We start from the raw sequence: 288,358 nt of genomic DNA on the forward strand, positions 1-288,358 counted from the left end.
AAAACACTTTCAACAAAGGAGGTTGATAGCCAATAGGAACGTGTGCCACGAGCATACAGAAGCTTGAAGTGCAATGATGGTCACATGAAACACAGCAGTATACCTGTGTAGTATGGTAGTATACTTGTGTATATGCCAAGTACTTTTCTTGAGTAAGTAGGCATTTATCTGTTGATGAAATATGTCATAACCTTACTTTCCAAACACATCTCTTCTTGGGGTAGATATGTATAAAATATACTTTTATTCAATTTTATTATTGTGCAGGATTCTTCAAAGCTACTAGCAGCGTTAGGGTTACTGCTCCTTTTTGTACGCTACCGGAGGTATGTGTCAGTTGAAAGCCTGAAGAGTGCGCTTAACAGTGCAGAGTCTGCAGTAGTCAGTTACCATGCACAGATTTCCAAGGAAGCAGATATGGAAACTGATGATACGTAAGTGAAATTTCATTCTATTAACAATGAACTTGACTCATTTGTGTCCTTGTGTATCTTCTTGGCTTTTACGTTTTTCTATCACCCACCTGAATTTGTTAGTATGATGGTGTGCTGAAAAGTAATGCTCTGAATTTTTTATGTGAAAACTCTTAAAGCTTCTTAAGTACAAGAAATCTTATTAACATTCTACATCTTGAATGAGATTTTCACTCTGGAGCGGAGTGTGCGCTGATATGAAACTTCCTGGCAGATTAAAACTGTGTGCCGGACCGAGACTCGGACTCGGGACCTTTGCCTTTCGCGGGCAAGTGCTCTACCATCTGAGCTACCCAAGCACGACTCATGCCCCGTCCTCACAACTCTACTTCTGCCAGTGCCTCGTCTCCTACCTTCCAAACTTTACAGAAGCTCTTCTGCAAAAGTATCTTGTGGAATAAAAATAACATAATACCGAATTTTAAACAATGGAAAACCCAGGCTGAAATAATGACAGTATTATGAAAAGGATAGATAGCTACTTACCATGTGGTGGAGATGCAAAGTTGCAGATAGGCACAACAAAAAGACTGTAAAACAAGGAAGCTTTTGACAATGTGTGTGTGTGGGTGTGTGTGTGTGTGTGTGTGTGTGTGTGTGTGTGTGTTTTTCTATGAATGTGTAGGTATATGTTGTCTAATTCCAGTGAAGGCCTTTTTGCATGAAAGCTTACTTATTTGGCAGTCTTCTCCCCCCACCCCCCACCCCCCCCCACCCCACCTTCGTATCTAAGGCTCAACATCTCGACTTTTAGTGAATGGCAATCTATCCTTTTCGTAATATTGTAATAATACTAAATTTTGTTTGACTGTTGGCCTGTTTTCATATGAAATACAACTACACATACGTTACACAGGCCTGCATTTTTCAGTTGTATGATGTTTTTGAAGTTATGATGATGGATTCCTGTGTATTTTTGTGCACTGAATCCATAAAGACCTTAGTTTTTTTTCCATCATGTCAGAATTTTTTTGCAAATCACAGTTTCTCAGAATGTTATACAAATCCTCCCACTCTGTGACACCAATGAAACAACTGTGATATGTTTTCAGTAGGAATTTAGACTAATTTTTCCTACTGAAAATTATCAAAATGTGTTATATATAAAAAAAATCAAAAATCTAAGATGTACTATGAGATTTAAATAAATAGGAAAGGCTTCCATTTGTTGGCTTACGCTGGAAACAAATAATTGACATCATAAACTGGCAGATGGCAGCACTCTCATCATTAAATGTGTTCTACACCTCAACTGTCAGTGTTGACACAGTGTCAAGAAGCTGTAAAAAGTCTGCGGATTTGTTTTGTTTCATTTGTGGTGAGTTAATGGTGTCAAAGCAAAAAAGACGTGTAACATCATTCTATGCAACCAGAATGCTAAATTGAAGTAGATGATTCAGGAATTGAATCAAGTGAAGAAACTGAAGATAACGAAGAGTAGTACGAACCTGGCAATTCTCCACCCCAATCATTTACACAAACTGAACTGAATGTTTTGATATTGCTCGATTCAAGGCTTAAAGATTAGAATTTTCTTGCTTCTTGCACTTCATTTTCGTGCTTCATGTACAGAGAAAAAGTTTTATTCCATACTTTTTGGCAGAAGGAGACTTAGTATTCTGCAGCTATGTGTGTGGACTGTTTAAAACTCTGTTTGATAGCACTGATTGGAGACTATTAATTGATTCGTTGAAGCGAAGCTTTAAAGTTGCTGTGCTTCATAACAGAAACAGGTGCATGTCAACACCTATAAGGCATTCTGTACACTTAACAATACGACAATTTACAATTTGTTATCTCGAAAATTGAGTACGATGGTCAGATGAGGGTGGTTTGAAAAGTTCTCGGAATCGCCACTTGAGGTCAATGCTAGCCCGATGAGTTGTTCACGTGATATTCATTTTATTGTTGCCTGTAAACATGTGCCATGTCAGTGCTCTTGGAAGGGAGCTGTGGCGTTGATGTGGCTCTGTTGTTGTTCCCGCATAGTGATTTGCAAAGATGGAAAAAATGGAGATTCGAGTAGAGATTAATCACTTCGTAGAGAAAGATATGAAAGCAAAGGACATTCATGCCAATTTCCAGAATACACTGGGGGCTCTGCTCCTTCATATTCAACTATTGCCAAGAAGACAAATGAATTTAAATTTGGTCGGGAGAGCTTAGATGATGATCTGTGCAGTGGTGGACCAAGATGTGTCACTACTCCAGAAATCATTGCAAAAGTGCACAAAATGGTCATGGAGGATCACCGATTGAAAGTGCATGAAATTGCTCACTCTTGACAGATGTAATCTGAAATGTATATCACATTTTAACTAAAAATTAGAAATGAAAACATTATCTGCAAGATGGGTGCCACGACTCTTGACGTGCACTTGCACACGTGCCGTTGCCATGGCAACCACCTTATTCACCTGACATTGCTCCACCAGACTTCCATCTTTTCCCAAAACTGAAAATTTTTCTTGGTGGATGAAGATTCACTTCAGACGAAGAATTGATAGTCGGAGTTGACAACTATTTTGTAGGCCTGGAGGAAACTCATTTTTGAAATGGGATCAAGGCACTGGAACATCGTTGGACCAAGTGTATTAATCTACAAGGAGACTACATTGAAAAATAGAAAAAAGTTTAGGGGGTTGTAAGTACTTTTTTTCTGTTCCATTACGAGAACTTTTCAAACCACCCTCATAAGTGGATCATGTGTGTTGATCTCAAAGTAATATTGATGGATAGCAATGCATTTACACCAAGTTTCCTGTTTTCTTATATGAGTGGGATGGCAATGACAGGGAAAATCATTGAAAAAGAAAGATTGATCACAACAAGCTTCATTGGAACCTGCAATAAAAAATGTGTTCCAGAAACCTCTCATTGAGTTGACAAAAGTTCTCCTTCCACCTCTATATATTGAATTAGGCTTGGTGAAGCAGTTTTGTGAAAACCTTACCAAAAGGTGGTAAAGGTTTTCAGTATATTTCTAAAAAATTCCCAGCCTTATCAACCGCAAAACTAACAGATGATGTCTTAAGGGTCTGGACGTTGGGGGAGGGGGAATAAAAAAATAAAAAAATAAAAATTGAAGTTATTGGAAGAGAAGCCTGGGTCACCTGTAGAGACACAGTAACCAAGTGTATGTGCAACAAAAAGGATCAAAATTTCAAGTCTGTTATTGAGGCTATGCTCCATAAGTACCAAAATTTAGGCTGTTCTACAACTTTGAATATTCATTTCCATTGTTCGCATTTCGACTACATTCCTGAGTATCTGGATGCTGTTTGTGAAGAGATGGGTGAGAGATTCCATCATGATATCAAAGACATTGAAAAGTGTTACCAAGGAAGATGGAATGCTACAATGATAGTGGCCTGTTGCTGGATCTTGCACAGAGATGATCCCAGAGGAGCACATGCACAGAAAGTCCTGAAATAGAGCATGGCTGGTCCAAAGAGATGTTGACGCAAGGACTAGAATCACGAGTTTCATATTTTCTTTATTGTATTTTGTTATTTCCTATTGTAAGTCACAAAATAATACTCTTTATATGAACCAAACCTGTTACACTCAGTCATTAAGCCTCATGTTTGTGATATTTTTTGATATATACTACATTTGGCAAACTGCAATTTGCAAAACAATTCTGATGTTATGGAACAGAACTAAGGTCACTTTTAAGTTCAGTGCACCAAGATACATAGGAATCAATCATTAAAAGTTACAAAACAGAACCATCACAGGCTAGTGTTATGCTGGAGTCAAAGCCATTTTGACTTTGTTAAACCAACAAATCTGAGAAGACACTGGACTAGGTACCTGATAAGAGTAGCTGAATCAGTAGAAATAGATTGACCTTAATGGTTATAAACTTCTTTAACCTGACATATGCCTTTCTTGGATACTAAAAATGTAGGAAAATACAGATGCTACTTACTGTAAAGAAGAGACATTAAGTTGCAGACAGGCACACTTAAAAGACACTTACTTAGAGCTTTCAGCAACAGCCTTTATCAGTAAAGAGAGACACACACCATTTGCACACACAAGCAAGCACACCTCACGCACAAACAACTGGCAACTCCAGCATCTCAGTCCAGAATGCAACTGTCATGTAAGATGCAAGCACCAATCTGGAGGGGGTGGGGAAGGGGAAGGGATAGTAGTGTATGGCTACAGAGAAAGATGAATGCTGTCTGGTAGAGTGTGCAGGGACTAGAATGCCAGCAGGTGTAGCATCAGGAGATAGTGGGACAGGAAGGTGGGGAAAAAGGAGCAAAAAAGGAGAGTAGCGGGGAAAGATGGGCGGATGCATTGGCAGAGGGCTGCAAATAAACAAGGTGGGAGATGAGAAAGGGGAGGAGGTTGTGGAATTATTTCAGTGGGGACACAATAACCAGCCACAATAGGTCATCAAGGATTGTTGGGTTTACGGATTTTGGAGAGCATGTAGATGGATATGTGGGGTGTCAAAGGGTTGAAGAGGGAAATGTTCTGGGAAGGACCTAAGGCTTAAAGCAGGGATTGGAGGTTGTGTTGGACTTCTGGGATGGGATCATTGTGGCAGAGTTTATTGGTGGAGGAGTCAGGTAATTGGCTTGGGGGGGGGGGGGGGGGGGGTTGAAAGAACCAGAAACCAGATAATTGACAGAGGCCTTCTGCCAGGCAGTCACTGCAATTCATAACAACTGTAGTGGAACCTTTTGTCTGCAGGTAGGATGATCAGTCAGGATTTGTTTTTTGTTTGTGTATGGCTGTTCTTTCTTTCACTGGAAGGTCACAGTATTCTGAGGAAGGAATCTGGGTAAGGATGGTGAGGCCAAATTGAGGGTAAGGAATTCCTGGAAGGTGACCAGCAGGTGGTTAGGTGGCAGAGGGGGAGGATCACAGTTGGATGGTGGTATGAACTGGAAGAGGCAGGGTTCAATGTTGGAATTAGGATGGTTTTGGGTGGAGGGATTGGCAGCAAAGAAGTGCTTCCATTGCAGAGATCGGGAAAAGGAGAATAGGTCTTTGAGAAGTCTAACATTATTAAATTTGGGTGTATGGCTAAAGGTGAGACCTTTGGACAGGACTGAAACTTCTGTGGAGCTGAGGGTTTGGATGGAAAGGTTAACAACTGTTTTACAGGAATGTTTTGGCTCTGGATTTGGTGGAGAGTTTTTGGGATGTGGCAAGTTGAAAAGGTCAGCTAGGCAGGGTTTACCAGCTATTTGGGGGGGGGGGGGGGGGGGGGGACGACGAGCAGGAACGCTGTGGGTACAATAGGAATTGGATAGTGGTGTCCTGAGACAGTACTAGAATGTTAGCAGGTTGAATAACTTATAGAGGTGGTGTCTGGAAGCAAGGAATTCAGTTTCAGAGATGTGATGCATGGGGCAGGGACTGCAGAATAGTAGTATCTTACAGAGGGAGCAGAGGTGGTTGTGGGATCCCTGTGCCATGGAAGTGTGTTTTTGAAGTACCAGGTTTGTGGGAGCCAGGAATTGGTGGAATCTGAAAAGGTGTAAGTCATTATGAAAGGAGGGATCCAGAGAAAAGAATCCTTACTGTCAGCATGGTTGGGGGATTCCATGGTTTAGGCAGCATTTGAGAAACAGGATGTTGGACTGGGTTTTAGCCAGGGAAAGGGATACTTTTCTGAATTGATGCAGAAAGATGGATCAAAGGTCCATTGTGGCAAGAATGGTGTAAAGGAAATGGGAATGATGCAGAAATGGGCAAAATAGTTGTTGATGGTGGTGAAAGGAACTGGATAAGCGCAAAGATGGATGAAGATGTCCATATACGTAAAATACATAAAAATATGTGAAACTGCATGACACCACACAGAAATATGCACAAATGTGTTAAAAAGGCACAGAAATGTGAGAGAAAAGGATACTGATGTATTTCAATGAAAAGTTTCTCAACAAGCAACAATACAAAAAAAATTTTTCATTGGACTTCACATAATTTAATTTTAGTGACAAGCTTACATCTCAGTGTTGGTGGAAAAAAATTTCTTTTACAGAACACTGTAAGGTGCAGGTAAGTTGATAATTCTGAAAAATTATAGATATTTAAATATACCCCCTTTAGTAAGAAAAATGTGGGGTACATCAGACCAGTGAGCATATTGGGTGGTGTCATTGTTCAGTGATGTGTGACAATCAGTGTACATGGAAAATTATGTAAGATAATGAAACGATTGGCATATTTAATCTCAGAAGGGTTCTGTCTGCCGATGAAAGTTACACAAATGCAACGAAAATTATATTCATGACAATGAAATGAGGAAGATAATTGGTTTTGCAGTAATGACAATTATGTATAATGAATGAGTTAATTGTTGTCAGAAAACATGAGTACACAACATTGACATCCAGTATCTTTGAGCTCCCACAAGAAAAGGGTACAAGAGTGTTTATCGGACCAATGAAGTTACAAATTCACTCGTTAAAACAACACAGAATAGCAGTTGTACAAAATTCACAAGAAGTTTGACATCTTTGACAAAAATAAATCTCTGGTTTTCTGTATGTTTTTGTTGTACAGAGTGGTTTAAAGGGTACTTAAAAATGTAATGTTTCATCGCCCCCTTGAATGCTGGAAGTTATGGCGTAAACAACCTACACTTCATGCTTTCAGTCACATCATTCAGTCATAATAACTTTCAATCTGATATACCATAACAGTTTTAACAGAAATCCTAAATCATGGGTGAGACAGAATTTGTTGGAAATTTGCAGTGACAATAGTTGTTTGAAATTGATTTTGACAGGTGCTGTTATGTCATGCATGTTTGTGTTGGCACAACGTTCACATAATTTCAGCATTGGACGAGAATTTAGAAATGAATTTCTCTGTGTGTCTTAAAATTTCAGCATTGGACGAGAATTTAGAAATGAATTGCTCTATATGGCTTATAAGTTCTCTCCTTCCCCATTTGGGTGTAGCTCACGGGAACAAGAGTCAGAAAAAACTCTAGCGAGGGATGTAAGTCCTCATGTCTTATCTCTCTGGGAAGTGAGGTCAACCTGGAACCAACAAGGGGCGGCAGGCATTGTCATCCCACATGACTGCTGGTGGCTAATGTCCAGTAAGAGAGCAGTATGGTGCCAAGTGCAGGAGTTGGGGGTGCTTCTCCGTGTTTTATGACTTATTTTGAAGATATGTATCTGCTGCTTGTAGAGAGCAAGGACCACGGGAAACAAACTCTAGCCTTGTAGTGATCCTCTCTGAATTTCTTGAACCCTGTTGTGAGGCTATGAACATTGACGGGAGAACTTTCAGGTGTTATAAAGATGTGTGATGTCATATCACAGGACCGAAATGAATACTTCTTGGTAGTAGAAGAGGGTTGCATTTTGTCATTGGAGGCTGAAGAAGGTGCGCTATTTTTGTGGAATTCTCTGTCAGATGGAGTCCTTGTGATTGGATAGCAGTTTTGTGATTGGCAACTGGTACCTTTGTGGTGAAGGGGGAGAGGCAGGGCGTGAGTGAATGCTGCAAGGGAAGCAGATCGGGGTAGGACACAAGAGTGCACATATTGAATTCAGACTGGAATGCCTTGGTGTGCTAATTGACTTGGCGTAGCGGTGCAGTAGTTGCAGCCACATCTTAGAGACCCACAAAGGTGCTAATGACTCTTCACAAAGGGGCAAGCACATCTGCAATGCGTGGCTCAGCACAGCACAGTCGTACTTATGGTAAGCATAAGTCACAGCATCAGCAGAATAGTTCAATTTGATTTCCCACTTGTGGAATGTAGGACAATCATCTGTCTCATCTCCTTTTCCACTGGTAATGAATGTGTGGACTTCTGAGTTTTAGTCACTGACTTCCAGTCACTGTTCCAATCAGGAATTACAAGATTACGTAGTTGTCAATTATCGGTGAACTTTGGAAGAGAGTAAATTATTAAGAGGAAAAGATTTAATTTAACTGATGTGAGAGTGGTGCTGCTTTCCATTTAATCTTCATGCAAATTAGGATGGATATAATTGTCATAGGTTTTTGATTATTTATCTTATATTTTGATCCTATAAAGGTGTTTATGAAAAAGCATTAGTACTGAATTTAAGCTGTGTTTCTGTTTGACCCCTTCACTTATGTTAAGTTGTAGACTTTTAGTACATATCCACAAAGAATTTAGCAACCAGCTCAAAATCATAACCAACAAACTACTGCAGTCACATAATGTTAGAATGAAATTTTGTGCCAATTCTCCTCTTCAACAGAGTCTAAGGCCATAATTTTCACGTTATCCATTTAACTTTGGGCTCAAAAATTTAGAGGTTAGTTCTTAAAAAGGTTGCCTACACACAGTTTGGGAGGGTTAAGGGAAATTCTACACTGTGCGGGGTTTTTCAGAAACTGGTGGTGTACATACACTCCTGGAAATTGAAATAAGAACACCGTGAATTCATTGTCCCAGGAAGGGGAAACTTTATTGACACATTCCTGGGGTCAGATACATCACATGATCACACTGACAGAACCACAGGCACATAGACACAGGCAACAGAGCATGCACAATGTCGGCACTAGTACAGTGTATATCCACCTTTCGCAGCAATGCAGGCTGCTATTCTCCCATGGAGACGATCGTAGAGATGCTGGATGTAGTCCTGTGGAATGGCTTGCCATGCCATTTCCACCTGGCGCCTCAGTTGGACCAGCGTTCGTGCTGGACGTGCAGACCGCGTGAGACGACGCTTCATCCAGTCCCAAACATGCTCAATGGGGGACAGATCCGGAGATCTTGCTGGCCAGGGTAGTTGACTTACACCTTCTAGAGCACGTTGGGTGGCACGGGATACATGCGGACGTGCATTGTCCTGTTGGAACAGCAAGTTCCCTTGCCGGTCTAGGAATGGTAGAACGATGGGTTCGATGACGGTTTGGATGTACCGTGCACTATTCAGTGTCCCCTCGACGATCACCAGTGGTGTACGGCCAGTGTAGGAGATCGCTCCCCACACCATGATGCCGGGTGTTGGCCCTGTGTACCTCGGTCGTATGCAGTCCTGATTGTGGCGCTCACCTGCAAGGCGCCAAACACGCATACGACCATCATTGGCACCAAGGCAGAAGCGACTCTCATCGCTGAAGACGACACGTCTCCATTCGTCCCTCCATTCACGCCTGTCGCGACACCACTGGAGGCGGGCTGCACGGTGTTGGGGCGTGAGCGGAAGACGGCCTAACGGTGTGCGGGACCGTAGCCCAGCTTCATGGAGACGGTTGCGAATGGTCCTCGCCGATACCCCAGGAGCAACAGTGTCCCTAATTTGCTGGGAAGTGGCGGTGCGGTCCCCTACGGCACTGCGTAGGATCCTACGGTCTTGGCGTGCATCCGTGCATCGCTGCGGTCCGGTCCCAGATCGACGGGCACGTGCACCTTCCGCCGACCACTGGCGACAACATCGATGTACTGTGGAGACCTCACGCCCCACGTGTTGAGCAATTCGGCGGTACGTCCACCCGGCCTCCCGCATGCCCACTATACACCCTCGCTCAAAGTCCGTCAACTGCACATACGGTTCACGTCCACGCTGTCGCGGCATGCTACCAGTGTTAAAGACTGCGATGGAGCTCCGTATGCCACGGCAAACTGGCTGACACTGACGGCGGCAGTGCACAAATGCTGCGCAGCTAGCGCCATTCGACGGCCAACACCGCGGTTCCTGGTGTGTCCGCTGTGCCGTGCGTGTGATCATTGCTTGTACAGCCCTCTCGCAGTGTCCGGAGCAAGTATGGTGGGTCTGACACACCGGTGTCAATGTGTTCTTTTTTCCATTTCCAGGAGTGTATAAACACACAATTATGTGATAGATGAAAAGTTACATAGTGAAATTCTGTGAATGAGTTTACGCTTTTTGTTGTTTATAAAATCATTCTTAAGTTTTCACACATTTTAGCAAATGTCTTTGTGAAATTTAATGAAATATGTTTCACATTCCAGGTCTTGGGTAGGACCCCTCTAAAAGCTTTTAAAAAGCCACAGGATGGGGTGGCATTTTCTCTAGAGAGGAGATTTGAAATTGACAAAGCCATAGATTTTCTTCTAATAGCACTGCCATCAAAATAGGTGCTGCGCCCACCATTTCAGATTAATATTTGGTGTGCGGGCTAACTTGCCCTACGTCATCATGAAAGACTCTATGACAGATCATGCATTGTGGCTTTCCTTGCTATAAGTTTGTGATGCAGGTCAGTGACTTGAGTAGTTGCACTCAGGAAGGCCTTACATTAATAGACACTTTATGTGCCCTAATTGGTCTCAGATACATACAACTTTATAATATGGCAACTATAGCCATTGAAATTCGTGTGAAATTGAACTTGAATAAACTGCAAAGAGTTATGATTTACTAACGAATGGTTTCGCTGTGTTAAAACAGCATCTTCAGATTGTTAGTTGTGTCACATTAATAAAGGAGACACCCCCAACCTGTCACATAATCAAACCCCATGAATAGAGGAAGTCTCAGCAAATAATAAATAGCAGAGCATTGGTGCGAATAGTGCTGGGGATGAGACATATGCTTTAACCTCGCGATAACCAACTACAGGTGCCTCATCCTCTGTCCTATTCGCTGCAGCTGCAGTTGTATACAGCTGACCACCTCCAATGCTTTACCCTTGTGATGATCAAATACAGGTGCCTCATCTGCTGCTCTCTTCACCCCAATGATCTGCCACTTATTATTTGTTGATTAATTCCCCTCTTCATAGAGTTTGAATACGTGACAATGAACGTTGGGGGCGTCTCCACATCTTTATCTATGTGACATTGCTAACAACCTGTAGACGCTGCTTTAACCCAGCGAAACAGATTGTTAATAAATCATCACATAACAGCTGTTTGCAGTTTACTGAATTTCAGTTTACCCTGATCTCAGATAGTTCCACCTGAAGTACTTGGTTCTAGTGAGACTTCTGTACTAACAGACTGTACCACTGCAAGAACATCTGTCTCAAATTTTCCGGCAATCAGAGAATCCTTTTCATTTATCCATCTGTTAAATTCTTCTGGAAACTTCGTTCCTTGTGCAGCCAGGGTTTCATTAATTTTGCATTGCAGTTTAGTGGCCAAATCATTAAATTGCTCAGTCAGCTGTTTGACATTAGTTTCTAACAGAACTTGAGCCGTTTTTAATACACTGATGTCATCTGTTAGCTTTTTAACCATTTCCAGTATTTCTTTGTTTGCTTGTTTTAAATTGGATATCTCCATCTTAATCTGTGACATTTGTTCTGTAGCAACAAGACCAAGAGCAGTGTTAATTTGACTGGCCACCTCCCATCCTACTCAGTCAAAATTAGCGTTCGTCATAATGGGTAATTTTTCAAACATCTCTGTAAATGGATCAGTAGTTTTACTAGCTAGCTGAACTTCCTCATCAGATTGAAATTGTGCATCCAATTCGTGTTCAGAGGTGGCGGAATTCACAGCCTGCATAGTTGGATCATTAACACTACCGCCATCAGCCTTAGGTTCAGTGTCTACATCATTCATGGTATACATCTTCAATAACTTCCCAAATTTAGTCATACCACACAACAAGAATGGCTATTATTAAGTCAACTAAATTACTTGCAACAGAGTTAACTTAATACGCAAAATGACAAGATGGATGCCACTATATAAAACAACAGAACAGCATCTTCAGTCTGTTTTTAAAATGGTGAAATTTTCAGTTTGAAATCTTTTGCAAATTAAAACTTGTAATGACCAAATATGGATCATTAACCATTTATTGCAATGTTCGAAAAATCATAACATGCAAATAGAAGCGAAAAAATCGTGAGATGCAAATGCCAGCAATAGAATTATGTTATCTTTATTTCTATTTATCGTTGTTCTTGATATATGTCATCTAAATATTAATGTGGATTTTCCATTGTTTCATCTAAATATTCATTTGTTATTCCTCTCCAATGTTGGTCATTGAACGTGCAACAGAGAAACCACACAATTTTTATTAAAGGTAACATTTTTTTTTTTTTTCGTTTTTTCTTTTCTTCTTCTTTTTTTTTGGGGGGGGGGGGGGGGGCACTGGGTACGAGATGTATTGAGATATTTCAGTGAGAAGTTTCTTAGTAAGTGACAATACATAAAGTATAGTGAATAAAAATATTACTTCGTATAAGTTAATTATCGCAGAAAGAAAGTACATCCCAATGATGATGGGAAAAAATCCTTTTATGAAAGGGCCATGAGGTGCAAATTAGGTTGATAATTCTGAAAAATGGAAATTATAGACATTTAAATTACCACCATCAGTAAGAAAAATACGGATGCACATCAGGCCAATGAACATGTTGGGTTGCATCATTGTATGATGACATGTGACTGATCAGTTGATAACAATCTTACACTGAAGATTATGGAAGATAAAGAAAATGATAGGCAAATTAATCTTGGAAGGGGAAGGGTTCTGTGTTGATTAATGAAGAGCTAACCACAGAAACAAAAAGTGTTGTGTCGTTTTATCATTGAACAGTCCACTTCTGATTTCACACCAAGGGCCTGTGAATATCATACGAATACAATGAAAATTCTATTCATAACAGTGGAAACAAGGAAAGTAATTGGTTGTACAGCAATTACACAGAATTAATTATAAGGAATAGAGTAATTATTGCCACCGAACTGGAGTGCATAAGACTTACAATCAATCTCTTCAAGCCCCACAAGAAAAACGGTACAGGAACATTTATCAGACAAGTGAAGTTACACGTTTGCTTGTTAAAAACAACGTAGATTAGCAGTTCTACAAAATTCTCAAGAAGTTTGACGTCTTTGATAAAACTAAATCTCTGGTTTTTAAAATATTTTTCTTATACAGAGTGGTTTAAAGAGTACTGAAAAAATACGTTGTTCCAAAGCACAACCCATTTCAGCTAAAAGACAACATTGCCTTTTAGTTCATCTAACATGTTATTTCAATTTATTTTAGTGATCATTAACTGGATTTCAAACTTATTAATGATCAAAACTATGACAATCTCTTTTTCTTCCCAGGGTGAAAAAACTCTGCAGACAGTGTTCTCTTCTACCAAATGATCTTAGTATTTATATTGTATTGCATATTTTAAAATTACAGGGTTTTGGAAAAGATGATGGATGTCCTAAAGGAAGCTCGTACTGAGCTGACAAATCCACAAAAGGAAGCTGAACAGGATGCTGAGCCAACAGATCTCCAAATGGAAGAAGAACAGGATGTTGAACAGCCAGAGAGAGTAAAACAAAAAAAGAGGGCAAGACCAGACACTCCAGTCCATAAAAACAACAATCAAAGTCCTGTAGATGTAAATAAAACCAGCAGTAGGAGAAGAAAATTGAGGACTGGTAAAAGACGGTGAGAACTGTTAGTCCTCATAATATTCTTTTGGAAACATTCTGAAGTATACATTCTTCGAAGGCAATCATTGTATCTTTTGAATTTTTAAGAAAATGATTTTAAAGTAATACAGTGTAAGTTTCTACTTTACAATTATCATTATGGGGTTTGGGAGAGAAATACTCTTCACAACCTACTCATTACCAATGGTGGTCATTCCACAATTGTGAATGACAACAAACATTTATTTAGTTTGTTGCGAGGTTGTATCTTTGAGTCATCCAAACATGTTAAGTTTGTTTCATTTTCATAGAAGGCTATTAGTGTTTACATAACTATAAGTGTTTACATAACTATCCATTTACAAATTTGGTGCTACATTGCAAAACTCCCACGTTGGTGGTAAACACTTGTTTTACATAGAGCGAGAGTGAAGAGGGGGACTGCTATATTCATAGCCATTTATTCCAATAGGAGGAACAACCCAGGGATCCAGCTAATGGTGTGACATGTGTTGCTTCAGATTTTGTTTGACTGTTGTACTGTTGTCATGATGCAGAAACATATTACACACTTTTCTTTACATAGGCGTCAGAGCCGTTACCAATTCCTTACACCAAAAAGCCTAAGAAATTACTTGGTTAGATGGCTGTTGGGAGTAACTAAATCTATGTAAATAATTGATATTGATGGCTGTCCCTTGCCACATTTTATGTCCATGTGAAGGCTAATCTTAGGAACTACTTTAGAGATTTTGACAGATTACTAATACGTAAATATTCATGAGGAAGGCTGCAGTATATAATTTATAAATATTTTTTTGGAAATTGGCTGAAGTACGATGAATTAATGCCATTACTGTGTTTCGTGTCTGTATATAAAGGCAAATCTCAGAAACAACTGCAGGGATTTTGATAGGATTTTCACTGATAGATAGACTGATTGATGAGAAAATTTGATGTGTGTATTATATTACCGATACGCCAGCCAAGTCCTCAGATTGTAGATACTTGGTGCTGCCTAGGTGAACTGGGACCAGTTGCTAGTTTGTAACTATTTCAGTGATCATGAACCAAAAGTGACACTTTTCTTATGTATAAACTGTCTAAATATTGTGGTCCCTTCTAGAAAAGAGCTTTGTTTTTATGCTGTCTTGCATATTTTTAAAATTTCAGTGGTTTGAAGAAGTTGGTGGACGTTGTAAAGCTGACTAGCAGTGAGGTTACAAATCCACAAAAGAAATCTAAAACAAGAAACATAGAAAGGGAAGATGAACAAGAAGTTGAGCCACTAGATAATGCTAAACAAAGTGAATGTGAAACATCAGCTTCATCAGTCAATAAAACACCAGAAGATGCAAATGAAACTAGCAGTAGTGGCAGAAAATTGAGTGCTCGTAGAAGACGGTGAGAATTGTTGGTCACTATATTATTCATTTTGAAGCATTCTGTACCTTGAATCCTTTGAAGGAACTCATTGCTCATTTTGAATGGTCATAAAATGAGTTGTAAGTATGTATATGTATGGTTCTACTTAATAAATACTATTGGGTTTTTGATCAAAACCTACTCATAATCATCAGCACCGGTTGGATTCCAAATTTGAGGTCTATCAGTCAGTTCTGTTTGTTATATGGCGTGATATTAGATTCATATTGTAGTTGTATCTTTAAATCAACTTGATGCCCTGTTTTCATACAAATCAGCAGTAGAGTATACATTGGCTTACATTCATGGTTTTCTTTGTCAGGCTGCAAAACTTGTATCATGATTTAAAGCCATTTCTTTCATGTGCTCAAAGAAAGATGACACTATTCTTACAGTCACCTTTTCTGGCAGGATGAGGAACTTAAGCTATTCCTTTGGTTCTCATTTTGTTTGTTATCTTTCCTTTTTTGTGACACAAACGATGGCTTACACAGTTTCCTTTACATTGGGTTCAAAGCCATTGTGACGCTGATAAACTGAGAACTCTAAGAAGACATAATTTGAAAAGGCGGTTGATGGGAGTAGGTAAATTGTAATAGACTGTTCTTGATGCCTACTGGCTTCTTTGGCTACCATCAACTACATCTACCTGACAGCATTGTGTTTAGTGCATGTTAAGTGTGAATAAATAAGAGACTTCCAAACTATTTCAGTGATCATAAACTAAGTGTATCTCTTATTCATTCTTAGGTGTAAAACACTAAAGCATTCGCTCTCTTCTAGCAAAACAGCTTAGTAATCGTGTTACTTTGTGTGTTTTCAAAATTGCAGTGTTTTTGAGAAGACAATGGAAGTTACGAAGGATACTCACAAGGAGATGACAAATGCACGAAAGCAAGTTGAGCAGGATGCTGAGCCAACCAGTATACGAATGGAAGAGGAAGAAGAAGTTGAGCCTACAAATAGTACAAAACAAAAAGAATTTGAAACACCAGAGCCACCAGTCAATATAAACAATAATCAAAGTCCTGAAGATGAAAATAAAACCGGCAGTGTTGGAAGAAAATTGAAAAACAGAAAAAGACGGTGAGAAATGTCAGTCTCCATAGTATTCATTTGAAAGTGTTCTGTAGTTCACATTCTTTTAAGGCACTCGTTGCATATTTTGAATTTTCTGAAAATGAATTCAAATTAATACGGTGTGAGTTTCTGCTGTATATTAAATGTTTTAAACTTTGGGAGAAAAATACTCATCACAACCTATTCATTATTAGTGGTGATAATTGCACTACTTGTTTGGGGGTGGGCGTGGGGGGAGGACTATGACTTACATAACCATCTTTTCTGATAGGAGAAGCAACCTAATGGTCTTGCCAAAGATGATGTAACAGATGTGTTGCTTCACATTTTGTTTGATTATTGTACTTTTTTAATGATACAAAACACACACTTTAATGTTACATACACGCACTTACCCCCCCACCCCCTGCCTCCCAGCGGGTTGGAGCCAATTTCACCAGTATCACTTTGTTACACCAAAAAGTTGAAGAATTTACTCATCTAGGCGGCTGTTGGGGATCACTAAGCCTATAGAAATAATTGACAATGTTTATTAATTTCTTTAATCACTACCAGTTTCAGTTAGCATACAACATTTTGTTTATTACATCTTACATGCTACTACTTAAGAGGATCTATAGTATGTATTACATAAGACCTAAAAATTCTCACCTTGCAATAACTGTGAATTCTGATTCAAAATTCAAAAACAAAATTTTTGTAAGAAATGTTATTTCATAGTTATTTGTATCCAGTGAACTATTTTTTGCATAGAAATATCGAAACTGTAATGACTTGTCGGTTAGTGGTATTTAATATCATCTGGAAAAGCCCAATTTGCAAAGATAATATGCTTAAGAATGTGTATGCAAAACAGAAACTGCACAAATGCAACAGCATGTCAGTGCACTCGATGCTCTGTTGCCACTTCAATAAGGGTGGTTAAATGGTCTCTGTACACACTGTGTAATGCAGTGTAGTACTCGGCCATGGGAGCTATCATTCTTAGAATAGAGAAACACGTACATTTGGGTGCTAGCTGAACAGTGATTGCAGATTCTTTAACATGGCAGTTTGAGGTGGTGGGGGTTTGAACTGTGGTTGCATCAGATACCAGTAGAGTTCGGGCTTGACCTACCTCTTTTAAAAAACTGGAAATCTATACAAGCAACTTCGCAGTATCCAGTACTGGTTGCTTTCCTTTCTTATTTTGAAATGAGTGAAATGACTAATCCTGGCCTACAAGGAGTTTGATTACAACACTCACAGTGCCAGAGGGGATTGGTGTTCCTATCACTTTCTCCTCTGGTGGTCATAATCCTTTTTTGTTTACGATAGCAACTGACTGTCAGTTCATAGTGCCCACATTCTGCATTACAGCAACAAGAAAACACAACATGTCAACATGTTTTGAGCTTGCCAAAAGCCTTCCCTTAATGTGTGAGTAGAACTATATTTGGTTGTACTTCTACATGAAGTACTTTGATGGTTATATATGTAGCATTGTAAAGTATGGGTCAGACAAATGTGAATGGCCACAAAAGGTTGAAATCAATAATCTGCTGATTTTGTGATTATGGAATTGGGGTGAAAAGAAAAATAAATTGGAGAAGCAGTCTGTTCAGTGGTGGGAAAATGCTACTGCTTCTCAACACAAGCAATCATTTGTTGGAAGCTTAAATACAGCAAAAAGAAGAAAGCAACGAAAGGCCATTCTGAAAAAAATAGTGTTGAAGCTTTTGCAAAAGCAAACAATCCAGACAAAAGACTCCCCCATCACTACCTTTTGTTTTCCTAGACAGTCAGTTTCAGCACACTAATGCTTTGTCTTCAGGCACATAGCATGACAACCTTTTAAATTTGTATTTCTAATCTTCTAGCAAAAATAGAGCTATAGTTTCAGGTGCATACACATAACTATATTCCAATCCCCTGCCACATTTTTCTGTATGTTATGTGAAAACTAATTTCAGGAACTACTGTAGGGATTTTGGAACAGCTTTCACTAATAGATAAACTGTCACAAGGTAGTCTCTGGTATGTAATTCATAAATATTTCCACGGTCGCAGGTTCGAATCCTGCCTGGGGCATGGATGTGTGTGATGTCCTTAGGTTAGTTAGGTTTAAGTAGTTCTAAGTTCTAGGGGACTGATGACCTCAGATGTTAAGTCCCATAGCGCTCAGAGCCATTTTTTAGCCATAAATATTTCGTGCAGGTTGGCTAATTAGGATGAATTAAAGCCAACATTATGTGTTTTTGTCTGTACATAAAGACAAAGCTCAAGAGCAACAGTAAGTATTTTAATAGGATTTTTCACTAATAGGTAAACTGATTGATGAGTGAAAGGTTCAATGTAAGTTATGAGGTTTGGGAGCAAAATTCTTCAATACAATAAGTCAGTATAGTCAGTAATTGTTAAATTCCAAATTTTTTACTGCCAATAAGTATTTGTTATCTAATATGCTTATGATATTCATATTGTAATGCTATCTGTGACACAACTTTCAATGTTCTGTTTTCATACAATTCACTAATAGCGTTTGAAATACATCAGCTTCAATTTAAAATTTTCTTATGTTGTTTGCAAAAATATAACCCCGATGTCATTAAAGTTTTTTTCCCACAGAGAGAGAGGGTTGGGAACGGGGACACTAATATCATTGACATCTACTCTTTCAGAATGAGCAGCTCGAGAGTTCTGCTGATGGCATAACAGTTCTGTTGGTTCACATTTTGTTTGTTACCTTCTTTTTGTAACATTAAACATGGTTGACACAGATTTCTTTGCACTGGATTCATAGCTATTGTGACATTGTTTAACCAAGATGTTTGAGAAGACACTTGACTAGGTGGTTTATGGGATTAGATGAAACAGACTAACATTGATGGCTGTTTACTTCTTTGGCACTACAAATTTCAGCTATGAGGCAATATTGTGCTTAGCGCATCTTATATGTTAATAAATAAGGGAATTTCGAACTCTTTCAGTGATTGTTACCTAAGTGTCACATCCTCTTTCTTATTTGCAAGCACACATAACACTGTATTCTCCTCTAGCAAAACAATGTTGTATTTATGTTATCTTTTGTACTTTTAAAATGCAGAGTTTTTGAGGAGACAGTGGAAGTTCTGAAGGAAAAGGAGATGACAAATGCACAAAAGGAAGTTGAGCAGGCTGCTGAACCAACAAACATACAAATGGAAGAGGAAGAAGTTGAGTCTCCAGATGAATGTGAAACACCAAATGCTCCAGCCAATAAAACACCTGGAGATGTACATAGAACCAGCAGTAATGAAAGAAAATCGAGTACTCGTAAAAGACGGTGAGAAATATTGGTTGCCATATTATTCGTCAGGAAGCATTCTGTAGTTTACATCTTTGTAAGGCACTCGTTGCATACTTTGAATTTTCAGAAAATAAATTCAAGGTAAGGTAGTGTAAGTCTCTGCTTGATAATAAAGGTTATGAGGTTTGAGTTCAAAATACTCATTATCAGGCTGGAACATAAAACATTTTCATTCAACTTGTGCTAGAACACAGACGTTCACAGCTTTGGACCCCAGCCTTATAGCCATGAATGAAATAACAGCAGTATTTTGCTACAACATTCATAGAGCTGTGATGCTATGGAATGCCACATAGAGGCCTTGCTGACAGCTGCTGGCAGCACCGCTGGCTGTGACATCCACGCCTAGTGATGCTGACTGTATAAAACCCCCATCCTCTCTGGGCGGTAGACTAATTAAAAAATTACCGTGTTGCTAATATTTTGATGTTAGTTTGGGATAAGGCATCAAATCCGAAGTGAAAGTATTACTTGGAAGAAGTCGTCTGCTGTCATAACTTGATCGTTATTGTGCAGTTTACTTTGCACCACAACGATTGAGAAAAATAAAAAAAATGTGTAAAATAATATGAAACTAGCTAGTGAAATTTAGATCTGAGATAATGAATTAATTTTGACTCTGTTTGGAAATTAGTGTAAATGAATGATCAGCAGCCCACTTGGTGTGAGTGAAATCAGTTAGAACTCTTGACTTTTGAAAATAAATCACGTTACTATCGTAGCAAGTTGGCAGGCGTGAACATTTGCAGAGGCACTGACTTGCACTTATTATCAAAACACAGTGATCACTCAGAAAAATTTCAGTCATGCACAAAAGCACTTCACGAAATTAATTACTAGTTTACACTATCAGTTACATAACAACTGAACTGCATTTTTCACTGTGATGCTGCTGCTATTAAGCCGTTTTGCAAAAGGAAGACTTTTCGAAAAGAATAGTTTTAGTATTTAAATTGACTGTTGTACAATAGTAACTGGCTTGTTAATGCAGTTACAGTGTTGGCTACATTGATGTATTGTTACATAAATTACTTCTTGTACAAAATTGTCTGAACATGAAGTTTTGTTAAATATATTGCTTTGCCTAATTACTTGGCAATAATCAGCACTTGATTAGCAAGTACAAAAAACTAACTTTTTGTTACATAAATTAATAAATTAGTTCACACAATTTTGTGTTAGAACATGAAATATTGTTAACTGTACTCCTTTGTCAAATTACAATGAAGTGCCAAAGAAACTGGTATAGGCTTGAGTATTAAAATATAGAGAAATGTAAACAGACAGAATACGGTGCTGTGCTCAGCAGCGACTATATAAGACAACAAGTGTCTGGCGCAGTTGATAGATGAGTTAGTGCTTCTACATTGCAGGTTATCAAGATTTAAGTGAGTTTGAACATGGTGTTCTAGCTGACGATGGGACACAGCAGTATCAGTGTAGTGATGAAGTGGGGATTTTCCCACACGACCATTTCTCGGGTGTACCATGAATATCAGGAATCCGGTAAAACATCAAATCAATGACATCGCTGCAACCGGAAAAAGGTCCTGGAAGAACGGGACCACCGATGACTGAAGAGAATCGTTCAGTGTGACAGAAGTGCAATCCTTCCACAGATTTCAATGATTGATCTCCAACAAGTGTCGGCGTGTGAACCACTCAACAAAACATCATCAGTATAGGATTTCGGAACTGAAGGACCACTTGTGTACCCTTGATGACTGCATGACAAAAAGCTTTATGCCTCACCTGGGCCGGTCAGTACCGACATTGGACTGTTGATGACTTGAAACATGTTGCCTGGTCGGACGAGTCTTGTTTCAGATTGTATTGAGCAGATGGACTTGTGTGGGTACGGAGACAGCTTCATGAATCCGTGGACCCTGCATGTCAGCAGGGGACTGTTCAAGCTGGTGGAGGCTCTGTAATGGTGTGGGGTGTGTGCAGTTGAAGTGATATGGGACCCTTGATACGTCTAGGTACAACTGTCACAGGTGACACATACGAAAGCATCCTGTCTGTTCACCTGCATCCATTCATGTCCATTCTGCATTCTGATGGTCTTGGGCAATTCCAGCAGGATAGAATTGCTACAGAGTCACTCCAGGAACACTCCTCTGAGTTTAAACATTTCCGCTGGCCACTAAACTCTTCAGACATGAACATTATTGAGCATATCTGGGATGCCTCACAATGTGCTGTTCAGAAGAGATCCCACCGCCTCATACTCTTATGGATTTATGGAGAGACTTACATGATTTGTGGTGTTAATTCCCTCCAGCACTACTTCAAATATTAGTCGAGTCCATGCCATGTTGTGCTGCAGCACTTCTGTGTGCTCGCGGGGTCCTTATACGATATTAGGCATGTGTACCAGTTTGTTTGGATCTTCAGTGTATTTGTCAGTAATGAGCACTTAACTAAAAAGTCAAAGAAACTAACTTTTTGTTACATAAATTACTTCTCACAGTGGTGCGGTGAGTGTGGCGAGGTCCATTGTACTGTGCTAATCTATACAAGCAACTTTGCAGTAGCCAGTACTGGGTGCTTTCCTTTCTTAATTTCAAATGAGTGAAAAGACTAATCCTGGCCCTCAAGGAGTTTGAACACAACACGCACAGTGCCTGAGGGGGTTGATGATCCCTATTACTTTCTCCTCGGCTGGTCATAATTCTCATTTATTTACCATAGCAACTGACTGCCAATTTGTAGTGTCCTCATTCTGCATTATAACGACAAGAAAACACAACCTGTCAACATCTTTTGACCTTGTCGAAAGTCCTTCCTTAATGTGCGAATAGAACTATCTTTGGTTCTACTTCTACACAAAGTACTCTGGTGGCTATATTCTTAGTGTTGTAAAGTATGGGTTGGACAAATGTGAATGGCCACAAAAGGTTGAAATCAATAATCTGCTGATTTTGTAATTATCGAATTGGGGTGAAAAGAAAAATAATGTTAACAAACACCTTAAATTGGAGAAGCATTCTGTTCAGTGGTGGGAAAATGCTACTGCTTCTCAGCATAAGCAATCATTTGTTGGAAGCTTAAATACAATGAAAAGAAGAAAGCAAGGAAAGGTCATTCTGAAAAAATAGAGTTGAAGCTTTTGCAAAAGCAAACGATCCATACAAAAAGCTCTCCCATCACTCCTTTTTGTTTTCTCAGTCAGTCAGTTTCAGCACACTAAGGCTTTGTCTTCAGGCACATAGCATGACAACCTTTTAAATTTGTATTTCTAATCTTCTAGCAAAAATAGAGCTACAATTTCATGTGCGTACACATAACTAAATTAAAAACCACTGCCACATTTTTCTGTCTGTTATTCGAAATCTAATTTCAGGTACTGCTGTAGGGAATTCAGTACAGTTTCCACTAGCAGATAAACTGTCACGAGGCAGTATCTGGTGTGTAATTCCTAAATATTTTGTGCAGCTGGCTAATTAGGATGAATTAAAGCCAACATTATGTGTTTTTGTCTGTATGTAAAGACAAAGCTCAAGAGCAACAGTAAGAATTTTAATAGAATTTTCACTAAACTGATTGATGAGGAAACTTTGTGTGTGTATTCTATTACTGATATGTCAGCCAAGTCCTCTGGCTGTAGGTACTTAGTGCTATCTGTGCGATACCGGGACAAATTGCTAGTTTCCAGCTATTCAGTGATCATTAACCAAAAGTGACACTTATTCTATTTTAGATGTAAGCTCGCTATATACTGTGGTCTTCTGGAAAAACCACTTAATTTGTATGTTATCTTGCATATATTTACAATTCCAGTGTTCTGAAAAAGACAGTGGAAGTCATAAAGCAAACGAGCACTGAGACTACAGATCCTCGAAAAAAGGAAGCCAAGCCAAGAAATAGGCAGGTGGAGGACAAAGTACAAGTTGAACCGCAAGATAGTTTGAAACAAAAGGAATGTGAAATATCAGATCCGCCAGTCAGTAAAACACCTGATGATACAAATGAAACTAGCAGTAGTAGAAGAAAATCGAGCTCTCGTAAAAGACGGTGAGAATTGTTGGTTTCCATACTATTCATTTCAACCCTTTCTGTAAATTACATCCTTTGAAGGAACTCATTGCTCATTTTGAATTTTCAGGACATGGACTGTACATACTTCAATGTAAGTGGTGAGGTTTGGAAGCAAAATTCTTCAAAAAATAAGTCACTGTAGTCCCTGAAACTTCCTGGCAGATTAAAACTGTGTGCCGGACCGAGACTCGAACTCGGGACCTTTGACTTTTGCAGGCAAGTGCTCTACCATCTGAGCTACCCAAGTACGACTCTCGCCCCATCCTCACAGCTTTACTTCTGTCAGTAACCCATCTCCTACTTTCCAAAATTTACGGAAGTGAACCTTGCAGAACTAGCACTCCTGAAAGAAAGGAGTGCTGGTTCTGCAAGGTTCTCAGGAGATCTTCTGTAAAGTTTGGAAACTAGGAGACGAGGTACTGGCAGAAGTAAAGCTGTGAGGACGGGGCGTGAGTTGTGCTTGGGTAGCTCAGATGGTAGAACACTTGCCAGCAAAAGGCAAAGGTCCTGAGTTCGAGTCTCGGTCCAGCACACAGTTTTAATCTGCCAGGAAGTTTCATATCAGTGCACACTCTGCTGCAGAGTGAAAATTTCATTCTGAAGTGTAGTCCCTACTCGCTATTTTCCAAATTTTTTACTGCCAAGAAGTATTTGTTTTCTGGTGTGCTATTAGATTCATAATCTAGTTGAACCTCTGACACAACTTACAGTGTTCTGTTTTCATACAATTCAATAATAGGGTTTACATACATCAGATTCTATTTACACAGAGAGAGAGGTTGGGGAGGGGACACTATTGTCATAGCCATCTTTTCTGGCAGAATGAGCAGCTCAAGGATTCTACTGATGGCGTTAACAGTTCCTTTGGTTCACATTTTATTTGTTACCTTCTTTTTGTAACATAAAACATGGTTGACAGCTCTCTTTGCACTGGGTTTACAGCCCAGTGACATTGTTAAACCAAGATGTCTGAGAAGACACTTGACTAGGTTATTTATGGGATTAGATAAAATCTGTAGAAACAGACTCACATTGATGGCTATTGACTTCTTTAGTACTACAAACTTCAGCTACGAGACGACATTGTGCTTAGTGCATCTTACAGGCTAATAAATAAGGGTATTTCTAATTTTGTTAGTGATTGTTAACTAAGTGTCACATCCTCTTTCTTATGTGTAAACACACATAACACTCTATTCTCCTTTTACAAAACAACGTAGTATTTATGTCATCTTGTGTTCTTTTAAAATGCAGAGTTTTTGAGGAGACAGTGGAAGTTCTGAAGGAAAAGGAGATGGCAAATGTACAAAAGGAAGTTGAGCAGGCTGCTGAACCAACAAATATACAAATGGAAGATGAAGAAGTTGAGTCTCCAGATGAATGTGAAACACCAAAGGCTTCAGCCAATAAAACACCTGGAGATGCAAATAGAACCAGCAGTAATGAAAGAAAATCGAGTACTCGTAAAAGACGGTGAGAAATATTGGTTGCCATAGTATTCGTTAGGAAGCATTCTGTAGTTCACATCTTTGTAAGGCACTCGTTGCATATTTTGAATTTTCAGAAAATAAATTCAAGGTAAGGTAGTGTAAGTCTCTGCTTGATAATAAAGGTTATGAGGTTTGAGTTCAAAATACTCATTATCAGTTATGGTAATCCTGCAGTTGTGTACAACCAGCTAGTATGTATCTAGTTTGCTATGATGTTTTCATTATATATAAAAACAAAGATGATGTGACTTACCAAATGAAAGTGCTGGCAGGTCGACAGACACACAAACGAACACAAACATACACACAAAATTCAAGCTTTCGCAACAAACTGTTGCCTCATCAGGAAAGAGGGAAGGAGAGGGAAAGACGAAAGGATGTGGGTTTTAAGGGAGAGGGTAAGGAGTCATTCCAATCCCGGGAGCGGAAAGACTTACCTTAGGGTGAAAAAAGGACGGGTATACACTCGCGCGCGCGCACACACACACACACACACACACACACACACACACACACACACACACACACATATCCATCCACACACATACACAGACACAAGCAGACATTTGTCTGCCCAAACTCTTTGTCTTTAAATATGTCTGCTTGTGTCTGTATATGTGTGGATGGATATGTGTGTGTGTGCGAGTGTATACCCCAGCACTAGCCAAACTCTGGTGGTTCATATAGCACAAGACAGCTGGAGGATAAAACACTTGTATTCAGCATTTGCTACAATATTCATAGTGCTGTGATACCACAGACAACCCTCTCAGGTGTGGAGGCCGTGCTGACAGCTATGGAAGCAGGCTGCCAACAACTGCCAACAGTATTGCTAAATGTGATGTCAGTGCCCAGCAATGGTGACACTTATTTAGTACGCTTAGCAATGCATCCCCGATTTTGCACAGTTTGACATTATGTGGCAACTGCCGATGGTCAGAATTCTTGAGAGGGCCACCAGGACCCAGAAGACCTGATCATCCCTGTGGGTGGCGATGGCAGGTGGTGGAGCACTTGTCCGTTTGTTGATGTGAAGTTGGCCCTTCCACGCCAGGCACAAACTGCTGCCCTCCAAGGCAGAAGTTTAGCTACGGCTTTAGAGAGCCTGGAGGCAGCTTATCCACTGCACATCGCTAATTCACCAGGTGGTGGACTTGGTACTGGGAGATGGTCTGGCAACTGCTTGTTGACCCATAATCTGGTGGTGACTAGCATAATCCCTGCATTGTGGTGGGTGCTACCAGAATGCTCATATCTCTGCTAAAATCAATGGCTGTTTGTACTAGCCAAGGGCATGTTTGTTATGCAGGTGCAGTGCTTCCAATAACATACAAATTGATGCTTCAGTGACACAACAATGTAGTAACCCCTCCCACAGCTGCACTGCATTTCTGCTTCACTGCCAGGATTGCAAGGTGCGGCCTGGCCCACCTTGTGGTGGGTAGATGGACCTGTTGGTGAAATTGACATACCAGTGCCTCAGAGCATGTCAGAGCTTTCAACACAGCTGCTGCAGAACTGCTGTTTTCCCAGTAGGGCCAAAAAATAGCTGCAGCACTACAGAGTATACATAACATGAATATCCATTTACAAATTTGTTGTGAAGTTGCAAAACTCCCACCTTGATGATGTTAAAATCGCTTGTTTCACACACACACACACACACACACACACACGCACACACACACACACACACAGAGAGAGAGAGAGAGAGAGAGAGAGAGAGGGGGGGGGGGGGGCACTACTTTCATGGCCATCTTTTGTGATGGGAGGAACAATCCAAAGGTCCTGCTAATGGTGTAAGAGGTGTGCTGTTTCACATTTTGTTTCGTTGTTGCAGTCTTTTCACGAAACGTAGACATTTTACACATTTTTCTGTACACTGGTGTCAGAGCCATTATCACTTTGTTTCACCAGAAAGTCTAAGAATTTTCTTGACTAGAACACTGTTGGGAGTCACTACTGTATTTACTCGAATCTAAGCTGCACCTAAAAAATGAGACTCGAAATGAAGGAAAAAAAATTTCCCAAATCTAAGCCGTACCTGAAATTTGAAACTCGAAATTCAAGGGGAGAGAAAAGTTTTAGGCTGCACCTCCAAATCGAAACAAAGTTGGTCCATTGTAATATGAGACACAATTTAGGTTGAATGAATGACGATACAGCTACAGTAGTTTGGTTCGAGTCGTAAGCTTAGCAGTCAAGCTTTACCAGGTAGCCATTGCTATGCGTCAGGTGCTCCATCTGTATTTATACGGATACTCTTCCTTTTTCGTGTACTTCGTCTGGTTTGAATTGATTGCTTATTTTTCTTTGATCTGATAAGTGCCGTTCTCTTTGTTATAGTTGTTTACGTCACTCTAAGCTGAAAATGGATTACTGTACTGTGTCATGCATTGTTTGTCGCATTCTGATAATGAATGTTTACGACCTGTCGCCGCTCGCAGCATGGCTTGCTTTTGTGCACGCTACCGCCGCTTAAAAAGAGAGAGAGAGAGAGAGAGAGAGAGAGGAATCGTCTCATTAGAAACAATGGCAAGAGACTCCTATTTGTTGTTACTTACAGTGCTGCTTTCTTTGATAATGATCAACAAGAACCAAATAATAGACAGCGCATGATAGAAGATGTTCTGAATGAGAGTTTAGCGAAAATTTTTCTCAGTTTGAAAATCTTTGCAGATGCCTCTTTAGTACATTACATTCTGCACTGAAATTAGACATCTTAGATTTAAAAATGTAGTCAATTGCCATGCTTCATTTCTGACTGTATCACTATTAGGCATAAGAATAATACGAATATAAACATGACATGATATGTATATTCTTCCGCATCAGCTGTTGCCTCACTCTAGTTTCGTAGTTTATTAGGCACACAGGTTTTAAATGAGTTAGCAGCAAACATAAAAGAATACATGGCAAAATGTTTATATTCGTATTATTCTTAAGGCCCGTCCACACGCAACGATCTGTCTGCGCAAATGTCTGCGCACATCACATCTGCGCAGACAGATCGTTGTGTGTGGATGGAAGATTTGCACCAACCTGACGTGTGTGCAAACCTGGAAGTTGGAGTTGGAGGTTTGAGCGAAACCTCTCAAATCTGTGGGTTCAAACTACATCCGTGCAGACAAGTTGGAGCGTGTGGACAGGAGAGCGCCGCAAATCTGGCGCGAAACAGCTGTTTGTTCAGTCTAGTGATTATTTACATTTATGTATGATATAGACTTTTTACATGGAATACACAGTTGATATTTAGAAATAACACATACAATTCTAGCACTTTTGTACATATTATTTATTTATGTCATAGCAACAGTCAGATAAAAAATTACTATTGGCACAGAGTACATAAATATAATTGTTTAGTATGAAACTATTTCAGGTATTCTTTTACACTATAATAGCAGTTGGTCATTAAAAATTTGAATACTGCTTCTTTAAATGAAGACAGTTTTTTTATTTCTTTTATCTTTACCGGTAGTTTGTTATACAATCTGCTTCCTTCTATGTTTTGTGTGTTTCTGCGCCAAAGCCTTGTTAACTCTTTTTATATGAATGTCATTGCACTTTCTTGTGTTGTAAGTATGTTGATCCAAGTTGGATTGGAAATTGTTAATATTTCGTTTTACATTAATTACGCTTTTCTGTATATAGAGGCACAGTAGGGGTAGAATATTCAGCTGTTTAAATAATTGCTTTGAAGGAGTTAGCCTTGAACTGTTGGTAATTATTCTAACAGCTCGTTTTTGTAGAGTGAAGATGGTTTTGAGATTTTTCTTACTATGACCCCAGAAGATGAGGCCATAGGTAATAGCAGAATGTATATAAGCAAAGTAAACAGCTCTGCTACATTCCCTACTACATACAGAGCTAATAACGCGTAAAGCAAAGCAAGCAGAGCTTAACTTATGCGAGAGACACAGGATATGGGATTTCCAGTCTAAATTTTCATCTACATGTACACCTAAGAATTTTGTGGTAGCAACTCTCACAATTTCTTTATTTTGTATTCTGAGATCTAGATCAGAGTGTGACTTTGCTTTCCTGTAATGGATATAATTAGTTTTAGAGATATTTATGGTTAATTTGTTCACTTCAAACCAATTTTGCAAATATTCTATAACTCTGGTTGCAGATGTTGGCAATACCCGGTTTATGTCAGTTACTACAATGTTTGTGTCATCCGCAAACAGGGTTATATGAGTACCATTTACTGGAATCTTGATATCATTTATGTAAAGAAGAAATAGGAGAGGTCCTAGAACACTCCCCTGCGGTACCCGAATTGGCACAATCTGAATATCCTATCTGTAAACAGTACTTTGGTTTTCACTGTTTGTTGTTGCAATTTCTACTACCTGTTTCCTATTATGGAGATATGACTGAAACCACTTTTTAGCTACTCCTCGTATACCGATATATTCTAATTTGTCTAGCAGGATATCATGTTGGGCAGTATCAAATGCCTTTGAGAGGTCCAAATTTATTCCTATTGTACTGTTGTTCTTATCTAGCCCCGTTACAATATTTTCAATGAATTGGGTGACGGCTGACTCTGTACTCATTCCTTTGCGAAAGCCATGTTGGTTTACAGACAGTAGATTGAATTTCTCGAGGTAATTTGTAATTCTGTTTTTCATGACTGTATCTATTACTTTTGAAAATTCCAATAATAAAGCTATTGGTCTATAGTTTCCCACTTCATGTATATTGCCCTTTTTATACAATGGTTTTACTTTTGCAATTTTTAATCGATGTGGAAAGACACCTTCTGAAAATGATATGTTTATGATGTGAGAGAGTGGGTCTGATATGACACTAGCACATCTCATCATGACTGAGCAAGGTATCTCGTCAATCCCTGAGGACATTTCATTCTTCATTGTTTTTATTATTCGATTAACTTCCAATTTGTTCATGGGAGGTAGCAATAATGAATTAACACTTTGTTCTTCTGGGATTGATGTTCTACTAATCTTAGAACAATGATCTGCTTGGCTTTCTTAGTGATCAAGAAACGCCAAGACCAAGCAGGAGTACAATTGAAGATGAAATTGGAGTGTCAATGTGCCAGGAAATGGAACACGAGGTGTGTAAAACAAAACAGGTTCGCCCTGCAACTCTCGCAGTAAATGTACGTGAGAAAACTGCTTCCGCTTTAGCAACAACTGTCTACACCATTTTGACCGTCGTCTCTGTTTCCTGCGGTTGGCCTGAATGTTTTTTGCAACACAAGTTGCGAACACAGACCACAACAGAACTTCCTCCATTTCTATATTTCAAAATAACAGATTTAAATTTTTGACGTTTACGGGGAGCGAAGTCGCTTGCCACGGATATTTCTTTTCTACACCGACAGATGGCGGGCGAATAGTAGATTGGGGTTTGTGTCGTGTGAACACACCACATTTGCAGCGATCTTTTGCATGTACAGACATCTGCGCCAATGTCTGCGCAGACAGATCGTTGCGTGTGGACCGGGCTTTATGGTGAAGAGAATACTGCATGCGATTCACAATTCATAAAAGTTCCTATAAGGAACCATCTCTTCGCACAGGTAGGAAAAAATTCAGAACGTAGAGTTGGCCATATTGACAAACATCCCTAACAGTCTTGCCAGTCGGATTTTCGTAGTACACTGAAATGCTGCTACATTCGAAAATGGACAATACGGAATTTGTATTTACTTCGTTGGATAATGTATGAAAATGCAGTGGTCGAAACTCGAGGCGGAGAAAAAGGCTCGTCTTCCACCTTTTTTTTAAATTTATTTACTGACGCACAGTGTTTGGCGCCAGTATTTATCTTTGTGCCTACAAAACATGCCTGCGTAGCGCTACATGTATTCGACGGCAGAATTTAGTTGTGGCAGCACCTACCAACATTTCTCAGAACTTCCGCTTACTTTGCACTCGATTCTAAGCCGCAGGCGGTTTTTTGGATTACAAAAACCGGAAAAAAAGTGCGGCTTGGATTTGAGTAAATACGGTACATCTGTAGAAATAATTGACATTGATGGCTGTTAATTTCTTTTATCGCTACAAATTTCAACGAGCAGGCAACATTGTCTTTAGTAAATCTTGCATGGTAATAAATAAGCAATGGGACTTTGAGTTTACATTCTCTGATTTTAGGTTTTTTGCCATTCTGTGCCATAAATTCATAGCCCCTGTGAAAAACCCATAAGGTCAATGCTAAAAATTCCCTGATTTTACGTTTTTTCCTGTTAAGGTTTACTTCTATTGTAGGTTGAGGGTAACGAGTCATTCCAATCGTGGGAGCAGAAAGACTTACCTTAGGGGGAAAAAGGGACAGATATACACTCGCGCGCACACACACACACACACACACACACACACACACACACATCCATCCGCACATACACAGACACAAGCAGACATTTGTAAAGGCAAAGAGTTTGGGCAGAGATGTCAGTAGAGGCGGAAGTACAGAGGCAAAGATGTTGTTGAAAGACAGGTGAGGTATGAGCGGCGGCAACTTGAAATTAGCGGAGGTTGAGGCCTGGCGGATAGCGAGAAGAGAGGATATACTGAAGGACAAGTTCCCATCTCCGGAGTTCTGACAGGTTGGTGTTAGTGGGAAGTATCCAGATAACCCGGACAGTGTAACACTGTGCCAAGATCTGCTGGCCGTGTACCAAGGCATGTTTAGCCACAGGGTGATCCTCATTACCAACAAACGCTGTCTGCCTGTATCCATTCATGCGAATGGACAGTTTGTTGCTGGTCATTCCCACATAGAAAGCTTCACAGTGTAGGCAGGTCAGTTGGTAAATCACGTGGGTGCTTTCACACGTGGCTCTGCCTTTGATCGTGTACACCTTCCGGGTTACAGGACTGGAGTAGGTGGTGGTGGGAGGGTGCATGGGGCAGGTTTTACACCGGGGGCGGTTACAAGGGTAGGAGCCAGAGGGTAGGGAAGGTGGATTGGGGATTTCATGGGGATGAACTAAGAGGTTATGAAGGTTAGGTGGGTGGCGGAAAGACACTCTTGGTGGAGTGGGGAGGATTTCATGAAGGATGGATCTCATTTCAGGGCAGGATTTGAGGAAGTCGTATCCCTGCTGGAGAGCCACATTCAGAGTCTGATCCAGTCCCGGAAAGTATCCTGTCACAAGTGGGGCACTTTTGGGGTTCTTCTGTGGGAGGATCTGAGTTTGAGGGGATGAGGAAGTGGCTCTGGTTATTTGCTTCTGTACCAGGTCGGGAGGGTAGTTGCGGGATGCGATAGCTGTTTTCAGGTTGTTGGTGTAATGGTTCAGGGATGGACTGGAGCAGATTCATTTGCCACGAAGACCTAGGCTGTAGGGAAGGGACCGTTTGATGTGGAATGGGTGGCAGCTGTCATAATGGAGGTACTGTTGCTTGTTGGTGGGTTTGATGTGGGCGGACGTGTGAAGCTGGCCATTGGACAGATGGAGGTCAATGTCAAGGAAAGTGGCATGGGATTTGGAGTAGGACCAGGTGAATCTGATGGAACCAAAGGAGTTGAGGTTGGAGAGGAAATTCTGGAGTTGTTCTTCACTGTGTGTCCAGATCATGAAGATGTCATCAATAAATCTGTACCAAACTTTGGGTTGCAGTTTTTATACATACAATTTATTGGAGAGGATTACGATTTTTAATCTTATGTGCCAATTACATATGTTCTTGCTCATATTTTGGAGTTTTAAAGTTTAACTTCAATCCTGCATTATCCTCAGTATCGCATTTTTTCTGTCTGGACCGCACAAAAAAGTAAAGTAGGGGTTTCACTAACTTTAAAAAATTCCCTGCCACATTTTTCTGTCCATATTTGAAGGCTAACCTTTAGATTTTGAAATGGTTTTCCTAATAGATAAACATTCACAAAGAAGGCTTTGGTGAATAATTTATAAATATTTTGTGCAAATTGGCTGAACTATGAAGAAAGAAAGTCACCACTGCATTTTTATATCTGTATGTAAAAACACATCTCAGAAACAGCTGTAAGGATTTTGATAGAATTTTCACTAATATATTGACTGATTGACAAAGAAAGTTTGTTTATACCTTCTATTACCAATATGTGAGTGAAGCCCTGTAGCCATAGGTACTTAGTGCTGTATGTGTGATATTGGGACCAGTCGCTAGCTTCCAATTATTTCAATAATCATTAACTGAAAGTGACACTTGTTCTTTCTTCAGTGTAAGCTATCTAAATACTGTGATTTCTTCTGGAAAAACTACTTAGTTTTTATGTTATCTTGCATATATTTAAAATTTCAGTGTTTTGAAGAAGACGGTGGAAGTCATAAAGCAAACTATCACTGATATTACAAACCCACGAAAGGAAGCTGAGCCAGGAAATAGACAAACAGAAGATGAACAAGAAGTGGAGCTACCAGATAGTGTGAAGCAAAAGGAATGTGAAACACCAAATCCACCAGTCAGTAAAACACCTGAAGATGCAAATGGAACTAGCCATAGTGGCAGAAAATCAAGCACTCGTAAAAGAAGGTGAGAATTGTTGGTGAGAAGTAGTTTTGAATGAGAAGTAGTTTAGTGTACATCATTTTAATTTTTAATGTTTTCAAAGTTTATTGACTTATTTGGTTTCAACAACTGACAAACAATACAAATACTTCCAGAATGAGATTTTCACTCTGCAGCGGAGTGTGCACTGATATGAAACTTCCTGGCAGATTAAAACTGTGTGCTGGGCTGAGACTCGAACTCGGGACCTTTGCCTTTCACGGGCAAGTGCTCTACCATCTGAGCTACCCAAGCACGACTCACGACCTGTCCTCACAGCTTTACTTTGCCAGTACCTCGTCTCCTACTTTCCAAACTTTACAGAAGCTCTCCTGCGAACCTTGCAAAACTAGCACTTCTTTCTTCATGATGTAACAAAACAGCGTAAACTACTTTTAACAACAATAATAATTAACTGTGCTTTAGTTATGACTTAGCCACCACTGGCCGAAAGTAATTATTCTTGGAGTGATCTCACTGCAGCAGGCACATTTTCAACGACTTTTTTACATCTTCCATCTTCATTGTGGAAATAGGTATTTGGTAAATTGGGTAGGTCATTGGAATAGTGTCCATTAATCCTGGTATGATGGGCATGTGCCTTTTTCTTAAACAGAATGTATGCCATGCTAATCATCAACATACAGTAGCCCATCCACCTCTCCTTTCTTCAGGTATTATACAGATAGAACGGTTTGTACCATACAATGACAGAAAAAAATTCGCAAAGGAGGAATGTATGACATAGACTTGTAGACATCTGAAACATGATGTCTATTCAGATTTCACATTAGTCGCATAAGGCTGACACAAGTAGCACCGTTATGAGGATGCAAATCACATTTGCGTTAAATACACACCATAACGGTCATGAGTGTTAGTTACCTTTGAGAAGGATGTGGTGAGTTGATGTTAGCCAAGAGTGTCTTTAAGGCGATAAACACGCCACTATCAACACTTCACTGAGTTTGAATGAGGTTGTGTAAGAGGACTACAAGCAGCTGGATATTCCTTGTGTGATATTGCAGAAAGACTTGTCAAAAATATAGCTGTTGTACATGTGTACTGTCAATGGTGGTCACGAGAATGTACGATCGTAAGAAGACTGGGCTCTGGATGACCATGCAACACGTCACACTGCCAAGGGGGATGACCATTGTGTTCGACATGGGGCTCTGGCACATCATACTGCATCTGCAGCAGCAGTTTGAGCAGCATTTGGCACTACAGTGACACAATGAATTGTTACAAATTTGTTACAACCAGAACAGCTCCATGCCAGAGGCGCTGTAGTGTGCATTCTTCTAACCTCAAACCACCACCATTTTCAACGTCATTGGTGTCAAGTGAGAGCTCATTGGAGGGCAGGGTGTTGTGTTTTCTGATGAAAGCTGGTTCTGCTGCCTTGGAACCAGTGATGGTCATATGTTGGTTAGGAAAAGGATGCTTGAGGACCTGCAGTCAACCAGTGCATGCTAGACACTGGACCTGCACCTGCACTGGAGCTATGGTCTGAAGTGTGATTTCATATGACAGCAGGAGCAGTCTCGTGCTTGTCCCACACACCCTGGCTGCAAATTTGTTCATCACTCTGGTTATTTGACCTGTTGTACTGACATTCCAGGGGTTTTTCCAAAAGGGTAACGCTCATCCACATACCACTGTTGTAACCCAACATGCTGTGCAGAGTATCAACATGTTGCCTTGACCTGCTCAGTCACCAGATCTGTCTCCAATTGAGTGCACAGTGGATGTCATTGTACAACATCATCATCCACAAATAGCATTTTGACTGACCAAGTACAACATGCATGGAACTTCGTCTCATAAACTGACATCCAACACCTGTACAAAACAATGTATGAGCGTTTGCATACTTGCATCAAACATTCTGGCACTTACACCGATTATAAACGTACCAGTGTTTCACATTTATAGTAGCTTATCTTGCACTTGCATTAATCTGTGATCCTGCAGTTTAATCACTTAAATATGTTACCTACACAAATGTATTCCTGCTAAAGTCCATTGCTCTACATTAATTATTGTTCAGTGTTATGATTTTTTTCCGTCAGTGTATATTTTTGAAGGTACTGGGAGCAAACAAGATATTTTTTCCCATTCTCTTATCTTATAACAATCAGCATTTGTTCTAACATATTTGAGCCACCAGTTGTCAAAATCTAGTATTTCCTGTCAATTAATTAATTTTACAGTCACATTCCTTTTATGGTTGCTGTTAGTTCCATGCGTTCATGAGGGGTTTAAATGTGATCATGAGTTTTTATTTTCCTCTTATATTGCGATTACATGGAGGAAATATATATGTAATGTTTGTAGTATAAATGTAGTTTGGCTATATTTGTAGTAGTTTGGCTGTATTTTTACTGAGATCATTTATTATGTAATAAAATATATAGGCATTACTTTGTTAGCAACTTTCTTTGCTAAACTCTGTTGATACAAGTACACGGTAGAATGTCCTGGGTTTTCATATCATGTGTGCTGGAACATGTCACGAACCCGCTCTACTGTGCAGGAAAAGTTATCTCTATAAGGACACCGTTACGGTGTGGCTAATGGCTGTATAGTACTTTAGTAGAGCTGGCCATGATGTCTCCTTTGTTGATGCTGCTGAGTCTGCGTTGTCCATATGGCTTCTCGTTGTCTAGGCGATGATTCCTTTGCTGCTCTGAGTCCAAGAAAAGGTGCGGGTTTTTAAATTATTACTGGACTATCGAAAAATGACGCAGTATTCCACGGTTTCTTTGTATCAAAAACACATTTATTGCCAAAACTATATACACAACTACACTGAACCGCGGCCAACACTCAAGTGCCCGAAAACCCGTTGTAGACCAAAGATCACGGTCATAAGCTACAAAGAACATACAATTCCAATATCGATTATTGATCGCAACACGTAACTTAGTATTATCTTAAGCAAAAGCTTTTTTAACCCGACTTTAGTGTATAATAAAATAAAATGACGTCTATTTGTCAGTTCCATTACAATAGCCCCCCAAGAATTTTGTAAGTATGAAAATGCGAACAAAATTCTGACACCAGAATAATGGAACTGCCAAGAATATGTTTTTAAATAAATTAAAATTTTTAATAGGACTGTTTCCTTTGAATTATGCTAACACTGAAATTGTTATACTCAGTAAAGGAAAACATACAATTTTTAACCTTAGAGTAAATGAAATACGAAAGAAGATTCACAATTTTCACTTAGAAGAGTCCATAATGTTGTAGCACTTCACATGAAACCATTGAAAGACTGTAACTTTTAACTGCAGGCTTGTTTTCTTTTCTTTTGTTGCCCACTTTTCACACTACTCACAGTCTGTCCCACATTGTCCATCTGCACATAGGTGGCTTCCGTTAAAAGGTCTGATTTCTGCTTGTCCTGCAGTGCGTCTGTTTCCAAAGCTTAGCTGTTTGTATCGCTTCATTGACTATAATGCCATGTTATCTAAAAATCACATACAGAGATCACCTTTTGGTTACATAATATTTATATGTAAGTACATGGTTAGGATACATAGTTAACCTTCTGGTAATGTTTATCTAGTGGGAGAAGTTTACAGTATCTGTCTGAGTAATACTATACAGATATGAACTGGTCAAAAAAAAAGATTCTTTAAATACTAATAAATTCAATAAACATGTAATACAAATGCATTAACATATTGGGTGTAAAATATCTTATCACAGAGACATTATACTGCCTTTGCATTTGCAGTGGTTGAGAGAGAAATATACAGTAATTCATGTGGTTTACTGAAAATGATTGTCTCCTTGTAGAGTTGGACATTTCAAGCACTTAAGTGTGTAGTAATTAGGACTCTGCCTTTAAGAGTAAAAAATTTAAAAAACTTAATTGTTGCAAGACAGATTTAGTGCTGATTAGTGGCTTGCATTTTAAATGACGTCTCAACAAGTGTGGTGTGAGAGTTACACAAACTAAAATTACACAAATTATTAAGCATCAATCAAATTGCATAAACATACAGAAATATCAAAAACTAACATGGCTAGCATATTACACAGAAAATTCATTGCAAATACTTCATACAGTGAATACATATTAAACAAATAATAAACATTTTCAAGGGCACAAAACTGTATCAAAATCAGACAATTTTTTATATACAAAATTTCTAGTGAAAAACTTTTGTTTGAGTCACCTTTTAACTTTCTCCGACTAGTCTTATCCCTTTTGTTTATACAATTTCAACGAAATAATATTCCTCAGCCCGAGAACTTTCCTGGGTTTAGGATACACCAACTGGTATGCATTTGGATGTGGATGCTCTACAATCTCGAATGGACCCATGTATATATCAAAGAATTTCTTTATTTCAGAAGTTAGAATTTTTGATTTCTCATGTGATTTTACTAAAACATAATCTCCTACTTTACGCTTGGATGGTTTGATCTTGCCATCATGTCGTCTTTTTCTAATTTCCCCCTGTTTTATCATTGTTTCTTTGACTATGACTTCACGTTCATGCATAGTCATCATTGTGCATGGTAGAAATTCTACGAGTTCAGTGATAATGTTGTCTGGTTTCAGATGAAACATAATTTCATAAGGTGAAAATCCTGTGGAAGTGTGCTGCAAGCTGTTCATAACATCTTCAAAGTCTCGTACATGGTCGTACCATGTAGGATGTTTATGACTGCAATATGTGCGACACAAGCGACCAATCTCGCGCATATACCTCTCAGCTGGGTTTGACAATGGATTATATACAGATATTTGAACATGTTTGATTCCCGATTTATCAACAAAGGCTTTCCAAACTTTTGACAAAAACTGAGAACCGTTATCCGACAAGATTGCTTTTGGTTTCCCAACATTTAAGAAATAGTCTTTTTCAACTTTTGTAACTATCTCTTTACCTGTGGCTTTTCTGACAGGATACAACTTGATTAGTTTAGAAAATACATCCACCATGAGAAAAATGTAGGCCGGCCGCTGTGGCCGAGCGGTTCTAGGCGCTTCAGTCCGGAACCGCGCTGCTGCTACGGCCGCAGGTTCGAATCCTGCCTCGGGCATGGATGTGTGTGATGTCCTTAGGTTACTTAGGTTTAAGTAGTTCTAAGTCTAGGGGACTGATGACCTCAGATGTTAAGTCCCATAGTGCTCAGAACCATTTGAACCATTTTGAACAAAAATGTAGCAGTGGCCACTCCTACTCCTTGGAAGAGGCCCATAGAAATCAACAGCGACTAAGTCTAGAGGTTGTGCAGGAATAATGTTTTGCATTTCACCTTGACATTTTCTGTTACTTACTTTGACTCGTTGGCACGTATCACAAGTTGACAATTCTTTTCTAACTTTCTTGGCCATATTGTAGAAGTATATGTTTTCTTGTAATTTCTGCATACACTTCTGTATGCCATAGTGACCATAGCTCTCATGAGTATATCTAATTAACCTCTCAGCTTCCTCCTCTGGCCAGCATAGTTTCCAATTGTCCGAGTCTTCGTCAGTTCTCCTAAACAGAGTACCTTTAAACACCTTATAGTACTTATCTAATTTTTCATAGTTCTTTTTCCCTAAACAGCTCTTTACTAATTTCCAATTTGCATCACGGTTGTGGTTCCTCCTGATTTTATCACACAATGATCTAACAACTTTTTCATCTGTGACCCCTTTAATATACCTCATTTTAAACTGTTTTTCTTCATTCTGATCAAAAATTTCTGTTTCCCCTCCTACTGGTAGCCTTGATAGAGCATCCACAACTATGTTGTCAGTGCCTTTAATATACTTAATTTCAAAGATGAATTGTTGTAAATACAATGCCCATCTTGTAAGCCTATCATGCTAGAGCTTGCATTCGTGTATATAGCTTAAGGCTTTATGATCAGAGTACGCTATTACCTTATGTCCAAGTAAATAGGTCCTGAATTTTGAAAATGACCACTGTATGGCTAATAGCTCTTTTTCTGTTACTGTACAGTTCTTTTCATGCTTCAGTAACATTCTGCTTGCAAATGCAATTGTAGCATGAACTGTCTCCCCACTGACTTCTTTTACTTGAAATAATTCAGCACCTAGCCCATAATCACTGCTGTCAGTATGCAAACAGAAAGGTAAATTGAAATCTGGTCTGTGTAACAGGTTCTGGTTATTCAGTTCCTTTTTTATTATATCGAAAGCCTCTTGACAATCTTTACTCCATATCCAAACAGTGTCCTTCTTTAACAAGTTACTTAGACAGGGTGTGTTTAAGCTTTGTTTACTTACAAATTTTCTGTAGAAGCCACATAGCCCATAAAATGGTTTCAGTTGTTTTCTGTTACGGGGTATAGGAAACTCTGCAATAGCTTTAATTTTGTATGGATCAGCCAAAATTCCTTTTTCTGTTATGACATGTCCCAAAAATTTTAACTCAGGTACAGCAAATTTGCACTTTTCTAGTTTTAGTGTCATTCCCCCTCTTCTAAGTTTCTCACATGCCTGTCTTAAAAGCCCAACATGCTCATTCCAATCTTGTCCAATTACTAAAATGTCATCTACATAAATCACTAATTTGGATACAAGTTCCTGCCCAAGCACATGGTCTAAAGCTCTAATGAATTCTGCTACCGATGAGTTCAAGCCAAACGGGACTACACAATACTGATAGCAACGGCCGTTGTAAAGAAAAGCAGTGTATTTCCTAGATTTGGGTGCCAGGGGTACTTGGTGAAAGCCTGAGGTTAAGTCTGGACTTGACATTAATTTTATGCCCTTGAACTTGTGCAACAGCTCATCAATGTTTTCAGGGTGGTCTGTTTCCCTGTATAAGATCTTGTTTAAAGGCCTGGAGTCAAGAACTATTCTCACTCCCCCATCCCTCTTTGACACAACTACCAGAGGGTTATTATAAGCACTGATACTCCTTTCAATAATGCCACACACTTCCATCTTATGTAATTCTTTCTCACCTGCTGTATGTTTTGCTATGGGCACACCATATGGTTTTATGAAAAATGGGTCATGTGGTCTTACTTGCAAAGTACATTCGTAACCCCTAACTTTCCCTGGAATGTTGCTAAAGACATCACTGTATCCCATAACAAAGACTCTAGTTCCTGTTTTTGCTCATTGTTTAGACTGCTAGCTTCAGAAATCTTTGTGTTTACCAGTGTGTTGAAATCTACTTCACTTAAATCTAGCTCTGTTATGTGTTTGTCAACATATCTTTTCTCCTTTACAAGATTTATCGTGTTAAATTTATCATTACACAAAACTGTATTTGATCTGACAAACTCGGTGGAGATACACCCCCATTTGGTGTTGTTATGATAAGTTTTTGTCCTCCCCAGTCAAATCTTGCATCTACACTCCGAATCCATGACATCCCAAGAATACAGTCCTCACTGAGGCCTGGTATAATTAGGCATCCATGTGTAAATGTGACTCCCTCAATTGTAAAAGATAACAAAGTTTGTCTTTTCACAGTTTTACTACGTTTTCCTGTAGCCCCTCTTATTTTCACCCCAATGACTGGCATTTCAATGTAATCTTTCTCGCACTTCAGCTTTTTGCTTAGAATTTCAGATATTCCTGACACCTGACTCCCTCTGTCTATAAGGCACTTGCCTTCCCAGGTACCAACTTTTGCTCTAATGAACGGACTACCTATATCATCACCTTTTTCAGGCTGAACATATTCATACAATAAATCATTTTGAATTTCACTGAAACAATGACTTTCTGACTTACAAGTACCTATATTACTGTCACCTTTATTATCTACGGTCATTACATTAACACACACATCATTAGCACTGTCACTTGCATTGATAATTTCATTGATCCAAATATTTTCACCCATATAACATTGCTCACCACTAAGGTATTTATCCTTCAGTTGTTTAACAATAATATGTTTAGTGTTTTGCCACCAATCAGGATATAATATTTGAGACATATTAAGAATCATTTTCCTAAAATTGCTATCATTTTTAATTGCATCACTATTTAGCCACATATTATAAAGAAATAATTCACCTTTGTTCATTGCAAATGGTAGCCTACTTGCACAGTCAGTTTTACTGCCCAGGTTCCTTCATAGGATGTTGGATTACATAGCCTATTGGTTGTGACACTGGCATTAACACCACTTAAACTGTTAATAACGTCCTTGGGTACATCTACAACATGCATATCAGTTTCTCTCATAATACCTAATGCCTCCATTTCCTCTTTCAAGCAAACAAAATATTTTTCACCATCATCATGTATCATTAAATCTTCATTTTCCCAAATACTACAATCATCAACCTCTCTCTCCCAAAAACTTAAAATGTTGCTTTCACACCCAAGTTTGCTCGTTAAATCAATGTCAACAATTTGCTCACCTGATTCCTGCATCAGTGCATCAATTCCTAAATCATTTAAATCATTAACCTGCTGGTCCTCTGACAAACTACAAGCTTCTGCCCATTCATAAAATTCAACTAAGTCAATTATTTTCTCTGGCTCTTTATTATAACCAATGTGTTCATTCTTAACAGGTACTGTGTTTAGAGGGTAGTACACATTCATAAGATAACTACTCATTACTTGAGACGTATCTCTTGGTGCAACGTAGTCACTGTTATTGGTCCATCTATCATCTATGCTTTTCGCCCCTACCTTGTGGACCGACAATGGAGCGCATGCTAGTTTTTTACTTCATGACTTCCCATAGCATTTTGACTCCTGGTGTCACTATGTTCACGCCAATTCCTGTTTTCAGACTCCCTGTTATTACTTCTGTTCCAATTGTTCCCAGATTGTCCTCTTGAATGGAAATTATAGTTTTCCCTTGAATGGAAATTATTATTAATATTGTGACTATTTTGTTCCCTATGATGAAAACTATGGTTGTTGGGCCTACCGTTTTCCCTCCTGTTAAAATTAGTGTTTCCCCAACTATGATCCCCACCTCTTTGTGCGTGATTGAAATAGTTTTTTGATTTCCCCACTTTGTCTATAATCCTGTCAAGTTTGTCCACATAGTTTAAAAATTGTTCAATGTTGTCATCTGGTCCATACACTAGGTCCCATTGCACATCTGTTGGCAACCTTCTCTTTAAAGCATTTATCTGTGTGAGCTCATCAAAGGGTTTACTCAAATGTACAAGTTTCTTCAGTTGATTCTTACAAAACTGTTTCATAGTCCCCTGTGTTTCTCTATAATTTGGTCCATTCAGGAACTCGCTCTTTATCCTGGCTTGTTCAGTTTCTGACCAGAACCGTTTTAAGAACTCAATTTCAAATTCTGCATAAGACATGTCCATAGAAAAATTTTGATTGGCCCCAGACAAAGATTCCCCATCCAAAAATTTTTTAACAAACTTAATTTTGAAACTTTCACTCATATTGGGCAAAAAATTGTCTCTACAACTCTGCAGAAAGTCAACAGGATGCAAACTACACTCATTAGGAAAGTTTTTAACTGGAATATTGGATAATAAGGTACATGTGTTCATAGAAAAATTTTTGTTAGCTACATCATTGCCAAATATTTCAAACTTTTGGTTTAACTCTGATACTGTACTTTTTAATTCACTAACATCTGTCTTTGTTTCAATCTCGTGGAGTTTTACTGTGTTACTGACTGTTTCCACTTTATCATTCACAACATTTAGTTTCGAGCCTACTCTACTTTCAAGATCTACTGCCATAGCTTTTACATTTACACAAACTGTATCTATTTGACTATTAACATTAACAAAACACTTTGCATTTTTCTCTCTGTCTGTGACCAGTTCATTTTTTACAGACTGAATTTTGTTACTCAGACTAGATTTTACTTCTCCCACTTTAGATTCTACCGCCAAAATCTTTGTTTCTGCCTTGCTGAGTTTCTTGTCTATCTTTGATATATCGTTGCGAAGTTTATTACCCCAAAGTAAGACATTATCAAATTTTTTGTTCATAGCTCCCTCTAGACGCGACACTTTCTGATTTATAACACGAAAACTGTCCGCAACCGTCTGATTCATGCTTTGCAATTGTTCTTCATTAGCTTGTAAGCGGGCTACAACAGTCTGATTTAAAGCTAACGATTGTTCCATCATTTGTAACAGTGATTTAATGTCCGACGTCTCACATTCTGATGAATTAAGATTTTGATCTGCTTCTTTGACTGACTCATCTTCCGATTTTATCGGCATGACTACGTCCCCAAAGACTAACAAATTTTCACAATCCTGCTGGGATTCAGCACCACTTTCCTCTTTCACAATGGTCATTTTTGTGAAATTTCACACACAAAATAATAAAAGGAATAAACAGCACTACACAAATGTACTTATCTTTTCAGTCTGGGTCCTCACACGTGTGGTCAGTCCACTTTACTGCTTCGTTTCATCTCCCTTGACTTCCATGTATAGCACTTCTTCGTACCACGTGGTCATTAGACTTCTGCACAACAGATTTCGTCAATTCAGTACATATAAATGTCTTAATCCCGGCAAGGAGCCCCCAGTTGTCACGAACCCACTCTACTGTGCAGGAAAAGTTATCTCCATAAGGACACCGTTACGGTGTGGCTAATGGCTGTATAGTACTTTAGTAGAGCTGGCCATGATGTCTCCTTTGTTGATGCTGCTGAGTCTGCATTGTCCATGTGACTTCTCGTTGTCTAGGCGATGATTCCTTTGCTGCTCTGGGTCCAAGAAAAGGTGCGGGTTTTTTTAATTATTACTGGACTATTGAAAAATGACGCAGTATTCCACGGTTTCTTTGTATCAAAAACACATTTATTGCCAAAACTATATACACAACTACACTGAACCGCGGCCAACACTCAAGTGCCCGAAAACCCGTTGTAGGCCAAAGATCACGGTCATAAGCTACAAAGAACATACAATTCCAATATCGATTATTGATCGCAACACGTAACTTAGTATTATCTTAAGCAAAAGCTTTTTTAACACGACTTTAGTGTATAATAAAATAAAATGACGTCTATTTGTCAGTTCCATTACAAACAGTACACCCACAGTTGACACCGGGAGAATAACTGTTGGATTGGGGTATGCAGACATGGCAAGTTTTGCATAAAATCAAAAACTATTGCTCCCACATAATCAGTAGATTGGCATCTTTTGTTAGCATCCCGAAGTGAGTTGTAAAATTATAACTATGGTACATAAGGAAAGTTGATTTCACTCTGCCGGCAAGCTTGGCTGTTTTATTTAAATGTGACCTTTTAAATTTGAGTTCGATCTCTTGAAATTTACAACAGACATGGAGTAATTAAAGTTGTCCCAATAATAATGATAAACATCATAGTCTACAATCTGCATATTTCTCATTGATCATATTGTGCATGATCCATATGTTTAATTCAGAATTTAAATATGTCACCTTCTTTTGTGAATAATGTGAGTTTTTGTGTGGAAAGATATTATATTGCTCATGAATTTGTGCAATGGTCTAATCTGGTGTGTTTTTATTGTTCAGATTTTTCCCACTTTTATCAACAGGTGACATTCGCTTTATTAATATACAGGTACGAAAGAGACACAATTTCGTCACTGGACGTACATCCGAGAACACTTTCTTGCAAATCTGTTTCCTTTCACTTCCGTGCTTTACATGGTAAAGAAACATTGCATATCTACTCTTGTCACCACATTCTGGATCAAATTTCCGAGGATGCCTCTTATTTACTTCCTTTGCTTCAATAAGCTGCTGCAGGTGTAAGTCCTGGGCATCTCTGGTAGGGCAATGACAGACAAATTTTGCCAAAATATCATTTTGATGATTTACGTCAACGTAACCATAAATTTTTCAGTCTGTAGTTGAAAGAAAATTGTTAATAAAGGACTCGTGTTGCAGATAAAAACCAATATTATAGCTATTTACATCACTCACATTTTCATACTATTGTTCCAAGTAAGATTAAATTTACCTGCATAATTCTGTGACTGCTTTCCCAGGAAAATAATTTTCTTTGTAATTTTGATATGTAGTTATTTAGTATGCGCTGTCTTTAACTTATTTCTGTTATGTTCTACACTGCTATTCTTCCTTTTTGGAGCCATAGTAATACTTCAGCTGCCATTCAAATGAAAGACAGTCAACACTAACAATGACTGTTTGTGCCACAAGAAGGGAAGATGGCAAGTTTATCAACAGAGTGTAGTATTGCAACTAAACAGTTTCCGTGTGGGTATGAGAAATATTTGTTGAAACAAAAGAATGCAGTGACATATTTGGTGTCAACAACAAACAGCATTAAATACAACCCATTTCTATCATTTCAAGTACCATGGCATGTCTCATTTTAATTCCAAATGATTGGCTATAGACTTAAATGTAGTATTCAGTGAAAAAATGAAAACTGAACATTTTCACTAATTTGATTTCAACAATTGACAATTCAATTGCTACTGCCAATAAATATTGTTATCTAGTTTTCTATTTGATTCCTATTGCAGTTGTATCTCTGAGTCAACTTACTGTGATCTGTTTTCATACATTTTAGCAATAGTGTTTATATACTTGAGCTTTAATTTAAAATTTCTGTTGCCCGACTATCAAATTGAAGTTGTTAAAGCCACTTCTTATTTCATGTGCAGAGAGAGAGTTAGAAGAGAAGGTGGAGGAGGGGGAGAGAGGGTGGCACTAGTGTAAGAATTGGCAGATGGCATAACAGCTGCTGATGGCATAACAGCTGTTGATGGCGTAACAGCTCCTTTGGTTCACATTTTGTTTGTTATCTTCTTTTTGCAACACAAAACATGGTTTACACAGTTTTCTTGTCATTGTGTTCAGAGCCATTGTGGCTTTGTTAAACAAAGATGTCTAAGGAGACACATGACTAGGTGGTCGATGAGAGTAGCTAACATCAAATAGATTGACCTTTCGATGGCTTGGTAGCGACCTAGGTCGCTACCAACTTAAGCCATCAGGTGACATTGTGTTTAGTGCATCTTGCATGTTAATAAATAAGATGCTTTCAAACTATCTGAGTGATCATAAACTAAGGTAAAACTTTTCTTAGCTGTAAACCACTAAACACTGTGTTCCCTTCTAGCACAACAACCTAGTATTTCTGTTACCTTGTGTATTTTTAAAATTGTGAAGCTGTCGAGAAGACTATGGAACTTATATACAAATGGAAGACGAGTGAGAACTTGAGTCTCCAGTTAGTGTCAAACAAAAATAATGTGAAACACCGGAAACGATATATCCCTTGAAGGAACTCATAGTGCATTTTGAATTTTTGTAAAATGAGTTGTAAGTACTTCATTGCAAGTTTCTGCTTATAATAGATATCCTGAGGTTTGAGAGCAAAATTGTGCAACAAAACCCACCTCTTTATAGTCAGTGGTGGTTGAATTCCAAAATTTTGTACAGCCAAGAAGTATTTGTTTATGGTCTGCTGTTTGATTCAGAGTCTACTTACCATTTTATGTTTTCATACAAAGCTCCAGAATAGTTTTACTTGACAGCAAAACTGTCACCTTGATGTTGTTAAAGCCCACTTCATTCTTGTACAGAGAGAGCACTACTCTTACAGTCATCTCTTCTGCCAGAATGAGCAGCCTAAGGATCCTGCCGAAAGCATAATAGTTCGTTTGGTTCACATTTTGTTTGTTATCTTCTTTTTATAACACAAAACTTGTTTTACACAGTTTTCTTTTCATTGGGCTCATAGCGATTGTGACTTTGTTTAACCAAGAAGTCTAAGAAGACGCTTGACTGGATGGCTGATGAGAGTATCTAAAAATCAAACAGACTGATTTTGAAGGCTGTTGACTTCTTTGGTCACTTCGAATTTTGGCTACCAGGTAACATTGTGTTTAGTGCATCTTACTCATCAATGAATAAGAGGCTTTCAAAGTATTTCAGTGATGTGGTGTGCTAATAGATTCATATTGTAGTTGCATCTTTGAGTCAGCTTAATGTTCTGTTTTCATACAAGTTAGCAGTAAAATATACATTAGATAAAATTCACAATTTTCCTTTTTGGGCTGCAAAACTTGTGCCATGATGTTGTTAAAGCCACTTGTTTCATGTCCTGAAAGAGATATGACACTACTCTTACAGAAATCATTTCTGGCAGGAGAAGGAGCCTAAGGCTCTTGTTTATTGCATAACTGTTCCTTTGGTTCACATTTTGTTTGTTATCTTCTTTTTATAACACAAAACTTGTTTTACACAGTTTTCTTTTCATTGGGCTTATTTTATCTAATGTATATTTTACTGCTAACTTGTATGAAAACAGAACATTAAGCTGACTCAAAGATGCAACTACAATATGAATCTATTAGCACACCACATCACTGAAATACTTTGAAAGCCTCTTATTCATTGATGAGTAAGATGCACTAAACACAATGTTACCTGGTAGCCAAAATTCGAAGTGACCAAAGAAGTCAACAGCCTTCAAAATCAGTCTGTTTGATTTTAGGTACTCTCATCAGCCATCCAGTCAAGCGTCTTCTTAGACTTCTTGGTTAAACAAAGTCACAATCGCTATGAGCCCAATGAAAAGAAAACTGTGTAAAACAAGTTTTGTGTTATAAAAAGAAGATAACAAACAAAATGTGAACCAAACGAACTATTATGCTTTCGGCAGGATCCTTAGGCTGCTCATTCTGGCAGAAGAGATGACTGTAAGAGTAGTGCTCTCTCTGTACAAGAATGAAGTGGGCTTTAACAACATCAAGGTGACAGTTTTGCTGTCAAGTAAAACTATTCTGGAGCTTTGTATGAAAACATAAAATGGTAAGTAGACTCTGAATCAAACAGCAGACCATAAACAAATACTTCTTGGCTGTACAAAATTTTGGAATTCAACCACCACTGACTATAAAGAGGTGGGTTTTGTTGCACAATTTTGCTCTCAAACCTCAGGATATCTATTATAAGCAGAAACTTGCAATGAAGTACTTACAACTCATTTTACAAAAATTCAAAATGCACAATGAGTTTTTTCTGACACAAACCATGGCTTACACAGTTTCCTTTACACTGGCTTCAAAGCCATTGTGACTCTGATAAAACGAGAACTCTAAGAAGATGTTTAAATAGGTGATTGATGGGTGTAGGTAAATTAAAATAGACTGTTCTTGATGCCTACTGACTTCTTTGGTCACTACTAACTGCATCTACTAGACAGTGTTATGTTTTCTTTGATCACTACCAACTACATCTACCAGACAAGTTGTGTTTAATCCATCTTATGTGTTAATAAATAAGAGACTTCCAAACTATTACCATGATCATAAACTAAGAGTATCACTTATTCTCTCTAACATGTAAACTACTAAACACTATGTTCTCTTTGAACAAAGCAACTTACTATTTATGTTATCTTCTGTGGTTTTAAAATTGCAGAGTTTTTGAGAAGACGGTGGACGTTCTAAAGGAAGCTCACACCGAGATGAAAAAAGCACAAAAGGAAGCTGAGCCAACCAATATACAAATGGAGGAGGAGGAAGAAGTTGACCCTCCAGATGGTGCAAAACGAAAAGCATGTGAAACGCAAAAGCAACCAGTCAGTGAAAACAATAATCGGAGTCCTGAAGATGCAAATAAAATGAGGAGGAGTCAAAGAAAATCGAGAACTTATAATAGGCCATGAGAAATGTAGTCTCCAAACTATGAATCCACAAGCATTCCATAGTCAACATTCTCAGATGGCATGCATTGCCCATTATGAATTTTTATAATAAGAATTGTATATAAAACAGTGTAAGTTTCTGCATTTTGATAAAAGTTATGATATTGGGAGACCAGAACTCTTCATCCCGCTCTACTCATTATCATTAGTAATAGTTAATGTTATATATTCGACAGTTGTGCTCTACCAACACTTATTACATTCTGTTTTCTGTTAGTACTGTTATCCTATCAGTTAGAAGTATAGTGAGTTTTCATTTACACATTTCTTGCAAAATTGTGGTTTCGTCTAGGTACTTCACTTGTTAGGACACAGTGAGTGCCATGTAAAAATCATGTGGATTTTCAATTACAAAATTGTTCGTCATGTGAAGGTTGTACTATCAAAGTAGTTAATGCCCATGAAAAAAATAAAGTTTTAAGTACAACAACACATTTTTTTAAAATACTACACCTCATTAATGACTCAAGTTCTGGTGAAATTGTTGTATGAAATCATGCATTCATTGTTGCTCAGAGATGTGTTTTTATGGCAGTTTTGGCGTATGACGTAACCAAAAGCCATGATTAAACAACACTTTATCATTAAAAAGCATTAATTTTGACATATTTAACTGGGAACGAAAAATTAGTTTTATTTTTTCACACAAAATCAAGTACATAATTTATAAGTGGTGTGAATGTGATTATTTTTTTAACAGAATTATTTTCAGATGTATAAAAAATAAAAATATTATTTGAAATTTGTACAGAGAGTGTATATCCCATACATAAAATTGCCGTACTTTGTAATCTTATAGTGTTTTCTGTGTAAAAAATAAATAATGTTATGTGATATGTAAATAAGACTTAATTCTCATTATTTATTGCGAGAAAAATTTTATTGTGTGGATTAAAATCTGTCATAGACATTTCACTATTCCATAATTTGTTATTTTGGTTTTAATTTTTTAGGTATTATGTTTCACTGTCATTATACACGCGTTAATACTTATTCATCAGTGTTAAGTTTTAGTAAATGAACGATGTTCTTTACTCACATTTGTTTTAATATCTTTGTAAAGTTAAAATATTTATGAAATAAATTGAAAATATAGTTTAAATTAAAATTTTGAAATATATTGAAGTTCCTAATAAGTGGCTTTCATTTATGTGAAAGTATTGCCTTTTTTATGAAGACAATTCATGTATTACTCAACAGATTCATGGTTTGAACTCTGATGATGAACGTTGAGCTGAATCTTCTTGTCTTAAGAGTATCCATTAAAATTTGGTAATCAACAAAGAATCTTAGAATCTTTGCGTAATCATTTCTGGCTTTTTCTCTCAGGATGAATCAAGATGATGCCCACAATAAAGTGCTCTGCTCAAATGACAATATATTTGGCAACCTCTACACTGAATTCCTTTGCCATTTGCATTCTAGAAGCGTCTGCACATAATGGAAGTGTAAGATTTAAAAGTGTGTTCCCGAAATATACATTTATACAGGTTTACATCACAGAGAAGATTGAGTAAAGCATCACTGTTCATAAGTTGGTTAGGGGTAAATTTCCTGGAAAAAATTAGACTAGGCCTAAGTATGCCTTTAACTGCCTCTTGTTTTGAGGGAAAGGACAGTTCATAATGGCATCAAGTTTTGTAGGATCTGGCAGTATGCCTTCTGAAGAGATTGTGTGTCCTAAAAATTTTACCTTTTCTTGTACAAAATTAAGATTTCTTGAGATTTGCTATAACTCAGTGTTCGGAATAGTGGTTCAGTACTTGTTCAACTAAGCTTAAGTCTTCTACCCAAGTGGGTGTGGCAACTAACAGCTCCTCCACATATACTGTTACCTTACTGAAAAGTTCAGGTCCTAGCACTTTGTCCAGAGCAGAGATAAATACACCTGCACTTTATGTTCAATCCAAACGGTAATACTTGAAATTTGAAGCTCCTGCACCCACATACAAAGGCAGTATATTTCCGACTTTCTTCATGTAGTTTTATTTGCCAATAAGAGTACTGGAGATCGATTACAGTAAGAAATTTAGCATCATGTAATTTCATAAGCTGTTCCTCTAAATTGTCTGGACATGTTTGTACTGATACAAAGATCTTATTAATGTTACATGTGTCAAGGACCAAGCTCACGGTGACATCTGGCCTACTCACAGCCATATACGACTACAATAAAGGGAAAATGGTGGTTGCATTGCACCTCATTCAAGCATCCTGTTAATATCTTTTCTTACTGTTTCCCTCTATGTCTATGGTACAGGGCATGAAGTAGAACAAAAAGTTTCGTGAGGATAAACTTCCATTTTGTACACAAAATTCTTAATGAAACCTAGTCTTTTTTCAAATACACATATACGAGCAAGTATCAGTTCCCTAAGTTCCTCTTGCTGTTCTTGAGACAAGCATTTTGATTCACTTACCTTCATGTTTATTGTGTCGATGTTTACCTCTTCTGCTGCCAACTGTTCGTTGTTGTATGTGCTGATAAATATGACCATGGGATTCACCAATTGAACCTCAAAGTCGTGAGTAACTTCAATTTTTACGTCTGTCAGTACTTCCCCTGATTAGGTCTGCTGCAAATAATAGGTTATTTACTGTGAAATGACTTTGACCCTTGCCAATGTCAATTTGTTCTTGGACTGTCCTAAATGTATCCATATCGATTGAATAGTCAACTATTAATTTCTGTACTAATCAAAAAATTGCGTCGTACAGAAAACAGCCCTTATTGGACGGGAATTAAAGCTTGTATTTTGGCTCCTTTCAATTTCTGACCAGTTGCAGTTTGTACCTTGCAATTTTGCACTGGTAGTCTGGGTATACGCCCACATTTCTTCAGTTCTTGAAAGAATCCCTTTGCTATCAAATTAGTCATAGTACCTGTGTCAAGGACAATGGGTACATGTAAGTAAAATATTTTGGCTTTAATAGTAACTTGTATCTTGTCCTCTGTGAAGTTTTCCTGACTATCCTCATTACTTTGATACAGGTCACCTTTTACGTCACTACCTTGATCATATCTGATGCAGCAAGTGTTGATGAAGCTCGTGCCCCCACTCTCCTCCCAGGTCACAGAACGTCATGGTGGCGTTAGTCTCCGAGCTAGGCGTAACTTCTACTATATGGACTGTTGGCGTTTGATTATGCCAGTTAGTATCCTGTGAGGCTCTCAACTCAGATTCTCTTTGCCTTTGTGTGTTATTCGGCATATGTGCATTACTTTGCCAGCCAAATTCCGCTGTCTGTGGATTATTCGGCTGTCTGGCATTGTCGTGTATTTGCCAAGCAATCGGCTGATTATTGCCGGTACCTTGTGTCTGTACATATTGTACAGGCTGGCGGAATGCTACTTGCCCATTTAGTTGTTTTTGTCAAATTTTTGCCCATTTCTTTTACATCCACCCTTGAATTTACTGCATTTGCTTTTGCCATTGCAATTACCGTAGCGTTACCATAGGTCTGTGTAGATTGCCATCTGTGTTGTACTATGAATACGTTGTTCACTTGTTAGTCCGTGAATCCCTATGGCACTATCTGCATATTAACAGGCTTGGGTTGCACTGGTCTCTTTTCGTATATCAAACCTATTGAGTCCAGTACAGGTAGAAACTATTTGGTGTCGTGTTCCGGAATGGTAAGGAGTTTTTCCTGGGCAGGTAGATGGCTCTTTAAAATTTTCAGCACTTCTACTTGAGATACCAGTATCTGGTTTTATTCAAATATTTTTCAAAATAGCCCCTTAAGCTTCCATGTTTGCTGTTGAATGGAGTTGGGTTGAACACTTAACGTCTGAGCCTCTCTTGTATGGTCTCAGACCACTATATATCCAAAAAGGCTCTCCCAAACTCTTTATAGTAGTCGCAACGTTCTGCCATGTCCGTAGCCCATAGCAGAACATCACCCTGTGTGTATCCAATAACAAATCTAATTGTTTGGGCTTTGGTCCAGGTACGAGGTAAAACATTTCGAAATGCTCCAGACAACAGGGTTTGTTGTTTTCCCTTCAGAGGTAAATACCGGAAATTGTCGATGCCTAAGTAATCCCTCGTCTGCAAGTAATGTTGACAAACACGCCGCACTGTCAGTGACAGGCGTGTATATGTTCGTTTGTGACCTAGTGCATGGCAACTGCACTTGGTCGAGAGGTACAGCTGCTGGCAACTGTTTTTGCATTCTGCAACCGTCGCTGTTTTTCTTTGATGGGCCAGCCACGTATTGTGAGTAAGCAGTGAAAGTATCTAACTTCTCTAAAAGCATGGGTTTGTTTTCTGCCAATTGTTTTGGAATGTCAGCAGTTTTAGGAATACTGCCTCATAACCTTTCCTCTGCTTCCTTCAAACCTGAATCTATTGTAGCTAGAAATTGACTTTTTTCTCTTTTAGAGCTGCTTCTACTGTATCTGCATAAATCTTGCACTCTGACACTATCTTTTCAGCAAGGGTGCTGCCCTTATCCAGCATCCCGGCTTCAGATTTTTCGGTTATTTCCTTTACATCTGCACATATCCCTTTGTTTTTTGGCAAATTTTGACTCGAAACTTAACTGGTCCACTCTTAGACTGAACTTTTGTACTTCTGTAGGTAAGTTTCTGCACACGTCTTGCAGCTTGCTGAGTGCGTCCATCACATTTTTCACCGGGATAGCGCGTCTCCTGAATTTGGTAATATGCTTCACTAAGGTTTTGTAACTCATCTGCAAGTTGCACATGTTTATCGTCTACGGATGATACTCTTTGCATTAACATATATCGTGGGATATGTTGGTAATTATTTCTTGTTTTAGTTGTTTGCTAGTTCTGTCAACTACCCAGATAGTTCATCAGATAATGAAGTGCGTATAGTTTTTCTTATCTCACTGAACTGTTGACTAATACTGTTCTTGAAATTGTTAAATGCCTGATCCTGCTGTGTAAACTGTTGTCCTATACTTTCCTGATGTTTTGTGAACTGCTGTGTCATACCCTGTAATTTATGTTATACTTTCCTGAAGTTCCTGTTGTTTTGTAAACTGTTGTGTTATTTGTTGCGTGAGTTGTGTCAATTGTGTAACTCACTAGTATTTACATTGTTTTTACGAACTGTTTCCTGTTTTTGCATTCGCAATGTTGTGAGCCGTAATCAAAGGAATTTTCGCTGTCATGCCCTTCAGTTTCGCTATTTAACAAAATGTTTCCCAGTAAGAACTGAGAAATTGTCTCATCGAGTGTCATAAAAGTGACATCATGATTGGTTATATTACCGGTCCCCTCTGTGGGTCCGGGTGTCAGAATAGGTCCGAGGTATTCCTGCCTGTCATACGAGGCGACTAAAAGGAGTTTCACATGTTTCGGCCTTTATGTGATGGTCCCCTGTAGGGTTTGACCTCCATACTTAAAAATTTTCCCAAAGAGCGAGCCAATTGGGGAAGGGCACCTTACACAGTGCATCGTGTCCATCGTGCATTGAGATCTTTAGCCCACTTTCTTGTCGTTGCATTGCAGTGTGCCCATTCTCCATCTCTTGGGCGAGGACACCTTCCTTGGTGCGTTTTCCACCATGCACTATGCTGTGTCGATTTCTGCGTTGACGATGACCATGGACTTCTTTGCACCTGATATCCAGCACGGTACCCAGTCCGTTGTGGTAGGGCCGCCATGTACCATGTTGGTTGTAGCCCCCTGACCACATACGGATCGCTCAACTGATGCCTGCGCCATTAACTCTCCACATATGCCAAGGGGTAGATACCCATCCCCCTGGGGCATCGGGACTCCCAGCAATGTCCATTGTGCCAGGTGGCCTTTACTGCGGCTATGTGGCACCCGTGGAGAGGGCCCCTGGTCGGAGTGGGTGGCATCAGGGCAGATGACACGCGATGAATTGTAGTTCATCATCTCTTGCTGGTGGTGAAACACCAGCAGTCTCTAAGTGATCATGAGCTCAATTCAACGCACAGAAGTACAACCTCAAATTGTTCCCCTCCCTGGCTACACCATGGCAGGAATGTCAGGCTAAGGATGGCAGCAATCTTATTCGCCCACTACCTTGTATGTTGAAGAGCTGATGGGGAATCTTTCATGACAATGAAGCCGCAGTTTTTTGTTGAGCATTTAGAGGACAAGTTTGGGGAGTTGGAGGGCTTGTCCAAAATGAGATCTGGGTCAGTCTTGATCAAAACAGCTTCCTCTTCCCAGTTACGGGAGTTACTCACTTGTGACAAGCTGGGGGATGTTTCTGTAACCATCACGTCCCGTAAGAGCTTAAATATGGTCCAGGGTATCATTTCACAGAGACCTTCTTTTGCAGTCCGACTATGAGCTGCCAATTTAGAGCAGCAAGGTGTTCATTTCGTCCAGCGTGTCCACCGGTGTCCAAAGGATAATCAGGTTGCCACCAGTGCCTTCATCTTGGCCTTTGAGGGTGATACATTGCCCGAGAAGGTCAAGGTGATGGTGTGATGTAAAGCCCTATATTCTGATGCGGTGCTTTAAGTGCTGGAAGTTCGGCCATATGTCTTCCTGCTGTACTTCCAGTGTCACATGCCAATATTGTGGATGCCCATCACATCTCAATGCTCCGTGTGCCCCGCCTCCCATCTGTGTCAACTGCAGAGAGCACCATTCACCCTGCTCGCCTGACTGCAAGATTCTCCAGAAAGAAAGGAAAATCGTGGAGTACAAGACCCTGGACAGACTGACCTACACTGAGGCTAAGAGAAAATTTAAACACCTGCATCCTGTGCGTATGACATCATCTTATGCCGCCACTACAACAGTTCTGGCACCATCAGCTCCGCCAACCCAGGTCACCTCTCAGAGCTGGAAGACTACACCTGCCCCCTTGATGGTGGGGGCATTGCCTCCCCCTCCCCCCATTGCTCCTGCACCATCCACTTTGGGAGCAACAAACCCCCAACCATCGGGGACGTCCGTCCCCACTTCTACACCAGAGAAGCATAGGTCTTGTTTGGCTTCTCTCGCTAGGAAGGGGTCCCTTGGGTCACTCCCTTCCCAGGTTTCTTCTAGTAGGAAAGACGACACCCGCCAGTGGCTGAAGAGCCCAAAAGCAGCTGGTCGTAGGACTTCACTCTCATCCTCAGTCTCAGAGATTGAGCCAGTGAATTCCTCCCAGCCAGGGAAACCCAAGGAGCAGCAAGAGAAATCCAAAAAGAAAACCCCTAAGGCCAAGGAAATTTCGGTGGCGCCCACACCACTGCTACCTACAAGCTCTGAGGATGGGGTGGAGATTTTGGCGTTCGCTTAAGACCTAGATCTCGCCAGACCCTCAGGCACAATGGATATAGACTGCTCAGGCAATAAATCGGTGGCAGCAGGTGACAGAGGCGTAAACTGCCTCATTGAATGTTCCATGCCTTCCCAGTCTCACGATGGCATCCTCCAGTGGAATTGCGGCGGTTTTTTCCATCGCCTGGCTGAGCTACGGAAACTGTTAAGCTTTACACCTGCTATATACATTGCGCTCCAGGAAAACATGGTTCCCAGCAATGCGGACCCCTGCCCTCCACGGCTATAAGGGATATTGCAGGAACTCTAGCGACTATAATCGAGTGTTAGGTGGAGTTTGCGTTTATGTCCTAAACTCGGTCTGTAGTGAACATATGACCCTTCAAATTCCTCTTGAAGCTGTGGCTGTCAGAATAAAGACGACGCAGGAAATAACTGTCTGCAAAGTATATCTTCCTCCAGATGTTACAGTACCCCTGAATGTATTATCTGCACTGATTGATCAACTCCCTAAACCGTTCTTACTTCTTGGAGATTTTAATGCCCATAACCCCTTGTGGGGTGGTACCATGCTTACTGGCCAAGGCAGAGATGTCGAAACTTTACTGTCGCAATTCGACCTCTGCCTCTTAAATACTAGGGTCGCCACACATTTCAGTGTGGCTCATTGTAGTTACTCGGCCATTGATTTATCAATCTGCAGCCCAGGACTTTCCCGTCTATCCACTGGAGAGCACATGACGACCTGTGTGGTAGTGACCACTTCCCCATCTTCCTGTCACTGTCCCGGCCTCAGGCGCATGGACACCTGCCCAGATGGGCTTTGAACAAGGCGGACTGGATAACTTTCACCTCTGCTGTCACTGCTGACTCTCCCCCACGCGGTAACATTGATGTGATGGTTGTGCAGGTGATTAGCACAACTGTTTCTGCGGCATAAAACGCGATCCCTCGCACTTTAGGGTGCCCGAGGCGTAAGGCAGTCCCTTTGTAGTCGCTGAAGCAATTAAGGAGCGTCGGCAAGCTATAATGCGGCACCCTTCCCTGGAGCACCTCATAGCCTTTAAACGGCTCCATGCCCGTGTTCGCTACCTTATCAAACAACGGAAGGAGGTGTGTTGGGAGAGATACGTCTCCACCATTGAGTGCCACACGTCACCTTCCAAGTCTGGGCAAAGATCAAACGTCTTTTCGGTTACCAGGCACCAACAGCTGTTCCTGGTGTTACCATAAATGGCGTGTTATGCACTGACGCAAACGCAATTGCCAAGCACATTGCTGAGCACTTTGCTTGAGCCTCTGCATCGAAGAATTACCCCCCAGCCTTTCGCACACTCAAACGGCGGCTGGAAGGGAACGGCCTTTCATTCACTACACACTGCAGTGAATCCTATAAAGCCCCATATACAGAGTGGGAGCTCCTCAGTGCCCTTGTACACTGCCCCGAAACAGCTCCTGGGCCTGATCGCATCCACAGCCAGATGATTAAACATCTCTCATCTAACTACAAGCGACATCTTCTCGTCATCTTCAACCAGATCTGGTGCGATGGCATCTTTCCATAGCAATGGCGGGAGAGCACCATCATTCCGGTGCTCAAGCCCAGTAAAAACCCACTTGATGTGGATAGCTATCGGCCCATCAGCCTCACCAACGTTCTTTGTAAGTTGCTGGAACGTATGGTATGTTGGCTGTTGGGTTGGGTCCTGGAGTCAAGTGGCTTGCTGGCTCCATGTCAGGGCGGCTTCCGCCAGGGTCGCTCTACCACTGACAATCTTGTGTCCATCGAGTCTGCCATCCGAACAGCCTTTTCCAGATGGCAACACCTGATTGCCGTCTTTTTTTACTTATGTAAAGCATACGACACGACTTGGTGACATCATATCCTTGCCACATTGTATGAGTGGCGTCTCCGGGAACCACTCCCGATTTTTAACCAAAACTTCTTGTCGCTCCGTACCTTCCGTGTCCAAGTTGGTGACTCCCATAGTTCCATCCATATCCAGGAGAATGGAGTACTTCAGGGCTCTGTATTGAGTGTTTCTCTATTTTTAGTGGCCATTAACGGTCTAGCAGCAGCTGTCGGGCCCTCTGTCTCACCTTCTCTGTATGCAGACGACTTCTGCATTTCGTACTGCTGCTCCAGTACTGTTGTTGCTGAGCGGCGCCTCCAGGGAGCCATCCACAAGGCGCATGGGCTCTAGCCACAGCTTCCAGTTTTCAGCTGCAAAGTCGTGTGTCATGCACTTCTGTCGGCGTCGAACCGTTCATCCAGAACACGCAATTTACCTTAATGACGATCCACTCACTGTAGTGGAGGCATATCAGTTCCTAGGACTGATTTTCGACGCTCGATTGACTTGGCTCCCTCCTCTTCGTCAGCTTAAGCAGAAGTGCTGGCAGCACCTCAATGCCCTCCGTTGCCTGAGCAACACCAATTGGGGTGCATATCGCTGTACACTGCTGCAGCTCTACAGAGCCCTTGTCCAATCCCGAATTGGCTATGGGAGTGTGGTTTATGGTTTGGCAGCGCCTTCAGCATTGCATTTACTCGACCCTGTGCACCACTGTGGGGTTCGGTTAGCGACAGGAGCTTTTAGGGCGAGTCCGGTGACCAGCGTACTGGTGGAGGCTGGTGTCCCTCCACTGCAGATCAGATGTGCCCAACTGCTCGCCAGTTACGCAGCACACATTCATAGTTTCCCTGAGCATCCGAATTACCGTCTCCTTATCCCGCCCACGGCAGTCCATCTCCCACATCGGCAGCCCAGATCGGGGCTAACAATTGTGGTTCGCGTGCGGTCCTTTCTCTCCGAACCTCTTCTTGTGGTCTGTTCACGTACGCCTCCATGGTGTATGCCTTGGCCGCAGCTTTGCCTGGACCTTTTGCATGGCCCTAAGGACTCTGTTAACCCCACCGCTCTCCGCTGTCACTTCCTCTCGACTCTTGACATGTTCCGGGGCTCTGAAGTGGTTTACAGCGACGGCTCAATGGCTGATGGCCAGGTAGGCTTCACATATGTTCATGGAGAACACACTGAGCAGCACTCCTTGCCAGTTGACTGCAGTGTTTTCACTGCAGAGCTGGCGGCCATATCTCGTGCTCTTGAGTGCATCCGCTCATGCTCTGGCGAGTCATTTCTCCTGTGTACGGACTCACTGAGCAGCCTACAAGCTATCGACCAGTGCTACCCTCGCCACTCTCTGGTAGTGTCCATTCAGGAGTCCATCTATGCCCTGGAAAGTCCCGCCGTTCTGTGGTGTTTGTGTGGACCCCAGGACACGTCGGAATCCCCGGCAACGAATTTGCCGACAGGCTGGCCAAACAGGCGACACGGAAACCGCTTCTGAAGATAGGCATCTCCGAAGCTGACCTGCGTTCTGTCTTACACCGCAGGGTTTTCCGGCTTCGGGGGATGAAATAGCATAACAGCACGCACAACAAACTGCGTGTCATCAAGGAGACTACGAATGTTTGAAAGTCTTCCATGCAAGCCTCTCGCAGGGAATCAGTTGTCCTCTGCCGGCTCCGCATTGGCCATACGTGGCTAACCCATGGTTACCTACTCCATCGCGAGGACCCACCTCAGTGTTGCTGTGGCTCCCAAATGGCAGTCGTCCACCTCTTGTTGGACTGCCCACTTTTAGCCGCTCTGCGGCAGACTTTTAACTTTTCCCAGCACCCTGCCTTGGTGTTGGGCGACAATGCGTCCACAGCAGCTTTAGTTTTACGTTTTATCCGTGAGAGTGGGTTTTATGCTTCTGTGTAGGTTTTAGCGCATGTCCTTTGTCCCTCTGTGTCCACCACTCTAGTACTTTTAGGGTGGAGGTTTTAATGTATTGCAGAGTGGCTGGCTTTCCCTTTTTATTCTCGTGGTTGGCCAGCCACTATAATCTGCTTTCATGTTTTACTCTTTTCTGTTTCTAGCGTCTCTCTGTTGTCTTCTTGTCCTCTTTTGTTCCTTTTAGTGTTCGTTGCCTTCCTTTCGTTCTTGTGACTTTTCCTTTCTTTCCGTTTTGTGTTATATGTTTCATTCGTTTTATTCTCACACTTGTGGCATTGTTTTATTAGGAACAAGGGACCGATGACCTCATAGTTGGACCCTTGTCCCGCCTTTAAACCAACCAACCAACAAACCATATTACTAGTGTCGTCATTTATTGATAGTGGGACGCCAAACTCGTTGTTTTGGTAGCCAGAGTTGGCGCGTTACCTTCACCGGCATCTTGGCATACTGGTATTGCATGTTGTAATGAATTTTCAACAATGATCATTTTCTGTGACTCCATTGTGAAAACAAAATTATGAACGAAATTTTGTCTTTATCGGTACTTTTCAATTAAAGTAGGTTTAGCTGCGTATTCACTAATGAACATGGTTATTATCTGGCACAGTCTTATAGAGTTTAAACTACTTATCTTGCACTTTAATGACTTTGTACAAAATTTCGTCTTTTTTGTAGAAATGCACTTTCCTTGAAGGATATTAATTGGAAGTTAAAGTGGTTATCTACTGCCAGAGAGAAGGCGCCAAGCACGGCCATATACGCACAACAGTGTAGTAGCTTCCTACCTTTACCGCAGAAATCAGCATTCCCAACTCGTCTCGTTTGCAGTAAGAATTTAATTTTAATTTGCTCTTTCAATGGCTTTATCCTTCCCAATGTCGTGGACATTTAATAAATACAATGAAAGTTCCATTAGTTCCTTGAAGGTAATTTATGAATCTGTGCACAATTTTGTGTGAACTTTAACTGATACCAATATCAACAGACCTTGTATATCATGACATTCAAGGTCAATAAACATAATTTGCATTTCATACTGCTGCTTCCAGTAGTGCGCGAACCAAATAATCACCGTAACCAATGAAATTGTTGATCTGTCTATAATTTCTTAAACACACGAAGCACAATATTATTAGTATAAGTAAATCAAGTTCAATAGGCGCCTATCAAATCTGAGTCATTACCGCCACATTAATTTCACTGTGTTTAATCTTGAGTGTGAAAATGTCGATGCAAGAACGCTTCTCCAGATACGGCGTTATTATTCTTGTCAGCAACGTAACTCTTGTTGCATGATCTCGACGGCGAGTGAAATGATGGACAGATAGGAGTTGAACTTATAAACCCCGCGAATAAATATTCCTCTTCTAATAACTTTTTATAATTCTCTTAGTAAACGGTTAAATACCCATTTTTAACAATGCTGGTACGACAGATCAAAGCATACGTCCGTAAGCTACCACTCCCGAACAAAAGGGTGAAGATACATGCGTTAATAAATTGAAGAGCGAATTTCTTACTGTGTTTAATACAGATATTTAACAATGTATCAAAACATTGCCCTTGCAAAACAACTCGTTAATTTACTTTTGGCGGTGTCTTTGGTTTATAGCTCATTCAGTTTACATATACCTTATATATAAGAAAAGAAAGAAAAATAATATGACTGAATACAGATGTCTTACTCCACCCGCCTTTTTTGACAGACAATGCAACTTCTAATTACCATTTATTTCAGTGCACTAAGTATGGTCTTTCTGAACAGCATGTCACATCCTTTAATGATCTTAAAAACTGGCTCCGTGAGTGGTTCTCTTAAAAAAAATAAAAAAAAATTAAAAAAACTGATTTTTTTTTATCACAAATCAGTTTCGTACCTGAAAAATGAGGAAAGGTTGTAGCTGCCGAAGTAATTATACTGCGCAAATAAAATAAACACGTCTTCTATCCAACTAACAATGAGAATTAATTGAAGGTCTCAAAGGAATGAATTTTTGTGTTAGTCACATTGTTCTTATATACATTGATTAATTAAGTAGTCACAATTACATTTGCAAAGAATTGTACAGTAACTATTTATATTTCTGTTTTAAGTAGTATTATTTATTTTACTGTAAGAGTTTGCACGTATTGCTGCCATTGGTGTAGAGTAGGATGTAGTATCACCCCCTTTAGTGCTAATATTGACCAGTTTACTTGAATGTGTCACATGTTGAAATATTATGCAACTTATGCAGACTGGCATCATAAGGACAAAATGTCATTTTCAACCTATAGATGGGCTCTTTGAACAGCCCACACCTGCTTATAATGGTATTTTTTTACTTCAGAATCCCTTTCTTGTCTAATCCACAATAGCTTCGCAGTTATCTTCCGTTCGACGTTATTTAACTCGACCAATTCTGTTCTTTATTCTTCCAATTTCCAGGCTAAAATATAAAGATTTATTAAGTGTTGCTATCCTGATGCTGTGAAGTTCTTCAGTTAGACGCCCAACAGCTAAGTATACGTGATGTAAAAACTGTCGCTGTATTATAACAAGCAGAAATTCGTTTAGTCGTGATTATTGGGGAATTATTTCGTCTGTTTCGCTTGCCTTACCAGTTTCTTTCGCCATACAGAGTGCGGTTTGACTGCATTTTGGAAAATGTTTTCGTTCTGGGAGTACAACGGGTGCCAATAACAATATTTCTACATTCAGTGCAACCAAGGAGGAAGTACCATGGTTCTGAGTTGCATCAAATTTCATGTACAATATGAATTTTGTAACGTGCATCAAAAGTCAGATTTATGTTTAATTTCTGCGTCAAAAGTGGTTCTATGAATACTGATTTGAACTTTAAGCACATCTGAAAAAATTAGTAATGTATGCATGGAAAATATATGCATGATATTTTTATAGCTATAACAATAAACAAGGAGTCATCAAGACATTCAACATCAGAGTAAAATGTTACAGTAATTATTCCGCAATATTTTCCAGTCGAATTAACATAAAAAGGAGATTTTCTGGAGCTCTGATTAATCTGATCCGAGAAAAACAAATTGTGATGTTCAAGGACAGGGTGTAGTGGCTTTCAACACTGATGCAGCGGCGATATGCAACACTATCTGCATACAGCTGGTGCTGCTGCCAACTATCTCTGGTTCAGCTGACACAGGGTGTATAGATGGACAGCAGACATAGCCCGAATGAACTCGACATTGGACTCCTTAATTCAAAACATGTGGATTCAATTTAGATAGGAAAGCAATTTTTAGGGGTGTATTGTTACCGTGCTGTCAAATTCATACAGTGTGTTTTTGAAGTCGGTTTGATGGTACAACTTCAATAAGAAAACCTGGTATTGTTAACTGTTTTCACCTTCTTAACTTTTGTCCTTATCTCAATTTTGTGAGGATTTTAATTATTGTGGCGGGATTCACAAACATGGCTTTCAGTGTAGCGAAAGCATTTACACACACCTGGCCATGCATAGCATTAAAAATTAAACAAACGAATGAAAAATTTTCTCAAATGGATGAAGTATTTTCTCAAATAGATGATAAATTGTTTGCTTTAGGTTCTCAGACAAATGGGAGAATAGACAAAATAGAAAAGAGAGTAGAATTAGGATTCAGGCGTGTACAGGACTTAGTTGATTGTTTAGAATGGCGGAAGTAACGTGAAAACAAAGATGAACATGTACATAACAGAAAATCAATACAGGATACTGAAGCAAATAGAGTGCACGTATTAGAAAAACAGTTAATGGAGACAAAAATTAATCTAGAAGAAGTCACAACTAGAAATGTTGGAAGGCCTTAGCAATTAAATCAAACTGTGGCTAGAGAAAGTAGTTGAAAACTTCTATCCATTGCATGATGGACCCTGTGTAGTTATTAGTATGCAACATCCTAAGACAATGGTGTTGGCCAGATCCACTATTGGGAAGATAAGGAGAATGTTTGACATGCAGGATATTCATTTATTTGTAAATGAGGAGACTGAAGAATAAAGACAAGTGAGGAGCTAATGTCAAAATTTGGGATAGTGAAGTATCCTTGTGATCAATGACAAGGCACATTGTCTTCGTCATCTGACCAATGAAATACATTTTATTCCGTGTTACGGGGAAGTACAAGGGTAATCCCAAAAGTAATGTCTCCTATTTTTTTTATAAATACATAGACCTGTCTATTTCTACAATGGTTTACATCAGTTCACAGCTTGAACATTTAGCTATTTTTCGACATAATCACCATTTCTGCCGATGCATTTTTGTAGACGCTGTGGCAGTTTTTGTATGCCCATGTCATACCAACTTGCCACCATGCTTTTCATAAAGTTATGAACCTCTTCTTTCACCTCGTCGTCGCTTTCCGGCCAAATGTTCTTTTAACTTATGGAACCGGTGATAGTCTCTGGGCGCGAAGTCAGGACTATAGGGTGGGTGGGTGATTTTGTTCCACTGAAACTGTTGCAGGAGAGCAACGGTTTGCCGAGCGATGTTTGGGTGAGCGTTGGCATGGAGAATGTGCACACATTCATCTTTCCCGGTTCTGAATTGCCCGATTGAGTTTTTCAGAGTCTCACAGTTCAAGCTGATTTAAACCATTTTAGAAATAAGCAGGTCTATGTACTTATAAAAAAAATAGGAGACCTTACTTTTGGGATTGCCCTCGTACTAATTTAGTGAGTGTAATGTAGTATGTAAGGAGCAGTCGCCAGCGTGGTGATGCAAGTGTTGACAATACTGTATGAAGAAGAAAATGACCAGGGATTCTTTCATTACGATGCTTGGACAGCAGGAAGTCAGAGCATAAGCAGTATTTTTTTTTTAAAAAAAGAGGGCTGGATCGGAAAGCCATTGGAGTTATAAGGCGATGTTTTTTTCTTGGCGGGATATTTGCGGAAGAAGCTATCAAACCATTGACTGTCTTGAGTGCTATTACTCAGATTTTGGTGGTCATGTCTTGTTGGGTGGGAAGGAAAGAGTAGGCCGCACAGGTCAGTTAAAAAATCTGAAGTTTGTCCGGAGACGGAGACAGGGCAGATCTGGTGTGCATCTTAGCAGCCGATCAGGGCCAGAGTTGCTCTGGGCAGTAGCACGGCCCTCGCCCAGTGCTCCAGAGGCAGGCACGTCAGCAGTCTTCTGCACCTCTCATACTGATTACTTTCGGTGAGAATTATTAGCACCACCACCATGTTAGGACAACTCTTGATCCGTATTAAGTCAGATCACTACAGTTATCTGTCTCAAATCCAGCATCGCTTCAGCAGATTTCTCAATTCCATCTGTCAGTCCAACTGTTACTACAACCGGCCGCTGTGGTCGAGCGCTTCTAGGCGCTTCAGTCCGGAACCGCGCTGCTGCTATGGTCGCAGGTTCGAATCCTGCCTCGGGCATAGATGTGTGTGATGTCCTTAGGTTAGTTAGGTTTATGTAGATCCAAGTCTAGGGGACTGAAGGCCTCAGATGTTAAGTCCCATAGTGCTTAGAGCCATTTCAACCATTTGAAGTTACTGCATTTTTTTACTTAGAAGTCCGCGAATTTTTTTCCCCTGTCAGTTGCATCTAAAGGGCACAAATTCATTCACCTTCAAGCATCTCTGAAAACCAGTAGGTCCACTTGGCGTAATTCTTGCAGAATAGATGTGCAATATCTACTGAAGTTCTTCATACTCAGTTGCGGTTTGTGTTTTAGTTGAATAAATTAATGTGTTCATTATGTTAACATCTTCACTTAATATCATTGTTAATGGTATGCATTCCTCCACCTTAGAATCCAAAACTAGGGTCATACATTCGCATTGGTCATTCCCTTGCGCACAGTATTTTCAGCTTGGGTCTTAAAGATATGTCCTGCTCTTAATTTTCTGGGCCATGGTAACCATTTCAGACGTACGTGGGGTTTTGCAATTTGGCACATAAATATCTTACATATTTAAATATGAATATATTTAGGAGAAGGGTACAGGTATAGGGTAATTTTGTTCAGTACTTTGAGCTCTGGTCAATTTAATTGAGTAGTGTTGATCGAAATCTTTGCTACTCTGGATCAAGTTAAGTTCCAGATGAACTAGGTTCGTACGCGTTTACCGTACAGTTCAGCTCCAGTTTAACATACCGCTTATGCACATGGCAGTACTGGTTTTGCCAGTTGTATAATTTAAAGTGTTTGTTCAAATATTGCTTATAAATAACAGTGTTAATAAAGAAACTAGAGTTCGCACAGCGACGCGCTATTCTGCATTGAATCAGCGCCGTGAAGAAGAACAATTTTCTATCTTCATTTACTTTGAAGATCATCTCCGGGAAACCAAATCCTTTATCTGCGTCCGCCCGCCATTGTGCTCGGCACTGCCCACGCTTTTGAAGGTCTACTTCGTCACTGCATTATTCTCCGAGGACTAGTCAACACCCAGCCGGACTTTTAAACTAACAAAATGAATGAACTTTCTAATGCATCTTGCGTATTTCCACTCAAAAGTACTGACTGCACAAAAGAGAGGACTAGCAATAATATGTGATGTTCACCTACAGGTATCTTCAAAGAATGAGGCATTTTCCGTGTCACTGCATCTTCACAATATACACGGTGATTCAGCTGGAGCTATAGCTGTCGATTTTTGCAGACCGCAATGTTAGACTTGGCCTTCGCAAACCACTCGCGAGAATTTTATACTGTCTCGCTCTCTACACACTAACTACTAGTGATACAGAAAAATTGAGCAGCACCTTTTCGTAGGAAATTTAATGAAGTTTCATTTTATTTACTGGGCTACATCTTCGCTGATGGCCATATTTTTTGAGCTATTCAAGAAGAACTGAAACGTCCCCTTAGAAAAATTAATGAATTACTGTGCTGGTAAACGTCTTACATTATTTTGTTTTCAAACAGCTGAGCAGAACGGAACGTACTCAGACATTTCGCTCTTTACTTATTCTGATCAACACTAAACTGACACACAATATTTTTAGCGTAACGCAATCTGACCTTCAATAATCTCTACAAAAGAATGGCCCTGACTAACAATAACCTATACCTTTCATGAATCACTTACCTCACAAAAATCTTCGTTATTCGAACTACTGCAATACAGCGAGCGCCAATGCTGCCAGCTAAATAAAAGATTCTAACTACTGAAGGCACTAACTAATGATAGGCATACTTAGCAAATGAAAGATTTTGATAGAGAACAAACAATGTATTTACCTTAATAGTGATCAAAAGTCATAATATATATATATATATATATCAATTCATGACATCCAGTCTTACAAATTTAATGTCTCTGATGGACACACGTACAGATCATCCGCTCTCAAAACTCTGCCATCTCTCTCCCGACATCCACCACTGCTGGCGGCTCACCTCGAACTGCGCAACGCTACGCGCTGTTAACAGCCAACTGCCCAACACTACAAACCAGCCACAGACTGCACACAGCACAGTCAGTGATTTTCATATAGAGCGCTACATGGCGTTACCAGCATAAAAACCTAAACAGCCTACTTAAAGAACCTGTAAAAGAGACCTTCAAACACACGTCCAACGCACACTCCTCAATCACCAGTCAGGATTTCTAGTATTTTATGTATTCGTGATACTCCCTCCTCCCTTTGTACAAAAATTTCCGACTACACGAACTATAGATATTCGGTCTTTTTTGGTCTATTGATTGAGCTATTTCGGTAATCTTATCAGTGTAAACGTGCCCATGAGGGTAATGAACGAAAAACGAGTTTTGTAAACGTTGCACTAAAACTAATTACGTTGACAATTCGATCCAAATTTAACGCATACAAGCACGGTAGTTTCGAAGTTAGAAGGCTTGAAGATTACAACGATATAACTGTCTATTTTATGCTGATAAAATTCACAAAACTGTGAGGTAAAAATTTACGCAAACATCAGTTTTACAATTTGTAAGCGCTCGAGTAAGCCGGTGGCGTAATAAGGCCAGCCAATGAAGAGCAAAATGACGAATGTGGGAAATGATTGTGCAGTCGCAAATATTTGTATAGTGGTGGGAAGGAGTGCCGTGAACAACATGTTAGAAATCCTGACTGGTGGCGGCTGAGTGTGGGAGCGAGCGTTCGTTTCAAGGTTACTTTTGTACGTTTTTCTTGAACAACTTCAAAACTACGGCCTCTAGCGAAGACATATCCCAGTACAAAATTTAATTAAAATAAATTTCCTACAATAAGGTCCTGTTCATTTTTTTTATAGGACTAATAGTCTGCATGTGGCGAGTGGGAGAAAATGAAAATCTCACAGTGGTTTGTGAAGGCCAGCTATAACACTGCGGGTTGCATAAAACGACCAAGGCAGGGGTAGCTGAATAAATGTGTACACCGGATGTCCCTTCCAAGAGTGGTCAGGCGCATTTTCTCTCGTATTTCGGCAGATATTCGCAATTCCGTTTTTACGTGGTGCAGCTGGAATCATACCAAACAAATGCTGCTCCATCACGTCTTCAATACGACGCCCAGTGTCGATGGAAAGCGTCGACTTGTTTTCCTGTTGCAAATAAAATTATTTGAAAGCGGAATTTTACGTGCCCATGCGTTAGAGCGGGCCGAAAGTTGTCTAGTGCGATATTTGTTTTATCGACATCTACAGGGCTATTACAAATGATTGAAGCGATTTCATAAATTCACTGTAGCTCCATTCATTGACATATGGTCACGACACACTACAGATACGTAGAAAAACTCATAAAGTTTTGTTCGGCTGAAGCCGCACTTCAGGTTTCTGCCGCCAGAGCGCTCGAGAGCACAGTGAGACAAAATGGCGACAGGAGCCGAGAAAGCGTATGTCGTGCTTGAAATGCACTCACATCAGTCAGTCATAACAGTGCAACGACACTTCAGGACGAAGTTCAAAGATTCACCAACTGCTAACTCCATTAGGCGATGGTATGCGCAGTTTAAAGCTTCTGGATGCCTCTGTAAGGGGAAATCAACGGGTCGGCCTGCAGTGAGCGAAGAAATGGTTGAACGCGTGCGGGCAAGTTTCACGCGTAGCCCGCGGAAGTCGACGAATAAAGCAAGCAGGGAGCTAAACGTACCACAGCCGACGGTTTGGTAAATCTTACGGAAAAGGCTAAAGCAGAAGCCTTACCGTTTACAATTGCTACAAGCCCTGACACCCAATGACAAAGTCAAACGCTTTGAATTTTTGGCGCGGTTGCAACAGCTCATGGAAGAGGATGCGTTCAGTGTGAAACTTGTTTTCAGTGATGAAGCAACATTTTTTTCTTAATGGTGAAGTGAACAGACACAATGTGCTAATCTGGGCGGTAGAGAATCCTCACACATTCGTGCAGCAATTCGCAATTCACCAAAAGTTAACATGTTTTGTGCAATCTCACGGTTTAAAGATTACGGCCCCTTTTTCTTCTGCGAAAAAAACGTTACAGGACACGTGTATCTGGACATGCTGGAAAATTGGCTCATGCCACAACTGGAGACCGACAGCGCCGACTTCATCTTTCAACAGGATGGTGCTCCACCGCACTTCCATCATGATGTTCGGCATTTCTTAAACAGGAGATTGGAAAACCGATGGATCGGTCGTGGTGGAGATCATGATCAGCAATTCATGTCATGGCCTCCACGCTCTCCCGACTTAACCCCAGGCGATTTCTTTCTGTGGGGTTATGTGAAAGATTCAGTGTTTAAACCTCCTCTACCAAGAAACGTGCCAGAACTGCGGGCTCGCATCAACGATGCTTTCGAACTCATTGATGGGGACGTGCTGCGCCGAGTGTGGGAGGAACTTGATAATTGGCTTGATGTCTGCCGAATCACTAAAGGGGCACATATCGAACATTTGTGAATGCCTAAAAAAACTTTTTGAGTTTTTGTATGTGTGTGCAGAGCATTGCGAAAATATCTCAGATAATAAAGTTATTGTAGAGCTGTGAAATCGCTTCAATCATTTGTAATCACCCTGTATTAACAGGTACAGGAAAACAAGAAGAATAACCAGTACTCCAGCAGTGACTGATCAGCGCTGCTGCATGGCGGTAGCAGTCAGCCCGGACCAGGACAGTGCTGATATATATATATATTCGCTAATGCATTTTGTCGTAAATGATCTTTCATAAGCTGAAGAGAACCATCATGTCCATACCTGCACCAGAAGAAAAAATGAGCTTTTTTACCGATCACTAAAACTATCAGTGGCTCATTATCGTAAATTAAATTTTTTTACCAGCTGTCCAACAACATAAAACGTCTGACAGGTAGCAAATCAAGTTTTAAATACATCGTAAAAACTTTGAAAGACCTTATGATTTGCCCCAAGAGCAGCTGATAAAATTTCTTTATTGAACAATATCAGTCCACAGACCTTCATAATGTTCATAAAAGTATTTACGTCTCCGTATTAGACGACATAAAATCATTCGTGTCAGATAATGAAAGCCATGAATTCGTCATTGTTGTTATACATCAATATAAATTACGTCTTCAGTCTAAACTGTGCCACACAGTCCACTCATTCATGCTACACCAACAGTTCAGCTCCAGTTTGACAAATCGTTTATGAGTCTGGCAGCATTAGTTTGCCAGTTGCATTATTTAAAATGTTTAAGGAAACACTGTTTATAAAAGTCAGTGTTATTAAATAACTAGAATTCAGTGCTGACGGTTGATGTATGTACTGTGTGATACAGTTTATGACTGGTGATGTAATTTATACACTGGCGAAAAAAATCGCAACACCAAAAAACATTTCATGTAGAGTAGCGAAATTTTGGGAATACAATTGTCTAGGTAACACATTTAAGTGATTAACACTGTAAGATCACAAGTAAATGCAGTGCGAGAAGCCATTGCAAATGTGAAATACTCGTACATCTGTAACCGGTGTAACAGCCAGAATTTTGAATACAAACGTCCATTCATTGTGTTGTGCAGGTACCAGTTCTCAGTTTGTGGGGTACAGTTCCATCCCTGTTGCACTTGATCGGTCAATACAGGACTTTTAATGCCGTTTGTGGATGACGTTAGAGTTGTTTATTTATTTTATTTATTGTTCTGTGGGACCAAATTAAGGAGAAGTCTCCATGGTCATGGAACGAGTCAATACATGAAAGTATAACACGATATTAGAAACAGATAAAATGAAATATAAAAAAACATATTCAGGTGACAAGTCGTGAGTTTAAATAAAGAAAATCTCTTCTTGGAGCTCCTCGACAGAATAGAAGGGGTAAGCCATGAGGAAACTCTTCAGTTTAGACTTAAAAGAGTTTGGGCTACTGCTAAGATTTTTGAGTTCTTGTGGTAGCTTATTGAAAATGGATGCAGCAGAATACTGCACTCCTTTCTGCACAAGAGTCAAGGAAGTGCATTCCATATGCAGATTGGATTTCTGCCTAGTATTAACTGAGTGAAAGCTGCTAACTCTTGGGAATATTGCTAACAACAAACGACATTAAAGAAAATATATACTGTGAGGGCAATGTCAGAATTCCCAGACTACTGAATAGGGGTCGACAAGAGGTTCTCGAACTTACACCACATATAGCTCTAACAGCCCGTTTTTGAGCCAAAAATACCCTTTTTGAATCAGAAGAATTACCCCAAAAAATAATACCATACGACATAAGCGTATGAAAATATGCGAAGTAGACTACTTTTCGTGTTGAAGTGTCACTTATTTCAGATACTGTTCTAATGGTAAATAAAGCAGCATTTAGTTTCTGAACAAGATCCTGGACATGGGCTTTCCACAACAGCTTACTATCTATCCGAACGCCTTCCTAATAACGCCTAGGAACTTGAACTGTTCCGTCTGGCTTATAATATGCCCATTCTGTCTGTTCAAAATATCGGTTCTTGTTGAATTGTGAGTCAGAAACTGTAAAAACTGAGTCTTACTGTGATTTAGCATCAAATTATTTTCCACAAGCCACGAACTTATTTCATGAACTACATTATTTGATACTGTTTCAATATTACACACAAGATCCTTCACTATCAAGCTGGTGTCATCAGCAAACAGAAATATTTTTGAATCACCTGTAATACTAGAAGGCATATCATATATATAAATAAGAAACAGCAGTGGCCCCAGCACCGACCCTTGGGGAACGCCCCACTTAACAGTGCCCCATTGGGACTGAACATCACTACCACTCTCAGTATTGCGGAGAATTACCTTCTGCTTTCTGTTCTTAAAGTAAGAGGCGAACCAATTGTAAGCTGCTCCCCTTACTCCATAATGGTCCAACTTCTGCAGTAATATTTTGTGGTCAACACAGTCAAAAGCCTTCGTTAAATCAAAGAAAACACCTAGCGTTCGTCATTTAATCCGTCCAAAACCTCACAGAAAAAAGATAATATAGCATTTTCAGTTATTAAACCATTTCTAAAACCAAACTGAACATTTGACAGCAAATTATGTGAATTTAAATGCTCCAGTAACCTTGTATATACAACCTACTCGATAACTTTAGCAAACACCGATGGCATAGAAATAGGCCTAAAATTGTCAACATTATCAATGTCTCCCTTTTTATAAAGCGGATTCACTACCGAGTACTTTAATCGGTCAGGAAACCGACCACTCCTAAAGGAAAAGTTACAGATATGGCTAAGTACTGGGCTAACATACATAGAACAATACTTCAGTATTCTGCTAGATACCCCGTCATATCCATGAGAGTTCTTGGTCTTTAGTGATTTAATTATTAACTCAATCTTCCTCTTGTCAGTATCATGGAGGAGCATTTCAGGTAACAGTCTCGGAACACTTTTTTCTAATAGCGCTATATGATTCCCTGTTGGGACTAGGTTTCTATTTAGTTCACCTGCTTTATTCAGAAAGTGATTATTAAGTACTGTACATATATGCGACTTATCAGTAACATGGACATCCCCACTACGCACTGATTCTATATCCTCGACCTGTCTCTGCAGACCAGCCACTTCCTTTACGACTGGCCATATGGTTTTAATTTTATCCTGAGACTTAGCTATTCTATCTGCATACCACATACTTTTTGCCTTCCTAATAACATTTTTAAGCACCTTGAAATACTGTTTGTAATGGGCTGCTGCATTTAGATTTTGACTGTTTCTAACGTTTTGACATAATTGCCACTTTGTTCTACAAGATATTCTTATCCCTCTAGTCAGCCACCCAGGCTGCCTGTTTGTGCTAGTACCCTGTTTTGAACGTTCTAACGGAAAGAAACTTTCTAAGAGCACGAGAAAAGTCTTGAGAAAAGCATTATATTTATCGTCTACTGTATCAGCGCTATAAACATCTTGCCACTCTTGTTCCTTGATAAGGTTTACAAAGGTCTCTACATCGACTGGATCAGCTTTCCTAAACAGTTGATAACTATATTTAACACGTGTTGCAGCACAAAAATCCTTTAGAGTTATAATTTGTGCATCATGATCTGAAAGGCCATTCACCTTTTTGCTAACAGAATGCCCTTCTAGTAATGAGGAATGAACAAAAATGTTGTCTATGGTTGTTCTACTGTTCCCTTGCACTCTCGTTGGAAAGAATATGGTTTGTATAAGATTATATGAATTAAGGAGGTCTACCAGCATCCTCTTCCTTGCACAATCACTTATACAATTAATATTGAAGTCACCACATATAACTAACTTTTTGTATTTTCTATAAAGTGAACCAAGAACCTCCTCTAGCTTTAGCAAAAATGTTGTGAAATCGGAGTCTGGGGATCTATAAATAACAATAGTTAGAAGATTAGCTCCATTAAATTTAACCACACCAGCACAACATTCAAACACCTTTTCAGTGCAGTACTTTGAAACATCAGTTGACTCAAATGGGATGCCGTTTTTCATATACATGGCTACTCCCCCACACCGCAAAGAGCTCCTCGAAAAGATGCCAGCCAACCTGTATCCTGGTAAAGGAAGCCTCTGAATTATCTTCTTATTTAAGAAGTGTTTAGATATACCAAGTGTACCACTTGGCCCTCCAGGCCCTATTTTCTTGGACAGTACATTCTCGTCATCACCGTTGTCAGCAGTCATGTACAGTGACCACACTACTGCCAAGTCTTTCTGCAGTGTTGCAGAAGGAACATCCAGTTTCTTGTAGCCGTATTACACGACTTCTTTCAAACTTAGTGAGGTGCTGATAATGGCATCTGTGTCGCCTTTGGCTAACATCAACTCAGAACGGTCAGTCTAAAAGGTAACTACCGCTCACAACCGTTACAGCGTCTAGATAAAGCAAACCTGATTGCATCCTCATAGTGGGGCTACTATTGCCACTTATCATATGCAACGTGCTTGAAATTTGAATAGACATGATCTTTCACACGTAAAAAGCATGCCCATCGACTTTCGTTTATGTCGCGACAACTCCTTCTTGGTGCTGCGATTTTTTTCCCATTAGTGTATTAGTATGAGACAGCAGTGACGACTTCATGGATTTTATTATCTGGTTGTATGCCACCTAATATTATGTTGTAAATGCTTTTATGAACCGATGGTGGTCCTTGGAACGAAACTGGTTGTAAAATAAAGAAATTTTCTCAGCAGTTCTTGGCAGTAATGATGGCGTTCTTCGAATATTTACGAGCTGTGGAGCTCCACCTTCTGAAAATACACTACCGGCCATTAAAATTTCTACACCAAGAACAAATGCAGATGATAAACGAGTATTCATTGGACAAATATATTATACTAGAACTGACATGTGATTACATTTTCACGCAATTTAGGTGCATGGATCCTGAGAAATCAATACCCAGAACAACCACCTCTGGCCATAATAACGGCCTTGATACGCCTGGGCATTGAGTCAAACAGGGCTTGGATGGCGTGTACAGGTACAGCTGCCCATGCAGCTTCAACACGATAGCACAGTTCATCAAGAGTAGTGACTGGCGTATTGTGACGAGCCAGTTGCTCGATCACCATTGACCAGACGTTTTCGATTGGTGAGAGATCTGAAGAATGTGCTTGCCAGGGCAGCAGTCGAACATTTTCTGCATCCAGAAAGGCCTCTACAGGACCTGCAACATGCGGTCGTGCATTATCCTGCTAAAATGTAGGGTTTCGCTGGGATCGAATGAAGGGTAGAGCCACGGGTCGTAACACATCTGAAATGTAACGTCCACTGTTCAAAGTTCCATCAATGCGAACAAGAGGTGACCGAGACGTGTAACCAATGGCACCCCATACCATCACGCCGGGTGATACGTCAGTATGGCGATGACGAATACACGCTTCCAATGTATGTTCACCGCGATGTCGCCAAACACGGATGCGACCATCACGGTGCTGTAAACAGAACCTGGATTCGTCCGAAAAAATGACGTTTTGCCATTCGTGCACCCAGGTTCGTCGTTGAGTACACCATCGCAGGCGCTCCTGTCTGTGATGCAGCGTCAAGGGTAACCGCAGCCATGATCTCTGAGCTGATAATCCATGCTGCTGCAAACGTCGTCGAACTGTTCGTGCAGATGGTTGTTGTCTTGCAAATGTCCCCATCTGTTCACTCAGGGATCGAGACGTGGCTGCACGATCCGTTACAGCCATGCGGATAAGATGCCTGTCATTTCGACTGCTAGTGATACGAGGCCGTTGGGATCCAGCACGGCGTTCCATATTACCCTCCTGAACCCACCGATTCCATATTCTGCTAACAGTCATTGGATCTCGACCAACATGAGCAGCAATGTCGCGATACGATAAACCGCAATCGCGATAGGCTACAATCCGACCTTTAACAAAGTCGGAAACGTGATGGTACGCATTTCTCCTCCTTACACGAGGCATCATAACAACGTTTCACCAGGCAACGCCGGTCAACTGGTGTTTGTGTATGAGAAATCGGTTGGAAACTTTCCTCATGTCAACACGTTGTAGGTGTCGCCACCGGCGCCAACCTTGTGTGAATGCTCTGAAAAGCTAATCATTTGCATATCACAGCATCGTCTTCCTGTCGGTTAAATTTCGCGCCTCTAGCACGTCATCTTCGTGGTGTAGCAATTTTAATGGCCAGTAGTGTATATCCTATAACCATTTCTTCTGCACAACTCCCTCTGTTCCACAGGGGAAATATCATTTAATACCTGGTAGCCTGTTAAAAAAGAACCTAGTTTTTAAGTGTTTTACATAAATAGGCTAAAAATAACATTTTCATTAGTATTAAAAGTATACATGTATAGAATGCCTGTAAACTGACTCATTCCACATAATTTAGACACCAAAAATCGTTCATCTTGTCTACGGAACATGTCACTAACTAATTTACTGCGACGGTATTAGCGCGCTCTTCTTCCACCAGGGGCTTTCATCTGTGGTACAGCTGCCGGCCACACTGCCGCTGCAGAGACCCGGTCGACACCTCGCCCGCCGCAACCGGAGACGCGTCGCTCGCGATAAGCGTCGAGTGCGCACGCGCCGGAGCCGCCGACGCTGCGCTGGGCACTGTGCTAGCGAAACGTTGCCAGCGCAGTTTCCGGGTCTGCTGCACCACTTATAGCAGTCTTAGCTCGACATGGCGAGCACACCCGCAGGAGGCGTCACACTAGTACCGTTGAACTCCGCTCAAAAATGGTTCAAATGGCTCTAAGCACTATGGGACTTAATATCGGAGGTCATCTGTCCCCTAGACTTAGGACTACTTAAACCTAACTAACCTAAGGATATCACACACATCCATACCCGAGGCAGGATTCGAACCTGCAACCGTAACAGCAGCGCGGTTCCAGACTGCAGCGCCTAGAACCGTTCGGCCACAGCTGCCGGCTTGAACTCCGCCTCTGGCTTTGATAATGTTCGCATGTCGGCGAGGAAGAGAGACCAGAAGATACATGTGACGATTATGTCCCTCACAACTACCGGATTGCTAGTATTTCTATTGCCGCTTTTCACCTGCTTTTGCAAATAGTCTCGGATTTTTTCTGTCGGATAACATCGGGCGATTTAGCGGGCCAGTCGAGTGCGATAGGATGTCTGAGCGGTCGTCGCAGGATCGTATCCGATCAGCTGTGTCAACAGTGCCGTTGTCAGCTTGTAAGACGGAAGTTCTACAGCATACTCGTGATGGAGATGTAAAGAACAGGATGTAATTTGTCACGGTAGGAAAAAAAAAATACCCACGCACACACAGAAACCTCCGACTTGTACTATCACCTACACACACTCTGGTAAATGGTCTCGATGCACTCGGCGCCTTGCGGCACGTGAAAAGATGCAAAATCGTGACTTGTCGTATCACACTACACGCCTCCAGTCTGCCAGTGTTTGGTTTCCTGTTGTTTGGTTCACTGAGGACTTACAGTTTTGTGTGCTACTGCGAACAATGTCCTTTGCGAAGTACCTTACCTCTGGTTGACACTAAAACTGCATTCACTGACAGCACGGAATCCTTTCAGGTTTGAAACCGATCGTCATTTGACACTCGTCACCCCCCCCCCTCTCACTTTCTATTTTTTTACAACCACTGTTCTTACGCCGTGTTGCGTCACTGGGACTCGTACACCATTCTTTCTACATGCGTTGTACAGACCGCACTGGTACACCAATAAATCGTGTAATTTTATTCGCGGTATGATCATAGGCATATCCAAAAACGGAAGTTCCTTTCTGCCATTCTGCAACGTCTCCACGTCGTCCTAGCTTACTGTGCTGATTCCGTACAACCGACTAGCACATACACACCAGCTTACTGTCAGGAGTGGAGCATTACATGACCTCCTGGTACCTATACTGCACCATCTACAGTTCGCCAATGCAATCAGTGTGCTCTGTTAAGGGGTCCACTAATACTTCGTTCGGATGCGTTCTTATCAGCAAATCTGGCTGGCTATGTCAACTACACTCTCTGCCTACAAAACTTTGAAACATGAAGAAAAAACGTAGTCCCTAAGCGAAATAATGTTCAGCGACCGATTTTTATAATGAAAAATAGCTGACAAACCCGACATCGCCCGGGTATTCATTTTGCCATTTTTCTGTTAGAAATGAAAACCAAAACTGAATAGCCTATTTGTAGTGAAGTATCAAAAACTTTCATTTCCATGTAGGCCTATTCGTGAAAATACGTCTGTAATTATGAAACAGTCCTACAAAGAAATATGTATAAGGTACAAATGTAGAACTACTGTATGCAAATTAAGATACTTGATCTCAAGCAGTTCCTGTACGCTGGGCGTAGCTGCTTCGCGATTCTACAACGCCATATATTAAACGTTTCTATGGCAACACCTCTATCGACTGCGAATTTGTAAACGCCTCTTCATAGCTCTATAGATGGCTACTATTTACGCCTACAGCCATTTGCGTTTCGCAATTGAAAGCTGTTACACGCTGCCAAATGTCGGCGACTTACTTAATTTGACTCGACTCTACAAATATTTTAAGAGTAAAGAATAAATGTATTAAAACTTCATACATGACACAGCAACTTTTGTCGCATTTCAGTGTTTATGAGGTCTTATCTCTTGAACTATGTGTTATACCATGACGTATTTGTGTAGATACAGCGACATGTGTGGATACTGTCTGCGTAATATGTTGCGAATAAAGTTAGTAGCAAACGAGTAACAAATTTAAAAGTCTAGCATTTGCGGCAGTTTTTCACGCATCTCAATGCTTATGACGTCATATCTTCTGATCCGAGGCCCACGAGAAAGACAGACTGCGGCGCATAGGTCACGAAAGTAGGCCTGAACTCGCTCGCTCGTTCAGCTCAGCAGACAAAATGAGTTTCTGAACGTATTAACTCGCAGCTGGGCGTGTCCGTACTAACGAGAACTGCATCTTCTTCTGGAATCTGCTGTTATGAAGTCATGCTGATTAATAGTGCAATAACAAAACTTAATTTAAGATCAATACCCGACATAAATGGTTTATAGCATTTAGTGTCTTCTGCTTAACAGTCCTCATTTCATACAGGAAGTGGTGCCTTATGCGACTGATAATCATTTTGGCATGATTTTAATTTAATTGTACCCCAGTACTGCCGAAACAAATTATAAGTAGGCTTATGGATTTGTGATCATTGTAGGACTAATGACAGTAAGACTCCATAATAACGGATTGCAGTAGCGGATGTCATTCCCGTTTGTACGTACACACCTAGTTACGAGTTAACAGGTGTAGAAACGTTGTTTGTTGAGTTGAGCAAGCGCAGGCCAACTTTGGTGACTTATGCGCCGCGGCCCGTCTTTCTCGTAAGCCTCGTCCTGATCTATGTATGTGTCATAGAGTGATGTAATTTTGCAAGTACATTCGGCGGCATATGTGGCTACTGTCCGCAAAGTGTGTTGAGAATAGAGATTATAGAAAAGAAGTAATAAATTTAAGCGACAAGCACAATATGACAATTTTTCACGCATCTTATTGACTTCATATTTACTGAAATATGTTAGGTAGGTGGTCCTTATCCCTACAGCGATTGTTGCTGGACAGTAAAAACTATGAATACCAAGTTAAGTTGAAATCGCTGTATTGGTAGAGGGGGAAATGTGGAACATACGCACACACACACACACACACACACACACACACACACACACACACACACACACTCACTCACACACACACAAATAAATTAATTTTCATAATTTGTATGTATGACAACGATTCAACATGCCACAGGAACACTGTCTCAGGATATATCGTCAGCGCCATACAATAATGGTAACAAACCAAATACAAGATATTGTGTTCTAAGCAAGACCGTTTTTATATTAAATGCGTGTAAGAACATTTTTAAACAGTCTTCTTATTATATGATAGCCTATAGTACTTTGATATATTCTTCAACGTAGTTTCTCCAATATTATGACCCTGAGCGTAACGAACGACTAGCTTCCGAACTTCATTCTCGTAAAATTCTGCCGCCTGATGTGCCAGTAACTGCTGAACGGTCTTTAGAATTCCAGAATTGAATTTGCGTGCAGTGAAATTTGTAATTACCTAACACGTAAAGGTTTTCTAGTCTTAGTTCACGCGACAGGCACGAGAAGTCCCGAACCGGCTTAAGGTGGAAAACCAGGGTGACGCTCAATTTGTTTTCAAAACTGCCAAACACTCGTCCAAAATTAGTCCGAAATTCACGCGAGATTTTCAGTCTTCAAAACGAGTAATAAATTCAACGAAATTCGAAACACACGAATATATTTTCTATCTGTTGAATTTGTACGTCCTCGTACTGTACGTCATATATTTATGTCGTTTCATTTCTTTATCAGTGCAGAGCAACCCATCGCCTTGAAATGGACTTCTCATTAATACAGTTTTATTGGTATACAGTTGTTAATGCTTTTTTTAAAGTAACAGAAAGATATCACATATAAAAATTTCTCAAAGGTTACAGAGGATTGAATGATTGACATTGCAAATGTCAAAGAAAAAATTAAAAAAACACCTAATACAATAAGTGTGGTGAAAATAAGTTGCAATATATAGAAGGAAATGATATATTATATTTAGATGTGTAATATAATCCAAGTAACTTGTTGGTTGATAATAGCCTATTTCTACCTATTTCAGGTGAGAATGTCTCGACAGAACCTCGAGCTATTCTCATTTGAAATGGTTTGTGTTAATGTATGTTTATTTTCTTTGATTGTATTGATATATTACTTTTAGTGTTGCATGTCAGGAACTACATGATATTTAGTAATTGTTTGTCTCATTATTGGTAGTTGTGGTATATCTATGTGATACCTTAGATACATACACCTGGTATTATACACATTAAATACTGATTGAGCATTTGATCCAGGGAAAACATGAATTTTAGTTTTACATGAGGAACACAATTATCGTTGTAAATTTATTAGTAGAAATAGAAGGAAAACTATTGCTACTTGAATGCAGTATTCCTTAAATAACTGAATAGATTACATGTTTAGTTTTGTACACACATAAAAAAAGTTTTGCATCACCTCGGTTCCGAGAGTTCCGAAACCTGTACATAAAATTGGAAAAGAGATCAACATAAACATCTTTCCGCCCTTTTTATTGCTCATAAAAACCACACATTGCATGTTGCACCACAATACAGCGACACCTCCAGAGCTGATGGTCCAGATCGCTGTACACACCGGTACCCCTAATACCTAGCAGCATGTCCTCTTGCGTTGATGCATGCCTGTATTCGTCGTGGTATACTATCCACAAGTTCATCAAGGCACTGTTGGACCAGATTGTCCCACTCCTCAACGGCGATTCGGCGTAGATCCCTCAGAGTGGTTGGTGGGTCACGTCGTCCATAAACAGCACTTTTCAGTCTATACCAGGCATGTTCGATAGGGTTCATGTCTGGAGAACATGCTGGCCACTCTAATCGAGCGATGTCGTTATCCTGAAAGAAGTCATTCACAAGATGTGCACGATGGGGACGCGAATTGTTGTCCATGAAGACGAATGCCTCGTCAATATGCTGCCGATATGGTTGCACTATCGGTCGGAGGATGGCATTCACGTATCGTTCAGCTGTTACGGCGACTTCCATGACCGCCAGCAGCGTACGTCGGCCCCACATAATGCCATGCCCAAACATTAGGGAACCTCCATCTTGCTCACACGCTGGACAGTGTGTCCAAGGCGTTTAGCCTGACCGGATTGCCTCCAAACACATCTCCGACGATTGTCTGGTTGAAGGCATATGCGGCACTCATCGGTGAAGAGAACGTGATGCCAATCCTGAGCGGTCCATTCGCCATGTTGTTGGGTCCATCTGTACCGCGCTGCATGGTGTCGTGGTTGCAAAGATGGATCTCGCTATGGACATCGGGAGTGAAGTTGCGCATCATGCAGCCTATTGCGCACAGTTTCAGTCGTAACACAGCGTCCTGTGGCTGCACAAAAAGCATTATTCAACATGGTGGCGTTGCTGTCACGGTTCCTCCGAGCCGTATTTCGTAGGCAGCGGTCATCCACTGCTGTAGTAGCCCTTGGCCGGCCTGAGCGAGGCATGTCATCGACAGTTCCTGTCTCTCTGTATCTCCCTCACGTCCGAACAACATCGCTTTGGTTCACTCCAATACGCCTGGACACTTCCCTTGTTGAGAGCCCTTTCTGGCACAGAGTAACAAAGCGCACACGATCGAACAGCGGTATTGACCGTCTAGGCATTGTTGAACAACAGACAACACGAGCCGTGTACCTCCTTCGTGCTGGAATGACTGGAACTGATCGGCTGTCGGACCCCCTCCATCCAATAGGCGCTGCTCATGCATGGTTGTTTACATCTGTGGACGGGTTTAGTGACACCTCCGAACAGTCAAAGGGACTGTGTCTGTGATACAATATCCACAGTCAACGTCTATCTTCAGGAGTTCTGGGAACTGGGGTGATGCAAATTTTTTTTGATGAGTGTACATACTTTACACAGAAAGTGCATTTGACATATATAATACAATGACTGTAGGTTTACATAGAGAAGAGAATATACTTCTGTCTATACACGATAAGACGAATAATACGCTACTCCTTGTTCGCAGTATTCTTTAAACAATATGCAGTGTGTCGTTCGGGAGGAGCTGCCTCGGAATAAATGTTCTTCGAGCCTTCTTCTCCCAAGCGACGTTACCTTATTTCCGCAGTCTTAGTATGTGGTGTCGGTGGTTGTTTGTTTTACGATTGTTATGCCTGTTGTGTAGTTTTTGATCGTGTTATTGCGTGTAGTGTCATGTGTTGTTGGTCTGGGTCCCTTACATGTTGATCCCTTGTGAGTCATGTTGACTTAGTGTGCTGGTTTCGGCATCTGTAGTCGTACTTGTGTCCTTATGTGGCTTGTTGTGATGTTTGTGCTTGTCTACGCCTCCTTCCATATGGGTTTTGGCGCTTGTATTCTTCATACAGTGTATTCGGTACAACATCAGCTACACTGTTAATTGTGTTCAAATCGTCGGGATTACGTATTATTCTGGCGATGTCACTGTAGTTTTGTATAGGTCTGACTAGTGCTAGCGTGTTGCGTAGCAGTGTGACATGTTTTGGTGTCCCAGTTTCTCCGCAAATGCATATTTCATCGTTAGTTTGTCCCACGCTATTTAAGTGTACCGGGTACGGCCCGTGGCTTGTCAGGAAATGGACCATCCTCCCTCTTGGACTGACATATTTCAGTTGTAATCTTTCGCGTACGTCAGGAAAGAAAGAGTGTACTGGGCTAGCCTTGTCGGATGCGTCCCACTCTATCTGCCACGTCTGAATCCACCACTGTTTCATTTGTGTTTTGTTTATATTGTTGGTTCCTGTAATTTCGGTGACTTTACCGACCCTGTCTCTCTTAAGATAGTAAAGTGCAGCTCTATAACGTATTGTTACGTCTATAAGTCAGGTTCCCATCGCAACGCAAAGTGTCTCTAGTGATGTGGTGTTGAAGGCTCCGCTCATTCTCAGGAGTACACTACGTTGACCTCGTCTTGAAATTGTCTTGTAAAGTGTGTATATTTAGTCTGTGAGCCCAAACACTTGTAACAAAGCATGCGATGGATTCAAATACCGCAATGTAGTAGGTCCTTGGCGTCTTAATAGGTAATTTGTGCTAAGTTGTGTAGAGTCGTGCATAATTTTGGAGGCTTTGTCAATTGTCAGTTTGATATGATAGTTGAAAGTCTGTTTTTCGTCAAGATGCAGACCTAGATAACGTGTAGCTTGCTTTCTCTGTATGCTAGTATTGTCTAATTTTATAATTGGGTTCCTCTGTAGTGTTCATCCGAGCAGTAAATGTACGGTTTTATTGGCTGCTATTTTTAGTGTATTTTGTTTACTTTTGTCTCTAATGCTGCTCTCGAGTTGGCTGACACCACTACGAGCAGGCCATCTGCGTACGCCACAACACCTCTTACCCTGTCGTCACCGTCCAGGGTGTTCAGCAAGGGCTCGATTGCGATAACCCAAAACACTGGTCCGCGGATCGAGCCCTGTGGACATACCTTTGCTATTCTCTTGACAACCTTGCATGTACCAGCCCTCCACTCCGCCACTCTGCCTCTGCTGTAGTCGAGGAGGCTATTGTAGAGGGAAGCTGATAGCCTCATTTCCCTTAACCTTGCGAAGAGGGACGGCCACCACAGGTTGTCAAAAGCCCCGGCTGTGTCAGTTATTATGGCGGCCACGTATTTGTCGCTGATGCTATTAGTTACTGTCAGTGCTTGGTTGACGGCATCTTCTATTGATCTTCCTTTCGTGAAGCCTAATAAATGGGGCGTTAGGCCGAGGAGGCCTCTGCGCGATTGTAAGCGGTCACACAGGAGCCTTTCCTGTACCTTGGCGAATGTTTTTTAAGAGGCAGATAGATCGGTGCACTTTGGGATCTGTTGGCTCTTTGTCTTGGGATATCCTGATTGTTACTACATTAGCATTTCTCCAGAGGTTTGGAATTCTGCCATGCTGAATATGTTAATAAGAGAAGATGTGATTTATGTTACTGTTTGTTTTAATGTTTCTGAAATTATTTTGTGTGGGCTGTGTGCTTTTTTGCTTTTAAGCCTGCTGATTGCCGTCGCGACTTCTTCTTGTTATGGTTACACTGTCACTGATGTATGGTTGCCTCGTCCTCTCTCTTAGGTCAGCATTCGTCTTGTGTGGGGTCGTCATCTGGGAGGAGCCTGTTCAGGAGATAGTCTGCTATGCTTCTCTATCCTCTGGTCATTGTGCCGTCAGCTTGTTTTAGTGTTGGCAGAAGTGTCGGTGTCTTAAGTCGTTCTATTTCTATCTTGAATGGTTGTCCCCAGATGTCGGTCTGTAGCTGGCTTTTGACGAAATTGGTCCAGTAATCTTGCCTTTTTGTCTCTAGTTGTTTTTGGTATTTCTGTTTGGCGTCACTGTACATGTCGAGGCTTATCTGTCTTTCAGGAACTGTCTTTGCCTGTTGGTAGTACTTTCTTTGGTCCCGTGAATCCTTCCTTAATTTTGCCAGTTCTGTCGACCACAGTTGTTTCTGTCCCCGCCCATTTTTTCCTGTGGTATAGTTGCTTCCTGTGCTCTTTGTAGGACTTATGTCAGTACATGAGTTTTGTAATCTATACTGCCTTGAACAATATGTAGTGACGACGCCTCAACAATAACTCGAACTTTTTTCCAGTCGCCCCTTCCTACTAGTAAATGCCTGTGTCCATGGTCTGTCTTATGTGTATTTACATATCTGTCGGTGGTTATGACGACTACGTTGTGCTCGCTGTGTGTAGCTCTATCTAATACCCTCCATGTGTTGACTAGTGGAAGAGATTTTGCATTCCCTAGAGAAAGATCTCTCCGCGGTGGGTAGGTGGCTGTCCCTTTCTATTCAGTTTGGAGAGGTTGCATTCATTTACCGCGTCAAGCACTAGCTGTCCTCTGGCGTCAATTCTATCTCAGTTCCACAATGGGTATTTTGTGCTGATATCGGTTAGAATGAGCTGCCCTTTTCTTTCTGAGTGTCGTGCAATGTCTTTTATTTTGTCTAGGAAAGGTTCTATATCATACGAGTACTGAGCGTATATGGACGACAAAAGCCAAATATCCTGTCCGTCTGTTATTTCTGCTCTGGCGATGTGGTCAGAGCACAACCGGGTGATCTGTGTTACTATGATGTTTTTATTAACTACTATTATCGCGGCTTTAGCCCATCACATATGCGGCTCACAGACTGACTACTGCTGGCTGCCCCCGTAAGAATGACCACCAAGACTGACCCAGAGTGCCCGGCTGACGACGCGCGCTGGTTTCCCGCTACTTATACAGCTTTGTAGCCCAAGAATTCTCTCTAGCGCTTCACAAATACGTAATTTTTAAACACTATTTAAATTCATCACTCTAAAAGTGTGAGTAATATTCCTCAAACCACGCACGTCTTTTAACATTGGCCACCCACCGACCTTTCAAGTCTACGTACTATACCCGACGTTTAAATAAGCATAAAAACTGCAACTCTCACAACATCGCAAGAGACACAAAAAAGCAAATAACAAACCTTTTACGACATACATGGTCACATCAGCTTGTGCATCTTTCTCAACAGCACCCGCTCCTGCCATCATATTTGTCCTTTGTGGCAACAGATTTAAATAACGAGCAGTGTTATTATTATTGCATAATTAATTCATGAATAATTTCATTAATAATGCTAACTTAGAGCTGCTATTCGGATATGTGAGGATGAAATTTAGACATAGATGGTTTATCAAATGGCTTTCACTCAGTAACTGGACATCATGCAAATACACTTCTAGTAGCCATTGCTGCAACTATCTGCTATCAGTCACCATTTAGACGCAGTTCGTAGCTATATGCATTTGCGCACAGCAACGCTTTAAGGCTGGAGATTTTAGTGCGTTGCAGAGTGGTTGGCTCATCCATTTTTATTCCAGCGATCAGCCACTGTGACTATTTGCTCTACTAATTTAATTCTTTCATTTTGCTATATAATAGACAAGCTCAGAATGAATTCTTTATCTATGGCCCACCTTATGGAAAATTACAGAGAGACCCCACTGATAGGATAAAACGTAAGACCGTCTCGCTTTTGTAAAACAGATTGTTGTTATTGTTTTTGTTGTTGTTGTTGTTGTTCTTGTCGTCGTCGTTGTTGTTGCCTGAAAATGTGCTGAAGAAAATTCATCGCGTGTGGCTGTTCCATCGACATTGTGTGTTGTGCCGAAAACTCCACAAAGAAGGGGCACCAATATGTCACACTGTCAGTTCGTCAATAGCCTAGATGCATCCACCCATAACTCGCTGAAGTATTTAGCGGGAGTTCTTCGGCCTTTCGTTGGAAAATGTGATCACCACATTTGTAACCCTGTGGAGCTTATACGGCGACTGAAGTCATTAGGCCTGAATCTATCAGATCCTCTGATTATGCACATTCTAATTGAACAGTCATTGATTTTAGTTAACGAAAAATTGAATCTGGAAGTGATGAAGCTCTGCTGTCACTTGCTGGATTTGACGTACTTTTTAGCTAATCGTTGGGTGTCCAATCTAACCATCTGAGTGGCTATCTCCCATGCTTGTAAACTTATTTATGGAAGATTCTGAGTATGGATGCTGAGGATAGTAGCCTCGACACCTGTTTTTAGAGGTATGTGGGTGACGCCTTCATAGTCTAGGCACATGGAGCGGATGCTCTTAATTTTTTTCTGGAATACTTTAATTCACGTGATCCATTGTGAACTTAATTCCAGGAGGAAGTGAATTAAAGTTCTCCGGTAACCAGCTAAGGCAATATTATTGACTTCTATCGAGGGTATAAACTCGTCATTCGTGATGGAAAAGAAAGGAAAAAACATTGCTTTTCTCAAATTATAGTACCCATATCTGCATCTTAAAACATTCAGAGCGTTTACATAAAAAGTATAAGCGTTATTAAACCAAAAAACAGTTATTCTAAGTTTGGTTTGTTGAATTACAGCAAATCCAAAACTAGTCTAGCAGCACTTGGATTAATACTGATCCCATAGAACAGAAGACCTACATCTTCCACAGGAAAGTCACCAGGAGACAACAAGGCAAGTTGCATACAGTCTGGATATAACTGTAAGTTGTCTCAATTAAGGAAAAAAAAAAGAAAAACGCACGCCGTCATTGACTCTGAAAGTTCTTTATTTTCAGGATGTATTCGATGTAGCACAGCCGTCGGATACTGATCTGTGCTCGTCGTCTCATGATAAACAGGAGTTGAAAGTGATGGAAAACTCCTTTCCTTCGATGTGCTGTTTATAAAAGGCGTGATGGGACTACAGGTCACAGTTTCTACTGTAAACCCGCACGCACTGACCGGCGTTTGCATGCAACGAGCTGTCAACTGCCGCGTAAATGCAGTAATGTCCATAGGGCTCTGTCACGAAAAGTACAGGCCATTACTAACGTTGACCGCTTGCCAAAAGAAATTTAACATCTGAAGTCTGTTTTCAAACAGAATGGCTCTTCCGATTGGTAGGTTTGCCTCGCCTTGGAAGTTTAACCATCGCAGGAAGTACAGGAAGATGGATGTAAAACAGTTGCATTCCTTTCTTATACTAGGAACGTGTTTCCAAAACCGGGAGAATTTTAAAAAGAATTAACGTGAAGACTTTGTTCAGTCACTCGTCCAAAACTAGAAGCCTCCTTAGCTCTATTAATGATAATTTGGAACTAAGGAATCCAGACGTGTATGAAATGCCGTGTTCCTGTGGCAAAGTTTACATAGGCCAGACAGCTTGTGGGGCACATGGTGCATGCGTGGGACATCGTCGCCTCACAGGACGTCGCCGAGCACTGGATGAAGTATAAGGAATCATAGGCAGCTGCTGACACGTCCCGGTATTGGGACGGTGTCCTTAGGGAGAGGACAGAGATTAGATTTTCAACTCAGACGAAGGGTTTGCATTAAGAAAGGCGTGGAACCCCTTTTAACGCGTATCCTGTCACAACGTTTGTGATGTGGTCGCCAACAGACTTAGTGGCAGTTTTCTTGTTTTTGGTGTGTCACTTCTGCCAACATTCGCTACCGACGACGCTGCATGTGGTCCCTGCTAAGGGGCGGCTCTGAGGTTTCTGGCGCACCCGCCGTGTGCTTCCTCAGACACGTGCAGGGGCTTTGGCGTCTTCAGCTGAAGGCGGCGGTCGCTTGAAGCGCCGAAACATCATTTCAAAAATGGTTCAGATGGCTCTGAGCACTATGGGACTTAACTTAACATCTGAGGTCATCAGTCCCCTAGAACTCAGAACTATTTAAACCTAACTAACCTAAGGAAATCACACACATCCATGCCCAAGGCAAGATTCGAACCTGCGGCCGTAGCAGAATATCATTTCAATTTGAATTTTGGATCCGGCTGCTAACCCGACAAGCATAACATGTGTCCAGTGCACTGCGGCCAGCGTCAGCTACCTTGTTGCCCAAACAACACAACTCATCCACTACTTTCAGTGTCTTGATTTTCTCCTACATTTTTCCATAATTCTGCGGTGATTTGGTCTTCTCTTGATGCTTTGTTATTTTTCAGTGACTGAATTATCTCTTTAATCTCCTTTAAACTTGGTGGTTTTGAGTCTGGGTTTCGTTGTGTATGACGTAACTCAAATTTTTCTGCAGGCTTTCCACAATTCAGTAATTTAGAAACGTATTTTGCGAGAATTTCACAGTTTTCGGCGTTGGTATGGCCAATTTCTCCATGATCATTTCTGAATTAGGGTGATGGGGGAGAGTACTTTGTTAATTTTTGTTTGAATATTCTATAGAAATTTCTGGAGTTGTTTTTCTTGAAATCATCTTCTATGTCTTGCAATTTTTTGTCTTCGTGTTGTTTACAGACTGTTTGTATTGTTTTTGTGACTGTTTTCCTGGCATCTTTGAGATCTTCCAGGGTCTTTTGATTTTTGTTGCACAACTAGTTTTTCCATGCCTGTTGTCTGACATTTATTAGTTGGTGACACTCATCTCTCCACCATAGGTGTTTACGTGTTCTTGTTTGCGGTGCTACAGTTTTAGCTGCTTTTAAAAGTCCTGCTTGCAGCTGTTGCCAATTTTGTGGTTTTAAATTTTGTGTTTCTTTTGCAAATTGTGCATTTTGTACATCATATTTACGGTGTGGAGATTTCTTAGTGAATTTTCTTTTTTCTGGAATGACATCTAGGGAGAATTTTGTAGGGTAATGGTGGGAATCTAGGTCTGGCCCGTTAAGGACTTTATAAGTTTCATGATTTCTACTGCATTAATGCGGGAGATCTTTACATGATCCAACTGATATCCACCCAGTAATGGATTAGATGACATCTAAGTTTTGGTTTTCCAGGCTCTTTTCTTGAAAAATGTCGATTTGAAAAATAGGTCGTTGTTTTTGCAGATTTCGATGAGTCGCATGCCATTGCTATTGGTCTGTGTATGTCCTGACCATTTACCTACCCAATATCGATATTACTTTTCTTTACCAATTTGTGCATTGAAATCGCCCATAGGGATTTTGACAGGGTTATTTGGAATTTTTTGGAGAATATTATCTAATTGGTTCCAGAATTCTTCTACTTCTTCTACTTTGTTTTTGTTAGTGATGTTAGTTGGTGCATGTCCGTTGATTAGAGTGTATATTTTATTAGCTGATTTTATTGTCATCGTGGAGAGCCGACCCGAGTAAGATTTGAAAGTGGTTACAGAATCAAGTATTGATTTATCTACTATAAATCCAGTTCCAAATTGTGGACAATTTGCCATGGTTTGTTTTCCAGGTTTTTCCTTGTATATCCTGTATCCTTCTGAATCAAAAGGATTTTCATCTGTATATCGTGATTCCTGAAATGTGATAATTTTGATTTTACGTTCTCTGGATTTGTCCAGGGTGTTTTTTAGTTTTCCCATTTTTAAGAGAGAATTTACATCAAATGTCATTAGCCAAATTCTCAATTTTGATTTGATTTTGTTATTAAGGGGTTTTGAGGCACTCCGATTTACCTCCATGCACATTTCTGTGGTCTTCCCAGAATCCGAATAGACCACTTGCGGGTTTTCAACCGTGGGATTTGACCCACTGGGGTAATTTGTCTTTGAAGGTGCTGTATCCATGTTGATTTATTTGGACTGGGTTTGTGACTGAAATTGAGATTTCAGTCTGATTAAGCTCAGCGTCTCCCCCATGAACCATGGACCTTGCCGTTGGTGGGGAGGCTTGCGTGCCTCAGCGATACAGATGGCCGTACCGTAGGTGCAACCACAACGGAGGGGTATCTGTTGAGAGGCCAGACAAACATGTGGTTCCTGAAGAGGGGCAGCAGCCTTTTCAGTAGTTGCAGGGGCAACAGTCTGGATGATTGACTGATCTGGCCTTGTAACATCAACCAAAACGGCCTTGCTGTGCTGGTACTGCGAACGGCTGAAAGCAAGGGGAAACTACAGCCGTATTTTTTCCCGAGGACATGCAGCTTTACTGTATGATTAAATGATGATGGCGTCCTCTTGGGTAAAATATTCCGGAGGTAAAATAGTCCCCCATTCGGATCTTCGGCCGGGGACTACTCAAGAGGACGTCATTATCAGGAGAAAGAAAACTGGCGTTCTACGGATCGGAGCGTGGAATGTCAGATCCCTTAATCGGGCAGGTAGGTTATAAAATTTAAAAAGGGAAATGGATAGGTTAAAGTTAGATATAGTGGGAATTAGTGAAGTTCGGTGGCAGGAGGAACAAGACTTTTGGTCTGGTGAATACAGGGTTATAAATACAAAATCAAATAGGGGTAATGCAGGAGTAGGTTTAATAATGAATAAAAAAAATAGGAGTGCGGGTAAGCTACTACAAACAGCATAGTGAACGCATTATTGTGGCCAAGATAGACACAAAGCCCATGCCTACTACAGTAGTACAAGTTTATATGCCAACTAGCTCTGCAGATGATGAAGAAATAGATGAAATGTATGACGAGATAAAAGAAATTATTCAGGTAGTGAAGGGAGACGAAAATTTAATAGTCATGGGTGACTGGAATTCGTCAGTAGGACAAGGGAGAGAAGGAAACATAGTAGGTGAATATGGATTGGGGGGAAGAAATGAAAGAGGAAGCCGCCTTGTAGAATTTTGCACAGAGCATAACTTAATCATAAATAACACTTGGTTCAAGAATCATAAAAGAAGGTTATATACCTGGAAGAATCCTGGAGATACTAAAAGGTATCAGATAGATTATATAATGGTAAGACAGAGATTTAGGAACCAGGTTTTAAATTGTAAGACATTTCCAGGGGGAGATGTGGATTCTGACCACAATCTATTGGTTATGAACTGCAGATTGAAACTGAAGAAACAGCAAAAAGGTGGGAATTTAAGGAGATGGGACCTGGATAAACTGAAAGAACCAGTGGTTGTACAGAGTTTCAGGGAGAGCATAAGGGAACAATTGACAGGAATGGGGGAAAGAAATACGGTAGAGGAAGAATGGGTAGCTCTGAGGGATGAAGTAGTGAAGGCAGCAGACGATAAAGTAGGTAAAAAGACGAGGGCTAATAGAAATCCTTGGGTAACAGAAGAAATATTGAATTTAATTGATGAAAGGAGAAAATATAAAAATGCAGTAAATGAAGCAGGCAAAAAGGAATACAAACGTCTCAAAAATGAGATCGACAGGAAGTGCAAAATGGCTAAGCAGGGATGGCAAGAGGACAAATGTAAGGTTGTAGAGGCTTGTCTCACTAGGGGTAAGATAGATACTGCCTACAGGAAAATTAAAGAGACCTTTGGAGAGAAGAGAACCACTTGTATGAATATCAAGAGCTCAGATGGCAACCCAGTTCTAAGCAAAGAAGGGAAGGCAGAAAGGTGGAAGGAGTATATAGAGGGTTTATACAAGGGCGATGTACTTGAGGACAATATTATGGAAATGGAAGAGGATGTAGATGAAGACGAAATGGGAGATAAGATACTGCGTGAAGAGTTTGACAGAGCACTGAAAGACCTGAGTCGAAACAAGGCCCCGGGAGTAGACAACATCCCATTAGAACTACTGATGGCCTTGGGAGAGCCAGTCATGACAGAACTCTACCATCTGGTGAGCAAGATGTATGAGACAGGCGAAATACCCTCAGACTTCAAGAAGAATATAATAATTCCAATCCCAAAGAAAGCAGGTGTTGACAGATGTGAAAATTACCGAACTATCAGTTTAATAAGTCACAGCTGCAAAATACTAATGCGAATTCTTTACAGACAAATGGAAAAACTGGTAGAAGCCAACCTCGGGGAAGATCAGTTTGGATTCCGTAGAAATGTTGGAACACGTGAGGCAATACTAACCTTACGACTTATCTTAGAAGAAAGATTAAGAAAAGGCAAACCTACGTTTCTAGCATTTGTAGACTTAGAGAAAGCTTTTGACAATGTTAACTGGAATACTCTCTTTCAAATTCTGAAGGTGGCAGGGGTAAAATACAGGGAGCGAAAGGCTATTTACAGTGTGTACAGAAACCAGATGGCAGTTATAAGAGTCGAGGGGCATGAAAGGGAAGCAGTGGTTGGGAAAGGAGTGAGACAGGGTTGTAGCCTCTCCCCGATGTTATTCAATCTGTATATTGAGCAAGCAGTAAAGGAAACAATAGAAAAATTCGGAGTAGGTATTAAAATTCATGGAGAAGAAGTAAAAACTTTGAGGTTCGCCGATGACATTGTAATTCTGTCAGAGACAGCAAAGGACTTGGAAGAGCTGTTGAACGGAATGGACAGTGTCTTGAAAGGAGGATATAAGATGAACATCAACAAAAGCAAAACGAGGATAATGGAATGTAGTCAAATTAAATCGGGTGATGCTGAGGGAATTAGATTAGGAAATGAGACACTGAAAGTAGTAAAGGAGTTTTGCTATTTAGGGAGTAAAATAACTGATGATGGTCGAAGTAGAGAGGATATAAAATGTAGACTGGCAATGGCAAGGAAATCGTTTCTGAAGAAGAGAAATTTGTTAACATCGAGTATAGATTTAAGTGTCAGGAAGTCGTTTCTGAAAGTATTTGTATCGAGTGTAGCCATGTATGGAAGTGAAACATGGACGATAACTAGTTTGGACAAGAAGAGAATAGAAGCTTTCGAAATGTGGTGCTACAGAAGAATGCTGAAGATAAGGTGGGTAGATCACGTAACTAATGAGGAGGTATTGAATAGGATTGGGGAGAAGAGAAGTTTGTGGCACAACTTGACTAGAAGAAGGGATCAGTTGGTAGGACATGTTTTGAGGCATCAAGGAATTCCAAATTTAGCATTGGAGGGCAGCGTGGAGGGTAAAAATCGTAGAGGGAGACCAAGACATGAATACACCAAGCAGATTCAGAAGGATGTAGGTTGCAGTAAGTACTGTAAGTACTGGGAGATGAAGAAACTTGCACAGGATAGAGTAGCATGGAGAGCTGCATCAAACCAGTCTCAGGACTGAAGACCACAACAACAACAAGCTCAGAGTTCCACTTCTGAGTTTTATAAATCAGCCGCCACTAACATGTGGAACAGACACTGTAGGGGTACCGCCACTAACCTGTGGAACTGTCGTGCCCTTTGTCCAAATAACCTTGGACGATAGTTTTTATAATATCCCAGAAAGCAAGGTTGCCTCTTCCGCCAGTTTCGCCGTATCGATGATCTTCATCTCCGCCTTCACTGCCGTTGAGGTTTTTCTACGAGGTGCTACTCCTCCCCATCTTCCTTTTTCAACCGGGCTTGGGACTGGCTATGGCGGAGTTCTCAGATCTTTCAGTTATTTTTCCTGAACTTTAATCCCGTTTCCAAATTTCTACTTGCTTTTCTTTACTGCATGCTCAGTGTAGAGATTGAATAACACGAGGAACATACTATAATCCTGTCTTACTCTCTTCTCAGCTACTGATTTCCTTTCGTGCCATTTCACGGTTATAGCTACAGTCTGCTTTTCGTTCAAGTAATAAAAACATTTCCCTCTCTGTATTTTATCTCAGCTGCGTTAAGAATTTCAAAAGCCGTATTCCAATCAACGTTTTCAAACTCTTTATCTAACTCTATAAATGTCATAATCCCGCCTTTATCTACCTATTAAGATACTTTGCAGTGTTAGTATTGACTCACGTGTTCCTGCAGTTCTCCGAAAGTGAAACTGGTCTTCCCCGAAGGTAGCTGCACCAGTTTTCCATTGTTCCGTAAATAATTTGCTTTAGTATTCTGCAAACAAGACATATTAAACTAATGATACAATAACATTACGCCTTTCAGGTTGGAACTGAAATTATTAGATGCGGCATTACACCCTCTATAAACATAACACTCTCAATTGATGACGAACATGTTGGTTTTAGAAGAAATAAATGGACAGTGATCAATATTTTTATTTTACGAGTCCTATTACAAAATAAATTTGAATGTGCTTCGAATATAGACATGCTTTTCATAGACATTAAGGAAGCATCTGATAGTATTAACTGAAACCATCTTTGGATGACTATGAAAATTACGTAGCACATCATCAAATTTATACAGCTAGTAAAAATGTGCACTCAAAATTCAAACCTTAGAGTTAAAATACAAAACAGTCTGTCGCAAAATGTATCACGTGACTTCCGCAACCAAACAAGGACCTGCTTTGCTGCCATCACTCTTGAACCTCATTGCGGAGCAGATCGTCAGCAAAATAAAATCATCGCAACTTGCAGCAAAACAAGAGCACAGTTCGAACACACTGGCAATTGCAGATAATATCGTAATCTTAGGAGAAAGTAAACAAGAAATCCACCACAATATTGTGCAACAGCTTATATGGAATAGGTCTAGAAATTATTAACAGTAACACAAAATTCTTAATTGTCTCGCGGCAAACTAAAGCAGATGCAGAGAAAATCGAAACAGTGATTCAGTTCACCTATCTTCGCACCTTGCAAACTGCAGATAGCAAAGTAAAAGAAGAAATATTCTAGAATATACGGTTTATCGTATCGCGACATTGCTGCTCGCGTTGGTCGAGATCCAGTGACTGTTAGCAGAATATGGAATCGGTGGGTTCAGGAGAGTAACACGGAACGCCGTGCTGGATCCCAACGGCCTCGTATCACTAGCGGTCGAGATGACAGGCATCTTATCCGCATGGCTGTAACGGATCGTGCAGCCACGTCTCGATCCCTGAGTTATCAGATGGGGACGTTTGCAAGAAAACAACCATCTGCACGAGCAGTTCGACGACGTCTGCAGCAGCATGGACTATCAGCTCGAAGACCATGGCTGCGGTTACCCTTGACGCTGCATCACAGACAGGAGCGCCTGCGATGGTGTACTCAACGACGAACCAGGGTGCACGAATGGCAAAACGTCATTTTTTCGGATGAATCCAGGTTCTGTTTACAGCATCATGGTGGTCGCATCCGTGTTTGGCGACGTCGCGGTGAACGCACATTGGAAGCGTGTATTCGTCATCGACATACTGGCGTATCACCCGGCGTGATGGAATGGGGTGCCATTGGTTACACGTCTGGGTCACCTCTTGTTCGCATTGACGGCACTTTGAACAGTGGACGTTACATTTCAGATGTTACGACCCGTGGCTCTACCCTTCATTCGATCCCAGCGAAACCCTACATTTCAGCAGGATAATGCACGACTGCATGTTGAAGGTCCTGTACGGTCCTTTCTGGATATAGAAAATGTTCGACTGCTGCCCTGGCCAGCACATTCTCCAGATCTCTCACCAGTTGAAAACGTCTGGTCAGTGGTGGCTGAACAATACGCCAGTCACTACTCTTGATGAACTGTGGTATCCTGTTGAAGCTGCATGGGCAGCTGTAACTGTACACGCCATCCAAGCTCTGTTTGACTGAATGCCCAGGCGTATCAAGGCCGTTATTACGGCCAGAGGAGTTGTTCTGGGTTTTGATTTCTCAGGATCTATGCACCTAAATTGCGTGAAAATGTAATCATATGTCAATTCTAGTATAATATATTTGTCTAACGAATACCCGTTTATCATCTGCAATTCTCCTTGGTGTCCGAAAGAATAGACACCACATCAATATAAGTATAATTGTATTGTTTTGTGGTTAGAAGATTAAAGACGTGTAGGGCGAACAGGGAGACGTGCAGCTGTGTAATCGTGCAGTGAGTTGAGTGGTACGGTGACGTGTGACACCGGACACCGCAGGCCACATCTGGCGCAGTCGGTTTGGGGGCTAACCGTAGCGGCCAGTCTGCAGTCTGCAGTCTGCAGCCGGCATGGCGACAACACTGCGAGCTCCGCTGCCGGGGACCGCCGGTGAGTGAGCGTGGGTGGCAGCAGCGAGCGTTGCACGCCAGCCACTGAAAAATCTCCAGCAAACCATTGCTGTTGTCCAGACAAACCGTGCACAGAATCTTACTCGATAGATGTTCCTGTCGTTTTTAGGGTTTCGCACCTCAGCCGGTAAAAACGGGTCCCTGATTGGATTGCTTTGTTGAAGGTGTGTCTGCCTGTCTGTCCGTCTGTTGAGACCTCTTTCTCTCAGGAGCGGCTAGAGATATTTATATCAAATACAAAGTTCTACGGTTCCTTGACGGTATAAACAAATTAAGCTTCTGAGTCACTGCAGTCAAAAGATAAGGCAATTTATCTCTAAATGTACTTGTAAAAGGGAACGTGTTGACTGACTGACTCGTCACCGCCCAGCGCAAGCGGCTAAAGACAGAAACTTGATATTCGGTGAGGGTGTTTATCTCATACTGTAGGCGTCGTTAAGAAGGGATGTTTCTAAATTCCACCGCTCAGCGGGTCAGAGGGTAAAAGGTTTTTTGAAAACATGTCGCTGCTAATGCAATTTTGAAGCTAGAATTACGAAAACTGGTGGTCATTTTTTTCTGTTTTTCGTCTTTCCCTTAGTCGCTCTAGATTTGTGGAGGTATATACCGTCTATGCAACTAAGTAATTGCAGTTTGTTGCCCATCGCTCGGTGTTACTTACGATTTTCAGTGCTGTTAACTCATGTGAGTGGTCCTGTAGATGTATTGGTTGGTTTCCATTCTCCAACTGGCTGATTTCTGGCGCTCTTGCACCTACATACGTGTGTTTTCGGTTGCCAACACTACACACCGAAAACACACATATGTTGTTCACACAATGGAAAATGCAAGCGATGTATGCGATGTGACAAATGCACGTGAAAAAACGTCTGGAACCTGCTGTTATGAAGTCATGCTGATTAACAGTGCAACAACAAAACTTAATTTAAGATCAACACTCGATATAAATGATATAACGGCTTGTTTATAGCATAGACGTCTCCGCAGTATCCTTTCTTTCAGGAGTGCTAGTTCTGCAAGGTTCGCAGGAGACCATCCGTAAGGCTTGGAAAGTAGGAGACGAGGTACTGTCAGAAGTAAAGCTGCGAGGAAGGGGCGTGAGTCGTGCTTGGGTAGCTCAGATGGTAGAGCACTTTCCCGCGAAAGGCAAAGGTCCAGAGTTCGAGTCTCGCTCCGGCACACATTTTTAATCTGCCAGGAAGTTTTATACAGCGTGTTCCAAAAGTAACGAAACCTTAAGGGAAAATGAGTAATTTGCAAAAGTTATCGAAAGTGGTCCCTATTATACGATTCACATAACTGAATAAATGTTCTTAAACATATGTCGCTATGCCTACGGCCTTGGTTCGTTGAACACACTGTTCTCGTCAAACCAGCGAAGATAAGCAACGACTGACGTGTAGGGATGGCCGCTATCGCTGAAACAACCATTTTTTTCCGTCTGTGTTTTAACCTGACTATTAAAACCGTTCAAAATATTGGTTTCCGAAATAACCGATTTTCGATTTTTTGCTGCCGTTATTTCCAGTAATAAACGTTGACTTCGACAAAAGACTGAAAAATTCTAAGAAGGTGAAGGAATAGGAACTCTCGATCAGTATGGGATTTTGGCTGTGGTAGAAATCGGTCTTAGTTTCTGCAGCACTGTCGGCGAACGTGAAGAAGACGGGCGCGACGACGGCGAGAGGGAAAGGTCACAAGCTGATGACCTTCGCGCATCACCAATTTTTGATGGTATCGGTGTTTCACTCTGAAGAAGTCACAAAATTAAGGCTTCAGTTATTATACCATGTTTATAGCACGTCAGTACAATTATAGGTACATCGATCAAAGTTGGTTTCTCTTTCATGGAACTTGTGGATATTTTCTCCTGATGTCGCAAATTTCTTGTGCCTCCTCCTTGTTTTTAAATTTTTGAAGCAAGTGTATTGTGCTTTATTGTTGCTTCATGTAGTAAAATAATTCAAAACTAGGAATAATTCCATTCCGCAAACAACAGATATCTCAGGACAACGAGAAACTACCGTATAGACCAGGTGCGGGGAAGTTTTGCACGCTGCATGTGCAGTCTAGCGTCTAATAGGCGACGCTGCCCGGCAGTACATACATATTGTCTCAGCAATGCTGTACCGATTCTTACACGTTTGTCGCTAGTTGCTAACTGTCGGCGTTGTTATAAAAACTACACTGATCGCTTTTCCTATTTTCTGCAACAGTTTAATATTCCAAAGCAAATACAACTTTACAAATAAATATTGCCCATTTTAAAAAAGAAACGTTTTATTTAAAACATTGTAGTACTGCTGCAATAGCAAATTGATATACTGATTTTTTTAACTGGTTGTAGGTAAAAAATGAAAAAAATCCTGTTACAGTTGAGATCAAACGAATATCGAAAAATACCATTTAATCGGAACTAAAATACCGGTATCGGTTTTAACCGGTCGGTTTTTCCCATTCTTATGGGCATGGCCGGTAGTTGGATGGGTAACCGTCTCGGTACGCCACGCGTTGTTGGCAGCTTTCCATTTACCTTTCCGGCCAAGCAGAGGAGTGAAGGTGGCGTAAAGTTCCCGATCACCAGACTTGGCAGCCAGCCCTGGATTAAATCCCAAACCTCTTTGCAGTGTCTCGTGGAGCGACGGCATATTACGCTGCTGATGGTGATCCGTCCGTTGGATGGCGACTTAAGCTTGGCGACCTCCTTGGTACTATTCGAGAGGAGTAGCCATCATGTAACGCAAACGTGACACTACACTACAGACGTTTCCATTATAGTCATTTACATTTATCAGATACCCTTAAAAATCAATTTTTACACTTCGCGAAGGAAAGAGAAAATCTTTCCAATTAAGTGGCTGAGCTTGGGATTACCCAGCCAACCATGGCATACCACTTTTACTTTTACGTATGTCATAACGTTTATCGAGGAACTACAACAACGCATTGTTAATTGTCTTTTTGCCATTGGGAATAGATCGACGATCAGTTCTGCGGGCAACAAACTTACAATATTCTCACTATAAAAAATTTCTTTCACAGTAACACGTATGTCTTTCCTAATGAGCTCGTCGACCTTTCCCTTGTGCACCGTGGAGGCAGTTCGAAGGTGATCTACGGAAAAGCTTATCTTGAGTGCTCGAGTTTCCACAGTGAAGGTGGTCACCCGTCTCCCAACAGTACGGTTGGCCAACGAGCACATCTCTACATGCACGATAAACACTGAAATGAATCTCCTCCTTCACAAGGTATTCGACGACTGCACGCTGTCCAAAAGAAACCTTGATGTCTGTCATTTTGTAAATGTGGCCTGTCGTTACGCCATAGACATTTATGGCGTTACAAGGAATGACAACTGACGTCGAAAGAATTTTGAGCTGCGATGCTAGATCCTAACAGGTCGGTGTAGATCACACAAGTGTGTAACTGAAATGTTCGGGAAACTTATACGGGAATCCTTTGTAGAAAAACAACATAGTTCTCGCGAAATCCTGTTGTGTAAGTTTACGGGAAGTATATTCGAAGAGGACAGTGCATCATTATGCTACCACCATCGTGTATCTCGTTCAGAGACCATGAGAATAAGAGGAAAGAGGTTAGCGCACCTAAAGACGTGTATGCGCAGTCTTTTTTCCCCGCTCAGTACGCAACTGGACTAGGAGAGAAAATCTATACTATTAGTGTGATATATCTTCGTGCACCCTACAATGACTGGTGACGTATATATGCAGTGTAGAATGCGTCAACACACGGTGTCAAGCCTGCAGATTATGTTAAAGTTGCCCTTTTCAATACATTGTTGGAATTTGCTGTTGTAACAAACGGTTGTTCATGACTTTCAGTATGGCCCTCGAGGTATGTATCATATTTCTTCTCCTGTACTATTTTTACTACACTCCCTCTAGATACGGCTGTTCGTATGACTACTATATTGATTTCAAACCTTAATAAGCCACTGCGGTACAATGGTTATTATTTTTTTGTCTTGACACGGATCCTGACATTTTCTCAGTAGTAAGTCGCTCCCTGAATATGTAGTTTCTTTTTACTCCTCGTCCATAGCATCACTGCCTCTTAAAATTGAAGGTAACGCCTAATCAAATTTAATTTCACTAATTTACGTACTAACATGTGCTAGCCACCTTCATTTTTAAACTGTTATCTGAGAGTCATAGACAATAGTATTCAATACACTAAAACTACCCGTGATAATAACTTCATTGATTTAGGAAGGAGAAATCACCATGACCAAACTTCGACTTTGGGTGCCGGTGTTGATCTCTCGGTCAGCGTCAGCATACAGTTAGGTTCATCATCGTTTTGTGTCCGATAGGTCAAATACCAGATGCACAGTGTGAGGTGATGGTGGCGATTTGTTTGTGCGTCAGTGGGCGAGTTCGTCGGTTTCCCTGCTGTAGCCTATTGGTCGGTTTTAATAGTAGCTGGCACATCCAGTCAACGTTGCTGATATGCAGGGGCTTGCCGACGTTTGTCGCTTGTTGGTGTATGTTAGCTTGCCATAGGTGGTTATACCCTAGCTAGTAGTGTGTGACCGCTTATGCTCCCACCTATGTTTGTGATCATAGTTTCCCCGAGTAAGGATGAAAGGATTGTTCGAGTACAAAATTGTTAAGGCTTTCGTGGCCACCTGTTTACAAACCGCTTATTGACTTCTGTCTAGGGTTCTTCGGCCGACGTTCGTCTGATGATTTTACTGACGTTTCGCCAGCACGAGTGGCTGGCATTGTTAAAGCTTCACCATCTATTGCCGGTGGTGAACTGGGGCCGAGCTCGCGGCTGCAGACTATATGTCTTTGACAATGCCAGCCACATGTGCTGGCGAAACAGTAAAATCATCAGACGAACGTCTGCCGAAGATCCCGAGACAGAAGCCAATAGGCAGTTTGATTGTTCGAGTGTCTCGAGTTCCTGTATAGTCACGTGGAGTGTTTTGTGGATTCTTCCTTGAGGGTTTCAAGGCGGTATTCATTGTGAAGATCCACGGTGTGTGTGTGGCGTGGAGCGTTGCTAATGATGCGTAGCACTTTGTTCTGTATGATCTGCAGGCGGCGCAGGCGTGTAGAAGCTGCATATCCCCAGGCGGGAGCTGCGTACGTCATCAGAGATCGAATCAGTGTCGTGTATATGGACCTCGACACCCTCTTATTCAGTGTGCTTTCCCTGTTGAGCATTGGGTAGAGTTGTTTGAGCCTCGCGTGCGCTCTGTTGGCAACGTATTCGATGTGGTCCTCACATGTAAGTTTCCGGTCCAGCTAGACATCTGACTTTCCCTTGGAAACATAATGGGCGTGTATATAGTGTTATCTGTCTACAGTGTTGATGTTTGCGCAGTAGTTTCGGTCTGCGTGTGAACAGAACTGCTTCGCACTTGTCAAATGGTTCAAATGGTTCTGAGCACTATGGGACTTAACTACTGTGGTCATCAGTCCCCTAGAACTTAGAACTACTTAAACCTAACTAACCTAAGGACATCACACACATCCATGCCCGAGGCAGGATTCGAACCTGCGACCGTAGCAGTCGCGCTGTTCCGGACTGCGCGCCCAGAACCGCTAGACCACCGCGGCCGGCTTCGCACTTGTCGACGTTTACTTTAATACGCCATCGTTCAAACCATGGCTCGGCAATTCTGACTGCCGTCTGTATTCGTGAAGCCGGCCGGTGTGGTCGAGCGGTTCTAGGCGCTTCAGTCTGGAACCGCTCGACCGCTACGGTCGCAGGTTCGAATCCTGCCTCGGGCATGGATGTGTGTGATGTCCTTAGGTTAGTTAGGTTTATGTAGTTCTAAGTCTAGGGGACTGATGACCTCAGAAGTTAAGTCCCATAGTGCTCAGAGCCATTTGAACCATTTTTTGTATTCGTGAATTAATGTTCGACGGTTTCCAATCTTGCGCAAGGATGGCTGTGTCATCCCCTTAGATGGCTAACGTCGTGTTCTGTGTTGCTGGGAAGTCGTTAATGTGCAGACTGAACAAGATGGGCCCCATGATGCTTCCCTGGGGTACTTCACTTTCGATACCGTGTTGTGTCGATTGTTTGCCCTGCACGTCAGTGTTGAAACATCTTTGCGTGAAATATGAGTATATGAGACGTACGAGTCCGTCCGAGAAACCAGCTTCTCTTAGTTTGCGTATAAGGCCGTTGTGTCAAAGACGGTCGAAAGCTTTTTCGATGTCCTGGAACACGGCCCCTGTGGTTTTATTCATGTTGCAGCCGTGTGTTATATGTTCGACTATGCGGAGGAGCTATTGTTTTGTTGAGTGGTGATTCCTAAAGCCGAATTGCTCCTGTCATAGGGTGTCATTGGCGATGCAGTGCCTAGTGATGCGTTTTAGTATTACCTTCTCAACAATCTTTCTAAGCCAGTATAGTAAACTAATGGGTCGGTAATTCTGTGGGAGGGAGTGGCCTTTCCCTGGCTTCCTGAACATCAGGACCTTGGCCCCTCCCAAAAGTCAGGAAAGTGTTGGTGTTTTAGGATGGCATTCGTTATGTGTGCAAGGTATTCTGCGGCTCCCTCCGTGAACTCCTGCAGGACGCGGTTCTGAATGCCATCAGGCTCACGGGCTTTCCTAGCTTTGGTATGCTTGGTAACCTATGTCATTTCATTTGTACTAGTGCGTCTAATTTCGTCGCGCGTGGGCTGGGATACAAGTCACGTAACCTCCTGGTCCATTTCAAGTGTGAATTCTGGATGTGAAGGAGCCATATTCGGCATGAAAGACGCTGCAAGTGTTGTGGCCATAAGCTCTGCCTTCTCTGTCGCGGAGTAAGCTGGGCCGTTTGGTCTTTGTAGAGTGGGAATGTAATGTTTATCCCTGGTGAAGTATCTGGCTAGCTTCCACACTCCAGGGCGTGTGGTATCTAGCCCTGCGATTTTCTGTCCCCATTGTTCGATTCGAAATGTTTGTATTTTGTCCCGTATTATACCGTGGAGTCTGTTGACGTGCAGTTTAAAGAACGGGAGCCTGGTACGGTGCCAGTATCTCCTAAGGCGGTTCCTCATTGAGATAAGGCCCAGGTTTTCCTGGGGCAGCGCCGTCGAGTGTTGTTTTGGTGTTGTATGTGGAATGGCGTCAGTCATTGCGTCTTGGACGGCAGTAGTAAGAGCCTCCACATCCTCGTCAATTTGTTGCGTGTTGTTAATTTTGTGGGTGTGCGGAATACGACTATCAACCGTTTCCTTGAACAGTGTCCAATTCGCGCGCTTGTAGTTCAGTATCCTGCGTGGTTTTGTGTCCTGCAGTGTTTCTTCCGTGTGCAGTATTACAGGCATGTGGTCTGAGTCCAGATCGTTTTCAAGCATGAGATTGAGTGTGCATGTGATGCCTTTGATGAGGGCTATGTCTAGCACGTCTGGACTATGTCGGGCCTGTGTAGTAACGAACGTGGGGACGTCCGGCTCAAGTATAATGTAGTTTCGGCCTAGTGCGTCCTAGTATAGCTTCCTGCCGTTGGAGGTACGTATTCGTGAGTTCCAGTCGGGGTCTTTCGCGTTTAGATCTCCAGCGGCGATTACCCGCGGTGCTATGTTGAGAACTGTGCTGATATCGCGTGTTACTATGTTTCTAGGAGGATTGTACAGCGACAGCAGTGCGGTGTTGGCTCCGTCGAGCTTGACCCTGACGACCGTGGCCTCTAGTCTCTCAAGCGCAGGGAGCTCAAAGTTCGTGTGTTCTATGTCTTTGTGTATGATGATTGATGTGCCGCCTCCCCTCTTGCCATCCGCTCGGTCGGTACTATAAACACAATAGCCTTGCATGTTTGGCTGTTTGTGAGGCGTAAGCAGTGTTTGTTCACTAGGGCGGTTAGGATACCATTTTTCTCCATGAACGCAACCATTTAGGCTCTTTTGTTTGCAGTCCCGTTGGCATTCCAAAACAGGATCTGTGAGTTTGTGTTGGCGTCAGCGTTTCGGGGCTGGTGTGACATATTATCCATGTATTGGTGTAAATAGTGACGTGATAATGGTTTGCATGCTAGTCCAGTTGAGCGAGCCCGACATGAACTGCGTGAAGAGTTGTGAGACACACCCCATAATCTTCATGACTACTTCGTTGGTGTGAGTCCGGGAAATAATATCTCCATTATCCTTCGGAGTGTTGAGGTAATGTTGGATGGTTCAAATGGCTATAAGCACTATGGGACTTAACTTCTGAGGTCATCGGTCCCCTAGAACATAGAACTACTTAAACGTAACTAACCTAAGGACAACAGGCACACCCATGCCCGAGGCAGGATTCGAACCTGCGACCGTAGCGGTCGCGCGGTTCCAGTCTGAAGCGCCTAGCACCGCTCGGCCACACCAGCCGGCAATGTTGGATGTGTCGGCCTGTGGGTTGTTGGTTGTGTTGGCGGCCGCTGGTACTTGTGTTGGCGTCTGGTGTGGGCTGGCTTGTGTGTCAGCTGATTGAGTGACGCTTGTGGGCGCCTGAGTGGTCTCTGTGGTGAGTGGGTGTGTTGCGTGGGTCCTTGTGTTAGTGTTCGAATTGTGTTCGTGTGTATTTCTGTCCTGTTGTCTGTGTGATTGTTGTGGTGTGGTCGTGTCTCTCCTGTTCCTGTTGTTTCTCCTTTTCCTTCTCTGGCGTTGTGGTTGTCCTTGTGTTAGTACGTCTTCTGTAGTCTGTGGTGTGCTGCAGTCCGCGATCTCAGGGTGTAGGGTGTTGTTGTTATTTATGTTGTGTGGTGTATCTGGTGCGGGTGTGGTGCCGGGTGTTGTGTGTATTGGTTGTGTGTCTGTTGCTGGGGATATTTGTTGTGCGCGTGCTGAGCCCTCAGGTTCCTCTGACCGCCCTGCGGTGCTGGGGCTGCCAGCGACCACTTCAGCAAAGAATATTCCACTCCTTACTGGGCGCGGGGGCGGTATCGTAGCTGTGATGGCGGTAGTTTTTGTGTTTTTTGCTATTTTGCGCCTGAGGGCTTCTTTGTACGCTATACAACCCAGCGAGACCGCATCGGATACGCGAGTGCGCGGAGCGCTGGCAGCTGTGGCATTGTCGAGGGCTGCGCAGCGTGTTGTAGATTCCTACATTTACGCCCATTTGAAGGTCGCGGGACTTGGCCGTGTCGACCAACTCCGCCATGTAGTTGTGAGATGATCTCACTGTGCCGAAATCTGTCGTTGGGATTACACGAAAGCACTCCCATCCGAGGGCGATGAGATCCTCTGTACTGTCTCGATCGGGGTTCGTGAATCTATCCCCTCGATCACGTACTTCTGTGTTTCTTCCAGGACTGTACTGTACGTGAAATGTTCAAATGTTCTACCTTTCTTTCTTTAAGAAAGTCCAGCAGATTCGTGTCGTCTGATTTGTTCGACACGTGCAGTGCGGCGTGGTTCCCAGTGAGTTTGGAGTAGAATGTTGTGGGGTTGTGTTTCTTATTAAATTCTTTTTTGGGACACTAAGGTCTCTGTAGTTGTGTATAATGACAGGTGGGAAGCCATTCGAGGACTTGTTCCGAATCTGCGTAGCTGCTTGTGGTTTTGTATGTGCTGCAGTCTCGCGTTTGTTCGTATTGTTCCCTGTCTTGCTGGTGTTGTTATTCAGCGATGTAGTTGGAGTTGGCAACAGCACTCGGCGGTTGCCTCGTGAGTTTGTGGACTCACTTGTTTATGTGTTTTGGACCGACCTGCTGCCACGGTCCGTATTCGGAGTTGTTGGTGTCTTCTGTCGGCTCTAGCTCCGATTCTGTCGGTGCCTGAGCCGCCAGAGGTGAGAGCGAGGGCACATCTCCCGTGTTTGCGACAGGCGCTTGTGTGTGTGTGGAGTGTGTGTGTGTTCATGTATGTTCAACCCCCCCACCCATTAGCAGCTCTCTTGGAACGCAGAGAGTGGGACAGAGATGCTGGCGGGAACAGCCGGCATTCCCGCCTCTTGTGCTGGAGCTTTGCTGCGGGTTATTGGAGGGTATATGCAGGAAGCATCGGACATCTTTCCTGCTTAGGGACGTTTTATTTGGATAGGTTCAAGGGAGGGGTGTACGACAGTATTGCTCTTTTCGAAACGACAACTTTTGCTTTTTCGGCGAGAGTGCAGTATATTGTGTACCTATCTGCGTGAAGTGCAAGCACGGCGCAAGAGAACGTGGGTACAGTGCGCGGGGTTACCCGACGTGAAAGGGCCGCTGACACAGACAAAACCCTACCAAAGAACGGGACAGTCCTCTGGGGGGGGGGGGGGGGGGTTGCAACCGAGGTTGCGGGGAGTTGAGCCGAAGCTCTTGCCGCTTAGCGCTCGGAAGCGCTTGCGCTGGTTCTCGGCGCTCAGAAGAGCGTCACCGGCAGCTAAGCCTGCTGCAACGTGTTACAGACCACTCCGAAGAGCTACCAGCGGGCAGCTACGCCAGGTGCAGAGAGCAGCGGTCCGCTCAGCTCGGCTGCTCGACTGCGAATTATTCACCGTACACTCGTGAAATGGTCGTGTGGGAAAATCCCCATGGCACCGCTACTTCTGGGATCCTGTGTCCCATCTCTCGTGTGCCGACGCCGACTGTAACACCACGTTCAAACTCACTTAAATCTTGATAACCTGCCATTGCAGCAGCAGTAACCGATCTAACAACTGTGCCAGGCACCTGTGGTCTTATATTGACGTTGCAGACCGCAGCGTCGTATTCTGCTTGTTTACGTATCATCTCTGTATTTGAATACGCATGCCTATACCAGATTCTTTGGCGGTTCATTGTGCTATTACTTTTTCCTACCGGCTTCTACTTCCTCCCTCCTTTTCTTACTGGTAACTGACTCGGGTGTTCTTAGTCTTGTTGTAACTAAGTAGAAAGATAAGGCAGTGGCTTCCAGATATTTATCACCGTTCGAGGTGGTGTAAAAAAGAACCGACAGTTGTCCGCCTTTGGGGGCAGTGACTTATGCCTACTGTCTCTATATCGAATACGGATTACTATCGCTTGCATTAAAAAGTAAACTACGATGTGTGTTACACTCATATATTCAGTTCTCTAGATAGAACAAATTTAGCGACGCATTCCATTGGACTGCTCCTAACTGTAAAACCAGTAAGGGACGTCTGGTATACGTTTTGCGCAGTGGTGGAAACCGGAAACTTAACACTACGGCATCGGTGGAAGTGAATGGGCACACCTGCATATATGGAATGGTTAAACTTAAATCATCCACGGAACATTTAGTTAAATATGTTGAAAACTTTTAGACAAACACAAAATGAAAGTACATAGTCGCTGATTTCAAAACTAGTTGTACGAACGTAAGACAGAAAAGTAAAACAAACTCAGACTGAGTAAGATCATCACCAACCTTAATTCAAACGAACAGCTGTCTGACCATAGTGGAATAGAACATGTAAGTAAAATTCTTGTGCGAATTTGTAATACGTAAAATGTGGTTTAATAAAGTAGAACTATGTCGAACATATTCTTCAAACGTTCCAAAGCGCATATACACAAACAAACAAAAAGATTTGCATCACCTCGCTTCCGAGAGTTCCTGAACCTGTATAGAAAATTGGAATAGAGATCAACATAAACGCCGGCCGTAGCGACCGAGCGGTTCTAGGCGCTTCAGTCTGGAACCGCGCTACTGCTACGGTCGCAGGCTCGAATCCTGCCTCGGGCATGGATGTGTGTGATGTCCTTAGGTTAGTTAGGTTTAAGTAGTTCTAAGTTCTAGGGGACTGATGCCCTCAGATGTTAAGTCCCATAGTGCTCAGAGCCATTTGAACCATTTTTGAACCATCAACATAAACATCATTTCCGCTCTTTTCATTGCTCATGAAAACCACACATTGCATGTTGTACCACTATTTACCGAGACCTTCACAGGTGGTGGTCCAGATTGCTTTACAAACCGGTACTTCTAATACCCAGTAGCACGTCCTCTTGCACTGATGCATGTCTGTATTCGTCGTGGTATACTGTCCACAAGTTCATCAAGGCACAGTTGGTCCAGATTATCCCACTCCTCAACAGCGAGAGTCGTTGGTGGGTCACCTCGTCCATAAACAGCTCTTTTCAATCTATCCCAGGCATGTTCGATAGGGTTCAAGTCTGGAGAACATGCTGGCCACTCTAGTCGAGCGATGTCGTTATCTTGAAGAAAGTCATTCACAAGATGTGCACAAGTGGGGAGCGGATTGTCGTCCATGAAGACGAATGCCTCACCAATATGCTGCCGATATGGTTGGACTATCGGTCGTAGGATGGCAGTCACGTATCGTACAGCCGTTACGGCGCCTTCCATGACCACCTGCGGCGTACGTCAGCCCCACATAATGCCACCTCAAAACAGCAGGGGAGCTCCACCTTGCTGCGCTTGTTGGACAGTGTGTCTACAGCGTTCAGTCTGACCGGGTTGCTTCCAAACACGTCTCTGGCGATTGTCTGGTTGAAGGCATACACGACACTCATCGGTGAAGAGAACGTGATGCCAGTCCTGAGCGGTCCATTCGGCATGTTGTTGGGCCCATCTGCACTGCGCTGCATGGTGTCGCGGCTGGACCTCACCATGGACGTCGGGAGTGAAGTTGCGCATCATGCAGCCTATTGCGCACAGTTTGAGGCGTCACGACGTCCTGTGGCTGCACGAAAAGCATTATTCAGCCATCCACTGCAGTAGTAGCCCATGGGCAGCCTGAGCGAGGCATGTCATCGACAGTTTCTGTCTCTCTGTATCTCCTCCATGTCCGAACAACGTCGCTTTGGTTCACTCCGAGTCGCCTGGACACTTCCCTTGTTGAAAGCCCTTCCTGGCGTAAGTAACAATGCGGACGCCCGACCGAACAGCGGTATTGACCGCCTAGGCATGGTTGACTACAGACAACATGAGCCTTGTACCTCCTTAGTGGTGTAATGACTGGAACTGATGGGCTGCAGGATCCCCTCCATCTAATAGACGCTGCTCATACATGGTTGTTTACATCTTTGGGCGGGTTTAGTGACACTTCTGAACAGTCAAAGTGACTATGTCTGTGATTCTTCCGTGGGGAAATCAGGTTCAAAAATGGCTCTGAGCACTATGGGACTCAACTGCTGTGGTCATAAGTCCCCTAGAACTTAGAACTACTTAAACCTAACTAACCTAAGGACATCACACACATCCATGCCCGAGGCAGGATTCGAACCTGCGACCGTAGCGGTCGTGCGGTTCCAGACTGTAGCGCCTTTAACCGCTCGGCCACTCTGGCCGGCAAGGGAAATCAGGTGGTACACTGTCTTGCTCGTAGTAAACCATTCCATCTCGTTCATTTTCAAACATATCTAGATACACGATACCAGTGACAGTTTGCTCCATGAAGAGGAAAGGGCCGTACACTTTCAATTTGCCAAGGGCAGGAAACACATTAATTTTGGGGCCGCCAGGAACGTGTTTCGAGACTGCATGTGCATTTTAGCCGCCTCAGTTTCTGCAGCTGTGTGTGTTCACCATGCACCGATACGAAATGTCGATTCATTGCTGAACCCAAAACACACAGCGAGCACGATCCGCACCAGTGAAAGTGGCCATTTTTACCGTGTGCTGCGTTGGCGCTCCTAGTGATGGAATGGGGTGCTGATGAATTATGTAGCCGGCCGGTGTGGCCGAGTGGTTCTAGGCGCTTCAGTCTGGAACCGCGTGACAGCTACGGTCGCAGGTTCGAATCCTTCCTCGGGCATGGATGTGTGTGATGTCCTTAGGTTTAAGTAGTTCTAAGTTCTAGGGGACTGATGACCTCAGATGTTAAGTGCCATAGTGCTCAGAGCCATTTTGATGCATTATGTGAATCAAACTTAAGGTTGTTTGCTACAAAATGAAGTTATCTGAATAAATTTCTGTACCATTCCAAAATGGTGCCGAGCGAGGTGGCGCAGTGGTTAGCACACTGGATTCGTATTCAGGAGGACAGCGGTTCAATCCCGCGTCCGGCCATCCTGAGTTAGGTTTTCCGCGATTTCCTTAAATCGCTCCAGGAAAATGTCGGGATGGTTCTTTTGAAAGGGCACGGCCTTTCCCATCTTTCCCTAATCCGATGAGACCGATGACCTCGCTGTTCGGTCTCTTCCCTCAAATGACCCAACCCAACCCAAAATGGTAAAGTCTTCTTTGACTCATCCTATAGTAGGATATGATAAACCACCAGAACACTGCGTTTTCGCCATTTACCACGTTTTGGACAGCAATGATAAGACATGCATATATTCTTGCTATTAAAATTTCAGTGCCCTATAAATGTAATAGGCCGCCTCTGAATTTCCTCTCGCAACCTGCTACCCACAGGTAGCTCCGTTCGGTCAGTGTTAATGGCGCGCCCTGCAACTCCTTTGCTGCTTCGGAAAGTTCCATCACAGTTGCTCCACGCTGTAGCCGTGCGAGGGTAACAGACTCGCCTCGCACTTCCGAAACTTCTAGCGCGGCCGTCGCGTTTTACTATTTAAACACTACTATTAGTAAAGACCATTTCCCTGAGGTGAATCGTCAACGCAAAGTCGCGTTACCACAAAAAAATTTCGAGCACGCGTAGTGCGACGTCTGAACCTCTATGTGTATATTATTGAAATTAAAAAAGTAGAATGGAGTAAAAAGATATAAACAAGGTTAACTGAGGTGTGGTCAATGGTTTATAAAGTGACTTTTCAACACTAATTTTACGTAACAAATACACAGCCGCAGACAGCCAATCGCACTTATGCTCATGCACATTACATTATTATTAAGCATGCACGAAAGTAACATTGCAAGTTCTGCAAATAACATAATAATGAATATTTTATGCAGCCAGCACAATATTGTGAAATGACTGTGGTGAGTTTTAAATCCGAAATGTTATCAAGTCTATTTCAAGAACCGAAAATATGGTCTCTCAAAAATATATTCCAGTGTCAAATTATGCTAATCAAAATCATTTCATTGTAACTTAGCAGTTAGTTATTTCAGTCATAGTTCTAATATTTCACCACAGATCTAATTTTATCATGACGGGTAAAACAGTCATTAAAATCCTGAACTATTCTTTTATTACTCACAACAATTTTATTTTAAATATTCACATTGTTCAAGAAATGTTGAGAGCTGCACTTTAGAATGGCTCCTGCACTTAATCTGTATAGCTGGTCGTATACACTGAAGCGCCAAGGAAACTGGTATAGACATGCGTATTCATAGACAGATGTATGTAAATAGCAGAACAGGGCGCTCCGGACGGCAACGCCTATATAAGAAGACAAGTGTGTGGCGCAGTTGTTAGATCGGTTACTGCTGCTACAATGGCAGCTTATCAAGATTTAAGTGAGTTTGAACGTGGTGTTATAGTCGATGCACGAGCGATGGGACACAGCATCTCCGAGGAAGCGATGAAGTGGGGATTTTCCTATACGAACATTTCCCGAGTGTACCGTGAATATCAAGAATCAGGCAAAACATCAAATCCCGAACATCGCTGCGGCCGGATAAAGATCCTGCAAGAACGGGACCAACGACTGCTGAAGAGAATCTTTCAACATGACAGAAGTGCAACCCTCCCGCAAATTACTGCTGAATTCAGTGCTGGGCCATCAACAAGTGCCAGCGTGTGAGCCATTCAACGAACCACCATCGATATGGGCTTTCGGAGCCGAAGGTCCTCTCGTGTACCCTTGATGACTGCACGACACAAAGCTTTACGCCTCACCTGGGCCCATCAACACTGACATTGGATTATTGGTGACTGGAAACATGTTGCCTGGTCGGACGAGTTTCATTTCAAATTGTATCGAGCGGATGGATGCGTGCGGCTATGGATACAGCCTCACGAATCCATGGAACCTGCATGTCAGCAGGGGACTGTTATGGCTGGTGGATAATCTGTAATAGTATAGGGCGTGAACAACTGGAGTGATGTGGGACCCCTGATACGTCTAGTTGTGACTCTGACAGGTGACACGTACGTAAGCATCCTGTCTAATCACCTGCATCCGTTAATGTCCATTATGCATTCCGATGGACTTGAGCAATTCCAGCAGCGCAATGCGACAACCCACATGTCCAGAATTGGTACAGAGTGGCTCCAGAAACACTCTTTGGAACTTAAACACTTCCGCTGCCTACCAAACTACCTAGACATGAACATTATTGTGCATATCTGGGATGCATTGCAATGTGCTGTTCAGAAGAGATCTCCACCCCCTTCGTACTCTTGCGGATTTATGGACAGCCCTGGAAGATTCGTGGTATCAGTTCCCTCCAGCACTACTTCAGACATTAGTGGAGTCCATGCCACGTCGTGTTGCGGCACTTCTGAGTGCTCGCGGGGGCCCTTCACGATATTGGGCAGGTGTACCAGTTTATATGGCTCCTCAGTGTATATTTCCGAAGTAGGTTTCGTAATTTTAGTGGCGGACAGGTATTTCTTCTCTGTTATGAAGTTTTGTGCCTAATACTGCACGGCTTTAAACGGGTTCAACCATCCTCTCGCCGCCCGCATCTCGTGGTCGTGCGGTAGCGTTCTCGCTTCCCACGCCCGGGTTTCAGGGTTCGATTCCCGGCGGGGTCAGGGATTTTCTATGCCTCGTGATGGCTGGGTGTTGTGTGCTGTCCTTAGGTTAGTTAGGTTGCAGTAGTTCTAAGTTCTAGGGGACTGATGACCATAGATGTTAAGTCCCATAGTGCTCAGAGCCATTTGAACCATCCTCTCGCTGTGCTGACACTTGATTTGCCGGCCGGGGTAGCCGAGCGATTCTAGACGCTTCAATCTGGAACCGCGCGACCGCTACGGTCGCAGGTTCGAATCCTGCCTCGGGCATGGATGTGTGTGATGTCCTTAGGTTAGTTAGGTTTAAGTAGTTCTAAGTTCTAGGGGACTGATGACCTCAGCAGTTAAGTCCCATAGTGTCCAGAGGCATTTGAACCATTTTTTTGACACTTTATTTACGGCAAGCCACATCTCTTCTGCTGAACGCTGCCATTACATACCCCTGCTGCTCACAGACTTTGTAGGCTGCTAACCGCGGTATCCCAGGGTGTCAGCAACACTGCACCTAGGACTGATGGGTTGCCGCACCAGCAGGCGTAAACAGCCATCATAACAGTCCCGGTCAATGTAGACCACTAGTAAATAAGAATACCAGCCGCATTCCAATAGCAGTAAACAACAACATGTTTACCAGAAGGCCTGTGGAAAGTTCTGCGCAATACTCGCAGTGCCAGTTTCTCCAACCAAGGTGTCTGCATGAAATACAGTACGGATTATTTCTTCCATGGCAGCGACACGAAGGAACTTGCCCCCCTTCTTGCAGCGGTGTACCGTAGGTCTCTAGAAGAGCGTAGCGTTCCAAAGGATTGGAAAAGGGCACAGGTCATCCCTGTTTTCTAGAAGGGACGTCGAACAGATGTGCAGAACTATAGACCTATATCTCTAACGTCTATCAGTTGTAGAATTTTGGTATATTGATAATTTTTACTTATGGACCGTCTGACAGCAACTGAATAAAACACAATTTTAGTGCCATACGCGTTTCGCCTTTATTTTCTGCAAGGCATCATCAGTGGCCTGGAATATGTACATATGTTAGCTATTTAATTTACATTTTTGTCACTGTGCCTATACGTTATAAACAGTTCTGGTGGTTGGTATTTCCTATTAAGTAGTAATGTTTTGAACTGTACTTACAGGTTGCGTGGACAATTTCTTACACATTACGCTCCTGTTGCATTTCCAGGCAAATGTGAAACGAACACTGAAAAACATTGAACACACACTCACAGACAAACAGAAATACTACTTAACACAGAAAAACCCACAAGCACCAATACTCCGCAGTCAACCGAAAGTACATAAAGACGGAATGCCAATGAGAGCTGTTGTCAACTTCAAGAACGCTCCAACATACCGCATAGCCAAACACCTCCAAAAGTTAGTTACAAAACACTATAAAGTAGAAAACAACAGAACAGTGATAAACACAGGAAACCTAATAGAAAACATACAGAACATACAGGTACCACACACAGCATCACTGATTTCATTCAATATAAAAAATATGTATACCTCCTTCCCTATCACAGAAACAATAGAAATCATAGAACAAAATCTCTCATCCCGCAGTAACCTCACCACAGACGCAATAAAGGAAATAACAGATATGCTCAGACTGACAACTGAACAAAACTACTTTCAGTTTGAGAAAGAACATTATCTACAAACTGATGGACTGCTTATGGGATCCCGAATATCAGGAACACTAGCAAACATTTTCATCAGCCACCTAGAAAATCAGATATTTGAAAAGATAACCACAAATGAAAGTTTCAAAATCATATATTGGTACAGATATGTGGATGACATTATTTGTCTGGTAGATGAGCCAAGTGAAAAAATAGATGAACTCCATTCAGAAATAAACAAAGCTCATCAGAACATAAAATTCACACTTGAAAAAGAAAAAGAAAATCAAATAAATTTTCTTGACATTACAATTAAAAAAGAAAATGGCAAACATACAATTAACATCTTTAGAAAACCAACAGCCACAGACACAATAATACATTCCACATCCAACCACCCCCACAGCCAAAAACTTGCAGCACTAAGACACATGTTACATAGATTAAACAGAATCCCACTCAGCAAGAGAAACTATGAACAAGAAATGAGTACAATCACACAAATAGCTAGGAAAAGCAGGTATGACACACATGTGGTACACAGGCTCAATCAAAAAATAAAAACACAAATACAAAACAAACACAACATTCTCAGAATACAAATGAACTCACAAGCTGAAAACTTACAAACACACTCAACAAACACACACAATGACAACACCACACAGAAAAGAACCAGATGGTACACCATGATCTACACACATAAACTAACACAGAGAGTTCGAAACATCCTAAAGAGACAGGGTTTCAAAATAGTATATAAGCCTGGGCAAACCCTTCAATCACACCTAAGCCAGCCAGCTACCACGAGGGACAAATTCCAACAATCAGGAATATATAAACTTGAATGTCAAAGTTGTGATGCAGTATACATAGGCATGACATGCAGGAATTTTGAAACAAGATACAAAGAAAATATCAGATGTTGGAAGTATGAAACAAACCATTCCACATTTGCAGAGCATTTAAAACACTATAACCATCTTCCTACAAACATGGAACAAGAAATGAAAATAATGAGAATAAGCAACCATGACAAACATCTTATACAAATGCAAGAAAACTTCCACATCCAGAAAGCCATAGCAGAAAACAAACATGTGATAAATGAACAAACTCACATCAGCACAGGCTCCCTGCTACACTTAGTAAAGGAATGATAACATAAAACCAAAAGACTCTTCCCCACACCATCTGGACACACACACACACACACACACACACACACACACACACACACAGAGCTAACAAAAAAACAATTATACCACACCATTATACAGACACAAACACACGCACAAAACACACACACACACACACACAGCACAAAAAATATATATCACAACAAAACACACACACACAGCACAAAAAAAATTAATATCACACCAAAACACACACACACACACACACACACACACACACACACACACACAGAAACGCACACACATATGTGTACACAAAAAGACGACAGATACTTCAATAGTTACACTCAGAGGGTTGGCAATAACATTCGATCTTTGGCAAAAACATTTGACAGTCGGCAACAGAAACCAAAACATTGCATTAAAACAAGCGTTCAGTTCACAGTGCTGTCGAATGTGCAACTGAGGAAGACAGGACTACAAAAAGTTGAAGATGTAGAATTTTGGAACACGTATTATGTTCGAGTATAATGACTTTTCTGGAGACTGGAAATCTACTCTGTAGGAATGAGCATGGGTTTCGAAAAAGACGATGGTGTGAAACCCAGCTCGCGCTCTTCGTCCACGAGACTCAGAGGGCCATAGACACGGGTTCCCAGGTAGATGCCGTGTTTCTTGACTTCCGCAAGGCGTTCGATACAGTTCCCCACAGTCGTTTAATGAACAAAGTAAGAGCATATGGACTATCAGACAAATAGTGCGATTGGATTGAAGAGTTCCTAGATAACAGAACGCAGCATGTCATTCATTCTCAATGGAGAGAAGTCTTCCGAAGTAAGAGAGATATCAGGTGTGCCGCAGGGGAGTGTCGTAGGACAGTTGCTATTCATATTATACATAAATGACCTTGTGGATGACATCGGAAGTTCACTGAGGCTTTTTGCGGATGATGCTGTGGTATATCGAGAGGTTGTAACAATGGAAAGTTGTACTGAAATGCAGGAGGATCTGCAGCGAATTGACGCATGGTGCAGGGAATGGCAATTGAATCTCAATGTAGACAAGTGTAATGTGTTGCGAATACATAGAAAGAAAGATCCCTTATCCTTTAGCTACAATATAGCAGGTCAGCAACTGGAAGCAGTTAATTCCATAAATTATCTGGGGGTACGCATTAGGAGTGATTTAAAATGGAATGATCATATGAAGTTGATCGTTGGTAAAGCAGATGCGAGACTGAGATTCAAATTTTAGCAAAATGTACAGAAATAAATATTATCTTCCATGAAATACATTCTATTATTTGCACAGTATTTAAATATTTAACAAAAAAATTTGTCATTGAAAAACAGTTGAATTGCAATTTCACACAGACAGTTGAAAAACTGAAAGCATTCTACACCTCACTAACAAGTGACACTGAATGTTACTTTTAAAACACGTAGAACCATATATTGAGATAATGAAGCCATCACCATCGAAGAGTGGCAAGGAATACATTGCATGATCCAGTGAATGCAATAAGACAATAACCACATCCCAATCTAGTCAGACTAATAATTCTGGTGGCACTGCATTCAAACACGATGAAAAGAAAACTGATATTTCAAACTAAGGTATGTAAAAAGTGCGAAAAACGAGAAAAAAAGTAAAGTGTATCTCAGTGCATCGATATTAACTGTGTGTTCCATCACAGATGTTGCGGGGGCAACCATGAGTCACTAATATCTCCGGTCGGTAAGGGTGTAACTCGCCACTGGAATGTATTCGTTTCTTCAGTAACAGTTCAAATGATGGATCGTCAGGTGCACAGTCGTTTCACTGCGCAACCAGTGCCACCGTTTAAAGGAGAGTGCTGTGTTTGTTTGTTGTTGCTTTAGGGAGCAAAACAGCTGAGGAAATTTAAGGGGGGGGAGACACTGCCATGAATGGTAAAATACCAGTGGTTACAGGTGTTGGAGCAGCACCTTTTTTAGGATAGGTAAGACAGAAAGATGTCAAATTCTACGAGAGGTCAGGATTGAAACAAATCTTCAGTTTAGGAAAGAAATTAAACAGCACAATTCTAGCAAATTTGATCACCAATCACAGCTATCAATTATAAATTTTCACCAATCACCAGAAATTTTATCTCCACCAAGTTGTATCTCAGTCCTAGGTAATTGCATTGATGAATTAAAGTCACCCAACCCAGTTGACATAATCTGCCTCTCTGAACACCATGTGACCACTGGTATAGGAACTAGGCCTAAGCACAATGAGAAACTCAGACAGGAGAGTATTGCAAATGTTAGAATAAGGAAAGGTTCTCATAAAAGTATAATTAAAAATAATGTAAGTATATTTCACCAAAATATTGGGAGTTTAAAGAATAAAGTAGATGAGCTTCTGGTTTGTTTAGAAGATTTAGAAGCTGAGAATGAAATAGATATACTATGCCTGTCTGAGCATCACATTGTTACTGATATGGATAAGGTAAATGTAAGTGGATATAAGCTCTCTGCACGTGTAATGAGAGAAAATATGGAGAAAGGAGGAGTTGCCATATATGTCAAAAGTTATCATTGTGCAAAAAACATAGAAACAAAAAAGTTTTGTGTAGAGAAACATATAGAAGCATGTGCCTGTGAGCTTAAATTAAATAAAGGCACATTTATAATTGAAACTGTATATAGGTCCCCATCAGGAAATTTTCATCTATTTCTGAAAAATTTGGACTCCTTGTTGTGCTATCTGTCAGACAGGGGGAAGCAAATTATTATTTGTGGGGACTTCAATGCAGATTCTCTGAAAGAGGGTAATAGGAAAAATGACCTTGAAGTATTACTCGGTTCTTTCAATTTGACACCCGTTATTGATTTTCCTACTCGGGTGGTAAATGATAGCAGCTCACTGATAGATAACTTCTTTATAGACCAAGATAAGTTTAACCAGATAAATGCTCAGCCTGTTGAGAATGGTCTTTCTGATCATGGTGCACAGCTAGTTACAATATATGACATAGCTCCATTCAGCAATACTAAACAGTCCTCCAAAGTAGTACGGTCAGTCAACGATTTAACAATTTCAAATTTCAGGGAAAGCCTACAGCAGTTAGACTGGGATGAGGTGTGCCGTGAACCTGATGCCAATTTAAAATATAATTTATTTCATGACATTTTTGTAAATGCATTTGAAAACTGCTTCCTCAAGAAAATAGTTAAATATACTCGTAAGAAACCTTGTAACAAACCATGGCTTACTAAGGGTATAAAAATATCTTCTAACCGGAAAAGGGAAATGTATCTGACAGCAAGAAAGAGTAGTGACCCAGAAACTATCAAAAATTATAAAAACTACTGTGTTATATTAAGAAAAGTTATTAAAAAATCCAGGAGTATGTGTATCATGTCTGAAATCAGCAACTCTGATAATAAAATTAAAACAATTTGGAATATTATTAAAAGAGAAACAGGTCAACCAAGAGCAGAGGAAGACAGTATTACCATCAAATTGAATGAAAATTTTACGAACAAAAAGTCAGAAGTTGAAAATATTTTTAATAATCATTTTCTAAATGTTGTGGATATAGTAGGATCCAGGTGTTCATTAGAAGATGCTAGGCTGTTAATGGAAGAGGCCATACCTATGCAATTTGATACAATTGAAATCTCACCCACTTCTCCCTCTGAAATTAGGAAAATAATAAACTTGCTTAAAAGCAAAAACTCACATGGAATTGATGGCATTTCCAGCAAAATACTAAAAGCTTGTTCTCAACAGATAAGTAAGATTCTCAGCCACCTGTGTAATAGCTCTCTGGAACAGGGCATTTTCCCTGATAGACTGAAATATGTTATTGTTATACCTTTGAATAAAAAGGGGGATAGATCTCATGTCAACAATTACCGTCCAATCTCCCTTCTAACAGCTATATCCAAAATTTTTGAGAAAGTAATGTATTCAAGAGTAGCTTCACATATCTGTAAAAATGAAGTACTAACAAAATGTCAGTTTGGTTTCCAGAAAGGTTTTTCAACAGAAAATGCCATATATGCTTTCACCAGTCAAATTTTGAATGATCTGAATAACTGAACACCACCCATTGGGATTTTTTGTGATCTCTCAAAGGCTTTTGATTGTGTAAATCATGAAATTCTGCTAGACAAGCTCAAGTATTGTGGCATGAGTGGGACAGTGCACAAATGGTTTAATTCGTACCTAACTGGAAGAGTGCAGAAAGTTGAAATAAGTAGTTCTCGTAACATGCAAAGGTCAGCACATTCCTCAAACTGGGGAACTACCAAGAATGGGGTTCCACAAGGGTCAGTCCTGGGTCCTTTGTTGTTCTTATTATATATTAATGACTTGCCATTCTATATTCATGAAGAGGCAAAGTTAGTTCTCTTTGCTGATGATACAAGTACAGTAATCACACCTGACAAACAAGAATTAACTGATGAAATTGTCAATACTGTCTTTCAGAAAATTACTAAGTGGTTCCTTGTAAACGGACTCTCACTGAATTTTGATAAGACACAGTACATACAGTTCCGTACAGGGAATGGTATGACGCCATTAATAAATATAGACCTTAATCAGAAGCATATAGCTAAGGTAGAATATTCCAAATTTTTAGGTGTGTCCCTTGATGAGAGATTAAATTGGAAGAAACACATTGATGATCTGCTGAAACGTTTGAGTTCAGCTACTTATGCAATAAGGGTCATTGCAAATTTTGGTGATAAACATCTTAGTAAATTAACTTACTATGCCTATTTTCACTCATTGCTTTCATATGGCATCATATTTTGGGGGAATTCATCACTGAGGAATAAGGTATTTATTGCACAAAAGCGTGTAATCAGAATAATAGCTGGAGTCCACCCAAGATCATCCTGCAGACATTTATTTAAGGATCTAGGGATATTCACAGTAGCTTCTCAGTATATATACTCTCTTATGAAATTTGTTATTAACAACCAAACCCAATTCAAAAGTAATAGCAGTGTGCATAACTACAATACTAGGAGAAAGGATGATCTTCACTATTCAAGATTAAATCTAACTTTGGCACAGAAAGGGGTGAATTATACTGGCACTAAAGTCTTTGGTCACTTACCAAATAGTACCAAAGGTCTGACAGATAACCAACAAGTGTTTAAGAAGAAATTAAAAGAATTTCTGAATGACAACTCCTTCTACTCCATAGAGGAATTTTTAGATATAAATTAAGAAAAAAAAGAAAAAAATATTTAAAAAATAAAAAAAATAAAAATAAAAAATAAAGAAAAACAAAAAACACAAAAAAATTGTTTTATTAACTTAAGTATGTTGTAAAATTAACCTAATTATGTCATGTATTAGAAAATTCGACTCGTTCCACATCATTACGAAATATCGTATTCATGATCCATGGAACTAGTATTAATCTAATCTAATCTAATCTAAGCGCCTGTGTTACTTAATTTAAAATGGTCACTTACCGAATGAATTGGAAGTCGATAATACTCAGAGCCTAATCGACTGGAGCGAAAGGATAGCTAAAAATGGTCACTTCCCTTTTGAGTAGGTTACTCAAACGGTTAAAAATGGAATTTCCTTAGCCGTATTACTACAACGAATAAAAAGTGAAACGCGATCTAAAGCTCGTACTGTAACTGCTAAAATATCTGAAAACTCAGATGGCAAACATACATTAAAACGCAAACGATTATAACATCGGCATTGGGACAGAAAATGGTGCACCGTCAATGGTTGGTTGCATTAAGCACAGAATGGTGCGGGGTCTCCACTTAACAAATGACCTTGACTGAAACGACAGTGCCCAGTACGTAGCCTAGTTAAAACTATCTCCTCGCGACGAGAGGGGCGAGAGGAAGTCGTCCAAGCCGTTGGGAGGTGTTTAATTTCCCGGAGTTTTTTCACATACAGAGAAGACCAGTGTTCTGGCCAGAAAGACGCAATGTTTCTACATGCGACAACATAGAGATTGTAATGGAACACCCTTTTCTAACATAGCCTTTTTTCTTTATAGAAGTAGCCGATATCGGGATTAATCCCGAATCTGGTATAGGTTAACATTCTCGGCTGTTTCATTGAAAGAATTTTATTTGATTTTGTATACGATGTATTAGATTTCAGACTAAAATGTATAAAAATAAATTAATTTTTTAGTACTCTGTATGTACAGTTAAAATTACTTTTCCTTTAAAAATATTTGAAATATTTGAATTTCTGGTATACTTAAAATTCGTAGTATTATTTACGCAATCTAACGCTAATTATTAAATTTATTTCTGAAGTCATTTACTAAATAATGATATATTTTAGCGAAGATCCTTCCTTTGTCAAGAAAGTATGTAAACTCTTTGGAGTATTGTGAGTGCCGCAGAACGTAAGTAGTAGTGGGCATGGTTCTGATGGAAACGCACGTATTTTGCTAATCTCGTGAACAACAATGTAATTGAAACTTCCTCGCAGGTTAAAACTGTGTGCCGGACCGAGGCTCGACCTCGGGACCTTTGCTATTCGCGGGCAAGTGCTCTACCGACTGAGCTACCCAAGCACGACTTAGGCCCCCTCCTCACAGCTTTAATTCCGCCAGTAGCCATGTCTCCTCAATATCCTTTCTTCCAGGAGTGCTAGTTCTGCAAGGTTCGCAGGAGAGCTTCTGTGAAGTTTGGAAGGTAAGAGACGAGGTACTGGCGGAATTACAGCTGTGAGGAGGGGGCGTGAGTCGTGCTTGGGTAGCTCAGTCGGTAGAGCACTTGCCCGCGAAAGGCATAGGTCCCGAGTTCGAGTCTCGGTCCGGCATATAGTTTTAATCTGCCAGGAAGTTTCATATCAGCGCACACTCGGCTGCAGAGTAAAAATTTCATTCTAGGAACAATGTAATTGATGGTTTTATGAAAATCGAAATTATAAAGACGGTGTGATGTTTAGTAATGTGACAAAGAATAAAATTCAAGAAATATACAGGCAAATCTTCATAAGTTATTTAGCCATCAGGAACCCACAACGCTATAAAAATTACAGACTGAAGAATGTACTCCTAGACGCAAGAATTGGAGCCAACAACAAGAGAAAATGAAGTAAAAAGTTTTTCTTTTGTATATCTTACCCCTCTCAAAGATTTTGAAACTAATGAAGACACTAAGAAAAATTTAGTAGTGATGTGTGGGAGGGTAAGATTGCAAGATCATCCGAAGCGGCAGAATAGCCAAAAGTCCTAAGCAGGGGGACTGCAGCCTCGGCAGCAGCATCGGAAGCTTCATTCCCCAACACTCGGACGTGGCCAGAGACCACGTTGGCTCCATCATCAGCGACCGAGTGGAGGCACTCTTGGAGTCATTGTACTAAGAACTGATGTATGTATAGCACAGAGAGGATCTGGAGAGCAATAAACTAATCAGAACATAATACACAATTCAGAAGCACGGGCGGAAGGCTCTGCAGTAAAAATCCAGCGCTGTTCTAGAAGTCGGTATCTAAAATGTTTCGTAAAATGAAGAACAAACCGCCTTCAGTCACAAGTTGCGTTTATTTACTGCACTATGCATTTCGAGCCCTGGAGGCCCATCTTCAGGTGCTTTTTAGTGATTTACATCGGGTTTTTTAGTTGTTTGTCTGTTGATATTACATTTTTGTGTTACAACATGGTATATTGTAGATATAAGTTTAACAGCGTTAATAATATGAAACTAACTTACAGTTTAACATTGTATGATGTCAACTTCTGTTGTGCAGTTGGTATACACAATACACATCTTTAATTTTACAGTACATACTGGGATATATACATAGTCACACACTTTTTCGCACATTGTAGTAGCAGAACGTAAACATGTCAAAGATTCTCTTTCATACAGATGTTCTACTTCTAAATATAATCGATTTTCTTGTTTCACAGAAGATAATATGGAATAGTATTACTAGTACACAGGTATTATTAAAATAATTATTTGGCACCATGTTGTAGGTTGTCAGCTGTTTGTACTGTTATAGATTTGATTCCTCAGGAAAAAATAAACTTTTAAAGATGTGGAAAAAAGTGTGGCTGTTAAACTCTGTTTGTTCATTCAAAAAGTTTTCGGAATAATTTACTTCATGTAGCATTATTTCTAACTGTTCCAGTAGATTAAGTTTTTTACTGTTGGGTTCTGTGTGAAGTACAGTTAGGCTGTTGTGGATGTCGTCAAGTCTGTGTTTATTAATATACATGTGGTTAGCTATTGTAGATTTTTCAAAATGGTTTAGTCGATAGGCGTCGGTGTGTTCTTTATACCGTGTGTGGAAGGTTCTTCCAGTTTTTCCTATGTGAAATGCTGAGCAACTGTTACATTGTAATTTATATATTCTACTGTGTTGTGTTATTGGTTTGTTTGTGTTCACTGTGTGAGGTAAGTGGTATCCAAGTTTGCTGTTTGTGGAGAAAGATATTTTAATATTGGTTTTTTTGAATAAGTTAGCTATTTTTTGTGATACTGTGCCTAAGTATGGAATGCTTGTGAAGATTTGTTTTGTGTCGGGTGTTTTCTTTTCAGTGTTTTTGTGAGTGATGTTGGTCTGAATTTTTCTAGATAGTTTATCAATTGATTTTACAGAGTAACCATTATTTACTGCAATTGTTTTGATAGTATCGATTTCTTGTGTTAGTGCTTTGGGTTTTAGAGGTAATGTATATGCCCTGTTCAACATTGATCTAAATGCAGCATACTTATCTGTGTTCGGGTGGTATGAAGATTCATGCAATGTGATGTCAGTGTAGGTTGGTTTTCGGTAAATGTACAAGTTATGTTCTTGTTGTTCATTCACAATTGTGAGGTCTAAGAAATTTATGGATTGATTTGTTTCATGTTCTATTGTGTCTCGTGGTCTTATCGTGGCGTGTTTATCTTCTGCGTTAGGTCAGATGATAGAAATGCCACCTGCAAGCTTTATTGTGGAGTGAGTTGAATGATGTGAGTTCTTCAAGTTCATGTTTAGTGCCATCAAATAAGAGTAGTGTGTCATCTACATATCTCTTGTAATACACAATTTTTTGAACAAGTTTATTTTCTCCTTTTAAGAACTTATTCTCTAAGTGGTTGATGAAAATGTCAGCTAGGAAACTTGACATGCAGTTACCCATAGCTAAGTCTGCTTTCTGTAGATAGATTTTATTATTAAATGAAAAGTAGTTGTCGGACAGTACTAGTTCAAGTAGATCTACCAACTCTGTAATCTCTGGTATGGTTAGTTTTTTGCGTGTGATGAGGTTCTTTCTAATAATTTCAATTGTCTCTTTAACAGGTATATTTGTGAACATGTTGATGTGGTGTGCATACTGTAAGACCTTTGGTACACACACCATCAGATTGACTCATCACTCTAACGAAGTAGGCGAGTGTCAGCAATGTGTCTCGTGGTCTTATCGTGGCGTGTTTATCTTCTGCGTTAGGTCAGATGATAGAAATGCCACCTGCAAGCTTAGAGTAGGAGATTGACAGTGACCAACTTTAAACAGAACTTGATTAATTTTCACACACATTTATTAAAATAGTAACTAGCATAAACCTTGCGTAACTTGATTCTGTATGCTGTTTACAACTGACAATCTGAAGTTCCTTTGGTCTTGGTACGTTAATCTTATTCTCACATATCTCTGATACTTGACAAAGTGTCTATACATTTATCTTCATGGCTATGTACAGGAATATGGTAATCTTGTTAGATGCAGACTGAAACTTGACTATAGACTGGTACAGACAAATGTAGACTGGTACAGACTGGTGCAGACAAATGCAGACTCGTACAGACTAATGCAGACTGACTAATCGGAGGTCTGTACACTCGTTATAATACCTCGTGCGTTCAGGTATCACTGCGAGAGTGTGATCCACGAGGAGAAATGGTTCTACGTTAGCAGCGATCTCATTGGCTGCGTTACATATTAATACGCGGATCGGCGGAAGGAGAATTTGGTCCGTTTCTAAGGCAGCGCCATCTCGTAGTGCGGAGACGGACGAGTGCTGCGCCCGCACTGCTGTGCTTAGCAGGGCGCGCTCTAGTGGGAAAGTTGTGTATGCGCTGACTACGCGGAACTATGTACACAACAGTTGATAATGTCAAATGAGGCAAATCTAGCTTCTCTGGGGATTTTTACATCTTTGATGAGTGTTGTTAACTCGTGTGCAATTTTTATTGTGTATGTAGTTTCAAAAGTGTAAAATTCTCTGAGGATATTATTTGCCAACTGTGAAAGTTTTTATGCAGATGTGTTCTTGAGTTAACGGTTGGTCTAATTGGAGAGTTCTGTTTATGGATCTTTGGCTGTGCTCTGAGATTGGGGGCAGTGGGATTCATTAATGTGCAGTCGCGGACGAAACACTGAAAAACAATGGATAAAATTAAGCTAAAATGTTTGTTGGCAGTGACGAAGGTGCATACGACACGAATGCTGTGAACCGTTTGTAGTTCCGAGTATGTTGTATGTTCTTGCCTGCAGTCCCGTACTAGCTTATTACGCAGACGTGATGTACTGTAGTAAAGTGAAGTACAGATGTCGTAACATTTTACTCCTAATTAACAGTGTATCCCGTCCATATTTTGGACTGTCTGTCTACAGGCTTGCTGCTGGTGGTGGTGGTGGTGGCTGCTGCGCCGGTGTCGGCGACGAAGACGTGGCTGCGCAACACGGACTGGACGAACGCGGCCAACTGGGAGGGCGGGCGCGTGCCGTGCTCGCGGGACCGCGCCGTGCTCCCCGGCTGGCTGTCGGCGGCCGTGCGCCTGCCGGAGGGCGACACCGCCGTGGCCGAGCTGCTGCTGCCGCGCTCCGGAGAGCTGCTGCTGCCCGCCGACGGCGCGCTCCTGCTCGCCGGCGACGCGCACGCCGCGCCCGATTGCCCCGGCCAAGGTGAGCGCCAGTTTCAGTCCGACTGCAACAGCCGTAGCGATCGAAACCAGGGAAAGGTACGTCGCTGTCTTCATGCGGAGGTGTGTTCACAATAGAACGACAAGTCACTTCGCTTAAGCCGTCGGCACACGGACCGTGCTGTCGGACGTTAAGCCGTCGGCACATGGACCGTGCATCCGAACGTTGAGCGTGCCGAGTTTCTAACGTCATAGCGTGGAATAGCTCGGTCGGGAGTCTTTCCGTACGTGCAGAGCAATGTTGGGCATGTCAGATATTCTGAACGTGCGTCTGAGCGTTGACCAATGAGATGGCCAAACGCCACCTACGTCACACGCACGCCGTCTCCCTTCAGCACAGAGTTGAGGCGCCATATTGGCATTCATTTCAACCCTGTATGTATATATATATGCCGTTTCTGAGCACCAGCAAATTGAGAATCACTGGAAAACTCATAGTTACTTGTGTGATTCGTTCCAATAAAATAATGAGAAACATCATATTCGTGGCAAAAGAATTATTGTAAATTGCGTATTATGAGAGTAGGCTATTTGAAGGCAGCGACACACTGAAGATCCACCCAAAACGCATTGTTCTTGGTACAATTTGTTATAATTAAATTTCAATTACTAACATAATTATCTACGATTAACGATTTTGACAAAGCGTAACAAATATGTTTACATCTGCAGAGCTAATGTTGGATTAGCGTAATGAGTAGCGTCCCTGTCCGGTAAGGAGTCTACATTTGGGCGGTGGTTCGCGTCTGAGCACTTCCAATAATTTTTTTTCCTAACATTTGCGTATTTATTAGGTTCTGATACTTTATTATTAGTTTAATATAAGTATATGCTATAATATTTGATGTTCTGTAGATATAAGTTCACCTTTTTTTGAGGAGTGACTTTGTTCGATTGGCTTAATTGAAACTACAGGACAGCTTGCACTACTTGTATAAAGATATTTTGCTCCTTTTTCTTTTACACTTCGTAATTCACATGTTGCAAGGATTCTGCTACTGGGTAGGAACAGTGATCAAGTAAGACTGGCTGACTGAAATGTGGGAATGGTGAAATAATGTTTATCTTATGCAGAGAAGTATTCCAAATTAGTACTGTGCTGTTTGTAATGGAACTTTTATGAGCCTGCGCCCTTATTGATTGGACACGGTACTTTCCTTTTCGTGGACGATGGAGGAAATGCGCGTTTTAATAGAGCTAATGTGGGAATTTTACGTGCGTCCTTATTGATTGGACACGGTACTTTCCTTTTCGTGGACGATGGAGGAAATGTGCGTTTTAATTGAGCTAATGTGGGAATTTTACGCGCGCCCGTTGAGTGAACAGTGTGATTTACGAACTAGAAACATCCCTCAAACTGCCGCTGGAGTGCATTGCGATCGCGTGTACGACGTTGGGGCCCACGTACCGTATGCACAAGTCGCATAGTTCCCGAGCGTTCAGCAGCACGTTGAACTTGGCACGCTCAACGTTAAAGCCGTCGGCACACGGACCGTGCTGTCGAGCGTTAACGTTGAGCGTGCCAAGTTCAACGTGCTGCTGAACGCCCAGGAAAGATGCGACTTATGCATACGGTACGTGGGCCCCAACGTCGTACACGCGATCGCAATGCACTCCAGCGGCAGTTTGAGGGATGTTTCTAGTTCGTAAATCACACTGTTCACTCAACGGGCGCGCGTAAAATTCCCACGTTACCTCTATTGAAACGCACATTTCCTCCATCGTCGACGAAAAGGAAAGTACCGTGTCCAATCAATAAGGGCGCAGGCTTATAAAAGTTCCATTACAAACAGCACAGTACTAATTTGGAATACTTCTCTGCATAAGATAAACATTATTTCACCATTCCCACATTTCAGTCAGCCAGTCTTACTTGATCACTGTTCCTACCCAGTAGCAGAATCCTTGCAACATGTGAATTACGAAGTGTAAAAGAAAAAGGAGCAAAATATCTTTATACAAATAGTGCAAGCTGTCCTGTAGTTTCAATTAAGCCAATCGAACAAAGTCACCCCTCAAAAAAAGGTGAACTTATATCTACATAACATCAAATATTATAGCATATACTTATATTAAACTAATAAGAAGTATCATAACCTAATAAAACCCCGAACGTTAGGAAAAAAAATTAGGGTGTGTTAAGACGCGAACCACCGCCTCAACAAAAACTTACGTGTTACTAAAAACGTTAATCGTAGATAATTATGTTACTAATTCAAATTTAATTATAACAAATTGTACCAAGAACAATGCATTTTTGGGTGGATCTTCAGTGTGTCACTGCCTTCAAATAGCCTAGTCTCATAATATGCTAGTTACAGTAATTCTTTTGCTACGAATATGATGTTTGTCATTATTTTATTGGAACGAATCACACCACTAACAACGGATTTTCCAGTGATTCTCAATTTGCTGGTGCTCAGAAACAGCGTATATACATATAGGCTTGAAATGAATGCCAATATGGCGCCTCATAACTGTGCTGAAGGGAGACGGCGTACGTGTGACGTAGGTGGCTCAGACGCACGCTCAGAATATCTGACATGCCTGATATTGATCTTCAAGTTCGGAAAGTCTCCCGAACGTGGTTTCCGCGCTATGACGTCAGAAACTGGGCACACTCAACGCTCAACGTTCGGATGCACGGTCCGTGTGCCGACGGCTTTAACGGTGAAATCCGGGTTATGAGACACCGTATATCATGTAATAAGTCGAAATTTGCGTAAAAAAAAGCTGAGGCACACAGGAGTAATGGTCGGGCATCAATGTAACTTCGTAAATGGACACCCCATCGACCGGTATTGTAACGATTAAGTTACCTGTGACAGGTAGAACTACAATCAAAAGGCTTTAGTGTTGTTCGCGTTTAATGTCTTGCCATTCCGGTAGGGTATACAGGGCGTCTCAAACCTTTTGGGTCAGATTGAAGTAGGTGATAGTGAATCCACAACCGATTGTATTGAGGTAGGGAACCAATGGTCGGAAATCCGTATTTATTGTATTATGGACATACACAGTGTACATCGCGTAGCAACAACGTACCTCATAGTAATCGTTCAAAGCGACGACTACCAGTCTCAATGCATGCGTGAGAATGGCGTTTGCTGTTATGTCACACTCTTGTGGTCGGACACTCTCCAAGGTTACCTACTAGGACGTTATTGGTTAGTTCTCCGTTTGAAAGATCCACGTTACCTGGTGTTCCTGCTGCCGTAGTTCTCAGAGGCTGTTTTTTGTTCGGAAAGGATGTGGTTTCAACACGACGGTGCACCAGCCCACTTGGATGTTAAGGTCCACGAGCACCTGAACAAGAGGTAGCCTCATCGTTGAAATGGAAGAACCAGGACGATTCCCGTATCTCACACCTCTAGATTTTTTCCTCTGAGGCTACATCACGACATTGGTGTATGAAACCCCCGTAGAAACGGATGAAGATCTTCTTTCTACGGTCCAATGCCTGTCTCCTGGTACAACACACACTAGCGTGCGGTAGAAATTCACGTGTCATTGCCATGCATACATTGAGACTGGCGGTCGTCACTTAGAACAATTCCTATGAGCTACGTTGTTCTCATGCGATGTACGCTGGGTATATACATAAAACAATAAATATGCATTTCCGACCATTGGTTCCCTATCTCAATATAATCGGTTGTGGACCTACTATCCGCTGTTTCAGTTTGACCCAAAAGGTTTGAGATAACGCGTATAAGGGGCGACAATAGCGGCAGATGTTGAGCGATCACTGTGAAGGACACAAGACACCAGGTACTCACGTGAAACAACACCTAACCGATTCTGAAAGGGACCTCGTTGTGGGCTTCCATTTGGATGCCAAGTCGAATCATGTAGTATCCAGAGTAGTGGGGCATTCGCATGTTAGTCTGGTCCGATATTGGACTGCGTGGGAACGTGGAGACAGGCACATTCGTTGTAAAGTGTTCACTCGACCACCTCTGACCACCACAATGGACGATCACCGTATTGCGCACCAAGCACATTGTAACACTCTGCGTCTGCTCCTGCCTTCCGAGGACTTCCTGCAACATTCTGTCATCCCCCACCATTGCTCAGAGACTAACAGCAACTGGACTAGAAAATTAGCATCCCATGCGTAGGCTGCTGTAAACACAAGAACACAAACGGCTGCACTGGCAGTAGTTCCGTGACCAGAAAGCATGCACTACTGCTGGATGGTCTCGCATTGTGTTTAGTGACGAATCATGATTCTGTCCTATCCCAGATTACCATCATCAGCGAGTATGACGCCGATGTCGAAAGAGATCCCAGTCTTCCAGTCTATTAGAAATGCACAGCGGTGTTACTTCTGGTGACAGGGTCCGGAGAGCCGACGGGTATGACTTCAGGTAATGTCTGGTAGTGATCAGAGAACTCTGATTGCACAACTGTAGGTCACACACATCCTGCCTCCTCATGTGTTAAGTCTCTCGTGACAGGATTGTACTGCCATTTTTAGACAGGACAAGGCTCGCCCACACATGGCACGTGTCTACATGAACTATCTGCGTGTAGTTGACGTACTCCAGTGGCCACTAAGATCTCCGTATCTGTTCCTGATGGAACATGTGTGGCAATATCTCGGACGTCAACTCTGCCTTAGTGCCAGTATCCAAGATATTAAGAACCAGTTACAATTGTGGGCAAAATTGCCTCAGGAGGGGATACAACGGCTTTATCACACCATTCCTAACATGCATCCAGGTCATAAAAGGTGCAACCCCATACTGACGAGTGCGCTCTTTCTGCCAAATTCTTTGTAAATTTGCCTCGATTTTGTAATCACTGAAATAAGTTCACTTACTCTCTCAACCAGTGTAGTTTCATTTCGTTTCTTCGTCTTCTTCTGGGTGCTTCACTTTTTTTGTCAAGCAGTGCAGCATCAGGATTAAGGAACTACAGTGATGAGCCGAAGCATTACGACCACTGCTCATCCCAAATACTGCCTTGCGGCGTTGCGGACCGAAACAAACAGCGAACCATATTGCTGATGGGACGGGTCGCAAATATGGAAATCCACTGACATTAGGACCTTGATAAAGAACAGATTGTTATGGCCCAGCGACTGTAGCGAGTATCTCGGAAACAGCGATGCTTATCGGCTGTTCGCGTGTCCTGCTGTATCTATGGGAAGTGGTTGACGGACAGTGGAACCACAGAACGTGGAGGTCTGAGGCTTGACAATCTGTAAAGCAGGATAGGCGACGATCCGCGCCAGAGATGACAACAGAGTACAGCGCTGGTGAAGGCACGAGTGTTTCGGAGCACACCGTTCAGCTCACATTTTGCAACATGGCGCTTCGCTGCAGACACTGCGTGTTCCCACGCTGACCCAATGACGCTGTCAGTTACGATTGCAGTTGGCAGAAGATCCTCGAACTTGGGCTGTAGATCAATGGAAAGGTGTCGTCCTGTGAGATGAATGGCGGTTGATGTTAGATTATCTAACATTCTGCGTGGTGTCTGTTTGTTCTAAGTCGTGTCTCCCTACCACTTTCGCATAACGACGCTCTGAGCGTGTTTTTTAGGGAATTGACTAGTTTGAACCTGGAACCTGTTGCTGGTAAGGAGACGCCAGACCACACATGACATGTAGAGTTCAGAAGAGTTCAGTGAGACTAACGATGATATAATCAAATACTTAATGATTTCAGTGTCAGCTCGACTGCACTCCCTGTAAAAGAATCTTAATCCTAACTAAATTTAGTGGAAGGGCTTCCTAGGCTTTCCTATTTTTAGTTAGCTGGTAAAATAACGTCGAAAAAGCAGTTAAGTTTGCCATTGGAATTTTTATTCTACTCACAAAACATTGTTTATAAATTGTACGTTGTGGGTTGGCAGGAGAGCCAACACCGTGTTACTAGAGGAAGCCGAAAGGCACGCGTTTTAGCTCACGCAGGCTGGCGTTAGGTCTGGAACAGGACAAGGAAATTAGAATTTAGAAAAACGGACGTAGCTGGTGGAATACTTAACTTTAATCCATTAATGATGAGCGTCGCTCTTCACTGTACATGATTCAGTAGCTATAGTAACTAGTAATGGCGCCTTGCTAGGTCGTAGCAAATGACGTAGCTGAAGGCTATGCTAACTATCGTCTCGGCAAATGAGAGCGTATTTTGTCAGTGAACCATCACTAGCAAAGTCGGTTGTACAACTGGGCGAGTGCTAGTAAGTCTCTCTAGACCTGCCGTGTGGCGGCGCTCGGTCTGCAATCACTGATAGTGGCGACACGCGGGTCCGACGTGTACTAACGGACCGCGGCCGATTTAAAGGCTACCACCTAGCAAGTGTGGTGTCTGGCGGTAACACCACATTCCTCCCCCGCAAATCGGCGTACGGGTGTGGCATAAGGCTTCCGGCCGCCGTGGGGAGGACCCCATGTTGACGTATGCGACGAGGTGGGGAGCCTAACAACAGGCGAGGCTGTGCCACCCGCACCCTGCCATTCGGACCGCGGGGAGCTAGGAAACGCCTGAAAACCTGCTCCAGGGTGCACGCACATGCGGTGTATGCGCCCGCACAGAGACAGGAGGGTCCGAAGGGTCAACCTCAATCGGGCCGGGGCACCCGACGGGAGAAGACGACGTACGGTCCGGAGCGGGCAAGAGTTCCATGTCGGAGGACAACTGGTCACGGGAAGCGATCGGCGGCGCGTGACCCAGGGAGGCGCCTGGCGGCTGCAGTGAAGCGTCCACTGCGGGCGTCGCCGGCGGGAGAACAGGCGGCGGCGGCGGCGGCGGCGGCGCGTCGCCATGGGGCAAAATGGAAGGCAGCGTCGGCAACACCTGGGACCGAGGCGAGCCAGTAGATGGGTCCCCAGGGCGCTGACCGGACGGCACCGTCGCTGAAAGCAGACGGGGAGCGGCAGATCCCGTGCGACGACAGAGGCGCAGCTGATTGAGATGCCGACGCACCTCACCAGAGGCCCCCAAAACCAGATACATAGCGCGGCCGAGGCAGCGAAGAATGCGCCCTTCGAGCCAAGGGCGTGAACCTCGATAGTGGCGGTAGTAGACAACGTCGCCTGGGGCAAAAGCAGGTGTCTGCCGCTGCACAGGAACCTGATGCGGCGGATGTAGCAAAGACAGCAAGGTTCGATGAGGGCGACCGTGGAGCAACTCAGCCGGCGAGCGACCATCTCGGGGCTGAGAGCGATACGAGGACAAAAAGAGCAATAACGCGTCCTCCCGAGAATGCGACTCTTTCAACTTCAACATCTGTGACTTGAAAGTCCTGACCAATCGTTCAGCAGCACCGTTTGACTGTGGCGAAAACGGCGCGGATGTCAGATATTGAATACCATTTGCCTTACAGAATGACTGAAATTCTGCGGACATGAATTGTGGGCCACGTCGGAAATAATAGTCTGTGGAAGACCTTCAATGCAAAAGATAGCAGATAACGCTTGGATGGTGGCAGATGACGTCGTGGAAGACATCCAGACAACAAAAGGAAAATTACTAAATGAATCTACCACAACCAACCATCGAGCATTCCAGAATGGACCAGCAAAATCGATGTGTAAGCGTTGCCAAGGCGAAGTGGCTTTTGGCCATGCAAAGAATTTCCGCGGTGGTGCCGATTGTTGTTCGGCACACACCATACAAGAAGAGCACATATTCGTAATCGCGGCATCGATTCCGAACCAAGTACAGTGCTGACGAGCAAGTTGTTTCGTTCTCACTATATCCCAATGTCCTTGGTGGAGAAGCTGTAAGACAGAGGACTGTAACGAACGTGGGACCACGACCCTGGACTAATCATTATCAGAACGCAACAGCAAAACACCAAGTCGTACAAAAAGTCTCTCCTGGTGAGCAAAAAATCGGCGAACCAACGCATCCCCGATCCGTGACTTTGACAAGGGCCATTGCGTAGCAACAAAAGGCAGAACGGTAGCAAGGACAGGGTCGGCAGCTGTGGCTGTAGCTACACGACGAAAATCAATCGGAAACGATTCGACCACGTCATCGGTTTCCGAATCAATGAACATGCAAGCAAGTTCGGAGGAATCGAATGCTCTATCCTCAGCAACAAGCAAACGGGACAACGGATCGGCGTTTCCGTGCTTAGCAGTGGATCGATACAAGATATCGTAGCGGTACTGCGAGAGGAAAATAGACCAGCGAATGAATTTCTGCGCTGTACGTGGAGGTACAGGCTTGGTCGGATGAAAAAGCAATGTCAAAGGTTTGTGGTCTGTGATGATGGTAAAGTGACGACCATACAAGAAATCATGAAACTTTGTAACACAAAATACGAGAGCCAATGCTTCTTTCTCGATCTGTGAATATTTTCTTTGCGCACACGGGAGCAATTTGGACGCAAAGGCAATAGGGCGACCGTGCGATCCATCTTTGTGCGCAAGCACAGCACCGATCCCGAAATCCGATGCATCCACCATCAACAAAGGGGGCTTCTGGGGATCGAATGGCGTAAGGCAAGTATTGGAAAGCAACGCCGATTTCAACTGGCGAAAGGTGCGTTCGCATTTCGTCGTCCAGACGAACGGAACACCTTTACGGCGTAAGCGATGAAACGGAGCTGAAATGGAAGAGGCATGTTGAACATAGCTGTGATAATAGGTAATTTTTACCAGCACACTCTGTAGCTGCTTCAAATTCTGCGGCGAAGGCAAGTCTTGTATGGCACGGAGGTGCTCGGGACTGGGATGTATGCCTTGGGCATTGAGTACATGTCCCAGGTAGGGCAAGTCACGAGCAAAAAACACAAATTTGTCCTTGCGCAAGCGAAGATCATTTTGTCGCAAGACCTGAAATAAGGTTCTGAGATTGGCTAAATGTTGTTCTTCCGTCTTTCCGGAGATCACAATATCGTCCAGATAGTTTGCTGCAGTAGGGACCGACGCACAAACAGTTTGTAGATATTGCTGAAACAATGCAGGGGCGGATGCACACCCGAATGGCAGTCGTTTGAATCGATACAAACCAAGATGCGCGTTAACCACCAAAACGCGCTGGGATTCTTCGTCCACCGGTATTTGCAAGTACGCATCTGCTAGGTCCAACTTCGAAAAATATTTACCCGGGCACAGTTTGTCAAAAAGATCTTCCGGACGGGGTAAAGGAAAAGTTGCAGTCACTAGTTGTGGATTCACTGTTGCCTTGAAGGCCACACAAAGTCTCAATTGTCCCTACGGTTTTGGAAAAATTACTAAGGGTGATGCCCAGAGAGAAGCCTGCACACGTTCAATTACACCTTGTGATTCCAAATCGTGTAATGTTTTTGCGACCTCATCACGCAATGCATGGGGAACATTGCGCACTCCGAAAAGTTTCGGTTGCGCGTTTACTTTCAGTTCCAAATGTGCTTTATAGTTCTTAGCGCAACCGAGGCCCGGTGCAAAAATGCAGATTCGTCACATAGACGATAAACACTGTCGGAAGGCACAGTCTGGTTCACTGATAGGACCTGATTTACTACAGACAAGTTAAACAACTGAAATAAATCGAAACCAAACAAGTTCACTGCAGAAGAAGAACGAAGGATGTAAAATGACACAAGTTTTGTCTGTCCCTTGTATGTTGCAAGAAGGCTGCACTGTCCTAACACAGGGATCTCTGGACCTGCATAGCTAGATAACTTAACATTTGCGGCACGCAACGGAGGTGTGCCCAGTAGTTCGTAAGTGTCTTGATTGATCAGTGAAACTGCAGCCCCGGTATTGAGCCAGAATGGTATCACTTTGCCGTTAATGTCCAAGTCCACAAAAAGTTTATTGCCCTGCTGACGACAAGAGCGACTGTCTCGTGTAACGTGAACTGACACTGGTACAAAATCACTTGCGACTTGACGGGAGTTACGGCGATGGCGATGCACACTATTTGTGGGATGAACACAGTCACTGTTAGAGAGAGTGGCACTGGGCAGAGTGGAATGGACTATATGAATTTCCATGGGCGAAGTTTCACGAGCCTGAGTATCCTTGGTTCGATTCCGATTCCGGCGTGAAGCAAAGGGCCTGGAATGGTTTTGAGTGTCCAATCTGACCTTTTTCTGGCAAACACTTTGAACATGTCCTATTTTATTACAGTAAAGGCAAATAGCTTGGCGTGATGGGCAATTCTCACGCGCATGTCTAGTAGCACACTGCGGGCGTGATTTTAGCACTGCATTTGCTTGCTGGCGCGGTACATGTGCCTGAGAGCCTGGCGGCAGCGGCGCGGCTGGGCGCGAGGGCTGTTTACTGTACCGTGCAGCTCACCCGGCGGGATGGTTAACCTGGCGCACGGGTGGCGAAGTTGCAAATGATTCCTGAGCAAAGTCAAGTGTGTCCTGCTGATCCAATATGTCCATCACTTGTTGAAGGGAGGGATTGACTAGTTTCAAAATCTGTTCCCTTATACGAACATCAGAAACGTTCTGTGCAATTGCATCATGTACCATAGTATCTGAATAAGGGAGTCCACATTGACACTCAAAAGCACAATCCCTAGTAAGGCCTTGGAAGGTTGCAACCCACTCCTGATTAGTCTGACCTGCCGTACGTTTTGTACAAAAGAAGGTATACCGTTTGGCAACTACATTGACTGATTCTTTTAAATATGCATCTAATGCAGACAAAATTTCGTCGTGGGACAGAGTTGCTACGTCGCGTCAGGGAAATAATTTGACTATCACACGGTACGTGTTCATCCCTACTGAGGACAACAAAAAAGGCTGCCGCTCGTTACCTTGAATTCTGTAGCCGGCAAGATGGAATCCAAATTGGCGTGACCACTCCGTCCAGCTTTCCAGTGCAGCATCAAAAGGACGAAAAGTTGGTGCAACTGCGTGTTGTGGCTGCGTTAGCGGTGGAGCGGCGACTGCAGCATCGTTTTGCATCGCACGTTGACCCTGGATGAGCTGTCCAAGGGCATCCAGTAAGGCCTGCGTCTGCTGGTTCTGTAAGCGATAAAATTCGGACAGTAAATCTGGAGATGGTGGCGAAGCCATTACACAAGTAAATCAGGGCAGTATAGTTAAGAACGCGGTATTGCCTCGTCACCAATGTTGTGGGTTGGCAGGAGAGCCAACACCGTGTTACTAGAGGAAGCCAAAAGGCACGTGTTTTAGCTCACTCAGGCTGGCGTTAGGTCTGGAACAGGACAAGGAAATTAGAATTTAGAAAAACGGACGTAGCTGGTGGAATACTTAACTTTAATCCATTAATGATGAGCGTCGCTCTTCACTGTACATGATTCAGTAGCTATAGTAACTGGTAATGGCGCCTTGCTAGGTCGTAGCAAATGACGTAGCTGAAGGCTATGCTAACTATCGTCTCGGCAAATGAGAGCGTATTTTGTCAGTGAACCATCGCTAGCAAAGTCGGTTGTACAACTGGGCGAGTGCTAGTAAGTCTCTCTAGACCTGCCGTGTGGCGGCGCTCAGTCTGCAATCACTGATAGTGGCGACACGCAGGTCCGACGTATACTAACGGACTGCGGCCGATTTAAAGGCTACCACCTAGCAAGTGTGGTATCTGGCGGTGACACCACATTGTACTATTGATAAAAGGAAATATTTTAATACAGGATGATAAAAACCAACTGCGTTTAACAAAAATGTGAACGAATATTCCGTGAATGGGTTTCCAAGTTCTATAATGGATCGAAGGATGACCTATGCCATATCACATCTATAATCTAGGTTTAAATTAAGTTTCATAAAAGAGAAAACTATCAAAAATGGTCTACAGTGACTCTCAATTATCTTTAATTACTTATATAATTTGTCGTAAATTACAGTGGTTGATGTGGTTTCTTAATAATTATATAACAGAAAAATCATCGCGTTTCAGATTTTCACTTCAAGTAGCAAATGTGAATACCACGAAGTTTAATTGACGATCAACACTAGTATTACGTAAAAAGGGGATGTAACAGATGAGACTTCTGCAGTTCTGAATGGAGCCTTATGCAACCTTATGCGGCATTGCGTGCGATCATTATCTTGTCGGTGGTTACGCAGCGTCAGGGATGGCAGGCGACGCACCTCCACAAACTCTCTCGAACTTATCCTTACTACTGTTTACCGAAGTTGGTTTAAGAAAAAGGTATCTGGCTGTGTTGTCAACTGACCAATCAGCGTCTCAATGTTAACCTTAAGCTCCGCCTACAAAAATTCTGTCTATTCAATGAGAAACGTTATACTTTTCGTGGTGGGGCAATGTTTTTAATGTTTGCTACATAACAGAGACGTGTGTAGTCTCACACTAAAACTTGCAGCTGGTGTGACCCTTTTAGTGTTATCGTAAGATCTATAATGTTCTTCTGGAGGGCTCTATCTTTTAACATGGGCTGTGGGATGGACCTCCCGGCGGTCAGCCGGCGATGTGGGTGTCCCATTGTCCCGCTCTTATCGTAGGGCCTTATAGCCTACATGGCTCTGCTCTCGGCTTCTGTTCTCGTTTCTCCCCTCGGAACTGTGTCTGTTTAACGGTGGGAAGGTATGACATACATTTAGGCATTCTTGTGTTAGTCTGTGGTATTCCATTTGCTCACTCGTTGATCGTATTACATTGGTTAATTTAATGTCAGGATTTATTCAGAGCTATGTGACATATTGCCGGATTTGCTATCATGTCAGGGTTTTCATGGAAGATATTGGATTTGCCTGACACCTTACAATTAGATCGATGGTCACAGGTAAATCCCTGCTTGAACCATGCACCACACTATGGGCGTGGGCCATCGGGGCAGTATTATGCTATGGGTGACATTCACCTCGACTTCCACGGGACCTGCGGTAGTAATCCGTCTTCCCAGACGGCGATGGCATCTTCCAGCTGGATAACTACCTCTGTCAAAAGACCTGTATTTTGCTACGGTACTTCGAGGAGCGTAATATCGGACTCACATTGATGTCTTGACCACCAAATGCGCCTGATCTGAACACAGTGGTTTACATCTGGAACGCTATTAGGCACCATGTCAGCAACCACGAGGCACTGGCACGTAATTTATACGAATTATGTGACGTGTGCATAGACATTTTGTGCCACATACCTTCGGAAATCTACTAAGGACTTTTCGAATCGATGGCACACGGAATCGTTAATATATTGCTTTCCAAAATTAGATCAACTCTCTGTTATGCAGTGGTCATAACACACACACACACACACACACACACACACACACACACACACACACACACACATACATACACATACATTGAAAATCAGTGCCATAACACACGCGATGAACAAGTGAGTAACGACATTAACATGACACATCTCAATGAGAGTATTGCCAGAAGTGTCAGACACATTTCGCCACATTTTGAGTAAGTGCATGCAAGGTGCAGCAGTAAGCGGAAATTTATGAAGAACTGAGTAAAATCAATGCACTAAATTGTAGCTGATTGGGACACCTACCACGGACACGAAACAATACGGAAAATGTAAGTACAGAAACGTACATAACCTCTAACCTCGAAACAGCTCTCCACAAATACGCAATAATTTTCCTTCATGGCTAGTTTGCAGATGACATGCTGTCAAAAAGTTTACGAAAACGAGCACTAAAATCGATGTTTAATAACATAGTTCAATTAGCGATGTAATTGTAAGGTGAGTGTCCAAACAAAACGAAGCAAATTGCAAATATTGTATTTCTTAGGCCTACAGTAGTTAAATTATTACAAATGTGATATTATACTTTACAGAAAATAAAAATTTAACCCACAGAAGATGACACATTGGCGTCAATACACGTCTGGGGACATATAAAAATAAACTAATTGTGTTTGCATAAGGCTGGTTCCCAAAATAACCCAGTTTTTGGATGTGTGATGCCTGGAGAAACATGTGACTCTCTTCCTCGCAGAACCGAGGCCGTTATCATGGCTAGAGTCAGTGATAGACGTATTAGCGCAAGGTCTTCTAGGGTGAATACTCTTTTGCCTCGTGCGTCGGTCGACTTTCCGACAAGAGAGATCATATTGTCTTGCTGGCAAGTTAGATGGTAAGTAAACCGTAAACCTGAAAATGGTCTTTATTGAAAAGTGTGGCCATTCCCTTATAGTGCAAAAAATGGCTCTGAGCACTATGGGACTTAACATCTGTGGTCATCAGTCCCCTAGAACTTAGAACTACTTAAACCTAACTAACCTAAGGACATCACACACATCCATGCCCGAGGCAGGATTCGAACCTGCGACCGTAGCAGTCGGGCAGTTCCGAACTGAAGCGCCTAGAACCGCTTGGCCACCGCGGCCGCAGTGGTAACACCGATTCCCGTCAGATCACCGAAGTTAAGCGCTGTCGGGCTGGGCTGCACTTGGATGGGTGACCATCCAGTCTGCCAAGCGTTGTTGGCAAGCGGAGTGCAGTCAGCCCTTATGAGCCAAACTGAGGAGCTACTTGATCGCGAAAGTAGCGGCTCCGGTCTCGTAAACTGACATACGGCCAGGAGAGTGGCGTGATGACCTCGTGCTCCTCCATTTCCGCATCCAGTGACGCCTGTGGGCTGAGGATGACATGGCGGTCGGCCGGTGCCGTTAGACCTTCATGGCCTGATCGGGCGGAGTTAGTGTATCTTCGCCTGTGGTAGGTTGCAACGTTATCACATCCGTTCGCTTTGTGCTTTTGGTATGTAAGGATGGCCATGTTACTCTCTGTTTATACCATAGAAGAATTCGGTTTTAGTGGTTTGAAGGTGTACCAGAAGCGGTAATTCATAGAAGACTTTCAGCAGAATGCGGGTACAATGTAATGTCACAGCAAATTGTTTACCAGTGGACTGAAGGGTTCTAAAGTGGTCGAACGAGAGTGAAGGAAGAGGAAAACTACAGCCACAACTGACGACAACACTGCGTAAGTCCGTGACTTAATCCTAAATAACAGACGAGACACTGCTGATGATGTGGCAAACAATATGCAGATTAGTCATGGTTGTGCATATGAAATCACGCATATCAGACTTTCACAAAGTCTGTGCGATATGGGTTCCAAAACAACTCGATGAAGAGCACAAGCGTAACGATGAAAATCTTTCAGCACTTACTAGAATATCATGCTAACCAAGGTGAAACGTTTCTGAAAAAGAGTCATCACATGGACTCATCACATCGAACCAGAAAGCAAGCGCAAGAGCATGAAAGGGAAACAGTCGGAATCTCAAGTCAAAAAGAAATTCACGAGTCAACCTTCTGAAGGAAAAGTGATGCTCGCAGTTTTTGGACCTCAAAAGGGGCACTCCTGGAACGTTAACTGGAAAAGGGGTCATTAGTCAAATGGTTCAAATGGCTCTGAGCACTATGGGACTTAAAATATGAGGTCATCAGTCCCCTAGAACTACTTAAACCTAACTAACCTAAGGACATCACACACATACATGCTCGAGGCAGGATTCGAACTTGCGACCGTAGCGGTCGCGCGGTTCTAGACTGAAGCGCCTAGAAGCGCTCGGCCACTCCGGCCGGCTGTCATTAGTCAACGTTGAACGTTATAGTGAAATACTTTTAAACAAGTTGAAACCTTCAATTCGCAATAAACACAGAAATCCTTTGGCGGAAGGCGTCCTTTTGTTACATGACAATGCGCGCCCGCATTCCACCGCCCACTCCGTTTAAACTCTTCAGACGCTGAGTTGCGAGGTGTTGGAGCATCTTGTATTCAGTCAAGATACGGTCCCGTCGGTTTACCATCAGTTCGGTTCACTTAAAGATGTTTTAAGGACCGTCGAATCAGCTTCGATCGACATGTGAAGAAAGCGTTGCATACTTGGCTTGTTGCGCATTCGAAAAGTTTTTTTACAGAGGGCTTCGGAAAGCTTGTGCAACGATGGGTCAACTGCATTGAAAAGCGGGGTGACTATTAGAGTAATGACATCAATAAAACTGCGTAATCTGGGTGTAATAGATTATAAAAATCGGTTACAGATACTTATTGACTTACCCCTGTCGCTCGTAAACAGCAGGGTCAACAATTTCGAGTGGTTAAATTTCCTGTCTCTCAAAATTAATTATGGGCAGGCCACGTCTTTAAGATCTACCTTTTAAATTTTAATTATGAGCAAAGTTATGTTCATAACGCGAAATTACAGCCCTGGGTACAGATCCTAAAGCAGGGAATTTGCATAAAAGCTTAGTCTGATTGACGCTATCTGACCGGAGTTACAATTATTCGTGTATGGTATAATGTGACTGAAAGTATCTGTCTGAAAACTGGTTGACTGCGTATAACTTAATGTAAGTGAAAGCAGCAAACAGAAACACTGTTTAGTTAAGTACTCAAATTTATTCAAAAACACCTCTATAAAAACAATATCAAATTCAACAACGAAAAACGTGACAATTTTGTTTATCGAAATTCATGTGGAAGGTTAATTGGATAGCCTCCGGCATCTTTGTATTTACTGCTTGCCCACTTGAGAATTTACACTCTAATAAAGTACAACGATAATTGTAATCTTTGCAAATTCCTGACTGAAAGTTGTTGACTATTCCCAGAAGTTCACACAGTCATACTAGTGCGATGAACCTGAGACAGGCGATTGTCCAGGCTTTCAGAAATGCGAAATCGAATTAAGCTACCCTGCGGCAGCTGCGTTTTATGCTCATCGTAAATGGACAGTGGTGCACAGAGCTGTACGCAGCAGATGTGTTGGCCCCTTCGAGAAGGCGTTGTCATCAGCATCTTGTAGCAACTGGTAGATGTTGCGTGCTCAACCGCGATGCAGTGCCAAGTCGATCTGTCCTCTATTGCTACTGTACCCGGATTCGATGTGGACACCTCCTCGATCAAAGCACAAGTCGATGCGGACACCTTCACGTCCTAACGTCAAGTCGATGGGGACACCTCCGTGACCAAACCCGAAGTGTCTTTCTTGTGGCACTCAGTTACATCCTGCTAATTTCTTACCGCGAAAGCTTGTCAGTTGGCAATAGCAGAATTAAGAAGCACTGAGGGGCCAGTCGCGAGGTTTCCCTCCAACTATAGAAACCCCACAAAATAGCTCGTCTCCTTCAGACGCCTATCACAACGTGAAAATCTCCCCTACTGCCAAAAACACTGACTTCAGTGCTGCGCTCTTGACGTCACACGCAATTACACGAATTGCGCCTTTTCCCACCTACGCTGTTTGCCTCGCAAATAAGGCTTGAGAAATTAAGAAAGAGCCGCTATGAGCCTAGACTTAGTTTCCTGTAGTCCACGCTTTCCACAAGCGAGAGATGGTCACCATCAAAGTGGTCCGCAAACAAGGAAAGGCGTCCCCGGGTCCTGCAGTCGGCGCCACACTGTTCTCAAAAAATGGTCCAAATGGCTCTGAGCACTATGGGACTTAACATCTGAGGTCATCAGTACCCTAGAACTTAGAACTACTTAAGCCTAACTAACCTAAGGACATCACACACATCCATGCCCGAGGTAGGATTCGAACCTGCGACAATAGCAATCGCGCGGTTCCGGACTGCAGCGCATAGAACCACGTGGCCACCACGGTCGGCACACTGTTCTCAAGCTGGACCTTGGGCTGTGCAGCAGTATATGTGGATGAAAGCTTTCTGCCCACTGGGGTGGTAGAGCCGGCCTCAGTTCTAAGAATCCACCACCTGGGTCGTCGGTCTTTGCTCCCAAACAGTCCCGTTCGGTCGTAGCGTTCCCTGCTCGCCCGTCTCAAATACAACACACTACACAGAGTTAACATTAATAGAATCGACAAACTGCAGGGACGGAATCCTGGCTGGAAACGGAGGGAAAAAAGTCCTGTGGACAAGTGTCCGGAAATGCATCGTTGCTATGGTAGATGGCGCCGATAAATGAAAGTTGCTCTGACCAACTGCCTTGTGTTCCTCGTGTGTGGCAGGCTGTGTGATTGGTGCAGCGTATTGTAAGCAGTAGAATAGTCCAGTGTTCGTGTCGGCAACAAGCCGAGATGGTGTTTGTGTACGGTCAAGCAGAAACGGTCGAGAGGCAGCACAGCTACACCAAAACAAGTGACCCCCACAAACACAAACCACATCACACACCATTTCAAACCCTTTTTGGGCGTTTGTGTTCGGGTCCTTTCAGACTGATGAACGCGCAGGGAGGTGGCGGACTGTTCGAACAGCAGATTTAAAGGTCTGTGTTCTACGGATATTGAGACGAATTCTAGCACAAACTCGTAGCACGTGGCCCACCAACATAGTGTAAGCGAAACTGCGATTATGTGTATCCTTCATGACAACTGCTACTATCCTATCGCCTGCAACGAGTGCAAGGATCGTCAGCAGGGGATTTCTCTCTACGGGAAGGATTTTGTCGATTGTTTTTGCACCGGTACGATTTGTTGTCATTGCATGCACACTGTTGTAACCTCCCAACAGAAAAATTCCGAAACCTCCCAACAGTAAAAATATAGTTATTTATATCATTCACATTCAGCGTAACCTCCCAATAAATAATTCCGTAACCTACCAATAATACAATGTGACTAATCTCTCAATAAAACTGCGGCTCACGTATAACCTTTCAATAATTGACTGTGAATTTAAACTGGTAAATTTTGGACGTCAGGAGTGCTGCGTCATGGCCCTGAAAGATCATACTGAATAAATTGTAAATTCTTACCTCAATAAGGCCGCCGGGTAACGCGTATATATCTGCTCCTATAAGAAATTTTTTTGGCACAGCCCAGTGCAATGCTGGCCGACAGATTTGTCATATATAAAAAGAAACAACTGAATTTTCTTTACAATAATCGGGATGACCATGGATTGGAGAAATTAATAATTTCTTTAAATTGAGATGTATGATTGTCAAAAGTTAATTTTTATAAGAGAGATTATTACTAAGAAATTTTTTTAAAACATTTACATGGGACTTTATATAACAATAGTACATATTCGCGAGGCTGCTTTTACCTTATAGTACATCACTCAAGCACCGCCATCGCTCCCCACGACCGGCCGAGCCAACTCCATACACACGACTGCTCGCTACTTCTTACTCCTACTGCCACACAGTTCCTACTGCAGCCAACACTGCTCTTTGGTTTGAGATTCTCTTATAGCTTACATATCGCAGGCAGCGCGTGAGCAATCCATCGAAATTACATCTGCTCGAGTGCGCTAGCAACAAATTCCTTAGTCATGGACCTCTTACACCGTCCATTTCCGGACAAATGTTTGTTTTTCCTCAATTTCCAGCCAGGAAGCCGTCCCTGCAGTTTGTCGTTTTTATTAATGTTCGCCCTATTATTGGCAAGCACACTAAAAACATTCACAAATCAGTGACCCTGTCACTGCGTTAATAAAGGAAGGAAATGAAAATTACACAGAGCACCTTGCTGCCAGTCACTGTGATTCCACATCATCAGTAAAACGTTCCCACTCCGATTTGCCCTGTTGTCAGTCTCTGAATCTGAAAATCATACTCTAATTTTGATGAAAACGGCGTGCAGAATTGCCTTTCATGTTTCAAGTACTCATTAAAATAATCATATTTCTTTCGCATTTTTTGCACCATATTGGCTTTGCCATTCTTAATTTTTCAGTTTTGCTATTAGATTCGTTATCAGCAAGGTTAGGATCACAGTTATAATGACTTCTGGTCACGTTTGTTTTGAGGTTTTGGCATATTTTCGCAATTGAGGGGTTTGGCGCAAGAAGGATGCAGCTCCACTTTTTGGCGCTATTGAGTTGAACATTCTATCACATACAAAAAAAAGGTCCCTTCGTTTGGTGCAAGAAAGAGGCAGCTCCACCCACTAGTTTCAGAGAAATCCAACAGTTGGAGCTGCCTGTACTCCGAGTTTTCATAAAAAAAAGAGGCAGCTCCGGGAGCTGCCTCGTTCTTCCCCCAAACAATAGCGCGGAGGTTGTGTTACGTATTGTTCAGCAGAACGGTGTAAACATCGCGCGTTCTCTCTGAGGGATATTTTTTATCAGGTTTACGATCTGTTTTGTGACTTCATCGTCATTTGATTTCACGGTTTCTGTCAGTATGAGTGAATCAGAAGAGGAAGGAGCGTTTCTTCAGAAAACTGCGAGCCTGGTGGAGATGAGATTTCTACTGATACAGAAGAAGATCCAAGAAGCAGAGACGTAGTTGTTGGACCACTGAAGAGGAGAAAAGCATCGCGCAAGGAACAATGGGAACGGAACATAAGAAAACACCGAAAGGTTGGCGGAAAGAACTACAAGAGCACTAGTGAAAAAAACATGCCTATCCGGACTGTGTTTTACTAAATTTGACGTTGAAGCAAGGCATCGTATTATTAATGCTTTTAATGGCCTAACGACTAAGCATACCCAAGATGTGTATTTGGTTGGTTGCATTCAAGTTTTACCTGTTAAAAGAAATAGGCCAAAAAGTGGAACAGGAAAGCCCAGGGCGTTTTCAAATGTTTTATACTGTTCGAGTCGGTGAAACATCGCAAAGCAACTTTCTTTTGACGGATCTATCACACCAAAACCAGGTGGTAGGGGAAAACATAATACAAGACCCAACAAAATTCCAAATGAAACTGTGCAAAAGGTCCATTGTCACATTGACAGTTTTCCTAGGCGAGAATCGCATTACAGTCGACGAGACAATGGCAATAGACAATACTTGCCTGCCGACCTCACTAACAAAGCACCGCATCCTTTGTACATGGAGAAGCACTCTGAATCTCCAGTAGAATATGATTTTTACTTTTGGTACTTCAAGACACACTTTAACATCCGATTCGGGCACCCAAAATAGGACACGTGTCAAAAGTGTGACAACATACAAAAGGAACTCAGTGCCTCTCCTATCTCAGATGAGAGACGTAAGGAGCTCCAGGATGCCAAGCTACTTCATCCAAGTCGGGCGGATTCATTTTATCAAGATATTAAAGACAAGATGGCACTTGCACAATGTAATAATGACACCGAGATGTTGTGCTTCGACTACCAACAAAATATGCCTCTCCTCGAAGTTCCTTCTGGGGACGCATTTTGTAAACGGCAGTTGTGGGTCTATAACTTTGCGATTTCGTCTGATAAGACTGGAAAACATCATTATTATCTCCATGATGAAACCATCGGAAAAAATACGGCCAATGAGCCAATAAGTTTTATACATCTAAAAGATTATATCAAAATACTTTACCTATTTTCCGATAACTGTGTCTCACAAAATAAAAATCATTCGTTAACGCAGTAACTGTTTTACCTTGTGCAAAGTGGCCGCTTTGCGAAGATCGTTAATCGATTCCCAGAACCGGGCCACAACTTTATGCCATGCGACAGAGCGTTCGGTAATATAGAAAAGTGTTTGAGGGAGATGGAAAGAGTTTTTTTTCCAGTGGACTATGCTCGCATTATCATAGGAACCAACCCCAAATTTCATGTGACTCAAGTGGACCAGAGATTTATTTTCCACTTTGTTGACACGTTGAAGAAATTTTTTGTAAAGGACCCTTACCTATCATTATCGAACAAGAAAAGAGGAAAATATTTAATCACTAAGTACAAAATATTCCTTTATGAACAGCCATAAATCGGTTAAGGGATTATTCAATGCAGTGCGACCGTAGGGATGACTGTCTTCGACAGTGCGCAAATTTGCAACCAAGGACCTGCTAGTTTCATAACAATGGACCACCTTCGTCAAGCTTATGATTGTCTCCTCCCACTTAAAGACCAAAAGTTTAAAGATGTAAAAGAGCTGGCCAGAAACTATGTTGGGCAAAACGAAATGTGTTTTCACGACCAGTTGACGTCAAATGCTTCAAACGATCCTGAGGTGACTGAGGGGGAGCTAGAAGACTGAAGAAGAATTGTAGAATTAATGTATTACGCCAATAATGTTATACTTTCTTTATTAATAAATGTGTTTTAAACTGAAATATGGTTAATTGTGAAGAAAATGTTCCTACAAAGAGTTTTTCATTCACTTTGGAGCAAAACGGCGGCAGCTCCAAAATTCAAAACTCTATTGCACGTACCTGAGTGCATGCGTTTGTGTGTATTCTCGTCAGCAATATTAGATACACCATAGCGTAAAACAAGGTTGACAATTTTTTCGTTTTGGTGAAAACTGAGTTTTTAAAACTTTTTTTAATTTGCCACAAACTGGAAAAAGTGGAGCTACCTCCTTCTTACACCAAACCCTTCAATTATGGTCCATTGTGGAACTTGCTGGATCCACCTGAGAATGTAGCCTCTGTTGCTGTTTGGCAGTTAGTGTTTATCGTCAGTCGTTTCGGTGGCAGACGTGGTGTTCTCGCGGGTGGAGGCGGCGGCGTGGCTGGACGAGAAGAGCTGGAGGCAGGAGGCGAGCGTGGCGGCGGCGCTGGAGGCGGGTGCGCTGCCGCACCTGGAGCGCGTGCCGTGCATGCTGGAGCGCGCCGTCTTCCCCGCGGGCAGCAGCTTCCTCGTGCGCCTGCCGGAGGTGCCCGTCGGCGTCGGCGTCCTGGAGATCGACGGCGAGGTGAGCACGGGGGCCAGCTCCCCACTCCCCGTCCTCACACTCGCGCTATTAAGTTCTCCGGCGCGCTGGAGGCAAACAGTACACTGTGTCCGGAATAAATCTTCCAGCCGAGTGCGCACTATTTGGGAACTTCCTGGCAGATCGAAACTGTGTGCCGGACTGGAACTCGAACCCAGAGCGCACCCTTTCGTGAGCTACAGTGTTAATGACTCAGCTATCTAGGCTCTGAGGGAGGGCTGTGAATTGCATCTGGGTAGTTCAATCGGAAAGACCGAGCGTGCGAAGGGTACGATTCTCGGTTCGAGTCTCGATTCGACCGATAATTGCGATTTGCCAGCAAGTTCCCAAACAGGGAAAACTCTGTTACAGAATGGAAGACTGCCACATAGGCAAGTACATAGATAATAAGGCCGGTATGCATCGTAAGTGATATGAATAGTGGCAGTCATCGGGGAGAGTGTTCCACATGGTCGCACGATTACCCATTTCCGTAATTGGGCCTGTCTCACGCGAACGACGAAGCACTGTTATGATGCAGCTTGTATCAGCGAGGATACCTTTCCTGGGCCGGCCGAAGTGGCCGCGCGGTTCTGGCGCTGCAGTCTGGAACCGCGAGACCACTACGGTCGCAGGTTCGAATCCTGCCTCGGGCATGGATGTGTGTGATGTCTTTAGGTTAGTTAGGTTTAACTAGTTCTAAGTTCTAGGGGACTAATGACCTCAGCAGTTGAGTCCCATAGTGCTCAGAGCCAGATACCTTTCCTGGTAGATTCGTGCTTTCGCTCGGCCACTACCATATGCCGGTGCGTATGTAAAGACCATGTCCAGAGACTCTCATAGCTGCTTTCTGGAGTGCTGTCAATACGTAATCGATTCTATTTCCCCAGTCTGAATCACCTTCCTTAGTATTGCTCCAGTGTGTGGGACCCATACCAAATAAAAGCACTCCGTATTCAGGCCACGATTGGTCTACCGGGACCCTCCGACCGCCGTGTCATCCTCAGTGGAGGATGCGGATAGGAGGGGCGTGGGGTCAGCACACCGCTCTCCCGCTCGTTATGATGATTTTCTGGGACCGGAACCGCTACTATTCGGTCGAGTATCTCCTCAATTGGTATCACGAGACTGAGTGCACCCCGTAAAATGGCAACTGCACATGGCGTCCTGGATGGTCACCCATCCAAGTGCCGACCACGCCCGACAGCGCTTAACTTCGATGATCTCACGGGAACCGGTGTATTCACTCCGGGAAGGCCGTTGCCCATATCAAATAAGACTAACAGGATTTAATTGAGATCGGAGTTGTCTGACGTTTGGGAATCTTGTGGTCAGAGTAGAGGAGCGTTGTTTCTCGTGATAATTCCGTGGTGTCCACATATCCCCCTCCCCCCCCCCCCCCCTACATGGTCCCCCACAATTACAGATATATTTCAAAGTGATGAATCTAGGAATACATTACAACCCCTTCCAATCGTTTTCATAAGGATCGCGAAGACAAGATTAGCGAATTACAGCACACACGGAGGCATTTAAGCACTCACTCTTCACGCTATCCGTACTTGAATGGAATGGGAGAAGTCTGTAGTAACTGGTACAATATGACATAGCCTCTGCCATACGCTTTACGGAGGTCTGCGGAATACAGATGTAGATGTGTAGTAGAGACTTCTCCTCTCCTCATATTGCATCAAATGCCACCATGACATTATCAATAAATTCTGTTAAATCAGTTTTCTGCCATCAAAAGGTATATAAAAAAAGTACTGCGGCTTATTTCGCACTGACTATAGTAATTTCTACGAAACTGCGTTTGCTACTTGTTGGCGAAGAGGAATTTTAGATACTTTTAAATTTTACAACTCTTAATGATTTCTTACTTTCTGTATTCTTCTTGACTGGGCGCTGCTCAACGTTGTTTTTACGCGGAACGCTCGAACGGCTGTTAGCGTGTACGGTTTGTAGACTGGTCGGCACCGCGGCATATAGTAGTCCTTTGACGCTCCACACCGTTCCGCGTAGTCTCCCGTTAAGGTAGTTAATTTAGCGTTTCCTTCCACTTTATCTGATAGTGATTCGGATTCCTTCGTCTTTTTTAATCTTATATCGTTTCAATATTAATTCTTCACTTCACCAAAACCCCACATCCCTGTGACCATTTTTAAACTATTGTGACCCTCTGCTGCGAATCACTATGTTGTTGTTGTTGTGGTCTTCAGTCCTGAGATTGGTTAGATGCAGCTCTCCATGCTACTCTATCCTGTGCAAGCTTCTTCATCTCCCAGTACCTACTGCAACTTACATCATTCTGAATCTGCTTAGTGTATTCATCTCTTAGTCTCCCTCTACGATTTTTACCCTCCACGCTGCCCTCCAATGCTAAACTGGTGATCCATTGACGGCTTAGAACATGTCCTACCAACCGATCCCTTCTTCTAGTCAAGTTGTGCCACAAACTCCTCCTCTCCCCAATTCTGTTCACTACCTCCTCATTAGTTATGTGATCTACCCATCTAATCTTCAGTATTCTTCTGTAGCACCACATTTCGAAAGCTTCTATTCTCTTCTTATCCAAACTATTTATCGTCCATGTTTCACTTCCGTACATGGCTACACTCCATACAAATACTCTCAGAAACGACTTCCTGACGCATAAATTTATACTCGATGTTAACAAATTTCTCTTCTTCAGAAACGGTTTCCTTGCCATTGCCAGTCTACATTTTATATCCTCTCTACTTCGACCATCGTCAGTTATTTTGCTACCCAAATAGCAAAACTCCTTTACTACTTTAAGTGTTTCATTTCCTAATCTAATTCCCTCACCATCACCCGACTTAATTCTACTACATTCCATTATCCTCGTTTTGCTTTTGTTGATGTTCATCTTATATTCTACTTTCAAGACACTGTTCATTCCGTTCAGCTGCTCTTCCAAGTCCTTTGCTGTCTCTGACAGAATTACAATGTCATCGGCGGGCCTCAAAGTTTTTATTTCTTCTCCATGGATTTTAATATCTACTCCGAATTTTTCTTTTGTTTCCTTTACTGCTTGCTCAATATACAGATTGAATAACATCGGGGAGAGGCTACAACCCTGTCTCACTCCCTTCCCAACCACTGCTTCCCTTTCATGTCCCTCGATTCCTATAACTGCCATCTGGTTTCTGTACAAATTGTAAATAGCCTTTCGCTCCCTGTATTTTACACCTGCCACCTTCAGAATTTGAAAGAGTGCATCCCAGTCAACATTGTCAAAAGCTTTCTCGAAGTCTGCAAATGCTAGAAACGTAGGTTTGCCTTTCCTTAATCTATCTTCTAAGATAAGTCTTAGGGTCAGTATTGCCTCACGTGTTCCAATATTTCTACGGAATCCAAACTGATCTTCCCCGAGGTCGGCTTCTACCAGTTTTTCCATTCGTCTGTAAAGAATTCGTGTTAGTATTTTGCATCCATGACTTATTAAACTGGTAGTTCGGTAATTTTCACATCTGTAAACACCTGCTTTGTTTGGGATTGGAATTATTATATTCTTGTTCGCTGTCTTATACATCTTGCTCACCATATGGTAGACTTTTGTCAGGACTGGCTCTCCCAAGGCTGTCAGTAGTTCTAATTGAATGTTGTCTACTCCCGCGGCCTTGTTTCGACTCAGGTCTTTCAATGCTCTGTCAAACTCTTCACGCAGTATCACATCTCCCATTTCAACCTCATCTACATCCTCTTCCATTTCCATAATATTGTCCTCGAGAACATCGCCCTTGTATAGACCCTCTATATACTCCTTCCACCTTTCTGCTTTCCCTTCTTTGCTTACAACTGGGTTTCCATCTGAGCTTATGTTATACTACACTTAGTATAGGTTTATGATTGGGCAGCAGTGTTCTGGAGGATAGTACTTCAGTCAAGTCTTCGGTGATGAGATTAAGTGGAGAGTTTCCTCTTACTGAAATGCTTGATTTTATTAGGTGTAATGGCTTCTGCAGACCTTGCTATCACACCTTTATTCAAGTAAGCAATTAATACTTGAATATACCTCTTTCAATGTCAGATTAGCTCTAATGTAAAGTACTTCTTCAGAGAAAGTGCAATTTCTTTTCCCTAGAATATATTTCTCGATTTGTCAGAGCAAGCAAACTTTATTCCTGACGTGTATGAAGACAGACAACATAATTGCCTCTTTTCTGTATTAAGTCAAACTCTAACTCGGATATCTTTTCAGAACAGGGGGTGACTGGCAACTCATTCTGAATATAATTCAGAAATTCTCAGTGATGGGAAGTTTTAAGTAATTAACTTCGATCTTCGACAAAATGCTGTCTACAATTCAAAGGGATTCCAGTTTTAATGAGTATTGGAGACTTTTATACATACCGTAACCTGTGTTCCTATCTCGTACCACGAATTAAGTGTCAGCTGAATTCTCGTCATCTTCCTCAGTGGTGATGTTGGTACTGGGAGGCTTCCCGTAAGCCTTCTCAAAACGCTCTCTCCCTATTGCGTGCAGATCATTTTTTAATGGAGTGATTTGGTGGCAATGTTTAACGGTAACGTACACTGTTCTTGAGTTCCCTGTGCTTCTCACCTCTGAGTTAGACAAGTTTTTGAGGTGGGAGTACCCTCGATTAATTATGACAGTATTAATTGTGGTATGTGTGAGGATCCTCTTTCCACTAGGCTCAGAGAAATTTCCTACCTGGAGGGCAACCGATTCCAGTTTTACTTGGAATGCTTTTGTCTCGAGTTATAGTTCACTTGGTTCCGGCTGTCCTAGTGCTCCCTGTTCCCTTATAGACTCCAGTTTCATATTACTCATAGGTTCAGTAAAGCTGGGGTCATTATATGTAAAAATTAAGAAAACATCTTGGACTGAAAAATTCTGTTTTGACTCTTAAAGGTCTTTACAGTTACAAAGCCACAGCAAATAAATTCCATGAAATGAATGAATGACTGAAAATAGCCTGTGTTGTCCCATTGAGGGACATTACATAGTGAATAAAAGCTTGAAAATAGTAATACAAAGTAACAGTCACAGTAAGAATCAATATTTTGGAAATTATAACAAACTGCATATCAAAAAGTGAAGTTTATGAGAGATTTACAGGGTGTTAGGTTTGTAAGTGCAGATGTTTCTATTGATGGCTGAGGACAGTGTACTGAACAACGTTACATGAATATTTGCTTAATTTGCAGACTAATAATGTTTTTAGGTTGGCACAATCATGTGTTGATTTGTGGATGCGTGGACTCCAGATGGATTGTCTACACTGACAGATGTAGTCCACTTTACATCGCAGTTACGACCGTGTAAAAAACATCAAATAGTAAATTATGTGTCTGCGGGAAGACTGTAAGAGGCGGAGAAAAAACAACTTACACATTAAAGTGGGTACATGTTAAGGTACCAATTATCACAGTAACTGTGCCTGTACCCCTAACAACCAATATATCAGCCATTTTCAGTTTCAAAATTTTTGTGATATACGAGGATTGCTTATCACTTTTACTGTTTAACTGTGCACTAGAAGATAGACGTAAATGTCTCAAACATAGACCTCAATATTTAGAATATTAAACGAATCATTGCAGGAAGGGACTCGGTTGGAACCGAGGTAACAGGCTTTTGCTGTAGTTTTACAACATATTCTGGATGAAATCATTTTAATGAATCTTTTAAAAAGAAATAATCAACAGTACAAACTTAGAATTTCAACTACAAAACAAAGTACATGTCGAATATACACCGATAGAAAAAGAATCGCAACACCAAGCAGTTGTGCGACATGAACGAAAGTTAGTAGAAGTGTGTCTACATTTGAAAGATGACGTCCATTCAAATTTCGCGTCAATCGCGTAAGAGTGGCGCTAATAGCGCCACTGCGAGGGTGCAAAATCAAGTTTACTTTAAATACACGCTGTAACCGGTCGTGAACTTCAGTTACCTTTCAGAGTGGACGTGGTAAGCTGACGTTAGTCAAAAATGCCTTATAGGCGACAAAGTCGTCATTTCCAGCACCTCACTGACTTTGAACAAAGTTGTGTAATACGGCTGCGAGAAGTTGGATGTTTCTTCTGCGACATTGCAGAAAGACTTCGCAGGAATGTAGCCACTGTACATGATTACTGGCTGCAGCGATCACGAGAATGTATGGTCGCAATAAGACTGGGCTCGGGATGGCCACGTGGCAGCACGGAGAGACAAATACCTCTGGCGCATCGTACTGCGTCTGTAGCATCAATCTGAGCAGCAGCTGCCACCACAGTGACACAACGAACTGTCACATCTGTTACTTCAGGGACAGCTCCGAGCCAGGCGCCCCGTAGTGTGCATTCCACTTACCCCAAACCACCGCCATTTGCGAATAAAGTGGTGTCAAGGGAGAGCTCATTGGATGGCAGAGTGGAGGTCTGTTGTTTTTTTCTAATGAAAGCTGTATCTGTCTCAGTGACAGTGACGGCCATTTGTTGGGAAGGAGGAGGCCAGCTGAGTGTGTGCAACCAACCTATCTACATCCAGAATGATATTTTCACTCTGCAGCGGAGTGTGCGCTGATATGAAACTTCCTGGCAGATTAAAACTGTGTGCCGGACCGAGACTCGAACTCGGGACCTTTGCCTTTCGTGGGCAAGTGCTCTACCAACTGAGTTACCCAAGCACGACTCACGCCCCGTTGCTTGGGTAGCCCAGTTGGTAGAGCACTTTCCCGCGAAAGGCAAAGGTCCCGAGTTCGAGTCTCGGTCCGGCACACAGTTTTAATCTGCCAGGAAGTTTCATATGAGCGCACACTCCGCTGCAGAGTGAAAATCTCATTCTGGAAACATCCCCCAGGCTGTGGCTAAGCCATGTCTCCGCAATATCCTTTCTTTCAGGAGTGCTAGTCCTGCAAGGTTCGAAGGAGAGCTTCTGTAAAGTTTGGAAGGTAGGAGACGAGGTACTGGCGGAAGTAAAGCTGTGATGACGGGGCGTGAGTCGTGCTTGGGCAGCTCAGTTGGTAGAGCACTTGCCCGCGAACGGCAGAGGTCCCGACTTCGAGTCTCGGTCCGGCACACAGTTTTAATCTTCCAGGAAGTTTCAACCTATCTGCATGCTAGACACTGGCTGTGATTTCAGTTGACAGCAAGAGCACTCTGGTGGTTATTCCGCGCACTCTGACTGCAAATTTATAAGTCAAGATGATGATTCGACCTGTTGTGCTGCCATTTATGGACAGCTTTCCCGGGGCGCTCGCCCACATACCACTGTCGCAACCCAACGTGCTCTACAGTGTGCAGACGTGTTGCCTCGGCCTGCTCGATCACCAGATCTGTCTCCAATCAAGCACATATGGGACATCATCTGGGGACAACTGCAGCGTCATCCACAACCAGCAGTAACCGTCCCTATACTGACCGACCGAGTGCAACAGACATTGAACTCCATCACACAAATTGACATCTCGCAGCTGTACAACACAATGCATGCACGTTTGCGTGGTTGCGTTCAACATTCTGACGGTTACACCTGTTATTAATGTACCAGCATTTCACATTTGCAATTACTTATCTCGCGCTTACATTAACCTGTTATCTTGTAATGTTAATTAGTTAAATACGTTACCTAGACAAATGTTTTCCCGAAAGTTCATCACTCTACGTTAATTATTTTTTGATGTTACGATCTTTTTTTCCGTCAGTACACATAAAAATGCACTTAACCAAGCTACAGTGCAATGAAACTGCCGCCGACGTGAATTGATGTTTAGCAAGCTCGCCTCGGTAATCGATCCAATATCGACAAATTCATAGGTATGTTAGCACAAAACAGATAAGAACAGGGCGCTCCTTGTGCACTATGCTGGACACATGGGAATTGCTGTCGACTTGTCTGACTCTGCAATAGAGCCTATCTGAGCCTTAGTCCTGTTCCTCTGATTACAACGACATGCAGATATTTGTCCCATACGAACTGCTAGGGACATTCTTGCAAAAAATAGTTCGCAGTATTTATACTATAAACTCTGCCAGTCAGTTTTGTCTTAGGGCAGACATTTACAGCGTGTAAGTATGCATAATACTGTACGTTGGGGTAGTGAATTATGGGCAGACTCTGCGGCAACTAAATGTTGGGGTGGTGGGTTACCGGCAGACTCTGCCGTCGCATTGGTGGGTAATCCTGCCCGAAAGTTCACTAGTTGACACATGTATCGTTAGCTGTCACCATTTGATAGCCACACACCTGATACTGTGTTGGCAAGAGAGAATACCATACAGACTTAACAGCTAATGCAATAAATTCTACTGTAGTGATTTTTTGGGCAAAAGCGAAGTATATATGTTGCGTCCAGTCGCAACAAAACGGTCTCTTAGCTGAATACCAGTGGAGAACAGAGAAGCAACAGAATGCTTCTGGGCTTTATGTCACTTAATCACTTCTACTACGGCCAGTTTCTTGCGAAGTACAACACAGAAAAATTTAAAGCGCGTAGTCTTAGCCATCGTTCCGCCTCCGCAGCTGAGTGGGCTGCACGGTTGACTGCCATGCGGAGGACACGGATTCGGTTCCTGGTATTACCAGGGGTTTTTCTTGGTGTGAGGGCTGACACGGGGTGTTCTGAGTCTCGTCAGACCAAATGAAGGGTTACGCTACCGATTACGGGTTCAATAATCCCGACGACGACCGGCAGAGCATTGTGCTGACCACATGCGCCTCTATACCGCATCTGACGACGCCATTGGCAAAGGGTGACACGAAGGTCGATCAGACCCGACAAGGAACTTTACCTATCCTTATAAAAACTTACACGTTGTATATTCTTAGCAGAATTTGCCTTATACGACAGATACCACAGCAATTTTTATTTGATAATTAGCTACACTACTGGCCACTAAAATTGCTACACCACGAAGATGACGTGCTACAGACGCGACATTTAACCGACAGGAAGAAGATGCTGTGATATGCAAATGATTAGCTTTTCAGGACATTCACACAAGGTTGGCGCCGGTGGCGACACCTACAACGTGCTGACATGAGGAAAGTTTCCAACCGATTTCTCATACACAAACAGCAGTTGACCGGCGTTGCCTGGTGAAACGTTGTTGTGATGCCTCGTGTAAGGAGGAGAAATGCATACCATCACGTTTCCGACTTTGATAAAGGTCGGATTGTAGCCTATCGCGATTGCGGTTTATCGTATCGCGACATTGCTGCTCGCGTTGGTCGAGATCCAATGACTGTTAGCAGAATATGGAACCGGTGGGTTCAGGAGGGTAATATGGAACGCCGTGCTGGATCCCAACGGCCTCGTATCGCTAGCAGTCGAGATGACAGGCATCTTATCCGTATGGCTGTAACGGATCGTGCAGCCACGTCTCGATCCCTGAGTCAACAGATGGGGAAGTTTGCAAGACAACAACCATCTGCACGAACAGTTCGACGACGTTTGCAGCAGGATGGACTATCAGCTCGGAGACCATGGCTGCGGTTACCCTTGACGCTGCATCACAAACAGGAGCGCCTGCGATGGTGTACTCAACGACGAACCTGGGTGCACGAATGGCAAAACGTCATTTTTTCGGATGAATCCAGGTTCAGTTTACAGCATCATGATAGTCGCATCCGTGTTTGGCGACATCGCGGTAGACGCACATTGGAAGCGTGTATTCGTCATCGCCATACTGGCGTATCACCCGGCGTGATGGTATGGGGTGCCATTGGTTACACGTCTCGGTCGCCTCTTGTTCACATTGACGGCACTTTGTACAGAGGACGTCACATTACAGATGTGTTACGACCCGTAGCTCTACCCTTTATTAGATCCCTGCGAAACCCTACATTTCAACTGGATAACGCACGACCGCATGTTGCAGGTCCTGTACGGGACTTTCTGGGTACAGAAAATGTTCGACTGCTGCCCTGGCCAGCACATTCTCCAGATCTCTCACCAATCTCAATGGTGGCCGAGTAAGTGGCTCGTCACAATACGCCAGTCGCTACTCTTGATGAACTGTGGTATCGTGTTGAAGCTGCATGGGTAGCTGTATCTGTACACACCATCCAAGTTCTGTTTGACTCAATGCCCAGGCGTATCAAGGCCGTTATTGCGGCCAGAGGTGGTTGTTCTGGGTACTGATTTCTCAGGATCTATGCACCCAAATTGCGTGAAAATGTAATGACATGTCAGTTTAGTATAATATATTTGTCCAATGAATACCTGTTTATCATCTGCATTTCATCTTGGTGTAGCAATTTTAATGGCCAGTAGTGTAAATACCCGGCGTTGCCCGGTTGTGTATTTATTTCAGTCTTCTATTGGTCCATCTGCTTCTTCCCCTTTCTCTGTGGATCTCCATCTTCACCCCCTCTCTGTCCACCTCCTCCATCCCCTCTCTTTGTTCACCTGCTCCACCCCCCTATTTTCTCTCCAGCTCCTCCTGCCCCATCTCTGTTCATCCCCCCTCTTTCTGTCCATTTGCTTCTCTCCCCTCTCTACACCTGCTCCCTACTCCTTTGTCCATCTTCTTCTCCCTCTCTCACTGTCCATCTCCTCCTTCTCGGTCCTCCTGCTCATCTCCTTCTCTCTCCTGCTTCTGTCCATCTCTTCCTCTCCCCTTTCTCTGTCCGTCTCCCCCCTTTCCATTTCTGTGTCCATTTCTCCCTCTCCTCTCTCTGTTCATCATCTTCTACCCTCTCTGCATATCTCTTCCTCTCCCTGTCTGTCCATCTCTCCTCTCCCCTCTCTCTTTGCCTACCTCTTCCTCTCCCTTCTCTGTCCATCTCCTACTCACCCTCTCTCTATCCATTTCCCCTTCCCCTCCCTCAGTCGACCCCTCCTTCCCCAATCTATGTGCATCTGTCTCCCTCACTGGCTGTCCATCTTCTCCTCTGGCCGTCTCTCTCCACTTTATCACGATCACCCCTGTAGGAGGCTGGTGGTTCTTACCCCCACAGTATTTCTTTCCAGATCGTAACTAATATGTGTACCAAATTTGATTGAAATCGTTCCAAGGGTTTAGGATGTGCTTTTTACCCTTGGATTTGTTCACGTACACAAATGATAAATGTATTTCACTCACATTTAACACGTATTTATGCACATATTTCACCTGAGTTTCTAGCAAATTTCTGCCTTCAGTTTTCGTTTCAGGTAGCTCAATGTTTATAACGTTTTATCCACTGAATTATACGCTGTACAACGATATAATTTTGCAGGTACATCCAGCAGTGTATGTGGTTACTGCTGCGAAATATGAATGGAGTTAATAGCAACGAAGTAATAAATTTTAACGTCTTGCACGATGCGGCAGTTTTTCACACATCTCAGAGTTTATGACGTCATATCTCCTGAACTATCTGCTGTACATTAACATAATTATGCTGGCGCATTCGGTGATATACGTGAATATCGCCTGAAAAATGTGCTGCGAACACGGTTAGCAGTAAAGAAGTAATACATTAAAACGCCCTGTTTCATGCGGCAGTTTTACTGCATGAACAGCGAAAATATAGCAAGCGATAAACTTCTGTAGGGTTTGTCAGCGAGAAAAAGTTTCGTAAAGATTTGAAATTGTGTGTAAAGTTTGTTGCATGTCACTGAATGCTCTCATTCTCAAATACTGGATGACTAAAATGTGGGTATTGCATTGTGCATTTCCTTTCATCCCCACCTTCACCCCTTAGACAGTGACGTGGTTTTTACTACCATGCTGATTCTTCCAGACATTAAGTGATAGGTGTACAAAGTTTGGTTGAAATCAGTCCTCTGCTTTATGAGGAGATGTGGAACATATATACATAGAGTACATATACAGATAGAACTTTAATAAAACCGACGAACTGCAGGGACGGATTCCTGACTGGAAATGGAGGAAAAAAGGTCCTACGAACATGTGTCCGGAAATGCACTGTTGTCATGGTAGATGGTGCTGACGAATGAAAGTTTCTTTGACAATGTGGCGTGTGTTCCTTCTGTGTTGCAAACTGTGCGATTGACGCAGCATACTGTAAGCAAGCAGAATGGTTCGTTATTCACATCGGGAACTAACCGAAATAGTGTCTGCGTACAACCAAGCAGATGGAAGCGGTCGAGAGGCAGTACGACAATAACAAAAAAAAGGTCCGCCCGGTTAGCCGTGCGCTCTAACGCACTGCTTTCCGGGCGGGAAGGCGTGCCTGTCCCCGGCACGAACCCGACCGGCGGATTAGTGTCGGTGCCTGGTGTGCCGGCCAGTCTGTGGATGGTTTGTAAGGCGGTTTTCCATCTGCCTCGGCGAATGCGGGCTGGTTCCCCTTATTCTGCCTCAGTTACACTATGTCGACGATTGCTGCGCAAACACCTTGTCCACGTACGCGTGCACCATAACCTTTTTTGGGCTTTTGTGTGATCATGGGTCCTTTCAGACGGACGAACGTTTAGGGAAGCGGCGGAATGTGCAAAGATTCGGGTTACACTCGTCTGCTGTGAGACGTTCCCGGGGGAGGGGGGAGGGGGGGAGGGGGAGGGGGCAGGGGTTCCACTGGGGGCCGAACCGCACAAAAACCCTGGGTTCGGCGTGGGGCGGCGGTGTGGTGAGTGGACTGCTGTAGCCTGTTGTGGGGTTGTGAACCACTGAGGGCTACGGCGGGGAGGAAGCCTCTCCATCGTTACTAGATCACCAGTTCCATACAATACAATACCAAAAAAAGTACCCTCGCAGACACCAACCACATCACACATTTCAAACCCTTTTTTGGGCCTTTGTGTGATCATGGGTGCTTTCAGACGGATGAACGTGTAGGGAAGCGGCGGACTGTGCGTACACTAGATTTGGAGGGCCGAGTTCTACAGGATATTGAGACAAACCCTAGTAGAGGCTTGAGGCAAGTGGCCCGACAACATGGTGTAAGCCAAAGCACAATTATGTATATCCTGCATGACAACCGGTGTAGCGCCTTCTTTTCTTTCCTCCCAGTAACTCACCGAAAAATCTTAACCCAAGCTTTAATACAAAAAATTAATTCTAGCACTACTGAGGATGAGGAACCGGGGAATATGAATCACCCACAAGCTTCACTTTAAGTTTGCATTTATTGCAACACAACCAGTTAAAACACCAACAATTACGTGTTGCCGTTGATTACATAGATCACAGCTATACTGACAACAATGTACGGCAAACAGATCAAGGCTTGAAAATTTAGAAATTTTAAATTCCACGAAAATTAGGGAATAAACAGTTAAACTGGAGAACAACTTGGTTCAGATTTGACTGGTATACATTATAGTACTGAAACACTTTTCGACGAGATAAATCGTAGAACACGGAGAACTAAGCAAATTCACGTGTTACAGAAAGCCGGACCAGTTAGTTTAATTTGTGAGTGATATTCGTTGGGCTTACTTAAACACTAAATAAGACAGGATAAATCTAGCAACCATTAAAAGGGGTATATACATTAAATCATGGAAGCAGTACAATAAATTTAAAGATATCACAAATATATATAAACAGGCTTCTAACACAACTCTGTTTCAACCTGAACAATTCAACATATAAAAGGGGTTTCAAATTAATCTCAAAAACCCTCACTTTGGGATCACACTGGCCGTGTAAAACCAACTTAATAAACTCGACCACAATAAGTTACTCTCTAGAGCTACATAAAACTGTATATAAGATCAAAGGAATCCTAATGGACCAGACCTGGCCTAAAGGTAGCTTGAGGAATTAAACCCCTGCCTAAGGCTGAGGCAAGTAAAGAAAGGGTAAGATTGGCCTCCACAAGGTGCTAAACTCATTAATTGACGCGACTGGCTGAAGAACAAACAGGTCACGATAGAAATCGTAACAGCCACCAGGAGCCAGGCAAGTGTAACGGCATATAGGAAGAGATCCGCCAATAAATATTTGCCGATTACGGGCATTCACACTTTCGGAATAAGGGTAGAAAATACAAGACTTGTGGTTATTCAAGAAATCAGAGGACTGGAATCAACCGAATAAAATTACTATTAATTAACCTAACTCAGGGAACAATTTGGCACCAAAACAAGGAATAATGGCCGGCCGGGGTGGCCGAGCGGTTCTAGGCGCTACAGTCTGGAACCGCGCGACCGCTACGGTAGCAGGTTCGAATCCTGCCACGGGCATGGATGTGTGTGATGTCCTTAGGTTAATTAGGTTTAAGTAGTTCTAAGTTCTAGGGGACTGATGACCTCAGGAGTTAAGTCCCATAGTGGTCAGAGCCATTTGAACCATTTTTTTGAAGGAGTGATGAATTAGATATACCCCATATGACTGTTGCGAGTGCTGAGGCACTTAACAGACCATTAAGACGACATAACGTGGACATGACCAGAACCCAAAAAAGAGAACATCGCTTGTCAAAACCCCATTTCACCGGCGGGGCAAGTTTTACAAAATTTAAAGTATAAAATAGTTATTTAACTAATTAACTGAAACTTCATAGAAAACTGGATAAACAAGTTACACAAACGCAAATTTAAGTCACATTTGTCTTGGTTGCTTGACGTGCGTCGTGAGTGGTATGGGACGTGCTGTTTATCGATTCAGACAAACCCAGGACTCAACCACAAGACAACAAGAATTCATTTCTAATACGTTGGGCTGAATATTAACACTGAAATGAATCCAACAGCACGCAGCAGAAGAAACGGACGAGAATACTAAAGCGTCTGACAGGAACGGTCAACAGTAGTCACGACGAATAACTTCGGCAATATGGCCAGGTTACGAGTCACCGTTTTAGTGGATTGTGAACGTCAACCACCGCTGAACAAATGTGTATGATAGGTCTTACTCTGATTGATGCACACTCCGACGAAAAGCTACCGGTACCGGGACACAGTCTTGCTTGATAGGTCTTACTTTGATTGATGCACACTCCGACGAATAGCTACCGATACCTTGACACAGTCTTGCGTGATAGGTCTTACTTTGATTGATGCACACCCCGACGAATAAACTGGGACACAGTCTTGCTTGATAGGTCTTACTTTGGTTGATGCACACCCCGACGAATAAACTGGGACACAGTCTTGCTTGATAGGTCTTACTTTGGTTGATGCACACCCCGACGAAAAACTACCAGTAACGTGACAGAGTCTTGCTTGATAGGTCTTACTTTGATTGATGCACACCCTGACGAATAACTACTGGTACCAGCACACAGTCTTGCTTGATAGGTCTTACTTTGATTGATGCACACCCCGACGAATAACTACCGGTACTGGGACACAGTCTTGCTTGATAGGTCTTACTTTGATTGATGGACACCCCGACGAATAACTACCGGTACCGTGACACAGTCTTGTTTGATAGGTCTTACTTTGATTGATGCACACCCCGACGAATAGCTACCAGTACCAGGACACAGTCTTCGTTCCACACTGGGAACTTAGAGGAAACAGAACTGATAGAATTTCCATAAAGCCTTGAATTGGACACCTCTATTACGCCCCGAAGGCTGTAACCTTATCGAGGCCACGTCCACACCGGGTATCAAGCGTCGACAACCGTCGCACTACTCGCGACCACTCGCCACTCCGGCCGCCCTCCGCTCACCCGTGCTGCACGTGCCACGAGGAACCGCCCCGCGCAGAGCACACAGCGTCCCCTTGGAATCGCTGGTAAGCAAAAGATGGCGCGTGGCGGGAATTGAAATTAACGCTGCAAGCGACATTAAGAGGGAGAAGAATCGAACTGTGTGGGACACACAGTTCAACGGGTACCATCCCTATCACGTGCAACGAGTGCAAGGATTGTCAGCAGAGGATTTCTCTCTACGGGAAGGGTTTCGTCGATGGTTTTTGCACAAGGCCGATTTGTTGCTCTTGCATGTTCACTGTCCATTCGCAGACACACGTTCATTGGACCTTTTTTCTTCTATTTCCTGACAGGAATCCGTCCCTGCAGTTCGTCGTTTTTATTCAAGTTCACTCTGTATACACGCATCCATTTTTATAATACACTACCGGCCATTAAAATTGCTACACTAAGAAGAAATGCAGATGATAAACGGGTATTCATTGGACAAATATATTATACTAGAACTCACATGTGATTACATTTTCATGCAATTTGAGTGCATAGATCGTGAGAAATCAGTACCCAGAACAACCACCTCTGGCCGTAATAACGGCCTTGATACGCCTGGGCATTGAGTCAAACAGAGCTTGGATGGCGTGTACAGGTACAGCTGCCCATTCAGCTTCAACACGATACCACAGTTCATCAAGAGTAGTGACTGGCGTATTGTGACGAGCCAGTTGATCGGCCACCATTGACTAGACGTTTTCAATTGGTGAGAGATCTGGAGAATGTGCTGGCCAGGGCAACAGTCGAACATTTTCTGTATCCAGAAAGGCCTGTACGGAACCTGCAACATGCGGTCGTGCATTATCCTGCTCAAATATAGGGTTTCGCAGGGATCGAATGAAGGGTAGAGCCACGGGTCGTAACACATCTGAAATGTAACGTCCACTGTTCAAAGTGCCGTCAATGCGAATAAGTGGTGACCGAGACGTGTAACCAATGGCACCCTATAGCATCACTCCGGGTGATACGCCAGTATGGCGATGACGAATACGCGCTTCCAATGTATGTTCACCGCGATGTCGCCAAACACGGATGCGACCATCACTATGCTGTAAACAGAATCTGGATTCATCGAAAAAATGACGTTTTGCCATTCGTGCAGACAGGTTCGACGCTGAGTACACCATCGCAGGCGCTCCTGTCTGTGATGGAGCATCAAGGGTGACCGCAGCCACGGCCTCCGAACTGACAGTCCATGCTGCTCAAACGTCGTCGAACTGTTCGTGCAGATGGTTGTTGTCTTGCAAACGTCCGCATCTGTTGACTCATTGATCGAGACGTGGCTGCACGATCCGTTACAGCCATGCGGATAAGATGCCTGTCATCTCTATCACGTGATACGAGGCCGTTGGGATCCGGCACGCCGTTCCGAATTACCCTCCTGAACCCACCGATTCCATATTCTGCTGACAGTCGTTGGATCTCTACCAACGCGAGCAGCAATGTCGTGATACGATAAACTGCAACCGCGATAGGCTACAATCCGACCTCTATCAAAGTCGGAAACGTGATGGTGCGCATTTCTCCTCCTTACACGAGGCATCACAACAACGTTTCACCAGGCCGGTCAACTGCTGTTTATGTATGAGAAATCGGTTGGAAACTTTCCTCATGTCAGCACGTTGTAGGTGTAGCCACCCGCGCCAACCTTGTGTGAATGCCCTGGAAAACTAATCATTTGCATATCAAAGCATCTTCCTGTCGGTTAAATTTCGCGTCTGTAGCACGTCATCTTCGTGGTGTAGCAATTTAATGGCCAGTAGTGTATGTGTGGACTATACAACTGTGGATTTGCACGAGCTGCTAGAGAGTAAGTCAGGCTGGCAGCAGTTCTCCACGGTCAGTGAGGTGGGCGATAGCTGCCCCACCCTGATCTGGTGCGTAGTAACACACTGGTGAGCCGCAGTAGTTTCGTTGCGCCTGATGGCAATCTGTCTGGACGTGGCCGGTGGTGGTTCGTCAGCCCCTAGCGCTAAACGGAGGACGCAGGTATTGTGTCTGGCTACACGAAGCGCGTGTGTCGGCAGGAGGTGGACCAGGAGTGGTGGCGCTTGCTGGTGGAGAGCGAGCCGGGCCGGCGGCAGTTCCGCAGCCCCGAGGGCTGGCTGTCGGAGGCGGTGAGCGTGGCGGGCGACTCGTGCCGGCTGCCCGCGGGCTGCCCCTGCCAGCGGCCGCAGGTGCTGCCCGCCGTGTGCCGCCACGCCGCGCCGTGCGCGCCGCCGCACCTGCTGCCCTGCCTGCGGCCCGTCACGCCGCGCGGACACTGCTGCCCCATGTGCGGTACGTAACACCCCACTTCCTATCCCACGTACTGCTGTGGTGTGCGTACTGTAAGACCTTCGGTACACACACCATCAGATTATTTGACTTGTCGCTCTAACGAAGTAGGCGAGTGTCAGCAATACGTCTCGTGGTCTTATCGTGGCGTGTTTATCTTCTGCCCTTAGGTCAGACGATAGAAATGCCACTTACACGCTTAGAGTAGCAGATTGACGGTGACCAACTTTAAACAGAACTTGATTAATTTTGACACACATTTATTAAAATAATAAAAAGGATAGACAGTACGTAACTTGATTCTGGATGCTGTTTACAATTGACAATCTGAAGTTCCTCTGGTCTCGGTACGTTAAGCTTATTCCCACATATCTCTGATACTTGACAAAGTGTCTATTCATTTATCTTCATGGCTATGTACAGGAATATGGTAGTCTTATTAGGTGCAGACTGAAACTTGACAATAGACTGGTGCAGACTAATGCAGACCGGTACAGACCGGTGCAGACAAATGCAGACTGACTATAGTTCTATTCTTTTATCTTGGCGGCTCGCGCATGCCCGCCTAGACGCGGGAGATTGCTGCGTTGCCAGTTGCACACGACGCACGCGCCAAGAGAAGCAGCGCCATAGGATAGCATAGTTCGCAAGCTTACGTTTAGGGGGGAGCGCGCAGTTCATGAAGTAAAGCCACCACGGCCGCATTAACCCTTTCGCTGCTACAAAGACGTGCTCCCTGCATTCCGCGCTGTGGGCGATTTTGTCACTGTACTGCTCGCCTGTGCAGACACATTGTGTTCCGACTGCTTTGACACTCTTTATCATTCGATTCCACAAAAACTATTTGGCTCAAAAATGAGATTTTTACCTATCTTCTTGACTGATACCTTCCCCCCCATAAATGACTTAATTTTGTTTCGATGTTCAACGCAGTTATTATGCAGCATTAAATACAGTAAACCATTGCACGAAATTATGAAGAGTTTGCAGAGGTAAAGTCCATAGAGTATACTTTCCGGATGGTCGATTTTAGTTGCCACAATGTTGAGAATGAAATGTGGACAAGATACCTATATATTTCATTTAGCCGGCCGAAGTGGCCGTGCGGTTAAAGGCGCTGCAGTCTGGAACCGCAAGACCGCTACGGTCGCAGGTTCGAATCCTGCCTCGGGCATGGATGTTTGTGATGTCCTTAGGTTAGTTAGGTTTAACTAGTTCTAAGTTCTAGGGGACTAATGACCTCGCCAGTTGAGTCCCATAGTGCTCAGAGCCATTTGAACCATTATTTCATTTAATTTAAGTACCACATAAGTGTCGTATGTAGTATTGAGAAATATTCCACCTTTTGCGACTGTAACAAAAGTTTTACTTACACTGGACACGTTTGGCTTTATTTTAAAGCACTTCAATCAATCAAAAGGAAGTAGACAAAATACATTAAACAAAACTGTGGACTTACAAAAACATTAGGACTTGAATATACCGTCTGTCAGTGAAGTGCTCAGAGCTACGTCAAATACACTCCTGGAAATGGAAAAAAGAACACATTGACACGGGTGTGTCAGACCCACCATACTTGCTCCGGACACTGCGAGAGAGCTGTACAAGCAATGATCACACGCACGGCACAGCGGACACACCAGCAACCGCGGTGTTGGCCGTCGAATGGCGCTACTGCGCAGCATTTGTGCACCGCCGCCGTCAGTGTCAGCCAGTTTGCCGTGGCATACGGAGCTCCATCGCAGTCTTCAACACTGGTAGCATGCCGTGACAGCGTGGACGTGAACCGGATGTGCAGTTGACGGACTTTGAGCGAGGGCGTATAGTGGGCATGCGGGAGGCCGGGTGGACGTACCGCCGAATTGCTCAACACGTGGGGCGTGAGGTCTCCACAGTACATCGATGTTGTCGCCAGTGGTCGGCGGAAGGTGCACGTGCCCGTCGACCTGGGACCGGACCGCGGCGACGCACGGATGCACGCCAAGACCGTAGGATCCTACGCAGTGCCGTAGGGGACCGCACCGCCACTTCCCAGCAAATTAGGGACACTGTTGCTCCTGGGGTATCGGCGAGGACCATTCGCAACCGTCTCCATGAAGCTGGGCTACGGTCCCACACACCGTTAGGCCGTCTTCCGCTCACGCCCCAACATCGTGCAGCCCGCCTCCAGTGGTGTCGCGACAGGCGTGAATGGAGGGACGAATGGAGACGTGTCGTCTTCAGCGGTGAGAGTCGCTTCTGCCTTGGTGCCAATGATGGTCGTATGCGTGTTTGGCGCCGTGCAGGTGAGCGCCACAATCAGGACTGCATACGACCGAGGCACACAGGGCCAACACCCGGCATCATGGTGTGGGGAGCGATCTCCTACACTGGCCGTACACCACTGGTGATCGTCGAGGGGACACTGAATAGTGCACGGTACATCCAAACCGTCATCGAACCCATTGTTCTACCATTCCTAGACCGGCAAGTGAACTTGCTGTTCCAACAGGACAATGCACGTCCGCAAGTCAACTACCCTGTCCAGCAAGATCTCCGGATCTGTCCCCCATTGAGCATGTTTGGGACTGGATGAAGCGTCGTCCCACGCGGTCTGCACGTCCAGCACGAACGCTGGTCCAACTGAGGGGCCAGGTGGAAATGGCATGGCAAGCCGTTCCACAGGACTACATCCAGCATCTCTACGATCGTCTCCATGGGAGAATAGCAGCCTGCATTGCTGCGAAAGGTGGATATACACTGTACTAGTGCCGACATTGTGCATGCTCTGTTGCCTGTGTCTATGTGCCTGTGGGTCTGCCAGTGTGAACATGTGATGTATCTGACCCCAGGAATGTGTCAATAAAGTTTCCCCTTCCTGGGACAATGAATTCACGGTGTTCTTATTTCAATTTCCAGGAGTGTATAATTTTGTGTGTGGCACACACAAACAGCATTTATTTGCTAAAACACTGATGAGCCAACACAAACGTTGAATATTGTGCTACCGCAGCACAAAACTACGAAAGGTGACTTGGCAATGGAGGACACAAAATACAGTCCTCTTATGATGCTTCAAAAGAGAGAAACGTGTCTGGTCTAAATATGTCGCTTATTACAGTTGCAGAAGAGGGATATATTTCAATACCATTGGTAAAACTGCGACTGTGGAACAAAAACAAGAAATAGAACATGAATACCATTGTGTATGTGCCATACCTTTCACCGATGGAACTGCTTTAAAATAAAGCCAAACGCGCCCTGTGTAAATAAAACTTTTATTACAGTCGCGAAAGACGGAATATTTCTCAATATTACATACGACACCTATGTGGTACTTAAATTAAATGAGATATTGTTATACAGTAAATATTATATGAAATTTAGGTATCTTGTCCACATTTCATTCTCGACATTGTGGCAACTAAAATCGACCATATGGAAAGTATACGCTATGGACTTTTACCTCTGCAAACTGTTCAAAATTTCGTGCAATGGTTTACTACATTTAATGCTGCACATCAAAACAAAATTAAGTCATTTATGGGGGGAAGGTATCAGTCAAGAAGACGTGTAAATATCAAATTTTTTGGCCAAAAAGTTTTTGTGAAATCGAATGATAAGTGTGTCAAAGCAGTGGGAACACCATGTGTCTGCACAGGCGAGAAGTGCAGTGATGACAAATTCGCGCACAGCGCGGAATGCGGGGAGCACGTGTCTGCAGCAGCGAAAAAGTTAATGAAGAGGCAAAGCACTAGAAATTTCATTCAAACGAATAAAATACGTGAAGTAAGGCACTCCAATATTGTTTTTAAATAAAGAAAATATGAAGCACCACACAAGGTTAGAAGTCATAACCTTTCACTTCGCAGCCCAACACCTTAATCGTTCCGCTACTTCAGCTCATTGAACAGTGTAACTCCATAAGGACTCTAACACCTCACGCAATTACTTATAAACACTGTTGGTATGACTATGAATTGCTCACGCTTCGTCGAAGTACAATAGGAAATAAACAATTACCGCTGTTCTTTATTGCGAAAAAGCAGTTCATGAGATTGAAACAAACACCTTTCCTTGCTATCGCCTGAATTAGGAGTCTTATTGCTTGTTTGGTTTAATTAATTAATAGAATATGAAGCAATTGGTATAAAGAATGCTTTTTCCAAACTTTCTATAAAAGAAAGTCTGCTATCAAGACATTGCTTTTGTTCTATTACTTTCTTTATGACTGAACATTTCTAAAACTGAAGACACTCGTCCGTGCTCTGCGCTGCAGTCGAGATCTGGCAACGTCGTTCTCTGTTCATTGGCTGACTGTGTTTTGTGACGTCAGATGCGCAGAACGAACCTAAACTCGGCCGCCAAGATATATGACGCGCACTTTAATCGGAAGTCTGTACACTCGTTATAATACCTCGCGCGTTCAGGTATCACTGCGCGAGTGTGATCCGCGAGGAGAAAAGGTTCTACATTAGCAGCAATCTCATTGGCTGCGTTACATATTAATACGCGGATTGGCGGAAGTAGAATTTGGTCCGTCTCTAAGGCAGCACCATCTCGTAGTGCAGACGGACGAGCGAGGCGCCTGCGCTGTTATGCTTAGCAGGGCGCGCTCTAGTGGGAAAGTTGTGTACGCGCTGACTACGCGGAACTGTGTACACAACAACTACTTATCACGAAACTAGCCGCTATGACCCTCGTGAGCCTGTGTGCCCAGACTGCTGACCCGTATCCTATGATGGATGTAAGAATTCTATTATGGTACAATTTGATTAGATCAGGTGGGAGATGGAATCTTTTGTGTCCAATTTCGATTGAGTTGTTTAGAACTGTTAGTGATCTTTGTGTTACTGTGTCAATATGTGATGCATAGTTCCACATCTCGTCGACGATTACACCTAGGTGTCAGGCTTCATGGCGCCTGAGGACTGGCAAGCCGTTAATTCTGACTGTAGGGTTTCTTAGTAACTGACGTTTGAGTAATAGGTAAGTGGACTTGTTAGGTGCAATAGTCATTTTTGTTTTGGGCCATCCGCCCTGTTTCATCGTTATTCCAAAGATCCTGCAATAATTCAGTCCCCCTTCTTTTAATGCTTGGTTTACCTCCTAGGTATAGCCCCATAATTTCTTCTATTTTATCTCTTCTGTCCTTCTTTACCCAGTACCAGGTGGCCTGTTCCCTTATTTTTATGTCCAGTGGACATAACCCCATTAGTACTAAAAGTGCCCCTCCCGGAGTTGTTCTATATGCGCTTACTGAACATAGGAGCATATTCCGCTGCGCTCTTCTTATGGTCATCGCCTCTTTCCATATTGAGGGGAATTTCTCAAGCCATAAACACTAGTTGTACAGCTTGGTGAGAGGTGCCACCAGCTGGGGGGCGAGGAATTGTATTACTTCCGCTCCTGGCCCTGACGGCATCACTGCGGAAGTAATACAATTCCTCACTCCCCAGCTGGTGGCACCTCTCACTAAGCAGGGAACAACTACCAAACAACGACACGCACCACCTGCTCAGGTAAGAGGTCACATTTAATGTCCTGAATAAACTAGCAGATGCGATCTGAAGCAAAGTCCTCAAAGAATACCTAAGAAACACCAGACTTAGACTCCGTACACCCTCCCTGTTCCGCCAGGACATGGACTTGGCCAGCCGCCTCACGGCTGGAACCCGCCATGTTTTAGGACTTGACAACGCACCGATCATGAGAGTAGATATAGAGATAGATTAGTTATAGGCTCAGAATTAGGATAATTAGATTAGCATAGAACTGCAGCGATAAAGTCATCGGCCAGCCTAATGCCAGGGGCACTCCCACTGGGATTAGTTCAGTGGGAAAGGCCAGCAAAATTAGGTTTGTTTTTTCTGGCACACCTGTGACGCTGCAGGTAGAGTAGTCATAGTAACTTGTTAAAAGTAGTATCAAAGTCTAACAGTAGTAGAAAATTCAATCCAATTATCATAACAACATGCGTAGTAAATAACAGTAGAATACTCCCCATAGTGGTGAAGACATTATAGTATTAACCTGTAGTGTTAGAAAGTAAAAGCTGCAGATTGTCAATCGTAATAGTTAGAAATAGGACCTACTAATGTACTTAGGTACTAGGTTAATTTGTATAATTATAATGATTTTAATAAAGATTTAAAAAAAAACACCCACTCAGCGTTGCAAATACGAGGTATGTCCGTAAAGCAAGCACCGATTTATATATTTTCATAAAAACATTTTTTCAAAGCAGAATTTATTTCTGCAGGAAAGAGCGTGTCTTAAGCTATTTTTCTACATAGTTGCCACTATTGTTCAGACATCTGTCGTAGAGGGAAACCAACTTTTTTATGGCCTCTACATAAAAAGATGCTGGCAGTGAATAAAACAAATTTTGGTACACGCCTTGAGGCGCCGCAGCTAGTCGCCAATTTGTCTTTAAGGCTTTCTTGTATGAATGTATGTGGGCTCCAGTGTAAGCAGTCAGAATCTTATACGATCTGCAGACGTGCGTCATGACCATATGGCGTGACTGCAGCGTGTGAAAGTAGCGGAGAGGCGCTTACAGAGTAGTTACATTCTCTGGAACTATAAAAATTAATAACTGATCTAGAAATAGCCTGAGGAACTTCATATTAGGTACATAACCTTCTGTTGTGTAAAGGAACAATCTGTCAAAATCTGAAGTCAATAACTGTCATGATTTGGAAGTTGAAAAAAAGAAAACGAAAAGTCAGAAAAAAACGTAATTATCCGACACTTAAAAAACTAAATCAATATAGTTCACCAACTGTGACTATCTGAAAAGATATGATAACAACTTCAGTATTCAAATTTGGAAAGTTCTCATTTTAGAAAACCTTTCGTAATTTTGCTGTAGTAATAGCTTTAAGAATTTCAGGTAGATATTTATGTTTTGTGTTAGGGTGAGTGTGAAAGAGAGTGTATGTGGGACATTCGCCAATATTAAATTTTCAGTCTGTACTTCTCTATAGGAACTTGCAAGTGTTCCAGCTTTGTATCGTGGGAACGAATCCACCAGTGGTTCTCCTACTAGTGGATGACGGATGTCCAAACATGTTTGAATATGTAAGAGACAGCCAGAACGTTCGCGACTATATAGTCAAATTCCAGACGTAAAGTACAGCTTAAAGTTTATTTCATTTTATTTGTTTAATAACAGAGTTTTGGGTTGCTTATTTTAATGACGTCATTGAGCTGAGAGCAGTGGTTGGTTCTTGCTAGATTTTGGCGCGAGCCGCGCCCTGAAAGTCAGTTCTGATTGGCCGTAATTCTGTACAGCCAATAAGACGTGAGACGGTTTGCCACCTAATGCATGAGAGAGAGGTGCTTGTAGAGGCAGAGAGAAGAAGGAAGTGGTGGACTAGCTTTCAAAGGAGCCGGTCATGCTGAAAGTGTTCGAACGCGTTACGTGCACAATGAAGAGATATTGTGACTTCCGCGTTTCGGTACAGTGATAAAGGTAGCTGGTGTTTACCATCAACTATTTGTGAAATTTTAAGAGTCGATAGATATTTCGTTCTGGAGAATATCGCGTGTGTAAACTTTGCACTAAAAGCTTGACGGTGCTAAGTAATCTTTTTTTACTGAGTATTTATGGCGAGCAAAATCTTTATTTAAAGACAACCACTGAATGCCGAGTGCAAAAGTAAATACCAGTTTATTGCCTGTGTTACTCTCGCAAATGATTTCGGAATTGGATAGGAAAAGTTCTGGCTGTTTGAGTGTGACGAGGACTGTGAGCACGAACTTTAATGGTTTGAACACATGTGGGCTGATGATCTTGCTTAATAAACATAAAAAAATCCTAATGCAAGTTTAAAAGGACCTTTGAACTTAGAAATTTGAACAGCAACCCATTTCCGAATTATTCTTTAGAGTTCACAAGACTATTTTCAGCTTTTTGTACTTATAGCGGCCTCCGACGTGTAGTTATGAAATCTCAGTTTCTTCAACACTGCTTTTCTGTGATCTCTTAAGCAGATGCAGTCAGAAGTTACGTGTGCAGATCTGCAGCAGTATCGAGGAAGGTGGACAATTTATGTTGCAGAACCGCTGTCGATGTGCGAAAGAGCGCGTTACGTCGCAGCCTCGTACGACATAGTTCGTACTCTGTCGACCATTAAAATTTGCAACATCAGGTCAAGTAAAGAAATTTTACTTATTATGCGTATACAATGTAGTAGCAAGACTATATAATTAAATTTGTAGGTGATACGGGGGTGCACAAGGCGCAAAATTTAGTATACTGAGGTGCCAACACTGACAGCTATAATAGCTCTAAACTGGACAGTCATAGAGTCCAAGTCACCTTGGGTGACAAATACGGATACTTCAGTATACTCTGCCTCCACTCTGCTGCAGAGTTCATCAATCGTAGTGGCTTGTGAGTCACGGATTGCCAAATACTCGACAACCCGTGACAAAATATTTTCACTGTGTAGGAGATCTAGGGAACGTCCTGACCATGCCAACTGTCGATCAGTCTATGTTTCGAGGTAACTCAACGACACGGGCAACATGTAGTGTTGCCTTATCTACTTGAAAGATCACGTCACAGAGACCTGGAAAATGAGGCACGGCCTCTGGCCTTAACACGTCTGCTCTCTAAAGTAGCCGCTGTGTGAATCAAAGGTGACTGTGTTGTGTGCTCGATACCATCACTCCAGGTGACGGGCCAGTACGACGATGAGGAATGCTATGTGGCAACGTTCGTCCTTCTCGCGGCCTCCACACATCCATCCTCATCTACACAAATACTTCGCAAGTCATCGTAGGGTACGTGGCAGAGGGTACCTTATACAACTACTGGTCATTTCCTTTCCTGTTCCAGTCGCAAACAGAGCGAGAGAAAAATGACTGTCTGTATGCCTGCGTCTGAGTTTTCATTTCTCGTACCTTACCTTCGTTGTCCTTAGGCGAAATGTATGCTAGTTGCAACAGAATCGTTCACCAGTCGCCTTCAAATGCCGGTTGTCTAAATTCGCCCAATAGCATTCCTCGAAAAGAACGTTGCCTTCCCTCCAGGGATTCCCACTTGAGTTCCCGAAGCATTTCTGTGGTACCAGAGTGTTTCTCGAACCTACTATAACAAATGTAATAGCCCACCCCTGAATTGCTTCGATGTCATCCTTTAATCCAGCCTGGTGCCAGATACCAAGCGTGTTAGTAGCTATCCTTTACAGATGAACCACACTTTCCTAAAATTCTCCCAATAAACCGAAGTCGATCATTCGCCTTTCCTGCCACGATCCTCACACGCTCGTTCCATTTCATATCGCTTTGCGAATTCACTTTCAGATATATGAACGACATAACTGACTCAAGCACGACACTACTAATACCGTATCCGAATATTACGGATTGTTTTTCCTACTATCCTCACTGACTTACATTGTTCTATATTTAGATCTAACTGCCATTCGCCACACCAAATAGAAATTTCTTCCAAGTAATCTTGTGTGCTTCCGAACTTCGACACCTTCCCGCACACCAAAAAATCATAAGCAAACAGCCGTAGATGGTAGCCAACCCAGTCCGCCAGTTCATTTGTGTATATCGAAAATAATAGCCATCCTATCTCACTTCCCTGGGATATTCTTGACGATACCTTTGTATCTGATGAACACTCGCCGTCGAGGACAACGTACTGCGTTCCATAAATTAAGAAGTCTTCGAGCCACAAGCTCGTGAAGCTGTCTGTACGAGGGTGAGATAAATGAAAACCTTAAATTTGTAATAACAAATCTAAATTTCGCGCCGTTATCCTGTAAGTTGGTAAACGTGCTACAAACAGCGTGCAGAATGGCCTGAAGGTGGCAGCATAGTGCAGATGCACACATTCGTCGCAGTATCAGTATAAAGATGGCCGCCCCACTTGCGACTTGCACCAGGGAATAACAACGTTCTGTTATTCGGTTTTTGCGTAGTGAAGGTGTGAAACGTATTGAAATTCATCGACGAATGAAGGTTCAGTACGGTGGTGCTTGTTTGTCACAGCAGCAAGTCTACGAATGGAGTAGGAAGTTCGCAAATGGTGTGACTTCAGTGAAAGATGCTCCTCGTCCAGGTCAGGCACAACGAGTTGTGACTCCACAGAACATTGCAGCAGTTGAAGCCATAGTGAAGGAAAACCGCCGAGTGACACTGAATGACATTGCAGCATGTTTACAGATTAGTCATGGGTCAGCACACCACATTGTGCATGATGTGCTCCAGTTTCACAAAGTGCCTGCAAGATTGGTGCCACGGCAGCTGACTCATGAAATGAGAGAACGACGTGTTGATGCTTGTGAAGAACTTCTTTGGCGCTGTGAACGAGAAGGTGCTGGCTTCCTTGCAAGAACCGTTACTGGGGACGAAACCTGGGTTCCCTTCCACCAACCGGAAACGAAGCGAGCGAGGAATGGCGCCATTCCTCATCAATAAAACCAAAGAAGTTTCGAACAGAACCATCAGCAGGGAAGGTTCTGCTGACTCTCTTTTGGGACGAAAAAGGCGTCATTTTGGAGCATTACATGCCTAGAGGGACCATTGTCAGCAGTGCGTCATACACAGATCTCCTTAAAAATCATCTGCGGCCTGCAATCAAATAAAAGCGACGTGGATTGCTGTCACCAAGTGTCCTTTTGCAACATGACAATGCAAGGCCCCGCACTGCCCGTACAATAGTTGCAACAATCACAGACCTGCATTTTGAGTGTCTTCCTCATCCACCATACTCACCAGACCTTGTCCCAAGTGATTTCCATATGTTTGAACCACTCAAAGACGCAATGGGAGGAAAGAAGTTCCGTTCTGATGAAGAGGTACGCTACACCGTGCATGAGTGGTTGTGCGGACTACCAAAAGAACTTTTTCTAAAGGAAGTTATGCACTTTGTAAGCGCTGGAGGACTTGCACTGAGCGTGGAGGAGATTATGTTGAAAAGTGATACAGCTTTGTACCACTTCTGCAGAATAAATAATATTTAAAAAATATTTAAGTTTTTCATTTGACTCATCCTCGTAGAACCAAGTGCCCGATGTACAGTGGCGTCGTTGGAAGCGCTGCTCTCCTCTGCCAAGTAAAGGCAGGTGGCAACTGAGTCACTGAGCTGAGAATCCGTGGACGTCGTCGCACTGTCCCTGTCGGTACTTGTCTTTCTGCAGTAAAGCGCATTTTCTGACACGAGATACGTAACGCGGCTCTACTATCTTGCATGGCTGATCAAACCATGCGTGTGTCCTGTCAGCTGCACGTCGCGTGGGGCGAATGAAGTTCTGCGTAGCGCTGAGCAAGGCCCTCCTGATCTCACTAATTCCATAAACCTCAGTCTTAATAGGCGTCGGTTCTACCACTATCGAATGTCAGTAAGTGCTGGCAAGTGTTTTTCCTTCTTATAGGAGGCTTAACACGACCTTCTCACAAACAAGACTGAAATGTGGTTTCTGGATGAGAAATCCGCTGTGTTTCGTATTTTACGAACTATAAGACGCAATTTTTTCTTCGAAAAATTGCCTCCAAACTTCACGTGCGTCTTGCACTCGAAATTAATATAAAAATGTCAAGTGTTTGATTTAAAATTCCCGCCAGTCTTATGAATGGGCATAAATTCGACGCTGCGGGAAACATATCTCTATCTGACAACATTGGATTCAAGAGGCAGCAGCAGTGCACCGATGCGACGAACGTGAGTTGCGGTAATTCACAAGCTTGCTAACACTGTCTTCCTTCCACCCTGCCATCACAAACCTAGAACACTGTCTAGCCTACGATGCGTCATTGCAGTCTACGGTGCCAGTGAACTTGAATTGAAAGTGATTTGTGTTATCGGTAACAGTACAATATTTTCGTTAGTAGCTGGATTCTCAATGGAAAAAAAATGAAAGGTATTCGTATGTCGCTGGTATAAATTGAAAGTAATAGCATATGCAGAAGGATATGGAAACAAAGCAGCTCAGACGCATTTGCTGCCCACCAACAGAAAAAAGAATTCCCGATTGGCGGGCTAGAAAGGAAAAACTGAAAAAAATAAGGAAAAATAAATTTGGAAATAGAGGACTGAATGCAAAATGGCCAAAACTAGAAGATGACATACTGAAATGGACTCAAGGGCTCCGCCAAAATAGCATAGGAATTAATACAAAAATCATTCAAATACATGCTCGTAAGCTAGCGCTTCAATGGAACTTAACAGTTGGTTGGTGCTACAGGTTTACGAAGCGTCATGGCACCGTGGACTGCAAAGTGTAGGATACACGAGGAAGAACAGTCCAATGAAATGTTGTGAGTTCCTCCCAGGTACGCAGACTTGTACGAGCCTTTGCGTTGTCGTGAAGGAGGAGTTCGTTTACACTTTTGTGGCGACGAATATACTAAAGTAATTTCTTCAGTGTCCTCAATGCAGCACAATACACTTCAGAGTTCATCGTTGCACCACGAGAGAGGGCGTCGAACAGAATAAGCCCTTCAGAGTCCCAGAAGATCGTTGCCTTGACTTTACCAGCTGAGGGTGCGGCTCCGAACTTTTTCTTCAGAGAAGAGGTTGTGTGGCGCCACTCCATGGATTGTCGTTCTGTTTCCGGTTTGAAGTGAAGAACCCATGTTTCATCGCCTCTGACGATGTTCGACAAAAAATTGTCACGATCAGTCTCGTAACGCTCAAGCAGCTCCGCGCCAATGGTTCTTTGTTGCCCTTTATGGTCTTCTGTCAGGTGGCGAGGAATCCAGCGGCCACACACCTTTGAGTACCCCAACTGGTGGATGAGTGTGTCAGCACTGCCAAGAGAGATGTCTAGTTGAGCATCCGTGATCCGTCATGGTGATTCCATACAACCAACTGGCATATATGCACACTTCAGTGCAATGACATACGTACATGAAGGACGGTCACATGACTGTTATCTACCAGTTCTCGTCTACAGAGCTCCAAAAGGACGAATGTGCCAATCCCTTGGTGCAACAATAAGGTTACACCAAGGGATTGGCTCCGTCGTCGATCACGGAGTGATGTCTCCTCGTGAAAAGAGCACATTGGTCGTTTTGGAGCTCTGTAGACGAGAACTGGTAGATAACAGTCATGTGACCGTCCTTCATATACGTACGTCATTGCACTGAAGTGTGCGTATATGCCAGTTGGTTGAATGGAGTCACCATGACGATGAGGGTCGGTGTGAAGACATGACAGAATGGCAGGCAGAAGCTATCGTGCTTGGAGCTGCCCCCGACGACACGGTGAATGGAACTGCCCACTTTGTTGGTGTGTCGATGAAGATTGTGCAACATGTACACAAGGAATAGTGTAGCTATCGCAACCATCTAACGTGGCGTAACAACGGTGGTGGTATAAAGATCCTAACTGACATGGAACAGAGACGAGTGTCACGCCTTGTCTGTGGGTTTCAAGCCCGATAGTAGTTGCTACTATTAGTGAGAGCCAATCTCAACCAATTTCCAAGCGAAAGTATAGAAAGAAACTTTGTGCAGTGGACATTTGGAGTCAGGCATTTCGCAAAAGGCAGTGTCTCACAGCAACACATAAAGCTGCACACTGTCAATGTTCCGGTCGGCCGATGTGGCCGAACGGTTCTAGGCGCTACAGTCTGGAACCGCGCGACCGCTACGGTCGCAGGTTCGAATCCTGCCTCGGGCATGGATGTGTGTGATGTCCTTAGGTTAGTTAGGTTTAAGTAGTTCTACGTTCTAGGGGACTGATGACCTCAGAAGTTAAGTCCCATAGTGCTCAGAGCCATTTGAACCATTTTTGTCAATGTTCCAAACAATACAAAATTTGGAGTGCAGTGTGGTCTGACAAGTAATAACTTTTGCTTCTTTTCATATGATGCAAGGCGTCGAGTGCACCGACAATCGAATGAGGCGCGTAACCTGGGGTGTGCTGAGGTCGTATTTCGGGCTGTCGGTGGTTGTGTGAAGCACTGGGAATGGTTTTCGTAGCATGAGTTCGGCTCACTCACTCGTGAAAATGAACCAGGGTGTTTATTACAACAATCTCGGTGACCAGAGATGGCCATTTCCTTTATATTTTCATGATGAGCATGCTGTGGATACTCTCGTCTTCCAAAACTACAAAAGCCAGGTTCGCAGACCTAGATAGATAGGTTCTTAGTATGACAAACACTAAAGCATTCTATCGTACCTCGACAGCCTCGCTAAGCCACCCGATCCTACGATTTTAGAACAGGGGGTGAAATGTAGGAGTTACTGTCCCCGCAGTTTGGTAGGTCTACATCATCATGGAATGGCTTCAGCAGGACATGACATACTTTAAGGAACTTGACGACTCTCTGCCCCACGAAACTGAGATCCTTATCAGGTTAAAGGCGACGTTAGACGATATTAGGGTGACTCCTTTTTTTCCAGATGTGCTTACCTCGTATTACAATGAGGTGGCAAAAGTCATGGATCACCTCCTAACGTCGTTTCGGCCCTCCTTTAGCCTAGTGTAGTGCTGCAACTCGACGTGGCACGGATTCAGAAACTCGATGGAAGTCCCCTGCACAAATACTGAGCCTTGCTGCCTTCATGTTGTTGTTGTTGTGGTCTTCAGTCCTGAGACTGGTTTGATGCAGCTCTCCATGCTACTCTATCCTGTGCAAGCTTTTTCATCTCCTAGTACCTACTGCAACCTACATCCTTCTCAATCTGCTTAGTGTATTCATCTCTTGGTCTCCCTCTACGATTTTTACCCTCCACGCTGCCCTCCAATACTAAATTGGTGATCCCTTGATGCCTCAGAACATGTCCTACCAACCGATCCCTTCTTCTAGTCAAGTTGTGCCACAAACTTCTCTTCTCCCCAGTCCTATTCAATACCTCCTCATTAGTTATGTGATCTACCCATCTAATCTTCAGCATTCTTCTGTAGCACCACATTTCGAAAGCTTCTATTCTCTTCTTGTCCAAACTATTTATCGTCCATGTTTCACTTCCATACATGGCTACACTCCATACGAATACTTTCAGAAATGACTTCCTGACACTTAAATCTATACTCGATGTTAACAAATATCTCTTCTTCAGAAACGCTTTCCTTGCCATTGCCAGCCTACATTTTATATCCTCTCTACTTCGACCATCATCAGTTATTTTGCTCCCTAAATAGCAAAACTCCTTTACTACTTTTAGTGCCTCATTTCCTAATCTAATTCCCTCAGCATCACCCGACTTAATTCGACTACATTCCATTATCCTTGTTTTGCTTTTGTTGATGTTCATCTTATATCCTCCTTTCAAGACACTGTCCATTCCGTTCAACTGCTCTTCCAAGTCCTTTGCTGTCTCTGACAGAATTACAATGTCATCGGCGAACCTCAAAGTTTTTATTTCTTCTCCATGAATTTTAATACCTACTCCGAATTTTTCTTTTGTTTCCTTTACTGCTTGCTCAATATACAGGTTGAACAACATCGGGGAGAGGCTACAACTCTGTCTTACTCCCTTCCCAACCACTGCTTCCGTTTCATGTCCCTCGACTCTTATAACTGCCATCTGGTTTCTGTACAAATAGTAAATAGCCTTTCGCTCCCTGTATTTTACCCCTGCCACCTTTAGAATTTGAAAGAGAGTATTCCAGTCAACATTGTCAAAAGCTTGCCATTGCCTTCATAGCCGTCCATAATAGCGGAAGTGTTGCTGATGCAGGAAGTTGTGCACGAACAGATCTCTCGATTCTGTCCCGTCAGTGTTCGGTGGGATTTACGTCGTGCGATCTGGAGGCCAAATCATTCGCTACAGAATGTTCTTCAAACCAATTGTGAACAATTGTGACCCGATGACACGGCGCATTGTCATCCATAAAAATTCCATCGTTGTTTGGGATCATGAAGACCATGAATGGCTGCAAATGGTCTCCAAGGAGTTGAGTTGGACCAGAGAACCCAGTCCATTTCATGTAAGCACGGCCCACAGCATTATGGATCCACCACCAACTTACATGATGCCTTGTTGGCAGCCTGGGTCCATGGTGTCGTGAGGTGTGCGCCACTCTAGAACACAACCATCAGCTCTTGCCAACTGAAATCGTGACTCATCTGACAATACCACTGCTTTCCAGTCGTCTACGGTCCAATCAATATGGCCACGAGCTCGGTAGAGGTGGTGCAGGTGGTGTCGTGCTATTAGCAAAGGCACTCGCGTCGGTCGTCTGCTGCCGTAGCCCATTAACGCTGCGTTTCGCCGCACTGTTGCAGTGCTTCGAGAATTTTGGGGTAAATTCTAGAAACACTTGGCTCTCCGCCGTCTCGAACACCCGATATTTTAATGACGAGGGTGAGCGAGCCTATTTACTGCGCCACACTTATCTGTGTGTGCAGGAGGGACAGCTGTCACGAGAAGCCAGGAGCTGCCTCAGACGAGCGGCCTCGACAAGTCGTTACCAGCAGCGCCTTGGAATTTATATAAAAAAAGTCAAGGAGTGTTTTTATAATGTTCCGTGGTTTGTGGTGTCATGTCGATTGTTACAGAGACGGATGAAGAGTATATTCTATTGAGACTCTTACTTCATGTCTTGGCATGAGGCAGCACATATGTAATTGTATGGGTGTTTTGTCGATTCTGACATTTATCTTGGAATCAGTTGTCTTGCTGGGGCTTGTACAGAATAATTGTTACTTTGGGGATGAGAGTTGAAAATATATTGTTGTTGAACTGAAAAGATTCTACGAGTACATGATTTATTTCAAAAATAGAGAGTTTGTTAATATTATTCCCTTTAACCTGATACAGTCTTCAGAGAAGAACTAAACGGTGAGAGTGACGTAGCTGATGACCCAAAGAAGAGGATCGGCTGCAGGCACAAAGTATGAGTCGACTGGAAGAGACATATGAGTCGTGCAACCCAACACAGCTGTCTCTTGTCGTCCAAGAAAGCGATAGACTGTCTAACAGATACGTTCATCGTACGTCCCACATTGATTTCTACGGTTATTTCATGCAGTGTTGCGTGTTTGTTGTGACTGACAGCTCTAGGCAAAAACCGCTGCTCTCGGCTGTTAAGTGAAAGCCTTCGGTCACTGCATTGTCTGCGGTGAGAGGTAAAGCCTGAAGTATGGTATTCTCGGCACACTGTTGGCACTGTGGATCGCGGAATACTGAATTCCCTGACGATTTTCAAAATGGAATGTCCTATGCGTCTAGCTCAAAGTGTTGCTCTGCATGCATTGTCTTTTAATTCCTGTTGTGCGGCCTTAATCACGTCTGAAACCTTTTCACGTGAATCTCGTGAGTTCGAGGGTCACTCCAAAAGAAATGCACACAATTTTTGTAAAAATACAGTTTTCATTCTGCGTGTGTGAAAGTTTTACAGTGTATAGATAAATCCTTCCCGCTTGTTTTCAAACTTAGTTCAACCTGTTCCCGTGAGTGGCGCCGTCACAGCATGTATTCAAGATGGCTGCTACACTTTACGATCGTCAGAAGCAACGTGCCGTCATAGAATTCCTGTGCTGTGAAAACGAGACAGTGGGAAACACCCACAAGAGTTTGAAAAAGGTGTGTGGAGATGCTGCTGTCGATCGCAGTACAGTTAGTCGGTGGGCAAGCAGGTTACGTGATGAAAGCGGGCACGGCAATATTAGGGATTTTCCTGGCAACGGCAGGTCTCGTACTGCACACATTCCAGACAATGTGCAGAGGGTTAACGAATTGGTGACTGCTGACAGACGCATCACAGTGAACGAATTGTCACCCAACGCTGGGATTGGGGAAGGAAGTGTTTGCAGCATACTGAAAGTGTTGGCGTTAAAAAAGGTTTGTGCCAGGTGGGTTCCTAGGATGCTGACAGTGGCTCACAAATAAAAAAGAAAAATGCTACGCAGCGAACATTTGGAACAGTACGAGAATGGTGGAGATGAATTTCTTGGAAGAATTGTGACAGGTGATTAAACATGGCTCCATCATTTTCCACCACAGATGGCGAGGCAGTCAATGGAGTGGCATCCTACAAATTCATCCAATAACAAAAAATTCAAAGCCACAACTTCTGCTGGAAAAATTATGGCTACAGTGTTTTTCGATTCGGAAGGACTCTTGCTTGTGGACATCATGCCATGTGGAACCACCATAAATTCTGATGCATATGTGACGACACTGAAGAAACTTCAATCTCGATTTAGTCGTGTTCGACCACATCGGCAAAAGCAGGATGTTTTGCTGTTGCACGACAATGCACAGCCACATGTCAGTCAAAAAACCATGGAAGCGATCACAAAACTCAGATGGACAACACTGAAACACCCGCCTTACAGTCCTGACCTGGCTCCATGTGACTATCATATCTCTGGGAAACTGAAAGACTTTCTTCGTGGAACAAGGTTTGAAGATGATGACTCCCTTGTGTACACTGCCAAACAGTGGCTCCAACAGGTTGGTCCAGAATTTTAGTGTGCGAGCACACAGACGCTGGTTCTAAGATGGCGTAAGGCAGTTGAGAGGGATGGAAATTATGTGGAGAAATGAAAATATTGTTCTTAAAGGATGTATCTACACACTGTAAAACTTTCAAACATGTAGAATAAAAGATGGATCTAAAAAAAATAGTGTCCATTTCTTTTGGAGTGACCCTCGTAAAAATGGCAGCTGCACCAATGCATTGGCCTTTTATGCCGTCCGCTGTGGCCGAGCGGTTCTAGGCTCTACTGTCAGGAACCGCTCGACCGCTACGGTCGCAGGTTCGAATCCTGCCTCGGACATGGACGTGTGTGATGTCTGTAGGTTAGTTAGGTTTAAATAGTTCTAAGTCTAGGGTACTGATGACCTCAGAAGTCCCATAGTGGTCAGAGCCATTTGAACCATTTTTTGCCCTTTTATACCTTGTGTACGCGATACTACCGCCATGTGTATATGAGCTTGTCGCTACCCTACGACTCTTGTCACCTCAGTATAGGTGGATTTTCGTGTTAGTATTCCCCCTGGCAGTAGAGAATTCCAGGCATATTGTGAGTTCGACTGTGTTTGCAGGGGCATACCTGCTGCTGGACGTGGACATCGGCACGTTCTGGCTGCAGCGGCTGCGGCGCACGCTGCCGCGCTTGCTGCCGGAGGGCGTGGTGCCCTGGGCGTCCAACGTGGACGTGGACGCCCACAGCCTGCTGGTGCAGGTCGTGCTGGCCGACGCTCAGGGGTTCTCCGGCGCCAGCGCCGACGCCGCCGAGGACCTGGCCGACGCCCTGCTCGCAGGTGCCCGTACAAACTAACTGCTCGCCACGCTTCCTGTTGTTTTTGGCCGGAAGCCTCTTCCCCAGGAATTACAGGAATTCGTTACGTACGGCCAACTTCGTATCAGAGATAGAAGTAAACTTGCATTCTCACTGTAAACCAACCAGCTTAACGCCCGCTGCTTCGCATGCTCTGCACAGATATTTTTGTGTTGCTCTAATCGATTTTTTGTGTTGTTCACAAATTGCTACACCTTCACTCTAATTAAGGCCATAAAAGTGTAGTCTTTTCCAAATGTAATTCTGTCCAAACGGCGATTCTGGTAGCTGGAGCCACAAGGTTTTTGTTAATCATAACTTTTGCGTTTTTGTGGTGATACATTACTGGCCATTAAAATTGATACACCAAGAAGAGATGCAGATGATAAACGGGTATTCATTGGACAAATATATTATACTAGTTCTGACATATGATTAAATTATTACGCAATTTGGGTGCATAGATCCTGAGAAATCAGTACCCAGAACAACCACCTCTGGCCGTAATAACGGCCTTGATACGCCTAGGCATTGAGTCAAACAGAGCTTGGATGGCGTGTACAGGTACAGCTGCCCATGCAGCTTCAACATGATACCACAGTTCATCAAGAGTAGTGACTGGCGTATTGTGACGAGCCAGTTGATCGGCCACCATTGACCAGACGTTTTCAATTGGTGAGAGATCTGGAGAATGTGCTGGCCAGGACAGCTGTCAAACATTTTCTGTATCCAGAAAGGCCTCTACAGGACCTGCAACATGCGGTCGTGCATTATCCTGCAAAAATGTAGGGTTTCGCTGGGATCGAATGAAGGGTAGAGCTACATCTGCCGTCAATGCGAACAAGAGGTGACCGAGACGTTTAACCAATGGCACCCCATACCATCACGCCGGGTGATACGTCAGTATGGCGATGACGAATACACGCTTCCAATGTTTGTTCACCGCGATGTCGCCAAACACGGATGCGACCATCACGGTGCTGTAAACAGAACCTGGATTCGTCCGAAATAATGACGTTTTGCCATTCGTGCACCCAGGTTCGTCGTTGAGTACACCATCGCAGGCGCTACTGTCTGTGATGCAGCGTCAAGGGTAATCGCAGCCATGGTCTCCGAGCTGATAGCCCATGCTGCTGCAAACGTTGTCGAACTGTTCGTGCAGATGGTTGTTGTCTTGGAAATGTCCCCATGTGTTGACTCAGGGATCGAGACGTGGCTGCACGATCCGTTACAGCCATGCGGATAAGATGCCTGTCATTTCGACTGATACGAGGCCGTTGGGATCCAGCACGGCGTTCCGTATTACCCTCCTGAACCCACCGATTCCATATTCAGCTAACCGTCATTGGATCTCGACCAACGCGAGCAGCAATGTCGCGATAGGATAATGCGCAATCGCGATAGGCTACAATCCGACTTTTATCAAAGTCGGAAACGTGGCGGTACGCCGCCTTACACGAGGCATCACCACAACGTTTCACCAGCGCCAACCTTGTGTGAATGCTCTGAAAAGCTAATCATCTGCATATCACAGCATCTTCTTCCTGTCGGTTAAATTTCGCGTCTGTAGCACGTCATCTTCGTGGTGTAGCAATTTGAATGGCCGATAGTGTATTTCCATAGAAACTTTCACCCCCTAACACAAATTTCTGTATATTTAACTGAGAAATGAAATACCAGTTTTCATAGATTTAGCGTTTTTTTTTAAATTTTAGGAAGTATTTTCTTAAAAATTTTCATTTCCTATTTCACACTCTCATGGGTTGAATTTACAAAAAACAGTCAAACGTGTATATTTTCCTGATAGGGATAGCAAATTTTCATAGATTTAGCGTTGAAAATGCTTTCATAATGAAATATTTTCACAAAGCATTTCATCCTCTATTCCACTCGCAAATGGAGCTGAATTTCCAAAACCACTGAAACAAGTATTTTATATTTCTGAACGAGAAGTCATATACCAATTTTCATAGATGTAGCCGTAAAAATGCCTTAGTTATTCTTTAATAACGAATTATTTTTAAAAAAGCCTTCACTATTGTACTCCTTAATGGCTGAATTTCCAAAGATCCTGAAACACACATTTTTTAATTTCTAACTGAGGAACCAGATACCAATTTTCGTAGTTTTGACTTCGAACTTCACCCCCTTGGGAGTGGAATTTGTAATAATCCCTTCTTAAACTATGCTTACAGTGTAAGATCCACATCCGCTGCAAATTTCAAGTTTCTATCCTTGGTGGTTTTGACTGGGCAGTGATAAGTCAGTCAGACATTGCCTTTTATACAATACATATACACTATTTGAGCAAAAGTATCCGGACACCACCAAAAACGTACGTTTTTCATATTGTGCTGCCATCAACTGCCACGTACTACATATCAGCGACTTCAGTAGTGATTAGACATCGTGAGAGAGCAGAATGGGGAGCTCCGCGGATCTCATGGACTTCCAACGTTGTCAGGTGACTGGGTGTCGCTTGTGTCATACGTCTGTACGCGAGCTATCCACACTCCTAAACATCCCTAGGTCCACTGTTTTCGATGTGATAGTGAAGTAGAAACGTGAAGGGACACGTACAAAAACATACAGGCCGACCTCATCTGTTGACTGACAGAGACCGCCGACAGTTGAAGAGGGTCATAATGTGTAATAGGCAGACATCCATCCAGATCATCACACAGGATCATCACACAGGATCCACTGCAAGTAGTGTAGTGCCACTGTGTAGTCCCAGCAGTAAAATTCGGAGGTGGTGGTGTTATGGTGCTGTCTTGTTTTTCATGGAGGGGGTTCGACCCCTTGTTGTTTTGCGTGGCACTATCACAGCACAGGCCTAAATTCATGTTTTAATCACCTTCTTGCTTCCCACTGATGAAGAGCAATTCGAGGATGGCTATTGCATCTTTGGTTCAAATGGCTCTGAGCACTATGGGACTTAACAGCTGAGGTCATCAGTCCCAGCTGAGGTCATCAGTCCCCTAGAACTTAGAACTACTTAAACCTAACTAACCTAAGGACATAACACAACACCCAGTCATCACGAGGCAGAGAAAATCCCTAACCCCGCCGGGAATCGATCCCGGGAACCCGGGCGCGGGAAGCGAGAACGCTACCGCACGACCACGAGCTGCGGACGCTGTTGCATCTTTCAACACGATCGAGCACCTGTTCATAATGCACGGCCTGTGGCGGAGTGATTAGACGACAATAATATCCCTGTAATGGACTGGCTGCACAGAGTCCTGACCTGAATCCAATAGAACATCCTTGGGATGTTTTGGAACGCCGACTTCGTGCCAGGCCTCACCGACTGACATCGATACCTCTCCTTAGTGCAACACTCCGTGAAGAATAGGGTGCCATTCCCCAATAAACCTTCCACACCAGATTGAACATATGCCTACGAGAGTGGAAGCTGTCATCAAGGTGGGCCAACACCACACTTAATTCCAGCATTACCGATGGAGGGCGCCACGAATTTGTAAGTCATTTTCAGCCAGGTTTCCGGATACTTTTGATCGCATGGTATAGATAGATAGCCGACGCTGTGTCTCCATTTGTGAGTTGGGCAATGCTGTTTGCATATGTTCTCTATTCTGCCAACATACCCGAACGGTCATTACAAGCTTAGACTTTGGTGCACTCTCACTTAACGGCAAGAAGGGCTGCCAGCGCGGTAAGATGACCGCCAAAGCGACGTACACCTCAGCGACGTCACCAAAATTTCGACCGCTACCTTGAGACACCGAAACATTGAAGAGCTTCCTCTTAGCGATAATCCGCGGTCAACATCAGCTGATTTTCTATGCCTACAAATCATGGCTCGTAGGTACCCTGAAGAGGATGCACGTTTCCTTTTTAGGGTCAGCTGGGAGAGCTGTTACTCAGACAGTAACTAAACGCCGCCAGACCTGCAGTTTGGCGTCTAGGCGTCCACTACGAGCAACGGTACCGTTTAGTACTACGCTGCAGATAAATTTTGAGTTGAAGAAAAACCAGAATGGAATGTGATCAGTGGTACCGGGTCCACTTCACCGTTGAGTGCAACATTTTTCTGACGCTTGATGATGATTGTGTAATGAAGGCATCATCGTATATAAGAGACAAGCAGGACTAAAGGTTCAGCGGGGAGGTGAGTCTGTCGTGGTCTGGGGCAACATCATGTGCGGATGTTCCCTTTATAGCCTAATGGGGGTTGCTTACCAGGCAGCTTTCTTATAAAGTATAGTTACAAGTTGTCAAACCAGTCGACTGACTTTGTACCGTCAGCTCCCCTATATTTACGGCTGCGACATACTTTAGACGCCTTCTGTCCGACCGTGGGAAACCCTTACTCAGGTTTTCTTAAGTCCTTTTACGCACTTTAAGAGCTAGCACAGATGACCAAGTAATAAAATGTGAACAGAAACATATTCTTCCAATGTTATACACGTAACACTTCTGCTACTTTCGTTGTATTTCTGCCACCTCACCAGCCAAGAGAGAAGTACCATTGTTCTTGTATTGTTTCTATGCTACTGCACACTTCGGTGAAAACTTTTTACCTGCGCACAAGGTTTCGCTATACAGGCTCATAATCATCTGGTAGTCCAACATCCACCGCTGCCATATCTCGTCCACCGAGCCTGCCGCCGACACCCCTGGGGTCCCATGTTGTCTCCACCCACCAAGAATGATCTAAAAGATTCAGAAAACCTGCAGTTTATGGAACTAAACTGTAGAGGATGATTTTACAATGTTACAGAATGTCAAACGATGTACAGACAAATCTTAAAGGTACCGAAAAGTTATGAAAACTTTTTCACAAAATCACCGGCCGCGGTGGCCGAGCGGTTCTAGGCGTTTCAGTCCGGAGTCGCGCTGCTGCTACGGTCGCAGGTTCGAATCCTGCCTCGGGCATGGATGTGTGTGATGTCCTTAGGCTAGTTAGGATTAAGTAGTTCTAAGTCTAGGGGACTGATGACCTCAGATGTTAAGTTCCATAGTGCTTAGAGCCATTTGTTTCAGGTAAATCAATATTTATAGGGCTATGGCTACTTTTCCGTAGCTCATAAATGACAAGTCAGAAGAACATTACAATAATTCATTCATACATATAATGTTTGCATTGTTGAGATTTCGTGGAGTTGCTTCGTCCAAACGAAGCATGTTGGTCGCAAGTTCCGGGACTGCATCGAGAAAAAGCCAGTCATAGGTTTGGAAAGTGTACTCTCCCGGGCTTGGCCAGCAGAGCTTCTATGCGATTGTGGCGCAGCTTTGCTTGTACCTGTCTGCCACCTATTGTAAACACTAACCAAGAAGTCTTCGAAGCGGCTGCTTGTTTTGTCGTCCGCTCATGGCTGCACGTTCAGGCCACAGGCGACTTCCATAGACTGCGCTTGTTAACAAACAAATCTTTGACGTGATTTATTGACTAAACCATAGGGCAGTATTGTCTGTAAATTATTTGTACTTTCTTGTGACGTCGTTACTGGACACGTCGTAAAAACAGCCTGTATACATCGAGGTGACAAAAGTCATTGAACACCACCTAATATCATGTCGGACCTCTTTCTGCCCGGCGTAGCGCAGAATTCGACGTGGCATGGACTCAACAAGTCGCTGGAAGTGACCTGCAGAAATATTGAGCCACGCTGCCTCCGTAACTGTCCATGATTGCGAACGTGTTGCCGGTGCAGGATTTTGTGCGCGAAATGACCTCTCGATTATGTCCCATGAATGTTTGATGGGATTCATGTTGGTCTATATCGATGGCCAATCCATTTGCTCGAACTGTCCAGAATGTACTTCAACCAATTGCGGACACTTGTGGCCTAGTGACGTGGCGCACAGTCATCCATAAAAGTTCCATTTTTGTTTGAGAACATGAAGACTATGAACGGCTACAAAGGATCTCCAAGTATCCGATCATAACCATTTCCAGTCAATGACCCAGTCCAATTCATGTAGGCACGCCCACACCATTTATGGAGCCACCACCAGCTTGCACTGTGCCTTGTTGACAAATTGGGTATATAGCTTCGCGGGGTACGTGCCACACTCGAACCCTACCAATTGAAATCGGGACACATCTGACAGACGATGGTTTTCCAGTCGTCCAGGGGCCACTCGATATGGTCACGAGCCGAGGAGCGGCGCTGTAGGTTATATCGTGCTGTTAGCAAAGGCACTCGCATCCGTCGTCTGCTGTCGTAGCCCATTAAACACAAATTTCGCCGCACTTTTTTAACGGATAAATTCGTCGTAAGTATCACATAGATTTCTGCGGTAATTTCACACGGTGTTGCTTGTCTGTTAAAGCTGACAACTCCAGGCAAACACCGCTGCTCTTGGTCGTTAAGTGAAGGTCGTCAGCCACTGCGTTATCTGTGGTGAGAGGTAATGCGTGAGATTTGGTATTCTAGGCACACTCTTGACGTAGATCTCGGAATGTTGAATTCCTTAACGATTTCCGAAATGGAATGTCCCATGGGTCTAGCTCTAACTAGTATTCCGCATTCAAAGTCTGTTAACTCTCGCCTTTCGGCCTCAATCAGATCAAAAACCTTTTCATATGAATCAGCTGAGTACCAGTGACAGCTCTGTCAATGCACTGCCCTTTTATACGTTGTGTACGCGACACTACCGCCCTCTGTATATGTGCAAATTGTGACTCCACGACTTTTGTCATCTGAGTATATACTCTCCAGAGAAGGAATATACAGATGGATGGAACGATGAGATCCTGCACTTAATGTGGTTCAAAAATACCCTGTAATCTTTATAGGACACGCTTTGCTTGGTCAGCCTATGCTGGCTATTTCAAATCCGATAGAGTCAGGCAGGCCACCTGTACTCTCACCCTACAGAACTCTGCACCCTACAGACAGCGACACATAGGCAGTCACGCCCATGGCGTCGTGTGACGTTGTCAGATCCTGTGGCCAGCGGCCCAGCTTTTAAGTCACCAACAAGCAGCCTCTCTGCCCGTAAATCTTTCGTATGTACAGAACCGGGAGAATCACCTTATTTCCTGCCTAGACCTGCATGGTTTGCTGTACTGGATTGATCTGACTTTTCCTTGTGACAGTCACGTACTGTATCCCTGGACTTGACTTACAACGGCTAGGCTATTATAAGTTGTCACCTTACTTTTTATACGTGTCTGCTCCATTTTGGGTGTAAACAGTGGTGTAATAAATTCCTTTTTTAAACGGACTTGTAACAAATAAGCATCATTAGTCAGCAAGAGAAGTCCCCTCTGAGTGTCGTCTACATCTACAACTACATCCATACTCCGCAAGCCATCTGACGGTGTGTGGCGGAGGGTACCTTGAGTACCTCTATAGGTTCTCGCTTCTATTGCAGTCTCATATTGTTCGTGGAAAGAAAGAACGTCGGTGTGCCTCTCTGATTTTATCCTCATGGTCTGTTCGCGAGATATACGTAGGAGGGAGCAATATACTGCTTGACTCCTCGGTGAAGGTATGTTCTCAAAACTTCAACAAAAGCCCGTACCGAGCTGCTGAGCATCTCTCTTGCAGAGTCTTCGACTGGAGTTTATCTACCATCTCCGTAACGCTTTCGCGATTACTAAATGATCCGGTAACGAAGCGCGCTGCCCTCCGTTGGATCTTCTCTATCTCTTCTACCAACCCTATCTGGTATGGATCCCACACCGGTGAGCAGTATTCAAGCAGTGGGCGAACAAGTGTACTGTAACCTACTTCCTTTGTTTTCGGACTGCATTTCCGTAGGATTCTTCCAATGAATCTCAGTTTGGCATCTGCTTTATCGACGATTAATTTTATATGATCATTCCATTTTAAATCACTCCTAATGCCTACTCCCAGATAATTTATGGAATTAACTTCTTCCAGTTGCTGACCTGCTATATTGTAGCTAAATGATAAAGGATCTTTCTTTCTATGTATTCGCAGCACATTACACTTGTCTACATTGAGATTCAGTTGCCATTCCCTGCACCATGCGTCAATTCGTTGCAGATCCTCCTGCATTTCAGTACAATTTTCCATTGTTACAACCTCTCGACATACCACAGCATCATCCGCAAAAAGCCTCAGTGAACTTCCGATGTCATCCACAAGGTCATTTATGTACATCACGTTGTTCATTAAACGACTGTGGGGAACTGTATCAAACGCCTTACGGAAGTCAAGAAACACGGCATCTACCTGGGAACCCGTGTCTCGTGGACGAATAGCGCGAGCTGGGTTTCACACGATCGTGTTTTTCGAAACCCATGTTGATTCCTACAGAGTAGATTCCTAGTCTCCAGAAAAGTCATTATACTCGAACATAATACGTGTTCCAAAATTCTAAAACTGATCGACGTTAAAGATATAGGTCTCATGCACATCTGTTCGACGTCCCTTCTTGAAAACGGGGCCGCTGCAAGAAGGGAGGCAAGTTCCTTCGCATACTCTGTGTAAAATCGAACTGGTATCCCATCAGGTCCAGCGGCCTTTACTCTTTTGAGCGATTTTAATTGTTTTTCTATCCCTCTGTCATCTATTTCGATATCTACCAATTTGTCATCTGTGCGACAATCTACAGAAGGAACTACAGTGCAGTCTTCCTCTATGAAACAGCTTTGGAAAAAGACATTTAGTATTTAGGCCTTTAGTCTGTCATCCTCTGTTTCAGTACCATTTTGGTCACAGAGTGTCTGGACATTTTGTTTTGATCCACCTACCGCTTTGACATAAGACCAAAATTTCTTCTCATCCACAGCGTTGGCAGCACCTGTTCAGTGTTTCCATTTTTGCTCTGCACTGATCGCACAAGTGTCGCCGTACAACGGTACTAGTCAGCCAGTGTCCTATACGCCGTTGTGCTATGGGGGGAGGGGAGTTTCTTTTGTACTCATAGATCGAGAAGGCACGCCAACATTTATTGCAGTATGCACACAGCTTATCATTCCTCTTTCCTCGAGTGCTTCGAATGGCCTCGAATCTAGTGTGCAGAATTTTACAGTAGCATTATCTTAATTCCTTCTTCCATTTCAGGTGGTACTATGGGAAACATGTAGGTCGGGTAGTTACTGCACAAACTTCAAGACCTATTTTTCCTTTACGTAGAGGTATCTTCCTTAAGGACGCTATTATATAACGCTTAATTTTTTTGCAACTGCTGCTGTTTCTCTAACTGATTGCTTTGCTACGTGATTTACAGCATATGAAGCACTGGTGGAATATGCAGTATCCCAAGATAGCTCATTATATTCATTCTAGATCTAGAACTGCAGCAGTACTTTAAATTGGCATTTTATGTGGGTACGATATGCAGCCAGTCGCTTTTAGAACTCGATAAGATTTGTTGCACCACTAACCAGTGTTCTAGCCACAGCAGGCTCATAATTAGATAGCAGTATTACGGGAACATGCACTGTCCATCGCTTTACGATGCAGTCCGAAAATTTATTTTCAGTTCAGTGATGCAGTTTCCATCACGGTATTTCTATCTGTGTCGTAAGAACACCGACGACACAATTCCTAGATTTCATTAGTCGTAAAATAACACTGACCGATGTTTGGGAAGAGGGCGGGGACATAAGGAAGGCTACTGATCTGTTGCAGGGCTGTCAGCAGCCACGTAGAAGACTATGAACGCTATGTTGGATTTGGGCAGCACAATAGAACGGCATTACCGGAGTACTGCTGCGATTGTGGGTAGCCTATTAATTTTCAGAGACGATGAGTAGACAGGATCTGTATGTGCTAGACAGCAGTGGTTGTGCACCTGCAAATCAAGAAAGGCAACTGAAATCGTTAGGCACACTACATAGCGGCATTACAAGAGAAATGCCATGATTGTGGGCAGTCTATTAATTTTCAGAGAGGATGTGAAGACAGGATCTGTACTTGTTGGTTAGAAGTGGTTCTGGACAGGCAAATTAAGAGAGGCAATTGAAATCGTTATGCAGCACTACATAGCGGCATTACCAGAGAAATGTCACGCGTGTGGGCAGCCTATTAATTCCAGAGAGGATGAGAACAGAGTACCTGTACTAGTAGTTAGCTGTGGCTGTGCACGCACAAATTAAATAGGCAATTGAAATCGTTAGGCAGCACAACATAGTGGCAATACCACAGATATGCCACGATTGTGGGCAGCCCATTAATTTTCAGAGAGGATGAGTACAGAGTACCTGTACTTGCTAGTTAGCAATAGTTGGGCACGTGTAAATTAGGAGAGGCAATTGAAATTGTTAGTGATCGGGAAAGAGCGTCATTAGCAGAGCGCTGCAACGATTGTGGGCAGCCTGTTAACAGAGGATGAGTACAGAAGTCCTGTACTTCCTAGACAGCAGTGGTTGTGCGGAGCACTGCTGCTGTTGTGGACAGCTTGTTAATTTTCAGAGATTATGGGTACAAAGAACCTGTACTTGGTAGACAGCAGAGGTTGTGTTCATGGAGTTTAGGAGAGGCAATTGTAATCGTCAGGGAACGGAAAAGAGCGGTACTAGAGCACTGTCACGGTTGTTGGCAGCCTATTCATTTTCAGAGAGGATGAGTACGAGGACTTGTACTTGCTAGATAGCAGTGGTTGTGCACGTGGAGATTAAGAGAGGCAACAGAAATCGTTAGGCAGCACGTCGTAGTGGCATTACCAGAGCGCTGCCACGATTGTGGACAACCTACTAGTTTTCAGGAAGGAGGAGTAGAAGGGAAGGGTACCTGCATGACGGGCTCTGAGCACTATGGGACTTAACTTCTGAGGTCATCAGTCCCCTAGAACGTAGAACTACTTAAACCTAACTAACCTAAGAACATCACACTCATCCATGACCGTGGCAGGATTCGAACCTGCGACCGTAGCGGTCGCGCGGCTCCAGACTGTAGCGCCTAGAACCGCTCGGCCATCCCGGCCGGCACCTGCATGATGGCACTGGTTGCGCTCGTGCTAATTAAGAGAGACAATAGAAATCTTTAAGCAGCTTAACAACATCGACAGAGAGGATACTACAGGCTGCCGACATCCTGGTTGCTGGTCTTCCAAAATGACAGGCCGTGTGTGATCGAAGGCCAGTCGCGTCACCAGACGCTGCTGTGACCGGCCAAACAAACAGCATAGGCGGAACGAGCGTCGTTTCTCCTCTACTAACAGCAGGAAAACGCGGTGTACACAAGCTTATCGCCAATTCGCCTCGGGCAATCAATAGCAATAGCCCGCATGTGCTACCTCCATGCTGTCTCTCGTAAGGCCGATCGATGATATTTTATAGTCAATAAAGTACAAGAACTGCGACGCTGGCGGTCTTGTGACATCGTTAGGAATGCAGGGGACTGAAGTAGTTACATTCCAGCTAGTTAGTCACTGCCTCGATGAATGCAAATGCAACTGGCCGGAATGTCACTTATTATAATATTATCATTGTAAGTATTTTACAAGAAGTCACGACAGTCTCTCTCTCTCTCTCTCCCTCTCTCTCTCTCTCTCTCTCTCTCTCTCTCTCTGCGTGTGTGTGTGTGTGTGTGTGTGTGTGTGTGTGTGTTCGTGTGAGCACGAGCGCGCGCGCGCGCGGTTTGTGTCATGGCGGTTTCCCGCAAGATGCAAGTCTTTTTAGTTGACACCTTCTAGGGAGTTACGTGTCAGTGGCTATGAAATAATTAGGAAAATACATCACCGACTCAGCGATCGAAGAAAATCCCCGACCCGTCCGGGAAGCGAACCGCGGCCCCTTCGGTTTGCATCCAGCCATGTTGTCGTCACACCCGGAAGGATATTTATGAGACTGAAAACGGCCAAGAAAGGCTACATACACTCCTGGAAATTGAAATAAGAACACCGTGAATTCATTGTCCCAGGAAGGGGAAACTTTATTGACACATTCCTGGGGTCAGATACATCACATGATCACACTGACAGAACCAAAGGCACATAGACACAGGCAACAGAGCATGCACAATGTCGGCACTAGTACAGTGTATATCCACCTTTCGCAGCAATGCAGGCTGCTATTCTCCCATGGAGACGATCGTAGAGATGCTGGATGTAGTCCTGTGGAACGGCTTGCCATGCCATTTCCACCTGGCGCCTCAGTTGGACCAGCGTTCGTGCTGGACGTGCAGACCGCGTGAGACGACGCTTCATCCAGTCCCAAACATGCTCAATGGGGGACAGATCCGGAGATCTTGCTGGCCAGGGTAGTTGACTTACACCTTCTAGAGCACGTTGGGTGGCACGGGATACATGCAGACGTGCATTGTCCTGTTGGAACAGCAAGTTCCCTTGCCGGTCTAGGAATGGTAGAACGATGGGTTCGATGATGGTTTGGATGTACCGTGCACTATTCAGTGTCCCCTCGACGATCACCAGTGGTGTACGGCCAGTGTAGGAGATCGCTCCCCACACCATGATGCCGGGTGTTGGCCCTGTGTGCCTCGGTCGTATGCAGTCCTGATTGTGGCGCTCACCTGCACGGCGCCAAACACGCATACGACCATCATTGGCACCAAGGCAGAAGCGACTCTCATCGCCGAAGACGACACGTCTCCATTCGTCCCTCCATTCACGCCTGTCGCGACACCACTGGAGGCGGGCTGCACGATGTTGGGGCGTGAGCGGAAGACGGCCTAACGGTGTGCGGGACCGTAGCCCAGCTTCATGGAGACGGTTGCGAATGGTCCTCGCCGATACCCCAGGAGCAACAGTGTCCCTAATTTGCTGGGAAGTGGCGGTGCGGTCCCCTACGGCACTGCGTAGGATCCTACGGTCTTGGCGTGCATCCGTGCGTCGCTGCGGTCCGGTCCCAGGTCGACGGGCACGTGCACCTTCCGCCGACCACTGGCGACAACATCGATGTACTGTGGAGACCTCACGCCCCACGTGTTGAGCAATTCGGCGGTACGTCCACCCGGCCTCCCGCATGCCCACTATACGCCCTCGCTCAAAGTCCGTCAACTGCACATACGGTTCACGTCCACGCTGTCGCGGCATGCTACCAGTGTTAAAGACTGCGATGGAGCTTCGTATGCCACGGCAAAGTGGCTGACACTGACGGCGGCGGTGCACAAATGCTGCGCAGCTAGCGCCATTCGACGGCCAACACCGCGGTTCCTGGTGTGTCCGCTGTGCCGTGCGTGTGATCATTGCTTGTACAGCCCTCTCGCAGTGTCCGGAGCAAGTATGGTGGGTCTGACACACCGGTGTCAATGTGTTCTTTTTTCCATTTCCAGGAGTGTATTTATAAGAACGGTATTCTCAACGTTCTCTGCCAATCGCTGGAATGGATGAAGTATGAACTTGGAGTCCAGAAGGCAGGTATCGTTCGTTCCAAAGTGTACCAGAAATCGTCGTTGCTTGTACCCTGTTCTTTCAGTAAGTGCCGGAGCAGCCTCTCCGACACGACAAGTGAGGTCATCAGCGACATGTGGTGAAGCGAGAACTAAACAGGATCAGTTACCTCTGTTAAAAAAAAGTGCGACTGATAGCCTTAGCATACGATGAACCTCCAGCTGGGAAGGTGGGGTGTTCGTGACCTGACAAACTCACTTGCCAGAGTGGGGGGCTTCGGGTGTTGCAGATCCGAATCTGGGAGTGCTGGCGGCGTCGGTGCAGGCGTCGGGCCCCGAGCTGCGCGGCGGCGCCGCCCTGGCTCTATTCGCCTTCATGGTGGGCGCGCTCGCCGCCGTGCTGCTGCTCATGGCCGGGCTCTTCTTCCTCTTCGTCTACCGACACGGACAGTGAGTACCGTCGCATATACTCCTAACACCCTCTTTGCATTGCATGCTCTGGCGAAGTAAGCTATCCCACAGCTGTTGTAGCTGGTCCTCGATATATTGGATATTGGCACTGGGACGGAACTGACGTCCGAACTGGTCCCACCTACATCTACATACACCGCAATCCACCATACGGTGCGTGGCGGAGGGTACCTCCTACCACAACTAGCATCTTCTCTCCCCGTTCCACTCCCAAACAGAACGAGGGAAAAATGACTGCCTATATGCCTCTGTACGAGCCCTAATCTCTCTTATCTTATCTGTGTGGTCTTTCCACGAAATGTAAGTTGGCGGCAGTAAAATTGTACTGCAGTCAGCCTCAAATGCTGGTTCTCGAAATTTCCTCAGTAGCGATTCACGAAAAGAACGCCTCCTTTCCTCTAGAGACTCCCGCCCGAGTTCCTGAAGCATTTCCGTAACACTCGTGTGATGATCAAACCTAATAGTAACAAATCTAGCAGCCCGCCTCTGAATTGCTTCTATTTCCTCCCTCAATCCGACCTGATAGGGATCCCAAACGCTCGAGCAGTACTCAAGAATAGGTCGTATTAGTGTTTTATAAGCGGTCTCCTGTACAGATAAACCACATCTTCCCAAAATTCTAACGATGAACCGAAGACGACTATCCGCCTTCCCCACAACTGCCATTACATGCTTGCCCCACTTCATATCGCTCTGCAATGTTACGCCCAAATATTTAATCGACTAATGAAGTATTCAAACATTACGGGACTCTTTTTCCTATTCATCTGCATTAATTTACACTTATCTATATTTAGAGTTAGCTGCCATTCTTTACACCAATCACAAATCCTGTCCAAGTCATCTTGTATCCTCCTACAGTCACTCAACGACGACACCTTCCCGTACACCACAGCATCATCAGCAAACAGCCGCACATTGCTATCTACCGTATCCAAAAGATCATTTATGTAGATAGAAAACAACAGCGGACCTACCACACTTCCCTGGGGCACTCCAGATGACACCCTCACCTCCGATGAACACTCGCCATTGAGGACAATGTACTGGGTTCTATTACTTCAGAAGTCTTCGAGCCACTCACATACTTGGGAACCAATCCCATATGCTCGTACCTTAGTTAGGAGTCTGCAGTGGGGCACCGAGTCAAACGCTTGCCTACGTTCTGTCGGGGACAGAACTGGCGATCTCGCTGTCCGCTGGAGTACCTTAACAACCAACAGACAATTCATAGAGGTACGTGCCTTGTGTGGCCTAGTACTGTCCAGTGGAAAAATCGAATCATTGCACTGCCGCACGATAGGTAACATGTGAGGACTCAGGATATCCGTGACGTACGGTGTGCCGTCGCCATTCCCTCAGTCACCACCAACCATGATCTAAAGTCAAGTGTCCCCATATCGTGACACTAGGAGTGTCCCTCCAAAAATGTAGGGACTACGATGAGCTTAGTGCACAATACGGCGATCCTCCCTGGTAGGGGGCAGACGCGGTCGACCAGAACCTTGACGACTACAACGCCTGCCCTGACGTTCCCATGCAGTCAAAATCGGGCCAGTGTTATACCCGACTGCATCACGAATCTGGATATTGCAACGTTAGACTAGCGGGCCAAATGGAGACCCACAATGAGCTCACTTTCAAACTCTGTCAGGTGCTGACAACACTCACACGAGTACCTGTCCTCCTCTGTGATCACGCCACATCTGACGCTCTTCAAGGCCCTGACGTACCGTACCAACATCGGTAACAACACTAAGCACGAACAACACTAATGCACTCCAGTGACCATTCCATCTGTTATAGAGAACTGCAACTCTTATCATTTACAAGAAAGGCAGAAAATGATTGAGCTATTACAAAAGATATGTAGATAATATTGTATTGTTGCAGCTAGGATCTAATGACGACACTGATCTGTTAGCTCTTATGATGAACGAACTTTAGCCTAACATTCACTTCACCGTAGAACATCAGCAAAATATGCCCATTGATTTTCTTTATTTATGCACTGCTAAAGTCAAAAGAAATCAATCGTTTTGAATTTATCGCAAACCTACAACAACTGATGTCATTATTTCTCAGAACTCTTGCCACCCAGAAAAGTAAAACAAAGCATTTTTCCAAGAAATGATAAGCAGCTGACTTAAATTAGGCCTTAATAATTCAGAAACTATAAAGAACTGAATATATTCCGTCAAATTGCCTGCCAGAACGACTATCATTTTTCCGTGGCAGTTCTGATAAGATACGTAATTATATAAATCTAAACTTGACGTTCTTCAAAATCGAGGCAACACTGTTAGTGACGATGCAGTACGCAAGGTAAAATTCATCTCATTTCACTTTTACGGGAAAGTTTCTTATGAACTCAGTGCATTGTTTCGCAGTGTTAATGTTAGAATTGTCTTCGAAACCGGTAACACACTAGTTCAGGTTGTACCAAACATTAATATTGAAAACAACAAATTTACAACTGAAACAAATACTAACAAAGAGATAGAGGGGCTGGCCAGTACTTACCTCAGCTCAGTACAGCCGATAGATACACACAAAACAGAACCGAAAATTTACGTTCCTATCTTTTGGAACAAATGTTCCTTCATCAGGGAGGAGAGAGGGGAAAGAAAGGGAAGAAGGGAAAGTGGATTCAGTTACTCACAACCCAGGTTATGAAGCAACAGGGAAAGGAAAACAGGGAGGGTAGCAAGAGTGGGGGCATGGTTGTCAGAGGGAAGCCAAAGATCAAGATGTACAGATGTGTACATTTTTGAGGAAATTGAAATCTATAATCATGTGTACCGCAATAAGAACGATATTCTTAATGAACGAAAAAGCCTAAAACATTGTTTTCTGAATACCTTTCAGACTATTTGCACAGCAGGCCCATTTCTTGTACACACAGACCATGCTCAGTTCCTTATGGCCACATGTTGTATCAACATCATGTCTGCATGCAGAGACATCCTCTGCCGTTTCCATTTGTTTACTGTCGTTGCTTTCCAAATGGAGGTTTCGTTCATCATAGCGTCTCTGAGCGTCATCTGTTGTGCTTTCTCTTTTCGTAATAATATTTTTACACGTCTTTTTATTATGCAACCTTGATCCTTGCCAGCATTTTAAATTCCAGTTCGTTTCGTATTTAACTTTTAAAGCATTATGTCAGTTTTTATCTCATTACTTGCTTCTGCGTGCTTGCCTACCTGTCCCCTTCTTGTCCTGCTAGTAACTTTCGTCCCCCCTATTTACTTGCGATCTCCTTGCACGCCTTAGCAGTCTTCCTCTGTCCTCTGAGGACGCCTGACATATGTCGATTTCCTAGATAACTATCGTGTTTTTATGGTGTTTGCTACTAGCAATTTTGACATTATTTAGTTTACATAACATATATTCATTTTAATAGTAGACTAGTTCACAACACGTTAGTTTTTAATTTATTTCTTTTATGAAGTATACGGGCGAGCTCTTTTGAAAATTTATGTATTTGATTTGTTGTTGATGATTATTGCTACATTCTTCGCCATTTGACTGATTCTGTTGTACTCTTTTGTTTGATACTACGTAGATACCACTAATAATTGCCTCAGATACCGAAACTCGTCGTGGTGTAAAATAAAAAAAAAATTGTGCAAACGCTACTGACATTTTCTTCAAAATTGTTATCCCAGTTGCGGAACCATCACCAAGACGTTCCACATGCTGGTCACGGAAGGTAATCACTGACATACTAGCCGACTGAGTGCATGTATACGAAGTGAGATTGACATCTGGCCATGTCTTCTGGGTGCTTAAAAAAGTAGTTATAATTCTTATAATTATTTATTTATACAGGGTGTAATGGGTAAAAGCGCAGACGTTTTTATGAGTGACTGAGAAAAGTGTACTGAACAAAATTACATCAGTATTCACTTCATTTGCGGACGATTAAAAATGGTTCAAATGGCTCTGAGCACTATGGGATTTAACATCTGTGGTCATCAGTCCCCTAGAACTTAGAACTACTTAAACCTAACTAACCTAAGGACATCACACACATCCATGCCCGAGGCAGGATTCGAACCTGCGACCGTAGCAGTCGCGCGGTTCCGGACTGAGCGCCTAGAACCGCTAGACCACCGCGGCCGGCACGGACGATTAAATGTAGACTTCCAAGTACATATGGCAAGAGCAAACCATTAATGTTTATTTTCCCTTGGGCAGCATGTCATATTCTGAAGTGTGGACGTATGGACGCAAAACAGATAGCCTATACTGAGAGGTGTAGTCAACATAGTGGTGCAGTTAGAGCCGTGCAGAAAATATCAGGTAGCTAAAGTATGTGCCGCGCTTGTGGTAAGACTGTTCAATGCAAAGGAAAGAGAACCACACCGATGTGTGTACATATTAAGGTTGTTGTTGTTGTTGTTGTTGTTGTGGTCTTCAGTCCTGAGACTGGTTTGATGCAGCTCTCCATGCTACTCTATCCTGTGCAAGCTTCTTCATCTCCCAGTACCTACTGCAACCTACATCCTTCTGAATCTGTTTAGTGTGTTCATCTCTTGGTCTCCCTCTACGATGTTTACCCTCCACGTTGCCCTCCAATACTAAACTGGTGATCCCTTGATGCCTTAGAACATGTCCTACCAACCGATCCCTTCTTCTAGTCAAGTTGTGTCACGAACTCCTCTTCTCCCCAATCCTATTCAATACCTCCTCATTAGTTATGTGATCTACCCACCTAATCTTCAACATTCTTCTGTAGCACCACATTTCGAAAGCGTCTATTCTCTTCTTGCCCAAACTGTTTATTGTCCATGTTTCACTTCCAAACATGACTACACTCCATAAAAATACTTTTAGAAACGAATTCCAGACACTTAAATCTATACTCGATGTTAACAAATTTCTCTTCTTCAGAAACGCTTTCCTTGCCATTGCCAGTCTACATTTTATATCCTCTCTACGTCGACCATCATCAGTTATTTTGCTCCCCAAATAGCAAAACTCCTTTACTACTTTAAGTGTCTCATTTCTTAATCTAATTCCATCAGCATCACCCGACTTAATTCGGCTACATTCCATTATCCTAGTTTTGCCTTTGTAGAGGTTCATCTTATACCCTCCTTTCAAGACACTGTCCATTCCGTTCAGCTGCTCTTCCAAGTCCTTTGCTGTCTCAGACAGAATTACAATGTCATCGGCGAACCACAAAGTTTTTATTTCTTCTCCATGGATTTTAATACCTACTCCGAATTTTTCTTTTGTTTCCTTTACTGCTTGCTCAATATACAGATTGAATAACATCCGGGATAGGCTACAACCCTGTCTCAGTCCCTTCCATACCACTGCTTCCCTTTCATGTCCCTCGACTCTTATAACTGCCGCCGGCCGAAGTGGCCGTGCGGTTAAAGGCGCTGCAGTCTGGAACCGCAAGACCGCTACGGTCGCAGGTTCGAATCCTGCCTCGGGCATGGATGTTTGTGATGTCCTTAGGTTAGTTAGGTTTAACTAGTTCTAAGTTCTAGGGGACTAATGACCTCAGCAGTTGAGTCCCATAGTGCTCAGAGCCATTTTTTTTCTTATAACTGCCACCTGGTTTCTGTACAAATTGTAAATAGGCTTTCGCTCCCTGTATTTTACCCCTGCCACCTTCAGAATTTGAAAGAGAGTATTCCAATCAACATTGTGAAAAGCTTTCTCTAAGTCTACAAATGCTAGACTCGTAGGTTTGCCTTTCCTTAATCTAGCTTCCAAGATAAATCGTAGGATCAGTATTGCCTCATGTGTTCCAATATTTCTACGGAATCCAAACTGATCTTCCCCGAGGTCAGCTTCTACCAGTTTTTCCATTCGTATGTAAAGAATTCGCGTTAGTATTTTGCAGCTGTGACTTATTAAACTGATAGTTCGGTAATTTTCATATCTGTCAGCACCTCCTTTCTTTGGGATTGGAATTATTATATTCTTCTTGAAGTCTGAGGGTATTTCGCCTGTCTCATACATCTTGCTCACCAGATAGTAGAGTTTTGTCAGGACTGGCTCTCCCAAGCCCGTCAGTAGTTCTAATGGAATGTTGTCTACTCCCGGGGCCTTGTTTCTACTCAGGTATCGAGTATAAAATGTTTGAACTTATAATCGTTATACCCTGTATGTTCTTGGTGAAATATTTATAGAAGCATCCTGCAGTGGTTGGTTCTGCGAATTGATGTATAATTTGAATTGTCCAACATTCTAAAGTTGTCCTTTGTGATGGAATTTATGGAACACATTGTGTGAATGAAGAAGACGCGTTATTTCACATTATATTGAGCAGTGACACATCTATCATAGCCAAAGACACGCACACAAGTGCTGTCACCAGTAAACCTAGTGTGTAAGTACATATATGTTTTATAATATACAGATATTCCGAATATTTAATGCCAAACTTATTATTGTGAACATGGTGTGTTGTCTGAACGTGGTAGACCGGAGGGCAATGGTTCACATACATGCCTCTCATAATTTCCATAATGATACCTCATTTGAGTGACTACGTCTCTTACTGCTTTCTTCGTGGTTACGCTTTCTTACCCCAAACAAAAGTTCATGTTCATACCTCATCAGCTAGGGATGAGGACTTTATGAGCGCCTATCCCTCAGTACGTTTGCGACGAGCTGTTTATGGAGGACTCGCGCTGTTGCAGGTCTCTGCAAGGAGACGGCCGGCCATTCGTGTTCGCTCGCTTCGAGAACACGGACCAGGAGGACAGCCACGTCTCTGTGGTGGCACCGCCGCCCCCAGAGAAGGCCTTCGACAACCCCATGTACGGCAAGGGCGCCGCCGGCGGGGACACTGCCGTGTCACAGGTATTTTTGTGGTCAACATATCGATTTACAAGATTGTGCAATAACACGGTGAGGATTATACAGCTACGTCCCATACAGCAAACATTAGATTTTAAACAGGAAAACGAAAAAAAGACTTTGAAATGGACCTTTTGTAAGTCGTGGAAAAAATTATACAACGAAGCAACGGGATTGTGTTACCACTTTGTCATAGCTTCTAAGAAAGCATTTGACTTGGATACACCAAAATCTGTACTAACAGCATTTGAGAAAGACTGAACTGATGAGGCCTACGATAACATACTGAATTATATCCACATTTGAGCTACATTTTCTATTTTAATCCATCAGGATAGTAAAAAATTCAAAACTGAAGATGATTCAGCAAAGGAGACCTCATATCACGAGAACTATTCTCAGCATTATTACAAGAAATAAAACGAAAAAGGAATGCATATGGTGTACCATATACCATCTTACGGTTCCTGATGGTATTGAGTGATTTGCTTGTAGCGCAGATAATTTCTAGAATAAATTTCTAACAATTCAAGTTTGACAGTAGACCTGAAACAGAAAAAAGATAAATATAATTATAGTGACGGTTTTAGTGGGGTTGGGTTCGGACTGGGGGTTGTGCAGATGTGGACTTACTTTGGTAAACAATATTAATTAAACCTAAAATACCTTCCCCAGCAATTAACAAAACAGCAAGTTGACAAACTGAATTTTAGTATGTGGCCCAGTCATTGTTCCTGAAGCATGCGCGACAGATTAATACAATAAACGAACAAGAATTTCTTTAGCACAGTGATGAAACAGTTTCAAATTAACACCGCCCCAATAATACTAAATTGTGTGGCAACAACAAGAACTCAGACAGTTCTCAATATTCGCCCTTTTGGCAAAAAAAAAAAAAAAAAAAAAAAAAAAAAAAAACGAAATGAAAACAACTTCCATACAGAACCACTTTAAAAAAACAGTAGATCAGAAAATCAGCCCTCAGATTTAATTTGGATTACATACGTTAAGACTTGAAAACCCGCCAGGTTAGCCGAGAGCGCTACTGCGCTGCTTCCTGGACTCGGGTAGGCGCGCTGGCCCCGGATCGAATCCGCCCGGCGGATTACCGATGTCGGCTGGTGTGTCGACCATCCTGGATGTGGTTTTTAGGCGGTTTTCCACGTCCCACTAGGTGAATACCAGGCTGGTCCACACGTTGCGCCTCAGTTACACGACTCGCTGGCATCTGAACACGTTCGCACTACCCCATGGATTACACTAGACGCAGACAGCTGGGTTACACTAATTCTGTCCTGGGAGGTACGGGGTGACGGCAGGAAGGGCATGCGCCCACCCCTTCAAAACTAACCTTGCCAATCCGTTCCTAACCCTGCCGACCCTGTGCAACCGCGGGACAAGGCACCAGCAAAAGAAAGAAAGACATACGTTATGACTTGAGCTGGATCTACCAACCACGACCTTCACCGCTGCCACTATTAGCAACACTACTACGAAACAACTGAATATTATCTAGGCAAAGTTGACAATTACAATTCTCTGTACAACAGCACATAGAATTCTGGTTACACTCACAGCATAATAACAACAGACGGGTAAACAAAACTCTCGTTCCGAGGAAACAACCGTACACTCAGTGCGCAAGCAAGCACAGTAAGCTCAACACACCACACTGAGCACACGGCCCTGTCACGTGGAACGTGACTGGGAAATCGTTACACCCGGTGTACTCTGCTTGTACCCTTCACTGTACACTAAATACCGTGTGAATGAACTCAACCGACCAATATTCGACTGTGGGTCACCAAAGCACACTGTCAATGTTCCTCTTGTAATACGGAAAGCCCCTGTCTGCTTATCTTCTGACATCGCCGTCCTCTCACCCGGGAAGGACACCAACCGCCCCCTTGGCCTGTTGAGTCCATACTCTGCGGCCGTCAATCATTAGTGGAGTCCCAGTCTCGGCTCCTCGGCACACCAGATGTGCAGCAGGCTGCGTATTCGTTGGCTGTCTACCGAATGATTGTGTGTACTTCCTCTCTAACCGCCGCTACTCGGCCACCGCGATGCCTTCGGCTTGCTGCGCTGCTTCAGACGAGTCGGGTCAATGCCTCAACTCAGTCAGACTCAGCTCCATCCCTCGACTCGTCAGCCCATCGAAGCACGGCTACCAGTAGAGGCTTTCCTTGATGTCTCCGTATCGCCCTCTCTGCTGCCCACATCTCCAGGCACAGCCCGGTTCATGAACCCCGGTCGCCGCCACCCAGAACAGGCACGCCCGGCGTTGACTGTTGGCCACTCCCTGTGGCCACGGCTCTGACTTCCGGATGATGTTTTCTCGTTGTGTCCAGAGTACTTCCGTCTCCCGCCGCTCGACGTCAACCCGGAATGGCAGTAGCTGCAGCTCAAAAGGCTGTTGACCCCACCCTTCGGCCAAAGACGTGCGCCAGATCAGCACTACTGTGATCGGCTGGACGAGCAAGAAGTACAGCATGCCTCGAATCTAACTAATATATCGAAAATAAAACAGCACAAGTTTGCAATGAATTCGTAGCACCAGTGGTTGATTTTGTGTACGCAGAACAGCTAAGAAAACGATTATGGGCAGCTAAAGAAATAAACACGAGAGTAAAACTGGTTAGTATTGTTTTTTGTAAACTAAATACGATTTTCAAATGTAAGCCTCCGGTATGCCTCAGAAGGGACGTTTACAATGAGTGTGGTTTGCAGACTATTTGGTCGGGGAGAAGAAGGGACCATGACCACAGGGCATCAAAGGTAAAAGACCTAACAGAAGATGGGCAGATACCTTGGAAAACATTTAGGAGGTACATGGATAATTAGAGCTCATCCTTATGCGTGGAAGAGTCTAGAGGAACTTATATCCGGTAGGGGATGTAAAAATGATTTTTTTTTAAATTGAATACTATGGCTAGGGCCCCCCGTCGGGCAGACTGTTCGCCGGGTGCCGGTCTTTCAATCTGACGCCACGTCGGCGACCTGCAATTGATGAGGATGATAGGATGATAAGGAGGACAACACAACACCCAGTCCCTCGGCGGAGAAAACTCCCGGACCCAGTCGGGAATTGAACCCGGGCCCAGAGGATTGGCAATCAGTCACGCTGACCATTCAGCTAGCGGGCGCGGACTAAAATAAATTATGAGCAAACGACTATACCAGTCGACCACAATGCTATTTCATCTAAGAGCGAGGTTGCTTAAGTCTGCTCATGTGTTTACCAGTGCACTTGAAGTCCATCAGCCGGCCGCCGTGGCCGAGCGGTTCTAGGCGCTTCAATCCGGAGCCACGCGGCTGCTACGGTCGCAGGTTCGAATCCTGCCTCGGGCATGGATGTGTGTGATGTCCTTAGGTTAGTTAGGTGTAAGTAGTTCTAAGTCTAGGGGACTGATGACCTCAGATGTTAAGTTCCATAGTGCTTACAGCCATTTGAACCATTTTGAAGTCCATCAGACTGGCGTCTACTGTACTTTTGAAGTCCATCAGATTGACGTCTACTATACTAACAGACAACTTTTCTCGTGAAGCTGATCGGATTTCCATAGTGTATTCGTCAGTCCAAAAAATGGGTACGTTTTTTTTACTATAACGTCACCGCGTGTCTCCGATAACGTCCATGGAACACCAAGTGCATTGGCACCGTGGTTCAGTAGTACAAGCAAAGGAGATCATAGATACAAACACAAGTAATTGTAGATGAAAACAATATGAACTATCGAAACGGAGTACACAAACAGCAGAAATAAAAGATGAGAAAAATCCATATCAAATAAAGACAGATTTCAAACTGACAGTACAGCACTAAATTTTGGTGCATGGATAGTTCTTTCATTCTCTTTCAGCAGATGGTTGATTGTGTAAGGTTCGTGCAGCCTGCGGCAGACAAGGTGGGTTGCTCTTTGAGGCCCCCAACAGCTACCGGGTGACTCTCCAGTGATGTTTGTCCGCTGCTCCAGGTTTTCCTTGGACCATGTCACTCCAACCCTCCATACGTTCAGTGTCATCCACGTCCCATAGGGTATATCGTGGCCAGCATGAAGTTCCCATTGATATCTTCAGACCAACATCCAGTAGCTATATTTCGCCACAGCTCGATGCAACGACATCTGCGATGTAAAGGACTAGCCTCCGCAATCTTCAGGATTTCTTTTTCAGAACTTAGGCGGATGCCTAGAGTAAGTTTCTCTGCTTTTTCATGTCGATCTCTCGCATTGTTCCTCTGCGGGTATTATTCTTATGAAGTATATGCAATTTTGGCTGCAGTTGCTGCAGACGGCCTGTTATTATCATAGTGCATGAATTCGTAGCGCTTTTGTTTTGCATGTTGTTATTCCGGTTGCTATGGATTTATTTATCTATTGTCATTTTCTTAGTCGTAGTACATTGTTACTATTTGAGTTCACATGCTGTCACTTGTAGATTGTGAGTGGAGTTGTGGATGCTGTGAAATCGAGTTCCAAGTGGAGAAATAACATTTCCGACATATTCTTCTGTTTGAGTTCAGTGGAGGGGTAACAGGAGTGGAAGCAGCGAGAAACATTTGCACCGTATACGAGGATAAAGTCTTCGGACAGAGCACGGCAAGAAAATGGTTTTCTCGTTTTGAGGAGGATCGTTTTGACATTAGTGACCCTACAAGTTAAGGAAGACTTTCTGGGCTTGATGAAGATCGTTTAAACGCATTAATCCACAATAATCCACGTCAGTGTACTCGAGAACTGGCAAATGTGATGAACTGTGACCATTGCACCATCGTGCGACATTTGCTTGCAATGGTGAAGATTCAAAATTCGGGTGTATGGGTATCGCAAGCTCTGAGCCAAAATAACAAAATCAACGGGTACATCTCTGCTTGATCGTCATCAATTGGTTCGTGAAAAACAACGACCATTCCTATCGTGTATAGTCACTGGTGACGAGAAATAGTGGCTTTATGCTAACATAAGGTAAAGAAAGGAATAGTTGAGCGCAAACAAAGCAGCAACTCCCTGTACAAAGACCTACGTGCATCCACAAAAGAAAATGTTATGCTTCTGGTGGAACGACGATAGTGCGGTGTAATACGAATTGCTTCTCCGAGGTGTAACCATCATAGCTGATATTTGTTGTCAACAACTGAGACGTCTTTCAGACGCACTCCAAGAACAACTCCACGATAACGGACACCCGCATTCTGCCAGTCTTGCAAGAAAGCACTATACAGGAGTTGGGTTGGGAAGTCATCCCTCACCTATCTTATTCACTGATCTTGCGCCCTCAACTTTTCCCCTTTTCCGCTCTCTATAAAACAAACTTCAAGAAGGCTCGACGAGTTCTTCGCCTCAATATCACTTGATTTCACAGTCACAGAATCGAAAAGTTACCACAGCATTGGCAGACTGTTGAAATCTTCTTTCCTTTAGTGTTCAACCCTGAGGTTGGTTTGCAGCAGAGCGCCATTCCTCTCTTCTGTCTGCCTTCCTCTTCATTTACACGTATGTGTTACGTCCAACGTCTTTCATGATCTGTTGCATCTATGATATCCTTGGTCGCCCCCGCCGATTCCTTCCCTAAATAGCTCCTCCTGCTGTTGTTCCAGTGATGTTGTTGTGTCGTAGGATGTGCACTACAAGTTTGTCTCTTCTTGTCTGGATGTTCCTTCACAGAGATCTGGTTTTCTGTAATCTTCTAAGCACCTCTTCATTTGTTACTTTGTCTCTCCAGCTGATCTTCATCATCCTTCTATAGCACCACATCTCCAGGGCCTCTAGTCGTCTTCTCTCCTCTTACAATTGTCCAAGTTTCACATCCGTATAGGGCCACACTCCAAACGAAACCTTTCATAATACGTTTCTTTATTTTCAGGCTGATGTTGTTGCTGGTGAGTAAGTTCCTTCTCTGATTAAATGCAATTTGGTCTTCTGTATTCTGGTCGCAATTTCTTTGCGCCTTCTACCATCTCTTGTGATTTTTCTTCCCAGGTAAAAAAATTCCTTTATCACTTCCAGCTCCTCTTTCCAATTCTCATTCTCAGAGGTTCATATTCTGCTTCTGTACTGCATACCATCACTTTAGTGTTTTTCTTGTTTATTCTCATTTCATACTGATTGCATAGAATTTTTTTCGATTGTTCTGAGAACTTCCTCTAGATCTTCTTTTGTCTCCGTGACTATGACAATATCATCTGCATAACGTAGCATGTCTGTCTTCTGTCCATTAATTTTGATCCCCACCTCAGTAGTTTCTCGAACTTGGTCTATAGCTTCCTGGATGTAAGCATTGAATGTGAGAGGAGAGAGAGCACACCCTTGCTTTACCCCTTTTCCAATATTTGCTTCTTGTTAATGGTGACAGTTCCTAATCACTGCCACCTCATTCTTATAGAAACTGAGTATCACACGAGTGTCTTTGTACTTTATTCACTTTTCCTCAGCACTCTGAACATCTCTTGCCAGATAACGTTATCAAATGCCTTTTCCATGTCTACAAAGGCAATATAAGTTGGTTTAATTTTCTGTAATTGCTTTCCGATAGCGAATCTCAGTGCCAGAATCTCCTCTCTTGTTCCCAACCCCTTCTGAAACCAAACTGATCTTCACTCAGCATATCCTCCACCTTCTCTTCAATTCTCTTCAAAACTATTTTTATGAGAATTTTTGATGCATGTGATATTTGGCTTAGAGTTCGGTACTGTTCGCATTTTGTTGCTGCTGCCTTCTTTGGTATAGGAACAATGATCCATTTCTGGAAATCTGTCGATATCTCTCCTGTGTTATAGATGGACCTAATAAGTTTAAGCAGCATCATTTTGTTGTTGTCAGCAGCATTCTTTATTAGTTCTGCAGGGATGTCATCAATATCCGTTGCTTTGTTTTCCTCCTAACTCTTTTAGAGCTCTGTCGAATTCTTCTTACAGAATGTCATCTTCCTTGACATCTTCGTCTACTTGCTCTTCTCTTCCTATTACTTCCTCCAAAAGAGGTGTTCGGCATGCAACTCCTCTACGTATTCTTTGCATCTCTTCACCATGTCTTCACCAAACAGCATTTTCCCCTCTTTATTTTCTATTGTGCCTGAGATTGTTGATTTACGTTTGTTAAAAAATTGATTTCCTCTTCTGTAGTCTAAATCAGTTCTTCCGTTTTGCATATTTTCATGCACTTCTCTGCACATTTATTCAAGAAAATTTTCTTTTGCTTCCCTAGCTTCTCTATTAACTAAATTCCTTAGTCTTCTGTACTCAGCTTTTCCTTGTTCATTAGTTGCATTTTTGTATTATCTCCTGTTTTCTATAAGCTCAGTTATATCTGGTCTAATCCATTCCCTCTTTTTTTGGGTTCAGTTCTTCCAACTATCTTTTCTGCTGCTTTGAATATACCAGATTTAATTTGATCCCAGTCTTCATTTACTTCACCATGTTGAAAATCCTTAGCTGGGTTGTCTGTTTCATGAGCATAGAGCTTTTACAGTCCCTCGGTTTTCAGTTTTTCTAGTTCCCATTTAAGTTTTACTGGCTTCTTCTTCGAACGTTTGAATCCCAGTGTACTTTTCATCAGGACCAGGTTATGATCACTGCCTATGTCTGCAGGTGCAGAGCTACTGCAATCTTTTATCTGGTTCCTAAAACGTGCTTTCACTAGAATGTAATCAATCTGTTGTCTCTTCAGGTCTCCAGGGGCATTCCATGTGTATCTTCTTCGTTTGTGATGTTGGAAAAGTGTGTTTCCAACAAGTAATTGGTTCCTCGAGCAGAACTCGATAAGTTGATCTCCTCTTTCATTTCTTATTCCAAGTCCATATTTGCCAACAATTTCTTCCTCCGGTTCTTCACCCACAATCGCATTCCAGTCCTCCATGGCAATCAGGTTTTCATCTTCCTTAACATTTCTCATCGCATTACTTATTTCTTCGTATATTTCGTCAATGACTGCATCTTCTTCTTTGGATGTTGGCATGTATATTTGAAATTATCGTAGTGTCCTTTGGTTTAGTTTCATGTTTGACTAGTATTATTCGAGAGCTATATTGCACATATCCCTTGACACGTGAGCTATAGTTTTTCCTTAAAATTATTCCAACTCCTCCCATTCCTGGTCTATCTAGGCCAGTTCCGGTGTGAATGACTCTGTATTCTCCAGACCAGAAATCACCTGGATGGGGCCATCTCATGTCCTATAAGCCTAGGATATCGATTTCCAGTCGCTCCATTTCACGTTTTACATTTTCTAACTTACTACACTGAAGCGGTGTTCTCACATTCCAAGTGGCTATGTTAAAATGGAAACCCAGTTCTAAGCAAAGAAGGGAAAGCAGAAAGGTGGAAGGAGTATATAGAGGGTCTATACAAGGGCGATGTACTTGAGGACAATATTATGGAAATGGAAGAGGATGTAGATGAAGATGAAATGGGAGATACGATACTGCGTGAGGAGTTTGACAGAGCTCTGAAAGACATGAGTCGAAACAAGGCCCCGGGAGTAGACAACATTACATTGGAACTACTGACGGCCCTGGGAGAGCCAGTCCTGACAAAACTCTACCATCTGGTGAGCAAGATGTATGAAACAGGCGAAATACCCTCAGACTTCAAGAAGAATATAATAATTCCAATCCCAAAGAAAGCAGGTGTTGACAGATGTGAAAATTACCGAACAATCAGTTTAATAAGCCACAGCTGCAAAATACTAACACGAATTCTTTACAGACGAATGGAAAAACTAGTAGAAGCCGACCTCGGGGAAGATCAGTTTGGATTCCGTAGAAACACTGGAACATGTGAGGCAATACTGACCCTACGACTTATCTTAGAAGCTAGATTAAGGAAAGGCAAACCTACGTTTCTAGCATTGTAGACTTAGAGAAAGCTTTTGACAATGTTGACTGGAATACTCTCTTTCAAATTCTGAAGGTGGCAGGGGTAAAATACAGGGAGAGAAAGGCTATTTACAATTTGTACAGAAACCAGATGGCAGTTAAAAGACTCGAGGGGCATGAAAGGGAAGCAGTGGTTGGGAAGAGAGAGAGACAGGGTTGTAGCCTCTCCCCAATGTTATTCAATCTGTATATTGAGTAAGCAGTGAAGGAAACAAAAGAAAAATTCGGAGTAGGTATTAAGATCTGTGTAGAAGAAATAAAGACTTCGAGGTTTGCCGATGACATTGTAATTCTGACGGAGACAGCAAAGGACTTGCAAGGGCAGTTGAACCGAATGGATAGTGTCTTGAAAGGAGGATATAAGATGAACATCAACAAAAGCAAAACAAGGATAATGGAATGTAGTCAGATTAAGTCGGGTGATGCTGAGGGAATTAGATTAGGAAATGACACACTTAAAGTAGTAAAGGAGTTTTGCTATTTGGGGAGCAAAATAACTGATGATAGTCGAAGTAGAGAGGATATAAAATGTAGACTGGCAATGGCAAGGAAAGCGTTTCTGAAGAAGAGAAATTTGTTAACATCGAGTATAGATTTAAGTGTCAGGAAGTCATTTCTGAAAGTATTTGTATGGAGTGTAGCCATGTATGGAAGTGAAACATGGACGATAAATAGCTTGGACAAGAAGAGAATAGAAGCTTTCGAAATGTGGTGCTACAGAAGAATGCTGAAGATTAGATGGGTAGACCACATAACTAATGAGGAAGTATTGAATAGGATTGGGGAGAAGAGAAGTTTGTGGCACAACTTGACCAGAAGAAGGGATCGGTTTGTAGGACATGTTCTGAGGCATCAAGGGATCACCAATTTAGTATTGGAGGGCAGCGTGGAGGGTAAACATCGTAGAGGGAGACCAAGAGATGAATACACTAAGCAGATTCAGAAGGATGTAGGTTGCAGTAGGTACTGGGAGATCAAGAGGCTTGCACAGTATAGAGTAGCATGGAGAGCTGCATCAAACCAGTCTCAGGACTGAAGACCACAACAACAAACAACATGTTAAAATTGGGATTTTTTTTCCTTCACGTTGTCTGTATCTTTTGCAGTCCCCACCCGGAGATCCGATTGGGGGACTATTTTATCTCCGGAAAATTTTACAGAAGATACTGACATGATTTACTGATGATGCTTGGGATAACCGTAGTTCTTTAATGTGGTGGTTTCTCGTTGCCTTCCACATCCTATGCCGTTGACCATCAGTTGGTTCCTCTGCCTTTGGAAATGATTTTCATTTTCAGGGCAAGAGGGTGCCCTGTCCAGCAGATGCTGGGGTGATGACTTATCCCAGTCATCCCTTCGTCCCTGTCTACGTTAGCCATCACATGAAGTGACGTTGCCCACTCTCTACCGCGTGGAGGTGTAGATCAGGGGTTTCCCTTCATCGGGTCTAGGACCTTAACGGCATTTCCTAGTCCCCTCCAGTACTTTAGAGAGCACTGTTGAAATAGTGAAGGAGAATATGTTGTTGATGTTGATTGATTAAGTCTCTACTATGTGTATATGTTGTGTTTATTAAACTAATGGAATAGCGCTACGAACTTATGCACCAACCCAGTACAGTTCGCTCTGTCAGAGCAGTGTAAATTTTTTTTATGAGCGAAATTCCTCCCGAAACGTACAGAGTATTCCGCTGCGGAGCAGAGGCTAACTTGCGGAGAGCAACAGGGTGGGCAACTCAGGTGCTACTAGCTGCATTACTGAAGACGTTATTTCGGGATTACACGATAATTTTCGTGGGCTTCGGAGTGGAGGCTGCCATCGTGCTTCACCCTCACGTACTTTGATGCGTCACAGTCAAGAAACAGTTGATCTCCTCAAATTATCTTCAGCTTCTATTAGCCTTTGTTCCTCAATTGATATGTGTAGATTTGTGTTATGCTGGGGCTGGACTTGGGGTGATTCACATAATGATACTTTTACTCATCTTCAAGTACTGTTGACAACTATACTTACATTTCTTCAAAATGAGGAGATCTTGTGCTGACTCCCACTGGATGGCTGCTCACGTAGATGTTACACAACAGTGAGGATGGAGTATCGCCTCCAGGAAGGGCGTTTTTCTGATTCCTTTAGAAACTCTTTTTGTTGCTCAAAGTGGCTTATACTCTCTTACTTTGTAGCAACCATTGGACGAAAGTGTTAGACGGCAATTTCGTGTGGTTGCATATAACTTCCCAACCAATTTTGTATGGCTGCCAGTAACGCCGTCTTTCGGTCAAGCCTATGATCTGGGCTCTTTCCGATCCATCCTCAATATTTATGTATCCTACTCGGACGTAACTGCTCTGGGGTGCAGAACTAAATGACAAATGTACGAGGGTGAGTCAAATGAAAACCTTAAACATTTTTAAATGATATTTATTGTGCAGAAGTGGTACAAAGCCGTATCACTTTTCAACATAGTCTCCCCCACGCTCAATGCAAATCCTCCAGCGCTTACAAAGTGCATAAATTCGTTTAGAAAAAAAAAAATCATTTGATAGTCCGTACAACCACTCATGCAGCGCGTAGCGTACCTCTTCATCGCAACGGAACTGCTTTCCTCCCATTGCGTCTTTGAGTGGTCCAAACATATGGAAATCACTTTGGGCAAGGTCTGGTGAGTATGGTGGATGAGGAAGACACTCAAAATGCAGGTCTGTGATCGTTGCAACTGTTGTACGGGCAGTATGGGGCTTTGCATTGTCATGTTGTGAAAGGACACCTGCCGGCAGCAATCCACGTCGTTCTTATTTGATTGCAGGCCGCAGATGATTTTTTAGATTTGTGTATGATACACTGGTAACAGTGGTCCCTCTAGGCATGTAATGCTCCAAAATGACGCCTTTTTCGTCCCAAAAGAGAGTCAGCAGAACCTTCCCTGCTGATGGTTCTGTTTGAAACTTCTTTGGTTTTGGTGACGAGGAATGGCCCCATTCCTTGCTCGCTCTCTTCGTTTCCGATTGGTGGAAGTGGACCCAGGTTTTGTCCCCAGTAACGATTCTTGCAAGGAAGCCATCACCTTTTCGTTGAAAGCGGCGAAGAAGTTCTTCACAAGCATCAACACGTCGTTCTCTCATTTCAGCAGTCAGCTGCCGTGGCACCCATCTTGTAGACACCTTGAAAATTGGAGCACATCATGCACAATGTGGTGTGCTGCCCCATGACTAATCTGTAAATATGCTGCAATGTCACTGAGTGTCAATCAGTGGTTTATCTTCACTATGGCTTCAACTGCTGCAATGTTCTGTGGAGTCACAACTCGTTGTGCCTGACCTGAACGAGGAGCATCTTCAACTGAAGTCACACTATTTGCGAACTTCTTACTCCATTCGTAGACTTGCTGCTGTGACAAACATGCATCACCGTACTGAACCTTCATTCGTCGATGAATTTCAATAGGTTTCACACCTTCACTACGCAAAAACCGAATAACTGAACGCTGTTCTTCCCTGGTGCAAGTCGTAAATGGGGCGGTCATCTTTAGACTGATACTGCGATGGTATGTGTGCATCTGCACTATGCTGCCACCTACAGGCCATTCTGCACACTGTTTGTAGCGCGCTTACCAACTTAAAGGATAACGGCGCGAAATTTCGATTTGTTATTACAAATTTAAGGTTTTCATTTGACTCATCCTCCTAATTTTCGCATTTAGTATCTCTGTCAATTAACATACTCGTGGTTCGATGAAACTTGGACCGTACATAGAAAGAACTGCTGGAGTGTAATACAGAAGGTCATCAAAAGAAATACGCAGTGAGACGAACGGAAATAAACCTCCATTCAAAGGCAATAATTGCTCTGAAGTCCAGTGAAGTTTTGAGATGGTCCCCTGGACATTACAAACGGCGGGACGTGGTTCTTAGTGGGGTGTGTAAACACCACAGACAGCAACGCATGCTCTGAAATGCGGCCCGACATTGTGGACAGAGTTGGTAAGGAGAGTGGTAGGGTGCCCCACTCCTCCACCAGTGCGGTTGGCCACTGCTGGATGGTCGATGATGCATGTGGACGTGCTCCAGTACGCCTCCCCAACCCATCCCACACTTGTTCAAGCCGATTTAAGTCGCAGGAGCGGGCAGTCCAGTCAGATCGCGAAATATCCTCTTGTTCCGAGAGCCCATCTTCCTGAGCTGTTCGATGCGGTCGCGCATTGTCTTTCATAAAAATGAAGTCAAGGCCGAATTGGACCTTGAAAAGACTTACATGGGAAGGAAGTACAGTCTTGCAATAACCTTGACCGGTGAGTGTACCGTCTTCAGTGATTTGGAGGTCAGTGCGCCCACGCAACATTATACCTCCACACACCATAAAATCTGGACCACCGAAATGACCATTTTCGACAGTGCTGGACGTAGCCTCATATGACGAGAGGTGGGAACACCGAATGCATCCAGGAGCAATATCGAACGTGATTCGAGCACATAGCAGAGCTTGCATTGCCGTCCGAGGTGATCAACACTCTTTCTATGTACGGTCGAGCTATGTTATTTGGCAGTGACTCGTCATGTGAAAGTAACTTTCGTCCTTAATTTTATACACAACTGTAAATACAAAATTTGTGGTCTCTTGTACGGTGTCACAGATACTAGTGGATGCAAAGGACAATTGTGTTTGGTTGTTGGCGTCAGGCTTGGCTTGCTGATTAGAAGCAAAATCCAGAATACAGAGAAGGTTCCCGTAAAGCGTGATAAATCTACCCAGAGAGTCGAGAAACGTAAATAGACAACGCTGAGTTCAGAGTAATCGCGTGGCCCGTAGACAAAAAGCTTCACAGGACAGACAAGAGAGCGGCTGCCAGGCGGCCAGCTGTGGTACTTATCAGTGGTATGACGTCAGCGGCTACGCCCACCTCACATGCTGGCTTCACCCTGCACGGGATCGTGCGCCAGCTCCGTTGACACACAGCCCGTGAGTCTCTGGCCGCAGCTGGGAGCGGAACGTAAATGACTGTCAGGCACTAAATGTATGTTGTGTCAGGATAAATATGTGAACAGAGTACAACTTTCCTAGATGGACCGAGCGAGGTGGCGCAGTAGTTAGCACACTAGACTCGCATTCGGGAGGACGACGGTTCAATCCCGTCTCCGGCCATTCTGATTTAGGTTTTCCGTGATTTCCCTAAATCGTTTCAGGCAAATGCCGGGATGGTTCCTTTGAAAGGGCACGGCCGATTTCCTTCCCAATCCTTCCCTAACCCGAGCTTGCGCTCCGTCTCTAATGACCTCGTTGTCGACGGGACGTTAAACACTAACCACCACCACCACCACCTAGATGGAATTCACAGTGATCCTTTAAAGAGTCTCAAGGTGTTAGTTATAATCCTATTGAAGACCCTAGAGGGATGCATTTGGTTATCATTCTGTGCAAGACCTTGTAGAGGATCTAAAGACTATGTAAATAGAAGAGTCGCGCATGAAGATCGCGTTTTTTGCCACTGCTAACGATTTCACACCTCCGTAGTCCTTGAGTTTCCAAGGCGTCAGAGATACATTGAGAAAACCTGATGCAACTTTGAAATGATATATCGATCTGCGAGGATTAAGAACATCGCTCTTACTTTTTCTTATATTTTATGGACTCGCATTTCTTGTTACACGACAAGTGTCCAGAGTGCCTATCGTTTGCAGCCTACTCAGCAACTAGACCGACGCCGGCCGTTGTGGCCGAGCGGTTTTAGGAGCTTCAGTCTGGAACCGCGCGACCGCTACAGTCGCAGGTTCGAATCCTGCCTCGGACATGGATATGTGTGATAACCTTCGGTTAGTTAGGTTTAAGTAGTTCTAAGTTCTAGGGGACTGATGATCTCAGATGTTAACTCCCATAGTGCTCAGAACCATTTGAACCAACTAGGACGGCTGGTAGTGTTGGCGGCTAATGATACATCTCACGTCTCTGGAGCTACAACGTCGACAAAGCTACCCGCTAACGAAACTTGTTCAAGGATGCGCTGAGAATGATACACGCAGTGGAGACTATAATCGAGACGTTCACATAGATGTTCAATTACTTTACAATCTGGGGGATTCGCAGGCCAGAGAAGTCTGTAAGTTGTTTTCCCATTATTTGAAGACTCTTCTAGCAGTGAGGCAAAGCGCCCCTTCCCCCATAAAAGCAACAGTCATTAGAAGGAGCAGGCCGAAGTGGCCGTGCGGTTAAAGGCGCTGCAGTCTGGAACCGCAAGACCGCTACGGTCGCAGGTTCGAATCCTGCCTCGGGCATGGATGTTTGTGATGTCCTTAGGTTAGTTAGGTTTAACTAGTTCTAAGTTCTAGGGGACTAATGACCTCAGCAGTTGAGTCCCATAGTGCTCAGAGCCATTTGAACCATTACAAGGAAAGGGATCGCCTGGAACGGATTCATAGCCAGATCGTCCAAAACAAAAAGCGCGTCCTACGTAGGTTCATCGCACAAGAGAACGCGGCGGGAACATTTTTCGTAATATATCGCTACCGAACGTCTTGTGTTCTATCGACAATGGTTGCTGAGTGTTCATCAACATTTCTCGGTGGACATTCGATGTCCATCCGTCCGATACGGTAACTAGTACGACTCTTTAGAGACGAACATCCCCAATTCTTGTTCTATTTGCGAATCTATCGTTGCACAACGACTATTGCTAAGACTTTGTATGAGCTCAATTATCTCTGATTTTGCCGCCATGGTCGTTTTGCGTAATGTATGGAGGAGGAAACAAGATATTGCCCAAGTCGTTTTGGAACGTCTCCTCTCAGATTTTCAGTAGTAAATCTATCCGTAATGGACTAGGTCTCTCTTATAGCGTTTGTTGTTTAAATTTCATGACAATATCCGTGACATTCCCACGATTACTAAACGAACCAATTACGAAATGATTCACTCTCCATTGAATGTTTCCTCCATTATTATTATTATTACCTGGTAAGGATCTCCCACATGTTGAAATCGCGAATGACTCGTCTTTCCAGTCGCTTGGAGCACTTCTGCACTCTATCAATCTACAATAAACTGGCGGTAGAAGGGGAACAAGTTCTTTCGCGCAGTCTTATTTAAAATACTACAGATAGTCCATAATTTCCATAGCCTTTCCCCCTTTGAGCGGTTTTAGCTGATTTTCTGCTCTTTGGCTATTTGTTTCAGTATGTGTCATGTGACCCGACGGAAAGGAGGAACCTTAGCACTAACTTCCTAAGGAAAACAGTGTCTGACGGCGGAATTCACCATGTCATCCTTCTCTACGTCGGTTTCCATTTTGGTGCTAGTATGGGCACTGATGCTTTTCCTTTATTACTCCGACGTTCACTTGAGTACACCCACCGATCATCTTCAGTGTCCCATCCAACAAGTTGGCTGAACTGTTTTTGAACTCACTAGTTTGGTTCTACTTATTTTTCTAGGCCCGTAGCATGTCGGTTCACTCAGTACTATCCCATGATATGTCCTCCCCTGGTAGCTGAGTGATCAGCGCGACGAAATGTCATGCTTAACGGCGCGGGTTCAATTCCCGGCTGGGTCGGAGATTTTCTCCGCTCAGGGACTGGGTGTTGTGTTGTGCTTATCATCATCATTTCATCACCACCGACACGCAAGTCGCCGAAGTGGCGTTAACTCGAAAGACTCGCACCAGGCGAACGGTCTACCCGACTGGAGGCCTTAGCCACACGGCATTTCCATTTTATTCCATGGTATAATCTTCTGAGGCAATGTAGTTAAGGTCAAGAAAGATTTTTTTCTACAGGTGAGTGGATTAAGTTCGTAACCCGAAGACTCTTCGGGAACGTTGGGATCGTTATATTTACGTGCCAATATATTGTCGTCCCTCTAATCGTATTTGTGCAGTATCATAAGAGTACATTTAGGATGAACTGCGAAATTCACGACCATAATACTATAAGTAAAAATAATTTGCATATAGACTATTCAACCACATCGAATGCTCAGAATGGTGTTTTATATTCTGGTGTGAGTATATCTATATCAGCTTGCCGGTAGAATCGGGCAGGAAAGTGAAAATCCTCGGATATTTAAAAACGAATAAAATAATACTTTATTAATTATTATATGTTCGAGCTAATGGCGTAGGGGTTTTGATACAGTTTTCACTAACAGACTGATTCACGAGGAAGGTTTGTGTATACAGGGTGTAAACGGTATGATGATGAAGTCCCACACTCCGTAACAGAGCGTAGGGAGCGATGCGGGAGACCCGCACCGCCGTACTAGGCAAGGTCCTAGTGGAGGTGATTTGCCATTGTCTTCCTCCGACCGTACTGGGGATGAATGATGATGATGAAGACGACACAACAACACTCAGTCATCTCAAGGCAGGTGAAAATCCCTGACCCCGCTGGGAATCGAACCCGGGACCCCGTGCTCGGGAAGCGAGAACGCTACCACGAGACCACGAGCTGCGGACTGTAAACGGTATAAGCTGCCAAAAAAATACTATTAGTAGAACAGAAGTAATTGATTTAAAAAGTCTAGTAACATGTTCGTCTATTTCCTACGGTTGTCCCAGAAAAAAAGCTCCCTTTGGGACAATATTTTCGGACAAGCAGACCCTGCACAGTGCACCCAGATTAGATTGACTTGTGCAGACATTGTGCACAGCAGACCAGTAGAATTCATTACAAAGAACCAAAACACAACGGGGTCTTGCTCCGTCTCCTCCCCCAAAAAGAGGTGCACTTACGTAAGCAATCGGTTCGTATTATTTCCAGCTGCGCGTATTGATATCACGAACGTGAGACGCAAACACACAGACAACTAAGGCATGCGTGCTCGAGTCATTGTAACACGCCTGTCGTCAACAGTCGTCGAGTTACCTGTGCAAAAGTTATTACAATTCTGTTAAACGTTAGGATGGAAGGGAGACTTACTATTGCTAAACTATGCGATATTCACTTAATTTACGGCGAGGCAAAAGGTGTTGCAAGAACAGCTGTACGAATTTATCGGGAACGCTTTCCACAACGAAGACTTCCTATACGATCGACATTTGTTGCCGTACACCTAATGTTTGTATCATGGTATTTCTCTGTTTTCAGTCGATTATTTTTCAATTCATTCGTAACGAAGCACAGTAGTTATCTTTACCTTTTTGCATTTAATTCCGTATACGAAATGTATTCTCTATTCTGATATGCTTTCATTTTATAATTAAATAAATCATAACATAATACGACTTAAGAGTACTATTTAATTTACGTAGATTGAGAGATACTGTCTCTTTACTGAGCCGCGTAGTAGACAGAGGCCACAACGCGAAGAACGTACATTGGAAGCTGAGCAACAGATTCTGGACCGCATCCACGAAGATCCTACTCCGAGTGACAGAAGCATCGCCCGACAAGTGTGTGTACCGCACAATATCGTTCATTGAACTTTGGAAGAGTAGCGCCAGTGGCTTTATCACACTAGAAGCGTACGAGCGCTCCAAGAGAAAGATATCGCTCCGCGATGAGAATTCTCAGAGTGGTTTCTGTCAGAAGGCGCGCAGCATAATTTTGTAAACAAAATACCCGTCTCAGATGAAGCAGTTTCACTCGCGGCGGAATAACTACTTTCTATAAAATGCGTACGTGGAGTGTACACAATCCGCTCCAAGTGGTAACAACACATTTTCACCGCCGCTTTTTCGTAAATGTATGGGAAGGCATAATCGATGATTAGTATAATCGATTATTACATTACTGGGTCTTATGTTTTACCTGAACGATTGACTGGAAACAACTACCGAACTTCTCTAGAGGAAACATTGCTGTCAACTGTATTAGAAGATATTCCGTTAGCCGTACGTCATAAAATGTGGTTCCTCTCCGATGGTGTTCAATCCCACATTCTTCAGAGTACGAAGGTTTTTGATTAGACGATTTCCAGGACGATAGATAGCGCGTTTTGATCCACATCGATGGCCAGCGCGCAGTCCTCAATTAAATCCACTGGAGTTTTACTTTTGGGGCTATATGAAGGGCATTCTCATTCTCAGCAAGTAAATAATGTGGACCAACTTACGCAGAGGATTTTCGATGCTGCCAGTATCATAAAGGCAAATGTGCATGTGTGCGAACTAGTGTCTCGAAACTGGGTTCGCCATAATGAAGCATGTATCAAATAGAATGATAGGCATTTTGTAGTATTAGTGTAAGAGGAATCAAAATAATGTGGGTTTCATTTTCGTTACGGTACTGTTGTACAAAAGGATAATAATCTGAATTTAATTTTCGTTATGGTATTGTTGTAAAAAGAGAAAACAGTTGATTTTAATTAATGCACAACGAATTACGTGCTAATTGATTGATTTTGTACTATGAAAAACACATTTTATTTGATGTTAGCTTTTCATTGCTACCACGACCTTCTTTATGATAATGTCGTAAAAGAGAAAGCATCTGATTGTACGTAATTCATTGCTTACGTAAAACGAATTACACGTTGTTGACAACCCAATGACTATTGACGTTGCTTATATAGGTAGTACCTCACCACCGCACCGCGTCGTTATAACCGTCCAACGTTTACATTGCTCTGATTCGTCCGTTACCTTTCTCTGACTGCCGCGTCGATGTCGGTAATACACAAAGAAGGTCGTCTACGACCAGTTGACAACGTGAATGAATACAAGTGCATTCAAATGGCTCCGAGCACTGTGCGGCTTAACATCTGAGGTCATCAGTCCCCTAGACTTAGAACTACTTCAACCTCACTAATCTAAGGACATCACACACATCCATGCCCGGGGCAGAATTCGAACCTGCGACAGTAGCAGCAGCGCGGTTCCGGACTGAAGCGCCTAGAACCGTTCGGCCACACCGGCAGCCCTGGCAAGGGACCAAGTTAAATTGCGCGTATAGTAAGCTCACGCCTCTGCCAATCGACTACGCCTTTTTTAGTGTCTCCTCCAACGCAAGGGTAAAAATAGCTCGTTTCGATGTAATCTTCTCCTTTACAACCGTCTCTCTAACGTAAAACATTCCGATTTCTTGTCTTTAACCCTCTGAGTCCCAATAATATGAAGAAAAATTTCATTTTAAAATGTTTCACAAAATTCGTCTTCATCATCATAGTAATAAACGAATATATGAAGAAATTGGCAAGAACTAAACATTCAGTTGTTTTAAGGAGTCGGTTTCACTTTGGAACCACTGGGACATACAGTTTTCAACTGCTCATAATTTCATGAGATATATTTACAAAAGATTTCTCTTTTTTCCTAGACACAGTCCCACATCTCGAAACTTCAATGAACTCATAGTGACTAAAATAAATAATAAGCCTAAATAACAAGCAAAAATGGGCCTAAAGTTTAATAAATTTATATTTTTAATTTTTCGAAATTGCTCATAATAGCGCTAGTATGAACACAAAATTCGTTACAATACCTTGAGATATAGTTACTTTCTCTGTCAATGATCGTCTCAACATGATCACTATAAAAAAAAAAACACACACACACACACATCTCAATATCTTCTACAATCACGTAGCACAATCTCCTCGACGACTTTTTTGAACGTTTTAAGTGACTGCTACAACACACTACATTCATAGAATTAGTTCAGTGTACCACTAGATGTCTCTGCCTTGAAATATCATCGGTAGTTTCGTGCGAAAGGCATTGGTACTTAAAAAAATTAATGAAATGGTGGTTTCATACAGAGACCACTGCTGCTGAAAGGATTAAACTATGCACCCAAATTGCGTGAAAACGTAATCACATGTCAGTTCTAGTATAATATATTTGTCCAATGAATACCCGTTTATCATCTGCATTTCCTCTTGGTGTAGCAATTTTAATGGCCAATAGTGTAAAGTGTCTGGCGGACGGCAGGAGCGTTTTCAAATGTAATTTAAAGTTATTTTCGCCTGTCAACTGTATCTATACCGTGTAGAAATTGCTGAATGGGAATACAGAAACAGCTACAACTTGTAAATGATTAGCATGTAGCCAGACGAACACATATTCGTCAGTTGTCCCTGCAGGCTTGACACATTCCTCGCGGTGAGGTGTACAATGAAAGTGTTGTTACCCCGCAGGAGGAGCGCAAGTCGGCGCTGTCGGCCGCCACGACGTACACGGAGCTGCAGAGCCGCGTCGACACGCAGGAGCTGGTCGACGTCGACATCGGGGCCGCCGCCGCCGCCGCCTCCTCGGACGTCTGACCGCGAGCCGGCTCCACGTTCTCTACTGTCTCTGCAAACTTGTAATAAAATCACGTCCTACCTTAACAGTAAAATAAAAGGAGTAGCCCACCAGCAGCATTCCTTCATTATACCTGCAGCCATTTTCAGATCTAAATATACAAACCAAACTTGTCCTAACCCTTTCCTCTACTGTGTTTATCACTATTTCTGTTTCACGGTATAATGTTTCGATTGCCTTCGTGGGTGTGGTTCCCTGTGCACGAATTGTACACGGTTTTATGTGTATTTCTTCCATAAGACACACGTGTATAACAACCACGTTTACGCGGAGCAGTTATCACATCTCTTCGTTGAATCATACTCTTGAAGTCACAGAATATCGCCAGAAATGTAAAGAAACTACACAGACATGTACGAGGGGCGTGTGAAAAGTCTGTGCAAAAATAAAAACTACGTATGTGTTAGGCGTAAACATTTTTTATTTTTCGACGTAGTCTCCTTTTAGACTTATACACTTCGTCCAACGCTGTTCTAATTTGTTGATCCCTTCCGAATGATAGGAATTGTCCAAGTCTGCAAGATAGCTATTAGTTGCTGCAATCGCCTCCTCGTTTGAATAAAATCTTTGTCCTGTCAGCCATTTCTTCAAATTGAGGAGCAAATAGTAGTCCGAGGGATACAAGTCTGGAGAATAGGGAGGATGTGAAACGAGTTTTAATCCTATTTCCATTAATTTTGTTACCACAACTGCTGAGGTGTGTGCTGGTGCATTGTCGTGATGGAAAAGGACTTTCTTGCGGTCCAAACGCCGGCGTTTTTCTTGCAGCTCGGTTTTCAAACGGTCCAATAGCGATGAATAATATGCACCTGTAATAGTTTTACCCTTTTCCAGATAGTCGATGAGGATTATCCCTTGCGAATCCCAAAAGACAGTCGCCATAACCTTTCCGGCCGAAGGACTGGTCTTCGCCTTTTTTGGTCCAGATTCTCCCTTGGTAACCCATTGTTTAGATTGTTGTTTCGGCTCAGGAGTATAGTAATGTATCCATGTTTCATTCACAGTGCCGAAACGACGCTTAAAGTCCTGCGGATTCTTTCTGAAGAGCTGCAAACCGTCCTTGCAACACTTCACACGATTCCGTTTTTGGTCAAGCGTGAACAATCGCGGAACCTATGTTGCGGATAGCTTTCTCATGTCCAAATGTTTATACACATTATTACGTAGCCATTCATTCGAGATGCCCACAGCACTAGCAATCTCACGCACCTTAATTCTTCTGTCATCCATCACCATATCATGGATTTTATCAACGATTGCTGGAGTCGTACCCTCCACAGGGCGTCCAGAACGTTCAGCATCACTTGTGCCCATATGGCCACCCCGAAAATTTTGAAACCATTTATAAACGGTTCTAATCGAAGGTGCAGAGTCACTGCAATGTTTATCAAGCTTCTCTTTAGTCTCCTGAGGCGTTTTGCCTTTCATAAAGTAATGTTTAATCACCACACGAAATTCTTCTTCGTCTATTTTTTGACAATCACTCGACTTCTTTGATTCACACGAACGCCAGACACAAAGAAATAGACCAATATTGCTGAAACTTGGTGTGCGTTCTTTCCAAAGATGCTACTAACTAAACATGACCTCGATACGCGCCGGTGGTGCCATCTCTCGGACTTCGCACGGACTTTTCAAACGTCCCTCGTATTACTTGTGATATGGACTGTAGCAGGAAACAATGAGGTGTGTGCGTGAAATTACATTAAATCTACTTCTTGTAGCTACTACAGCATGATACGCACCAGCATACAGTCTTCCAGTTATTTCGCTCACTCGCGAGTTTTATAAGTACACTCCTGGAAATGGAAAAAAGAACACATTGACACCGGTGTGTCAGACCCACCATACTTGCTCCGGACACTGCGAGAGGGCTGTACAAGCAATGATCACACGCACGGCACAGCGGACACACCAGGAACCGCGGTGTTGGCCGTCGAATGGCGCTAGCTGCGCAGCATTTGTGCACCGCCGCCGTCAGTGTCAGCCAGTTTGCCGTGGCATACGGAGCTCCATCGCAGTCTTTAACACTGGTAGCATGCCGCGACAGCGTGGACGTGAACCGTATGTGCAGTTGACGGACTTTGAGCGAGGGCGTATAGTGGGCATGCGGGAGGCCGGGCGGACGTACCGCCGAATTGCTCAACACGTGGGGCGTGACGTCTCCACAGTACATCGATGTTGTCGCCAGTGGTCGGCGGAAGGTGCACGTGCCCGTCGACCTGGGACCGGACCGCAGCGACGCACGGATGCACGCCAAGACCGTAGGATCCTACGCAGTGCCGTAGGGGACCGCACCGCCACTTCCCAGCAAATTAGGGACACTGTTGCTCCTGGGGTATCGGCGAGGACCATTCGCAACCGTCTCCATGACGCTGGGCTACGGTCCCGCACACCGTTAGGCCGTCTTCCGCTCACGCCCCAACATCGTGCAGCCCGCCTCCAGTGGTGTCGAGACAGGCGTGAATGGAGGGACGAATGGAGACGTGTCGTCTTCAGCGATGAGAGTCGCTTCTGCCTTGGTGCCAATGATGGTCGTATTCGTGTTTGGCGCCGTGCAGGTGAGCGCCACAATCAGGACTGCATACGACCGAGGCACACAGGGCCAACACCCGGCATCATGGTGTGGGGAGCGATCTCCTACACTGGCCGTACACCACTGGTGATCGTCGAGGGGACACTGAATAGTGCACGGTACATCCAAACCGTCATCGAACCCATCGTTCTACCATTCCTAGACCGGCAAGGGAACTTGCTGTTCCAACAGGACAATGCACGTCCGCATGTATCCCGTGCCACCCAACGTGCTCTAGAAGGTGTAAGTCAACTACCCTGGCCAGCAAGATCTCCGGATCTGTCCCCCATTGAGCATGTTTGGGACTGGATGAAGCGTCGTCTCATGCGGTCTGCACGTCCAGCACGAACGCTGGTCCAACTGAGGCGCCAGGTGGAAATGGCATGGCAAGCCGTTCCACAGGACTACATCCAGCATCTCTACGATCGTCTCCATGGGAGAATAGCAGCCTGCATTGCTGCGAATGGTGGATATACACTGTACTAGTGCCGACATTGTGCATGCTCTGTTGCCTGTGTCTATGTGCCTGTGGTTCTGTCAGTGTGATCATGTGATGTATCTGACCCCAGGAATGTGTCAATAAAGTTTCCCCTTCCTGGGACAATGAATTCACGGTGTTCTTATTTCAATTTCCAGGAGTGTATATGCATGATTTACGCAGAAGAGTTGTCTATTTTTAGTTATGTCGTCTGTTACTTGACCAAATGCGAGTAGTAAGGAAATAGGAAGGTAAAATTTTCCAAGTTCGAATAGGTAGCATTATTCAGTCACGCAGAAATATCAAAATCTGCTAGCTAGGAAACGTAAACATTTCAACACCGTTACTCGGGCAGGAAGACAGCGACCTCAACACTCTTGAGCGAAACTGCTCGTGAGCTCACCATCAAATCGTTAGAAAAGTGCAGATCGAACTGCTTCGTAATGTTATGTAAGAGACATTACATAGGGCGCACCATAGCTCACAATTATTTGACCAAGCAGTAAAGACACTGTAACAAATTCTTTAAGCAAATGTATCGGAACTGAAGAGCGCTGACGACTCGTGAAGAACAGAGCCGCTTCGATCATTACGAATGAGTGGAGCCACCCCCCATTAGCTTTTGGCACTTGACCAGGTGGATCGATTGCCTTCATGTCGTTCGCACTCGATTGTCTGGTTATTGTATGTAATATCTTGTGAGATAGCAGTGGCGGGCAGTCCAGGGCTCTAGTCCAGGGCAGAAACTGCCCTAAAACCCTAGCGTCGCACGAGTCTGACGGCCAACTCTAGCGGTGGGTCAGGTTCAACATTCACATCACAGTTCCCGACATCGCGGTCCATCTGATGGGACAACGCAGGCAGTGATCTGGGAGGGACTGAATACTCCCCGAAATGGCGCGCGAATAAAACACACACATCGCGGTGACCGCCATCTCTAAGCAGGACTACCGACGGTGCCTGCCCACCTAGCCAGCGGGCGGCAAACTGCCGCACCATGTTGTCATCGACTTCCACTACGAGCTCATACGGCGTCTTCGGCAGCCTCGAGTCCGCTGTGAGTTTCGGCGAATTCTTCTCCCTCTTTTATATCCAGCAGCCGTCGCAGAAGACACGGCAACGACTTATATTCTGTGTAATAAATGGAATGATCCTGAATATTGTTTTATTGCGTCTGACGACGCCACACAGGTCTTCGTTCTGCATCCTGACAAAACAGTAGCGGTTTCCAGCCTGGCAGTGGACAGCCCATACATTTCAATTAATTACTGTGGAATATCCACATTTGTAGATGAGCTACTTAATTCTACAATGACGTTTACTGATGACAGAAAGTTTTAGTTATTCGTATATCTAAATCTTTACTGCAGCCCACTGATAAACAGTATCAATAGTCTCGATCTCAACACACATACATTCTACATTATGCTTCCCTAAACACACAACACACACACACACACACACACACATATATATATATATATATATATATATATATATATATATATATATATATATATATATATATATATGATGAACTGATGACTGAAAGTTTTAGTTGTTGGTGTATCTAAATATATATACCGAGTAACCCATTTTAATGTTTCAGTGAAGATATCTCTGGAACAACAATAGATATTAAAAAACGACTTTCGCGATTATAAATGATGAATGTGAGGTAGGGGCTCGTGAAAGTAAATACTATGTGACATTATAAGACGGAAGAAAATATTTTTTGCAACACAGACTTTTTTTTAAATGGACACTCCGTACTATTTCTTTCAAAGTCTGTAGCGTGAAACATCACAAAAAGAATGGTGTTGGTTGCATCGCGATAGGTCAATTACATCCCGAAAAACGGCAAGCGAAATTGACGCTGGAAACAAACGAAAGGCACCGCAATTTTAGATCGCGAGATGCAACCGTGAACCGCACGTCGCCCGCAATGGCTGTGTGATTGACATACTGCGATGTGACAAACGCTGTACTTATCACTATTTACTGTAAACTGTATTCTGGTTGGGCATAGTGTGCATATGAAAGTCATACCAAAATATGAAAATTTTACTAGAAGCCATCAAGTATTGACTCTCAATGGCAGATTTGTGGTGACTTGAAAGTGGTTGCACTGCTATTAGGTATGCAGTTAGGGTATACTAAATATTGCTGCTTTCTCTGTGAATGGAATAGCCGAGCTCTTGCATCTCATTACAGTAAACATGAATGGCCCACCAGAAAACCTCTTCAAACAGGTATAAAGAACATTAAGAGTGAACCTCTAGTAGCCCCTAAAAAGATTCTGCTCCTGCCCTTGCACATCAAGTTGGGTCTCACGAAAAACTTTGTTAAGGGAATGAACAAAGATGGTGACGCGTTGAAGTACTTAAGGCAAAAATTCCCTTACTTAAGTGATGACAAAGTAAAGGAGGGCATCTTTGTAGGCCCACAGATTCGAGAGCTTTTTGGAGACCATAGTTTTGATGGAATTATACAAGGCGATGAGAAGAATGCATGGGTATGTTTTAAGACAGTCTGTTTACAGTCCTTAGGGAACAAACGAGCAATAAATTACAAGGAGATTGTAGATAACATATTATCATCTTATGAAAAACTTGTTTGCAACATGTCATTGAAAATGCACTTCTCACATAGTCATCTTGAGTTTTTCCCGAAAGATTGTGGTGCAATAGTTGATGAACATGGGGACTGATTTCTTCAAGATATTGCCACATTTGAGAAAAGGTATGCCGGAAAGTGGAGCCCTACTATTTTAGCAGATTACTGCTGGACTGTCATAAGGGGTATTCCCGAGTATGTGTATAAACGTCAAGCCAAGCGAAAACGGCCATCTTCTGAATTTATCTCTGATCAAAATATGTAATTGTGTATACTGTACATACGGATATTTAACATTTGTAATCCTTTATATACATTTGTGACCAGTTAATTTATATATTTTCTTTTGTGCTTTACATAGTTCTGGTACAAAGTAGACTTACAAAGTATTTTCATTCATGTAATATTATCTTCATTTTTTCTTAATATGTTGCTTTTGTACTTCCAGAATGGCACTAAAATTTATCAGTGCATAACACATAACATAATTCAAATAATTATTCACTTAAAATTTGTTATGCTGAATCTTGGAACATGAATGCATATTTAGTTAGTGAGTTATTAATACAAAAATGTAGATTCCTTTTTTAAAAAAAACTAGGGCTAAATGTTCATGAAGATGATGATTTTGGATCATTTTATACTGAAATAAACATAACTAACTCAAAATCATGCAATTTAGACACTTTCACTTCAAATTTGTTGTTCAATTAATCGTCAGTAGCACTTTGTTTAAGAATCATAAAAGATGGTTGTATGCGTGGAAGAGACGGGGAGATTCCAAAAGATTTCAGATTGATTATGTAATGGAAAGACAGATTTTCGGAACCAGATATTAAATTGTAAGACATTTCCAGGGGCAGATGTGATCATGGACCACAATTTATTGGTTTTGAACTGTAGATTAAAACTAAAGATATTACAAAAGGGTAGTACATTATGGGCATGGGACGTGGATAGGTTGAAGGAACCAAAAGTCATCGAGAGTTTCCGATGGAGCATTAGGCAACGTTTGACTACAACAGGGGAAGTGCATACAGTAGAAGATATATGGATACCTTCGAGAGACGAATTAATGAAGGCAGCAGAGGATTAAATAGATAAAAAGACATCTACGTCTACATCTACATGGATACTCTGCAAATCACATTTACGTGCCTGGCAGAGGGTTCATCGAACCACCTTCACTATTCTCTATTATTCCAATCTCGTACAGCACGCGGAAAGAATGAACACCTATATATTTCCGTACGAGCTCTGATTTCCCTTATTTTATCGTTGTGATCGTTCCTCGCTATGTAGGTCGGTGTCAACGAAGTATTTTCGCATTCGGAGGAGAAAGTTAGTGATTGGAATTTCGTGAGAAGATTCTGTCGCAAAGAAAAACGCCTTTCTTTTAGTGATTTCCAGCCCAAATCCTGTATCATTTCTGTGACACTCTCTCCCACATTTCGCGATAATACAAAATGTGCTGCCTTTCTTTGAACTTTTTCAAATGGCTCTGAGCATTATGGGACTCAACATCTGTGGTCATCAGTCCCCTAGAACTGAGAACTACTTAAACCTAACTAATCTAAGGACATCACACACATCCATGCCCGAGGCAGGATTCGAACCTGCGACCGGAGCAGTCACGCGGTTCCGTACTGAGCACCTAGAACCGCTCGGCCACCACGACCGGTTGAACTTTTTCGATGTACTCTGTCAGTCCTATCTTGTAAGGATCCCACACCGCGTAGCAGTATTCTAAAAGAGGACGGACAAGCTTAGTGTAGGCAGTCACCTGTTACATTTTCTAAGTGCCCTGCCAATAAAATGCAGTCTTTGTTTAACCTTCCCCACAACATTTTCTATGTGTTCCTTCCAATTTAAGTTGTTCGTAATTGTAAAATCGAGGTATTTCGCTGAATTTACGGCTTTTAGATTAGACTGATTTATCGTGTAACCGAAGTTTAACGAGTTCTTTTTAGCACTCATGTGGATGACCTCACACTTTTCGTTATTTAGGGTTAACTGCCACTTTTCGCACCATTCCGATGTTTCTTCTAAATCGTTTTGCAGTTTGTTTTGATCTTCTGATGACTTTATTAGTTGATAAAAGACAGCGTCATCTGCAAACAACCGAAGACGGCTGCTCAGGTTGTCTCCTAAATCGTTTATATAGATAAAGAACAGCGAAGGGCCTATAACACAACCTTGGGGAACGCCAGAAATCACTTCTGTTTTACTCGATGACTTTTCGTCAGTTACTACGAATTGTGAACTCTCTGACAGGAAATCACAAATCCAGTCACATAACTGAGACGATATTCCAAAAGCACGGAATTTTACTACAAGCTGCTTGTGACAAGGCGTAATTGAAATCCTTTGATAATACAGGAGATACTGGATTTAACTGATGAAAGGAGAAAATATAAAAATGCAGCAAATAAAACAGGCGAAGGGAATAAAAATGCCTAAAGCATGAGATTGACAGGAAGTGCGTAATGACTAAGCAGGCATGGCTAGAGAACAAATATAAGAATTTAGAAGCACGTTTCACTGGGGAAAAGATAGATATCGCCTACAGAAAAAATAAGGAGTCCTTTGGAGAATGCAGATGTATGAATATGAACAGCTCAGGTGGAAAACCGGAACTAACAAAAGAAGGGAAAGCTGAAAGGTGGAAGAGGTATATAGAGGGTCTGTGCAAGGGAGAAAAACTAGAAGGCAATATTATGGGAAGGGAAGTGGACGTAGATGAAGATGAGATGGAGATATGATACTGCAAGAAAAATTTTACAAAGCACTGAAAGATCTAAGCCGAAACAAGGCCACGGGATTAGACGATATTCCGTTGAGTTACTGATAGTCTTAAGAGAGCCAGCCATGCCAAAACTCTTCCATTTGGTGTGCAAGATGTACGACACAGGCGAAATACCCATAGACATTAAGAAGAATGTAATAATTCCAGTTCCAAAGAAAGCAGTTCCTGACAGGTGTGAAAATTACCGAACTATCAGTTTCATAAGTCATGGCTGCAATACATTAAGGCGAATTGTTTACAGAAGAATGGAAAAACTGGCAGAAGCCCACCTCAGGGGAGATCAGTTTGGATTCCAGAGAAAAATAGGGACGCGCGAGGCGATACTGACCCTACGACTTATCTTAGAAGGTAGGTTAAACAAAGGCAAACCTACGTCTATAGCATTTGCAGACGTAGAGAAAGCTTTTGACAAAGTTGAGGGTAAAACACAGGGATTGCAAAGCTATTAATAACTTGTACAGAAACCAGTTGGCAATTATAAGAGTCGAGGGGCATGAAAGGGAAGCAGTGGTCGAGAAGGGAGTGAGACAGGGTTGTGGCCTATCCTAGGTGTTATTCAATACGCATATTGAACAAGAAGTAAAGGAAACCAAAGAAATATTTAGAGTAGGATTTAAAGTTAAGCCAAGCGGTCTAAGGCGCTGCAGTCATGGACTGTGCGGCTGGTCCCGGCGGAGGTTCGAGTCCTCCGTCGATCATGGGTGTGTGTGTGTATGTCCTTAGGATAATTTAGGTTAAGTAGTCTGTAAGCTTAGGGACTGATAACCTTAGCAGTTGAGTCCCATGAGATTTTACACACATTTGAATTTTTTAAGTTCAGGGAAAAGAGATAAAAACCTTGAGGTTTGCCAATGACGTAATTCTGTCCGAGACACTGAAGGAGTTGGAAGAACAGTTGAACGGAATGGACAGTGTATTGAAAGGAGGATGTAAGATGAACATCAACAAAAGCAAAACGAGGATAATGGAATGTAGTAGAATTAAATCCGGTGATGCTGAGGGAATTAGATTAGGAAACGAGACACTTAAAGTGGTAGCTATTTCGGCAGCAATATAACTGTTGATGGCCGAAGTAGAGAAGATATAAAATGTTGACTGGCAATGGCAAGAAAAGCGTTTCTGAAGATGAGAAATTTGTTAACATCTATTGTAGATATAAGTGTTAGGAAGTTTTTTCTGAAACTAGTGTGTCTCACGAAAGATGCCCGGGAGGGGTCAGCGGTTCGTGCGGCACGGCGACCGGTCGCTGCCACCGCATCCGCCAGCCGCCGCCGCGCCCGGTTCTCGGCCACCAGCCTTTATTTACAGTAGGCGCTCAAAATGATGTCCCTCTGCGGTAAGAGCAGCCTGACATCTCCTGAACTCGTTAGCAAACACCCGGCGAATTTCGGCTCCCGAAATGTGGGAAATGTCTAGCCGTACCCTGTCTTCCAACCCTTCGAGCGGGTGGAGATTGGTTGCATACATCTTGTCTTTTAACATTCGCCAAAGATAAAAACAACATATACGAGTATTTAGATCTGGAGGACGAGGAGACCAGTTAAATATCCTGTCATCAAAAACACTTCGTATTGCTGTCATAGAAGCATTAGCGATTTGTGGTCTTGCATGAAATAACTGTACATCTTCTCGTTAGGTGTTAGTTCTCGAAAAAAAAAAGGATGCAGTATATTGTTCACATACCTGTCACAACATATTGTTGCATGGAAAAAGATTGGTCCAATAATTCGTCTTGCACTAATTGCACACCACACTTTGTTGTAGCATCATGCAGAGATTGTTGATGTAATTCATGAGGATTTTCAGAGCTCCAACGTCGCTTGTTCTGAGAATTTACGCCCGCCGACAAATTCAGCCATGTTTCATCGGAAAAAAGCATCTCAAGAGAAAAAAGCATCTCAAGATCAACTTCCCCATCGTGCACAGACTGTAACAGCCAGTTGCAATAACGAAGTCGAACAACAATATCTGAGTTACTCAGCTGATGCACTACCGTTACTTTGTATGGTTTCAACTTCTGTTTGTACACAGCTCTGTGAGCAGATGCTATTGACACACCAATCTGAAGTGCCAAACGGCGCAGTTTTTCTCGGACTTCTTTCCGAGGCCTCCCCTGTCTCGCCTATTCTATTTTCGGTTAAAATAGTGGATTCACTAGGTCTTCGTTTGTGTAGCACAGATCCACTCTCTTGAAATTTCTTTATTAATCTACGTATCGTCGAATCCTTGGGAACATGCACACCAAGAAATTTTCACATGAATTCAAGAGCCGGCCGCGGTGGTCTCGCGGTTCTAGGCACGCAGTCCGGAACCGCGCGACTGCTACGGTCGCGGGTTCGAATCCTGCCTCGGGCATGGATGTGTGTGATGTCCTTAGGTTAGTTAGGTTTAAGTAGTTCTAAGTTCTAGGGGACTGATGACCACAGCTGTTAAGTCCCATAGTGCTCAGAGCCATGAATTCAAGACGAGATTCCACGTACGACTCTATTTTTGCATAGTTCAACACAAGAAACACTCGTTGATCCTTCATGTATACCATTACCGAAGAAAAACTCGACAGGGAACTCAAAAAAAAAACAAAAAAAAAACACCCGAACACTCAGGTGCACATTATAGAAGGCAAGCGAACGGTATTTCTATCTGAGGACCGGGCCCAGCCATATATGGACAGGGAATGCGCCGGACTCGATACAGTTGCAATAACGACGTCTAGCAACAATATCTGAAGCGATAAAACTTGACAGAAAACAAAAGATAACACCAGTACACTCAGTCGCACAGTGTAGGGGGCACGCACAAAGTGTTGGAGTCCGAGAACTGCGCATAGCGGTAAGCGCCAGACGCAGCGGTAAAAGCCGACAAACGCACTGAGCGACTCGCAGACCCCTCCCGGGCGTCTTTCGTGAGTCACCCTGTATTTGTCTGGAGTGTAGCCATGTATGGCAGCGAAACACGGACGATAAACAGTTTAGACAAAGAGAGAATAGAAGCTTTCAAAATATGGTGCTACAGAAGAATGTGTGTATCACATAACTAATGAGGCACTGAATAGAATCGGAGAGACAAGAAATTTGTGGTACAACTTGACCAAAAGAAGGGATCGGCTGATGGGACACATTCATAGGTATCGAGGGATCACCAGTTTACTACTGGAGGAAAATATGTGTGTGCAGGGGGGAGTGGGGTTAAATCATAGAGGGAGACCAAGTGATGAGTACAGTGGCAGGCACAGAAGAATGTACGTTGCAGTAGTTTGCAGTAGCTATTTGGATGTGAAGAGACTCGCACATGATAGAGAGTAGCATGGAGAGCTGCATCAAACCAGTCTTAACCCTGGATAGCTGATACCAGTAGGATCCAACCTTACTAATGTTGTGTAGGGCGACAACGCAGTGTGCAGCTCATGGTTTAGTGGCTAGCGTTGCTGTCTCTGGATCACAGGGTTCCGGGTTCGATTCCCAGCTGGGTTGGCGGGGAGGGAGGGGGGGGGTGGGTGGGTTGGTGTTTGTGTTGTTCAAAAAATGGTTCAAATGGCTCTGAGCACTATGGGACTTAACATCTATGGTCATCAGTCCTCTAGAACTTAGAACTACTTAAACCTAACTAACCTAAAGACATCACACAACACCCAGTCATCTCACGAGGCACAGAAAATGCCTGACCCCGACGGGAATCGAACCCGGGAACCCGGGCGCGGGAAGCGAGAACGCTACCGCACGACCACGAGCTGCGGACCTTTGTGTTGTTCTCCTCATTTCATCATCATCCTCATCATTCGTGACAGTGGCTAGATTGGACTGTGAAACAAATTGGACTGTGAAAAAATTGGGACTTCGTATGGGCGCTGATGACCGCACAGTTGAGCGACCCATAAACCAGACCGTCACATCGTCGACAATGCACCATTTTTAAACTACGGAAACTTGGCGCCACGCACTCTGATTGGCCGCGGGATTGCCCTGTTGCCGTTCGTCTGTTGACGGGCAGCACTGTGGTTGTCGTTTCACACATAACAATCGTCCCTCGCCCCGTTGCTGCTCCAACGAGATACGCACGCGTGTCGAATAGGTGCGTAGTCGAGAGCATTCGGCAACAGGGCAACCCCGCAGCCAATCGGAGCGCTTGGCACCAAATTTCCGTAGCTTAAAAATTGTACGTTGTCGACCTATACAACATTAGTAATTTTGGTTCCTTTTGGCATCACCTATCCGGGATTAAAACTTCGTGACACATTTTTTTCCATCCTGTATATACACCGGATGTTAGCGGTATGGGTCCAGATATCACTATCACTGGTACCTTAATATGTATATACTTCAGTGTGTTACTTATGTTTTGTCATTGTCTAATATCTTCCCTCAAACACGATATAATTTACTACCTGATGTTTTCTGTGTGGTCATAACTGCATAGTGAAGAGGACTGTACCTGCCGTTACTGATTATCCATTTTGCATCCACATGTCCACACTTCATTAACTGATCTGCTTCACAGGGAAAAATGAACATTAATGGCTTACTTTTGTCACTTGTACTTGGAGGTACTAACCAATTTAAAAATATGCTAACTACAACAGCTATAATTATTAGTCTGCAAATGAAGTAAATAAGATACTGATGTAACGTTTTTCACTACACTGTCCTCAGTCATTAATAGAAATATCTGTGGTTATACCCCTAACACCATACAACCATAGGTTAACTTCTAGAATATCCTGTCCATTCTCTCACTAGATTCGAGTATAGATTTTGCTGCTGGGGTGTCACATACATGTTGACCTTTTCTTTCATTTTATAACCGTGGCCCTTTGATGTATGCATCACGTTTTATTGTACTACAATCTGAACTTTGTATATTACTTATTTTGATCCTTTTTACTTCGTGGTACTGGTTGTACATTACCACAGAATTCCGTTCACCTTTTAAATCCCCATTAAGAAATTCATTTCGATTTCTACAAGCTCATACTTCTCTATTATTATATAGACTGTCCCGCTGTCCTAGGCAATTTAGGATATTATTAACATTATTAAAGTCTTCCCCTATCATTGTTCTCTCTGCCTGGATGGGCATGCGACTTTTCAACACTGTATTAAGAATTTTTTCATTAACTGGTTTATCTAAGAATTTCATTGCTCGAGGCGCCATTTAAAATATTTTCTATATCTGGCTCAGCTTGTACTATAGGAGCTCTGGTTAACAGTTTTAAAGTAAATTTGTGCTGTTCACCTTCTGATCAGTACTTGTCGAACTGCCAGCCGACGTCTAACCAATTTAGTAATTCTTTAGCTCGTGACACATCCCACTCTGTGGCTTCGTCTTCTAAATATCTTATTGGCTCAAATGGCTCTGAGCACTGTGGGACCTAACTTCTGAGGTCATCAGATCCCTAGAACTTAGAACTACTTAAACCTAACTAACCTAAGGACAACACACACATCCATGCCCGAGGCAGGATTCGGACCTGCGACCGTAGCGGTCGCTCGGTTCCAGACTGAAGCGCCTAGAACCGCTCGGCCGCACCGGCCTGCTAAATGTCTTATTTTTGTTCTTTTCTTGCAATCCGAAAAGGCAGGTAATGCACCATTAAATGATGTTAAGAAAAAACTGCGTGTTCCGCACCCTTATGGTTGAATCATGGAAAACGATTGGATATGTGGATACCACTTTGAAGAGCTCGTCTCTTTTCATTTATTTATTATTAATAATCCAGATGGAAGGGAGTTGAGTTAGTTTAATGAATTTAACGAAATTATAGTAATTGTATGCTCTAATTTCATTTCTTATTTTTAAAATTCTGTAGTATAACATGGTACTGGCTGTATGCAGCTCGTGGTCATGCGGTAGCGTTCTTGCTTCACGCACACGGGGTTCCGGGTTCGATTCCCGGCGGGGTCAGGGACGTTCCGTGCCTCGAGATTACTGGTTGTTGTTGTGTTATCATCATCATCATCATTCATCCCCATTACGATCAGAGGAAGGCAATGGCAAACCACCTCCACTAGGACCTTGCCTAGTCGGCGGTGCGGGTCTCCCCCGTCGTCCCCTACGCTGCTTGGAATGTGGGACCTCATCATCATCACTGGCTGTATAAATTTGCTTTTATGGGCAAGCTTTGGCAGTGAGCAGTGCTGTGAATATGAGACTTGTAGTGAGCCTCAGTGAAACGATCCCCAGTGAGCCAAGGGTACACGAACTTTCATACTACTATAACGGAGGTGACCAACAGGTATATCCGCCTTTCCTTGTCGAGGAGGACGTTGCTTGGTGAGTGGTGTTTTTGTGCTGTTTATTGCACGGGTCTGCTTAGGACGGCTGAGTTAAAAGCATTTGCAACTGAGGCTGACGTGTTACATGTTCAATTATCACAGTTGCTGACAGGGCTGCACAATGTTAAAAATTCTTAAAAGCATTCGTTCGGGAGGAAGGAACTCTGTCAGCGGGAGGTAGGCGCAAAGACCATGTTTAGAGAAATGCTTCAGCAGATAAACACCTCCTGGCTTTCCAAAACACGTGGAAAAGAAGCTCTGACGTACTAAAGTTTCTGAAGTTGCAGCAGTCAGCGACTAGCCTCATGGACAGTTTCTTAGCATTTCTCAGGACCTATAGTGTAAGGCTAGCTGGTGATTGAGAGAGAGCACCAACTGGTGTGCCCGAAATATCGTCAGGAGGCCGTAACACTTACCGGGAAGTTTTTTTTAGAAAAGAGTGGAGGAAATTCAGTTCATTGGCTTGCGACGTTTTGCCATTTCTTGGCAGAATACTTCGTTAAAGGAACACTTACGTCATTGGTGGCCTGCAGTAACTTCAGAGAGAATTGGTTGTAGAGTTCCGTTGGTGGGAAGAAGAGACTCGAAAAGTGAGACTTCGCCATCGGGCATGGATCTGAACAAATCGGAGCTTTCAGGCTGTTCTCTCGTCTGGAGGAGCCGACTGAGATTCGGTGTTCAAGTCCTCAGCAGACCGATCGTAGCGTCGAACTTCATGGCAACAAGACATGGCGTCTCCACTCTGTTCTTATTGCGTCGAAGATTATTGCTAGCATAATTTTCAGATCTGGCAGTTCAGGACAAGCAAAAGTTTGTAGTACAGACTCATGTTAGGTGTCACTGTCTTATGTTTATCACTGCTTCCTCAGATTTTTTGGGATTCTTCGGTTCTTTATTCAGACAAAAAGTTATGTAATATTTATGTTGTCAGGTTGCAATACATTTGACAGAGTCAGATGTGAGATTAATAAGCAACTCCATCCCATACAGTACCTTTGCCAACTCATGGGAAAGTGAGTTAAAGTAACTTTGATAATTTCATAATTGTTCATAATTCCAGTGTTTTTTATAATAAAGTGCAGAGTGCACTTAAACCGAGATTTTTACTACATTTAATCCTTTTCAATGATAAATATTATGTCAATTTCCCATCTTAACATTCACTACTAGGCCAAAATAATTTATAGCTTTAGTAAATTCGTTCCGTATATTGATTTCAGCAGTAGGTGTCAAGGGTTACCTGTTTCACGATTATTTCTGATTCAGTTGAACTCACTTGCAGACAAGGCGCTTTGCAGCTTTCCGTCCTGAATTCCTCCCACCAGTCTTTCGCAGCCGGGATCAGAATTCGTTCAGATTATTTTATACCATTTCTAACCACAAGTTTTTTGCATGTATTATATTTCGACTTTACTAAACTTTCAACTGTAGAATTGTAAGTGACTCCACTTGTACATTTAGATTGGTAGTATCTGTCTGTCTCTACTAACCAACCTTCAACTTTTTCGATTTGACTGGAGAGTTCTCCATTGCGAGTACCTGCCTCTATGACATACTGTGAAATATCGCGATTTCCTTGCTTTAATTCGGCTATAATTTTGGAATCGATTTCTACTTACTTCTTAAGTGATTCTAGTTCCTCCTTTTCTTATTTCCTGTTGTAAAACATTATTCAAGTTTTTAATATAGGTCTACTTTGACTCTTTCAATAGTTTCGATAAATTCTTTTCTATCCAAATCTGTATTATCGTATATTTCTTTTATAATGTTTCCACTACTATTTTCAAGTTGTCTGAACGAATTTACCTTCAAACTGAATAAATCTTCACTTAGATTTTTGAGTTCATTCACGAACGTGCGTCCTGAGTGGAGCGCCAGATCCTGTCATTTGGTCAGGTGCCTCTCGTCTTATAGCCTTATTATCGTTTTTTATTTGTTCAGTTTTCTGTAATATTAGTGCCTGATTATCCTTTTACTTTCTACATTTTTTTCAGTTACTTCTAATCTCATGGCCTGGCTATTATATTTTATTTTTATCCTTCCTTATTCATCTCACTTGGTCTTTTAATTCTGTTAGTGTTCTGTACTGTGTCACACACCACTTTTATCTAACTATACGTCCTGAAAATCGTATTACTATATAATGCATTAATAATGACTCATAATTATTTGTCAACAATATTCCCTGCTACAACGTCTCTGTCGTTCTGAAGACAGTTTATGTTTTAATTTGGTGAGGATGTGATTTCGGTGTTAACGACAGCAACGGCTGCAGTTCCCTCTCGACTCAGCTGCTCCACTGACGTCTGATGGATGGCGTCCGCCGTTGGTTGGTGATGGTGCAACTTTGTCCATCGTCTGTTTTGATGTGCCCACAGATGCTGGAATGCCGACCTCGTACGTAGGTGGTAATTCTGCAACTATACAGAACTAAAACTGATGCGGCGTCCACGAACAAAATTTCAGCGTACTCAGTCTTCCTGCTATGTCCAATGCTTCATTCACTTGTGCCCAAGTCTCTTCTTTTGGTGTTATGTCACATTCGCCACTAAGCGGTATTACTACGAATTTTTTGGGCCAGAGGGAACAGATAAGATTATCTTGAATTAAAAACAATTAGATGGTTGACTGTGTGTCGTCACGTAGCGACACCACATTCGTGATAGTTTTCCCTGTTTCTTATCTCTCTTGATGTTTACCAGGGTTTAATTCTTAATCTTCCAATAAAATATAATTCAACAGAAAGCTCTTTTCCCTGAAGTAGGAAAAGAATGGACACTAGTTTTGTAACTTCTAAAATGTTCAGCCAAAAATTACTCGTATTTGAGAAACAAACAATTTCGTCTTCAATACCGATAACTTCCAAAGATGTTACTGTTCACGAACTTTCATAATTATTTCTCGCGAAGTTCTCGACGCATTTAGCTTCAGTTATTACTTATAGCAGTCAAAATAGGATATGAAACTCACCCATAACAAACGAATGTATGAAAAAAATTTAAATTCAGAACATTTCCTTAGCCACTGATTAACTTTCCGTTCAGCATTTACTGGCGTTCATAGTTCACACAGACAGACATTCAGTAACCTCCATGGCAGCCCCTAATCTTGACACAGGCTTAGTGTGTACATCCGAGCTCTCATAATGAAGTCTTACAATTTCAGCATACATTCACTTCGTTTTTACAGAGTAATATTTCAGAGAATTCCTCATTATGTCTTCCAGCATGTCTTCAGGGCGCTGAATGTGGGCTGGCCTCGTTTAGTGAGTGACCCTCACTGTCAGGTACTCGTGCGTTGCACAGGTGTAACACAGAAAAACACAGGGCTTTAACACAACGTTCGAAATACTACAAAATACTTAAAAATAAATAACATCAGTTTACCTGACATAGCTCAGACGGGAAATATGACGGTGTTTAAGTCAATAAAACTGAAACACTACAACACGCACCACACACACACACACACACACACACACACACACACACAGAGAGAGAGAGAGAGAGAGAGAGAGAGAGAGAGAGGATATACGTTTTAAATTTCTAGTGCCGACTACATGCAATGAGCACTGACAACTGAACCCCTGATCCTTGAATTTGTAATTTGTAGTTCTCGCACTTTTTTAATCAGCGAGCCACATTAATATAATCCTAAACTATGCAGGAACCAAACGGTAATCAACATTTGGCACACTCAGGATACAATCTTCACCGCAACTCGTTTAACCATTCCTCATTAACGACTACGTGCACTCATGTGCAGCATCCAAATTGAGTGTGAAATGTAGGTATGTGAGTTCACTGAGCAACTAAACATAACAGAAGCATGACGAGTGTGTGTGGTCTAGCAAAAACAGATTAATGTGCTCTTAATATAATGCAACTGATGACGCACTTCACTGTACTTTACTGTGCGAATTACAATTGATTAGCATATAGATACACCCCTAACAAGTAAATGAAGGGACTAAGGCTACGAATGTACTCTCTGCTTTATAACCACTACTCCTTATACTGCGGGAGATCCTTTTTAAGGTGTAACCTTTACCCAGTGAACTTTTCATAACACTGACATCTACTTTGGGAACCACAGCAGTGTTTTAGAGAAATGAAACTCTCACAGGAGACACTTTTTTACATTTTGTTCAGTGTTTTCGCCAGAAGTTTTACAGTCATGGGTTGGATTTGTGGGAGCTGTAGCTTATGCATCCAAATCATCTTCACGTGTGGATATTGTGGCCATTTCAAGTATTTCATAATGTTCATGGCTACACAAGTAACTACAACCTAAAAAGAAATGACACGGTGATTCTACAAAACTGTTAAGTATAGATATTTTACACTATTATACCCCTTTCGTTAAGAAATAATGACAAATGACTTACTTTGTACGAAACAATAACGGAAACATCAAACAAGGAAAAATGATACAGTGTAGGCTTGTAGCATAGTACATATGTCGACGTCCGTAGTTCTGACTTAAAAGTAGTAATCAGTGCAAGGTAGCTTCTAACATATGGAAGAATGTACAAAAAATCTAAATGTTGGAGAATAAGTACCCATCCACATAAAAAAAGACGAGAATTATGCGACATAATGTCAAAGTGTTAGGCAGTTCAATACTGCAATTGATATTTTACAGATACTGGAAAAATGTAATTGTTGTTCCTAAAATATGTTCAGAATTATCCCACATAATACTGAACTTGTAGTGTGAACCGCATTCATCCCAGTTTTGTAAATAACTTCGATAGTTTAACAATTTTTTGCCTACACTATGATCGGGAAATGCCAGATTGGAACATCTTTTTCCTAGAATTATGGATCACAAGACCATATGTTAGAGAGCACGAATAAACTTTTTCTTTAGCTTCAAGTTCTGCGTTTCACTTTAAACTGCATTAATACCGACTTTAAAAATTAGGTAGGGGAACTCGGGACAGAACGGATAGCGGGGCGCAATGAGAAATTGCTCTTTTCTAGACTGGACAGTGTTGCAACCTGTTGTATGGGCATGTAACTGTTTCTCCGAATGGAAGGGAAGTGAGGGCAGCCATTCTGATTTAGTTTGAAGTGCGAGATCTAAGTTAATTGTTGTCCGTCACGTTACCGCTTGCGTTGTTCTAACGTTTGGTGAATCTCAACGCCAGGTAAGCTGTTAATTGTTAATTGTATACCCTAAAATGACACATTCCCTTAAAGTGCATGGCATTTGTTATACTTTAGTAATTTAATGCGTTTAAATACGTCAGTTATTACACTCCATAAAAGTTGTTAAACTCAAAAGTGCTCATGGGGCGGAACGGGACGGGGCAGAATGGGATAGTGTCTCGTTCTGCCCCGTCATATTTTGATGCAAGAAGAAAGCAAACCCAGCCTGGATGTTCATGGATGCCAGACTCTCCCAACCAGCTATGTTCGCCGAACAACTGAGCTTTCCAGATATCGCCCGAGGCCTTCATTCCAATCCCACTTATCTGCCAAAATACTCGGCGGACTACAAGACGACAAGGAAAAACCTTCGTATTAACAGATTGTCCTTATAAGAAGGAACTGCAGAATGCTGTCGCACGTAAAGTAGGCCTACAGAAAGGAGGAGGGTGCACAAATATAAACAATGTCAGGACAGAGACGTCAGGTGCAATGCAACTTAAGGCAAAAGTATCAAACTGTACACCCAAAAAAACCAAAAGAGAGGAAATCAAAGACCTTAAGAAAAATAAAAGGAAGAAGATGATGGACAAGAGAGAATCAGAGAGATGATGCTGTGTGTCTCTACTGTGGGGACTTGTACTCCGTTTCTAATGAGGGCTGGGTCGCATGCCAGAGTGGGCACACAATTCATGTGCTGGCATAGACAGTGAAGATGAAGAGGCTAGTAGCTAGTGGTTGGGCGGTTATTAAGCATTGTACATTTATCAGAATGACATTAAAATATTTTCTTATTTTGAAGAATGACTTTTTAATTGTTCAAATTACACATTCCTTAGTCTGAATTGCCTCTTATACAACATTTTGTCATAGTTTAATACGATATTCGTAATTCAAATTCAACGTTTAAGCAATAATTTAACAAAAAATACCCTTATCCCATTCTGCCCCGTGGGTGGGGCGGAACGGGAAATATGCAAGACTTTCTCTGAAAAATTGTAAAAAATGCAAAATGTATTGTTTTAAGTAATTTTAAAATAAGGTACATTAGGTTACACTACAAGGTGTTTTTTTATCACTTTACTAAGTGTTTCCTTGTGTTCCCGTATTTTATAGACATTGTTAAACATTAAGTATCCCGTTCCGCCCCGAATTCCCCTAAGAAGTTATTAAATTTATTTCTTCGTCAATAAAATTCTTCACTAAAGACATTCAACACATTTATTTCACTAAAATTCTGTCAGACTTATGACGTTGTTAATGTACAGTATTCAAAAAGGAAAATTTTAAAATGTACTGGACGAGAGATTTGTTCTGGACGACAGATTTGTTCAACGAATGGATGGACATAAGTATTCCATATTCTAAACGTGTCTCACTATTTCTTTAAATTTGTGTGGGGCTGCCGTATGATAAACGAAGACTGAATAAGAAAAATTAAATGTGACTAACGCTTACGCGTAAGTTTAAATACCATGGATGAGTTATGTGACGACAATTTGAAATAGGAATCACCAAAGCATTTGGAAGTGCAGTAAATTAACTATACGTTGCTTTACACAATAACTGGGGAATATGCAAATGCAAATCAATAAATCTTGCTAATTGCATTATAAGTTTGGGATAATTTTTTGAACTGCTCCAATGCTCGTAAAAGAATTCATGTAAAGATTCTTTTTTGTTTTGTTGTGTCTCAAGTAGATTCCACTCAACGCTGTAATCGGCAGCTGTCAGTAGCTGTTACATGAGTTCCATCTGGTGCTGCCGAAGAGTATATGTTTCTTGATTAATGAGCTGAAATGCAGTCCCAATTTCACAACGGCGACGTATTTCTTTATTTCTACTTCATAATTGATATCTGAGAAGATTTGCTGCAGTGACAACCATTACACTGATACTTAACAACACGATGTACTATAAAGAGATGTAATTTGCAAACAATATCGCATATACCATTTCTTTAAAGAAAGAAGTTCTTTTTTCCTTCATAATAAGAGCTGCAATGTTGTGACATCTTCAGCACGTTTATGAAAGAAACCCTTTGGAATATAGCGAGATGATCTTAGAATCCATAATTTAACAGCGAAGCATAAATCTCGACAAAGCTGCGAGTTACTTAGCCATTACGGCACCCCCAGCACTTTGTTCCAACATTCACACCGATAATTTTACCGCACATCTCAAGTAAGAGGCGATCTTCGACATAATAATGCATTACAGCTTTACTAAGCTACTTAACACCTGTAACCGACTATGACGTGAGAAGACTGGATTGCTTGTGACTGAAACAAATTCTCATACCTCTGCTGTACCTGTTGCTGCAATTGGGAGATGGGGAAATACAAATAACAGCCTGCACCTGAGGAGGTGGTGAAGCACAAATTAGTTGAGCATCTTTCAGAAAGTGTAATGGGGGCCACAAGCACACGAGACAAAATCCCTGTGTTTACTGGAGCCACAGGAGCACATTTTGTGGGTTAGAATCACGTCACAGAGACACAGCCCTCAAAAAAATTAGAGCAGAACAAGACTATAATATTTGTACTTTCATCATTGCAGCACAGTCAGCAATCGTGATAATCTAAAATATAAGAAACTATCAGCCTCGATTGCGCTAATGAAACCAACCTTTACCTAGGTTTCAGCCCATATAATTGAGCCTTCTTCAGAAGATATAACTGGATCTATAATTTGTCTAAGAGGGCATCGTCTAGAAATAAAACTGAAACAGCCTAAATACGCAGAGTCACATTTTAAAAATGCGGTACATAAGTACTAAGTCAACACTAAGACTTAAGCTCTGGCGTGCGCCTCGTCTCCATGGACGCCGTGCACTGGGCCTCGCGAGCTCATGTGACTACGCCTATTCAGGCTGTTTTAGTTTTATTTCTAGACCATGCCCTCTTAGACAAATTATAGATTCAGGTGTATCTTCTGTAGAAGGCTCGATTATTTGGGCTGAAACCTAGGTAAACGTTGGTTTCATTATCGCAGTCGAGGCTGATACTTTCTTATATATAAGGCCATAATAGATGTAAGAGTTTCCTGATGCTTAAAATTAATTTGTTTCCGTCAAAGCATTAAAGGATTGGAAAACAAGATAAAATGAGCTTCTTGTATGTCTGGAAGACGTTCATAATTCTGAGGTGATACATGTTCTGTGGCTCTCTGAACACTGTGTAACCAATATGTATGGAGAAATTAAATATCAGTTGTCATAGACTAGTATCATTTTCGCGTTGAGTTAACATGGAAAAAGGAGTTGCAACATATGCAAACGATCGGCAGAAAGTCAATAATATTGAGACAAACAATTTTGGTGTAGATCAGATTTTAGAGTCATGTACTTGTGAGCTGTTACTGCACAATTGTAACAGTTTACTGAATCACTCTGTGAAACTTTCAGCTGTTTACGAGAAACCTAGCTGCATTATTGAGCTACCTGTCAGACAGAAATAAATACCAATTTGTGGAGGTTTCAATGCAGATTTCGTAAAGGATACGGGCAGCAAAAATAAACTCACGTCTCATGTGCAGCGATATAGTAGTGACGACATTTTTAATAATCAGTGCGTAGGTTGAAAGAACTAATCTATATCCTCATTGTTAATGGAAATTCTGTTAATGATACACAATTAATGAAAATAACAATATAGCATCTTAAACCCTGAGGCAGGTTCTTACAGGCAGTGACTCTCATTAATGAAAATAGGATTAATAGTTTAAAAAGTGTAAGTGGAAAAAGATAGGTATGGGAAGAGGTATATACAGGAAGAGACTCTAATGTCACATTCAATTTATTCAATAGTAAATTTGTGTCAATATTTGAAAGTAAAAGTAATCCAGAAAAATCCATTAAAAAACAAGGATGTCATGCATAACTAAGAGAATTAATATTTCATGTAAGAGGAAGGGGGATATTTATATAAAGCCAGAATAAGGGAAGATCTGACATTACATACATATTACAAAAAATACTGTATATTTTAAGGAAAGTCATTAAAATGTCCAGAAATACGCACATCCTGACAGAAATTAATCATGCAGACGATAAGGTTAAAGCTATATTGGATATTTCGAAGTGGGAGACAGGACAGCTAGTCAGTGTACAAGATACCACAACAACTAAACTAAAAAAACGTTGTGACTGATAATTCTGAAACTGTACATTTTCTAAATGTAGCAGAAAAATAGGATTAAATAGATCAGTTGAATAAGGAAGAGAATATACTAAAAATACCATTCCACAAACGTTTAAGCAGCTGGGAGTAGCACCAATACCTTTCACTGAAAGTAACAGAATTATAAAAATTCTAAGAAACAAAAGCTCACATAGTGTTGATGGAATTTCGAACATAATTCTGAAAAGCTGTTATAGTTAAATAACTAATGTCTTCAGTGCTACCTTCATGTAATGCATCCCTGGCAAAAGGAATTTTTTCAGGCAGATTAAAATACGCAAGTCTTAAAAGTTTTCATAAGAAAAGTGACAAGACAGTGTCTCACACTTAAGAAGAAATATTTCATTAACATATGACACTTCAGAATCCAGAAGGGTTGCCCGACTGAGAATACTATTTATACATTTTTGACCCACAAAACATTACAAGCCTAAAATAATAGAATATTGCTAGTTCGTATTTTTTGTGTTCTTTCCAATGCGTTTGATAGTGTAGGTCATGCTATCCTCTTAGAAAAACTCAAGTTTTATGGAGTGGGTGGCCATTCACACAACTAGTTTGAAACATACTTAACAAACAGAATACAAAAGTTATGCTGAATAATTCAAACGAAGTTGGAAAGGTAGAAAATTCTAGTGACTGGGGAGAAATCACAAAGGGAGTATCACAAGTTTTAATTATGGATCCACTCCTATTCCTTGTACATGTGAATATCCTACCGCTTAACATTCAACAAGCAGAATCGGTGCTTTTCGCATACGATATTAGTGTTGTAATACATCCCATTAGAGCGAAACAGCAGAAGAGACTGTTAGTGATGTTTTTCAAAGAATTATTAAGTTGTTCTCTGAAGATGTGCTCTTCCTTGCGAAAACACACTACATTCAATCCTGTACAAGAAATACCAGCAATTAATGTAGAATATGAGCAGGAATCAATAAATAGGATATAATGTTCCAAATTTTTGAGAGTACGTATTGATGTAAACTTGAAATGCAAGAATAATATTACTGAGGTTCTGAAACAGTTAAGTTGAACTACTTTTGCTCTTCATATTTGCGCTAGTCTTGAAAACAAACGAATCAATCTCTTCATACATTATGCATTTTTTTCACTCAATAATGTGTTGTATGGGGTGTATCACAAATAATGGCATTAACACATACAGCTGAATGTGGTATCTACACGAAGACCACGTATGAACACCACTTATTATCCTTACTCCTCGATTTGTGCAAACACTTTCTGATAAAATTATTTACAGGTTGTATCATAAACGCATACAGCTGAAAGTACACGATACTGGAAGAAAAAAGCTTCCAGCAAAAAAAGTCTACTAAACATTGGCTCTAAACTGCATTCATTAAGAACTATGAGCACTTGTTCACCTACGATATTGTGAAACACATCTCTTCTACTGAACAAGTAATCATAGCTCTTAAGGTATGCGTTTTACAGCTCAAGTTTACTAGACATATTTGCTTCTAGTATCGTGTACTTCCAGCTGTATGTATTTATGATACAACCTGTAAATAATTCTCTCAGGAAGTGTTTGCATAAAAGTGAGGAGTAAGGATAATAAGTAGTGTTCATCCGTGGACTTCATGTAGGTACCTCGCCAAGGAGTTTGCATTTTAACTGCACCATCACAATACATATATTCGTTAATGAAATTCTCGTAAATAATCCATAACAATCTGAGAAGAATAGTGATGTGCGTACCTACAACATTAGAGGAAAAAAATTAGCTTTATTACCCAGTTATTACCCATCATTACACATTTAATAATGGGTAAAGAATAGAGTTCAAAATGCAGCATCAAAAGTATTTGATCCTTTGCCCAATAAAATAAAATGTCTGACAAATAACAAATCAGTTTTAAAGCTAATCGAAAATAATTTCTCCTGGACGAATTTATGTTTAAAAACTGGCAGCCTGCAAAAAAAGTACTGGTCTTTAAGTGTTGTTGCATAAGTACGATTAAAAATAACGTGTTCACATTAATGATGTATACACGTTATGTAACCTCACTCGCTCGATACAAGACTCGTTCAAATGATCTATCGAATATGTAACTAACTAATCTCTAGCATCACAAAATTTCACCCTCTTCACCAGCATGTGCGGCACTGCGTCTGATGTGTGGTGAGTTACTGGGATAAACCAGTGCATTAACACTAATGATGTATACACGTTATGTAACCTCACTCGCTCGATACAAGACTCGTTCAAATGATCTATCGAATATGTAACTAACTAACCTCTAGCATCACAAAATTTCACCCTCTTCACCAGCATGTGCGGCACTGCGTCTGATGTGTGGTGAGTTACTGGGATAAACCAGTGCATTAGATACAATCCGTCCATTTGAACCAATGACAGAAATGGGGTCTAGTGCAGCAGGGGATACAACCCGTCGGCTTTGAACAATGACGTCATTCCTTAGTCATAGATCGTAATGTCTTCACTTCGAGGCATAGATAATAAAGCAGTTCTGTGTTCTAATAAGCACTATCATTAAAATAATTGAATGTAAATCTAAAAGCGATCGCTTGATATTGGGTGCATCATTGAACGTGTGACTTAATTAACTTTTGCTGTTATGTTTCAGTTTCGTTTCTTTACTGATTGCTTAATGAAGTAGGATCAGTTTATTCTATCTCGTGAGATTTTTTTTTTTTAAAAGCCAAAAAACTCTTATTACGTACTGAAGGGAGCTAGAACACTAAGAAGAATCGCTTCTCGGCTTTTGACAAGATATTGCTTAATAAAGTAGGATCAGTTTATTCTATCTCGTGAGATTTTTTTTAAAAAAGTCAAAAAACACTTATTACGTACCGAAGGGAGCTAGAACATTAAGAACAACCGCTTCTCGGCTTTTGACAAGATATTGCTTAATAAAGTAGGATCAGTTTATTCTATCTCGTGAGATTTTTTTTTTTAAGTCAAAAAACACTTATGCTTTTGACAAGATCAATGTTTATCTCTCTCGCATTCCTTTGTTTCTCAACATTCTCCTCAGCTCTTTCATCTCTGTAATACATGCTCTCTGGCGACTTGTGACGTCATTGTTCAAAGCCGACGGGTTGTATCCCCTGCTGCACTAGTCCCCAGAAATGCAACGCAACATGATTTCAAAATGGCGACCATGACTTCATAGTCACCTGTCCCCATGGCGCGTAAAGATACTTCAAGGAATAGTACAAATTCTTAACAACAAATATTAAGTCTACGTGACAACCACTGTAAGGGGAAGGGTTTGGGTGGGTAGAAAATACAATCTCAAATAAAAATCACAAAATTACGAAAATATTAAGCTATACTTACCAAGAACAACAGAAAAACACGGTACGACATTTCATATCAAAAACGCAAAAAAAAGAAAATATAAAATAGCGCGAATCAAATATAAATGTTATCGAAAACATCAATAGACGTGTGTATCTCAGTTGTAGATTTCGATACGAATACAGAAAAGCAAAATCTCGAAAATACTTTATATCACTTACACGTGAGATGGCACTCACTAAGGGGGACAGTGATTTACTTTAATCCACTGCTCTAGACTATGTTGTCCGCCCCCAGGTAAAGTAATTCTTATAAACCTCAGAACATTACTTGTGATTATTAATATTACTTTCCTTACCATTTACATCAAAGGATTCAGTCTTAATTTGCAATTAAATATCTGCAGAACTACATATTTTGTCATCGTCAAAATTTCAGTTTTTCTTATTTCTGTGATATTAATGTTATTACTCAGTGAATAGTATAAATCTCTTTACGTTGCAAGTTCGCTCTCGTTTCAGAAAAAATAGATGTCGAAAGGAAGATGCATTGATAAGAAATTTCAAATCACGCAAATTGTAATCATCGTTTACTCTCCTTACTATGACAACCAAATATAGTGTTTTAGCTCTGGCTAATTAGGAATGTAAGCTCGTTATCTTCTGTTCAGAACATAGAGTAAATATCTCTGGAGTGAGCATTGCGTTCTGCGCATGTTGTCAACATTAAACCAGGATTGTCACGTGATCTCGGGATTTCGCTGTGCCTGTGTGCTTTCTGCAGCGTTTGAAGTTTATAATACCAAGAGTTTTTGTTGTGTTTCGCCGTTTGTTGATAGTGTAATAGCGATGGTTAATTACTTTGTTGCTACGGATGCAAAAAAAAAATATGTGAAAGGAGGGATAGTAACTTTTCATGGGTACATTCCATATAGCTCTAATTATAGTTTTCATTTTAGTAAGAGACACTGTATACGTTTAAAAATTTCGACATGCATTATAATTAAGACTTGATTCTGTAGACCTATTTTTCTACGATTTTATGACTATATAATAGATATTACGGCTCGTACAAAAGCTTACAAACAATCGCTTCCTCTCGTAAATTTGCTAGTGGAACAGGAAAGGGAAAGGTTAGTTGTTTCAGTAAATACTATCCTCCATGCATTTATCAGTGACTTGTCAATTATGTATATAGATTACTCCGTCTACTGCGCCCTTAAAAGTTACGTAGCTGGTTTATTCCCGGTATCAAATGGATACTGTTAAAATGTCTGCGCAACATATATAAATAATCCACGACACGTACGAAAAGAATCCGTCTGTACTAGGGATGTAGTGACATTCTAAATATACAGGGCGCTATACGAACAAACACACGACGTCCCGAGACCACGTGACCAAGCCGGCAATGTATGTTGACAACACAAAATCTGTTCTGCGCATGTGAGTGCTCACTTCAGAGATATTTACTCTATGGTTCAGAATCATAAAAATGAAGTAAGAACTTCCATTTTATCTACATTTCTTAGACTTTGGGAAAGCGTTTGACTAAGTTGCTATAAAGCCTGACTAACACCCACTGAGAAACAAATTATTGATTCAATCTTTTCTTAGTACACTGAAAATGTATATCCCATTAGGGGTCCCACATACAAGTGACAGATTTCAGCTATCCGTCGCCAGACTGTGGGATCTGTCCGCAGATGGCACGCGTGTGGGTAAATCGCAGATCGCAGCGATCGATCGCTGATCGCAGGAAGCTCACTCCCATTTAGCTTAATGAATCGCATGCGACGTTTGAGGATATGGCTGCTTGGCTACGACTCGTTTGTCCAATTACGTGGCAAACTGAGCTCGAAACTCTGTGTAAGTTCCTGCGTCTGTCCATGTGCCAACAATTTGTACCAAATAAAAATTACGTTATGTCTTCAGTGGGTCAAAAATAATCAAATAATCCTGAAAATTTGATTTGTTTGTGATACATGATGTTGACAGATGTGAAATACGAAACAAAGTCGTATGCAGAGAGACTGCACTGCCATTTAAATGCGGCACATTCTCAGATTTCCCCTCTTTCCCCCTTCTCAGGCTCAGATAACTGTGTAGACATGAAGAATAAAGATGTAAAATGTTAACGAAGTTTGTTTTATTTAGAAACTTTAAGTGTTTTTGCATAAAATATTGGGAAGCATTACTTTTCTGCAGCGCTCGTGCTACACTAAGACATACCAGGTGATCACGTAAATATAATTACATTCAAAGATATCAAAGGATATTCCGTTGTCTTTGTCCGCTTTGCTTTGTATCTCGTATGTGGGGCGAAAGTCATCGTAGATTCGAAAACAAACATCAAACCAGGCGGAAACGTTAAGTTATGACTCCACACTTATATTAATACGAATAGAGAAGAAGACGTTCCAAAAGTAAATTTATTTTAACATGTCAGTCTCGCAGCACTGTCGAAAAAGATTATTCTCACGCTTTTCATTGCACTCTGGTCTTTTCTTATACCTCTGGTATACAATCGCTCGTTGAAAATCCTTCAAAGGTGGCTTTAGCTGTAATTTGATTTATTGAGACGTTTTTGTTTTAGGTGATGTGAGAGGTCTAAAACTAGATGTTAACATAACATAATGAAGCACGAAACACACTCCATCAATGTAATCTGAGATGTTTGCTGTTTTTCTGAAAGTAAATACTTGGTGGCTAATTTCTAGACTGTCTTCTTATTCTTCTGCTTTTTCCTAGCGTTTATATTGTCTAGTATGGGGTCCGCTTTTTTCAGGATTTGCAAATTTAATTTTATTTCTAACCTTTTCGCTGTTTCTCCGCCTGTATATGCATTCGACACATTTACTAAACAGATCTCGTCCTCCCTCTGTCTGTCCACCTCGTCCTCTCACTTTTATCAAAAATGGTTCAAATGGCTCTGAGCACTATGGGACTTAACATCTGAGGTCATCAGTCTCCTAGAACTTAGGACTACTTAAACCTAACTAACCTAAGGACATCACACACATCCATGCCCGAGGCAGGATTCGAACCTGCGACCGTAGCAGTCGTACGATTCCGGACTGAAGCGCCTAGAACCGCTCGGCCACCGCCACCGGCTCACTTTTATCTTTCTGTCTCCTTCCCCTCCCGTGATTGTCCATTTCTTCCCCCCCCCCCCTCTCTGACGATATCATCCTCCCACTTCCCAATTACCATATCTTCCTCCCCCTCTTTCTTTCCAACTCTGCCTCCCCTTTTTCCTTTTCCAATTGCCCACCACACCTCTACACCTTCCACCTGCCTCTTGCATCTTCCTCTCCACCCCCTCTCTCCATTCATTTCCTCCTTCCCCTCACTCTGTCCATCCCCCCCTCTGCACATTCCAACCTGTCCCCAGCCGTGCTCACTGGCACATGTAGCACCTTGAAAAACAGTTCAACAAAACAGCCTGATACTACTCCCACAACATGCCTGTTATGCATGGCAGGCTAAACATAATGGGCTTGCAAATCATTTATTTGTTTATGATGTACAGGCCGTCATGCAAAGAGTCTCGATAAATCAGGCTGATACTACTTCAGTACAGCTCATCTGTCTTGCAAGTCCTTGTCCTTGGCCAGCCGGAGTGGCCGTGCGGTTCTAGGCACTTCAGTCTGGAGCCAAGCGACCGCTACGGTCGCAGGTTCGAGTCCTGCCTCGGGCATGGATGTGTGTGATGTCCTTAGGTTAGTTAGGTTTAATTAGTACTAAGTTCTAGGCGACTGATGACCTCAGAAGCTAAGTCGCATAGTGCTCAGAGCCATTTCCTTGTCCTTGACATGAAGCTGCCCTACAAAGCAAGTTCATTTGGCAGATGGATACTGTTATCAATATACACTGCTGGCCACCGTAAATGCAACACCCTGAAGGAAGCATCCGAATCGAGTGAAATTTACACCATGGGTTTGCAACGATGAGATATGCAACTGATTAGAATTTCAGCGCAGACGCACATCACGCGCGCCTGTGGCGCCACCTCATAGCGCCATTTAAGGCTTGGCGATTTCGACGAGTGTACGTTCGGCACCTGTGTTTACCTTGTGGTTGTTTCACAAGACGATCAGTTACGCCTCGTAGACAACAGCGAACATCGTTTGATCAAGTATCCGAGTTCGACAGAGGAAGGATAGTGGCTTACCGAGATTGTGGATTATCATACAGAGAAATCGCTAGTCGTGTTGAACGAAACCAAACAACTGTAATGCGGATATGTGACCGTTGGATGCAGGAGGGTACGACGGACCGACGTGGTCGATCGCATTCACCTCGGTGCACCACTGCACGTGCTGATAGGCAAATTGTGCGCAGCGCATGGCAGTGACGGATCGCTCAGTGACATCCCGAACCATAGCACAGCACATTGCGTCTGTAACGCATCATCCAGTGTCTGCGCGTACCATTCGACGCCGTTTACAGCAGAGTGGTCTGTCCGCAAGACGTCCATTGCTTCGTCTACCATTGACGCAGAACCACAGACGTCTCCGTCGCCAATGGTGTGATGACAGACGGATGTGGACGGCAGAATGGAATGACGTTCTCTTTACTGACGAGGCACGCTTCTGTCTGCAGCACCACGATGGTCGGATTTGAGTGTGGAGACACCGTGGAGAGAGGATGCTGGACAGCTGCATTATGCACCGCCACACTGGTCTTGCACCGGGTATTATGGTATGGGGCGGTATTGGATATTACTCTCGCACGCCTCTAGTACACATTTCCTGTACTTTAAATAGTCGGCGCTACATATCCGAGGTGCTGGAGCCAGTTGTCTTCCTTACCTTCAGGGCTCGGCCACAGCCATATTTCAACAGGATAATGTGCGACGGGCTCGCTCTCCGGATCTTTCGCCGATAGAAAACATGTGGTCCATGGTTGCTCAACGAGTGACCCAGATTACATCCCCAGCTGCCACACCAGATGATCTTTGGCAACGTGTGGAAGCTGCTTGGGCTGCTGTACCCCAGGAACACATCCAACGTCTCTTTGACTCAATGCCGAGACGTGTGGCAGCGGTGATCTCCAACAATGGCGGCTACTCTGGCTACTGATTCTGGCAGGAACCACATGTCACAGACGTCTGTAAACGTAATCATTTGATACTTGGTCAACATGTTATCTACAAAATAAATCTTGTTGTGCTACCTCTTGTCTTTCTTGGTGTTGCATTTACGGTGACCAGCAGTATATATATATATATATATATATATATATATATATATATATATATATATATATATATATAGACAAAAAACGGAAGAAAAAGGAACACCATAAGCCTTAAGTTGTATGCGGTCCATAGCTGGCCAAATTCAGAAACTTGGTACAAAGCCAGTATTTACCTACATGACCACGGGAAACTGGAACTGGCTAAAAACCAACTGAGGCTGGTCATCTTACAAGGCCCGAGACATTAATTTGCCACGCAGACTCCATCAGGTCTGGCTCACTTACCCCTCTCGCAAGCTAGTCCCTACTACCAAAACATTTCTCGTTTAATAGAAGAAAATATGGTCCATGGTAGGCTGTGGTATAGACTAGATGTATTTAAATTGTGCAGTTAGCTAATTTCGACAAATTGTTATTTTCAAGCACATGTGACATATTTGATATTACATGGCATAATTGTAAAATTATTTTTCATTTGACATTTATTTGACAAATAAAATAATTTTATAATTACGATATGTAATGTCTAACATTCCACATGTGCTCGAAAAGCTTGAAAGTCGTCGAAGTTGCAGTCTGTTAAAGACCATGTTTCCTTTTATTAAGCATTTAGAGGTTGTGGAGCCCCACAAACAAAAATTTTAATTTCTCGTTTACCTTGAGTTCAGTGAGGATTCAATACATCTGTTCCCTTGTGATGCCTTCAGTATGGACAGTCTAATAACACTATAGAATGAATAGTTCATCTGTGCAACGAAGCCCTAGGTGCGAAGCAGGCTGTAGGAAAGGCACAATAGTGGGGCAGACTCGGCGAAAGCACCGCCTTGTGTTTGGTGTACCGCTCCCTGTCTCCTCCTGTTGCAGTCGCGACTACCGACCATATCGGCAGCTGCTGCGATATAATAGCAGCGTGGGTCACCGCTGTGGCTGAGTCACGAGTGGGCCCAGAAGCCACGCCCGACGACGGCAAGTCCTTATGGCTGAAGCCACTGTCCTGTCACGGTCGCCAACTCTCTTGGCGGGCACAGACTGCTCACAAATGCAAGGTGCTTGGAAAATAGATTTCATACTTTTGAAATCTATACATATTATTCAAATAAAATTCCCTAGTGTGGTTTCCTTCTCTTTTTTTATTTTAATATTTATACAGTTGCTGACAGGGCCGCAAAATGTTGCAAATATTTCCTATCTGGATTTGAAAACTAATCTCAGGAACTACTGTAGCGATTTTGATACAATTTTCATTGGTAGGTATGTGTACATGACGCATTACTACTACGCCATATAAGTCACCTGGCTGTAGGTAGGGCTGCCCGCGTGAAGCTTACTGCAGCTGGGGCTATTGTGTAAAATGTGCAACACAATTGAAGGGTCACTTCTTTGAAATCCCTTAATCGTCGAGACATTGCTGTTTGAAGCGTCGCCGATCCAAAGGTGACCTCACCGGGCGCCAAGCTTTTGCGCTATTGCTGAGGAAGGTTATAGGCGCGTTTGAGTCAAATTTCAAAACTTCTGCGTCACAGTGGAAGACAATTAAGGGTTTTAAAAAACTGACCCTTTAATTGTGTTGGGCAGTGTAGTCAAACCTAGGTCTTCATGCATTTGACTTAAAAGCAGCCAATGCTGCTCCTGTGAGTGGAAAAAACATTCGTCTTCATGTGACGCAATGGGTGGTTGTGCCTCAGAGCGCGAACCCTGCAGGAAGTTGGGGACGGAGCTGGGAATTGCACTGAACAGGCAACCACCGAACAATCGCTGCATGGAGGCGAGCAAGACCGACGAGAATTCTGTTGAATTCCTTCCTAAGTATCATAGTGCGCAGCCATAACGGCCGACTCAGTTGAGCTCTCAAAGACGAAATATTGCCCAAGTATACACATACGGCCAATAGTGATACGCAGTATCCAAACACAACATTCAATCGAAAACTTTGCGCTGCCGGTATGATATTGCAGTGCCTGTGTTTGGAAATGCAACGTTCCTTTGGACATGCATGCGTGTCCGAAGGAGTAGGCACTGCGGTGACTGCTGCGGTGGATAAATACATGAAATGTATTCGCCTTTGCAAATACAGATAACCTTCAGCTGTGCAATGGAATGACGACAATGAAAATTGTAAAAATAATATTGCAACAGTCATTATTTTTATAGCTTTTTATTCAGGCTAGTAGTTTCGACTCTCATGAAACGACAAAAAGCATCCAGTCCTACATGTATACAACAAGGAACCAATATTTGCGTCTGATTTCCGTAGATGACTTCACGAGCAATGTATTCTCTTCACCACTATACGATACATATGCATGCATCTCCGAAGGAAAGTTGCGTCGTTCTTCTTGCCAACACAGGCATTATAATATCGCATTTACCGGCCATTAAAAGACCAGCGACTTTCAATTAAAATATCTCCTCTGTGCGGGAATTATATTATGCAAGTTTTAGATACATGGCCGACGACATACGGCAATTTGCTCGGATAGGCGTAGCGGTTAGAGGGACCCCTCGCGTAAAGCGGGATATCCAGATTCGAGTCTCGGTCCGGCATAAAGTTTGTCTTCATTCCATTATACGGCTGAAGCCTGTCTTCATTCGCTACTGCGAGTAAATTTCGTGTAATTCATTACGGCAGTAGTCATTGCAGTGCCTATTCCTTCGGACACGCATGCATTGAAAGTTGGACGTTTATACACTTGAAACATGCCCTTAGAAAATTTAGTGAATTACTGTGCTAGTAAACCCCTTATGTTATTTGATTTTCAAACAGCTGACCAGAACTGAACGTACTCAGACATTTCTCTCTTTACTTATTCTGATCAACACTAAACTGACGCACAATATTTTTAGCGCAACGCAATCTGACTTTCAATAATCCCTACAAAAGAATGGCCCCGACTGACAATACCTATACCCTATACCTTTCATGAATCACTTACCTCACAAATATCTTCGTTACTCGAACTATTGCAGTACAGCGAGCGCCAATACTGCCAGCTAAATAAAAGATTCTAACTACTGAAGGCTCTAACTACCGATAGGCATAGTTAGCAAATGAAAGATTTTGATAGAGAACAAACAATGTATTTACCTTAATAGTGTTCAAAAGTCATTATATATATATATATATATATATATATATATATATATATATATATAGATATATATATATATATATATATATATCAGTTCATGATATCCAGTCTTACAAATTTACTCTCTCTGATGGACACACGTCCAGATTATCCGCTCTCAAAACTCTGCCATCTCTCTCCCCAAATCCACCACTGCTGGCGGGTCAGCTTCAACTGCGCAACGCTAAGCGCCGTTCACATCCAACTGTCCAACATTACAATAGCGAATATGTCAACAATGCCAACCAGCCACAGACTGCACACAGCACAGCCAGTGATTTTCATACAGAGCATTTCGTGGCGTTCCCAATATAAAAACCTAAACAGCAAACTTACACACTTTTTTGGAAAGTTTGCTACTGATTTTGCTATTGCGTGCATACACGAACTCTGAGTCTGAGATATTATTCTCGCGAGTGGACGCAGAGTGGCACAGACAGAAGCAGCATAGGGGGAGGTCGGAGCCTTCTTTGACGGTGCTAGGAGCGACAGCGGAGATTTTGGTAATAATAGAGGATTTTTGGTAATTTACCTTTTTTGCTGCACGTAGTTGTTACTTGCTTGCGCACAGGAGGGATTTTGTCAGATTAGTGCGTGCATTCATTGAAAGTAATGTTCATATTTTTGTTGTAACCAGAACGTGATTATTGATTTTAGACATTTTGGATAATTAAAGTTTTTGCTAATCACACTGTCCAAGGAAAAGAAAGGTTTGAGTAAAGTTTGTGAGTGTATGAATCTTCAATTTTCAGAACATAGTAAACTGAAAGTTTTTTATTAATTTCTTTCATTTTTTACACAGCTTAACGCTTGTTGACTAACCCACCGACTGATCATTTAATTTCTATATAAAAAATAAGCAAAGGAGTTGTCGCATCAATTGTTGTGACCTTGCATTGCACTCTTCATGGATCGCAGTATTTCTTTTGAATTATTTCTGCACATTGATGAGAATATTTATGCAATTGCAGCGGCAAGACGAAGTAAGTTGTCTGCTGGGTGCAGGAGCATTGCAGTATAGTTGTTAGGAGACGCTAGAGAACATTTTAGAAAATCACAGTCCAATACTAGAGAGTAGATTTTTCGCGATTTTGTTCTCTATCAGAATACTGACATTTCTGATAGTAGGAGGTTTCAGAAAATGTTTGAATACTGACATGTCGGAACAAGGGTTTTTGTAATACATGTTGTACAGCTACATATCAAATTATATGATAACGACAATAAAGTTTCATTAGACTGCCTTGCAATTTTTAGAGAAAAAGTTGTTGTTGTTGTTGTTGTTGTGGTCTTCAGTCCAGAGACTGATTTGATGCAGCTCTCCATGCTACTCTATCCTGTGCAAGCTTCTTCATCTCCCAGTACCTACTGCAACCTACATCCTTCTGAATCTGCTTAGTGCATTCATCTCTTGGTCTCCCTCTACGACTTTTACCCACTGGTCTGCCCTCCAATACTAAACTGGTGATCCCTTGATGCTTCAGAACATGTCCGACCAACTGATCGCTTCTGCTAGTCAAGTTGTGCCACAAATTTCTCTTCTCCCCGATTCTAGTTAATACCTCCTCATTAGTTATGTGATCTACCCATCTAATCGCCAGCATTCTTCTGTAGCACCACATTTCGAAAGCTTCTATTCTCTTCTTGTCTAAATTATTTATCGTCCATGTTTCACTTCCACACATGGCTACACTCCATACAAATACTTTCAGAAACGACTCCCTGACACTTAAATCTGTACTCACTGTTAACAAATTTCTCTTCTTCAGAAACGCTTTCCTTGCCACTGCCAGTCTACATTTTATATCCTCTCTACTTCGACCATCATCAGTTATTTTGGTCCCCAAATAGCAACACTCATTTACTACTTTAAGCGTCTCATTTCCTAATCTAATACCCTCAGCATCACCCGATTTAATTCGTCTACATTCCATTATCCTCGTTTTGCTTTTGTTAATGTTCACCTTATATCCCCCTTCCAAGACACTGTCCATTCCGTTCAGCTGCTCTTCCAGGTCCATTGCAGTCTCTGATAGAATTACAATGTCATCGCGAACCTCAAAGCTTTTACTTCTTCTCCATGGATTTTAATTCCTACTCCGAATTTTTTTTGTTTCCTTTACTGCTTGCTCAATATACAGATTGAATAACATCGGGGAAATGCTACAACCCTGTCTCACTCCCTTCCCAACCACTGCTTCCCTTTCATACCCCTCGACTCTTATAACTGCCATATGCTTTCTGTACAAATTGTAAATAGCCTTTCGCTCCCTGTATTTTACCCCTGCCACCTACAGAATTTGAAAGAGAGTATTCCATTCAACATTGTCAAAAGCTTTATCTAAGTCTACAAATGCTAGAATCGTAGGTTTTCCTTTCCTTAATCTATTTTCTAAGATAAGTCGTAGGGTCAGTATTGCTTCACGTGTTTCAATATTTCTATGGAATCCAACCTGATCTTCCCCGAGGTCTGGTTCTACCAGTTTTTCCATTCGTCTGTAAAGAATTCGTGTTAGTATTTTGCAGCCGTGACTTATTAAACTGATAGTTCGGTAATTTTTACATCTGCCATACCTGCTTTCTTTGGGATTGGAATTATTATATTCTTCTTGAAGTCTGAGGGTATTTCGCCTGCCTCAAACATCTTGCTCACAAGATGGAGGAGTGTGGTCATTGCTGGCTCTCCCAAGGCTATCAGTAGTTCTAATGGAATGTTGTCTACTCCGGGGGCCTTGTTTCGGCTTAGGTCTTTCAGTGCTCTGTCAAACTCTTCACGCAGTATCATACCTCCCATTCCATCTTCATCTACATCCTCTTCCATTTCCATAATATTGTCCTCAAGTACATCACCCTTGTACACACCCTCTATATACTCCTTCTACCTTTCTGCTTTCTCTTCTTTGCTTAGAACTGTGTTTCCATCTGAGGTCTTGATATTCATACAAGTGGTTCTCTTTTCTCCAAAAGTCTTTAATTTTCCTGTAGGCAGTATCTATGTTACCCCTAGTGAGATATGCCTCTACATCCTTACATTTCTCCTCTAGCCACCCCTGCTTAGCCATTTTGCACTTCCTGTCGATCTCATTTACTGCATTTTTGTATTTTCTCCTTTCATCAATTAAATTCAAAAAATAGCTCTGAGCACTATGGGAGTTAACATCTGAGGTCATCAGTCCCCTAGAACTTAGAACTACTTAAACCTAACTAACCTAAGGACAGCACACACATCCATGCTCGAGGCAGGATTCGAACCTGCGACCGTTGCGGTCACGCGGTTCCACACTGAAGCGCCTAGAACCGCTCGGCCACAACGACCTGCAATTAAATTCAATATATCTTCTGTTACCCAAGGATTTCTACTAGCCCTCGTCTTTTTACCTACTTGTCCTCTGCTGCCTTCACTATTTCATCTCTCAAAGCTACCCATTCTTCTTCTACTGTATTTCTTTTCCCCATTCCTGTCAATTGTTCCCTAATTTTCTCCCTGAAACTCTCTACTACCTCTGGTTTAGTCAGTTTATCCAGATCCTATCTTCTTAAATTTCCACCTTTTTGCAGTTTATTCAGTTTTAATCTACAATTCATAACCAATAGATTGTGGTCAGAGTCCACATCTGTCCCTGGAAATGTCTTACAATTTAAAACCTGGTTCCTAAATCTCTGTCTTGAGAAAAAGTATAGGTAACGATAATATCGTAAGAGATAGAGCTGTACCTATTTCCGGACATCTTTCACCAGGTTAATAATATTTACAATTTTTTGATAAAAAAACTATCATCATGTCCGAATGGACATTCCATTGTACTTGTCGCCAATACAGGCATTGCAGTATAGTACTAAGGCAATATGCTTCATTGAAGTAAGATCGAAGTATGACCAGAAATGACGTAGAATGACGCGTATTTTGATATACAGGTTGATTACAAATTTTCAGAGATGATGGAGATCCATAAACTTATCAGTTGGAGGTGAGGTACCCCGGTACGGAAACAATGGAGTAGAAAGCTAAAAGGAAACTCGTTCTGATACCTCTGACAATGGACCTACACCAATCTCTTTGTTTTACATGTTGTGGGTGTAGGTAGAGTGGAGCAAAACAAGAACAAAAATGACAAATAAACATGGGCTCTAAAAGAGCGTACCTTAAGAGCTATGAGCCTTCTTCATCTTTGCTATTGTGAAACACACCTCTTCTACTGAATGAGTGCCCATAGCCCTTAAGGTATGCACTTTGGAGCCCTGTATTTTGTTTTTGTCCATACCACCACCTCTGAAAGTTTTCTACCCTACAATATTAGGAATAACAATGCCGATACACGTACACTGTCGGAAAAAAATTACAACACGAAGAAGGAATTGTGCGACATGAAGTTGGTAGGCGTGTTTCTCCTCAGAAAGATGATGACTATTAAAATTTCGCGCCAGTCGCATAAGGGTGGCGCTAGTAGCGCCAGTAAGAGGATGCAAATCAGGTTTGTTTTAAACAGACGCTGTAGCGGTCGTGAGCATTAGATACCTTTGAGATTGGTCGTGGTGAGATGATGTCAGTCATTATCAATACCTCACTGAGTTTGAATGAGGTCGTGTAATAGGGCGACGACAAGCTTGATGTTCCTTCTGTGATACTGCAGAATGACTTGGCAGGAACATAGCCACTAGAAGTGGTGGGAAAACCATCGTGCTGTGCGAATGGTTCTGGTGCATTGTACTGCAGCTGCGGCAGCAGTCTGAGTAGCAGTTGGCAACAAAGTGACACAACGAGTCGTTAACAAATCGGTTACTTCACGGACAACTCCGAACCATTCCACTGACTGCCCTTTGAGACTTCAATGGTGCCAAGCGAGAGCTCATTGGAGGGCAGGGTGTATGTCTGTTGTGTTTTCTGATGAAAGCTGGTTCTGCCTCGGTGCCACGGATGGCCCTGTGTTGGTTAGAAGGAGAACATTTGAGGGCCTGCCATCAATCCGTCTGCGGGCTAGACACACTCGACCTACACCTGGAGTTATCATCTGGGGTGCGATTTCGTATGACAGCAGGAGCACTCTCGTGCTTGTCCAACGCACCACGACTGCGAATTTGAACGACAATCTTGTGATTCGCCCTGTCGTACTGTAATTCATGAACAGCATTCAAAGGTGTTTCCCAACAGGATAACGTTATCTTCGACGAAGTGTCATTTACAGATGTAGTATCTTCAGCTGTGTCTCAGGGAAATGTTGGGACCCTTGCTGTTCATGTTAATCTATTAATACCTTGGCAGACAATATTAACAGTAATATCAGACGTTTTTCAGGTGATGTTGTCTATAACAAAGCACTGTCTAATAAATTGTTGCACAAAAAGCCAGTCAGATCTTAATAAGATTTTAGAGTGGTGTAAACTTGCTTTAAATGTTCTGATATGTGAAACAGTTTACTTCGCAAACCGCAAAACTATTACCCTATGGTTACAATGTCAGTGAGTCACAGCTAGAATCAGTCATCTCATACGCAACATTTTTTGGGAAAGTGAAACGATATGATCAGACAGCCCTAATCGTAAGTAAATCAAGTGGCAGACTTTGGTTCGCTATAGCATGCTTGGAAACTGCGATCAGTTTGCAAAGGACATTGCTTACAAAACATATGAGCGACCCATCCTAGAATATTGCTCAAATGTATGGAGCCCATAGCAAATAGGCGTAACACGAGACGTTGATCGTATAAAAAGAAGGCAGCACTATGGTCACAGCGTCACGGAAATCCTGATTAGACGTGAACTGGCAGTCGCTTGAAGTTAGACGTGAACTATTCCTCCAAAGGCTGCTTACAAAGTTTCAAGAGGCATTATTGATTGAGGAATCTAGGAAAATGCTATAAGCCCCTACAATCGCTCCCACAGGAACCTCTAAGACATTATCATTCTGATTATAGCGCGCACAGATGCATTTCAGCAGCCATTTACTTCCCGCCGCATACGTGAATAGAACAAAGTGTATAGCGGCAAGTACCCTCTGCCATATACCGTATAGTTTATATGGAGAGTATCGATTAAGATGTGGAAATAAAATGGGAAGTGCTTAAGTTGAAGTCATGTTCGCTGTTGTGTGCTGCAAATCTCTCGGTACAGATCCATACTTTTCTGCGGCCGGGCTGTAATGAAGTTGTCGCAGTTTGTAGCGTCTAATGATTAATAGAAAACACTACATTTAACTTGCTGTCTGGCTGTTTCGCGTGTACTCCGAACTTTGTGCTTCTCGCTGGTTACTAGGAAAGCTGTTACCTGCTGCAGAAAGCAGTTTCACATATTAATTACACTCTGAGGGAAGAATAGTAAGTCCAGTTCAGCGTATGTGACGAACATCGATAGTAAACTGATCGAAGGTTACAGCTTAAAATCAAGTATTTAGTAATTAGCTTAACGTTTCCACAACTTGAGGTTTCCGTCAAGTTTTCATGGAGCACACACGTTGAATTCATGGGACTGTTGGTTGCGCTAAGCAAGCATCCTACCTAACTATAAGAGCAAGTACATTTGAAAATTAAAGCAGTATCAGTCTAGTATCACATACATCAGAATTACAAGGATACCATACCGACGAAAGGAAAGGAATTAGAGGAGGACCAATGTGATTTTAGAAGAAGTGCTCGAGAATAATGGTTAATAACAGAGGGCAGATTTAGGAACAAGGAAACACAAATTTCATTCGTGGAATTTGAGAATAATTTTGATAATTAATGCAGAATAAAATATTTTCCATTGTTAGGTTGTGTGGTATTAACTACTAACTGCGTAGCATCTCTTGCAGTCGATACGTCCATTCTCGATTGCCCCTAACAGAAAGCGAGTAAAAATCGAGATTCGTTGAAGAGTTACATGTTGATATAGCTGAGTTGAAAAACAGGACGAAACAAAAAAGCTCGAATAGAATTTGACCGCACGTATCATGGCCGACACACGCAAAGTACCATCTTAAAGTAAGTGGTCGAAGAAAAGGTTTAAAATGACATGGACTTTTAGTTATCCGACTAAATTTCTGCTTGATTTTTCAGTTTTAAAGGTATCTTTTAAATAACCTATGCTGTATTGTGATTATGGTGTTTGTTGTCGTAAAACACTGTGTGATACAGTTGGCCAACCCATCACCATGTGAAGTGGTCAGACCTATGAAATACTGTACTAACTGCAACTGAATTTAATAGCAAGATATAACGTGAAACCACAGTAAGCCTACGTGAATATGATATGTCAAACTGTAGAAAATTGTTGTCATAGATGTGCTTAAGGATTATTTTAATTTTAAGGTTGAATAACAAGTACACTGTTTTTGTTCTGCTGATTTTTGTTTATTTCAGACCAGTTTTCAGCTTATTGGGCCATCTTCAGGAAACAACCGCCTAGCGCCTGAAAGTGACACTACTTCTTAGGTAACCAAACAACATAAGCACAGACACAATTCGATTGCATGGAGTGTTGTGCATCAAATTTGTTTCTTGACGTTGAAATTACACTTCACACCATAGACACCATTAAGCACAATAAATAAATAAACTACAAAAAATTAAATGTTAAATTCTTATAATGCTAAAATTTGTAAGGTCTTGACATTGGCTGAGAAACTTAAATCGAGCACTCTTCATATACCTTGTGCAACAAACATGCTTTTTAGCACTGTAAATTAAACTTTAGGCAACAAACGATATTATACACAATAATTAAAATACGCAATCTTACAGTACTGTAGGTTATATGGTTATGATGTCATAGTTCGTGTCACGACCTCACAAACTATGGCATATTAACTATATAAGAGGAAACACAGCACTTCATATCAGAATGCACAAGACTAATGATAAAGTGAATATAGTCAATAAATAACACAGAAACTTCAAAATTTTTTCTCTGTATGTATTGATAAAGTGAGTACCTTAACATATTATATTTTTTCATCCAATAACATCCTATGCAGTTATATTCTGAGAAAACGCCTGTTATCAATTGTGGTACTCTCCTTCGTGTTCGTTCAGTATCCCCAACCAGTCGTACTTGGTATAGGTTCCACACACCAGGGCAACATTCTTGGATGCGGCAGACGAATGATTTATAGACAGTTTACCTTGTAGATTGATTGCATTTTCCAAATATTAATCAACGACCCAAAGTGCTCTATCCGCTCTACATACGATTGAGCCTACGAGAATGCTATTTACTCCAGTCTGCTTCGCATAAAGAGAGTAAATTACACTTATATTCCTGTGGTTAATACGACATAAACTAAGAATGAAAAATATTTCATTCAGCATTACGTGATCAAAATTATTCTCCAAATCCGCGATTGAAATTTAAGTTACCTTGTTCCTAAATCCGCCGTCTATTCTTAAGCGTCTCTTTCGAGTATTTCTCCTAAAATCACGCCATTTCTCCACTAATGTACTTTGAATTTTCCTTTCCCTTCGTCGGTAAGATACTCTTGTATTTATGATGCATGTGATACTAAACTGCTACTGCTGTAAGTTTCAAATGTATTTGCCCTTGTAGTTTTTAGAAACGTCTACATTACGATCTTTTTCAAAATCTGATAGAACTTCTCCAGTTTCATAAATACCAACCAAGGGCTCGTATAATTCTTGTTCGAGCACTTTGCTTCACGTCCGTACGACTTCCACTGGTATTTCGTCGATATTTTCTCTGTTTCCTCCTTGTAAACATTTACAAAACTTTTTAAAATTCAAAATTAAGTATTAAACTTGCAGTTTCTGCCGGTTTCACATCCTACCCCAATAACAATACTCAATTAATACTGGGTGGGATTATTTGTGACCGGGAGAATAAGAACTCTTCAGAAAATTTGCTCTGTTTATTGCCTGTTAGCTAATAACTCTCTTTTGTATGGCATAAAATTAAATATAGGAAACAAAAAACCAATAAAGACAAGAGACAAGCAAGACAGTACACATTTCTTCAGTGCTTAGGTCCCAGCGTTTTTTTCTCTCTAATCTTGCTACAGTTTTACATGGCGTGCATTTCTTTCTGCGAAAGTGCCTCATCAAAGTTCGACAAATCAAAATGTCGTTGTCTAATACTGAAAGAGCTGTTAATACGAACAGTACCCAAGCCTGATGTGATCTGATTATGTGTATTTTGTCACTGTCTGCTAGATAGCACGAAATAAGCCTTTCTAATTTTGCAGCAATTGTAACACACTCCAAACAAGCGAGACTGTTTTGGCACAAATGGTCATGTTTATCTATCTCATTTACAAAAATAACACGACAGGATACAATTCACGCAGTACCAAAAACAAAATCCTGTTAGGCCTACTACAAGCAAAAAGTTTTATGTTAGGAAATAGTTTCACATTTCATTCATATGTTCCAGTTTCTCAAACATGAGATCGAAAAGTGGTAGTATTAGTACGAAATTCTTATACAAATTTGGAATCGTCATATTCTTCATATAATTTGTGTGACGTCCCCGTTTCTTTTTCTTCCTCATTCTAACAAAGAATCTTGTCATCACTAATTCTGTAACTATACCCGTCATTGTCGAAACTTATTCTCTCGTTAACTTCACTAACCCTGCCAGAATCACAGGTTCAGTTATCCCGTGTTTATTCTTCAGTTAGACGTTATTACGTGTTTGTATAACGCGTTTTCCGCGTTATTCCGAGAATAATCTTAAGCGGTTGCTAACCTGGGACTGTAAAACTGACCTTGGTAGTGTAGCGATCTAGTAAAAATTTTCTGTCAAAGTTTCATTTTCTTGGATACACCGAGAAGACAGTATGTAATCTTTCTTACCTGTTAGTCCTGTTAGTCGTTTTTTTTCCACTCTGGTAGTCTGAACCTAAGGATTTCGCTAATGATTATAATAAGGCTTATCATTCGCACACCCAGTCAACCACATAAAGAAACAGCGATTGGCATTCACCCATTCGGGTTTATTCGGCGCAGCTCTTATAACAGTCCACGTTTGTCTGCGGGTACGTTCTTTGTTTCTAGATGCGACGAGGATTCCGCTGGCAGGGACATTAGTTGCACATTGCACGCATTCGAAAACCAACTTACGAACCGTTCAGAAATCAACTTAGAATGTATTCAAAAATGTTCAAAAACCAACAGGGATGCTTTTCAAAATTATGTGAATAATCGACGGACCAACGTTCGCTGGATGCCAGGCGCTTTGCGAAACAAAGTTTTTTCTTCAACTATATGAATTTGGCGCCTCCTGAAATTGCCGTCCGGGCCAAATATCCAGGCTTGCCCCCCCCCCCTCCCCCCTCCTAGATCCGGTCCTGGCCGGAGGAAGGCAATGGCATACCGAGAGGACCGTGCCTAGTAATGCACTGCGGTGTTCAGATCAACCACCTAGTTATGGACAACTTTACATTCCTTCACTTTCGCTTGGATTGCGGAAACTGGTGTGCGTGTGGGAAAGGCCTGCCGGTGACTCACGCGTTGTCCCGTGGGGCCACAGCCGTGTTGGCTCCGAGAGCAGCAGCTGCAAGCACAGCTGGTGGTGGGCGAACAGGCCACGCTCCCGCCTACCTGCCCAGCTGGCCTTTTGCGACGCGTAAAACGCCAGCTCTTTAAAAGTCCACCCAGCTGCAAGTATTACCTCGGTCAGCGCACAACTCTCTGCAACTGCTGTGCAGAAATCGGACCAAATGAGACGAGAAACGTACCGAAGAGCATGAGCTCTTCGTTGTCATGAGAACGAAGTCTGTCGCTATGACATTCTTATTTTAAAAAATTTGGATTTCTGGATGCGCAAAATCAGAGTAAAAAATATGAAGCTTTCAACAATAACCTCCATCGTCTTCAGCAGGAGCAACTGACCGTCGTGGATGCAATTTTTGTTGCGCAAAAGCGGTTTGTGACTGGCTGGCGTACGACATCATTACGTCATGCTGCCAGACATTATATCGATGTAGGTATGTGCTGCTGGTGCTACTACTCTCGTAGGTGTACATCTCTGTTTCTTCTCAGTGTGAAGAGCTCGTTTTCACGCACCACTAAAATTATATCCGCTATCCTTATTGAAGTTGTTCTCGCTCATTCTCAATCCTAGTGCCTGTATTAATACTGTAGCATCGCAGTATGTAGAAGCGTGATATAATATTTCAATTTCTTCAAACATTATTTTGTTTTTATTTGTGAGACTGTGCTCAGCAACTGCTGATTTCTCAGATTCTCTATTTATAATATGCCTCTGAAATCGGAAACGACAGGGATGGACTGACCGCCGTCGCTCTCACACTCACAAGGACTCATACATTCCAGGGAACCTGAATCCCAGACTATCCATAACGGGGTGCAGCACCTTCTGTAAATTTGTTAGAAGGTCGGAAAATAGGCTTTTTCCTGGTATTCCCAGGACGAGTTTTTCGATGTCTCCATTCCAATGTTCTGAATTACTCTTCAGCGACATGAGCATTGTGAGGCTTTGCGTTATAGTACTGCATTATGACTTGAGGTTGTTAATCGTGAAATGCACGTCACAGCTTCAAAAGTATGTGGATATAGAAGATGGTATATGTGGCCTCTCCAGATTCAAGATTCCCCCGACTGAGGTTCGAATCCTCCCTCGGGCATGGGTGTGTGTATCGTCATTAGCGTAAGTTAGTTTAAGTTAGATTAAGTAGTGTGTAAGCTTAGGGACAGATAACTTCAGCTGTTCAGTCCCATAAGATATCACCACAAATTTCCAAATTTTTTTCCAGATTCAAGAAAACAAACGAAAACGCAAACTTCTGCGTCTCAGAAGAAGCTGCTATACACTTTCACAACTGATGGTATTGTCCTTGCTTTATTTTCTCATAGAGAATCCAAATTGTGTCATTCCATACTTTGTTGTTCACTTTCAGGCTCATAAGGATGGTACTAGCTTCCATATCTCATCACTACACTCGTCAAAAAGTCGTCTTCTTCGTTTCGATTTTTCAAGAAGACTTCTGAGGTCTTTTCTAATTAATCGTCGGATCCAGTGGGCTCAAAATTTTTGATAACCCAAGTTTCGAAATATTTCTTGCACTACAGAATGCCTATTTTTAGTGTGTTGCATTTACGTACGCTTCGCAATTGCTAACCATGTATGGGAACTGGATGTACGTCCTAATCTCCTTCTTGCCCCTCTCTCTGTCCACCTCGTCCTTCCCCTCTCTCTTTCCATCTCCTGCTCCCCCCTCTCTATATCCATTTCTCCCCATCTCTCCACCACCGCTTTCGCCGTCTCTTTGACCTTGAGCCTTGTTTATTGATATTTCGAAAGAAACGTTACTGGAACTGAAGTCACTTAAAATTAAAGGGTAAATCAATGAGATCGTTGGTATACGGGCTGTGGAAGATACCTCTTCAACTTCTGGATATATGAGGATAGTAGCTTCAACGGCAATTAAACGCGACTGCGAGAAAGAAAACAATGCAGCACATTGCTGTGTATAAGCTTTTTATTTAAAATTATATACAGGGTGATCAAAAAGTCAGTATAAATTTGAAAACTTAATAAACCACGGAATAATGTAGATAGAGAGGTAAAAATTAACACACATGCTTGTAATGACATGGCGTTTTATTAGAACAAAAAAAAAAACAAAGTTCACAAAATGTCCGACAGATGGCGCTGGACAGCAAAACTGCTACCGTGACGGGTGGGAGGTACGGCGATATGTTACAGAATGGCATCATCCCCAGCCTGGCTGATAAACACCTGTTGGAACGTACGATGTTAATGCAGGATGGCGCTCCACCCCATATTACTAGACGCGTGAAAGATCTCTTGCGCGCGTCGTTTGGTGATGATCGTGTGCTCAGCCGCCACTTTGGTCATGTTTGGCCTCCCAGGTCCCCAGACCTCAGTCCGTGCGATTATTGGCTTTGGGGTTACCTGAAGTCGCAAGTGTATCATGATCGGTCGACATCTCTAGGGATGCTGAAAGACAACATCCGACGGCAATGCCCCACCGTAACTCCGGACATGCTTTACAGTGCTGTTCACAACATTATTCCTCGACTACAGCTATTGGTGACGAATGATGGTGGACATATTGGGCATTTCCTGTGAAGAACATCATCTTTGCTTTGTCTTACTATGTTATGCTAATTATTGCTATTCTGATCAGATGAAGCGCCATCTGTCGGACATTTTTTGAACGTTTGTATTTTTTCGGTTCTAATAAAACCCCATGTCATTCTAAGCATGTGTGTCAATTTGTACCTCTCTATCTACATTATTCTGTGATTTATTGCGTTTTCAAATTTATACTGACTTTTTGATCACCCGGTATAAGCAGAAAGGACATACATGGTCCAGTCACAGTAATGTGACCATCGCCTGTGTTCGAAGTCAACGTGCAATAACCACTCACAGACGGCAGGTGGCAGCACTAGCAGTGGAGGGTATATGAAGCGCGTTGCGGGGACGCGGAAACACTGCAGTCGTCTTTACACAGACACGGAGCAATTTATCTGACGTCCAAAAGTTGATGATCATTGCCTTTCGACCCAAGGCTGCAAGCATTTCCGAGCGGTTAAGTTCACGTGCCGCCGTGTTTAAAGTATACCGTGCACGGCAAAATGAAGCAATCCAAAACTGGTGCCGAGGCAACGGTGGTGCACCATGTGTCATAGACGACAGCGGTGAAGGGCGATTGCGGAGATTTGTACAAGCGAACAGGTGTGCAACTGTTGAACTGACTGCCCAGATGAACCAAGGGGCTACCGACGGCGTCTCCTCAACGACCGTTCAGCGAACGCTGCTGCGTGTGGGCCTCCGCAGCAGGCACCTGGTCCATGCACCAGTGCTGACTGCTGTTCACCGGCGACGAAGGCTACCATTTACAGGTGGCCTTTTCGGATCAATCACGTTTTATGCTCCATCGGACAGATGACCGCTGGCATGTAAGACGTAAAATGTCTGAAGGCAGATATCCTTCAACAGTCGTCGGAGCATTATGGCCTGGGGAATGTTTTCGTGGCGTTCTCAGGCTGGTCTCGTCATTCTGGAAGGCACAATTAATCAATACAAGTATACCTCTGTCCTTGGGGACCATGTCCACTCCTGCATGCAGTTTGTATCTTATCGGTGCGATGGCGTCTACCAGCAGGACAGTGAACATGTCACACAGCTCACAGTGCACTTTCGTGATTCGAAGAGCAACACGATGAGTTTACCGCACTCCCCTGGTCACCTAACTCACGGGATTTAAGCCCAATGGAGAAATTGTGGGACCACGCGAGAGAAAATTTTTCGAAAGGTTTAAATGTCTTGATATCTTAGTTAAAACAGACTGCGGGAAAGAAAACGAAACTGCACATATTCACTCCACAACTCAGCGCTGCATTTTTTTCTCGTGGTCAGTTTTAATAGGAACCGTGTACGTTGTTGTTTTAAAAAAATATATATCATATGTCCGTCCACATGTTTATTAGAGTATCGAGTAAAACTTTGAAGTAAATCGGCCAATAACTTTTTGAGATTTTTGGTAACAAATTGTTGTTCTTATACCAGATGTAGAAATATGAGACCGAAATTTGGTTGCAATAATTACACGTCTGTTGTTTGAAACTGCTAATATTTTATTCAAAATAACCTCCATTACTATTAATACATTTCACCCACCTCTCCGGCAGGATATGAATACCGCACCAAAAAAAACAGTTCTTCTTTTCAAGCGAACAAGTCACCGATCCATTTTCGTGCATTTTCATACGAATTGAAGCCTTGTTCAGCGACAGCGTGTCCCAGTGGTGCAAATAGATGATAATCTGACGGAGCGAAGTCTGCAGAATAAGCTGCATGCTCTAGTACTTCCCAACTGAACGCCTTGATCGTTTCCCTGACCCGTTTTGCTGTGTGTGAGGGAGCGTTATCATGGAGCAATATGGCTGTATTGCCTTTTTCCATATTCCGATAGTTTTTCACGTAATGCTCGATTTAAATCGATCCTTTGCTGTTGGCAGCGATCAGTGTTAACGGTTTCACCTGGTTTTAGCAACTCATAATAGAAGATACCCTTCTGATTCCACCGAACACAGAATATGTCTTCCTTCCAAAGCGATTTGGTCTTGCAGTGGATGTCGACGGTTTGCCTGGATTCACCCATGATTTACGACACTTAGGATTCTCAGAATAGATCCATTTCTCATCGCCTGTCACCATTTGATCGAGAAACGACTTTCTTTTGTATCTGGAGAGCAGCATTTCACAAGTGGTCCTTCGATTTTTTGCTGTCTTTCATTAATTTCATGCAGAATCCATTTTCCCACTTTCTGCACCTTTGCCACAGCTTTCAACCGAAGAGAAGAGGCTTTCTGCGTCACATTCAATTGTTCCACGAGTTCCTGTTGAGTCTGAGGATCATCGTCATCCAATAAGGACTGCAATTCATTGTCTTCGAACTTTTTCGGTGGTTTCCCACGCTCGTAGTTTCCCGCCTCAAAATCACCACTTTTGAATTTTTCGAACAACTCCAAACACTGTATTTTCCCAAGAGCATGTTCGCCGAAAGTTTCGACAAGCACTCGATGCAATTCTGCAGCAGTTCTCTTCAAATAATAACGGAAAAACAATGCTTCGTAGGCTCAAAACTCGACATATTTAAGGGTTTGAGACAGATATCGATATATGGAACTTGGGTTACTGTGTGTTGACATTCGTCGTCAGCTGTCGCAGGAAGCAGCTGGCGCTGCAGACGGGGTCTCAGGGGCCACACACTGACGGCTAGCACCATCTATAGGGAAATTCCAGTTTCATACCTCTACACCTGGTATTGTAGTAAAGATTAAAGGTTAGCAGGGAAATTTTTTGAACCCGTATGTTTTCTGTTCTTTCTATTATTCCTCTTGTTAGAAGTCGAAATGCCACTTTAAATACAACTTTTTGATTTCAAAATGACACAGCCTAAAGCCCAAAATGAATGTATTCAAATTGGTTCAGGCTTTGAAATCGTACGAACTTATAAGAGTTTTTCTGTTCTACAAGACCATCTCCGGCGGTACTCCGCAAGGATACCGCCCTTCGATTGCGCCATTCCAGCACTAATCGAAGTGCTAGGTTTTTCAGGTGCCAGCCAGCCAGCCAGCCAGGCAGCCAGCCAGGCAGCCAGCCAGCCGAGCAGCAGCGGTCCAGCCGAGGAGCAGCAGCAGCAGCAGCGGTCCCGGTCCCGGTCCCGGCCAGCAGCAGCGGTCCCGGCCAGCAGCAGCGGTCCAGCCAGCAGCAGCCAGCCAGCCCTCCGGCAGCAGCAGCAGCAGCAGCAGCAGCAGCAGCGGCCCCGGTCCCGGCCAGCAGCAGCGGTCCAGCCAGCCCGCCAGCCAGCCCTCCAGCGGCAGCAGCAGCAGCAGCAGCAGCGGCCCCGGCCCCGTCCGCGGCAGCAGCAGCAGCAGCAGCAGCTGCGGCATTCCTGCCACCCGTCGTCGAGTCAGCGCCAGCAGCGTGGGACTCTGGTCTTCGTCCGTCTTCGTCTTCCTCCGTCTTCGTCTCCATCCGTCTTTGTCTGTCCCCAGTTTTTGTCCTTTCTTTTTCGTTCTGTGCGTTTTTGTTTCTCCCTGTCGTCATGTCAGCCCCCACCACCACTACCACCTCTACCACTACAGCTATAGTTTACACTTCCACCTCCGCCGCCGCCACCACCACCACAACATGGTGTGCCCAGTCACACCCCCCTCTTTCCATCCCGCCTCTTCTCACTCTCCCTTCGCCCTCTTAGTCGCCCTCTATCCAGCTTCTTCCTCCCGCTCCTCTCCCTCTGATTCTTTCCCCCCACTCCCCCAGCCTGTCACTGCAGCTCCAGCTAGGGTGGTGGCCCGTCAGCCCACTGCTCATGCCCAACTCTCCCCATCGCCTTCGCCATCACCGCCGCCACCGTCGCCGTCACCGTCGCCTTCATCGTCACCATGTCTGGCGCTGACTGCTGCGTCCACGCTGGGACCTGTCCCTTCCTACCACCTCCCTACAGCTCCCGTCCCTCATATCACCACCTGCCCTTCTGCCGCCGTTAAATGCCCTAGTGGCACCACCGCCTCCTCCGCTCCCAAAAAGGCCCCGCCCCGTCCTCCTTCCCCCCCCCCCCCCAGGGTGCCATGGATGCTCTCTCCGCCTGGCCCTGCTCCCTCCACCTCCTCCTCCTCCTCCTCCTCCTCCTCCTTCTCCCCCCTCTTTATACAAATACCTCCTCTCCCGTCCCGATCCTTCCCTTCTCAAGGCCCGGAATCTCTCCCTCCTCCTCCACCAACACTTCCCTGGTGCCCCCATCTCTCTCCTCACTCCCAGACGGGATTCAGTTCTCATCTCCTCCCTCAGCCCAACCCTCCATACTGACATCCTCTCCCGCCTCCCCATCACCCGTTTTGGCCCCCACGCCTCACCCCAGCTCCTTCTCCATCTCCTACCCACCAAACCCAACCCCCACATCGCCCGCCAATCCTCACCGCCGTGATCACTCGGCTCAGTCCGTCGACCACGGAGGAGGAGGTGTTGGCGGAGCTCAAGGCGCATCCCACGCTGGAGGTGCAGGCGGTCCGCCGCATTTTAAACTCGGCCAGCCCCACCCGCCTTACGCGAGTTTTCTCCAAGGACGCCCCCTCCATTGACCGTCTCCTGAAGGAGGGTGCCCTCCTCTTCAACCAGTGCTATAACGGTCGACCCCTCCCATTCCCCCCCTCAATCCCTACGCTGCCAGAGGTGTTTGCACTATAATGCACACCCAACAGCCGAGTGCCGTGAGGCCCCCACCTGCCCCCATTGTAGGCAAGCACATTTCCTCTGGCAGTGCCCTAACCTTCAATCCCCTCCCTCCTGCAATACCTGCAATCTCTTCCATCCCACCTACTCCCAAAAGTGTAAAGCCCGACCCCCTCTGACCACTCCTGAACTCACCGTCCCTGTCCGTCCTCTGGACGTCCCCACCCCACCCGGCAATTCCCTTCGCCCACCCCCTACCGCTGAGGACATCATCAGATTCCTCACCATCGTCCTTCAGAATGTTCATCCTTTTCAGCGCCCCCACACCATCCAACAAATATCCCTCGCCGGCTGTTCCATTTTCCAACTCAAAATGTACGCCACCTACTCCAACAACCAGGCCCATTTCACCTTCTCCCATCTTGACACCCTCGTCTAAATCCCTGTCATGGCGTGACAGCACCATATCCTTTTCAACAATATCCGCTCCCTTCCTGCCAACAAGAACCTCTTCCTGCACACCCCTGCCACCCTCCGCGTGGATGTCTTCCTCCTCAATGAAACCTTCCTCCAACCCCACCACACCATCCACACTTCGCCCTATCTCCTCCACCGCTCCGATAATCCCCTCCCAATTGCGCGTGGCGGAGTTGGCATTGGTCATCACCGCCAGATCCCCGTTCGGCTCCAACCTCTCCTTCCCGACCCCACCGAACACCTGATCCTTAGTCTCTTCTTCCCCGGCCTTATCGTTACCTGTGCCACCATCTATGTCCGCCCTAACGCCCCTATTCAATTCGACTTCCTCTCCCACATTCACTGTACCTTCTCCTCCTACGTGATCGCCGCCGACCTCAACATCCATAGTCGTTCCGCTGCCCAGTTACGGCGGTGGCATCGGTTCCTCTCCTGCCTTCAAGGCGACCTCATCCCCATCCCCCAGCACACCCGTCCCGAATCCAACTCCACTCCCGATGTTATCCTCTCCTTCCCCAACCTCCTTGGCTGCATAACGGTGGATGTCCTGGAGCCTATTGGTAGCGACCATCTCCCTGTCCTCCTCACCGTTTCAGACAGTCGTCGCCCCCGCCCCGACCCTCGTAATGACCCTCCCCCTAAGTACGTCCATGACTATTCCCGTGCCAACTGGAATGCCTACCGGGATACCCGCTCCACCCAGGTCGATAGCCACCCCTTCACCTACCACCACCCTGACGATGTCACCCATGCCGCCTCCTTTCTCCAGCAGACCTTGTCTGAGGCCGTGGAGGCCCACATCCCTACTGTCGCCATCCACCCCCACCGTCCTTCCTTACCCCCACAGGCAGTCCTCCTCCTCCGTGAATCCCGCCGTCTCTACCGTGCCTTCCTCCGCACGAGTGACCCCGACACACTACGACGCCACCGGCAACTCCAGCGACACATTCGTAATTTGCCGCATCCACCAGCACCTCCGCCAGCACTGCCTCCTTCCCATTACCCAGTGTGGCTTTCGGCCGTCCTTCTCTTTCGACAATCTTCTCCTTCACCTCACTCATCTCCTTTCCGACCAGCTTAATTCCCGTCGCTCCGCAATCTTCCTCTCCCTGGACCTCGAACGAGCTTATGACCGCGTATGGCATTCTGGTCTCCTCTCCAAGCTCCAAACCTTCGCCCTTCCCATTAACTACGTCCGTCTGATCGGCTCCTTTCTCTCCCACTGTCCTTCCTACGTCACCATCCATAGCACAGACTCCTACACCTTTTTCCCCTCCGCCGGTGTGCCCCAAGGCTCCGTCCTCTCCCCCCTTCTGTACCTTTTGTATACGGCGGACATGCCGCCGCCGTCACCCCCCGTCCACCTTCTCCAGTTTGCCGATGACACCGCCTTCCTTGCCTTTGCCCCCACCCTGCAGCGCTCCCAACACCTCCTCCAATCCCATCTTGACCGGTTCACCACTTGGTGCAACCAGTGGTTGCTCAAGGTCAATCCCTCCAAAACCCAGGCGATCATTTTAGGCAAAACCACCCCTTCCTTCCGCCTCCTTGATTTCTATCTCACCGTCTATGGCCGTCCTATCGCCCTCACTCCCACCCTTAAGTAACTTGGCGTCACCCTCGACTGTCGCCTCTTCTGGACTCCCCATGTCCAGACAATCCAAGCCAAGGCACACTCCCGACTCCTTCTCCTCAAGCTCCTTTCCGGCCATACATGGGGTCTGGACCCCTCCACCATCCTCCACACCTATAAATCCCTCATCCGCCCTATCCCCCGCCCATCCGGCCTGGATCTCTGCTCCCTCTACCTTTTATAAATCCCTAAAAATCCTTGAATGCCATGCTCTCCGCCTCACCTATCGCATCCGTCTCCCGTCCTCCACGCGGATCCTGTATGATCTCATCCCCTTCCCCCACCTCCTCCTTTTCCTTGAAAGGATACGGATCCTGTACACCTCCCGCAAACTCGATCCTCCTCATCCGCTTGTCTCACCCATCCTCTCTCACCCCCGCCCGCTGCCGCGCCTGTATTCCCACGTCCCACCCGGTCTCCATCTCTCCACCCTCCTTACCCTCTCCCAAGGTGGCTTCCCCGAGCTCCCCCTCCCTGATGATGTCCTCCTCCCCTCCATCTACCCCTCCTATCAACTTTGATCCTCCCCCCCCCCACTTCCTGTGTCCTTTCCTTTAGGCACCCTCCCTCCCTTCTCTCTCCTTTTCCCCCCATCCTCCTTCCTCCATCCCTCTTCCCCTGGGCTTCCCCTCCCCCTTCCTCCCTTGCCCCTATCTCCTCTGCGCATGGCGTCTCTGCTCTCCCCTCTCCCTCTTTCACCCCCCCCCCCTTCCTCCGCTCTTGGCAGGTCCCCGGACTCGCACACGCTACGTGGACTTTCGCGCGCCGGAGATCATCGCCATCAGTGTCTCGTGTGTGTCGTCGTGTTTAGTGTTTAGTGTTCACCGTCGCACTCCATCGTTCACCTGTGACATCGCCATCTTCAGTGTTTGTGCGTTGTTTCAAAATTTTGCCGTGTGGATTATCGTCGAGTGTGAACGGCTCCGTGTTTGTCTTTATGTGTCTACTGTTTTATTGCCCACCGTTCTGTAACTTATGTGTATTCTTACTGTTTTTTCTCATTGTGTATTCTATGGCTGAAGAGCAGCGTAGAGTGCTGCTGACAGCCTGCCTGTTGTACAGGTTTTCAACTAACACAAATCTACAAGACAAACAGCTTTGAAGTACTTCACAACTGAGGAATAATGTCTACAAATGTTACTAAAATGTTTTAACCGTGCGAGGGCATGAGGTTGCAACTGCGCTAGCAGCGGTGGTCTGGTGAGTACAACCGGAGTGATAGTGCGTTTGCCGCCCCCTCTCCAGTTACGTCACACCACGTCGCGTCGTGTCGCACTCTGCGACCGTCAGACACCGCGACGCGACGACGGCCACGCCCTCCGCCTGTGACATAGGTAGCCAGCAGTTCGCGCCGCATCGCCGGGTAGCGGCTTTGCAGCTTCAGGCGAACTCCTGTTTCTACACCGCATTATAATGTTTGGGCAGAAGGTTGAAATTCAACGGGAAAAAGAGAAATGAGTGTGCGTTGAAATGGAATACTGAACATTCAAGAGAGAATAAGTTCAAGCGGAAATTCTCTGAGGCAGAGACAAGGACTGTTCTTCGTAACCCCACCCTTGTAACTGAATATCGCGACGTGCTAAGAAGGACACTCAACTAATTGGGAACAAAAAGAAATTTCCATTCACACGAGAGTCATAAAGGATTGAAAGGTTCAAGTCAGAAAACAGAAAAATAAATTGAAAAAAAAAAGTTGTCGCCAGTGAGTGTACTGAACCGGGCACCGAGAAACGACGTAGAGACTTTGTCCTGCCATAGCCCTCAGTGGTTCACAACTCCCCAACAGGCCACAGCAGTCCACCCACCTCACCGTAACCCCACACTGAACCCAGGGTTATTGTGCGGTTCGTCTCCCAATAGTCGCCCCCCCCCTCCCCCGCCCTCCGGGAACGCCTCATACCAGACGAATATAACCCTAATGTTTGGGTGGGTGTACGCATACGTGGAGACAGTGATTGCGCAGCAATCGCCGCCATAGTCTAACTGAAGCGGAATAAGGGGAATCAATCTGCATTCTCCGAGGCAGATGGAAAACTGCCTTAAAAACCATTCCAAGGCTGGCCGGCACACCGGACCTCGACACTAATCTGCCGTACGGATTCGTTAGACAGCGCGTTAGGCCGCGCGGCTAGCCGGGCGGGCTGCCACCAGTAATAAGAACAGTAATAGGACAATCCAAATGCCACACACCCCTAACGAAATCAAAGTGAATGGTACCTTAATTTTTAAAAAAAGGCAACTGTTTCGGCACACTGAGGTCGTTACCTGATGCACCTAAATTAATAACAACGTTAGTGCTGTACTACGAAAGAGAATAAGCAAAGGCGCTGCTCAGTCAAGACGTGTTTAGATTCAAGAGAAGCAGAAACAAAAGAGAAACAATACTCTGTCATACTATAACCATGGAAGACAGAAACAGAAAAGAACATATGAAGAATTCGTTGTATGGAAGGATCAGTTGTTTTTTAGAACAGTATGGTTAATTTCAGAGGCACAAAAACCCTTTGGACTCTGTGTACAGCAGGGGTCTTTTTGAGGTATGGATGGTGTTATTGTAACGTATCATTGACCTAACACTGTATTTTACTATTCAAGTCAAAGTCAGTTAGATAGTTGGGAAACGCTTTTCTCGACGTCGAGATAATGTAAACCGCAGTGTGCATGCTCATGCCATCTTGCGGTCGGTAGTAGGACCAGGAAGATCTAATTGATAACAGCGAAAACGTGAGAACTATGGCCTTCGACACGAGACCTGGAAGCTCAGTTGTACTTTTAGTTCTTATCATAAATAAAACGAATCTGTGTGAGTGAAAATACAAGCATGTCAGTCGTAGTTCTGTAAGCGTTTGAATTTCTTAGGAATATCATCAAAATGTGTAAAAATAAATATTAAGCTTTGCGTTAAAAACCTGTAGGCAGAAGCCAAATGAGAACCGTCATTAATAATACATGATAATCTGGGATAGATAACTTAACATTGCCAAACCCTTTGCTTTCTGTTTTAACTTTCCGCATTTTCCCGCCATTTTACACTTTAAGTCGCCGTTTTATCGCCTGTTTTTCTTGTTTCTTTTCTTCTTCCGTTTTTAAAAAAGTCTGTAGGCTGTAGAGCAGCGTACTAAGCTGCTGCCAGCCCGCCCCCTTCGTGGGGAATTGAAAATCAATAAAGGAAAAAAAAAAGATAGATAACTACAGACATATTAGTGTGATGGCGTATGATAGTAAGACTGAGGAGACTGAAATTATCAGGAACTTTACTATCCAAGGCACATACGCTCCTGAAGGAAGAAAGTAACATGTAAGTGGTCAATTCTGTGAACAAATACAACGAACGATTGATAAAATCAGCTTATTGTTTGAGGAGATCTTATTGCACAGGTAGGAGGTACTCCAATAAAAGACATGGTCTATAAATAATGCCAATGAACTCAGATAATTTTTCTGTATGAGCCATTTAATGACAACAAACACCGTATTTAATAAAAGAAAATAACAAATAGACATGGAGTTAAAAAAAATGGCTCTGAGCACTATGTCACTTAACTTCTGAGGTCATCAGTCGCCTAGGGCTTAGAACTAATTGAACCTAACTAACCTAAGGACATCACACACATCCGTGCCCGAGGCAGGATTCAAACCTGCGACCGTAGCGGTCGCTCGGTTCCAGACAGGAGCGCCTAGAACCGCACGGCCACTCCGGCCGGCAGACATGGAGTGCAAGGTGCTACCGATCAATAATAGATTACTTTTTGCTAAACGAGAAACTAAGTCCTCGAATAACAGATGTACAAACGTATAGTGATTAGTACATTTGCTCAGTCCAGTATCTGTTGATAATAAAATTGACACTCTGTAGAAAGCACAGAAACCATACACGCCAGAAAACCTGTCAAAAATTGTAGTTGTGATGATCAACATTAGCAAAAACGCTGAGCTAATCGAGGTCATAAGAATTTTGACACATGTTGATGTAAATATTGCGCGTTTTTTCCTGCTTTATCTATTAAATGGTACATTCTTCCGTCCCTGCCAGAAAAAATGCAGTTTCCACTTTGTCAGAATAGCCACAGTTGTCTCCGCTTGATCTCAGCTAAGTCCTGCTAAACATGGGAACCTGCACGATGGTTCCTGTCCTGATCCAGATCCTAACATCAAATTTAGTTTCCTACTGGTAGGGTGGAATTAACCCCAGCCTTTTTGCTCAGCAACAGCTGACATAGTTAATGTCAGACTTAGAACTACAGCACACGACGATTGGACAATTGAAATCACATGCGAGTAAAAGCTTAGGGTAATGAAGCGAGTGTGGGGTAATGATACAAAATCAGTACAACGTTAGGGGTCGCTCAGTGGCGGCAAGGGTGATCTCGTGGATGGGCGACGGTAGTACATTTGAACTGGCATCATCGAATCAGACAACGAGTTGTCGTGTCTCACAAGGTAGCACTCCCAAAAATCAATAAAAATTCTTGGTGAAACTTGGCGGTTGTGCAGAGGGGGCAAAATAGTGCAATACGTATTTTCCTGTTTGTGTTCAGTTTCACTATGAATGGAAAAATATTCTCCGAAAGGTAACTTGTCATTTTAAAAATAGTTCAAATGGTTCTAAGCACTATGGCCTATGGGACTTAACATCTGAGGTCATCAGTCCCCTA

The 288,358-nt window shown here is 42.9% G+C and overlaps 2 protein-coding genes and 1 pseudogene across 4 annotated transcripts in view; 2 read left to right on the forward strand and 1 right to left on the reverse strand.

The window, feature by feature from the left end:
- LOC126480820 (condensin-2 complex subunit G2-like) overlaps window positions 1–50,315 on the forward strand; it is a 290,712-nt gene extending 240,397 nt beyond the window's left edge. Inside the window, exons 21-29 of one of the 3 annotated variants that reach the window (XM_050104156.1) lie at window positions 268–434; window positions 13,568–13,822; window positions 14,980–15,210; window positions 16,063–16,317; window positions 19,397–19,615; window positions 23,423–23,656; window positions 24,935–25,153; window positions 33,438–33,668; window positions 49,036–50,315. In XM_050104156.1, the coding sequence (XP_049960113.1) occupies window positions 268–434; window positions 13,568–13,822; window positions 14,980–15,210; window positions 16,063–16,317; window positions 19,397–19,615; window positions 23,423–23,656; window positions 24,935–25,153; window positions 33,438–33,668; window positions 49,036–49,282 (2,058 nt within the window). In that variant the 3' untranslated portion in view covers window positions 49,283–50,315. The remainder of the gene's footprint in view (window positions 1–267; window positions 435–13,567; window positions 13,823–14,979; window positions 15,211–16,062; window positions 16,318–19,396; window positions 19,616–23,422; window positions 23,657–24,934; window positions 25,154–33,437; window positions 33,669–49,035) is intronic. The other 2 variants (XM_050104158.1, XM_050104157.1) reach the window with 2 other exon arrangements.
- Window positions 50,316–96,953: 46,638 nt separating this feature from the next.
- Window positions 96,954–228,292, forward strand: LOC126481809 (protein amnionless). The gene is made up of 8 exons (XM_050105764.1): window positions 96,954–96,993; window positions 126,853–127,143; window positions 149,351–149,568; window positions 167,169–167,421; window positions 186,370–186,588; window positions 200,137–200,296; window positions 206,983–207,145; window positions 228,074–228,292. The coding sequence occupies exons 1-8, from the start codon at window positions 96,954–96,956 to the stop codon at window positions 228,197–228,199; spliced, it is 1,470 nt and encodes a 489-aa protein (XP_049961721.1). The 3' UTR covers window positions 228,200–228,292.
- Window positions 150,713–150,830, reverse strand: LOC126482409 (5S ribosomal RNA; annotated as a pseudogene).
- Window positions 228,293–288,358: the final 60,066 nt, after the last annotated feature.

This window comes from Schistocerca serialis, chromosome 5, assembly GCF_023864345.2.
Source record: "Schistocerca serialis cubense isolate TAMUIC-IGC-003099 chromosome 5, iqSchSeri2.2, whole genome shotgun sequence".
In the NCBI taxonomy this organism is placed as follows: Eukaryota; Metazoa; Arthropoda; class Insecta; order Orthoptera; family Acrididae; genus Schistocerca; species Schistocerca serialis.

Excerpts from the sequence above, each read along its gene's own strand:
- LOC126481809 (XM_050105764.1), top strand. The coding sequence starts at position 96,954 with ATGGCGACAACACTGCGAGCTCCGCTGCCGGGGACCGCCG. Across the intron at positions 186,589-200,136 it reads GGCCGACGCCCTGCTCGCAG|ATCCGAATCTGGGAGTGCTG; the intron begins GTGCCCGTACAA and ends CGGGTGTTGCAG. Across the intron at positions 200,297-206,982 it reads TTCGTCTACCGACACGGACA|GTCTCTGCAAGGAGACGGCC; the intron begins GTGAGTACCGTC and ends GCGCTGTTGCAG.